The following is a 255,995-nucleotide window of genomic DNA, read 5'->3' on the forward strand; positions in this document are numbered from 1 at the left end:
GCGGTGTGAGATTGGACAGAGTTGTTCCCAGAGAGAGCTGGGTATCCTTGTTCATGGGTCACTAAAAGCTAGTGTCTAGGCACTGCAAGAACATGGAAGACGAATGCTACATATGTATCGAACAAAATAGGAATATGCGTGTACACGTGTAATGTGCGTGTGTGTGTGTGTGTCATGATCTGTTTGAATGTTCAAACATTATTTGTGGACCAAATGGCCTACACCTGCCCACTTGTTCCTTTGAGAATAAAGTACAACTGCATGGCTGTATTCACTCACACAGACAAGCATAGACATACAGGCACACAGGCGTACACACACACACACACACACACACACACACACACACACACACACACACACACACACACACACACACACACACACACACACACACACACACACACACACAGACACACACACACACACACACACGTCTAGAGACACACGGAGACACACAGACTGAGGTATTGAGAAACAGACATGCCCAGAAACAAACACAGAGACTGAAGCACACTCAGAAATTTGAGGTGGAAACCAAATTGAACAATTCAAAGCTTGCTGATGGCACAGACATATTGGAGAGGAGGGTGCAGTGGGGTTTCAAGGGGATTTGGACAGGCTGAGTGAATGCACAAAGACATGGCAGATGGGATAAAAAGTGACTAAGTATTAAGTTATCAACTATGGTCGGAAACAAAAAAACCAGAAATATAAAATATGTCCTACATGGTGCGAGGTTGAAAAGAGTGGACTTCCAGATAGACCTGGTCACGAAAAATTAGCATGCAGGTACAGCAAGCAATGAGGAAGGCAAATGCTACGTTTGTCTGTCACAAAATATTATTGTGACTGTGTGCATTAGTTTGTATGCATCTGTGTGAGTGTCTGTGTGTGTCTTTTTGTATGGGTGAGTGCGTGTATGCAAGTGTGTGAGTATTCCATGATCAGTTTGAATGTTCCATCAGTATCATAGAACATAGAACAATACAGCACAGCACAGGCCCTTCGGCCCTTAATGTTGTGCCGAGCTCAGTCTAAACCCAAGATCAAGTTATCCCACTCCCTATAATTCTGGTGTGTTCCACGTGCCTATCCAATAACCGCCTGAAAGTTCCTAAAGTGTCCGACTCCACTATCACAGCAGACAGTGTATTCCATAGGCCAAATGACCTATATCTGTTCCCATGTTGCTTCGAGATTTGAATACATGTACACGCTGCTGATACTCACACAGACAGGTATGGACATAGAGACATGCAGGCGTACAAACACACTCACGCATGAACAAACACACAATCAATCATAAACACACAAACACACACACACACACACACAGACAGATCTGTAGAGAATGATATGCAGATTAGTTACATTTATTAAGACAATGTGATAGAATGCTGAATATGCTAGTTTGTAACTGACACAAAAAACAGCAATATAAGCAGCATAACTGGAAGCAACAATTTGCAAAGAAAGATTAATATTTTGTGAATGTATAAAACTAGTGGATATTTTCAGTGCAGGGAAATACAACTTAACGCACCTTAAATCTGAAAATCAAAGAACCATGTTGTTTATAAATGTCCATATGCTAAGAGTAAGGAACGATCAATGAATGTCTTTATTCAAATTCTTTGGATAGGGGAAGAAGACAGAATGCACAAACACGGAGCGACCGCAAAATATATTCGCAGCTTAGTATTCATATTTAATGTGAAGATCTGAGATCATGATTGAAATAAAGGAGAGTCCGCAGTCAGAACCGGCAACATTTCTGTTCTGTTTCTCATAAAATTAAAACTCAGCCTTTAAAAATTCCTCAAATAGGGCGAAGGAGAAAGAATGTTACTCTGTATGCTGTATGCAGGTTGAGAGTACTCGATTAATAGTGTAGATAGTGGTTACTCTAAAATACAGGAATTTAGTTAAGGAGTGACTTAATCATTCCCAAACGGAGAGGGTTGATAAACAGGAACATTGGCTGTTGGTTGGGGAGTCCATGATTTCAGCAAATTGGATTTTAGACGTTGTTTAATGTTTAAGACTTTAAGGAGAGAGATCAGGAAATATTTTGAGATTTAATGTCTCACTTTCTTCCATTAAGACATTTCCTAAATCCAGCCTTTTTTGACAAAGTCTAATATTGTGTGCAGTTTTCGTCTCCTTATCGAATAAAGAATGTACTTGCAATATAAGGAGTGCGGATACAGTACACCAGACTGATTCTTGGAATAGCGTGACTGTCCTTTTAGGAGAGACTGGGATGACTGCATCTATATTCACTGGAGTTTGGAACATGAGAGGCGATGTCATTGAAATATATAGAATTCTAGCAGAGATGAGCAGACTGGATGCAGGGATGTTGTTTCCTTTGGCGGGGTGGGGTCTAGAAAAAGGGATCAAAGTTTCAGTGTACAGGGTTTGGCATTTAAAAATGTCCTCACTCAGAGGCTGATGAAATTGTAGCTCTCTGCCATAGAAGTTTGTGGTTGCAAAACCAGTGAATATATTGTAAATGGAAATATATTACTGTTCTCTAAAGGTGTCAAGAATTATGGGGAGAGGGCTGGTATGGTGCCAAGCGTTAGGGTCAGCCACTGTCGTGTCGAATGGCAGAAGTCTAAGGATCAACTGGCCTCGTCCTGCTCCTATTTTCTATCTTTCTCTGTAAGATATCTGCCCATGAAGGAAAGTGATGGGTGAGGGCACTGAATATTAATTCTTTCATAAAACCCACAAGACAAAATTAATCACAGTGATATCTGATTCTGTAACAAACTTTTGATTGAAACCATCACTAAACATTCTTCATGGAGCATTATGGGATGGTTGCAGCGAAATGGCAATGTCAGTGAATTAGCAGCACAGAGACTCAGGCTAATTCCCCTGAAGAAATGGGTTTAAATCTCACCCCAACACTTGGAGTAATTTCAAATAAATTGATCAAAGTGAACGTTCTAATAAGAGCAACGACAAGTATTGACGATTGCTGTAAAAATAACAATGCCGTTCAGTGGTTGGCATCTTGTCTTTGCAGCAAAAAAAAACCTGGAATAAGATCTCCGACAAACGGCTAATTCAGAGCTCATGATTTCCCAAGTAATATATTAGCATGGATAGAGGATTGGCTAATCGATAGGATACAGAGAGTTGGGATACCAGGAGCATTTTCAGGATGACAATCTATTACAAGTGGAGTGCCTCAGCGATCAATACTCGGGCCACAAATATTTACAATATACATAATGCCTTGGACAGGGGAAGTGAATTTCCTGTTGCCAAGTTTGCGAATGAAAATAGGCCTTCTGCCGTGGGTTGTAAATGTCCATTTAGATCAACAATGTCCTTAGGAGAAGGAAATATGCTGTCCAGTTATTTGAATCCAAAAAGCAATGTCGTGGAGCCTGAAACTGTCCAGCGGGAAATTAGGATTTGATTTGATTTAATGCCCACATCCAAGAAATATATAGAAAATTATGATTTTTTTTAGTTCAATACGACATCACTAAGGACCGGAGCTACAAAGACTGGACACTGCAATTTTAGAACGAGCTGAGCTGGATATTCAGCTGCATAAATTCATTATATCGGTGCAATGTCCTGAATTGTCTTCCCACATGATGCTGCCTACCTATCCATCACACAGCAGATAATGACGTTAAGTTAGTTTATCCTTACTGGTCACATATTTCACTGCTGAATGTGGGTGTTTCACTGCATTGATTGGTAAACGTGCAGGAATGATTTCTAAGACAGAAACTTCACGTTGCAGCAGCTGAATCATATTTACCTCACAGAGGACAGAAGAGAGACATTCAATTTGCATTATTTCGAGAAAGCTGTTTGCAAATTTCTCACAAAGCCAAGCTAAGGATGCACACACTTTGCTCGTGTGAGGTTCTGTCACTGGTTTGCAAATAGGACGATATGGGCGAGCTGGCTATATCAACAGAACAGTGCCAAACGGAATTCAAACGTGGAAAATGTGAGGTGATGCATTTTGCGAGGGGTAACAAGGCAAGGGAATGCACAATAAACCGTAGGAGGTGAGAAAGTGCAGAGGACCAGAGGGGCCTTGGAATGCAAGTCCAAAGGTCATGTATGCAGTTACATACAAGGCTACAACCGAGTGCTGAAAAATGCGATTGGAACAGATAGGGGTTTAATGGCTTGAGCAGGCGCAGTGGGCCGCAGGGGCTCTTCCTGTTCTGTAAAACTCAATGACAATGATTCTAAGCTCCCCGAAGCAAGAGCGATGGGATTAATGGCCTCCTCCATCGTTGTAGGAGTCTATTAATTTGCTGTTTGTAAATTCTAATACAGAGTTGTCAGAAGACAATTTAATTTTTCACTCCCCCCGCCCCAACCTCGCCTCCTGTCCCTCCCAATCAACTCAACAGCAGCTGTTACAGGAGACAGATTCTTTACAGGGGTATTAGAATCGGATATTACTTTCTTAAACGATAACCAGACGCAAAATGCAGAGAACAGTTTCACTTACTGGGTTCTACAGTGAGTTTGGTTCCACTGCCAAAAGTAAGCTTTCTGGTTGCATAGATTGCAAAGTAATACCAGATGGTACAAAATCGACATACCCACATGAACAGCAATGTCAGGATTGTTTTTCATGCTAAGGTTTTTGGGATTTGATTTGCTTCTACGGTTGGTTCATTATTACATCCTGAAACAAATGTAAAACAATATCCCAGGAATGATGTTCTTGCTGAAGAGGGAGTGGAGGGAAGGTCACCGGACAGATTCTGGAGTGGCAGGACTGACATATGAGGGGAGATTGAGTCGGTTAGGATTTTATTGTCTGGGGTTCAGAAGTAGGGAGGCAGGAGGAGAAGATCTCACTAAAACCCATAATGCAGGATTAGACAGGGTAAATGCAGGGTGGCAGCAGGGTCCAGAACCAGGGTTCATAGTCAAAGAATATGGGACTGATATGAGGAGAGTTTAATTTTCACCAAGAGAATGAAAAGCTTGTGTAATTCACAATTACAACGGTTTAAACAGAACAATGATGCTTATTCGTCTCCCCTCTCTCATTTAAATCTACTCTCTGACTGGAATCTTCCTGTCCCCTTCACAGGACACAAATCTGGTTCTCAGTTCAATACCATATTACTGAGGCTTGCAGTCCCAACTCCTTTCCAATGTACCTCTAATGCCTGGGTAAGCTGAGCGAGATCAAAAGTGACTCAAAACTTAACAATCTCCTCGCCTGCATGCCACACATTATACTGGCACTCTGCCCAACTTGATTAGACTACTTACAACAGAAAACTAGATCACAGAGGAGACGTGGAGTGAAAGAATAAAAAAAAACATTGACTTCACACTCACTTGGTATAACTGTCACCTGAGTGCCGCTGCCAAACGTCAGTTTTTCATAGCACAGTAACAATTGCTCAGACAGGAACCTTCTATTGAGAAAGCTGTTTTAGATTTCAGACAATTCACGGCAAAGACAAAGTTGGAACAGTCACTGATTCGCTGCAGATAACAGATATTGCATATCTTATCCCTCCCAACCATCACAGGCTAAGTGGGCCGAATGGCCTCCTTGGGTGCTCTAGGATTTTACCAACGTGAAGAATTTCTGAGCCAAGGTCGCCACTGGTAAAATATAGCAATTCACGTCCTCCCCCTACAACAAATATATTTTGCCTCTGAACTTTTGTTAGATAACAAGGGAAGGCCATTCAGCCCTTTGCTCCTGCTCTGCCAATCTCTGAAATAGCTTAACTGAAAATTGCGACATGGCCTTGCCAGTGGCGCCTCAACATCTGGTAGAAAATAAATACAATTCAACGGATAATATTTAATTTGTTAGCTGAGCTTTCTCTCCTTACTGATGTTTCCTGACCTGCTGCTTTTTTTTAACCAACATTATCTGTCCTTATTTTCTTAATCCTGTTAGATTTTGAAGAGGTAAACAGACATGTTGAGTCTGAAAGATGCGTTTAACAGTTACTTGGGCTCATTTTCAAACAGAGATATTTTCATTTATTCATGGGACATGGGCACCGTTATCTGGCCAGAATTTATTATCTATTCCCAATTGCGCTTGAGAGTCAACCAAATTGCACCTGTAGGCCAGATCAGATCAGAATTGCAAATTTATTTCTGTAAAGGACATTCCTCAACCAGATGGGTTTTTCCAACAGGTGCTTTCATCGTCAACAGTGTTTTCTTAATTCCAGATTATTAAATTTGAATTCCACCCTCTACCGTGGTAGGATTCGAACGCAAGGTCCCAAGAACACTAGTTGATTTCCTGGATTAATAATCTAGTGAGAAGGTAATAATTGCCAACCTAGCTGTGTGAGACCCCTTGGGGATGAGTAAACATAACATGACAGGTTTTTTTTATATATCAAGATGGAGAGTGACATAGTTGACTCGGCGACTACTGTGCTGAATCTTAATGAAGGAGACTATGAAGGTATGAGGCATGATTTCGCCTTTATAGATTGGGGAGACTTACTTAAAGGGATGACAATGGATCTCATAGAGACTTATACAATTCGAACAAGACAAGACATAGTAGATGAAGAGAGGATATTCCCGATGGTGGGGGGAGTCCAGAACCAGGGTTCTGAGGATTCAGGGTAGACCATTTAGGACGGAGGTGAGGAGACATTTCTTCACCCAAAGAGTGGTGAGCCTGTGAAATTCATTACCACAGGAAGTAGTTGTTGCCAAAAGACTGAATTTATTCAAGAAGCGGCTGGATGCAGCACTTGGACGAATGGGATCAAAGGTTATGGGGAGAAAGCAGGATTAGTCTATTGAGTGGATGATGAATAATGATCATAATAAATGGCAGATTATTTTTGAAAAACCAGAGAGTGCTTAAACCCTCTGTATATACATAAATGCCTCTCTGGACATACAATTTTCAATTTTCCACTGCTCTGTCCATTTGACCAGTCCTTCTATATCGATCTGTAATGTAAGGCTTTCCTCCCCGCTATTTACCACATCAGCAATTTGTGTGTCATTTACGAATTTACTGATTATATCCTTTGGATCTCTACCGTTCTAATTAAATATCTAATGATGCATTAATCTATCTAACAGCTTCTTTTTAATCTTAAGCATTACTTTCGCTTTTGTCACTATTCGCCAGAGACGGGTTCAGCAGAAATGTCCATCGAAGGGTAAAGATAAATCAGCTGGCACCTATTTGTCACAACATTCAGTTGGTTCCCGCAGGCAAAGGTGAGTTTCTAAGTACTGTCATAGCAATGAGCACTGTGACTAGTTATCAGCAGAAAGCTACCACTGCATCAGCTCATTCAGATTCCAACCAATATACACAACAAGGATCGGCATATTCACTAATGTGTGTGGGAGCCTCCACAACTGCCATGGTGAGCGAATATAAACATTAAAAAATATCTATTGCCAAGAGAGGAACAATGCATCTTATACAATTCTACAGGTCTATGCACATCCAAGTCCAAATTAGAAGCTAAATTGTCTCCCTTCACATCATGGTGCAGTTAAGCAGGATTCCTCTGCTTTCAGTGATAGCTATTTCTGGAACATGTCGCTAGACTGTTGTGAAGCGCTGAGAGCGTGAGAGACCCGTACTATATATCAAGCCTGGCTGAGCAGGAGCCACTCTCTCTCATTCCCAATCTTTAGCAGCGTTGTTTTCTCACCTTCCTTGGTCATCGGGGCCTAGGGTAGGGACTTGTACCCGGCGTTTCTGGCTCAGAGGCAGGGATTTTAGCCCACTGTACCGCAACACCTCCCCAAATTATGAATGACCACTATATTATATCTCCTCCTTTAAGCCTGTACTTATTAAAAAAACACACGACTTGGTCACATGTTTGGAACTGTAAATATTGATTGTCATCCTACTGTAAATACATCATGATGGAAGATAGTTGAGGACTTACTGGGCTCCACAGTGAGTTTGGTCCCTTTGCCAAAGATAAGCTTCTCAGTTCGGTAATTAGCACAATGTTAACAGCTACTACAAAATATAGACCCAGCCATCTGAACACAGGGATAGCTCACATTCACTTTGAGTTCGTGCCACTTGTTTTAATTAGCTTCTCTCCTGAACCAAATACAACCGTTCCTTCCCTCTCCCTCACACTGAGCTCCCACTGTTTATTTTTTTGACTATTTCAGGGAACAATATTTGGATAGTAAGTTGAGTGTGTTTTACATGCTCCATCTTCACCAGTACTTCTCACTGAATACCCAGGAGAAACAAATCCGAGGAAAATAATTTGACATCAACATATGAACGAGCAAAGTGGGAGCCGGAGTGAGGCACTGGGCCGCTCCAGCCCAACCGCTGTTCAGTAAGATCATCACTGATCTGATTGTAACCTCACCCCCACATTCCTGCCTATCCCCGATCACCGGTTACCCTTTTTAATCAAGTATCTAGCTAACAGTCATTAAAATAATCGAAGGTCCTGTTTCCCCTGATGATTGAGAAAGAAAGTTCAAGAAAATCACGACTCTTTAAGAGAGAAAACATCTCCTCATGTCTGCCTTCAAAGGAGGGACCCTTTTATTTGAACCATAATACACCCAATGTATTGCTCCGAAAAAAAAACACTGCTCATTGTTCTGTCTATTGTGGGGATAGGTGTCCTCCTGTCTACTCTATCTCTGAAGGTGTCCTCCTGTCTACTCTATCTCTGACCCTTATTAGGCTGAAGCAACTTTTACAGTGCTGTTTATCTCTATGACGCCATGACCCTTTTGGGATGTTCTTCTTTTAATTATCTATCAATGTATCATTTAATTGCATTACACACAATCATTTCAGCAATGCGTCTCCTTGCCAGCTACCAGGTGGGTTTTTATGATAAAGGCCAGTTAAATGTTTTGAGGAAACAATCCTGAATTGTGGAAACAATAAAGCTCACATCTGCTCTATGTCAATACCCAGTGAAGCTGCTGTTTGGATTCCCAATGAGAACTGCTCACCCGTTCCATACAAAAATAGTGTCAATTGAAATTAACCAGTGACTGTGTGGCTCCATGAAGACATGGAGGGGAAATAACATGTTGAGTAAACATTGTCCAGGATTAGTTACTTACTGGGTTCCACAATCAGCCTGGTTCCAATGCCAAAGATGAGTTTTCTAGTCATTTCATGTTACACAGTGTTTGATTCCATAACCAGATCCATTGCGATCTCGTCCACCTCTCTCTGCCCTTCTGCTGTGTTCCAGCACCGTGGGGAAGCGGCGGGGGGCGGGGGGGGGAGGAATGGTGGGGGATGGGTTGGGGGTCAGTAATTGTGTACACTCGGTGGGGATGGAAGGCGGTGGTGAGGAGTGGTGTTGGGACGGTGCTATTCAGAGAGCTTGGTTTTCTCCCGTGGTGCTGGGAGGTTATTGTACGGGTGTGAAGGGGGATTCAACTACCGTGGTTCTGGCTGTGCTGACTCAGTCCACAGTAATAGGTAGCCGAGTCGCTGAGTTGCAGTTTGGAGATCTTTAACTGGCTGCTTTTCTTGACAGAATCGATAGAAGCAGAAATTCTCCCTCCGGCAGCGGTTTCTTTATTGTCCCCTCCTGAAGTGTCTTTCTGAACCAAGTATTTCAGAGCCTGTCCCGGGGATTGACTGTACCAGTGTATTGTGTACTGACAGAACCCAGAATATACACAGCTTAATGTAACCGTGTCATCGGCAGCAGACATTTGGAGAAGCTGATTGTTGGATACCAGGGAAGGGGAATCTGCAGGATAACAAAAAAAAAACTTTGTTTAGGTCTTGCTACTTTTTCTACCCAGGGATTGTGTCAGTTGCAGGAGGAGCTCAGTTTTATGCGGTGTTGTTATTATTTTAATTCTAATGGAACGAGATTCACTTATTCTATAAACCAGTGTACAATGAGATAACATTTTATTTTACACAAGCTCGAATGATCTGTAACGATGTTATTAAACTGGGGAGAGTGCAGAAGAGATTAACAAGGATGTTCCCAGGACTCAAGGGACTGAGGTTTAGGGGGAGATTGGACTTTTTCCTTTGGTGCATAGGAGGTAGAGAGGGGATCCTGTAGAAGTGTATAAGATCATGAGAGGCACGGATAGGGCGAATGAGCTCAGTTTTATTCCCAGGGTTGGCAATCGAGGACAAGAAGGAACAGGGAAAGAATTAACGGGAACCTGCAGAAAAACTTTTTCTTTTACACAGAGGGTGATAGGTGTGTGGAATGAGCTGCCGGAGGAAGTGGTTGAGGCAGGGACATTGACAACATTTAAAAGGCATTTGGACAGATACATGGAGAGGAAAGTTTTAGAGGGATATGGGCCAAATGCAGGCGAATGGATGAGCTTAGATGGATATTTTTATCGGCACATGGATCAGTTTGGAACGAAGGGCCTGTCTTTCTGCCGTAAATTCTGTCAATCTATGAACACACTGTCAGCTTAGAAGGAGCTGGTTTAAGGGTGAAATTTGAATGAGTAATGATCACATACATGAACTGGAAAACAACAGGTTTAACCGGAACATTCATGGCTTGTGGAAGAATTAGGTTTCATTTATAAAGGGGCAGCATCTACCCGAGGGGCCGAATGTCGCCATTCCATGCTAAATGATTCTCCCATATATGCTCGGTTTCAGCTTCCATTTTCCATGTTGAGAGACAGAGGGAACATTTTATTATCAGTGATGCAATCCATTTCTAGAAATGATTGTCAGAAAGCAACCCAACTGCATCACATCACAGTGCACAGCAAGATCCAACAAAGAATGGCTGTGATTTATCAGCTCCAACGGGGCAGAAACATGCCGAACAACGGTAGTCAAATGTCATACATTTAATTCAGTTTAACACTTTCTGGGAGCATTGTTTTGAAATCTGTGTGTTTATTTTTCTGTCAGTATCATGCTTTCCCCCCTTCACTTTATATTGAAATGTCTAATCCGATTCATTTCATTCACTTTTTGTTGTTTGGGTTTTTTGTGCCGTGGGAACATGCCCCAAAGTACTTGTTGTCAGTTGCCATCATTCTGTTCAGTTTCCGCAGTGGTTTTACTGTCAACTCCCACATCACACCTAACACTGGCACCCCCACCCCGCGCCTCACCGCCCTTTCCCCCCGAACCCACTCTGCCCCTGTCCCTTCCTCCCCTCCCCCCCACCCCAAAGCCTCATCCCACTATCCCCTGTCCCACTGACCGCTGACTCCATCAGGTCTCAAAGAGACTTTCCCCGGGACTGACTGGAGCCGACCCCAGAATCAGACCCTGCTCCCAACTCGGAATCTGTACCGAATGATTCTCCACAGGAAGATTGGATGGGATTGAAACCAGAAAGATCACAATGATAGAGTGAAGGGGGACATTAAACCAGATAGACTGTAACAAGGCGGGGTTTGGAGTCACTTACCGGCTGTGACAGTCACCACCGTCCCGGATCCATCCACATAATCATATTTACACAGTGACTCCACCCTCAGTCTCCCCGGTACAAAAACCACCGATATCTCAATCTGCCGGAAAACCATCACCAGTCACTCGGAAATGTCCAATTATTCGGGGGATTTAAAATCAATAAATATATTCAAGGTTTCAACGTTTCTGTCGGTTCAAATTATAATTTTGTGAGGCCCGAGCTCTCAGTAACTGGCCGCAGGAAGGAAATATTAACTTCATATATCGCAAAAAAACATAGAAAGATGTGAATGGTGGAGATTACAGTAGAAATAATCCAGATCACAGCGATAATATCAATAAACCAATGATTCAAAGTCTGGGCACTGAGAATTTATATTGTAATTGTGCACAGGTATTTGTTCAGCTTCTTTCCACTGTGGTCCACCCATTGTTACACAGTGTTACAGTTCAGCATCAAAACATCTGGTACAGGGTGGGATGTTGGAACATGAATTAAACAGCGCGGAATGTGGTTCCCAGTCCCGGCTGTGAGCCTAGGGTCCCATCTGGTGTCAGGGTCTGTAACTGGGATCAGTCATTCCCATTCTCAATTCACCGAAAACACTCCCAGGAATGATACCCCCATCCACTCACACTCTGTATTTATAAAACTCAAACTGTCAACGGTAATAATCAGGCCTTATTGAAAATAAACTGCGGCAGCCAGAGTGTGAGGCACAACTGTGGGGGTTGGCGGGTGGGGGTGGGGGGAGGTTGTTCAGGGTAGATTAACTCTGGTTTTTCATTTGGTTCTGTGGGAATCTGCAGGGAGAGTTTTTGTATCGCGGGAAGCCGAGGCCCATCACTGTGTGTCGTAGTAATGAGCTTTACAGTAATAGGTGGCGGCGTCTTCAACTCTCACATCCCGAATTTCCAGCGAAAATGTCTTTCCTGCTTTGTTCACAGACACAATAAATCTCCCTCCGCTGGAGATCCGCTCCCATTCCTTCCCGGGCTGGGTTTGTTTGAAGACCTCGCCGTTATCCAAGGAATAGATAAAACCATAGAAATCACAGGTGATGGTGAGAGACTGACACTCCTTCTTGGTCACCGCTTCTGGGTTTTGTGTCACTGACTGACTGAAAGATCCTGGAAATTAAACACAGAGAGTTTAATGGACCATCAGAGCTGAACCACACAATGGAGCTAAAACCCCAAACAGTGTCTGTAATGGGGATGGACTGGGGCAGCTTTATACCCAATCCACACAATGTGGGTTAGTTTGATCGGTACTCACGGGGTAAACAGACACACAGGGTGAAAACAAGAAGGATTCCCATCTCTCTGCTGCCCGGAGCTGATGGTTTATATGACGGGGAGCTGGAGACTGCAGAGTTTGACTGCTCTGGGACACTGGATCTCAGAACTGAACTGAAATACGTCAGGCCTGAACATTGTTAAATTAGGCCACGCCCATTGTTTAAAATAAAACTCGAGAATGGAAAGGTGGCAGGAAGCTGTGAACATTCAGTCGAGGCCCCACAGGTATCTGGGCTTCGGAGCTCCCGACCCCAAAATCTGATCACGTGATTCTCCTGGGTGTTGCCACTCAGAGTTTGTGAATGTCCCTCTTTGTCACAAGTAAGGAAGATACTTCTTTTTTTATCAGTGTCCAAGTGTAGAGATGGCAGTTAGGACAGTGATATGCTCCTCTTGCTAGATGTGGGAGATTAGGGAAGTTTCTAGTGTCCCTGGCGACTATGTTTGCGGGAAGTCTGACCAGCTGCAGTTCCTCGCAAATCCCATGGTTCAGTTGGAGCAGCAGCTGGAAACACTCTTACTGGATCCAGGGTGAGGTAGACAAATGGGTACAAAATTGGCTTGATGACAGAAGACAGAGGGTGGTTGTCGAGGGTTGTTTTTCAAACTGGAGGCCTGCGGCCAGCAGTGTGCCCCAGGGATCAGTGCTGGGTTCACTGTTTCTTGTCACTTATGTTAATGATTTGGATGAGAGTGTAGGGGGCATGGTTAGTAAGTTTGTAGATGATACCAAGATTGGTGACATCGTGGACAGAGAAGAAGGTTATCACGGATTACAACGGGATCTTTATCAATTGGGCCAGTGGGCTGATGAACGGAAGATGGAGTTTTGTTTAGATGAATGTGAGGTGATCCATTTTGGTCAATCGAATCAATACAGAACTGACTCATTTAATGGGAGGGTTTTGTGGAGAGTTATAGAACAAAAAAGATCTAGCGGTCCAGGTTCATCGCTCCTTGAAAGTAGAGTCACGCATGGACAGAGTGGTGAAGAAGGCATTCAGCATGCTTGGTTTGATCGGTCAGAACATTGAATACAGGAGTTGGGATGTCTTGTTGAAGTTGCATAAGACACTGATAAGGCCACACTTGGAATACTGTGTGCAATTCTGGTCACCCTATTATAGAAAGGATATTATTAAACTAGGAAGAGTGCAGAAAAGATTTACTGGAATGCTGCCAGGATACATATACGGATATACACAATCTCAGACAAACAGCGACAGACAAAGTAACAGACACACACAAACACATACACGGACACACACAGACATGCCCACAAAAACATAGACTTACATAAACACAAGAACTGACACACGCAGACATACAACTATCACACACACCCTCACAAACACAGAGATAAACTGAGACAATGACCAGTTGATGTTAATCTCTAATCCACCTGCTGGGAACTAAAATAATGTAAGAAGTCTCACAACACCAGGTTAATTTCCAACAGGTTTATTTGGTAGAAAAAAGCCACTAGCTTTCAGAGCGGTGCTCCTTCATCAGATCAGTGGGAGTTCTGTTCACAAGCGGGGCATAGAAGGACACAAGCCCAATTTACAAAATAACGGTTGGAATGTGAGTCTTTACAGGTAATCAAGTCTTAAAGACACAGACAATATGAGTTGGGAGAGGGTTAAACAGTTTAAAGAGATGTGCATTGTCCCCAGCCGGGAGAGTAAGTGAGATTTTGCAAGAGCAAGGAAAGCCATGGAGATTACAGATAGTGTAACATGAACCCAAGATCCCGGTTCAGGCGTCCTCATGTGTCTAGAATTTGGCTTTCAATCTCTGCTCAGCGACTCTGCGCTGCCGTGTGTCGTGAAGGCCGCCTTGGAGAAAGTGTATCCGAAGATCAGAGGCCGAATGCCCCTGACCGCTGAAGTGTTCCCGGACAGGATGAGAATACTCTTGAGTGGTGATTGTCGAGTGGTTTTCATTCAACCGTTGTGGTAGCGTCTGCATCATCTCCCCAATGTACCATGCTCTGGACATCCTTTCCTGCAGCGTACCAGGTAGACAACGTTACAAGAATATGCACCATGTACCGGGTGGATGGTGTTCTATGAGAGACTGTACACTTAACACTTGATTACTTGTAAAGACTCGCGGTGGGTTGTGCGAGGACTGCTCTTGGATGTTGCTTCGAGAGTAGCCTAGTGCTTCATGTCGTTAGTGTACGCTTAAACTGGACCAATTAACAAGCAACACGACAGCTCAGTGACTATCACTGTTTGCTGTCCAGTTACAGGGACTGGGGTCAGATCTCCATCTTGGGTCAGTGTCTGTGGGAGTTTGCACATCCTCCCCGTGCTTGCGTGGATTTTCTCCGGGTGCTCCGTTTCCTCCCATACCCCCAAAACGTGTTTTTAGGCTAAATGGGATCTCCCTTAATCTGGCGCATATATAATTCCCTAAATTTGCACCCCTTTACTGTGGAGCACACTAGATGTAGACAAAAGCCGCAGGTAGGAGAAGGATTGGAATGAGGCACTGTTAAAATGGGCGGTGCGGGCTTGTAGGGCCGAAGGGCCTGTTTCCTGTGCTGTGTTGTTCTTTTGTTCTTTGACTCGCATTCCAACCATTAGTTTGCAAATTGAGTTTGTATTTTTATATGCCCTGTTTGTGAACAGAACGACCACTTATCTGACGAAGGAGCAGTACTCCGAAAGCTTTTGCTACCAAATAAACCTGTCGGAGTTTACCCTGGTGTTGTGAGACTTTTCACTGTGTTTAGCCCAGTCCAACGCCGGCATCGCCACGTCATCACTAAAATCATAACAGAAGTTAATCTAAAGCTCGTGAAATGAGAAAATGTATAAATATACCCCATAGCTCAGAATGGGAGTGCAATTAATGATTTCTCGGTCGTCCATGATCTTTGAACAAAAACAGAATTGGAGAGATTATAATATTTAAATTGTAATATCTAATGTATAAAGTGTCTGGGAACAGAGTGGATTTGACACAGGCTGGAAGACAGACTGAGGTAATGAGATTGAAGCAGCTGTTTCAGAGTGAATGGTTTTGTTGCAGAGAGGGATGCATGGATGGGAGAGAGAGAGCTGGATGGAGAGAAGGAGACAGGGTGAGATGGATGGAGGGGTAGGTAGATGGATAGGGGTGAATGTGAGAAGTTTCCAGTTGAAAAGGTTCCCAGTGTCTCTGAGCAGCTGAACTGGGGAAGCCTTTGGGCAGAGACTGCGCTGCTGCTATTTCCCTTCCTGGCCACCAGAGGTCGCTGTAACACGCCCGGACGCTACTCCGCCCAGTGTCACCTCTTGCCCACTCCGGCCCGGCCGCTGATCGTTGGCGTAAGATACGGGTCCTGTTGAGAGGCGGGGCCAGCCGCCATATTGCCGTGACGTCACCATCAGCCCCTCCCCCCGTCGAGGAAAAAGCGGCGGTTCAGAAATGTAGAAAGTGAGAGAAATTCCCACCCGGAAATCCCGCCCGGAGCGGAATTAAAATTAAATAAAATACATATTTTTATAAAGAGGCAGGTGGCGGAACCGCGCATGTGCTGTGGTGTTTTCTCAGAGCGCACCGCGCGGGTGTGATTGAAAAACAGACGGAATAAAAAACAGAAACGATTTTCCCGAATGGAGAAGGAACCGAAAGTCTGACGGTTGAGGATGTGAATAATAATCATCAAGATTCAAAATATTAAAAGATTAAAATGTAACTGTCTGGGCGCATGTGCAGGAGGGGAATTCCCCCAGAGTGCAGCGCGCGGGGCGCCGTCTCCCCTGGCAACGCAAGATGGCCGCTGGCCGTCTCCCTTGGCAACGCAAGGTGGACGCCGGCCGTCTCCCCTGGCAACGCAAGATGGCCGCCGCCGGCGGGTGTGATTGTGGCGCAGGCGCAGTGAGGTCTGCCTGAAGCCCATTGTCCAGATTGCCCCCCAGTGGATGTGGTGGGGATGGTGCAGCAGATGGAGCAACAATCCCAGTTTCAATGGGGGGAGAGAAGCTGCAATGCTGCTCCCTGTTGTTCACTCCTCTCCCAGTCTCAGCATTGCAGAGTGTTTAAACAAGAGGGTGCATTGTCACAGCGGCACCTTGACCTGCAGTTTAAGTTTATTTATCAGTGTCACTAATAAGAAGGCTTACATTAACACTGCAATGTCGCCATATTCCTGTTCGGAAACACTGACGGAGAATTTAGCATGGCCAATGCATCGGACTTTTGGACTGCTGGAGGAAACCAGAGCATCTGGAGGAAACCCATGCAGACATGGGGAGAACGTGCAAACTCCACACAGACAGTGACCCAAGCCGGGAATCGAATTTGGGGCCCTAGCGCTGCGAGGCAGCAATGCTAACCACCGTGCCACTGTGTTGCAACACACTCTCTCCCCGATATCAAACTACCCCCCCACCATTAAAATCATAAAATCTCGACAAGTGCATCAAGTCTATGTCAACAGAGCATTTTACCCTATTCCCGTAACCCCACAATACTCTCTAATCCCCATAACCTTCACATCTTTGGACATTAAGGGAGAATTTAGCATGGTCAATCCACCTAACCTGTCCATCTTTCAGACCCCACAGATATTCTGGTCACCCTATTATAGAAAGGATATTATTAAACTAGAAAGAGTGCAGAAAAGATTTACTAGGATCCTACTGGGACTTGATGGATTGAGTTATAAGGAGAGGCTGGATAGACTGTGACTTTTTTCACTGGAGCGTAGGAGGCTGAGGGGTGATCTTATAGAGTTCTATAAAATAATGAGGGGCACAGATCAGCAAGATAGTCAATATATTTTCCCAAAGTTAGGGGAATCTAAAACTAGAGGGCTTAGGTTTAACTTGGGAGGGGAAAGATACAAAAGTGTCCAGAGGAGCTTTTTGTTCACACAGAGGGTGGTGAGTGTCTGGAACAAGCTGCCAGATGTAGTCGCAGAGATGGGTACAATTTTGTCTTTTAAAATGCATTTAGACAGTTACATGGGTGTGATGGGTATAGAGGGATATGGACCAAATACAAGCATTTGGGATTAGCTTAGGGGTTTTTAAAAAGGGCAGCATGGAGCAGTTGGGCTGAAGGGCTTGTTTCCATGCTGTAAACCTCTATGATGCTATATAGGAGGAACATGAAAACCCCACACAATGACCCGAGGCTGGAATTGAACACGGGTCCTTGGCACTAGGAGGCTGCAGTGCTAACCACTGTGCTAATGTGCTGCCACTCAGGCAAATGTATTTGGAGGGAACACAGGACAGGTGGGGGAGGGGGGGAGGTGGTGGGATGAATTCTGACTCACTTTGATGAGGTGAAAATCAGAAAAAAAAATCAGCTTTGCTTCACCATCTTCCCTCATTCCTGCTGTTGTTACTAATTAAAAACCAGCTCACTCCTCCATTCGGCCCATCAATAGGGCAAACAGAAAGCAGAGAAAAGGTTGTGGCACAGAAAGTGGCCATTCAGCCCATCACATCTTCACCAGCTTGGGAAATAAAGACTTGCCATTCATTCTAATCCCACTTTCCAGCGATCCAGCCCCGAGCCCCCCTTACTACAGGTTCCAGCATTTCAGCTATCGATCTGAGTGTGAGGTGAATGAGCCGAGAGATTTCTGTCTGAACCATCAGTTTAGGCAGTGAATTCCAGACACCCACCATCCCTTGAATGAGAACCCTTTTCCTAATGCCCCCTCTAATCCTTCCACCAATCACTTTATATCTGTGCAGCCCCCACTAACCCCCTCCCACCTCCCCCATCTCCACCCACCCACAATAAGTGACCTCTCTCTGCTCAGGGGAAACAGGCTTTTCTATCCACCCTGTCTTGGCTCCCTCATAATTTTGGACACCTCAGTTCGGTCTCCCTCAGCCTCCTCTGCTCTGAGGAAAACAAACCTTGCCAATCCAGTCTTTCCTCATCACCACAATTCCCCAGCCCTGGCAACACTGTTGTAAATCCAAATGGTTATCCAATGCGACTAAACTGTCCATTTAACATTGTCCCATCGCCAACTGTGAACAACCACCAGATACTGGCACCACTGTGGCACACTGGTTCACACTGCTGCCTCAAAGGGACTTGTTTCAATTCTGGTCTCGTGTGACTGTGTGGAGTTTGCATGTTCTTCCCATGTCTGCGTGGGTTTTCTCTGGGTCCTCCGGTTTCCTCCCACTGTTCAAAGATGTGCGGGAGAGGTTAATTGGTCATGCTTTAGTGACAGGGGGAGTTGCAGGATAAAGGAGTGGGATACGGGGACAGGGCATGGATGGGATTGTGGTTAGTGCAGACTTGATGGACTGAATGGCCTCCCCCTGTACTGCAGGGATTTTACACACAAATGAGAAACAGAGACTTTGCAAATGTTGGGGTAATTATTCAGGAATCGATGCGATACTTGTTGACATGTTCAGGTAAATCTCAATGATGGTCATTGTCCAGGTCTACAATAATGCAATCCAAGGTTAAAAGTCATTTATCCTGAAATTGGACATTGCCACTGACTCCCAATATAACCGAGAGATGCAAACTCACACCACACCCCGATGTGGTGAAGGCGACCCCTCTCAATTATTACAATCTGGGCCCTTTGTCAGTAATCTCTGCCCAAAACCCATCTCAGTTATTACAATCTGGGCCTTGTGTCAGTAGTCTCTGTCCTAAACCTCTCTCAGTTATTACAAACTGGGCCTTGTATCAGTAATCTCCACCCTAAACCTCTCTCAGTTATTAAAATCTGGGCCTTGTATCAGTAATCTCTGCCCTAAACCTCTCTCAGTTATTAAAATCTGGGCCTTGTATCTGTAATCTCTGTCCTTAACCTCTCTCAGTTATTGCAGTCTGAGCCTAGTATCAGTATTCCTTATTGTAAACCTCTCTCAGTTATTACAATCTGGGCCTTGTGTCAGTCATCTCTGCCCTAAACCTCTCTCAGTTATTACAATCTGGATCTAGCATCAGTAAACTCTGCCCAAACCTCTCTCGGTTATTACAATCTAGACCTTAAGAAGAGGGCACAGAGATTTAATATAATTGACAACAGAATTGAAGGGGGTGATAAGGAGATTTTTTTGCACAGTAATATGATCTAGAATGCACAACCTGACAGGTGCTAGAAGCAGGTTTAATAGTAAGTTTAAAAGAAAATTGGATATGGTGAACGGGATTAATTAGATAGTTCACTCATCTTTTTGACATTTTGAATGTTTCCCCCGTAAGATTTTAAGATTTGATCTTTTCAGTCACAATGTGTCTGAAACAGAAGATTGAGCCATTGGGTTTGATGAGCTGTCAGATCTGTTTCCTATGTGTCTGTGTAACTTGAGAACTGCAGCTAACCATGAGAAGGAACTGATTATTTTCAGTTCCTCTAACAGATATACCTCAGATATCGGAAATCTCGAGTGATCCTCATGCTCTCATTATTCTCGCCACAAATATAACAGCTCTCAGTCAGGCTGAGTCAGTCACATGTGTCTCTGTTATGATGTTTCCACTTCTATTTTATCACTCACTTCCCAGTGACACTCACCATTTCACAGACACTTTAAAATATCATTGCTCCCTTACATCTTGTCCTCCTATTATAATCGGATGTTTGTTGGGCCTCTTGTCTCCCTTAAGGTCAGATTACCTGCAGTTCAAATGACCTCAGAGACACTGAAACCGACCTTTGTGATTATTATTATACCAGACTCCAGTCAGCCCCAGGAGCTGCAGTTGTAAAATACAGTAAGAAGTCTCACAACACCAGATTTAAGTCCAAACAGTTTATGTGATAGTAAAGTTTGTGGGATTACTATCAAATAAACTGGTTGAACTTAAACCTGGTGTTGTGAGACTTCTTACTGTGTTTACCCCAGTCCAACGCCGGCATCTCTACATTAAGACTACCATCGACGTTGTAAAATACAGCAGAATTAGAATAACAGACAGGTTATTGGTTGACACTGACAGTGGCAGAGTAACACACACTGGAATTTAAAAACATTAAATCAGTAGACCATGACTCACTCACACTATCAAATGAAACCTAAACTGTGGTTATGGTGCACTTGATACTGACTGTATTATCATTACATTGGATCTAATGCTGTGTTCACTAACATACTGCAATGTGACTCTTATTATGTGAACAAACACTGTTTATGTTACACTCAGAGTCAGTCAGTGTTTTGCTGGGTTTTCTCTGTGCTCCATCTCCACTCTGATTGGACTGGAGCCTGTGTGTGTGTGTCAGTGTTACACTGAGACTGTGATATTACTGGACAAGCAGCAAGTCTCCGTCACAATGACTGCCTGATTGACGGCGGCGCAGACCAATGGGAAGAGGGGTACTGCTGGAGGACTGAACGGTAGTGATCGGTCCTCCAACTAATAGGAGCGAACGAGGGGCGGGGCCTGCTTTGACTGGAGCATGCGCAGTGTGAGTAATGGCGATGGAAAACGGTTTTTGTTTTGTGCTCGGAAATCTGTTAGAGGTGATTGACGGTACGGAGAGAGCAATGGATCGCCCAGGTGAGTGAAAACGCTGCGTAAGCATGTTGTGTAAGCAGCAAACCGCGGAAGAGGTCTTCCCGGACCTAGTCTGTACTGAGCAGGGCCGCAGATCCTCAGGTTCGTCCCGGGTTAACGTTCGCCATCTTTATTTGGGGCGATATTATGCAGTGCGCACGCGCGGCCGCCATGTTTGTAGAGGGCAATGATGTCATTGAGTGGGAGGAGCTTGTTCCCCATTGTTCAGAATGGAGACAACTTGTCCATCAAACTGCATCAACCCTCTGAGTCCCAATGTCTCATTGATGAGGCAGAGCGGTGACAGAGAAGGAAATATAAAGGGAAATAAAAACAGAAAATGCTGGAAAATCTCAGCAGATCTGACAGCATCTGTGGAGAGAGAATAGAACGCTGTCTCCACTCACATTGTCTGTACCTTTAAGACTTGATTACCTGTAAAAATTTGCATTCCAATCATTATTTTGTGAATTGAGTTTGAGTCTTTCTATGCCTTGTTTGTGAACAGAACTCCCACTCACCTGACGAAGGAGCAGCACACAGAAAGCTAGTGGATTTTGCTACCAAGTAAACCCATTGGACTTTAATCTGGTGCAGTGAGACTTCTTACTGTGTTTACCCCAGTCCAGCACCACCATCTCCACTTCAGAGAAAATAGAACCAACATTTCGAGACTGGATGACCCATAAAGCTTGTACATGTGTAAACAGAGTATGTAAACTTCGACACCTCAACATACCTTCGTACACCTCTATCAATCTACTTTGCTCCAAGAAGAACAACCCCAATTTATCTAAAAAAAAGACACTGCAAGAAGGTAAAAGTGAAGGTAAGAGTTTTATAAATTTTCTTAAATAATTTAATTGGTGCTGGAAATGTCAGTCAGTGGGGTTAAGTGCTGCACTTGTGAAATGTGGGAGATCTGTGACGCTTCTTTACAGACTGCATGGATAGGTTGGAGCAGCAGTTGGATGCACTGAGGAGCATGAAGGTAGCAGAAACTGTCATAGACAGGAGCATTAGAAACTTCGTCACACCCAAGGTGCAGGCAGATAGATGGGTGATTGCTACAAGGGGCAGGCAGTCAGTGCAGGAATCCCCTATTTCCTCAAGTGAAGATACTAAATTGGGAGAAGGCTAATTACAGCAATCTTAGGCAGGAACTGCAGAATGTAGATTGGGAGCTGATGCTTGAGGGCAAATCAACATTTGGCATCTTATAGAGACACATAAGATAATGAAGGGGATAGATAGGGTAGAGGTAGAGAGATTCTTCCCCCTTAGAGTCTCTGGAATTCTCTGCCCGTTGAAGTTGTGGAGGCTACCTCGCTAAATATATTTAAGTTATGGGTACATAGGTTCCTGATAGACAGGGGAATTAAGGGTTATGGGGAGAAAGCGAGAAAGTGGAACTGATCCACTTCAGATCAGCCATGATCTTATTGAATGGCGGGGCAGGCTCGAAGGCTAGATGGCCTACTGCTGCTCCGATTTCTTATGTTCTGGAATGTGGGAGGCTTTTAAGCACAAGTTGATTGAAATTCAAGATTGGCATATTCCTGTAAGGATGAAACATAGAAGATAGGAGAAAGAGGAGGCCATTTGGCCCTTTGAGCCTGCCCTGCCATTCATTACAATTATCGCTGATCATCCATCTCAGTAGCCTCATCCTGCTTTCTCCCTATAACCTTTGATCCCATTGGCCCCAAGAGCTATATCCAGCCACCTCTTGAATACATGCAATGTTTTGGCATCAACTGCTTCCTGTGGTAATGAATTCCACAGGCTCACCACTTTCTGGGTGAAGAAATGTCTCCTCATCTCCGTCCTAAATAGTCTATCCTGAATCCTCAGACTGTGACCCCCTGGTTCTGGACACCCCCACTATTGGGAGTATCCTCCCTGCATCTATCCCTGTCTAGTCCTGTTAAAATTTTATAAGTCTCTATGAGATCCCTCCTCATTTGTCTGAACTGCAGCAAAAACAATCCTAACCTAGTCAATCTCTCCTCGTATGTCAGTCCCGCCATTCCTGGAATCAGCCTGGTAAAACTTCGTAGCACTCCCTCGAGAGCAAGAACATCCTTCCTCAGAAAAGGAGACCAAAATGGCACACAACACTCTAGCTGTGGCCTCATCAAGGCTCTGTATAATTGCAACAACACATCCCTGCCCCTGTACGTTAGCTTTTACAGTGAAGGCCAACATGCCATTTGCCGTCTTTACTGCCTGCTGCACCTGCAGGCTCACCTTCAGTGACTGGTGCACAAGGATAACCAGGTCCCGCTGCACACTCCCCTCTCCCAATTTACAGACATTCAGGTAGTAATCTGCCTTCTTGCTTTTGCTTCCAAAGTGAATAAGCTCACACTTATCCAAATTATCCTGCATCTGCCATTGATTAGCCCACTCACCCAACCTTTCCAGATCATTCTGAAGGATCTTTGCATCATAATTCACCCTCCCACCCAACTTGGTATCTATCATCCGGAAAATCCATGGTGAGCCCCTGGACAATGTGGATCATTACCCACACCTTGGGAGTCTCCTATCGGCACAGGCAGACATCGGCGATGAAATTCAGCAGCGACTCCAATGCGTCAGTGCAGGCTTCAGACGCATGAGGAACAGAGTGTTCGAAGCCTGAGATCTCAAATCCAGCACCAAGCTCATGGTGTACAGAGCAGCTGTAGTCTCTGTCCTCCTGTATCCATCGGAAACATTGACAGTGAACAGCAGATACCTCAAATCCCTGGAGAGATGTCACCAACATTGCCTCCACAAAATCCTGCAAATCCTCTGGCAGGATAGGCATACCAATGTGAGTGTCCACTCCCGGGCCAATATCCCCAGTAGGGAGGCACTGATCACACTAGACCGGCTGCGATGGGCAGGCCACATTGTCCTCAAGCCCCACACAAGACTCCCACAACAAGTGCTGTACTTCAAGCTCCGCAATGGAAAGCTGTTGGAGAAAATTCCTAAAGTTTGAGAAATTTTAAACCATTAGGCATTTCAGACACTACCAGCATTGAGTTAAATGATCCAGAAGCTAACAAGGGAACAGTCTACATATGCAAATGCAGTAAGAGATTCTGATTTACTTGTAATTCAGAGATTTAAACAAGTAATTCTGATTTAAACATGGATTTTCTGATTTTAAAATGGATATTAGCTGTATTTTAAAAGCAAATGTAACCTTAAGCCAAAGGCAGGCTGCTGCAAGGCATGATGGTCCAGGGATACTTACAGACAGGCTACATTCTTCAGAACAATGAAACCACAGAATTTGCCAGCATTGGTCAGGAAAGTTTCTAATAGAAAAGTTTTCAAAGCAGCTTCATGAATAGGATTCATTCACACTGCCCAGATAAGACAGTGCCTTCTCAGACATGAAAATTTACATTTGGCTGGTTGGCCAATGGGAACAGTAACTTTGATCTTTATAGCTAAGCGTCTGGGGTTACTAAGCAATAGGGGAAGTACATCAGCAAGAGGGGGAGGAAGCATCCGGATTCTACGGACAAATTAAATCCCATTGTGTCAGAGGATAAAATGGAATTGGCTAAAGTATATGACATATATAATTAATGTTTTTTTGTATGGAAATTGATTGGTTCACACCTAATGAAGGGCAGGAGAATTTGACATGAAGAATCTATCCTAAGCATTCTACGTCAGAGTTATTGTAGAGATCAGGATGCTTCTCTTCTAGAGCAGTATTACACTGTCCAATAATGTCTCCCTTCGATCGTTGGTCAAATAAAAGATAAATCTTTAAACTGGGACACTGGCTTTCGCGAGGCTTTGTATTGTCTGAAAGTTTTGGCAATACTTGGTTTCCAGTGGTAATGTACCCAGTGTGTTGGGGGCAATGAACTCAGAAGAATCATTCAACATTCAAGGATTTAATCAACAAACAGTTTATTGAGTTACCATTACCACCTGTTAGATTGTTGTTCTTTATCTGGGGTTGAGGTGACAACGAGAGAATTCTCAGTTATTCCAAATTCCTCCAGGCTACATTTAAAATTTTCAGATTTAACTGGTTTGAATAAATCCACAATTATAAACTAAAATAGACACGAGTTTCCGAGTGATTCAAAAACAAATCAACTGACTGCTGAAAGGATTAACTTTTCTACAGAGCCTAAAGGGGTGGGGAGAGAGCAGAAAAAAACTTGGCACGCAATTATGGCACTTTACATGATTTTAAAAAAACTTTTCTAACAACAAAACAAACTTGATTTTAAACTTCATTATTCATTTTTTTGTTACATTCCTCAACCTAATTATTGTAATTTGATCAGTTATTGTTAGGGATGGATAACTTCTGTGCTTTATAAACTGATTCACTCATTTTGTTAATCAGAAGCCAGACTTCTTCATTCTTATCCGTTTTTTTCCTCTCCCACCACTCCCTCTGTTTTGCGGGAGGGTCGTGGGGATTTCAAATCTCATTTTATCATAAAAGTGAAATACTGCGGATGCTGGAATCTGAAACAAAAACACAAAATGCTGGAAAATCTCAGCAGGTCTGCAGCATCTTTGGAGAAAGAATAGAGCCAATGTCTCGAATCTGAACCATCGAAATGGCTCTATTCTCGAACCATTTTATCAATAGGTTTTGTGTTCCTAGTTTCCAAATGGCAGGTAAGTGACCTGTCTGGTACCCACTCAAGCTCTGATTTTTCACTGGCCTTGATGGGGGAAGATCATAACCATTCGGATCTATTCTCAGAGGGTCCACTTTTCAGTCTGTGCTACTTGGAATATACCGTCACTTCACTGACTATCGGGACACAAATCAGTCACAGTTTTTATCACAAATTTAGGATAAATTAATTTAAACAATGCCTAAGAACGCCTCTTAATTTATTAACCAACTACCTGCCACTGTTTGTTGATTGGTCAGACTCCTCTTTTTACAGATTCGAGTATCTCAGCCACTGAACACCAGCTGGTCCTGGGATAAGTTTAATTCCAACTCATTCCCAGTAAATATTCTCACCAGGCGCCCCCCCCCCCCCCCCCCCCCCGGGGGCCCTGCTAAGCAGCTTTAATGGTCTGTAATTACAGAAACTGAGCTGTCACAGGAATGTGGTCAAGACAGTCCAGTCCCATAATGCCTCACATTCAATCTGCACTCCTTCCATTATAACAGAATATATGTCTGTCTGTAGCTGCCTCGGCCATGGTCAACCCCAACACTGCCTTCCTGAACTGCTACAATGCCTGTAAATACACCCACAGTGCTGTTAGGGAGTGATTTCCAGCTACACATTCCAGACTTTCACTAACTGTAGGTGGATAACAGATTGATATATTCCATTCAACCACACCCAAGCTGAGTTATCCCAATTATTGTCCAGGACAATATATTCACAATATCTTTACAACAGAAATTCAACATTGCCATTTGATTTCAGGTACTAACATATTCTGTTAGTTTGTTCTTTATTGTTGATGTCAGGCTGGGGTTGTTCCCCTTGGAGCAAAGGAGGTTGAGGGGAGATTTGAACGAGGTGGACAAGATTCTGACAGGTTTAAATAAAGTGGACAAAGTAAAGCTGTTCCCATTCGCTGATGGGACAGGGACGAGGGGGACAGAGATTTAAGGTTTTGAGTCAGAGATGCAGGGGGAGGAATGTGAGGAAGAATATTTTGCTGCAGTGAGTTGTATTGACTTGGAACCCACTCCCTATGAGGGTGGAGGGAGTGGAAACAATCAATTACAAAGGAAATTGGATGGAGATTTGGGGATTGGCGGGGGATGGTTTCAGACAGAAATGCTGATTACATATCTCTGACCTCCCTAACACCCTGTCACTCTGTGATCCTTGTGAAATTTAAAACCAAGTATTCACAACAAGGCTCAAAGAGCATCAGCCCACTGGAGGCAAAAAAAGAACAAAGAACAACACAGCACGGGAAACAGGCCCTTTGGCCCAATGTGCCCGCGCCACCATTTCAACATTGTGAGTCCCCCCTTCCACCCATCCAAAGTCATGAGTCCTGCCAGTCCAGCAGAAAGAAACCCTCTGACTCTCTCCATTCACCAACCATGAGAATGAACAAAATGCAGTCCTGGATGTAACTGAGAGCTGAAACAGTAACAGCAGAATCCAACCCCTGGAATCACTCATGAACCTGTTGGTGTCTCAGCAGCTGGGATGAAACTCTGAATCCCTTCCCACACTGAGAGCAGGTGAATGGCCTCTCCCCAGTGTGAACTCGCTGGTGTATCTGCAGGTGGGATGACTGAGTGAATCCTTCCCCACAATGAGAACAAGTGAACAGTCTCTCCCCAGTGTGAACTCGCTGGTGTCTCTGCAAGTTGGATAACTGGTTGAATCCCTTCCCACACTGAGAGCAGGTAAATGGTCTCTCCCCAGTGTGAACTCGCTGGTGTCTCTGCAGGCTGGATGACCAAGTGAATCCCTCCCCACACTGAAAGCAGGTGAACGGCCTCTCCCCAGTGTGAACTCGCTGGTGTGCCTGCAGGTTGGATGACCGAGTGAATCCCTCCCCACACTGAGAGCAGGTGAACGGGCTCTCACCAGTGTGAACTCGCTGGTGTGCCTGCAGGCTGGATGACCAACTGAATCCCTCCCCACACTGAGAGCAGGTGAACGGCTTCTCCCCAGTGTGAACTCGCTGGTGTGACTGCAGGTGGGGGAACCGAATGAATCCCTTCCCACACTGAGAGCAGGTGAACGGCCTCTCCCCAGTGTGGCTGCGCCGATGAGTATCCAACAGAGAGGGGACACTGTATCTCTTTCCACAGTCCGCACATTTCCATGGTTTATCCATGGTGCAGGTGACCCTGCCTCTCACTTGGGTGGACAATCAGGTGAAGACTCACCCACACACAGAACAGTCTCTCCCCGCTGTGAATGGTGTGATATTTATTCAGGCTGTGTAACTGGTTAAAGCTCTTCACTCAGTGCACGGGAACACTCTCACTTGAATTTGGCAGTGTGTTGGAGTTTTTCCAGTCACACTGATGTTTAAAATCTTTTCAAATCTCCTTCCAGATTCAATGGTTGATGATATTCAGGTTCCAAGGAATATGACTCTGCCAGATCAGGACCTGACATTTGAGATTTCAGCCTGTGATTCCTCTTTCAATATCCTGTAAAACAAGTTGACATAAGTTATCAGTGGCAGTACAGGATCGAAATTCAGAACAGACAATTCTACTTTCTATGGAAATGTTTTCCTCTCGTTCCTCAAAAGCTGTGAATCTCCATCCCACACATTCTCCCTCCATTCTCACTCTGCTGTATCTAATACTCACCCTCCCAATTCTCCTGAAGATGCTGATTGAGCCTGATTGACAGATCCATGCTCACTGCTTCCTGTCCTGGACACACAGAGAGCTGAAAATCTCCATGCAGGCTGCCAGACAGATCTATGCACATATGACTGGACTAAAAATGTGTGGAATGTAAGACTGGATTCACTTTCTTTCCCTTCAGTTGGTGCAAGTCCCCAATTTCCCCGAGAATGAGAAAAGAAATGGAAAGGGGGAAACATTGATTTCCTCCCAGATGTTGCACAGAGGAGGAAGTTTTAGTCTAAACTTTATTGGCCGACTTCTGCATTACGACTCTTTCTCAAAGACATTGACATCCTTTGCTCCCTCAGCTTGACACATTTATTAGTCTGGCCAAAAGGATGGTCTCTTTCCTAATGTTCACAATTAAAGGGCTGGTTTCCCTCGGAGATGGCTGACATTTAAGAGAATAATAAATTATTAGAGGACAGAGATATGCCGAGTGTTGTTATATTGTGGATCTGATATATTATTTATGGTTCTGTAACAAAATACATTTATTATTTCTCGTCTTGTAATGAGGCACTGTCGCTCTGTTATACATTTGCACTCAGAGTCATTACAGCACAGAAAGAATCCATTTTATATTTACAGGGTGAGGGGGTGGAGAAACTCAACTCAAAATCCTGCAGTCTCTCCGTGCTGCTTTTTAAATTTCAGTTCAAACCCTGGGCCACACGGGAAGCTGCAGAGATTGGGGAAACTTAACAAAGCAGTTTGTGTCTGTGAGTGTCTTTGAGCTTGCTGGGGTGCCAGGGAGAGAATGTCACTGTCTTCACCTCTCTGTATAAAACAGACACCAAATTACAGGACACTCAGTATACATTTAATTATCAAATATCTGTCTGTCTCTCGTTCTCTCTCCCGATTTCTCCCCCTGTCTGTCTCTCGTTCTCTCTCCCGATTTCTCCCCTTGTCTGTGTCTCATTCTCTCTCCCAATTTGTCCCCCTGTCTGTCTCTCGTTCTCTCTCCCGATTTGTCTCCCTGTCTGTGTCTCGTTCTCTCTCCCGATTTCTCTCCCTGTCTGTCTCTCGTTCTCTCTCCCGATTTGTCCCCCTGTCTGTCTCTCGTTCTCTCTCCCGATTTGTCCCCCTGTCTGTCTCTCATTCTCTCTCCCAATTTCTCCCCCTGTCTGTCTCTCATTCTCTCTCCCGATTTCTCACCCTGTCTGTCTCTCATTCTCTCTCCCGATTTCTCCCCCTGTCTGTCTCTCATTCTCTCTCCCGATTTCTCTCCCTGTCTGTTTTTCTCTCTCTCTCTCCCTGTATCTTCTTCAGCAGAAACAGACAGAGACAGGGAGAGAGGAAAAGAGGCAGGGATGGAAACAGCTGTAGGTGTGGGTTAGATGCAGGGGAGAGACACAGGCTGTTAGAGGGAGGGGGGCTTCAGTGAGGGACAGGGTCTCCAGTTTAATTCTGAGGGACCCGGTGGCGGGATTTCACTGTCTCAGCCTCTCTCTGTATAAACATTTCACAAATTAAAAAAAACACTCAACACAGCTGATTGCACCTCGTGGGATCCTGCTGTGCACCACCAGGATTTTTGTTCCAAAAGAATTTGGCTTCAGTTTAAGAGAGTTCCAGCCTTTCTGGAAATTTGGGATGATGCAGACACACACAAACACACAGTAGTGAATGAGGAAAGGGTCTCATAGCAGGCGAAAGGGGTGGGAGCACTGTGGGGGAGGGGGAAGGACTGTGTCCCATCTGATTCAGGTTCACATTGCTGCTGCTGTGGGATCTTGCTGTGCACACACTGGGCCTGTGGCCTTTGCCCCGCACTGCAACAGCGACCACACTTTTTATTTTGGAACAAGATCAGGCTCAGGGACCGCAGAGTGGGGTTCAAGGAAAAACCTGGAAAGGGGGTTGGGTAAATTCAAGCCCTTTAATCTCTGAGGCATCGTAGACTATGGAGCAAGTGCTGGGGAATGGGAGGAGTATAGATTGGGATTGGATGGGCCAGCATTGAGCTGGTGGGCCAAAGGGCCTGTTTCTGTGCTGTGTGACTCCAAATTCTTCTCTCTCTCTCTCTGTTTTCCCAGGAATTTCTATTTGAATCATAGAATCCTAGAGTGCAGAAAGAGGCCATTCGGCCCATCGAGTCTGCACTGAACACAATCCCACCCAGGCCCTACCCCCATATCCCTACATATTATACCCACTAATCCCTCTAACCTACACATCCCTGGACGCTAAGGGGCAATTTTCAGCATAGCCAATCAACCTAACCTGCACATCTTTGGACCGTGGGAGGAAACCGGAGAACCCAGAGGAAACCCACACAGACACGAGGAGAATGTGCAAACTCCACACAGACGGTCCACCTTGTTGTCCAGCGAGGGGAATACATGCGGTGGGTCGTACGAGGGCTGCTCTTGGATGTTTCGAGAGTGGCCTAGTGCTTCACGTCGTTAGTGTGTGCTTAAACTGGACCAGATACTGGGCAAGACGACAGCTCAGTGACTATCACTGTTTGCTGTGCAGACACATGGATTTGGGCCAGTATGTGTGGGAGTTTGCGCATTCTCCCTGTGGTTGCGTGGGTTTTCTCTGGTTTCCTCCCACACCCCAAAGATGTGCTCTTAGGTTGGTTGGTGTAACAAATTGTCCCTAAATTAGTCTCCCCTCAATCTGGAGTGCCATAAGCATAGACGTGGGTCTGGGTGGAAGAGGGAACTCACAATGTTAAAATGGCAGCACGGGCTCGTTGGGTCTGTTTCCCGTGCTGTATTGTTCTTTGACCCAAGCACGGGAATCGAACCCAGGACCCTGGAGCTATGAAGCAGCAGTGCTAACCACTGTGCTGCTGTGCAACCCTATTTGGATGGGAGATGGTATAGATGAGAGATGGGATGGTATAGAATTTCTCTGTCCCTCCAGTGTTTTTGCCGATCCTTGCACCCCTCCCAGACACTCCTATCGATATTTCATCTTTCAACAAAATGTGGGAGAAAACCCCAGTGTGAATTGTTGTCAATTTAATTTGGAAAGAGAGAGAGAGAGGTGTGGATCCCATTCCCCACACACGCTCCTGCAGTCCTCACCCACAACATTTATTTAACCTGGCCCTCACCAGGTTGTGTGTGTGTGTGTGGGATGTTGCTGTGTACACAGGTGGGTCCAGCTCCCTATTCCTCGCACTGTGACCATGAGCGGAACTTTAAACAGAAAGCACTGAGGGGAAGGAGAAGGGTTGGGGAGGGGAAGGAGAGAAGGGTTGGGGAGGGGGACGGAGAGAAGGGTTGGGGAGGGGGACGGAGAGAAGGGTTGGGGAGGGGGACGGAGAGAAGGGTTGGGGAGGGGGACGGAGAGAAGGGTTGGGGAGGGGGACGGAGAGAAGGGTTGGGGAGGGGGACGGAGAGAAGGGTTGGGGAGGGGGACGGAGAGAAGGGTTGGGGAGGGGGACGGAGAGAAGGGTTGGGGAGGGGGACGGAGAGAAGGGTTGGGGAGGGGGACGGAGAGAAGGGTTGGGGAGGGGGACGGAGAGAAGGGTTGGGGAGGGGGACGGAGAGAAGGGTTGGGGAGGGGGACGGAGAGAAGGGTTGGGGAGGGGGACGGAGAGAAGGGTTGGGGAGGGGGACGGAGAGAAGGGTTGGGGAGGGGGAGGAGAAGGGTCGGGGAGGGGGACGGAGAGAAGGGTTGGGGAGGGGGACGGAGAGAAGGGTTGGGGAGGGGGACGGAGAGAAGGGTTGGGGAGGGGGACGGAGAGAAGGGTTGGGGAGGGGGACGGAGAGAAGGGTTGGGGAGGGGGACGGAGAGAAGGGTTGGGGAGGGGGACGGAGAGAAGGGTTGGGGAGGGGGACGGAGAGAAGGGTTGGGGAGGGGGACGGAGAGAAGGGTTGGGGAGGGGGACGGAGAGAAGGGTTGGGGAGGGGGACGGAGAGAAGGGTTGGGGAGGGGGACGGAGAGAAGGGTTGGGGAGGGGGACGGAGAGAAGGGTTGGGGAGGGGGACGGAGAGAAGGGTTGGGGAGGGGGACGGAGAGAAGGGTTGGGGAGGGGGACGGAGAGAAGGGTTGGGGAGGGGGACGGAGAGAAGGGTTGGGGAGGGGGACGGAGAGAAGGGTTGGGGAGGGGGACGGAGAGAAGGGTTGGGGAGGGGGAAGGAGAGAAGGGTTGGGGAGGGGGAAGGAGAGAAGGGTTGGGGAGGGGGAAGGAGAGAAGGGTTGGGGAGGGGGAAGGAGAGAAGGGTTGGGGAGGGGGAGGAGGCGGAGAGAGATAGAGAAATGGACGTAGAGCTAAACAGAGAGGGAGTGGAGGGTATGAGGGTCTCAGGAGTATTGGGGGAAAGAGACACAGAGTTTGGGGGGGGTGCCCTTCTCCATCGTGGGACTGCCAGTGGGATCTTGCTGTGCAATTATCTTCATTGAATTTGAATCATTCATTCATTGATTAAGGGAGGGGGGATGTGATTGGGGAATTATAGATATTGATACAACGCTGCACAATTTTGGAACCCCCCCCCCCCCCACACCTGCCAAAAGGATACAACTCATCTCGTAATCTTAAGTGTGCGTGAGATAGTAGGAAACTACTGGTTTTAGACATAGAATCCCGACATCTAGTCCGTACTGACCACAATCCCACCCAGGCTTTATTCCCGTAACCCTGCACTTTTAACCTGCTGATCCCCCCTGACACTGGGGTCAAATTAACACGGCCAGTCCACCGAACCTGCACATCTTTGGAGTGTGGGAGGAATTGGTAAATTAAAGCAGGATCTAACACTCTCTCTATCAGGAACAACTAACAGCTCTTTCATTTAGACTGGGGGGTGACAACCTTATTAAAACAAGGAACAAACTGAATAAACTCCCCAATAGAATGCTGTTCCAATGACCAAACTCACTCGGGAATAATGAAATAAATCATTCCAGAATAGAGTCACCCTCAAATAATATAATACCAGGTGTCTGTTGGAAGTGTGAACTTTCTTCTGCTGTTTCAGTCTGGAATACTTTCTGAGTTGGTTTGTGTTTGGAGGGTGATGTGATGAAGGTGTATATATTACTGGAGCATTCAGTATCAGACTCTCCCTCCTTCAATCTAAAGAGGCAGCAAGGTCCCTCTTTCCCCATTATTTCCCCCCCGTCCGGGTTTAAACACCTAGAATTCCCTCCCAGTATTCCTGCAATTTGAGTGGCTCGAGGCTGTCACCAACACTGCAATCTGAATGTAATCGGTTGTGTGTGTGTGTGTGTGTGTTTGAGAGCTTGTTTTAAAATCATTGGTCCAATTCAGAACCTATTTTGCTGCTGGGATTCTGGCTGCTGCTTTGGACACAGATGTTATAAAGTTGTCTTCTGCAGCCTGCTTTCTGTAGTTTAAAATCCCAAAGACACAGGCTTTCGAAAGACTCAATACTGGATGGGTTATTTTGATTTTCTCAGCATTTCTTTTCAATACTTACATTGGGCAAACACCAGATTTTTATATGCAACTTCATTACAATATTCGATGGAGGGGGGTGGAACAGAGAGACGGTGGCGAGAGACACGGTGGGGGGGGGGGGTGGGGGGAACAGAGAGAGAGAGACAGGGAGGGGGGAGAGAGAGAGAGAGAGAGAGACGGGAAGAAGTCTGGCGAGAGAGAGGGGAAAATAGGAAGACAGCAAGAGGTGAGGTTTGTGGGGGGTTGCGGTGAGGGGGTGGGAAGAGGCACAGGATCTGGGTGGGGGGGCTGTCTCGTATGGAGAGGGAGAGAGAGGGAGGTGTCTGGTTCCCTTATTTCCCACTCACTTGACCCCAATCCTGACAATATTACTCTGTATCTGGCCTTGTTCAGACTGTGTGTATGTGGGATCTTGCTGTGCACTCATGCTCTGTGTTTCTTCCCAGGGCTCGGTGGAGGAGGGTTGGGGAAAGAGACAGAGGCTCTGGGGGTGGGGGTGTCCTCCTGCGGGGGGGGCAGGATGCAGGTGACTGATAGAAGTGGGAATAAGCTCCTGTGTTTATTCACTGGCCTGTCTCTGGAGTAAAGGCCTCTCCCCCCCAGAATGTTTTGATGTGTTTTAATAAATTAGATATCGGGACAGTCACGAGGCATTTGGAAGTTCATTTCATTCGAAAATTTTTCCCATCTTGTCGGGGTTTAATAATGAGGATGTGAAAATGAATGTTCCCCCTACCCCTCCCTCAGTGAGATTGTGAATTTCAGCAAGTCCTGGGATCTTGCTGTGCCTTTTATTTACAACCAGCTTTTTTGTTTTGTGTTTAACCAAATTTCACTTCATTTTCTCTTTCCCTCTTCCAAGGAGAATACTTTAGGAAACTTTGACGATGCAGAGAGCGAATAGTTTTGCCGTGAGGAATCCTCGGACAAGAGCTATAACCAGAGAGAAAAATATTAATAAAAATCCCTGTGTCTTTGTCATTCATTTTTATACAGATAGACTGGTGGGGCTTTTACACTGAGGGTTAGTGGTCTGTGTGTCAGGGGGAGGGGGGGGTTATTCCGAGTGATCCCTGCTCCAATGTAATCCCACAGATTCCAATCCCTCTCCCTGAAGCTCTGTCTGTGTAACTCCCCCATCCTCAGAACTGTTTCTCCACATCTTTCCAATCCCTGTCTCTCCCCATCCTTTCCACCTCAGCCTCTCACAATGGCAGCATCTTTCCCTTTTTCTCTCATTCTATCTTTCTCTTCCTGAAACTTCATCAGTCTGTCTTCCCAAAGCTCCCCTTTCTATTCATCTCCACATCTCGCTTTGTATCTCAGCCTCTCTGCTCATCTCTCCCTCTCCGTGGGTCATTTTATCTCAATCACAGCAGCCCCTTCTCCATCTCTCTGTCCCTTTCTATCTATCTCTGCTGCCCTTTGTGACTCATTCTGTCTGAATTACAGTAACATCCTGTCTCCATCCCTATATCTTTTCACAGTAGCTTCACTGAAATGTTAATGTGAGCCTACTTGTGACTAACAAGTAAAATTTTAACTGCTTCTTTCTGTCTCTAGCTATCTGCTTCCCTCTCTCAACCTCTCCCTGATTCCCACCCTCTGAATCATTGCTGCTGTAGACATTCTCCCCATCTCCATACCTGTCTCTTATCTCTCTCTGTCTGTGAATCATTCTGTCTGAATTACAGCAGCATCTTCCCGATCTCCATCTCTCTGCTTCTCTGTCTCCTCTCTCTCTCGTGAGGGACAGGCCAGATCAGAGGTTCACTGTTTTCAAGCAGCAAGGACCCAGGAACACAGTGGAGGGGAAGGGGCAAAAAAAAACTACTGAAAGGGGGAGTTTGTAATACACAGGTAATTAGATAGAGGGGAGGGGTGGTTGGGGAGGGGTGTGGGGTCTGTTGTACAAGAGGGGGGAATATTATAACACAGGCTGCCCAGAGTCAGAGGTTATTAGAGAAAGGGGGCAATGGAGGAGAGGGGACGGGGATATTATAACAGTGTCAGGGCAATTCATCATTCCAGCATTTTAAATGGGCAGAGTTTCCACATTCAACTCAACCAGGGGCTGTTTACAGGGGGAGTGGAAGGGCAGTGGTGTCAGTCTGTCTAGGGGCTGTTCACAGGGAGGGAGTGGGGGTTTGCTGGAGGGAGGGGAGAAACTTAGAGGGATATTCAGCAGGACACTTTGAGGGTTGGGCACTGAGAGGGATTTGGAGGGGGATTGAAGAGGGTTTGGGCGGTGGAGGGGGGGTGGTACAGGACAGAGGGATTTGGAGGGGGATTGAAGAGGGTTTGGGCAGTGGGGGGGGGGGTACGGGGCTGAGGGGGATTTGGAGGGGGATTGAAGAGGGTTTGGGCAGTGGGGGGGGGGTACGGGGCTGAGGGGGATTTGGAGGGGGATTGAAGAGGATTTGCACAGTTGGGGGGAGGGGGGATACGGCACTGGGAGGAATGGATTCGGTGGGTGGGAGATTTAGAGGGATTGCAGAGATGACGATAGATTCAGCTGGAGTGGGAGGGGAAAATTGAGAGGGATTAAAGAGGAGAGCGGAGAGGGATGTAGGGAGAGACTCAGAGGGATTGTGGTGGGGAATTTGAGGGATTCAGGGAGAGTTAAGGGAGGGTCTCATGGATTTAGAGATTCAGCAGTGGGCACTGAGAGGGTGGGAATCAGGGAGAATTGAGAGGATTCAGGAAAGGGAGACAGAGGGGGGGTTTTCTCAGGGTCTGACGGATACAGGAGGGACGTGGGGGGGGGTACTTAAGAGGATTCAGCAGTCGGGGGGAGGGAATTAAAAGGGGCTCAGCGATTAGAGGGGGTGGGATTTGAGAAGGAGCAGGATATGGGGGCAGAGGGATGTGGTGAGGGGAGCCAATCCAGGGAGATATTCAAGGGGATTCCAGAGGAATCTCAGGGGCTTAGAACTGAGAGCATGTCTGGGTGGGAGAGAGAGAGTTAGCGCAGGAGGGTCAATGTCAGGGTGGAGGGAAAGGGATTGAGGCCGGATGGGATTTTTAGCAGTTTGAGAAGGGGGATTCAGAGAGGGACTTGGGGGGTGGGGATTGCTTCAGGGTTAGAATTGGGGGCACATCAAAGGATTCGAGGGGAGAGGTGACTCAGATTTGGAGCTGGGGAGGACTTGAGGGATTTGAGTTTGGGGGCTTAGGAGGGACTGGAGGTGGGGGAGTCATAGGGCGTCTTTAAGGGGTGGTTAAGGAATTGGGACGGGACCTTGGGGGATTCAGAGGGGCTTAGAGGGCTTTGGCAGTGGGTTCTGAGAGATTTTTGGGGGGTGGGCTTAGAGTCAGATTGAAGGTGGGCAGATGAGACAGGGCACCGGTGAGGGAATAGAGAGGGATTCAGGATAGGAGAAGGATAGGCTTTGAGGGATTTGGTGGGGGAAGGGGCTGAGGGAACCACTGGGATTCACAAGGGAAGTGGGAATAGAGGGACTGGGAGGAGGGGAGTGTGCTTAGGGATCTAGTGGGGGGAGGGGGTGGAAAAGAGAGCAGGGCAGGGAAAAAAAGTCCGGGGGGAGAAAAAAAGTGTCCAGGGAAAAAAAAGATAGCGAGAGAAAGCAAAAAGATAGCTAGAGAGCGACAGAAAAATAGAGAGCAGATAGAGAAAGAAAGATTGAGAGGAGGCTGCAAACAGAGAAAAGCAGGGCTGGGGCGGGAAAGGGGTGCAGACACAAAGTGAAGAGGTTCATACTCACCATCGCTCATGTTTTCCCCTCGGTGATCTCTCCAACTCCTTCCATCCCCTCTCCCATGGTGGGGGAGACAGATCCTGGGCCAGGGGCTTTGTGCTGGGTAAAGGGGAGGGCGGTTAAAATATCAGAGCTGGAACTCCATGACTCACTCACAGAGTTTACCTGATACTTACCAACCCACGTGTAGAGAGAGAGAAAACAATGCATACCCTGCCTTTTTATATCCTCACTGAGTCACACACAAACTGTCCACACCTCCCCAATCAACCCCCATCCAACCACATCTCCTACACCTCACCTGGACACACCTCCTCCAGGTATGGCCCAGTCCAAAACCAACCTGTCTCTGAGTGTGTGGGGGTGTTGTGTGGGTTAGTGAGCACCAGGCAAATGGTTTATCCCAAGGCTCGCTCGCTCTCTCTCTCCCCCACCCCCGTCCCGCCCCCATCCCAGCTTCACATTACCAGTACCTGGAGCTGAGAGAAAATTGGGTCAAATTAACTCGCAGCCCTGTATTGCCAGACTGAGAGAGACAGAGGCCAGTCTAAATGTAGATCATACAACTTGATCATCCATGACTCCATCAGCTACAGGTTTGCACCCTTTGCTCGTTCTTGCAAAGTTCCCTTCTCCTTAAGTTGCCTGAAGAAATATCTTGCAAAGTCCTTTGTTGTTGCATTTACAATTCCACTTCTGATTTACAATGCAATCTGTCTGTTGTTGTCTGTCTGGGTGATTAAATGTGTCTGCCCTCTGCTTAATGTTCAATGACTCACCAGAAATCAGAACTGTAAAAAAAAACGCTTAGACTTCTTTTAAGAACAGAAGCACTGGCTGGGGGAGGGGAGGGAGAGAATGAGAGTGAAGTTTCTGTCTCATAAATGCTGCAAACCAGCAGCTTTGAAGAGAGACAGAAGCCGGATTTTAAACTCTCTGGGAACTGTGCCCAGGGACACACACACATCTGTAACATATCACTGTGTAATCCAACAATTAATCCAGTTCTCCTGGATTTCTGCTCTGTAATATATCACTATGTAATCCAACAATTAATCCAGTTCTCCTGGATTCCTGCTCTGTAATATATCACTGTGTAATCCAACAATTATTCCAGTTCTCCTGGATTCCTGCTCTGTAATATATCACTGTGTAATCCAACAATTAATCCAGTTCTCCTGGATTTCTGCTCTGTAACATATCACTGGATAATCCAACAATTAATCCAGTTCTCCTGGATTCCTGCTCTGTAACATATCACTGTATAATCCAACAATTAATCCAGTTCTCCTGGATTTCTGCTCTGTAATATATCACTGTGTAATCCAACAATTAATCCAGTTCTCCTGGATTCCTGCTCTGTAATATATCACTGTGTAATCCAACAATTAATCCAGTTCTCCTGGATTTCTGCTCTGTAACATATCACTGTATAATCCAACAATTAATCCAGTTCTCCTGGATTTCTGCTCTGTAATATATCACTGTATAATCCAACAATTAATCCAGTTCTCCTGGATTCCTGCTCTGTAATATATCACTGTGTAATCCAACAATTAATCCAGTTCTCCTGGATTTCTGCTCTGTAATATATCACTGTATAATCCAACAATTAATCCAGTTCTCCTGGATTACTGTTCTGTAATATATCACTGTATAATCCAACAATTAATCCAGTTCTCCTGGATTCCTGCTCTGTAATATATCACTGTGTAATCCAACAATTAATCCAGTTCTCCTGGATTTCTGCTCTGTAATATATCACTGTATAATCCAACAATTAATCCAGTTCTCCTGGATTACTGTTCTGTAATATATCACTGCATAATCCAACAATTAATCCAGTTCTCCTGGATTCCTGCTCGGTAATATATCACTGTGTAATCCAACAATGAATCCAGTTCTCCTGGATTCCTGCTCTGTAATATATCACTGTGTAATCCAACAATTAATCCAGTTCTCCTGGATTACTGTTCTGTAATATATCACTGCATAATCCAACAATTAATCCAGTTCTCCTGGATTACTGTTCTGTAATATATCACTGTGTAATCCAACAATGAATCCAGTTCTCCTGGATTCCTGCTCTGTAACATATCACTCTGTAATCCAACAATTAATCCAGTTCTCCTGGATTACTGCTCTGTAATATATCACTGTGTAATCCAACAATTAATCCAGTTCTCTTGGATTTCTGCTCTATAACATGGAATGGAACCCGCTTCTGCTGCGGAGAACACACAAGTCTGACAACACCAGGTTTAAGTCCGATTTATTTGACAGTAAACTTGGCTTTCACAACACATGACAGCGCAGAGTTGCTGAGCAGAGCCAGATAGCCAAGTTCCGCACACATGAGGATGGCCTCAAAAAGGATCTTAGTGCGACATGAACCTATCTGTAACCCCATGACTTGCCTGAACTTGTAAAATCTCACTAACTGTCCTGTCTGGACACAATACACATCTCTTTTGCCTGTGCCTGATGCTCTCTCCACTCACATTGTCTGCAACTTTACAACTTAAATAGCAGGTTAGCTGTAAAGACTCGCATTCTAATCAGTATTCTGTAAACTGTGTGTGCCTTTTATATGCATGTTTGAGACCAGAACTTTCCACTCAACTGACGAAGGGGCAAACCCTGAAAGCTTATGAATAAACTAGGCTTGTACTCGTTAGAGTTTAGAAGAATGAGGGGAGAGCTCATTGAGACGTATAAGATGATGAATGGGATGGATAGGATAGAGGTGGAGAGACTCTTCCCGCTCAAAAAAGATAGTAGGACTAGGGGGCACAGCCTCAAGATAAAGGGGAGGCGGTTTAGAACGGAGTTGAGGAGGAACTTCTTCACTCAAAGGGTGGTGAATCTCTGGAATTCTCTGCCCGTTGAAGTGGTGGAGGCTGCCTCGCTAAATATTTTTAAGAAGCGGGTTGATGGGTTTTTGATAAGAGAGGGGATTAAGGGTTATGGGGAGAGGGCGGGAAAGTGGAACTGAGCCACAACAGATCAGCCATGATCTTATTGAATGGCGGGGCAGGCTCGAAGGGCTAGATGGCCTACTCCTGCTCCTATTTCTTATGTTCTTATGTTTACTATCAAATAAACTTGTTGGACTTTAACCTGGTGTTGTGAAACTTCTTACTGTGTTTAACCCAGTCCAACGCTGGTATCTCCACACCATGACACAAGCACATTCACAGACATACAAACACACTCAGAAAAATGCAGACACACACATATGATTTCAAGAAGAAATTAGATATAGCTCTTGGTACTAAAGGGATGAAGAGATATGGGAGAAGGGGGGATCGGGATATTGAATTTGATGATCAGCCATGATCAAAATGAATGGCGGGGCAGGCTCAAAGGGCTGAATGGCCTCCTCTAGTTTCTATAATCTCACACTAACTCGCACACATACACTATCTCAGACACTCTCACAAACACAGAGACAAACTGAGCCCACATAGGATTGATATCAATTTCAATCCAAATAATCTGCTGGGCACTAAAATAATAACAGAAGCAGATCTGAAGCTGGGTGTGTGGATTTTATTGTGAAAAGGGATAACATATCAATATATCCCCATAGCTCCTGGTGGGAGCGGAATTGATGATTTGTCTGCTGTCTATGATTGAATAAATATTAAATTGGAGAGATTATAAAGTTTGAATTGTAATATCTAATGGTGTAAAGTATCTGGAAGCTGAGTGGATGTAATAAAGGCTGGAATGAGGGTGAAACTGCTGCACAGAGTGAATGATTCTTGTTGTAGGGAGGGATGGGAGGAGGGAGAGAGGGATGGATGGTGAGAGGAAGGGAGAGTGAGATGGATGGATGGAGAGAGGGACGAAGTGGGGGATTAATGCGAGAAGCTGAAGTTTACATTTAAAGAGGTTCCCAGTGTCCCTGAGCAGCCGAACTGGGGAAGCTTTAGTACAGGCTGTGCTGCTGCTGTTTCCCCTCCAGGCCACCAGGGGTCGCTGTAAGCCTTCCGACTGCTGCTTCTCCCACTTGGCCACTCCGGCCTGTCCAGTGCCACTCACTGGAGCCCTGGGCCATTCTTGCCATCCTGCCAGGTCACAGATACTGAGGACAACAGGAAAGTTTACTTATGAGTCACAAGTCGGCTGACATTCACACTGTAATGAAGTTACTGTGAAAATCCCCTAATCGCCATACTTGTTTGAGTACACCGAGGGAAAATTTAGCATGACTACTGTACCTGACCAGCACATCTTTTGGACTGCAGGAGGAAACCAAAGTACCCAGAGGAAACACACGCAGACAATGATCCAAGCCAGTGATTGAACCCATGTCCCTGGCGCTGTGAGGCAGCAATGCTAACCACTGTACCACCACAGCGTCCAGTGCCCTAAGGTTAAGTTTCTTCTTCAAACCTAAGAAGCTTCAGTGCCACATCAGGGTGGGGAAAGTGAAGACCATTGGTTCAAGATGTCAATAGTTAGTTAATATTCCAATTTATTTGCTTTAATCTTTCAAGCTGAGGTTTACAAAGAAAATTCCAGTTTATAAAAGTGATTAAATAAGCAATGACCCATCACATAGCCAGTAGTTCAGAACTTATCCCTTAGGCAAGTTCTTGGCTCCTTGTCTGCAGATGTGTCATCCAGCGTTGTCTACTGATGTGTTTTCCTGCCATTAGTATTCACAATTGGGCAGGGTGAGGAGGCAGCTCCAACACCGACCTCAGCTGAAATGGGAATTGAACTCACACTTTTGGTGTTATTCTGAACCATACATTAGCTCACACGCCAACAATGCTGCAGCAATTGCAAAGGGCTTGCACAAGGTTCCAGAATTCGAAGAGAGGGTTGTGGAGATGAAGGAACGGTCTGCAAGACATGGGATATTTTGGATTATCTCAAATTGGTAGAACGTGGGAGCCCAATCAGGAACGTGTTGGACTCATCAAGTCTGGCGGTAACGTGTGGACGTGGGATTCAGCAGCAGATGAAGGGCTGCATGATGGAACAGTGGTTAGCACTGCTGCCTGACGGCGCCAGGGACCTGGGTATGATTCCAACCTTGGGTTTGTGTGTGGAGTTTGCTTGTTCTCCCTATGTCTGTGTGAGTTTGCTCCAGTTTCCTCCTACAGTCTAAACATGTGCAAGTTAAGTAGGTTGGCTGTGTTAAATTGTCCCTTAGCATCCAAAGAAATGTAGGTTAGGGGGATTAGCAGGGTAAATGTGTGAGGGTACAGGGCCCATCAACTCTACACCAACTCTCCAACAGAGCATCTTACCCAGGCCCTCATATTTACCCCACTATTCCACTGTGTTACTTATTAAATACAACAGGGAACAGAGTCTGAGGTTATAAATAGGTGAGTTTACTCCAATAGTAATTCTTTCAACACCTGACAAGTTTACAGCTATGAACATCTCGCCTATCAAATAGCTCCAGCCTACAGATAAGATTACCAACATTCAGAGCTTCCAAATCTTTATCCTGAAGTTACGAAACAGACTTTAGTCATCAGCCTGCTGATACATCAGCACATTCACACAGGGGTGGATTGGACTGTGATCTGTTTATTGTTCAACTTTAGTTCAATACAGTTTCTGAGTGATTTAAATTTCAAACAAGATATGCAGGTGTGAAAATTTATTGACACATGAATGAGAGATGCCGTGGGGCATTCTCCAAGTCCAACAGGGTTGATTTACATCAGAAAAACTCCAACTATCTATAAACATAATTCAGTTGGGATGCAGCAGCAATAACAGCAGAATCACACCCCTGTGATCACTGGTGAATTCGCTGGTGTCTCACCAAGTTGTGTGACTGGGTGAATCTCTTTACACACATTGAACAAGTGACTGGTTTCTCCTCACTGTGAACTTGTTAATGTCTCAGCAGAATGGATGACCGGGTGAATCCTTTCTCACACTCAGTGCAGGTGAACGGTCTCTCCTCACAGTGATTTCTCTGGTGTGTGAGTAGAAGTTTTCTTATTTTAAAGCTCTTCTCACAGTCAGAACATGTGAATGGTCTCTCACTTGTGTGAACAAGTTGGTTTGAAGTGAGAGAGGATAAACAAGTGAATTCCTTCCCGCACACAGAGCAGGTGAACAGTCTCTCCCCAGTGTAAATTCGCTGGTGTACAGTGAGGTCGCCTGATCGCCTGAAGCCAGTCCCGCAGTGAGAACACGTGAATGGTCTCTCGTTAGAGTGAACATGTTGTGACTGCGCTTGTGTCTTGACAGGCCAGACGATCGTTTGAAGTCTTGTCCACACACAGAACACATGTACGGTTTGTCCCCACTGTGAATGGTACTTTTTTCTTCCATGTTCAAAGGCCGATGATTATTTAGATCCTGATGAATCGAGGCACTCTGTAAGATTTTGATATGATCCTTGATTTACAATTGTCTGTAATTCCTCACCTTCTAATCCCTTGAAAAATGATGTAAAAACACAAAGGAGGAAACATGAGAGACAAGCCATAAATACACAAAGGCAAGATGTGAAATTGAGCTGAATGAATCTGATAAATTGTGGGATTGGGAATCAGAAAAGGGATATGAAAACTGCTGGATTGTCATAAAGCTTCAAACTGTTCACCAGTGCATTGAGGGAAAGGAACCCTTCACCCCTTCAGAGCCCACAACAAGAATCCAGCCTTTATGCATGAAGAGGGAGAGGTCAGAGAGGAAGGTGACGGAAAGAGATTTTATACATCAGCAATTCAACCAGGATTTTGGCAGAATCTCCGAAACGCACAGTCTTTCCCACCTGGAAGTACCACAGCAGCTGAGACATGGGAAAATCACGCAACTCCGTGACTTAGACAAATATCACTATTCCTTCAATGAGACTGGGTTAAAATCCTAATACTGTTGCATTGTGGGAGCACCTTTACTACATGGACTACAGAGGTTTAAGAAAAAGGCCAACTATACAATCACAAAGGACAACTAGTGATTGGTAACATATCACTGTCAGTGCAGGATACTAATTCAGGACAGTAATCTGGGCCTTGTGAGTAACGTCCACATCTTAAGAGGTTTTATTTTTTGCAAATCTATGTGAAACCTGCAAAAAAGAGAAACCCCACGACCACTACAATCTAAAAGGACAAGGACAGTGGACAGGTGGGAAAACCACCATTTGGAAGTTCCCCTCCAAGCCATTCACTATCCTGATTTGGAAATATTCTTTCACCGTCATTGGATCAAAATCCTGGAAATCCCTTCCTAACAGCATTGTGGGTGTTCCAACCACATGGACTGCAGCGATTCAAGAAGGCAGCTCACCAACACCTTTTCAAGGGCAATTAGGGATGGGAAGTAAGTGCTGGTCTAATCCAATGACACCTACCTCCATTGAATGATTTTGAGAAATGACCTGGAATATCGATGAGAATACAATTCTAATAATTACTAAGTGAAATACTTCACTCAGTCACATCACTTTCTGAGTTTACATTTGACTGGAGCTCTTGGATTCCGCTTTTCATTGCTGCTGCTTTTGGAACACTTTGGGGCATTTGCAATTCTCCACCTATTCCCACTCCCCTTCTTTCTGATGGATAATGAAGGATCTGTGCACATAGATTTCTGTATAACTTGGTTCCTCCTTTAATTAATTTATAGAACCCGCCCCCGTTCTCCAATCTACACACAATAGTAAAAACGTAACGAGCTCCTAATAATGACTTGCAATGGCAGAGTCCTGACCCAGCATTCCCCGCGGTGCAGAATGTCCCCTATTCACAGCATAGGCTGGCACCGCACAGGCGCACTAATCACCTATTGGAGCATGCGCACTGTCAGTAATGGCGATGGGGTGAGTCTCTGTTTTTGCCTCTGTGCAGCGGGGAAGGGAGAGGAAACTCCGAGGGAGCGGGCCCTGGATAAGGAGAGTTTCTAAATACCTGGCGAGTTCCTCAAAGTCCGATTGAGACTCTGCCGCTCCCGTGTTTGCAGCTCCGGATCTTTTCCCCTCCGAGGCCCAAATCCAGGCTGACGACCACCATCTTTGTTCAACGATGAGCGCATGCGCGGAGTATCCTTGACGCAACAGTATGGGGCGGGGCGAAGGTTATTCTCTTCCCACCGGGTCCTAGTGTCCGGGATTGCAACAAGAGATTCAGACTTTTCAACATTTCCACCCAGTCTCAGGCTGCAGCTGATGTTTTGCAAGGTTGATAATCTACCTCAACCCCACCTCTCCATATTGCTCAGCTTCTCTTTGTACCCAAATATTTATCAATCTTTATCTTAATTACATTCAATGGCCCAGCATCCTCTGCTCCCTGGAATATAAAATTCCAGACATTCACAACTGAATGAAGAATTTTCTCCTCATTTCAATCTAAATGATTGACTCCTTATTCAGAGGCTGTGACCCAGTAGTCAAGACTCTCCAGTCAAGAGAAATAATTTCACACCATCTAACCTCTCAGACCCATGAAGAATCATATACTCTAATTAGATCACCTCTCATTTTTCTCACCACCATTAATTTGATCCTAGTCAAATTTAATAGATAAAAGTGAAATACTGCAGATGCTGGAATCAGAAATAAAAATAGAAAATGCTGGAAAATCTCAGCCGATCTGACAGCATCTGTGGGAAAAGAATGGAACCAACATGTCGAGTCTGGATGACAGTCCATCAGAGCTGATAGAGGGTATCCAAATTTGAGATGTTGGCTCTATTCTCTCTCCACCGATGCTATCAGACCTGCTGAGATTTTCCAGCATTTTCTGTTTTTTTTTATTTTACAGGTACCATGTTACCAAGTCCCGAACAATAAGATTTCTAATATTTCACCTACAACTGATGTTAACTGGTCTAGATTCCCCATTTTCTCTCCTTCTACTTTCTGGACTAGTGCGGTTAACGTTTGCTAACCTCCGATCCTTGGGAACTGTTCTAGAGTTTAAGGAATTCTGGAAGATCACACTAACACAGCAACTATTTCTGAAGCTCCCACTTCGAAATCCCCAAGATACAGGTTGTCTGATCCAGGGAATTTGTCACCATTTAGTCCCATTAATTTCTCCAGTCTCTATTTCTAGAAGACCCTCATTCTTATGGGACAAGGGAGTGTGTAACCTGTGTTTCCAAAGCCAGAACAGCTTTGGACTTGTGCAACTCCCACCATTGATCAATCAAACCCATTTTGATGGGAATTAAATGGCTTGTTTCATTTTTAAAAAACTTTTATTCACATTGTACTTGTCAGAAAGGATGATTCAATTCACAACTTTACAGTAAAGTTCCATAAGATGATGTTGGAACATGTCTGTCAGGTTTTTCATTATTATTGACATTTGATGAACAGCATTACAACTCGAACGACATTGGGGTGGTGACTCATGTTTGAAAATGGTTCTTCCTTGTATTAAAGTTCCTGCCCCCTGGCTTCCCCATTACTAGAATGTTTCTTTTGTCTTCTACCATGAGGACAGATAGATACAAAGTATTTGTTGCATTTCTCTGCCATTTCCTTGTTCCCCATTATCTTTTCCCTTTTATCTGCCTCTCGTAGAGAATGTTTACTTTCACTCGCTTCTTCCTATTCACAAACCTACAGAAACATTTAAAAATCAACTTTGTAAACTCTTACTGGTCTCCACCCAAAAAGAGAATTGAGCTCAGTAGTGATTTTAAAACAGTTTATTGAGAAGCGACATTTAAAACAAGATGCATGAGTTAAATAGATAGGAAAAGCACCTGACCTGTGAGAGAGGTTTACAGATCCCAGAGGGCAAGTAGACGGCTGAAACCAAGTGAATGTTGATGTCAATAGCTAGTACCTATGGAAGATTCACTTCAACGAGCCTGACTGGGGAGAAGCCAGTCAATTTGAAACCTCCTTGCTCGAGGGCCTATTTTAACCTGTACATGTAGTTAGTTACCATAACAGCTAATGGTATCGGGGTTAAAAATGTCTTGCTTCAGGGCTTGTGTTACACACAGGTCCTTGACAGGGAGAAAGGCTTGTCCCATGTTTGTCAGCCAGCAAGCTTTCTTCCAAAGACGTTGGGGGGTGGGGGCTCTTTCTATAATATTCCATCAGTATCCAAAGATTTTGTAAGGCTATTAGATGGTGATTTCTTCCAATCTATTACTTGGATTCGACTTATCGCCATTCCTGAGCTGGCGCTGCAGGGGCTGGGGTGCATTATTGACCCTAATAATCACATTTTAATTTGATGTTTTGAAGTTTCCTTTGTACTTTGATTTTGTTCAGGCTGTTCCCTTTCCTTTTGGGGAGCTGCCCCTTTTACCTTGTCCTGATTTAACTTGAGTTTATTTGGTTTAATCTTAAAAGATGCTATCCCTGTGCTGAGGGCATTTCTGTTCCAGATGGGATGGGTGACATTTGGAGAGACTCTTGATTCTCCAGCAATTCCCATTCCCCTTCTTTCTGATGGATTATGGTGGTGTCACTGTGTGTAATGTGACAGTGAGTAAGAATTCTCAGCAAGGATTAATCAACACTTTCTAATTGGAGATATTCATCAGTGCAACCTCTCATATACTGAATAGTGAAATTTGGGCCAAGATCAGTAGGGTGACACGGTAACACAGTGGTTCGCACTGCTGCCTCACAGTGCCAGGACCCGGGTTCGATTCCTGACTTGGGTCACTGTCTGTGTGGAATCTGCACGTTCTCTCCGTGTCCCCATGGGTTTCCTCTGGGTGCTCCGGTTTCCTCACACAGTCCGAATGACGTGCTGGTTAGGTATACTGGCTATGCTAAATTCTCCCTCAGTGTACCCAAACAGATGTGTAGAGTGGCGACTGGGAGAATTTTTACAGTAAATTCATTGCAGTGTTAATGTAAGCCTACTTGTAACACTAATAAAGAAACTCAACTTAAACAATTTGAGACGGAAGTAAAAGTTCCACATCTTGTTGTAAACTAATTTCTGATGGACAGCAGTAACTGCAACCCCAGGAGCACAATCACCTCTTGATCCAGGATATGAAACTCCAGCCCAGTTACTGGCTGTATTAACATCAGCAGAAACAAACTCCTGCTGTCAGAATGAATTAACAGCAGAATCCAATCCGTGCCGTCACTTGTGAACTCGCTGGTGTTTCAGTAATTGAGATGAATCAATGAATCCCTTCCCACACTCGGAGCAGGAGAACGGCCTCTCCCCAGTGTGAACCCGTTCATGTCTCAGCAGTTGGCATGAATCAGTGAATCCCTTCCCACACATGGAGCAGGTGAATGGCTTCTCCCCGGTGTGAGCTCGCTGGTGTACAGTGAGACCGCCTGAGTGTCTGAAGCTCCTTCCACAGTCAGTGCAGCTGAATGGTTTCTCCCCACTGTGAACTCGCTGGTGTTTCAGCAGAGTGGACGAAAGCTTAAAGCTCATTCCACAGTCAGTGCAGCTGAATGGTTTCTCCCCAGTGTGAACTCGCTGGTGTGCCACGAGGTTCGAGGAATTAATGAATCCCTTCCCACACACGGAGCAGGTGAATGGCCTCTCCCCAGTGTGAACCCGCCGGTGTAATGCTAGATTGTATGACTGAATGAATCTTTTCCCACACACAGAGCAGCTAAACGGCCTCTCCCCAGTGTGAACACGCTGGTGTAATGCCAGGTTGGATGACTGAGTGAAATCCTTCCCACATATGGAGCAGGTGAAGGGTCTCTCCCCAGTGTGGGTGCGTCGATGAGTTTCCAGTTTGGATGGGCAAGTGAATGCTTTCCCACAGTCCCCACATATCCACGGTTTCTCTGCAGTGTCAGTGTCATCATGTCTCTCCATGTTGATGATCAGATGAAGCCTTTTCTACACACACAACACGAGAACATTTCTCCTCACTGAATGGTGATGTTTTTTTCAGGCTGTCTAACTGGTTTAAGCTCTTTTCACAGTCAGTTCACTGGAACACGCTCACTCAGGTGTGTCTCAGTGCTTTTCCAGTCACACTGATGTTTGATTGTTTTGTCTGTAGGAAAAGATTTCAAACATTTCTCCTTCCACATTCCAAGTACGATTCCTAGGAATCGAGTGATTCTGTCAGATCTTGATGTGATGTTTGGTCTAATACCTGTAAAAACCGTCAATAAAAGTCATCACTGACAGTCCAGAATAGAAATTCTGACATGACAGTTCTAGTTTCTCTGCAATTTTTTTTGTCCACTTGAACCCCCAAAGTTGCAGATCCCCATCCCACACACTCTCCCTCCTCCCTGAACTGAAATCCAAATAAACTGTCAGATAATCATTTCAGTATGCTTTTAAAAAATGTGTGCAACTAGAGATAGTATTTTTGATGATTCAATTCATTCAAAACACAAGAGAAAACATTAATCAGAATCACCCTGAACCCATCAGTCAGAATAGCAGATGTTAACTTTGTGTCCAGAACTGACTGTTTAGAGATTTGATGAGAAATTGTGAAGGGGGTTTCTCCAAACCTCTCTCTCTCTAACTAATTTAAACCTGGTATCAGTGTCAGAGCCCATTCTGCTTTCTGGTTCTCTTCCTGCTGACTAATTAACCTCAATTCAATATCAAGAATATGGAAGCCACTGTTTTTGGCCCCCCTTCCAAGTCTTGTTCCTTTGCAATCCACTCAATCCCTCTTCCTGGCGAATGTCTGAAATTAAGCCAGTTTGTTCATAACCTCAGTGTCCCATTTGATCCCAAGTTTCTGGGACCGCCTATTTCCACCTCAGTAACATCACATGACCTCAACTCTACCTCAATGCTGCTCAAACCCTCATTCAGGCCATTGTTACCTCCAAACTCAACTGTTCCATCGCACTCTTACGGGTCTCCATTTTACCTATGGAAATGTGAAGTCATCCAAAAGTCCACCAACCCTTTCCTAATTAACAGCAAGTCCTGTCCCCCAATCACCTCTGTCCTCCCTGATCTGCCTTGGCTCCCACGCATGTAACACCTTGATTGTAAGATTCTCATCCTTGTTTTCAAATCATTCCATAGCTTCAGCCCTCCCGATCTCTGTAATCTTCCCACAAACATCCGAGATATCAGTGCTGTTCTGGTACATTCACTACTGCAATTACTCCACCACTGGTGGTCATGTCTTCAGCCCTAGGTTCTGAATTCCCTCCCTGTACTTCTCTGTCTCTGCCTCACTTTCCTCCTTTAATACTCTCTTTAAAACTCACCTTGTTGTCCAAGTTTTTGGTCACCTGTCCTATTATCTCCTGATGTATCTGGGAATCTCACTTCGTTTTATAATGTTCCTTAAAGTTTATTTATTAGTCACAAGTAAGGCTTACATTAACACTGCAATTAAATTCCCCTCATCACCAGCACCTGTTTGGGTCAATGCACCTAACTAGCTCATCTTTCCAACTGTGGGAGGAAACTGGAGCATCCGGAGAAAACCCATGCAGACACAGGGAGCACATGCAAACTCCACAGTGACCCGAGCTGGGAATCGAACCCAGGACCCTAGCACTGTGAGGCAGCAGTGCTAACCACCGTGCCACCCTGACCCGAGATCCAGCATCTAGCCCACACTGGGTGTTTATGAAGACTTATCGCCCAGATCCATTTAAATCCCACTGGTTCCAGCTCCTCACCGCCTGCGGATCCACAAAGTGTTTCCAGAACCTCCAGTGTCTGAGCCAGGATGGGGCTGTTAACCTGGGCTTGTTCCCGGGAGAAGCCCCACAGCTGCAAACCAGGGAGCTGACAATGATTCTGAAGCGGATCCACAAAGTGTTTCCAGACCCGCCCAGCCACCGCCTAACGCTGACTCCGCTTCTCCGGGACAAACCAGCACCAAGGACAGCAATGACACTGCGTATGCTCCACATCACAATGCCGGGGACTGATTGACGGTGGCTATGGACCAATAGGAAGAGGGGGCGGGGCTGGAGGACCAAGCGGGAGAAGCTGGTCCTCCAACCAATCGAAGTGAATGAGGGGCGGGGCTGGAGGACCGCGCAGGAGCGGCTGGTCCTCCAATCAGTTATCGGGGCGGGAGTGTAAATGAAGCATGCGCAGTGATTAACGGCGACGGAGAAACGATTCTTGCTCAGATACACAATTAGTAAAAGGTGGGAATGGCGAGGCAGAGGGAGCGATGGATCAGGCGGGCGGTTTACGAGACTTCGTAAACACCTTACATAAACCGCGTATCCTTGAAAAAGAACCTACCGGTAATTGGGGATGGTCCCCGGCCTGTTTGTACAGAGCAGAACCGTAACTTTCAGTTACAAACCCCGGTTAACCGCCGCCATCTTTTTCAGGTGATCCCAGTAAGGAGCATGCGCAGCTGTCATCTTTATCGGGGGGATTCGCACTAAGGCGCATGCGCAGCTGTCATCCTCGTCGGCGCATTCGCACTAGGGCGCATGCGCAGCTGCCTTCTTTATCGGGGTAATCACACGGGTGCGCGCGTAGCTGACAACTTTATCGGTGCATTGGCAGTAGGGCGCATGCGCAGCTGACATCTTTATCGGAGCGCTCGCATTAGGGCGCATGTGTAGATGCCATTTTTGTTGGGGGCAATAAGTTCCTTATTGGAAATTCCTCCCAGTGACAGAATGTGGACAACTTGCCCATCAAACTGCTTCACTCTTTCACTTCCAATTTCTCACTGATGCAGCACAACTGTGCCATCCCCTCAACCATGGTTATATAACATCATGGTTCTGAACAACCTGGTTATTTACTAGTGCTACAAGTAGGCTTACATTAACACTGCAATGAAATTAATGTAAAAATCCCCCAAGTCACCACACCGACACCTGTTCAGGTTACGCTGAGGGAGAATTTAGCACGGCCCAATGCTCCCTAACCAGCACGTCTTTCAGACTGTGGGAGGAAACTGGAGCACCAGAGGAAACCCACACAAATACGAGGAGAATGTGCAAACTCCACGTAGACAGTCACCCAAGCCAGGAATCGAACCCAGTTCCCTGACACTGTGAGGCAGCAGTGTTAATCACTGAACCACTGTGCCGCCCACACAGCTAACCTCAGACAGTTGGCAGTGAGAGTGACGGTGTCAGTAGTCAGGGAATGAAGTTTGGAGTGGGAACTGGAAAGAATGGCTTCAACTTTCCCAATATCTAAATGAGAGAAAGTTCCTGATGTTCCGGTATTGGATGTCAGACAAATCGGGATGATGTGTGAGTTGGAGGGGAACTCAGAGGTGATAGTCTTCACATATATCTAATACCCTGGACATTGTAAATGTTGGAGGTTTAGCATTACATGATTCTGCCAGAGTTCTGATCAAGCTAATACAGAAAAATCCCTTTTCTTCATCCTCTACTTCTTCTACCCCCCTCTCTCTCCCTCTTATTCCTGTCCATAGATACTGGATCGTGTATCAGCCCAGACTGGGTGGCAGGTTCCCTTTCCTGAAGGATATAATGAACTAGTTGTTACATTTATGACAATCCAGCAGTTCTCATGGTCACTCATTCCTTGTGCCGGCCCCACAGATTACAAGATCCATTCAGCTCAGTTTCACCACCTGCTTTTGTGGCTTGACTCTCACTTTTTCTGTTTCAGAAAGGGTGAATTTGCAATCAGGAAGCTCAACCCCAAACATCACGTCAGGATCACCCAGTTTACTGTAGCCGGAATATCATTGGATTTTGAACATGGAAGGAAAAAGCACTGTTCACAGTGGGGAGAAACTGTACACATGTTCTGTGTGTGCGCGAGACTTCAGTCAGTCATCCGGCCTGTCAAGACACAAATGCAGTCACAGCAGGGAGAAGCCGTGGAAATGCGGGGAATGTGGGAAGGGATTCAATTATCCGTCACAGCTGGAAATTCATCAGCGTGGTCACACAGGACAGAGGCCGTTCACCTGCTGTGTGTGTGGGAAGGGATTCATTAATTCATCCAACCTGATGACACACCAAAGTATCCACAGCGAACACAGACCTTTTAAATGTCCGGACTGCAGGAAGTGCTACAAAAATTGTCAAGAACTAATGTACCATCAACGTGTTCACACTGATGAGAGACCATTCAGGTGCCCTCAGTGTGGGACTGGGTTCAGGCAATCATCTCATCTCACTGTCCACCAGCGCACTCACACCGGGGAGAGGCCGTTCGTCTGCTCCGAGTGTGGGAAGAGATTCACTCAGTCCTCCCACCTGCTGAAACACCAGCGCGCGTACCAACATAAAAATTAGGAGCAGGAAGAGGCCCCTCGAGCCTGCTCCATCATTCAGTAAGCTGATCTGATTGTAACCTCAACTCTACATTCCTGCCTAAACCCCCATCACCTTTCACTGCATTGTTAAACAGGAATTTATCCAGCTTTGTCTTAAAAATATTCAAAGACTATACTTCCACTGCCTTTTGAGAAAGAGAATGGCTTTTAACATTTCCTCTGTGACAAATGTTCAGCTAACTGGGCCGAACTTTCCCACTTTCTCCCTTTTTCCCTGAATCGATGGAATTTTGTAAAATTAAAACCACTACAACAACAATCTCAATAGTCTCTTCTTTCAACACCTGAGGGGGAAATCCATTCGGATCAGAGAATCTCTCAGCGCGCACACCCAAACAATGTGCTCAATAACACTGTTCGTAATCTTCCTGATTTGCGCCATCTCTTCCATCTCCTGATTTAGAACTATCTCTGGGAGGTTACTTCTGCCCTCTTTAGCAAAGATGGGTGCAAAAGACAGGGCAGCACGGAACCATAGAACCCTACAGTGCAGAAGGAGGCCCTTCGAGTCTGCACCGAACACAATCCCACCCAGAACCTACCGCCGTATCCCTATGTATTATACCCACTAATCCCTCTAACCTACACACCCCAGGACACTAAGGGGCAATTTCTTAGCACGGCCAATCAACCTAACCCGCATATCTTTGGACTGTGGGAGGAAACCCACACAGACACGAGGAGAATGTGCAAACTCCACACAGACAGTGACCCAAGGCCGGGAATTGAACCCAGGACCCTGGAACTGTGAAGCAGCAGTGCTAACCCACTGTGCCACCATGCTGCCCTGCTGCTAACCAGTGATTAGCACTGCTGCTTCACAGCTTCAGGGACCTGGGTTCAATTCCCGGCTCGAGTCACTGTGTGTGAAGTTTGCACATTCTCCTCATGTCTGCATGGGTTTCATCCGGGTGCTCCGGTTTCCTCCCACAGTCCAAAGATGTGCAGGTTAGGTTGATCGGCTATGCTAAAAATTGCTCCTTAGTGTCCCAAGATGCTTAGGTTAGAGGGATTAGCAGGTACGATATGGGGGTAGGGCCTGAGTGAGATTGTGGTCGGTGCAGACTCGATGGGGTGAAGGGCCTCTTTCTGCACTGTAGGGTTCTATGAAAATCTCTCTTTAGTTCACCCACAGTAGCCCGACTTTTCACAATCAGTTCTCCAGATGCACTTTCTATGGGAGCAATGCTCACTTTTTTCTTGTTAAGTATTTATACAAATTCCCTTACAGCCAAGGGCTAGGATGGAAAACAGTTTGTTAGACGTGCCCTGGAGGGCTTTTTGATACAGTGTGTTGACAATCCATCCAGGGAGGGAGCCGTACCAGACCTGATACTGGGGATTGAGCTGGGCCAGGTGATCAGCGTTTCAGTGAGTGGGGGGGGGGGGGGGGGGGGGTGCATTTTGGCCTTAGCCGCCATAATCCCATAGGATTTGAGATAGTCATTGATAAGAGTGGCCCTCAGGGTGAGGGTGGTTAATTAGGCGAGGGCCAGTTAGATCCAGATTAGATGGGAACTGGGGAACGTGGATGGAGAACAACTATTTGAGGGCAAATCCATGTCTGGCACGTGGAAGACTTTTAAAAGGCCTGTTGATTGAAGTGCAGGACAGGCAATGTTCTCGCAAACAAATGAAGGATAGAAATGGCAGGATTCGGGAAACAGGAATGACAAGGGAAATTGTAAGCTCAGTAAAAAGGAAGCATGTGATAGACCGAGTCTAAGAATGGACGAAACCCTTGAGGAGCACGTTGAAAGTAGGAAGGAACTTAAACGTGGAATTAATAGTAGGAGGGATTATTATTTAAAGGGTGAAAAGCTGCAGCATGCTACGGTGCAGAGGGACCTGGGCGTCCTTGTGCATGAGTCGCAAAAACCCAGTCTGCAGGTGCAGCAGGTGATCAAGAAGGCGAATGGGATGTTGGTCTTTATAGCGAGGGGGATAGAATATAAAAGTAGGGAGGTCTTGCTGCAACTGTACAGGGCACTGGTGAGGCCGCAGCTGGAGTACTGTGTGCAGTTTTGGTCGCCACACTTGCGGAAGGATATATTGGCCTTGGAGGGAGTACAGAGAAGGTTCACTAGGCTGATACCAGAGATGAGGGGGTTCGCCTATGAAGAGAGACTGAATAGACCGGGTCTGTACTTGTTGGAGTTTAGAAGGCTGAGGGGGGATCTTATAGAGATGTATAAGATAATGAAGGGGATAGATAGGGTAGAGGTAGAGAGATTCTTCCCACTTAGAAAGGATAGCAGGACTAGAGGGCACAGCCTCAAAATAAGGGGGGGGGAGCAATTTAGATCAGAGTTGAGGAGGAACTTCTTCACTCAAAGGGTGGTGAATCTCTGGAATTCTCTGCCTGTTGAAGTGGTGGAGGCTACCTCGCTAAATATATTTATGTCACGGGTAGATAGGTTTCTGATAGACAAGGGAATTAAGGGTTATGGGGAGAAAGCGGGAAAGTGGAACTGATCCACTTCAGATCAGCCATGATCTTATTGAATGGCGGGGCAGGCTCAAAGGGCTAGGTGGCCTACTCCTGCTCCAATTTCTTACGTTCTTATGAACCCATATCTTCCTCCATTTTTTCTGCTATCTCCTTCATCCTCACTCCAACAAGTACGAGGAGTGCGTGGAACTTATTTGTCGTTGAAACAATCTGACCAGCTGGCTCTGCTGCTTCCCTCTCTTCCACTGGTGCACTAAGTTAAATTGTCTCTAAAGTTCCTGTTTCTGGAGTCCTAAATGCACACTGCTCTCTCCCATCATCCCCCTTGTCAATTTCTGGGACTCGGGTGGAAGGACACGATGACACAGCTGTTGCATTCCATCTTGACTTGGCCCTTTATTAATAATTCATTAGTATCTGCAGTGTTTTGAATTAAACTCTACTCTGTGTGATTAACTCACCAATGGCTCCTAATATCTTAATAAATTGGGCAATCAAACCTTCTAAAGAGGGTGAATATGTCTGAGAATTATCCAGCTGCAAAACTATTTCTATTAAGGTCATGGATTATTACAGTCGATGTACACTGTTTTGATTCTGCCAGCAGGGCTGTGGAATTAATTGGATAGATTTCTAAAGAGACAGCATGATGGGTGAAGTGGGTTACATCTGTGGAATAACCAATAAATATTCAGTATCCATCAAGGGGGCAATATTCATCTGGAATTTTTTTATCTGGGTTCAGGTCAGTATTCAGTCTCTGGAGATAGAGACAGGAACGAATGATTATGAATTGAACGCAGCCAGAATCTGCACCTTCAGGAGAACCAGTGTGAAAGTCATAACAGTCACAGCACTTAGAATAGAGGGATAGAAGCAGATAGTCCAGTTGGGAACACATGATGGGTGCAGGCTTGGAGGGCCAAAGGGCCTGTTCCTGTGCTGTATTGTTCTTTGTTCACTTACCCACTGGAGATTTACGTGCAAAACTTGACAAATAGAATCCTTATTGGATAGGCACATGGAGCACACCAGAATTATAGGGAGTGGGATGGCTTGATCTTGGGATTGGACATAGCTCGGCACAACATTGAGGGCCGAAGGGCCTGTACTATGCTGTAATCTTCTACGTTCTAGAATAGCAGAACTAGAGGGCACAGCCTCAAAATAAGGGAGGGGGATGCAGTTTAGATCAGAGTTGAGGGGGAACTTCTTCACTCAAAGGGTGGTGAGTCTCTGGAATTCCCTGCCCATTGAAGTGGTGGAGGCTACCTTGCTAAATATATTTAAGACACAGGTAGATAGGTTTCTGACAGACAGGGGAATTAAGGATTATGGGGAGAAAGCGGGAAAGTGGAACTGATCCACTTCAGTTCAGCCAAGATCTTATTGAATGATGGGGCAGGCTCGAAGGGCGAGATGGCCTACTCCTGCTCCTACGTCTTATGTGGAATATATCACAGCAATCGTCCACAGATGTTGCGTATGTTTAAAAATACATCGGAATTGAGAATCAATATTGTCGTTTGACTGGGAATTGAATGGCACTGCTGTTACCCGGCATTCGCTGCGGTTATGAAAGCGCCCCATTTACGGCACCGGAACCCAGTGCGCAGGCGCAGTGCTATACTTGGCGCATGCGCGATGTCACTTTGCCCGGGGTCCCTGCGATTGAGGGCGACACTTTTTTCCAGCGGGTAAGAGTTGGTGCGGTGGGGAATGGAGACGGGGCGGGGAGGGAACGGAGCCAGGAGACGGGGCGGGGAGGGAACGGAAGCTTCACAAACACCCGCTATAGGCCGCAGGGCCCGAGTATACCCCATGGGTCCCGTATTTACAGCCGCGAGTCTTTTTCCCCGGGATCCGGAGCCCAGTGCCTCCGCCGCCATGTTGGTTTAACGGGGAGCGCATGCGTGGCCGTCTGTGTGACGCAATCGCTGGGTGGGCGGGGCCTCAGGGTCTGGCTGACCAGGGGAGAAACTTGTCTCATTGTGAAGTTCACATCACAAGTAGGCCTTACATTAACACCTCAATGAAGTTACTGTGAAATTCTCCTGATGGCCATAGTCCAGCACCTGTTCGGGGTCAATGCACCCTAACCAGCACATCTTTCAGACTGTGGGATGAAACAGGAGCACCCAGAGGAAACCCACGCAGACACGGGGAGAATGCGCAAACTCCACGCAGACAGTGACCCAAGCCAGGAATCGAACCCGGGTCCCTGGCGCTGTGGGACAGCAGTGCTAACCACTCATGTGCATAGTATTGATGTTTTTCTCTTTTAATCCACAGGTGCTTCGGTCCGCCTTGTTGTCCAACGAGGGGCATACACGCGATGGGTCGTACAAGGGCTGCTCTTGGTTGTTTCGAGAGTAGCCTAGTACTTCACATCGTTAGTGTACGCTTAAACTGGACCAGATGCTGGGCAACACAACAGCTCAGTGACTATCACTGTTTGCTGTGCAGATACGTGGATTTGGGCCAGTGTCTGCGGGAGTTTGCGCATTCTCCCCGTGCTTGTGTGGGTTTCCTCCGGGTGCTCCGGTTTCCTCCCACACCCCAAAGATGTGCTATTAGGCTGACTGGTGTAACAAATTGTCCCTAAATTAGTCTTTCCTCAATGTGGATGGCCATAAGCATAGACAAGGGTCATGGGTGGAGAGGAGACTCATAATGTTAAAATGGCGGCGTGGGCTCGTTGGGCCAAAGGGCCTGTTTCCTGGGCTGTGTTGTTCTTTGTTCACTCAGACTGCAGACAGGCCCGGGTTAATGATTGACAACTTTATAGAATCCTCACAGTACAGAAGGAGGAGGTCATTTGGCCCATTGAGCCCATAATCCAAATCTAGAAAGAGAGACAGACCCGTTCAGAACTGGTTTGTATTGGGCTAGATGTTTGGTGATTGGCCACCAGTATTCACTCCTTTTTCATTGACTCGCAGAACCACTGAATGATTACAATACACAGGGGGGCAATCAACCCATTATACCCATGCTTGGCTTTGTAACAGCGAATCAGCTCCTCCCACTCTTGGCCCTTCTCGTAGTCCAGCATTTTTTATCTCCTCCAGGTAATGATTCTGTTTCCTTTTGGATCAGTTTGAGCTGTAGTGGAGATGGAAGTGAAACTGCCACTTTTAACACAGAGGATGTTGGAATCCAGTTGGGCCCAGCAATTTTCAAAGTGACATCATCAAAGGAGGTAAATTTTAGGGGAAATCGGATTGTCAAATGGGTATTGTTTTTGGAATAATTATTTTTGTCAGTGATTTAATCTAATTTAATGAAATCAAATGTTGTAAAATGTTAAGAGGCAGCTAGATGGGTACGTGAATAGGGAGGGAAACAGGCCGAGTAAGGGCAGAAGGTTTCTTTTCAGTTTGGTTGGGGCATTATGATCAGCATAGACTTGAAGGCCAACGGGCTTGTTCCTGTGCTCTACTTTGCTTTGTTCTTTGCTGTGTTTTTGGGATTTGGACAGGAGTAAATATTGCCCACCACCAGTTACCTGTGGAGAAGACGATGTTTGTTGCTCAGCAGCTGGTAAGAGGCGCTGGAGGGGAACTAGTGGGTGGAGAGGTTTCAGTAACAGTCAGTGTGGACTACAAACCCGAAATGAGAAACTGCAGCTGCAAGAAATTTGCCCAAAAACAGGCCCAGGTTAAATGTCATCAACTTGGTTTCATGGTGAATGTGCCATCTTGATCTGATGGAATCTCGACAGTGCTGAGGGAGGCCATTTGGCCCATCAGGTCTGTACCAACTACAATCCCACCCAGGCCCTGTTCCCACAACCCCACACATTTACCCCACCAATCTCCCTGACACTAGGCTCGATTGATCATGGCCAATTAACCTAATTTGTCAACACGGGGAGAACGTGCAAACTCCACACGGACAGTGACCCGAGGCCGGAATTGAACCTGGGTCCCTGGTGTGTGAGGCAACAGTGCCAGGTGCTGTGAGGCAGCAATGCCAACCACTGTGCCACTGTGCTGCCCCCCCTTATAATGATGTAACAAAAAGTGGGTGATGGTTCTTCGTATCAGGAGAGAAAATTATTGGTTCCTTGGTTTGATTTTTCACTCAACCCAAACAGAGGAGAGAGGGAAGGAGAAAACTGGGAGTGGAGGAAAGAAATGGTGAGTTGGGTTTGGATTTCAGCCCAGGGAGGAGTGGCAGTGTGTGTGGGAAGGGAATTTACAGATGTGGCAGAACAAGAGAGGAAAAAATGTTCCAGAGAAACTCCAATTGTCTATTCTGGATTTATATCCTGCTCACTCGCAGTGAAGAGTTTTTAAATCTCCTTTTCCAGGCTTTCAGAAGGGGAAGATGATCATAAGGGGCCAGGAAGCTCACATGGAACATCGCAGCAAGCTCTGGCAGAATCATTCAATTCATCAGGGCCTGAATATTATCCACATTTGAACGTGAAAGCGGAAATGTTTGTCCTGCCTGCAGGGAAAGATTTCAAACATCAGTGTGACTGGAAAAGCAGCGAGACACACACACACATCCGAGTAAGTGTGTTCCAGTGAACTGAGTGTGGAAAGAGTTTTAACCAGTTACTCAGCCTGAAAAAACATCACGCCATTGACAGCGAGGAGTTATTATACACATGTTCTGCACGTGGACAAGGCTTCAACTGATCATCCAACCTGGAGAGATACAAGGACACTGGCACCATGGAGAAACCTTGGAAATGTGAGGATTGCGGGAAAGGTTACAATTATCCATCCCGGCTGGAATATCATCGACGCACACACACCGGGGAGAGGCCGTGGAAATGTGGGGAATGTGGGAAAGGATTCGATTCTCAATACCAGCTGGAAAACCACCGACGCAGTCACACTGGGGAGAGGCCCTTCACCTGCTCGGTGTGTGGGAAGGGATTCACTCAGTCAGCCTGTCTCATGTCACACCAGCGATTTCACACTGAGGAGAGGCCCTTCAGCTGTACCGACTGCGGAAAGAGATTCAGACATTCATCCCACCTCAGTAAGCACCAGCGAGTTCACACTGGGGAGAGACTGTTCACCTGTCCTGAGTGTGGCAAGCGATTCACGGTATCCTCGGATCTGCTGAAACACCAGCGAGTTCACACCGGGGAGAGGCCATTCACCTGCTCAGTGTGCGGGAGGGGATTCACTCAGTCAGCCAACCTGGTGGTCCACCAGCGAGTTCACACCGGGGAGAGGCCATTCAGCTGCACTCACTGTGGAAAGAGGTTACGGTCATCGTCGGAACTCACTGCACACCAGCGGGTTCACACTGGGGAGAAACCATTCACCTGCTCCGTGTGTGGGAAGGGATTCGCTCAGTCATCCCACTGCCTGACCCACCAGCGAGTTCACACGAAGGAGAAGCCATTCAGCTGCTCTTCCTGCGGAAAGAGGTTCAGGCATTCAGGCAACCTCAGAGCGCACCAGCGAGTTCACACCGGGGAGAGGCCATTCACCTGCTCCGTGTGTGGGAAGGGATTCCATTGGCTATCCAGCCTGCTGACACATCAGCGAGTTCATAAACAACCACAGGGATTAGATTCTGCTGTTAATCACATGGTCTGATAATAATTGTTCTGTTTCTGCTGATGTTCGCTGTCACCCAGAATCATCAAACAAAAACACCACCCCTCAAACTCGTATCAAATTCCCACCCCGTCTGACTGAAATAAAGAACCAAAAGCTCTCCAGGTCCTCATTAAATCCGAGAGAAATGTGACACAGCACCCCACAAAGAGAAGATAAACCACAACTGCAACAACGTGACTGAACACAGCAAACTCAACACATCTACTTGGAATAGGTTCCCTACAAGAGACCTCAAAACAGACACTGACGGAGAACAGAATCAACAGCCCAAACCAAGGGGAAGGAATACAGCGAGCTCACAAACACATTGCTCCAGGATGGGGAAGACAAGCGTCAGGCAGAGCGCAGCGAAAACAGGCAGAGCACAAAAGATGCCACCACACGTAGATAATAAAGGAAGACGAGAACGCACTAACTAGGAGGACAGTGACAAGGAGCTACAACTGGAACCTTAATGAACTGGACAGTGAGGAGAACACGCTATCCCTGAGCATCCCACCAAAGCAAGAAGTTGTGGTTTATCTCCCTCTCTTTGTGGGTGCTGTATCACATTTCTCTCAGACTTACTGGGGACCTGGAGAACTGTAAAAGGACCTGTAAAGGAAAGCACGAGACTGGATAAGTTCAGAATTCATCCCGGGTACACCCCTAAGGCAGGGACCCCTAGGGCCAGAAAAAAGACTAAGAACAGAACCAAAGCAAACCACGAGCCAAAGGACACTCCCAGTAAACAGCAAAAGACAAAATGGTACCCAGTCCCAGACCACTGGGGGAACCGGAGGAAAATGTCAAACTGCTCACCATAGAGGAACTATTCAGAATAATGATTAAGGAACACGATAAAAGAATGAAAGTTAGAGTCATCCACTGGATGGAAACCACAGTGCAGATGGAAAAGTTTAACCAAGGATCACAGAAACCGTGCAGAGGGACAGCCAGCCCAGAGCAGAACCCCTCTCAGAATAGGCAGCATTACCAGTAACATCAGCACAACTTTACAACTAACACAAACACAAAAGGTTCCAGGGAAAAGACTTTGCTTCATATCCGCCGCCAAACCCAAAACCAACCAACAGAATCAGACCTTGAGGAATTCTTCAAAAGGATAAAAATTGACAGTTTGCTTTGAGGAAACGAACTCGGAGAAAACCCCCCTCGACACCAAAATCCAAATGGATACCACCCAAAATCAGCAGGGATACCTTAGAATTTACCAAGAAGAAGATAGAAAACATCCCATCATTGAAAAGAAACTAAATAGAATCACAGAATATTCTAGTGCAGAAGAGGCCTTTTGGCCCATCGAGTCTGCACTGATGTACGAAATGCCCCGACTGGTCCATCTAATCCCACTTGCCAGCACTTGGCACACCAAGGCTGTGGGCAAACTACTCATCCAGGTTTTTTTTGAAGGATGTGAGGCATCACACCTCCACCACCCTCCCAGGCAACACAAACCTCAGAAGAACAGGAGACAAAGGAACTAAGAGACAACACGGACATCATCATAAAACTGGCAGACAAAGGACACATTATTATCATGGACAGACAACAAAACCTACCAAAGGACACAGTTCAACTACACAACCCAGAACATTACAAACAACTGGAGAGACCAATTTATCCAGAAACAAGACAAACGATAGCACAGACACTGGAGAAACCATTGACAGATAGCTGCGTTACCTAGAAACGTAGATAATACTTAGGGGTAAGTTTAGGGTAAGTTAGGGGTAAGTTTTTCACTCAGAGGGTGGTGAGTGAGTGGAATCGGCTGCCGTCAGTGGTGGTGGAGGCGAACTCGCTGGGGTCTTTTAAAAGACTTCTGGATAAGTATATGGGGTTTTATGGGATTGGGGGCTATAGATAGGTGTTGATGTGATCGGCGCAACTCGTGGGCCGAAGGGCCTGTTTGTGCTGTAGTGTTCTATGTTCTATACTTAGACCAACACTCCTGCCAAAGAGTCTTTTACATGTTCCTTAAAATACACAAACGTCCTGACACAATTCTGGGAGAAATTCCTCCAAGCCTTCCATTTTGGCTACCATAGCAATATGGCAGCTGGTCTCTCTACAGGCCCTGGATGTCCCACCAGCAACCGGGGTGGACTGGGCAATAGGTGACACCAGGAGGAGGAGCAGCAGCTCAGAAGGATACAGCCATCCCTGATGTACATTTCACACCATCTCTGACCCCCCACGACTTGCCTCAGCTTGCAAAATCTCACTAACTTTCCTGGCTGGAGACAATACACATTAACCTGTGCTTAACCCTCTCTCCACTCACGTCGATTCACTCGCATTTCAACCATTATCTTGTAAATTGAGTTTGTGTCCATATCTGCCCTGTCTGTGAACACAACTCCTCACTCACCTGAGGAAGAGGCCTGAGACTCCGAAACCTTGTGCTACCAAATAAACCTGTTGGACTTTAACCTGGTCATTGTGAGACTTCTTACTGTACAGGAGGGGAAACAGCAGCAGCACTGTCTCGGCCCAAAGGCTTCCCCAATTCAGCTGCTCAGAGACACTGGGAACCTCTTCAAACATAAATTTATTTGATGAGATTTGATTTATTATTGTCACATGTCTTAGTATACAGTGAAAAGTATTGTTTCTTGCACACTATACAGACAAAGCATACCATTCATAGAGAAGGAAAGGAGAGAATGCGGAATGTAGTGTTACAGTCATAGCTAGGGTGTAGAAAAAGTTCAACTTAATGCGAGGTAGGTCCATTCAAAAGTCTGACAGCAGCAGGGAAGAAGCTGTTCGAGTTGGTCGGTACGTGACCTCAGCCTTTTGTATCTTTTTCCTGATGGATGAAGGTGGAAGAGAGAATGTCCAGGGTGCATGGGGTCCTTAATTATACTGGCTGCTTTTCCCGAGGCAGCAGGAAGTGCATACAGAGTCAATGGATGGGAGGCTGGTTTGTGATGGATTGGGTTACATTCACAAGTTTTGTAGTTTCTTGCAGCCTTCAGCTTCTCACATTCACCCCAATTCATCCCCCTCTCCATCCATCCATCCCTCCCTACAACTCAGCACAGCAGTTTCACTCTCGTTCTCCCAATCGGTATTCCAGCCTTTATCACATCCACGCTGTTCCCACTTACTTCACACCATTAGATCATACAGTTCAAACGTTATAACCTGTCCAATTTAATATCTCTTACAGACAAATCACCAGTTCCGCTCCACACGGAGCGATATTTATACATGATCCCATTTCACAATAAAACCCAGATTAAATTCAGATTTGTTTGTTATTATTTTAGTGCCCAGCAGCTGATTTGAACTGAAATTGATATTTGGTCTCAGCCTGGCTCTGTGTTTGTGTGAGAGTGTGTGTGTGTGTGTGAGATAGTGTGTTTGTGTAAAGGCAGAGTGTTGCCCATAGCTGTGTCTGAGATTGGTATCAATTCTCTAAATAGGTTGGGCTGCAGCAGCACAATCCTGCAACAAGACCCTCTATCAGTCTGAGGATACAATGACCCACCCCAGGTAGAGACCGTGTACCTCACATCACCACAAGAGGGAGCATCCTCTGGTGTGTTGACTGCAGCAGGAGTTGGCTGGAAAGAAGGAGTTTGATGTTACTGTTATTTATGTTTAAAAGATGTTTTCGTTAAAAGCTAATTGGCCGTCCAGTGCCTCTGTTCATCCACATAAAAGTTACGGTCAATTGAGCCAAGGTTTTGTGACAGTCAAAGAACAACACAGAATGGGAAACAGGCCCAACGAGCCAACGCCACCATTTTAACATTGAGTGCCCTCCTCTACCCATGACCATTGTCTACGCCTATTGGGGAAAATTGAGGGAAAACTAATTTAGGGACAATTTGTTACACCAATCAGCCTAAGAGCACGTTTTTTGGGTTGTGGGAGGAAACCGGAGCACCCGGAGAAATCCCACCCAAGCACGGGGAGAATGTGCAAATTCCCACAAACACTGGCCCAAATCCATGTGTCTGCACAGCAAACAGTGATGGTCACTGAGCTGTCGTGTTGCCCAGCATCTGGTCCAGTGTAAGCATACACTAACGACATGAAGCACTAGGCTACTCTCGAAGCAACATCCAAGAGCAGCCCTTGCACGACCCACTGCGTGTACGCCCCTCGTTGGACAACAAGGTGGACCGAATCCCCTGTGAAGTCGGGTCCAGTAATAACATTAGCTGGGATTGTAGCACTCTCCATTTCCTCTTAGCAATTCATCTCGTTCAGGAGACCCACCTTCTGTTTGTTCCCCTCAATTCCTACTAAACTGCTTTTAGATTTGGGTGAGTTTGTGTAAAATAGGTAAAGGTGGACATTCAACATACTTAACAAGTGAATAAAGGCACAAGATTCCACAGATCCTGAATAAAAATAAACTTTACAAGGTCAGAAAGGTTTAAGGACCTTCGAGAGGAACAGAAGATGGGATGGTAGTTTAAAAGTGTCCGGGATTAATTTGAGAAGTGGTTGATGTCATTGGGTTTGAGAGAGAGAGGGAGGTATTGACAATATCAGCTAACATGGAGAAGTTGCAATGTCACCCCCACAACCCCCTATTGACCCTATTCACACTAAGCTGCTGACCATTTTCTGTATTAATCAATACCTTTTACAGTTCTTGTTCTCTTCTGGTCCTATCCTTCTCACCTTTAAATCCACTCTCACCACACTTTCTGAAAAAACAATCTCTGCCCTCCTCTCCAGCTTCCTTTTCCTTTCCAAGGCCCCTGAACTTGATGTTTCCTCAAGGATCTATCCGTGGCCTCTCCTATTTCTCATCCACATGCTGCCATTAAGTGACAAAAGCACCATGTGAAATTTCCCGTGTACACTGACAACACCCAGCTCTACCTCACCCCCATCCCTCTCCACTGTTACTAAATGATCAAACTGCTTCTCCCACATCCAGTACTGAAATTTCCTCCAGTTAAAAATTGAAAAGATCAAAGCCATTGTCTTCAGTCACCGTTACAAATCCCATTAGGTTTTATTGGTAGAGGGATTGAATTTCGGAGCCATGAGGTCATGTTACAACTGTACAAAACTCTGGTGCGGCCGCACTTGGAGTATTGCGTACAGTTCTGGTCGCCACATTATAAGAAGGATTTGGAGGCATTGGAAAGGGTGCAGAGGAGGTTTACCAGGATGTTGCCTGGTATGGTGGGAAGGTCTTCTGAGGAAAGGCTGAGGGACTTGAGGTTATTTTCATTGGAGAGAAGAAGGTTAAGAGGTGACCTAATTGAGGCATACAAGATGATGAAGGTAAGGTAGGATAGCCTTTTTCCTCGGTTGGTGATGGCTAACACAAGGGGACATAGCTTTAAATTAAGGGGTGGTAGTTATAGGATGGATTTCAGAGGTAGGTTCTTTACTCGGAGGGTAGTAAGGACGTGGAATGCCCTGCCTGCAGCAGTTGTGGACTCGCCAACTTTAAGGGCGTTCACATGGTCAGTGGATAGGCATATGGATAACATTGGAATAGTTTAGGTTAGAGGATCATTACATTGGTTCCACTGGTCAGCGCAACATCGAGGGCCGAAGGGCCTGTACTGCGCCGGAATATTCTGTGAAATGCCGGCATTGGGCTGATGTGGGCACAGCAAAAAGTCACAAAACCAGGTTAATTTCCACAGGTTTATGTGGAATCATGAACTTCTGGAGCAATGCTCCTTCATCAGCTGAGTGGAGATGTAGGTTCATAAACACAACATTTTGAGACAGAGACACAATTGCAAAAATAATGGTTGGAATTCAAGTGACCTGATGAAGGAGCAGCATTCTGAAAGTTTGCGATGCCAAATCAATCTGTTGGGGAACGTCTTGCAGTAGATCAGTGGGAATAGGATTGAGGAATCAGCTGGTGGGTCTCGTGGACAAGATGAGTTCTCAGAGGACAGGAGGGGAGCAGAAGGAAAACTGGAGAAAGATGTGAGTTCAGAGGTCAGACAAAGGGGAGTGTTAGAGGTGGTTTGGTCCAGTGGGTTAGGGGAAGGGAGGGAAGCAGCAGAGGCAGCTGTTTGGATTGTCTTCACAAAGAAGATCATGAGTTTCTCCTCCATGAGCACTCGTGGGGAGGTGAAGATGAAGGAGGGAGAAAGAGAGAACACCTCAAAAAGGAATTAACTCATGTTGAGGATATCAAAAAGATTCAACACGAAGCTAATCTATTTGACTTCTTCAGAATATTAAACCTTAAAACTCGCCAGAGTTCAATAACATTAGCAAATACAAACACAATGAATGTATTACAGTCACGGATAGGATTATCATCAGATTCCAATCACTGTGGTTACTGGTGAATTATTTGGTGTCTAAGGAGGTTGGATGACCAATTGAATCCCTCTCACACTCGGAGCAGGTGAATGGTCTTTCCCCAGGATGGGTGTGTTGGTGTCTAAGCAGTACTGCTTAGGACTGAGTGAATCCCTTCCCACACTCGGAGCAGGTGAATGGCCTTTCCCCAGTGTGGGTGCGTTGGTGTCTAAGCAGTATGGAGGACTGAGTGAATCCCTTCCCACACTCGGAGCAGGTGAATGGCCTTTCCCCAGTGTGGGTGCGTTGGTGTCTAAGCAGTATGGAGGACTGAGTGAATCCCTTCCCACCCTCGGAGCAGGTGAATGGTCTCTCCCCAGTGTGGGTGTGTTGGTGTCTAAGCAGTATGGAGAACTGAGTGAATCCCTTCCCACACTCGGAGCAGGTGAATGGCCTCTCCCCAGTGTGGGTGCATTGGTGTCTAAGCAGTATGGAGGACTGAGTGAATCCCTTCCCACTCTCAGAGCAGGTGAATGGCCTTTCCCCAGTGTGGGTGCGTTGGTGTCTAAGCAGTATGGAGGACTGAGTGAATCCCTTCCCACACTCGGAGCAGGTGAATGGCCTTTCCCCAGTGTGGGTGCGTTGGTGTCTAAGCAGTATGGAGGACTGAGTGAATCCCTTCCCACACTCGGAGCAGGTGAATGGCCTCATCCCAGTGTGGGTGCATTGGTGTCTAAGCAGTATGGAGGACTGAGTGAATCCCTTCCCACACTCGGAGCAGGTGAATGGCCTCATCCCAGTGTGGGTGCGTTGGTGTCTAAGCAGTATGGAGGACTGAGTGAATCCCTTCCCACACTCGGAGCAGGTGAATGGCCTTTCCCCAGTGTGGGTGCGTTGGTGTCTAAGCAGTATGGAGGACTGAGTGAATCCCTTCCCACACTCGGAGCAGGTGAATGGCCTCATCCCAGTGTGGGTGCATTGGTGTCTAAGCAGTATGGAGAACTGAGTGAATCCCTTCCCACACTCGGAGCAGGTGAATGGCCTCTCCCCAGTGTGGGTGCGCTGATGTGCAGTGAGATTCTGTGAATGCCTGAATCCAGTACGACAGAGAGAGGACCCGAATGGTCTCTCGTCAGTGTGAACACATTGATGTGTCAGGAGGTTGGATGACTGAATGACACTGAGAGCAGGTGAATGGTCTCTCTGCAGTGTGACTGCGCCGATGAGTTTCCAGCCTGGATGTGGGTGATTGAATTTCTTCCCACAGTCCCCACATTACTGTAGTTTCCCATGGAGTGACCGCACTGCTGTTTTGGGAGGTCAGATGATGGGCTGAAACCTCGTTCACACACGGTTTCTCCCCACTGTGAACGGTGCTTTTACTTTCCGTGTTCAAAATCCACTGATTCTCAGTTACAATAATTAGAATGACTGTCAGATTCTGATATATTTATTTTCAGTTTCCAGACTGCTGATCGTCTCCGAGTTCCTGTGAAATTTATTTGAAACGGAAAGTAAGGGGATTGAGAGAGAACCCACAGAGACGGGTTATAAATGGAGTTCACACTGAGGCAACAATAAAAAAGACCCACACAGGAGGCCAGGGACCGAGTTCTGCATCCAACACATAGCCAGCTCCTAACTAGTCAGCCTGTGATTCAATGAAAAAGGGACCAACTCTACAATCAATGCCCACTGCCCCCTATGAATATGGCAGCTGCATATGCGTCCTGCTGCCCATTGCCCCTTATAAAGATGGCAGCTGCATGTGCCCTGCTGCCCATTGCCCCTTATAAAGATGGCAGCTGCATATGCACCCTGCTGCCCATTGCCCCTTATAAAGATGGCAGCTGCATATGCGCCCTGCTGCCCAACACCCCTTATAAAGATGGCAGCTGCATATGAAGTCTGAGATCATGTACCAATCACCTCAAAAACAGCTTCTTCCCTGTTGCCATCAGACTTTTGAATGGCATTAAGTTGCACTGCATTAACATTATCTTTCTCTACAACCAAAAGAGAAAATGCTGGAAAATCTTTACTAAGATCTTTTACTAATCTTTACTAAGCAGCTGTGAGGAGAGAAAAGAGCTTTGACAAAGAGTCATCTGGACTCAAAAGATCAGCTCTTTTCTCTCCTTCCAGATGCTGTCAGACCTGCTGAGATTTTCCAGCATTTTCTCTTTTGGTTTCAGATTCCAGCATCTACAGTAATTTGTTTTTATTTTCCTCTACCCTATAGCAATGACTGTAAATTCTGCACTTTCTCGTTTCCTTCTCTATGAATGGTATGCTCTGTCTGTATAGTGCAGGAAACAATATTTTTCACTGTGTGTTAATACATGTGACAATAAATCAGATCAAAAATCCAATTCCCATCTACACCACAGGATGGTGGTGCGCAGGCGCAGTGCCCATTCCAATGGGAGCATGCGCACTGAGTGGCAGGTCCTGCGCGACAGACGCTTGTTTGGTTCTTGCGCGGCCGATAAAGCTGCGGAAACCCAGAGGGAATAATGGAGCGGCCTTTGATCGGGGAGGGTGTGTAAACACTGGGTGAAGATCCGAAACCCGGATACAAACCTGAAGCTCCCGCGTTGGCAGCTCCGGGTCTCTTTCCCCGATTCGAGGCCCCCCGGTTAACGGCCGCCATCTTGGTTTACAGCAGAGGAGTGCGCATGCGTTTTTATTCTGGTGACGTAACAGAGTGGGCGGAGGCTCCGGGTCCCTGTTCCCCACCGGGTCCTAGTGCCCAGGAATGCAGTGTTTTGGACCAAAGGGTTTTAAACAGCTTCCTTCACTCCCAAGCTGCAGCTGATGTTTGCAGCCTTCAGGGCCATGCACACATCAGTGTGAGAGGTTGTAGTCCCTGTAATAGTTAATTATAATTGCCTTTTAGTGTCTAAAGATGTGCAGGTTAGGTTAATATCAGGCACTCACCTGATGAAGGAGCAATGCTCCGAATACTCATGCTACCCAATAAACCTGTTGGACTTTAACCTGGTGCTGTGAGACTTCTCACTGTGCCAACTCCAGTCCAACGCCGGCACCTCCACATCAAGGTTAATATTAGGATGGGGTGATGGGCATAGGGCCTGGATAGGATTGTTGTTGGTGCAGGGCTTGATGGATCGAATGTCCTCCTGCTGCACTGTCAGGATTCTATGATTTAAACTCGAATTATCTGTTCTGAATTTCCGTCACTATACAAACTTTTGTCTACAGTGTCTTAGAAGAGGAAGTTTTTTCAAATGGGAAACTCAAACAATACATTTCAGAACGATCTAACAAAATTATTCCGCTCATCAGCACCTGATATAGATTTTTAAACGTGGAAGGAGAAATATTTTTCTCTTCTGTCTCCGGGAAAAGATTTTAAACATCAGTGTGAATGGAAAAGCATCAAGACACACACACACACTCGAGTGAGAGTGTTCCAGTGAACTGACTGTGGAAAGAGCTTTAACCAGTTACACAGCCTGAAAAAAACATCACAGCATTCACAACGAGGAGAAACTGGACCTGTGTTCTGTGTTTGAATAAGGCTTCAACTGATCATCCAACCTGGAGAGACACAAGGACACCATGGAGAAACTGTGGAAATGTGAAGACTGTGGGAAGGAATTCAGTTTTCCATCCCAGCTTAAAAACCATCGGCGCAGTCACACTGGGGAGAGACCGTTCACCTGCACCGTGTGTGGGAAGGGATTCATTCAGTCATCCCACCTGCTGTCACACCAGCAAGTTCATCTTGATACGAGGCTGTTTGACCACTCAGACTGTGATAATAACTCTAAAAGCTCCAAGGACCAGATCACACAACAGGGTGTTCACACCCAGAGACAGTTCAGCTGCTCGCACTGTGGGAAGGCGTTCATACGATCACAGAACCTCATCGAACATGAACGCAGTCACACTGGGGAGAGGCCATTCACCTGCTCTCTGTGCGGGAAGGGATTCACACGATTATCCTACCTCACTACACACCGATTGGTTCACACTGATAACAGACCTTTCAAATGTACTGAGTGTGAGAAGAGTTATAAAACCACGAGTGAATTGTTGATACACCGGCGAGTTCACACTGGAGAGAGGCCATTCACCTGCGCGGTGTGTGGAAAGGGATTCTCACGATCGTCCCACCTCAGTAAACACCAACTGGTTCACACGGATAAACGACTTTTCAAATGCTCCGGGTGTGAGAAGACTTACAGAACCACGACTGACCTGCTGACACACCAGCGAGTTCACAACGGGGAGAGGCCTTTCAGATGCACAGTGTGCGGGAAGGGATTCACTCTGTCGTCCAGCCTCCAGAAACACCAGCGAGTTCACACTGGGGAGAGGTCGTTCACCTGCTCCACGTGTGGAAAAGGATTCATTCATTCAGCCAATCTTCTGACACACCAGCGAGTTCACACTGGGCAGAGGCCATTCCTTTGCTCAGACTGCGGGAAGACATTCATCCACTCATCCCACCTTTTGAGACACCAAAAAGTTCACAAATGATGGAAGGATTTGGATTCTGCTGTTACTTTTAAAAATTCATGTTACTGGGCGTGAGGGTAACTAACTGGACCGAGCATTTATCACCCATCCCTAGTTGCCATCCATTTCAGAGGCCGTCTAAGAGTCAGCCACATTGCTGTGTCTCTGGAGTCACATGTAGGCCAGACCAACTAAGGACTACAGATTTCCTTCCCTAAAGGACATTAGTGAATCAGATGGGTTTTAACAACAATTGACAATGGTTTCATGGTCATCATTAGGCTTCTAATTCCAGTTTAATCACATCCAAATCTGAAACAATGTTCACCTCGAGAACTGGAGTTTTTTCAGGCTGATGTTAATAATCTCCAGAACATGTTGCAGTTTATTATCTGATAAGTGTTAAATGAACTAATATTGTTTCAGACACACAGTCGTGTCCTTCATTTCTTCAGGATAAGAGATTAATTCTTCTCCTGTTACCGACTGCTCCATGTGTGAGGGTTTTTTTTCTTCTCTCCTTTCTAACTGTCTAGATCATTTCAGTTTTCGGACCTTCCGCCATTCTCTTGGGCCCTTACCTTCCAGAGCGTCTCTGCTAGCCTGAGGTGTGTAAGGAATGTACCGCAGCCACTCCCTTCCATGGTTCACAGCTCCTAGACAAGGAATAGAAGCTCCTATACAACTGCGTTTAGTCAGGAAAAGCGATGGTGAATGCTGGAAATGTGCTGTCAGATCAGAGATTGGTGTAAAACTGGGATCTGTTCCTGACTGAGAGTGAAATTCCTGGTTTAACTTTACAGCCTGAAAATAGAACGAAGAATTAAAATGTTTGTGCGACATTCCTGAATCTATCAATGTATGGTAGTGGTAACATCAAGTTACATTTCTGTCTGGAACCTTTAACAATCTCCCATTGACTTCGATGTGATAGAAACTGACTTAAAATCTGTCAGCGTTTGAAACATATTTATTAAAGATTGGAGTATTTCTTACACTTGGATCTCTCTCTGTTCGGTCCACTTGAAGCGTCCGATAACAACTTTTTTCCTGTGAATATCCAGCTGCAGTATTGATGTGCTTCTGTGGGTTTCCTCCGGGTGCTCCAGTTTCCTCCCACATTCTGAAAGACGTGCTGGTTAAATGCATTGACCCGAACTGGCACTGGACTAGGGGAATTTCACAGGGCCTTCATTGCAGTGTTTAATGTAAGTCTTACTTGTGACTAATAAATAACCTTCTAACTTTGTTCATCTTGTTGATTCTAAATATTGAATCTTCTGGTTTTAGACACCAGATCATCAAATTGCCAACAACAGATTATCTTTTACTGACTTTCCTAACTGTGCTGCAATAAGAAGAGAGGATGTCCGGGGTGCGTAGAGTCTTTAATTGTGCTTGTTGCTCTTCTGAGGCAGCGGTGAGTGTCGACAGAGTCAATGGAGGGGAGGCTGGGTTGCGTGATGGATTGAGCAACATTCCCCAAGGTTTCTTTGGTCTTGGGCAGAGCAGAAACCTTCAATAGATTTGGAAAGATTGCTTTCTATTGTGCACCAGTACAAATTGATGAGAATCCTAGCATGTTCGATCAGAGCTGGGGAGAAGAGAGTTCTGAATCCACTCTACAATCTCTGTTCGGATAACTAGCTAGTTTGGGGGGGATTAGCAGGGTAAATATGTGGGGTTGCAGGAATAAGGTGGGATTGTTGTCGGTGCGGGCTCAATGGGCCGAATGACCTCCTTCTGTACTGTCGGGAGTCTATAATTCAATGAGGCACACGAGATTGTCCTCTTGGAGTATGAGCTCCCTGACTGAGGGAATGTTCACCTACCTAATCAGGGTGCACCACATATATTGTATATATCATATATCAAGGTTACTGCCACTCCTGATTCTGATCTTGTAACTGAAGCAATCTTCGGAGTGGAACTGAGTTTGTAAATAAAGGAAATCTGTTGAAGAGACACTGGTCTCTGAGGAGTTATTTCATGTACCATGTTCTGTTCAAACTCATCCACGAGCTTTTGAGACACATTGTTACAGACAGGGATGCTTTGTGACAACAAAGCTAAAGATAGTACATTTATTCATTAAGAGAACTGTCTCACCAGGAGATTTTAGGCAAATCCTGATCCAACAACCTGCTGTGAAAACTCAGCTCACGTTTGACAGCTGTGACAAATTCCACCCCAGGAGCCGAGATAGAATTCTAAAACAATCAAAATAACACAAACCATAACAGTCTAAAAGAGAAAGTGAATTTGCCCCGTTGTGAATGGATCCCGTATAAAATTCCCAGATCCCGATCTTAACCAAAAATGGATCATTTCTTCCAACGGCCATACTCGGTCAGTTTAGCAAGGTTTGGTGAAATCTATCCGTTAGTCTGTGAGATAAATTATTTACAGCAGAATTATAGGGGGAAATATTATCTCTGCCTGTCCTCAGTGGCAGAGGTACAGTCCTGATGCTACTTCTAGGTCATCATTATTCCATGAGGTTCCATAAATGTCTAAGTTGTACATGTTTATTGATGTCTTTTCTTTTAATCCACAGGCGATTTGGTCCGCCTTGTTGTCCAACAAGGGGCATACACGCGGTGGGTCGTGTGAGGGCTGCTCTTGGATGTTGCTTCAAGAGTTGCCTAGTGCTTCACATCGTTAGTGTACACTTAAACTGACGGGCAACACGACAGCTCAGTGACTATCACTGTTTGCTGTGCAGACACATGGATTTGGGCCGGTGTCTGTGGGAGTTTGCACATTCTCCCCATGCTTGCTTGGGTTTTCTCCGGGTGCTCCGGTTTCCTCCCACACCCCAAAGATGTGCTCTTAGGCTGATTGGTGTAACAAATTGTCCCTAAATTAGTCTCCCCTCAATCTGGTTATAATTCCGTTATTGTGGAGTCCAATAGGCGTTGTGAGGGATGGTAGCGGTAGTGTAATTTTTGAGTCAAGCCATCTGGGGCGGAAACCATGACAGAACTGTTAGTGTAACCTGAGGGGTTAAACGCTAAGACCAGCAGATGATGAAACACGCAGAAAAAGAAGAAAAAAAAAACATGAGACTGGCAGGCGCTCGGGGTCTTCAGCATAGCCTAAAAGAGATTTACACCATATAAAATAAATGGGTAAGCAATTTACGGGACAATGAAAAAGAGTTAGCTGAATTGATGAGAGGTAAAACGATTTAAGCCTTAAAAGGGGTGATTGGATTAGAGTTAATGGGATGTCAACAAGGGAGGAGATCACTCAGTAAAGAGATTAAGGAGTGGTACCCAATAAAGAAAGGAGGGCTGTCCTATTGTTATCTAGGAAAAATGTATATAAACTAAGATTGTGTAAAGCAAGGTGTGTGTACCCACGGGACGGCACCCTTTCTTGCAAGATCGAATAAACCGACAGTTAGCTGAACTCATCCGTGTATTTGATTCAAGGGGGGGAATCATAAAGTGAGTATCTGACCGTTTCTCACAATTGGGGGCTCGTCCGGGATCTGGAATTATAACGGGGGTTTCCCTCGACTAGACCAAATCGATGGAATAAGACGCGTCTAGTGTATATTTACACGTAAAAACGTCGTTTTGGTCTGGGAGGAGGGGAATCTGAAACCACTCAGTTGAGATAATTCTGGACCCTGGAAATCACACAGATGACTTCTATACACTAGGACTGCTAGGACTGTGACTGAAATCTGTGAGGGGGTATACACATCATTGGAAGAAGTCGGACAACTCCGTGCACGGATCAAGGTAAGAAATTTCTCTCCCGGGAATTCGGCTGATTAAGGGTGAGAGTCATTTTCTTCCTTGACGACTTTATGGTTATGACAGTTTGATCTGAAGGCACAAATAAATTAACTTGTGTCCAAGACGACAACTGAAGACTAACCATGGGAGGTAAACCGTCCAAGAGTAAGGATGGGAAACCGGGAAATAATAATGATGAAAAGGGAATACCCCCCGACAGTCCTCTGGGGATACAGTTAGAAAATTGGGATGGGGACCGAAAGACTAAGGACTTAAAAAAGAAGGTTATGATAAAATATTGTTGTTTTGTGTGGACGAAGGAACCAATCCGGAAACCATCTGTATTGTGGCCAAAATATGGATCGGATGAGGATTGGGTCTGTCAGATATTAAATTTATATGTTAATAGTAAACAACCCTTTAACCCCGAGGAAAGTAAGTACGCTGCCTGTTGGGTGGGCGTGATGAGTAGATCGCCACAGCCAGTCTCCCTGTATCCAATGATCCCACAGAGCAGACCGGGGCAATGGGACCCTCTTGACAACCTCCCGCCGCCACCCCCTCCTGTACCAAATGTACCCCCTGCATATCAACCAAATAATAATGGGGCCCAAGGGCCCCGAGGGGATGATCTCATAAATCTTGAGAACGGCACAGGAGGCGGACCCCCAGTTGAGGGTCTGCGGAGGTCCGAGAGGTTGGTAATAAAACAGTCCCTGGAACAACAGCAGAATAATGGGGCTTCAGCGCCCGAGGTGGAAATGCACCCTCTCAGGGAGGTTCCCTTCGGACAAAGAGAGACAGGGTTCGTGGTGGTGCCTCTTAACTCGGCAGACATCCGACAACTTAGGAAGGAGTTGCCCCCTCTCCTAGAGGACCCTGTCGCGGTAGCGACACAACTTGACCAATTCCTGGGTCCAAGCATGTATACTTGGGGGGAACTCCGGGCCATGATGAGCATATTATTCAACTATGATGAAGGAGTTATGATCTGAAATAGGGCCATAGAAATTTGGGATAGGGATCACCAACAGCAAGAACAACTCAGGGGAGATCAAAGATACCCTCTTGAGGATCCAAATTGGAATCATAATACCCAGGAAGGGCGGACAAACATGTCGGATCTCCGGAATCTTATAATTCGGGGGATCCAGACATGTGTCCCCAAGCAGCAGAATGTGGCAAAAGCATTTGATATTAGGCAAGGAAAAGATGAATCACCCAGCATGTTCTTAGACAGACTGAGGGAGTCTGTCCGCAAATATTCAGGAATCGATCCTGATGATGAAATTGGAAAGGGAATGCTAAAAATTAATTTTGTAACGAAATCCTGGCCAGATATCCAGAGAAAACTACAAAAGATTGAGGATTGGAGTGGGAAGGACATGGCGGAATTATTGCGGGAAGCGCAGAAGGTCTTTGTTCAGAGAGAGGTTGTAAAGGAAAAGCAGAAGGCAAAGATGATGGTGGCAGCCGTTAGGGAAGTATGTAAGTCCACCGGGATAACGGATGAAGGATATACAGTAGGTAGAGGAAGGTCAAGGGGAGGTTGGAAGGAAGGGGGGGCCAGGAGGGGCCGAGGTAGAGGACGAGGAGAATTTTACGGTGGTGACCGGCCCCGGGTGGCCGGGTGTTACCACTGTGGGAAACCGGGACACTTCAAAAGAGAGTGTCCTGAATTTAAGAAGGAACGAGAAGGGATTTATGAAATGGAATGTGAGGTTGATTAGAGGGGTCAGGGGAGAATCGGAAAAAGGACCTACCAAGAACCCCTGGTAAATTTAAAGGTGGGTCCACAAAAGGAGGATGTTACATTTTTAGTCGACACGGGGGCAGGCAGATCCTCAATCCCAATCTATCCTACAGGAGCCAATTACCAAACTAAAATGTTGAACATATCAGGAGTAAAGGGAGGGGTATTTAGGGCGAAACTATTTGAACCACAGGTACTACAATGGGAGGAAGAGGAGCTTTTAGCAGAGCTCCTCCACCTCCCTCATCTCCCCTATGGTCTGTTGGGGCGGGACCTGATAATCCGCTTCGGGCTCCGAATAAATGTAGGGGACGACGAAGACCTGGTGGTAACTATGTCACACCTTAGCGAGGACCGACTCACGGGTATAGACTCTAGAGTATGGACGGCCAAGGGAAACAGAGGGCGACTCTCGATTCAGCCTGTAAAAATTGATCTTAAGCCCCAGAGCCCCTCTGTCAAGATACGTCAGTATCCTATCTCCCGGGAAGGGAGACAGGGCCTGAAAGAAGTGATGAAAGACCTGATAAGTGATGGGCTGGTGGAACCATGTATGTCGAGATATAACTCTCCCATTTTGCCAGTCCGAAAGTCTGACGGCAGTTACAGAATGGTCCAAGACTTGAGGGAAATCAATAAGATTGTACAGGTACGACACCCGGTGGTGCCGAACCCATACACTATACTGGGGCGGATACTCCCAGAACATGAATGGTTCAGTGTAGTGGATTTAAAGGACGCCTTCTGGGCCTGCCCGTTGGACGAGGCCAGTAGAGACTTATTCGCCTTCGAGTGGGAGGACCCTGACACGGGCAGGAAGCAGCAATACCGCTGGACAGTGCTTCCCCAGGGGTTCACCGAATCGCCAAATTTGTTTGGTCAGATTTTAGAGCAGGTATTAGAGGGACTGATCCTTTCCCCAGCCCTAAAACTCATACAGTATGTGGATGACCTCCTGTTGTCCGGACCCACAGAAGCGGAGGTCGTAGCGGGAACAAATACCCTTCTGAATTATTTGGCAGGACAGGGACTAAGGGTGAGCCAGAAGAAGCTCCAATATGCAGAAAGAGAGGTTAAGTATCTGGGACACTTGATAAGCCAGGGACAGAAGAGAATAAGTCCGGAAAGGGTGAGGGGAATAGTTGAACTGGGACTCCCGGGAACTAAGAGAGAGCTACGAATGTTTTTGGGACTCTTAGGTTATTGCCGATTATGGATAGACGACTATGCCCCCCTAACCAAGGGTCTGTACCTAAAGCTTGTAGAGGGGGCTCCTAACAAAATCCAGTGGGACGAGAAAGAGGAGGAACTAATTGAGACCCTGAAACAGAAATTGATGACCGCGCCAGTCTTGAGCTTGCCAGATTTCAGTAAGGCATTCAGACTCTTTGTAAATGCCAAACAGGGAACCGCCCTCGGAGTTTTAACCCAAGATTGGGGGGGAAAAAGGAAGCCAGTGGCATTCTTATCAAAGATACTGGACCCAGTTTCCCGAGGCTGGCCAGAATGTGTCCAGGCGGTGGCTGCCACGGCCAAATTGGTGGAAGAAAGTCGGAAGCTGACATTTGGGGCACCCTTGACGGTCATTACCCCCCACCAGGTTAGGACTATTTTAAATCAGAGGGCTGGGAGATGGCTGACGGACTCAAGAATCTTGAAGTATGAGGCCATTTTGCTAGATCGGGACGATCTTAAGATAGAGGTCAATTCCTGTCAGAACCCAGCTGAATTCCTCTGGAAGGGGGAAGAAGGCGAGGGACTCGAACATTGCTGTTCGGACATAATAGATCTCCAGAGTAAGGTAAGGGAGGATCTAAGGGACTCCCCTCTTCACACTGGAAAGCGATGGTATATAGATGGATCCTCCCGGGTGGTAAACGGAAAAAGGCATAATGGATACGCGATCATTAGTGAAGCTGGCTGGAATTTGGTAGAAAGGGGGCGACTGCCTAATGTCTGGTCTGCCCAGACATGTGAATTATATGCTCTACACCGGGCTCTCAAGTGCTGAGAGGGATCGATAGGGACCATCTACACCGACTCCAAGTATGCGTTCGGGGTGGTACACGCTTTTGGGAAAATTTGGAAGGAAAGGGGAATGATAAATAGTCGGGGAAAAGAATTGATACATGAGGAATTGGTTACTAAAATATTAAAAGACCTGCTGGGGCCACGGGAAATTGCTGTGGTCCATGTAAAAGGACACCAGAGAGACAATGGGATAGAGACAAAGGGGAACCAGTTGGCGGACGGACAAGCAAAATTGGCAGGGACGGGGGAGGAGATAGTGGACTGCTTGGTCTGGGTGCCCCAAGTGTCTGAAGTAATAGAAACACCAGCATTTAGCGAAAAGGAAGAAGCCGAGCTAAAATCACTTGGGGGTCAGAAAGATGAAAGAGGGAAATGGACATTACCCGATGGTCGACAACTATTAAACCGACCGATGACCAGAGACATAATTAGTCATCTCCATCGGGGAGGACACTGGGGGACACAGGCGATGTGCGATGCATTTCTGCGTCAGTACGCACATCCCGGTTTATACACTGTGGCTAAGCAAGTCACGAAAGATTGTGTAATTTGTCGGAAGATAAATAAAAAAGGACTGAGACAGAATACGAAGCAAGGAGGGAGAAGCCCAGCCTATAGGCCCTTCGAGTATATCCAAGTGGATTATACCGAACTCCCCCCCATAGGGCGCCTGAAATATCTTTTGGTAATAGTGGACCACTTGACAGGGTGGGTTGAGGCGTACCCAACCGCCATAGCCTCGGCGACACAGGTTAGCAAGGTCCTTCTCAAACAAATTATCCCACGATACGGACTCCCCCGGGCCATCGATTCAGACCAGGGGAGCCAGTTTACGTCCACTGTCCTACAGAACATAGTGCGGGCAGTGGGGGTAAGCTGGGATTTCCACACCCCTTGGCATCCCCCGTCCTCGGGCAAGGTGGAAAGAATGAATCAGACTATTAAAAAACAGCTGACAAAACTCAGGACAGAGACCGGGTTGCCCTGGACCAAGTGCCTTCCCCTTGCCTTGCTGCAAATACGAACGCAGCCACGACGGGACTTGGGGGTGTCCCCATACGAAATAATGTTCGGTCTCCCCTTTAATGGGCCAAAAGGGGAACTCCCCACATTCGAGTCCCGCGATGTATTTGTGCATAAATATGTTGAGGTCCTGGGGTCTGCTCTATCTCATTTACGCCAACAGGGACTCCTGGCACAGACACCACCTCTCGAGTTTGCGATACACACCATCAAGCCAGGGCATTGGGTCCTAATCAAGAACCGGAAACTCCGGACTTTAGAACCGATCTGGGATGGTCCCTACTTAGTACTTCTGACCACGGAAACGGCTATCCACACGGCTGAGAAAGGCTGGACGCATTACACTCGAGTGAAAGGACCGGTGCCAGAACCAGCAGAAGAAGTGCCTACTCCTGGCCACCACACCGCGAAGAACTGATTGGACTTGATTTTTGATATGTCAATTTGGGCAATATACGGCAATAGCGGGATGTTACTAATAATATGTTTACTCTATGGGGGCATAGGTGCTGGGCAGGCGGCCCAAGTGTACTCCCTTACTATAATCCAATCACCCCAGGCACAGGTAATTGAGATCGACCTCTGTCGAATGGTACCCTGCAAAGACGACCCCACGGGGCAGAAGAGATACCAGGGGAGGGAAATAGAATTACTTGTCTTCGATAAGAACCCAAAGTGTACTAAAAATGAACAGGGGAAAGTAGAATCTTGTCAAGTAGGGGGGTTAAATGAAGACGTTAAGTTAAGGATTCGCGAGAAAGTATCACTGGTTCCATGGAAGATCTTTCCCAGAGACTGTAAGCTAAACCAATGTAACCCCCTCTACCTCACCATAAAAAAGTCAGACGACGGTGGGACAGAGGGCCTCGACGGACAAGTTTTTGGGGTCAAGATCAAGGAACACACAGGGAGGGTGGGGGTGGCCCTGTGTTGTGTGCGGGTTACAGTCAAAAATGCCGAAACCAGGAACTCCTCCGCCCCTAGCCGGGGAGTCTCGGGAGAAGTCAGGGTAGTGGAGGTAAAGGATTTAAGAGAGACCATTGAAATAGAAACGGGATTCAGGGAAGCGAACGCCTGGATAGAATGGGTCAAATATACAGTACAAAGTGTCGGAAAAGGTAACTGTTATGCGTGCACCAGTAGCCGGCCAACTCCCCAGGTGGTCCCATTCCCGCTGGGATGGGATAAAGAACCAGCTGAAATGGAGTGTATGGTGAAACTGTATCAAAACAGAGAGGCTTGGGGAGACCCCACTTGTCGCTCCTTGAGCCTGACATTTCCCCCAATCAAACTGAACAGGGCGTCTCAACCCCCCCCTTTTTCCGGAGTAACGGGGATACATCACACCTGTATCACCCGGACTGGGGATGGATTGGACAGGGAAGTGGGAAGCTTCGATAGGTGTGGAACAGTTAAGGAAGTCAGCGACACCACCGAGGGAGGAAACTACTCCCAAATCCAGGTACCTAGAGCTGATCTATGGTGGTACTGTGGAGGGAGGACTTTGAGACCCATTTTACCTCAGAAATGGAAGGGCACTTGTGCACTTATCCAATTGGCCGTACCCTTTACCCTGGCATTCGAACATCAGGGACCCCGTGGAAAAGAACGAGGGAAAAGGAGCCTCCCGGGTTCTTTTGATGAACGAATATATCTGGACGCCATAGGGGTCCCTAGGGGGGTCCCTGGTGAGTACAAAGCCAGGAGCCAGATAGCAGCAGGATTTGAATCCCTGTTCTGGTGGGTGACTGTCAACAAGAATGTAGATTGGATCAACTATATCTATTATAATCAACAGAGGTTTGTTAATTATACCCGAAATGCGATAAGCGGGATAGCGGAACAATTGGACGCAACCAGCAGAATGGCCTGGGAAAACAGGCTAGCCCTGGACATGATTCTAGCAGAGAAAGGGGGGGTATGCGTCATGATAGGAACTGAATGCTGCACCTTTATCCCAAATAACACAGCTCCCGATGGGTCAATTACCCGAGCCCTCGAAGGGCTAACGACCCTAGCTAATGAACGAGCTGAGAACTCGGGTACAGACCTAGATCTCACTGGGTGGTTGGAAGCTTGGTTCGGCAAATGGAAAGGAGTAGTAATGTCCGTCCTTGTCTCTTTCATGGTAACGGCAGGGGTATTGGCCGCCCTAGGGTGTTGTATCATCCCTTGTGTTCGGGGGTTGGCTCAGCGGCTAATCGAAACAGCCCTGACTAGGGGGGATGTCCTGAATGGAAAAGTGATAAATATGAATTTAGAGACGGAAGAGAGGATAAGCCTCTTAGGCGATAAAACTCTGGATGAACAGGCCCTCGACCTGCTGGAACGCCTGGAACACCAGAAGAATGTCAAAAATTACAAAGCGTAAGAAAAACAGGGGGGATTGTGAGGGATGGTAGCGGTAGTGTAATTTTTGAGTCAAGCCATCTGGGGCGGAAACCATGACAGAACCGTTAGTGTAACCTGAGGGGTTAAACGCTAAGACCAGCAGATGATGAAACACGCAGAAAAAGAAGAAAAAAAAAACATGAGACTGGCAGGCGCTCGGGGTCTTCAGCATAGCCTAAAAGAGATTTACACCATATAAAATAAATGGGTAAGCAATTTACGGGACAATGAAAAAGAGTTAGCTGAATTGATGAGAGGTAAAACGATTTAAGCCTTAAAAGGGGTGATTGGATTAGAGTTAATGGGATGTCAACAAGGGAGGAGATCACTCAGTAAAGAGATTAAGGAGTGGTACCCAATAAAGAAAGGAGGGCTGTCCTATTGTTATCTAGGAAAAATGTATATAAACTAAGATTGTGTAAAGCAAGGTGTGTGTACCCACGGGACGGCACCCTTTCTTGCAAGATCGAATAAACCGACAGTTAGCTGAACTCATCCGTGTATTTGATTCAAGGGGGGGAATCATAAAGTGAGTATCTGACCGTTTCTCACAGCGTGGACAAAGGTCGTAGGGAGAAGAGGGCACTCACAATGTTAAAATGGCAGCGTGGGCTCGGTCGAAGGGCCTGTTTCCCGTGCTGTGTTATTCTTCATTCTACTACAGATGGACAAGGGGGCTGGATTCACAGCCCAGCAAGTCAAGGTATCCTCTTTAAATGGTCAGGTCCCACAATGAAGGGAAGCAGCCTCGGTTCACACTGGAAGTTCCTGTCCTCCCGCACTCAGCCGGCTCGAGCTGACCCCTGGTCCTCTGGGCGATCTGTCCATAAGGATAGGAGCCTGTTGATTCATAAGGAAGCTTGCATTTATATAGTGCCTTCCACCTTTTGGGATACCGCAGTCAACGCTTGAAGATTGCAGCCAATTTGCACACAGCAAGCTCCCACAGAAGGTAACGTGATGATGACCAGATCACCCGGTCTCACTCATTAATTGTGGGATAAATATCAGGCCCCGGGACACCCCGGGGTCACACCTGTCCTCTTCCGGCTGTTGCTGTTGGATCTTTTATGTCTACCTGAGGTGGAAACAGGGCTCTCGAGTTAGTCTCTCACTCGAGACATGGTCGCTCTGCCTGTCCGGCTCTCCCTTAGTACCGGGAATGGTTTGGAAATTCAACCCCCGCCCGACCTCCTGACTCAGGGGCACGAGAGATACCAACTGTCATGTTGTGCTGTTCAGAATCAGCGAGCTGGTAATCCAGAATGGCAAGACAGAAGGAGGCCATTCTGCCCGTTTTGTCTGTGCTAGCCCTCTGCAATGAAAATTCACACAGTGCCCATTTCCCCCGCGTCTGGTCAATTTTTCCTCTTCAAAAAAAAATCCAATTCTCTATTAAGAACAGTGACTGAATCTGCCTCCAGCACATCTCCTTTGCCCAGACTCGAAACATTCACAGCTTTCCCCACAGTGTCGGGCCCTATAAAGAGCTCCTATTGGAGTAGGTTAGGACTGGAAAGCAGGGGAGGTCAGATTCAACTCGTTTTGAACCAGGGTTAGACTGCACTGGGAGCACTGCCAACATCAGTGATCTCCAAGGAAGAACAGCAGCCCACTGGAAGCCAAATTGGGAGACTGGCCAGTCCAGCAGAAAGAAACACTCCAACTGTCAAGATGAACATAGATCATCGAACCCTACAGTGCAGAAAGAGGCCCTTCAGCCCATCGAGTCTGCACCGAACACAATCCCACCCAGGCCCTACCCCCATATCCCTACATATTACACCCACTAATCCCTCTAACCTACACATCCCTGGAAACTAAGGGGCAATTTCTTTGCATAGCCAATCAACCAAACCCACACATCTTTGGACTGTGGGAGGAAACCGGACAAACCCGAAAGCTTGTGAGTTTACTATCAAATAAATCGGTCGGACTTAAACCTGGTGTTGTCAGACTTTTAACTGTGTTTACCCCAGTCCAACGCCGGCATCTCCACATCATGCTCTGAAGTGGATCAGTTCCATACTTTATTAAGTACGAGAGTCAGCGTGCCATGTTGCAGATTTATAAAACTTTGTTTGGGCCGCACTTAGAACATTGCGTTCAATTCTGGTCGCCACATTCCAGAAAGGATGCAGAGGCTTTGATGAGGGTGCAGAAGAGGTTTCCCAGGATGCTGCCTGGATTGGAGAGTGGGAGCGACTGACAAACGAGGGTTGTTTTCTCGATAGTGGTGGAGGGTGAGGGGAGACCTGATAGCGGTCTATAAAATGAGAGACATAGAATCTTTTCCCCCAGAGTTGATATGTTTAATACTAGGGAGCACGAACTTAAGGTGAGATGGGGAAAGTTCATGTGAGAGGTAAATGTTTTTTTACACAGAGAGAGGTAGGTGTGTGGAACACTCTGCCAGGGATGGTGGTGGAGGCAGATACGATAGGGGCATTTAAGGGAGTTTTAAATAAGCTCATGAATGTGCGAGGAATAGAGGAATACGGACCAAGGGCAGGCAGAAAGGAATAGTTTAATTTGGCGTCATGTTCGACACAACATCGTGGGCTAAAGGGTCTGTTCCAGTGCTGTTCTACATCCTATTAGTGATCTCCATCTAGAAAAAGGAAATAGAGGCACTGGAGAAGGGGCAAGAAAGATTGACAAGAATAATCCCAGAACCGTAATCATTTGTGAACTCACTTTCACCGAGTTTGCTGACTGAGTGAATCCCTTCCCAGTCAGAGCAGGTGACCAGCCTCTGCCCGGTGTGAACTCACTGGTGGGACATTAGTTCCCGAGAGGTTTGGAAGCCAGGCCCAGATTTAAAGAATCTCTCCTGGGTGTGATGGTGGTGTGTCTGGGCAGGCTGGATAACCGGGTAAATCCTTTCACACACACCGAGCAGGTGAATGGTTTCTCCCCGGTGTGAACTCACTGGTGTTTCAGCAGTGTTGATGATATTCTAAACCTCCTTGAAGAGTGAGAGCAGCTGAATGGCCTCTACTGCAGCAGGCGACGGTGCAGAGGGACCTCGGGGTCCTTGTGCATGAGTCGCAAAAACCCAGCCTGCAGGTGCAGCAGGTGGTCAGGAAGGCGAATGGGATGCTGGCCTTCATAGCGAGGGGGATTGAATATAAAAGTAGGGAGGTCTTGCTGCAGCTGTATAGGGCATTGGTGAGGCCGCAGCTGGAGTACTGTGTGCAGTTTTGGTCGCCGCACTTACGCAAGGATATTTTGGCCTTGGAGGGAGTGCAGAGGAGGTTTACTAGGCTGATGCCGGAGTTGAGGGGCTTGAGCTATGAGGAGAGGCTGAATAAACTAGGCTTGTACTCGTTAGAGTTTAGAAGAATGAGGGGAGATCTCATTGAGACGTATAAGATGATGAATGGGATGGATAGGATAGAGGTGGAGAGACTCTTCCCGCTCAGAAAGGACAGTAGGACTAGGGGGCACAGCTTCAAGATAAAGGGGGGGGGGGCGGTTTAGAACGGAGTTGAGGAGGAACTTCTTCACTCAAAGGGTGGTGAATCTCTGGAATTCTCTGCCCATTGAAGTGGTGGAGGCTGCCTCACTAAATATTTTTAAGACGCGGGTTGGTAGGTTTTTGATAAGAGAGGGGATTAAGGGTTATGGGGAGAGGGTGGGAATGTGGAACTGAGACACGACAGATCAGCCATGATCTTATTGAATGGCGGGGCAGGCTCGAAGGGCTAGATGGCCTACTCCTGCTCCTATTTCTTATGTTCTTATGAATGTGCTCGGGGATCATCAGCTCCTCAGAGCTTCTGAAACCGGCCTCTCAGGCAGAGCATTTAAAGGGGCTCTCCTCGGAGTGAGTGGCTCTGTGTCTCAGCAAGCTGGATGAGTGAGTGAATCCCTTCCCACACACACAGCAGGTGAATGGTCTGTCCTCAGTGTGAGTGCGCTGGTGAACCCGCAGGTTGGATGATGTTTTAAATCTCTTTGAGCAGTGAGAGCAGCGGAACGGTCTCTCCTCAGTGTGAACACGCTGGTGGATCATCAGTTCCTGAGAGCTTTTGAATCCACTCCCACAGTCAGAGCATTTAAAGGGTCTCTCGTTGGTGTGAGTGAGACTGTGTGTGCGCAGGTTTGATGAATGAGTGAATCCCTTCCCACACACCGAGCAGGTGAACGGCCTTTCCCTGGTGTGAACTCGCTGGTGTGTCTGCAGGTTGGATGACGTTTTAAACCTCTTTGTGCAGTGAGGGCAGCCGAATGGCCTCTCCTCAGTCTGAATACACTGGTGGGACACCAGCTCTCCAGAACTTTCAAAGCTTCCCCCACAGCCAGAGCATTTACAGGGTCTCTCCTGGGTGTGAGAGAGATTGTGTTTCAGCAAGCTGGACAACTGAGTGAATCCCCTCTCACACACAGAGCAGGTGAAGGGTCTCTCCCCGGTGTGAACTCGCTGGTGTGTCTGCAGGTTGGACGATGTTCTGAATCTCTTGGCACAGTGAGAGCAGCCGAACGGTCTCTCCTCAGTGTGAGTGCGCTGGTGGGACACCAGCTCTCCAGAGCTTTTGAAACCACTCCCACAGTCAGAACATTGAAAGGGTCTCTCGTTGGTGTGAGTGAAATTGTGTCTGAGCAGGTGGGATGGATGAGTGAATCCCTTCCCACACACCGAGCAGGTGAATGGCCTCTCCCCGGTGTGAACTCGCTGGTGTCTCTGCAGGTTGTACAATGTTCTAAACCTCTTTGAGCAGTGAGAGCAGCTGAAGGGTCTCTCCTCAGTGTGAATGCGCCGGTGAGACATCAGATACCGAGAGCTTTTGAAACCCTTCCCACAGTCAGAGCATTTAAAGGGTCTCTCCTGGGTGTGAGTGAGATTGTGTTTCTGCAGTCCGGGTAACTGAGTGAATCCCTTCCCACACACAGAGCAGGTGAATGGCCTCTCCCCGCTGTGACTGCGTTGATGAATTTCCAGCTCAGATGGGATTTTGTATCTCTTCCCACACTCCCCACATTCCCATGGTTTCTCCATGGTGTGGGTGTGACTCTCCAGGTTAAACAATCAGTTAAATCTCACACAGAATACGGGTACACTCTCTCCCCGCTGTGAACACTGAGATGTATTTTCAGGCTGTGTAACTGGTTAAAGCTCTTTCCACACTCAGTGCACTGGAACACTCTCTCTCGGGTTTGTGTGTGTCTCAGTGCATTTCTAGTCAGTGATGTTTACAATCTTTTGTGGCCAAACAAGCATTTCTCCTGCTAGACTCAAAGGCCGATGAAATTCAGGTCCCAGGAAATCGAGTCACTCTGTTAGATTTAGCTGTGACGTTGGCGATTTCTGTCTGATTTCTCCTTGTCTGATATCCTGTAAGTCAATTTAGCAAAAAACAATCGCAATTCAGAATACGATCAAAATTCAAATCTACATTTCTCATTTCTATGGAGCATTCATTGAAGACACAATCATGGAACATTAAACTCGCCTCACAGGGCCTCCCGTATCAGCTCACAGGGAGCTGCTTTGTGAGACTGACAGCAGTACAGACAAGTCAGGGATAAGGGGGTCTTCAGAAGTGGGATTCACTGTGAAAGCTCAGGGACAGTTGATAAGATGTAGCAATTCTATGATCCTGATGAACATTCTTTCCACTTTCATTCCCCAAAAGCTGTGAATCTCCATCCCACACATTCTCCCTCCATTCTCACTCTGCTGTATCTAATATTCACCCTCCCAATTCTCCTGAAGGTGCTGATGGACAGATCCATGCTCACTGCTTCCTGTCCTGGACACACACATCATAACAAACAGGAGCTGCAGTCAGCATTCAGCCCATCGAGTCTGCTCAAACATTCATTGGGATTATTGGTTGATCTACCTCTGCATTACTTTCCCCACACTGTCCCCCATATCCATCGATATCTTCAATATCTAGAAACCTATCGATCCCTCTCTTCAAAATTTTTGATGACAGAAGCTCGATCGTCCTCTGGGATAGAGAATCCAGAAAAAATCACCACTTCCTTGAGTGAAGAAATCCTTCCTCATCTGAGCTTTCTCTCCATTTTCCAGTCTGTTCCCAAAATGTATTGACTGCCTTGTTATTCTAACTCATCCTTGAATATATTCAATCCCTCCACTGGTCCCCATGGAAGAGAAATCTTGATACTAACAATTCTCTGAGGGAAGAGATTGTTGGAAATATACAATATAGCTGTAGTCCAAAATTACACAACCAGATATAATAAATGTATTTTATTACAGAACTATAAATAATACATCTAATCTGTACCATATAACAACAGGGGAGCTGATAGCCTCGTGATATTATCGCTAGACTATTAATTCAGAAACTTAGCTAATGTTCTGGGGACCCAGGTTTGAATCCTGCCATGGCAGATCGTGGAATTTGAATTTTAAAACAAAATCTAGAATTAAGAATCTACTTTTGACCATGAAACCATTGTTGATTGACCAGAAAAACCCATTTGGTTCATTAATGTTGTTTAGGGAAGGAAATCTGCCATCCTTACCCAATCTGGGCTACATGTGACTCCAAAGGCACAGCAATGTGGTTGACTGTCAACCGGCTTCTGAAATGGCCTCGCAAGCCATTCAGTTCAAGGGCAAATGGGGATGGGTGATAAATACTGGCCAAAGTCTGCAGCACCCATATCCATGGATGAAGGAACATCAGACACATCTCTGTCCAAATTAGTTTACTGCCCCCTTTAATATATTTCAGAAATGAGATGGGCACATGAAGGAAATTATCTTGCAGAGGAAAGGGAATATTGAAAGGGAATGGGGCTGACTGGATTGTTCCACAGAGAGTTGGCATGGATTTGAGTTACTGAATGGACTCCTTCTGTGCTGTAATGATTCGATGAGTGAAAATATGTAACACAGCTTCAGTGCTACATTACAAGACGAGGAATAATAAATGTACTTTGTGACAGAACCATAAATAATATACCAAATCTACAATATTACAACACTAAGGATATCTCTGTCCTATATTAATTTTTTATTCTTATTAAATGTCAGCCATCTCCTGGGGAAAACCAGTCCTTTAATTGTGGTCATTAGGAAAGGGATCTTTTATCCAGATGGATCAATGTGTCAGGCTGAGGGAGTAAAGGATATCAATGCCTTTAAGAGAGAGAGAGACCTGGGCCAACATTTCCAGAATCTGCTCCCTCCCTGGATTCACTTCCTTTCCCTTCAGTTGCTGCAGGTCCCCAATTTCCCCCAGAATGAGAAGAGAATTGGAAAGGGGGGAGGAAAGAAAGTGTTTTACTCACAGATGTTGTAGACAGGATGAAGTTTGAGTCAGTCTGAAGCTCAGTCTCCATTCAGAGAGAGAACAGCAGCACCTTTCCTGGGCAGGAATGAGCTCCTTATCCAACTTCCGCATTCAGACAATGGGGAGGCTCTGATTGGCTGGAGGACCAGACAACTTCCGATCCTCTAACTCGTCCCATTGGTCAAAACCTCAGCATGAAGGTCAGAGGGTGGGCTTTCCCCTGCACATGCGCATCTTCCCCCTCTCCCTTGGACATGCGCTGTCCCGGGCCGTGGGGGAGATCACCGAGCGGCTTCTCGCTCTGGCCGGAGCCGCCAGCCGCTTGTCTGGAAACCTTGGCTCGAGGAGGGGGAGGGGAACAATGGGTGGGGGCGGGGCTCCCGGGATGGGGTAGGGAACAATGGGTGGGGGCGGGGCTCGGGGAGGGGAACAATGGGTGGGGGCGGGGCTCCCGGGAGGGGAACAATGGGTGGGGGCGGGGCTCCCGGGACGGGGTGGGGAACAATGGGTGGGGGCGGGGCTCCCGGGAGGGGGAGGGGAACAATGGGTGGGGGCGGGGCTCCCGGGAGAGGTAGGGTGAACAGTGGGTGGGGGCGAAGCTCCCGGGAGGGGGTGGAGAACAATGCGTGGGGGCGGGGCTCCGCGCGCTCGGGCCTGCGCACTGGAACCCCAAAACGTCACCGCAGAGAAGAGTGATTCCTATTGGCTGATTCAGGCAGGGTTCCATTGTGACCTCACAATGCGGAAGTTGGTCAATGAGCTTCAGAGTGAAACTTCCTCCTCTGGGCAACATCTGGGAGGAAATCAATGTTTCCCCCTTTCCATTTCTCATTCTGGGGGAAACTGGGGACCTGCAGGAACTGAAGGGTAAGGGAGTGAATCCAGTCTGTATATTCCACACATTTTTAATCCACTCAGACAAACATAGATCTGTCTGGCAGCCTGCATGGAGATTTTCAGCTCTGTGTGTGTCCAGGACAGGAAGCAGTGAGCATGAATCTGTCAATCAGCCTCAATCAGCATCTTCAGGAGAATTGGGAGGGTGAATATTAGATACAGCAGAGTGAGAATGGAGGGAGAGCGTATGGGATAGAGATTCACAGATTTTAGGGAATGAGAGAGGAAAGAATGTTCCATAGAAACTGGAATTGTCTGTTCTGAATTTCTATCCTGTACTAACACCGATGACTTGTGTCAATTTGTTTTACAGGATATTGAAAGAGGAATCACAGGCTGAAATCACAAACATCACATCTAGTTCTGGCAGAAGCATATTCTGTGGGACCTGAATACCATCGGCCATTGAATCTGGAAGGAGAAATTGTTGCCCGGTTTGTCGATTTGAAAAGATTTCAAACATCAGTGTGACTGGAAAAGCAACAACACACTGCCAAATTCAAGTGAGAGTGTTCCAGTGCACTGACTGAAGAGCTTTAACCAGTTACGCAGCCTGAATAAATATCACACCATTCACAGCAGGGAGAGACTGTACACGTGTTCTGTGTGTGGACAAGGCTTCAACTGATTGTCCACCCAAGCGAGAGGCAAGGACACCTGCACCATGGAGAAACCATGGAAATGTGCGGACTGTGGGAAGAGATACAGATTCCCATCTCTGCTGGATGCTCATCGGCGCAGCCACACTGGGGAGAGGCCGTTCATCTGCTCTCAGTGTGGGGAGGGATTCATTCGTTTTTCCCACCTGCGGACACACCAGCGAGTTCACACTGGGGAGAAACCATTCACCTGCTCTCAGTGTGGAAAGGGATTCACTTGGTCATCCAGCCTGCAGAGACACCAGCGCGTTCACACTGGGGAGAGGCCCTTCACCTGCTCTCAGTGTGGGAAGGGATTCAACCAGTTATCCAATCTGCGGACACATCAGCGCGTTCACACTGGGGAGAGACCATTCACCTGCTCTCAGTGTGAGAAGAGATTCACTCGGTTATCCGACCTGCAGATACACCAGCGAGTTCACACTGGGGAGAGGCCATTCATCTGCTCTGAGTGTGGAAAGGGATTTGCTGTGTCCTCTGCCTTCCAGAAACACCAGCGAATTCACACTGGGGAGAGGCCATTCACCTGCTCTCAGTGTGAGAAGAGATTCAACCAGTTATCTGACCTGCAAACACATCAGCACATTCACACTGGGGAGAGGCCATTCACCTGCTCTCAGTGTGGGAAGGGATTCACTCAGCGATCCTACCTGCGGACACACCAGCGAGTTCACACTGGGGAGAGGCCGTTTACCTGCTCTCAGTGTGGGAAGGGTTTCAGTCAGTTATCCAACCTGCAGAGACACCAGCGAGTTCACATGGGGAGAGGCTGTTTACCTGCTCTCAGTGTGGGAAGGAATTCACTCAGTTATCCCACCTGCTGAGACATCAGTGAGGTTACACTGGGGAGAAACCTGCTCAGTGTATAAAAACGGGTTCAGAATTTTATCACAGCTGCTGAGGCACCAACAAGATCACAGAGATTGGATTCTGCTGTTATTGTTTCTGCTCTCAGTTACGTCCAGGACTGCATTTTGTTCATTCTCACAGTTAGTCAATGGGGAGGGTCAGAGGGTTTCTTTCTGCTCCCTGTCCAAATGTAATGCTATCCTTTATTACGAGAGAAATTGAACATAGATGTTCAGCTTTGGTTCTACAGGGCATTGCTGAGGCTGCATCTCGAATACTGGCTGCAGTTTTGTTAAGAAATGATACAAATGCGTTGAAAGTGGTTCAGAGAAGGTTTAATAGATTGTTTCCAAATTCTTAACCCTCTCAGGATAAATTTTGTCCAATTTTTCTGTGTATTCACCTCTGACAAAGAATCACCCTGACTCAAAATGCTGCCTCTATTCCCGCTCTATAGATGCTGTCAGACTTGCTGAGATTATCCAGCATTTTCTGTTTCAGTTTCAGGTTCCAGCAAAGAACAAAGAACAACACAGCCTGGGAAACAGGCCCTTCGGTCCATCGAGCCCACGCCGCCCATTTCTACATTGTGAGTCCCCTCTTCCACCCATGACCCTTGTCTGCGCTTATGGCACTCCAGATTGGAAACCAGATTGAGGGAAGACTAATTTAGGGATTTGTTACACCAATCAGCCTAAGAGCACATCTTTGGGGTGTGGGAGGAAACCGAAGCACCCGGAGAAAACCCACGCAAGCACGGGGAGAATGTGCAAACTCCCACAGACACCGACCCAAATCCGTGTATCTGCACAGCAAACAGTGATAGTCACTGAGCTGTCGTGTTGCCCGTCAGTTGGTCCAGTTTAAGCGTACACTAACGACGTGAAGCACTAGGCGACTCTCAAAGCAACATCCAAGAGCAGCCCACGCACGACCCACCGTGTGTATGCCCCTTGGTGGACAACAAGGCAGACTGAATCACGTAAACCCACGCAAGTACAGGGAGAATGTGCAAACTCCCACAGACACTGGCCCAAATCCATGTATCTGCACAGCAAACAGTGATAGTCACTGAGCTGTCGTATTGCCCAGTATCTGGTCCAGTTTAAGTACACACTAACGACATGAAGTACTAGGCTACTCTCGAAACAACCAAGAGCAGCCCTCGTACGACCCACCGCGTGTATGCCCCTTGTTGGACAACACCTGTGGATTAAAAGAGAAAAACATCAATACCATGCACATCCTTATACAAACATTCAAGGGAATCCCCAGAAGCTCAAAAGTAAAACAAGTGAGCCGGAAAATATATTGGAAGGTCCATAGGAATTAGTTGATTCCCAGGGATGTCCCAAGGCTCCTGAACCTTATTTAAAACAGTGTCCTATATCCCTCCATCTCCATCCTGCTCATGTGCCTGTCTAAGTAACTCTTAAACAAATCCAGTGTGCTTGAGTCCACCACCTTGCTTGGCAGAGTATTCCATACTCCCACAATCCTCTGTGTGAAAAACCTCCCTCTAATATCCGAATTATACCTCGCCCCTCTCACCCTAAGCAGCAGCAGAATTTTGTCTTTATACCAATTTTTGTTGGATAAGGGGATGTAAATTATCAGCTGGAGAATGACAGTGTGGAATGCAACACAAACAGATCAGCCATGATCTCAGTAAATGGTGGGAGCGGACTCAAAGGGCCAACTTCTGCTCCAATGTCAAATGTTGGTTACAATTGTGAAACAAGACTGGAAGATTCACCTTGCTTGTGTTAAAACCATCACTGTGAAATTCAGTTCTAGGACTAAAGTTTGCCAGACTGGAGAAGGAAAACAGTGGAAATACACTCTTGGGGAGTCACCTTGCCAGAATCATTCCTGGAGAATTAACATCAACATTCCAGAGTAAAACAGAACCATTGAGTGGGATATTTGAGTGCGTCAAGAGTAAAAGGGCAAAGTTTAATTTTACAGCTTGTGTTTCTACAAGAAGTGTTTATTCATTGTTGCTTCCAGTTTTGTCAGAGTAAAATTCATGAAACTTGAAGTTTTGTCTTGTGATTCTTTACTCAATGGGTTTAAATTCATTTCTTTAAATTATTGATCATTTCAGAGATCCTAATAATTCATCTAAAGCCCCGAGTTTTGACTTCCCGTCTGAGCCTGGGGCACCTTTCTGTCTCTCTGTTGCTTGTCTCAATGACAGCCAGGCGATGGAGCTGAGGGCTGAATTTGGCCGAGAATAATGAGGCCTGTGCCCCAGTTGGAAAACTGCCCTGGGCGTCGCAGTAATAGAGAGACAGGAGGTGCTGGAGAACTCAGTGGGAAATGGGCCTCCAGCCAATTATTATATTGGTCTCTCTCTTCATTTTGAATAATAGCAAAATACTAATTCTATTTCTCCCTCCACAGTCAAACCTGCTGCAATTTTCCAATTCTGCCTGCATTTATTTTAGATCTAGCTGCAGAGGTAGGAGAAACACTGTTTACTATCCAGGATAAATGTCCTTCATCAGCTTTTGTGGATCATTTCAGTGGGAAATGTGCTCTCCCAGGCTCAAAGAGCATCAACCCACTGGAAGCAAAGGCACATAACAGGCCAGTCCAACAGAAAGAAACCCTCCAACCCTCCGTTAGTGGGGTTTACGAGGTGGCCAGGCATCGCCGAAACTTCAGCAAATACAAAGACTCACGAAAGCCATTTTCCCAATTTAAAGACATATCTTTTATTTCACCAGCTCAGTGCAGGAAGAGATTATCGAAAAGTCCGAGGTCTCTCCAGAGGGAAAGCAGACTGACATCTCCAATAAACTTCGACCAATACAGTTTAGGATAAATCAATTATGCATTTTTCTTATCAAATTCTCCCACCTATCATTAGCTTTGAATCAATCTTCAATATACTTAAATCATAATAACATGTCACGTACTTTAGACAATTGCATTATACCCTCTGACACGATGGTTATTCATTGAACCTGGATGTTTCCTTCCCCCTGTATCAGTGACTCAACTTCCTCCACTGCTTAGCAACCTCAGATGTTCAGGTCAAAGTTCATTTCTCCACCGTTTTCTTCCACGTCACTGGTCCCATCAGACTAATGTACGTTCTCGTGTCTTATCTAGATAGAGAATAACTCTGTTCGTAAACAGCCCTGAGAACCTTACTGCTCGCAATTCCTGAAGAACATTCCGAGGTTTCAGCCCTGGGAAATTTCCCAGGGCTGAAATGGTCGCTATGAGAGGACACAGGTTTAAGGTGATGGGGAGCAGGTACAGAGGAGATGTTAGGGGAAAGTTTTTCACTCAGAGGGTGGTGAGTGAGTGGAATCGGCTGCTGTCGGTGGTGGTAGAGGCGAACTCGCTGGGGTCTTTTAAAAGACTTCTGGATGAGTATATGGGATCTAATGGGATTGGGAGTTACAGATAGTTCTATGGCTTGGTAGGTATAGATGTGATTGGCGCAACTTGTGGGCTGAAGGGCCTGTTTGTGGTGTAGTGTTCTATGTTCTGGGGATCTTCCGTAAATGTCTGTATAAGTTGTGTATGTTGATTGATGTCTTTTTTTAACATCCACAAGTGATTCTGTCCGCCTTGTTGTCCAACAAGGGGCATACACGCGGTGGGTCGTACGAGGGCTGCTCTTGGATGTTGCTTCGAGAGTTGCCTCGTGCTTCACGTTGTTAGTGTACGCTTAAACTGACGGGCAACACGACAGCTCAGTGACTATCACTGTTTGCTGTGCAGACACATGGATTTGGGCCGGTATCTGTGGGAGTTTGTGCATTCTCCCCGTGCTTGCGTGGGTTTTCTCCGGGTGCTCCGGTTTCCTCCCACACCCCAAAGATGTGCTATTAGGCTGATTGGTGTAACAAATTGTCCCTAAATTAGCCTTCCCTCAATCTTCCCCAACAGGCGTAGACAAGGGTCATGAGTAGAGGAGGGAACTCAGAATGTTAAAATGGCAGCGCGGGCTTGTTGGGCCGAAGGGCCTGTTTCCCGTGCTGTGTTCTTTGAAATTCTGAGTAAAATTAAACTTTTATTGGATCCACAGTCATTGTATATTTCGTATTGTTCGCTTGAGATGATTCTCCAGTGGTTTGGGGCAACGTTATGGAGCATGAATATTTGGGTGACATGGTGTCACTGTGGTGAGCACTGCTGCCTCACAGTGCCAGGGACCCAGGTTCAATTCCTGGCTTGGGTCACTGTGTAGAGTCTGCACATTCTCCCTGTGTCTGCGTGGGTTTCCTCCCACTGTCCGAAAGATGTGCTGGTGAGGGCGCATTGGTCATGCTAAATTCTCCCTCGGTGTAACCCAAACAGATGCCGGAGTGTGGTGACTGGGGGGATTTTCATTAACTTCATTGCAGTGTTAATACAAGTCTACTTTGTGACACTAATAAATAAACTCTATTAATCCGATCTATAAGTTACAGGAAAAAAAGCCAAATGATTAGCAATAAATTATTTATAAAATGTCCAGGTTTTGAAGTTTAGGGAGTCAGTTGAACAGAATACTGCAAAGATTTCGGAAGAAGCAAAAAAAGCTTGAAAATTTGCGAAGAAACTATTGACTTTAAAGGATAATGATTATGAATTAAATAGAAAAGAAACAAGTTTAAAAAATAGACTGGGTCTGCACTCGTTGGAGTTTAGAAGGATGAGGGGGGATCTTATAGAGATGCATGAGATAATGAAGGGGATGGATAGGGTAGAGGTAGAGACATTCTTCCCGCTTAGAGGGGATAGCAGGACTAGAGGGCACAGCCTCAAGATAAAGGGGAGTGCAGTTTAGAACAGAGTTGAGGAGGAACTTCTTCACTCAAAGGGTGGTGAATCTCTGGAATTCTCTGCCCGTTGAAGTGGTGGAGGCTGCCTCGCTAAATATATTTAAGTCACGGGTAGATAGGTTTCTGATAGACAAGGGAATTAAGGGTTATGGGGAGAAAGCAGGAAAGTGGAACTGATCCACTTCAGATCAGCCATGATCTTATTGAATGGCGGGGCAGGCTCGAAGGGCTAGATGGCCTACTCCTGCTCCTATTTCTTATGTTCTTAGAAGTGTTATGTTTGTACAACTTTGGAGTCTGCGTATATTTCAGTTTGTGGACGAGTCTTTGGAAAGCTTCGGGTGAAGATTTGTGTAAATACAGTTCTAAAACAATGTATAAGCTTCAAATGTTAGTTTATATGAAGTCATGGAATAAAATAATATTATCTCTGAGTTTAATAGAGATACTTGAATAATCAGAACAAAATAATGAGAAAATGATGTGTCTGGGAACCGGAAATGATGAAGTATTTGATCTGTATTTGTGAAAAGGGGTTGAGAGTTATAAGTTTGTACTTTTTCTGAGTCCTTTTTGATCAGGTATTTATTTTGTTTATGTGCAGTGTAATATAGTATCTTAGTACGGCACGGTGGCACAGTAGTTAGCACTGCTGCCTCATGGCACCAGGGACCCGTGGTCCATTCCCGGCTTGGGTCACTGTCTGTGTCTGCACGTTCTCCCTGCGTCTGCACGGATTTCCTCTGGGTGCTGCGGTTTCCTCCCATAGTCCGAAAGACGTGCTGGTGGGGCACCCTGGCCACACTAAATTCTCCCTCGGTGTCCCCAAACAGGCGCTGGGTTGTGGTGACTAGGGGATTTTCACAGTAACTTCATTGCAGAGTTAATGTAAGCTAGTTTGTGACACTAATAAATAAATATACTACATATAAATAAATCAGTTGTGTAATTTAGGTAAGGGGCCATTAATTACTCCCACAAGAGACCTCATATCTTTTCTATTTCTTATCTCGACCCAAACCTGATCCTGATCTTTCAGGCTAAGATGGTCTCTCTGTACTGAACTAATGCCATTGTTAATTAATGGGAGAGATCCCGTCACTTTCCTGCTATTCCGTTATGTCAAATACCCTTCAATATTTAGATCCCAGCCTCGGTCACCTTTCAACCAAATCTCTCCAATATCTATCAGGACAGACATTTATCTCTACCCACGTGGACAATTCATCCTTTTTGTTATAAATGCAGAGTACATTTTCAGAGATTTAATTATCTAATAGGGAGTTCAGTAAGAAACCTCTTGCCCCAGCGAGTGGTGAGAATGTGGAACTCGCTACCACAGCGAGTGGTTGAGGTGAATAGTAATGACTACATTGAAACAGGCAGGTAGATACACATGAGGGAGAAAGGAATAGAAGGATATGCTGATGGGGGGAGATGAAGAGGGGTGGGTGGAGGCTCATATATACTGACACAGACCAACTGAGCTGACTGGACTGGCCCTGTGCTTGTAGACTCAACAGAACAGAGAGAAATGTATTTATTTTAGATCTACCTGTAGTGGTAGGGAAAACACTGTTTACAATCGAGGCTAAAATAAACATCCTTCACCAGTTTTTGTGGATCATTTCAGTGGAGATGTGCTCTCCCAGGCTCAAAGAGCATCAGCCCACTGGGAGCAAAGTCCTGAGACCTGCCAGTCCAGCAGGAAGAAACCCTCCGACCCTCCCACTTCACCCACTGTCAGAATGAACGTGGTTCAGTCCTGGGTGTGATTAACAGCAGAATCCAATGCTTGTAATCGCTTGTGAACTCGCTGGTGTCTCAGCAGGTGGGATGACCGTGTGAATCCCTTTCCACATTCAGTGCAGGTGAACGGCCTCTCCCCAGTGTGAAGTCGCTGGTGTGTCAGCAGGTTGGAGAATCGACTGAATCCCTTCTGACACACAAAGCAGTTAAATGGCCTCTCCCCAGTGTGAACTCGCTGGTGTGAAATCAGGTTGGATGAGTCACTGAATCCCTTGCCGCACACAGAGCAGGTGAATGGTCTCTCCCCGGTGTGAACTCGCTGGTGTGTCTGCAGGCTGGATGCCTGACTAAATCCCTTCCCGCACAGAAAGCAGGTGAATGGCCTCTCCCCAGTGTGAGTTCGCTGGTGTGAAAACAGATTGGATGAATCACTGAATCCTTTACCACACTCAAAACAGGTAAAGGAAGCCTCCCCAGTGTGAAGTTGCTGGTGTCTCAGCAGGTTGGCGGAGTTACTGAATCCCTTCCCACACGCAGAGCAGGGGAATGGTCTTTCTCCGGTGTGAACTCGCTGGTGTGAATATAGGTTGGATGACTGAGCAAATCCCTTACCACATATGGAGCAGATGAATGGCCTCTCCCCAGTGTGAACTCTCTGGTGTGTCTGCAGGGTGGATGAATCGCTGAATCCCTTCTCACACATGGGGCAAGTGAATGGCTTCTCTCCACTGTGAGCCCGCTGGTGTATCAGCAAGTGTGATGACTGAGTGAATCCCTTCCCACAATCAGAGCAGGTGAAGGGCCTCTTCCCTGTGTGAACTCGCTGGTGTGTCAGCAAGATCGATAACCGAGTGAACCCTTTCCCACAATCGGAGCAGGTGAATGGCCTCTCCCCAGTGTGAATGCGTCGATGAATTTCCAGCACCGATGGGGAACGGAATGACTTTTCACAGTCGCCACATTGCCATGGTTTTTCCATGATCTGAGTGTCTTTCTGTCTCTCCTGCAGTTTTCACGAAATGTGCACTGGAACACTGTCACTTTGGTTCCACGTGCCTCTATGCTTTACTGTTCACACCAAATTGTTCACCCAATTCAAAAAGATCAACGTTTCTGGTTCCAGATTCAAAACTGATGACATTCAGTTCCCATGAATTGAGTGACTGTTCGATCTTGAGATTTCTATCGGCAAATCGTCTCCTTCTAATATCCTGTAAAAAGAATTTACAAAAGTCATCACTGTCAGAACAAGATAGAAATTCAGAACAGACATTTCTAGTCCCTGTGGAACACTACAAAGGATGCCAATGTCTTTAAGAGAGAGAGAGAGACCTGGGCCAACCTTTCCAGAGTCTGCACCCTCCCTGGATTCACTCCCTTACCCTTCAGTTGCTGCAGGTCCCCAGTTTCCCCCAGAATGAGAATAGAAATGGAAAGGGGGAGACACTGACTTCCTCCCAGATGTTGCCCAGAGGAGGGAGTCTGAACCTGAAATCTGAATCAATCCAACTTCCGCATTGTGACGTCGACAATGGAGCCTGTCTGAATCACCCAATAAGAATCAGCCTCTTCTGTGATGACGTCACAGAGTTTCAGTGCGCAAGCGCGCAGACCCGGGAGCCCCGCCCCCACCCCTGGGAGCTAAGGTTTCCAGACAAGCGGCTGGCGGCTCCGGCCAGAGCGAGAAGCCGCTCGGTGATCTCCCCCTCCCCCCCCCCCCGGCCCGGGACGGCGCATGTCCAAGGGAGAGGGGAGGCTGCTCATGCGCGGGTTAGCCCGCCTCCTGACCCTCGTGCTGGGGTGTTGACCAATGGGAGAAGTTGGAGGACCGGAAGGACTCTGGTCCTCCAGCCAATCAGGTCTTTGTGACCCTCAGATTGAGGTCCACAACAGACTGAAACCTCCTCCTGTCGCCTTCATTTGTGAGTAAAACACTTTCTTTTCTCCCTCTTTCCATTTCTATTCTCATTCTGAGGGAAACTGGGGACTTGCAGCAACTGAAGGGAAAGGAAGTGAATCCAGGGAGGCTGCAGAGTCTGGAAAGGTTGGCCCAGGACTCTGTCTATCAGAGACATTGACATTCTTTCACTCCCTCAGTTTGACACATTTATTTGTCTGGGTAAAAGGATGATCTCTTTCCTAATGTTCACAATTAAAGAGATAGTTTCTCCAGGAGTTGGCTGACTTTTAAGGGGACAGTAAATTAAGATAGGCCAGAGATGTCTAGTCTTGTAATATGGTACTGATTAGATCTGTATTTGTAACAAAATACAGTAGTTACTTCTAACCTTGTATTATTCCGCTGCAGCTACAATATGCATTTCCAGCAGAGTCATTATGACACAAAGTGTCCATTCAGTAACTTGGGCTCATGCTAACACTCTGGAGGACAATCTAGTCACTCCCATATCTTCTCTACATCCCCATTCCCCCTACACGTTTATTTCCTTGAAGAGCCCCTTCAATTTAATTCTGAAATTATTCTCCTCTTCTACTTCAAACAAGCTAGTCGGCAGAGAGTTTCAGGTCAGCAACACTTTTGAAATAAAATACTCCCTAACAGTTCTGTGTATCTCTAATCATGTGATAGAGTACTGTATAATTATAGATCATGGTGTTATTGGGTGTGTATTGAATACAGCAGAATGTGATTAGAGAGTATGTGGTCCAGATATTTACAGCCTTCAATAAATGAGAGAAGAATGAATGTTCCTTAGCAATTAAAATTCTGTTCTGAATTTCTACCCTGTACTGTATCTGATAACGTTTGTAAATTCTTTTACAATATATTAGGAGAGGCAATATCGCAGACAGAACACTCAAAGTAGACAGCACATCAGGATCTGACAGAGTCATTCCATTCATCAGGAGCTGAATATCATCAACCTTCAGTTTTTGTCTGCTGTGAGAGATTTTAATATCAGTGTGACTGGAATAGTACGGAGAAAGACACCTGACTGAGAGTGTACAGTGCGGTGACTGTGAAAGACATTTTAATCAGTTACGTTGGCTGAAGAAACATCACATCATTCACAGCAGGGAGAGACTGCACATGGGTGTATGTGTGAACGAGGCTTCAACTGATTGTCAGACTTGGAGAGACACAAGGACATCGACACCATGGAAAAACCATGGAAATGTGGAGATTGTGGGAAATGTTTTCGTTGCCCGTCTCACCTGGAAATTCATCAACGTTGTCACACAGGGGAAAAGCCATTCATCTGCCCTGTTTGTGGGAAGGGATTCCGTAACCCATCCATCTTACAGACACACCAGCGAATTCACACTGGAGAGAGACCATTTGTCTGTCCTAATTGTGAGAAGGGATTCACCCAGTTATCCCACCTACAGTCACACCAGCGAATTCACACTGGGGAGCGACCATTCACTTGCTCAGTGTGTGGGAAGGGATTCAGTAATTCATCCATCCTGCGGATGCACATACGAGTCCACACTGGGGAGAAGCCATTCTCCTGTTCTGAATGTGAGAAGCGATTCAGTGATTCATCTGACCTGAGGAGACACCAGCGAGTTCACACTGGGGAGAGGCCATTCACCTGCTCTGATTGTGGGAAGGGATTCACTCAGTTATCGAACATGCGGACACACCAGCAAGTTCACAAGTGATTACAAGTGTTGGATTCTGCTGTTAATCACACCCAGGACAGAACCATGTTCATTCTGACAGTTGGTGAAGTGGGAGGGTCAGAGGGTTTTTCTCCTGTTGGATTGGCATCAGCAAGTTCACAAGTGATTACAAGTGTTGGATTCTGACTGATGCTGTTCTGTCGGTAGTAATGTTCATCAGTTCGCATGTGCGGCCGATATCTTTGTAAGGGGCAATGTGCAGCAGCGCGCAGGTGCAGACACCATGTTTGTTGGGATCTGAACCACTGCAGTCCATATGGTGTAGGTACATCCATGCTGCTGGTAGGGAGGGAATTCCAAGATTTTGACCTTGTGACTGCGAAGGAATGCGATATATTTCCAAGTCAGGATGGTGAGTGGTTTGGAGTGGAGCTTGCAGTTGGTGGCGTTCCCATGTCTCTGCTGCCCTTGTCATTTTAGATGGAAGTGGTTGTGGATTTGGATGGTGCTAAGATGAATTTCTGGAGTGCATCTTGTAGATAGTACACAATGCTGCTCCTGAGTTCCCCATTGTTCAGAATGGAGACAACCTATCCATCAAACTACATCATCCCTCTGAGTCCCAATGTCTTATTGATCAGACAGAGCAGTGACAGCGCAGGAATGAAAAGGAAGCAAATACTGTTCTCCAAAACCTATTCCCTCATGACAGCGTCCGAGTCTCACAGAATTCCTACAGAGCAGAAGGAGGCAACTTTCATAGTTGCTCTTTCCTAGTGCCAGCCCCACAAATTACCTGATTCATTCAGCTCAATTTTAAAACCTGCCTTTGTGTTTTTTTGGTTCTGTCTCACTCATTTTCTTTCTGTTTTAAATCAATTTGATAGGGCCTTAAAAGGGGAAGTTTTGTATTTGGGGAACAGGAAACGAAACATCACACCAGGGTCTGATAAGTTCACCCAAGTTATTGGAACTGAATATCATTGAGTCTTGAACATGGAAGGAAAAAGCACCATTCAGAGTGGGGAGAAACCATACACCTGTTCTGTGTGTAGATGAGGCTTCAATCGATCATCAGGCTTGTGGCAACATAAACGTGTTTACACGAAGAAACCATGGAAACACAGGGATTGTGAGGAGTCATTTTGTTGCCCGTCTCAGCTAGAAACTCATCAACACAGTCACACTGGGGAGAAACCTTTCACTTGTTCTAAGTGTGGGAAGGGATTCAGTGATTTATCCAGCCTGCTGAGACACTGGGGAGAGGCCATTCAGTTATAATGTGTGTGGGAAAGGATTCAATGATTTATCCAACCTGTTGAAGCACCAGCGAGTCCACACTTTGGAAAACCGTTCACCTGCCCCAAGCGTGGGAAAGGATTCACTGATTCATCCAAGATGTTGAGACACCAGCGAGTTTACGACAAGAGACCATTTAAATGCTTAAGTGCTTTAAAGGTTTTGAGAATCTGATGTCCCATCAATGTGTTCGCACTGAGCAGAGACTTTTCCAATATCTGGACTGTGGTAAATGCTATAAAAGACGTTGAGATCTGATGTTCCATCAGCGAATTCACATTGATGAGAGACCGTTCAGGTGCTCCAGCTCTGGGACTGGGTTCAGGCGATCATCCGAACTCACTGTACACCAGCAAATTCAAACCAAGAAAAGACTGTGGAATGTAGAAAGGGATTCACTCCGTCATTCCACCTGCTGAGACACCAGCAACTTTGTGAGTAACTTCAGTCAATGAATTCATTGGAGTCTTTTTCTGTTCTTTTTCAAACCCCAGCCCAGTTACAGGGGCTAATATTTTTTGCTTAAGGAAATAGTTTGTGTAAAATACACTGTGCTGAATCTTTTTTAATAGCTGTTACAGTTTGTTCCTTTTGAAATTCTCTCCCCTGTCTCATCCATGCTCACCAACAACGAGTGTGAGAGGCTCATGGAACTTTTTGGCACTAACATGGAGACAATCTGGTCAGCTGCCTCTGCTGCTTCCCTTCCTTCCACAAGCCCACCGGGCCAAACTATCCTTAACTAAGTCTGGAACTCACATTTTTCTCCAGTTTCGCTCCCATCTGTCTCTTATGCCCTGTCAGAACTCAGCTTGTGCATGACCCCACCCCACAACCCCCATGACCCTTATGTTCTATTGACCCTATTCACACTAAGCTGCTGACCATTTGCCTTCTCTATATTAATTGATACTGTTTACTTGTGGTCCTAATCCTCCTCACCTTTAAATCCACTGTCACCACACATTCTGAAAAATCAATCTTTGACCTCCTCTCCAGCTTCCTTTTCCTCTCCAAGGCCCCTGAACTTGATGTTCCCCAAGGATCTATCTGTGGTCCCTCCTATTTCTCATCCACATGCTGCCATTAAGTGACATCATTCGAAAGCACCGTGTGAAATTTCCCATGTACACTGATAACACCCAGCTGTAACTCACCCTCATCCCCCTCCATTCCTCCACTGTTACTAAATTATCAAACTGCTTCTCCCACATTCAGTACTGAATGAGTAGAAATTTCCTCCAGTTAAAAATTGAGAAGATCAAAGCGATTGTCTTCGGTCACCATTCCAAATCCCATTCCCTAACAACTGAGCACATCCATCTTCCTCGGAACTGTCTGAGGCTGACCCACACCCTTCACAATCTCAATGTCAGATTTGACCCCAAGATGAGTTTCTGACCACATTTCCACACCATCACTAATATCAGATATTTCAGTCTCCATCATGTAGCCCGTGCACCCCACCTGCTGCTGAAACCCTCATCCATGCCTGTGTTACCTTTAAACGGAATGATTCAATCCATTCCTGACCAGCCTCCCACACTCACCCCACCCCCACAGTAAACATGTTTAGTTTTAATTTGTGTAGCTTGGGTGTCTCTGGCTGGCCAGCAATAATTCTCCATCCCTAATTGGCGGGCAGTTGAGGGTCAACCACATTGCTGTGGGCCTGGAGTCACGTGTAGGCCAGACCAGGTAAGGACGGCACATTTCCTTCCCTAAAGGACATTAGTGAACAAGATGGGTTTTTCCAATAATCGACAATTGTTTCATGGCCATCAGTAGATTCTTAATTCCAGGTTTTTTTTATTGAATTCAAATTCCACCACCTGTCATGGTGGGATTCATAAGAACATAAGAACATAAGAAATAGGAGCAGGAGTAGGCCATCTAGCCCTTCGAGCCTGCCCCGCCATTCAATAAGATCATGGCTGATCTGTTGTGGCTCAGTTCCACATTCCCGCCCTCTCCCCATAACCCTTAATCCCCTCTCTTATCAAAAACCCATCAACCCGCGTCTTAAAAATATTTAGCGAGGCAGCCTCCACCACTTCAACGGGCAGAGAATTCCAGAGATTCACCACCCTTTGAGTGAAGAAGTTCCTCCTCAACTCCGTTCTAAACCGCCTCCCCTTTATCTTGAGGCTGTGCCCCCTAGTCCTACTGTCTTTTTTGAGCGGGAAGAGTCTTTCCACCTCTATCCTATCCATCCCATTCATCATCTTATACGTCTCAATGAGATCTCCCCTCATTCTTCTAAACTCTAACGAGTACAAGCCTAGTTTATTCAGCCTCTCCTCATAGCTCAATCCCCTCAACTCCGGTATCAGCCTAGTAAACCTCCTCTGCACTCCCTCCAAACCTGGGTTCCCAGAACATTAACAATAGTCTAGCGGCAGCACCACCAGGCCATCACCAATGCAAGTTATTAATATAATATAATAATATAAATATAAGTTATTACTGATCCCAGCAGTCAGTTTGTGCACAGTAAGATTCCACAAACAGCAGTCTGATTAATCCACAGTGACGTTAGTTAAAACACGAATGTTGGTCCCATTGCACGGTTGCATTGTGGTTAGCACTTCTACCTCGCAGCGCCGGCTTCAATTCCAGGCTCGGGTCACTATCTGCATGGAGTTTGCACATTCTCCTTGTGTCTGCATGGGTTTCCTCCAAGTGCTGTGGTTCCCTCCCACAGCACAAAGATGTGTGGCCATGCTGAATTGCCTGTTAGTGTCAGAGGATTAGAAAGGTGGGGTTATGGGGATAGGGCCTGGGTAGCGGTCATGCCAAATTTTCTTAGCCTCCTGAGAAAGCAGAGGTGTTGGTTGGGTTTCTTAACTATAGTGTTAGTGTGGAGGGACCAGGACAGGTTGTTGGTTATCTGGACACCTCAAAACATGAAGCTGTTAACCATGTCCACTTCTGGAATAGTCATCTTGAGTCCAGCCTAATGCTCTGGGGACATGGGTTCAAATTCCCAATTCAGTTAATGAATCTGGAATTCTAAAGCTAGTCTCAGTAATGATGTCCACGTTAGTTATCATCAATTGTTGTAAAACTTTACTAAGTTCCTTTAGAGAAGGAAATCTGCCATCCTTATCTGGTCTGGCCTACGTGTGACTCTGGACTCACAGCAATGTGGTTGAGTCTAGGGCAGAGCAAGCCACTCAGTTGAAGGACAATAAGGGATGGGTAATAAGTTCTGGCCTTTCCAGTGATGCCCACATCCCAGGAGACAACAAAATAACACGTCCTGACCTTCTTCAGCTCCCCCAACTGGCTTCACTTCACTTATACTTTCACCAGCTGAGGTCCTAAAGGATGGAAATCCCTCCTAAATTTGCCTCCTTACCTTTTCAATCCAGCTTCTTACTGTCTGTGAAGGGTCTTGGTACATTTTAACCTGCTACTGGATAAATACTAACTGTTACGGTTAGTAACTGAGTTCGGTTACGAGTGGTGTGCCTCAGGGATCTGTTTTGGGGCCGCTGCTGTTTGTAATTTTTATTAATGATCTGGATGAGGGTATAGTTGGGTGGATTAGTAAATTTGCTGATGACACCAAAGTCAGAGGTGTGGTAGATTGTGAGGAAGGATGTCATAGTTTGCAGGAAGACTTGGACAGGTTGCAGAGCTGGGCTGAGAGGTGGCGGATGGAGTTTAATGCGGAGAAGTGTGAGGTAATTCACTTTGATAGGAATAACAGATGTGTTGAGTATAGGGCTAACGGGAGGACTTTGAATAGTGTGGATGAACAGAGGGATCTAGGTGTATGTGTACATAGATCCCTGAAAGTTGGGAATCAAGTAGATAGGGTTGTTAAGAAGGCGTACGGTGTCTTGGCGTTTATTGGTAGGGGGATTGAATTTAGGAGTCGCAGCGTCATGTTGCAACTGTACACAACTCTGGTGCGGCCGCACTTGGAGTACTGTGTGCAGTTCTGGTCCCCACATTACAGGAAGGATGTGGAGGCTTTGGAGAGGGTGCAGAGGAGTACCAGGATGTTGCCTGGTATGGAGGGGAAGTCCTATGAGGAGAGACTGAGGGATTTGGGGTTGTTTTCGCTGGAAAGAAGGCGGCTAAGAGGGGACCTTATTGAAACATATAAGATGATTAGAGGTTTAGATAGGGTGGACAGTGATAGCCTTTTTCCTCTGATGGAGAAATCTAGCACGAGGGGGCATGGCTTTAAATTAAGGGGGGGTAGTTATAGGACGGATGTCAGGGGTTGGTTCTTTACCCAGAGGGTGGTGAGGGATTGGAATGCCCTGCCTGCTGCGGTTGTAAATGCGCCTAGTTTGGGGGCGTTTAAGAGATCCGTGGATAGGTTTATGGATGAAAAGGGATTGGTTTAGGTTAGTGGGTCATTGTTTTTTAACTGGTCGGCGCAACATCGTGGGCCAAAGGGCCTGTTCTGCGCTGTAATGTTCTGTGTTTTGTTATTGTCAGCGCTTTTCATCTGAAAACTCAAATGCCACAAAAACATTTGGAAACTTCAGATCAGAGACATTTTCAGACTGGGAATAGTCACTTGTGATCAGGAATAGCTCACAGTTCTATATCAATCTGATTTCAGAGCATGCCCTGTAAACAATCACTATCTAATAATCTTCATAAGATGTAAAAAAAATTCCTTGAAAATTAACAGAACAGGGCTCTCTGTCCTTCCCTCTCTCCTTATGAAGAAAGCTTCCACAGCAACTTGCCGGGTGACAACCCAGAGTGGACCTGTTTTCTCTACCCAGATAAAGAGCTCTGATCCATGGAAGAGAGTGACTGGGACACATTTCTTACGCACCTCAGGATTAACCCACACATTCAGTCCTCAATGTGATTAACAGCAGTAAAAGCAGTTGAATCCAACCCCTGCACACACTCATGAAGTTGCTGGTGTCTGAGCATTTGCTGTAAGTCAGTGAATACATTCGCACACTCGGAACAGGTGAACAGTCTCTCTCCAGTGTGAACTTGCTGGTGTATCATTAGGTCATTGCTACTTTTAATGTTCTGCTCATAATCAAAATATTTATAATGTTTTATATCAGGGTGAATCCGCTGATGTTTCGACAGATTGTATGACTGAGTGAATCCCTTCCCCCACACACAGCAGGTGAATGGTCTCTCCCCAGTGTGAACTCGTTGGTGCATCACGAGATTTTTGCTGCTTTTAAAGCTCTGCTCACAGTCAAAACATTTAAAAGGTTTTATATCGGAATGAATTTGCTGGTGTTTCAGCAGGTGGTATGACTGAATGAAGTTCTTCCCACACACACAGCAGGTGTATGGCCTCTCTCCAGTGTGAATTCGCTGGTGTACAGTGAGTTCAGATGATCGCCTGAAGCCAGTCCCACAGTGAGAGCATCTGAATGGTCTCTCATCAGTGTGAACACGTTGATGACACGTCACTTCACCAGAGGTTTTAAAGCACTTCCTGCAGTCTAAAAGGTCTCTTGTCAGTGTGAACTCGTTGGTGTTTCTGCAGGTTGGATGTAGCAGTGAATCCCTTCCCACACAAGGGGCAGGTGAATGACTTCTCCTCACTGTGAATGTGTTGGTGCCTCAGCAGATACTTTTTGCTTTTAAATGCCTTCTCACAGTCAGAACATTTGAAAGGTGTCTGATCAGTGTGAACATACTGGTGTGTCAGCAGGCTGGATGACTGAGTGAATCCCTTCCCACAGGTGGAGCAGGTGAACGGCCTCTCCCCAGTGTGAGCACGTTGATGCATTTCCAATTCAGAAGGGTAACTGAATCCCTTCCCACAATCCCCACATTTCCATGGTTTCTCCATGGTGCCGGTGTCCTTGTGTCTCTCCAGTTTGGACACACAGCTGAATCCTCATCCACACACATAACATGTGAATGGTTTCTCCTTGCGGTGAATGGTGTGATGTTCTTTCAGGCTGTGTATCTGGTTAAAGCTCTTTCCGTAGTCAGTTCACAGAAATACTCTCACTCAGGTATTTGTGTGTCTCAGTGCTTTTCCAGTCACATTGATGTCTGAAATCTTTTCTCACAGACAGAACAAACATTTCTCCTTCCACATTCAAAGGCCAATGATATTCAGACCCTGATGAATCGAGTGACTCTGTCAGATCTCAATGTGATATCTGTTTCTGTCTGTAATTCCTCCTTTCCAATATTCTGTAAAACAGTTTACAAAAGTCATCAGTCAGTCCAGGATAAAAATTCTGAACAATTTTAGTTTCTCTGGAACATTTTTTCCTCTCTTGCTTGCCTTCATTGGCCAGAACATCAAGTATAAAAGTTGGCAAGAAGTGTTACAGCTGCATAAAACTTTAGTTAGGCCACATTTAGAGTATTTCATGCAGTTATGGTCACCTCACGACCAAAAGGACGTGGGTGCTTTGGAGAGAGTATAAAGAAGGTTTACCAGACGTTGCCCGGTCTAGAGAGTTTAAGGTATGAGAAGAGGTTGGATAAACCCGGATTGTTTTTACTGGAAAGACAGAGCTTGAGAGGGTGACCTGATAGAGGTCTACAAGATCATGAGATGCATAGATAGGATGGATAGTCAGAGGTTCTTTCCCAGGGCGGGAGGGTCGACTATAAGAGGGCACAGGTTCAAGATGAGATGGGGAAAGTTTTTCACACAGAGGGTTATGGGTGCCTGGAACGTACTGCCAATGGAGGTGATGGAAGCAGGCACTTTAGCAACATTCAAGGCGTGTCTTGATAGACATGTGAACAGGAGGTGAACAGAGGGATAGGAACCACGTAGGACAATAAGTAGTGGATCTAAATTAGGAATCAGCACAGGCTTGGTGGGCCAAAGGGCCTGTTCCTGCATTGCATTGTCCTTTGTTCTAAATCTGTAAATCCCTGTCCCACACACTCTCCCTCCTCCTTGGTCTGAAATCCAAACCCATCTCACCATTTCTTTCCTTCCCTCCCTGTCCTCTGTCTGGGTTCAGTTCTCCAGCTCCTGTCTGCAGACTGACAGTAAACCCAATGGGTCTCACTGGGGGGTTTGGAACCTCCTCCACTCACCCGCCTGAGTCCAGCTTCACAGTCACACTGCGCATGCTCCAGCTCACAATGGGCCGGGGAGTGATTGACGGGCAGATCCGGGCCAATAGGAAGAGGATCATCCGGGACTTGGATTGAACCCAGGTCACCGCCGCCATCTTGGGAGAGGAAGGCGTGTCTTTTGTTCAGGGAGCGGAGCGCGGGGACGGCCATCTTGGTAAGGGAGGGGGTGAGTGGGCGGGCTTCCTCCCCGTTGCCTGGGCCCGGTTACCCGGGCAACCGGCGGGCGCCGCCATGTTGTGGTGGTGATTGTCCATCCGGGTGTTTAGTGAAGGAGTGGACAATGAGCTGGAGGTGAGTTTGGAAAGTGTTCAGAGGAAGGTGTGAAATCAGATTGAACATCAGAACATAAGAAATAGGAGCAGGAGTAGGCCATCTAGCCCTTCGAGCCTGCCCCGCCATTCAATAAGATCATGGCTGATCTGTCGTGGCTCAGTTCCACATTCCCGCCCTCTCCCCATAACCCTTAATCCCCTCTCTTATCAAAAACCCATCAACCCGCGTCTTAAAAATATTTAGCGAGGCAGCCTCCACCACTTCAACGGGCAGAGAATTCCAGAGATTCACCACCCTTTGAGTGAAGAAGTTCCTCCTCAACTCTGTTCTAAACCGCCTCCCCTTTATCTTGAGGCTGTGCCCCCTAGTCCTACTGTCCTTTCTGAGCGGGAAGAGTCTCTCCACCTCTATCCTATCCATCCCATTCATCATCTTATACATCTCAATGAGATCTCCCCTCATTCTTCTAACATCCAGATCTGTGTAAGAACTAGAAATTCACATTCAGAATGTTTCTCAAAGCTCAGCACAATGCTGCAAATACTCAGCTCATCAACAACAATCCCCTGGCATTGCAAATGTTAACTCTGTTTCTCTCTCTTCACAGAAGCTGCCAAAACCTGCTGAGGATTTCCACAACTTACTGTTTTTACTTCCCATTTCCACAACTTACTGTTTTTACTTCCCATTTCCACAACTTTCTGTTTTTACTTCCCATTTCCACAACTTTCTGTTTTTACTTCCCATTTCCACAACTTTCTGTTTTTACTTCCCATTTCCACAACTTTCTGTTTTTACTTCCCATTTCCACAACTTTCTGTTTTTACTTCCCATTTCCACAACTTTCTGTTTTTACTTCCCATTTCCACAACTTTCTGTTTTTACTTCCCATTTCCACAACTTTCTGTTTTTACTTCCCATTTCCACAACTTACTGTTTTTACTTCCCATTTCCAGCTTCTCCAGTTTTTAACTGCAATTATTATCGAATTCCTACAGTGCAGAAGCAGGCCATTTGGCCCATTGAGCCTGCACTGAACAACAATCCCATTCAGGCCCTATCCCTGTAATCTCACCTATTTACCCTGTTAATCCCCCTGAGGGTACTAAGGTCAATTTAGCATGGCCAGCCCACCTAGCCTGCAGATCTTTGGACTGGGGAGGAAACCGGAGCACCCGGAGGAAACTCACACAGATATGGGGAGAATGTGCAAACTCCACACAGATAGTGACCCAAGCCGGGAATCGAACCCAGGTCCCTGGCGCTGTCAGGCAGCAGGGCTAACCACTGTGCTTTTTTTTTGTTTTTGAAGTTAAAATTTATTTATTAATCACAAATAAGGCTTACATTAACACGGCAATGAAGTTACTGTGAAATTCCCTGAGTCGCCACACTCCAGCATCTGTTTGGGTCAATGCACGAACAGCACATCTTTCAGATGGTGAGCAGAAGCCGGAGCACCCAGAGGAAACCCACACAGACACGGGGAGAATGTACAAGCTCCACACAGAGCCAAGGCCGGAATTGAACTGGGTCCCTGTCGCTATGAGACAGCAGTGCTAACCACTGTGCTTTTTTTAAAAATGTCACCATTTAAATATACAAATCAGCAATGTTTATTTGTTTAACTGAGACTGGGGTGTTCAGCAGCAATATCAGGAATCACTTCACGGAAAATAGAAATCTGGAATTCTGATCAGATTCAGTCAACAGAAAATTTAAAAACTGAGATTGTGAGAAGGTTGTGAGATGAGAGTATTAAGGATAATGGAATCAAGGGAGATGGGTGGATTTAACAATCAGATCAGGCAATTCATCCTCAAAGCCAAGAGACTACCAATGAAATAGAAAGTCAGGGCAGATCGGGAACATAAGAACATAAGAAATTGGAGCAGGAGTAGGCCATCTAGCCCTTCGAGCCTGCCCCGCCATTCAATAAGATCATGGCTGATCTGTCATGGCTCAGTTCCACATTCCCACCCTCTCCCCATAACCCTTAATCCCCTCGCTTATCAAAAACCCATCAACCCGCGTCTTAAAAATATTTAGCGAGGCAGCCTCCACCACTTCAATGGGCAGAGAATTCCAGAGATTCACCACCCTTTGAGTGAAGAAGTTCCTCCTCAACTCCGTTCTAAACCGCACCCCCCTTTATCTTGAGGCTGTGCCCCCTAGTCCTACTGTCCTTTCTGAGCAGGAAGAGTCTCTCCACCTCTATCCTATCCATCCCATTCATCATCTTATATGTCTCAATGAGATCTCCCCTCATTCTTCTAAACTCTAACGAGTACAAGCCTAGTTTATTCAGCCTCTCCTCATAGTTCAACCCCCTCAACTCCGGCATCAGCCTAGTAAACCTCCTCTGCACTCCCTCCAAGGCCAAAATATCCTTGCGTAAGTGCGGCGACCAAAACTGCACACAGTACTCCAGCTGCGGCCTCACCAATGCCCTATACAGCCGCAGCAAGACCTCCCTACTTTTATATTCAATCCCCCTCGCAATGAAGGCCAGCATCCCATTCGCCTTCCTGACCACCTGCAGGCTGGGTTTTTGCGACTCATGCACAAGGACCCCGAGAAGACTGAAGGGTGACCTGGTGGAAGTCTCTAAGATTAGGAAGGGGTTCAATAATCCAACAGGGATTTAATGAGAAACCTCTTTACCCAGCGAGTGGTGAGAATGTGGAACTCACTACCATAGTGAACAGTTGAGGTGAACAGCGTGAATATATTGAAGGGGAAGCGAGATACGTACATGAGGGAGAAAGGAATAGAAGGATATGCTGATGGGGGGAGATGAAGAGGGGTGTGTGGAGGCTCATGTGGAGCATAAATACTGACATAGACCAATTGAGCCGACTGACCTGGCCCTGTGCTGTAGACTCAATGGAACAGAGACAAATGTACTTATTGTACATCTACCTGTCGTGGTGGAAAAACCTCTATTTACTATCCAGGATAGAGTAAATGTCCTTCATCAGCTTTTATGGATCATTTCAGTGGAAATGTGCTCTCCTAGATTTAAAGAACATCAGCCCACTGGAAGCAAAGTCGTGAGACCGGCCAGTCCAGCAGAAAGAAACACTCCAACCCTCTCACTTCACCCACTGTCAGAATGAACATGGTTCAGTCCTGGATGTGATTAACAGCAGCAATAACAGCAGAATCCAACCCCTGTCATCACTTGTGAATTCGCTGATGTCTCAGCAGTTGTGATGATTTAGTGAATCCTTTCCCACAGTCAGAGCAGGTAAATGGTCTCTCCCCAGTGTGAACTCGCTGGTGTGTCTGCAGGTTGGATGAATTACTGAATCCTTTCCCACACTGAGAGCAGGTAAATGGTCTCTCCCCAGTGTGAACCCGCTAGTGTGTCTGCAGGTGGGATGACTGAGTGAATGTTTTCCCACAGTCGGAGCAGGTGAATGGTCTCTCCCCAGTGTGCAATCGGCGGTGTTTTTGCAGATTTGATGCATAAGGGAAACGCTTCCCACACTCAGAGCAGATGAACGGCCTCTCCCCAGTGTGAACGCGCTGATGTATCAGCAGATAGGATGAATCAGTGAATCCCTTCCCACACTCGGAGCAGCTGAACGGTCTCTCCCTGGTGTGAATTCGCTGGTGCCTCTGCAGGTTGGATGAATTACTGAATCCCTTCCCACACTCAGAGCAGAGGAATGGCCTCTCCCCGGTGTGAACTCGCTCGTGTGTCTGCAGGTGGGATAACTGAGTGAATCCCTTCCCACACTCCGAGCACGTGAACCATTTCTCCCCAGTGTGAACTCGCTGGTGCATCAGCAAGTTGGATGATTCATTGAATCCCTTCCCACAATCGGAGCAGGTGAATGGCTTCTCCCCGCTGTGAACCCGATTGTGTTTCTGCAGGTGGGATGAACTTTTGAATCCTTTCCCACACTCGGGGCAGGTGAATGGCCAGTCCCCTGTGTGAACTCGTTTGTGTGTCTGCAGGGAGGATGAATGAGCAAATCCCTTCCCACACTCCAAGCAAATGAATGGCCTCTCCCCAGTGTGATTACATCGATGAGTTTCCAGTTGGTGTGGAAAATGGAATCCTTTACCACAGTCTCCACATTTCCATGGCTTCTCCATGGTGCCGGTGTCCATGTGTCTCTCACAGTTTGACAGTCAGCTGAAGCCTCATCCACAACAAAACACCTGAACGGTCTCACCCCAAATGTGACTGGTGATGTCTTTTCAAGCTGTGTTGGAGTTTTTTTCCACAGTCAGTTCACTGGAACACTCTCACTCGGATCTGTGTGACTCCATGCTTTTCCTATCACACTTATGGTTGAAATCTCTTGAAGCAGGCAGAACAGATAAATATTTCCCTTTGTAGATTCCAAAGGCTGATGTTGTCCAGGTTCCGATGAATGGAGTTAATCTGTCAGATCACCACGAGTATTTATTTTGAGGTTTCTGTCTGGAAATCCTCTTCTGATATCCTGTAACATGAATTTCCAAAATTCATCACTGTCAGTGCAACTTAGAAATTCAGAAAAGACCAGTCTAGTTTTTATAGAAAATGCTTCACTTTTCCCCACTATTCTTACCCTGCTGTATCCCAATAAATAGCCTCCCAATTCTCCTAAAGGTGCCAATTCATGTTGGTTAATGAATCCATGCACATCACTTCCTGTTCAAATGTGTGTAATATGCAGCACTCATTACCTGGTTGGAGATATGGTGGGTGCAGCAAGTGGTCATGATCTGGAACTAGGTGCCCATGGATCTGGTGGCAGTGAAGGCAGTTAAAGATTTCAAAATGAAATTGGATATGCATTTGAAGCAAATACTCTTGCAGGAGAATGAGTATATGGAGGGGCAATGGGTCTAACTGGATTGCTGTACAGGGAGTTGACATGCACTCCTTCTCTATCAGAATAACGATGCCTTGAAATATATTAACATAGTTACAATATTCTATTACAAGACTAGAATTATAGAATCCCTACAATGCAGAAGGAGGCTATTCATCTCATCCAGTCTGCACCGACCACAATCCCACCCAGACCCTATTCCTGTAACCTTACTTAATAACCTTCCTATTCCCACAGACACTAGGGTCAATTTTACCATGGTCAATCAACGTAACTCACATGTCTTTGGACTATTCCGTGTAAGAGATATTGAAAAGGCATAGCACCATGTGTTTAACACAAAGCCAATTTATTTGACTATTATTAACAATATTAACAGACATATAAATGGACTGCTGTTTATTAATAGAAACAGACCCATTCAAACATAATAATTAGGAACAGAAAGAGGCCACTCAACCCCTCGAGCCTGTTCCGACATTGGGGATGACCTCAACCCCACATTCCTGCCCACTACCCTCACCAATAATCTTCCATCTCCTAGTTAATTAGGAGATCATTTTGTTCTGTCTTCAAAATATTCCAAGATTCTGGTTCCTCTGCCTTTTGAGGAAGAGAGTTCCAAAGATCCATGATTCTCTGAAAGAAAACATTTCTCCCCATCTCTGTCTTAAATTAGCAACACATTTTAAATAGTGTCTCCTTCTTCAAGATTCTCCCACAAGAAAAAAAACATCCTTTCCACATCAACCCAGTCAATAACCCTCAAACCTAAAGGGCTTTAATCAAAGTACCTCTTACTCTTTTGAACTCCGGTGGACACAAGCCCAGACACTCCAATCTTTCCTCGTAAGACAACCTGCCAATTTTATTGTATTAATCTGGTAGGCATTCTCTGAACTGCTTCCAATGCATTTACATTTTACTTAAATAAGGAGTTCAGTACTTTAATAACACTCCAGATGTGGTGTCACCAGTGTCCTGTATGACTGAAACATAAGCTCACTCCCTTTGTAACCAATTTCCTCAGAATAAACAATAACATTCTATTAACTTTCCTGATTACTTGTTGTACTTGCGTTTCAGCCTTTTGTGATTCATGCTTTAGGAGACCCAGATCCCTCTGAATCTCAGAGTTCTGCAATCTCTCACCATTTAATGTTTTTTTAAAATTTGGCAGGAATTCCAGCCAAAATTGATAATTCCACATTTGCCCATCTTATACTCAATTTGCCAAATCTTTGCCCATTAGCTGAACCTATCTACATTCCTTACATCCTCTTCACAACTTATTTTCTCCTCAGCAAATTTAACGACCATGCTTGCATCCAAGTCATTTATATAAATTGTTAAAAGTCGGGGTCCCAGGTCTGATCACTTTGGCACATCACTTGTCACATCCTGCCAACCAGATAAAGATCCATGTGTGCCAACTCTGTTTCCTGTTAGCTAGCCAATCATCTTTCCATGTCATGTTACCCCTCTACACTGTGAGATTCTATTTTCCGTATTAAGCTTTGATGTGGCAGCTTATCAGATGCATTTTGGAAATCTAAGTACAGTACATTCACCTTTGCTGCCCCATTTACCAATATATAAAGTCACCATCTCCCAGATGTCTCACTGAGAAGGAGAGCTGACTGATGGTCACTTAACCTGAGGATCATAAATTCATAAGATATAGGAGCAGAATTAGACCATTCGGCCAACTGAGTCTATTCCATCATTCGGTCACGGCTGAAATGCTCCTCATTCCTATTTTCCTGCCTTCTCCCCAAAACACTTCAACTCATTACCAATTAAAAATCTGTTTAACTCCTCCTTAAATTTTCTCACTGTCCCAACATCCACTGCAATGTGAATTCCACAGATTCACAACCCTTTGGGAGAAGCAGTTTCTCTTCAACTCTGTTTTAGATTTGCTACCCCTTATCCTAAGACTAGACCGCTCATCCTAGAATGCCCCAGAAGAGGAAGCATCTGCTCCACGTCTACTTTATCCATACCTTTCATCATCTTAGATCACCACACCTCAGGTGAGGGGCAAAATTGAGGAGACAGCACCTTCATGAATAACCTTGGTTGGCACGACAATTGAACTGTGCTGTTGGTAAAACTGTGCATCACAAACCAGCCACCCAGCCAACTAACCCCCTTTATCCAAAGCGTATGTGACTCCTTCAAAGAACTCCAGTAAATAGGTTGAATATGATATCCCTTTCTCAAACCGTGTTGACTCTCTCTTATTGTCTGACTTTTTCTCATTCTCATGATATCTTTAATAAAGCTTTAATATTTTCCCTACATCAGATTTTCGATTAAGTGGCCTTTAGTTACTTTTTTGCCTTCTTCCTTTTTTTGAGTAAAGGAGTTACATTTGCTATTTTGCAATCTACTGGAATCTTCCCCAGATCTTGCAACTTTTAGATAATGAAAACGGTGCTATTTTCTTCCACGTTCAAAATTTTTTGCTGTTCAGGTTATAATACGTTGTGCAATTTCATCCAATCCTGATCTGATGTTCCGTGCAAGTTTCCTGACCCCATATCCTCCCCTTTAAGACCAATTATAACAACACCTATAACAGAGCTGGAATCGCTTTTCAATTCAGCAGAAACAGACCCAAAGGTTCAACAGTCTGAACATGAAAACAGCAAAATCCAATCACAACAGTTACTTGTGAACTCGCTGGTGTCTCAGCAGATTGGAAGACTGATTGAATCCCTTTCCACACTTGGAACAAATGAACGGCTTCTCCCCAGTGTGAATTCGCTGGTGTGTCAGCAGAGTGGATGAGTGAGCAAATCCATCCCCACACTGGGAACAGGTGAACGGTCTCTCCCCAGTGTGAGTGCGCTGGTGTACAGTCAGTTGAGATGATTGCTTGAACCCAGTCCCACAGTGAGAGCACCTGAATGGTTTCTCATTAGTGTGAACACGTTGATGATAGTGCAGATTTACAGAATTTTTAAAGCATTTTCCACAGTCTGGACATTTAAAAGGTCTCTCATCAGTGTGAATCCGCTGGTGTGTGAAGAGGGTGGCTGACTGAGCAAATCTCTTCCCACACAGAAAGCAAGTGAATGGCCTCTCCCCAGTGTGAATTCGCTGGTGTAACGTGAGGTTGGAAGACTGAGTGAATCCCTTCCCACACACAGAGCAGGTGAATGGCCTCTCCCCGGTGTGAATTCGCTGATGTTTCTGCAGATGGGATGAGGTAGTGAATCCCTTCCCACACTGGGGGCAGGTGAATGGTCTCTCCTCAGTGTGAGTCCTCTGGTGAACATGTAAGCTGTTTGACTGAGTGAATCCCTTCCCACACTGGGAGCAGGTGAATGGTCTCTCCCCACTGTGACTGCGCTGATGAATCTCCAGCTGGGATGGGTAATCGAATTCCTTCCCACAGTCCCCACATTTCCACAGCTTCTCCCTGTTGTGACTGCAATTATGTTCTGAAAGGCTGGATGATTGGTTGAAGTCTTGACCACACACAGAACACGTGTACAGTTTTGCTTCATTATGAATGGTGCTATTTCCTTCCATGTTCGAAACACACTGATATTCAGGTTACAATAAATTGGCTAGCTCCACCAGGCTTTGATATAATATTTGGTTTCAGTTTCCCAACTGCAAATCCTCCTCTTCTAAAACCCTGTGAAACTGATTTAAAACAGAAAAAAAAGTGAGAGAGAACCTACAAAAACACAAAGGCAGGTTGTGAAATTGAGCTGAATGAAGCTGGTCATTTGTGGGGCTGGCACGAGGAAAAAAGTGATCATAAAAGCTGCTGGATTGTCATAAAAACCCAGTGGGTTCACTGATATCCTTCAGGTTAGGAAATCTACCACACGGTCTGGACACAAGACTCTGGACACTGTGAGAGAAGATAGAGAGAAGTAGGAGAGGGATTTGGACATTGACAACTCAATTAGGACTTTGGCAGAAAGTTTCCCAAACCCTCAACCTCCACCCATCTAGAAGGACCAGTGTAGCAAACAGATGGGAACACCATCACCTTCAAGTTCCCCTCCAACTCACACACCATCCTGACTTGTCTGACATCCAGTAGCAAAAGAACAGAAATTTCTTTCATATAAACACTGGGAAGACTGAACCCATTGTCTTCAGTCCCCACTACAAACTCCACTCCCTCACCAGCAAATCTCTCCCTCTTTCTGGCAGCTGTCTGAGGCTGAACCAATCTCTTTACAACCATGGTAAAATATTTCAGCCCAAGTTGAGCTTCCAGCCACATTGCCACATCATTAAGACCACCTATTTCCACCTCAGTGCCATGACCCAACTCCACTCCTTTGGAAGATCCTTTGGAACTTCCACTGTGACATGAAACACGGGGGAATGGGGATACAGAGAGGGAATGGGATTGACCTAATTGCTCTACAGAGATTGGCATGGATTTGAGTTGCCAAATGGGTGCCTTCCATGTTGTAATGTTTCCATCACTGGAAATAGATAATGTTGATACACTGCTACATATTTTAAGACAAGAAATAGGGAATAGTAAATAACATAGTACATACCATGTACATTGTATACATTAAACATATTTCTCTCCCATACAAATTTACTGTTCATTAAAATGTTAGCCCTCTCCTGGGAAAACTTCCCCTTGAATTATGAACATTGGGTAAGAGGCCATCCGATTAGCCAGATATATAAACGTGTCACAGTGAGAGAGCTAAAGGATGTCAATGTCTTTGAGAGAGAATGAGAGATACCTGGGCCTGGGCTGCTCCTGCTCCTCATTCCAATGTTCGTCTGTAATGTTTCCAGAGTCTGCAGCCTCATTGGATTCACTCCCTTACCCTTCAGTTGCTGCAGGTCCCCAATTTCCCCCAGAATGAGAATAGAAATGGAAAGGGGGAGACATTGATTCCCTCCCGGATGTTGCCCAGAGGAGGAAGTTTCACTCGGAAACTCAGTGGACAACTCGTGACGCCACGACAGAGCCCAAATCAGCCAATAGGAATCACTCTGCTCCGCGGTGACGTCTCGGGGTTCCAGTGCGCAGGCCCAGGCTCGTGGACCCGGGAGCCCCGCCCCCACCCATTGTTCCCCTTCCCCTCCTCGAGCCAAGGTTTCCAGACAAGCGGCTGGCGGCTCCGCCCAGAGCGAGAAGCCGCTCGGTGATCTCCCCCTGCCCCCCTGGTCCGGACTGCGCATGTCCAATGGAGAGGGGAAACTGCGCATGTGCGGGGCGTGTCCCCCTTCCTCGGCCGTCGCGCTGAGGTATTGACCAATGAGAAGAGCTGGAGGACCGGAAGGACGCTGGTCCTCCAGCCAATCAGAGCTCCCCATTGTCTGAATGCGGACGTGGACATTGAGCTTGTTGAGCTGCTCATTCCTGCCCAGCAAAGCTGCTGCTGCTGCTCTCTCTCTGAATGAAGACTGAGCTTCAGGCAGAATCAAACTTCCTTCTGTCTCCAACATTTGTGAGTAAAACACTTTCTTTCCCCCCCCTCCTTTCCATTTCTTTTCTCATTCTGGGCTTCAGTTTTTTTTAACTTCCAGGTCACTCTCGCTGCCTAAATAAAGAACCTCCTCACATTCTTCATGAGTCTGTAACCAGGTAATACAGTGTATTACACACATCATCAGTCTGCTCATTAATGGCCAAATGTAAAACTGTAACGTGGCTGTCAGCTTGAAGATTTTCAGCTCTCTGTGTCCAGGGCAGGAAGCAGTGAGCATGGATCTATCAATCAGCCTCAATCAGCACCTTCAGGGAAATCTTTTAATTTATTCATTCATGAGACATGGATGTCGCTGACTGGTCAGCATTTATTGCCCATCCCTAGTTGCCGTTGAGAAAGTGGTGGTGAGCTAAAATCTTGAATCGCTACAGTCTGTATTTGTGGGTTAACCCACAATGATGTGGAGATGCCGGCATTGGATTGGGGTAAACACACTAAGAAGTCTCACAATGCCAAGTTAAAGTCCAACAGCTTTATTTGATAGTAAACCCAAAAGCTTTAGGGGTTTGCCCCTTCGTCAGGTGTGTGGAGAACTGGTGTTGTCAGACTTCTCACTGTGTTAACCCACACTGCTGGTAGGGAGGGAATTTGTGGATTTTGACCCAGTGACTGAAAAGGAATGGTGATATATTTCCAAGTCAGGATAGTGAGTGGCTTGGAGGGGAACTCCCAAGTAACTGCTGCCCTTATCCTTCAGATGGAAATGGTCCTGGTTCTGGAAGGTGCTGTCTGAGGATCTTTGGTGAATTGGGAGGGTGAATATTAGATACAACAGAATGAGAAGGGAAGGAGAGGGTGGGGGATGGAGATTTACAGCTTTTGGGGAATGAATGAGGAAAGAATGTTCCATAGAAACTAGAATTGTCTGTTCTGAATTTCTACCCAGTACTGACAGTAATGCCTTTTGTAAACTCTTTTACAGGATATTAGAAGGGAAGAATTTTCAGCAAGAAACCTCAAACCAAACGTCATGTCAGGATCTGGCATTTGCATTTGATTCATTGCAAAGTGAATATCAATGGCCTCTGATTCTAGAAGGTGAATGTCTTTGTCTGTTCTGTTTGCTTCAGAAGGCTTTAAACGTCAGTGTGGCTGGAAAAGGACCAAGACACGTACACTTCCGAGTACGAGTGCTCCAGTGAACTGACTGTGGAAAGAGCTTTAACCAGTTCTACAGCCTGAACGAAAACCACATGGTTATTAGCAGTGGGGGGAACTGTAACCCTCTGTGGCTTTGACTGATTGTCTGACCTGGAGAGACACAAGGACACCTGCATCATGGAGAAACGTTGGAAATGTGGGGACTGTGGGAAGGGGTTTAAGTATCCATCCAAACTGGAAACACATCAGCAGTCACACTGGGTTATGGCCATTCACCTGCCCTCAGTGTGGGAAGGGATTCAGTGATTCATCCAGCCTGCGGATTCACCAGTGAGTTCACACCAAGGAGAGACCGTTCACTTGCACGATGTGTGGGAAGGGATTCACTCAGTTTTCCAATATGCAGACACACCAGCGTGTTCATTCTGGGGAGAGGCCATTCACCTGCTCTCAGTGTGGGAAGGGATTCACTCAGTTATCTCACTTGCAGACACATCAGCGAGTTCACACTGGGGAGAAACCGTTTACCTGCTCCAAATGTGGGAAATGCTTCACGCGGTCATCCAGCCTCCTGACACACCAGCAGGTTCACACTGGAGTCGGGTCATTCAATGGCACCAAGTGTGGGAATGAGTTCACTCAGTCATCCCAACTGCTGATGCACAAAGTCACTCAAACCAATGAGAAACCCTTTAAATGCTCCCACTGTGGGCGTGGTTTCAAAAGCTCTCAGGAACTGATGTCCCACCAGCGTATTCACACTGAGGAGAGACCGTTCAGCTGCTCTCACTGCACAAAGAGATTCAAAACATCATCAAACCTCCGGGTGCACCAGCGAGTTCACACTGGGGAGAAACCATTCACCTGTTCTCACTGTGGGAAGGGATTCAGTGATTCATCCACCTTACAGACACACCAACGAGTTCACACTGGGCAGAGGCCATTCACCTGCTTTGTGTGTGGACAGCGTTTTGCTCAGTCATCCGCCCTGCTGAGACACAAAGTCACTCACACCAACGAGAGACCCTTTAGATGCACCGACTGTGGGCGGGGATTCAAAAGCTCCCAGGTACTGATGATTCACCAGTGCTTTCACACTGGGGAGAGACCATACAGCTGCTGTCACTGCACAAAGAGGTTTAGAACATCATCCGCCCTGCGGACACACCAGCGAGTTCACACTGGGGAGAGGCCTTTCACCTGCACTGACTGTGGGAAGGGATTCACTCAATCATCTGCCCTGCTGAGACACCAACAAGTTCACAAGTGATGACAGGAATTGGATTCTGCTGTTATTGCTGCAGTTAATCATATCCAGGACTGAACCATGTTCATTCTGATAGTGGGTGAAGTGGGAGGGTCGGAAGGTTTCTTTCTGCTGGAATGGCCGGTCTCACTGCTTTCAGTAGATTGCTGTTTGAGTTAGGGATTGGTGAGAGGGTGGGTGAAATCAAATGACAAAAATGTCCTGGAATGAAAGGGAGAGGTAATGGTTGTTGCAAAGAAACAAAGCATTGGTCCAGAATAAGGTGTTAGTGGCAGAATAAAGGACAGCTCCATCTGGCAGCAAAAAAACATGAAAACAAGATGCAGGCTGCCACTTGGCCAAAAAAAGAGAGTAGATTGATGCAATGTTTGTAAACTGAGTGAGACGAATTGGCAAGTTCTTCAACAGAAAATGAATCCCTCACAAATTTCTCATGTGAGTGTCCCTGTGTCCTTAGTTGACTCTGTTGCAAGGGTCAATATTTGGCATGCCTGGGTGGACACAGTTAAGTAATAGCCTTAAAGTCACATTGTGAATGAATCATAGATGTACCAGACAAATAGCAGAGTTATAGAAAGTTGCACTGGGAGACCAGACACCCAAAAGAAACAGCATGTAAGCGAGTTGATAAGAACCATTCAGGTCCAAAATCAAACTCCACAGAGATGGGCAGTGATAGAATGTCATCAGGAAAAGAAGAATAGAGTGCCATGAAGAGTGCTCACTTTTAACATTTAAGAAAAGCTTGGACAGGTACAAGGATGAGAGGGGTTTGGAGGGATATGGTCCAGGTGCATGTCAGTGGGATTAGGCAGAAAAATGATTTGACGCAACCAAGAAGGGCCAAAAGGCCTGTTTCTGTGCTGTAATGTTCTATGGATCTATGTTCTAACAACACCCCAGATTGTAGATAGTAAATCATCGAATCCCTATAATCTAGAAGACCATTCAGCCCATCAGGTCTGCACCGACTCTCTCGAACAGTGACCTTACCCAGGCCCTTTGTCCCACCCTATGCCCATAACCTCACACACTTAACATGGCTAATCCATCCAACCTACACATCTTGGAACACGAAGATGGAATTTCGCATTGCAAATCCACCCAACCTGCACACCTTTGGTCTGTGGTCGGAAACTGGAGCACTTGGAGGAAGCCCATGCAGACATGGAGAACGTGCAAACTCGCACAGTCACTCAAGTCTGGAATTGAAGGTGGGTCCCTGGCGCTGTGAGGCAGCAGTGCTTGGCACTGTGCCACCCTATAGTTGAGGCCAAAACACTGATTGATTTCAAGAAGAAATTAGATACAGCTCTTGGGGTAAGAGGATCAAGGAATATGGGAGAAAGGGGGGGATCAGGATATTGAATTTGGTGATCAGCCATGATCAAGATGAATGGTGGAGCAGACTCTCCTACTCCTGCTTATAGTTCCTATGTTTCTATACTATAAAAGCAAATACAACATTGGCTTTGCTATGTGCTAGAATGTGACTGACAATATGACAACTGAGTCAAGGACATCAGGTCCAAATGTGAATTAGTAAATTTAAAAAAGTTTATTGAATGAAAAAGTTTTACTGAACCACTTCAAGACATTGACTTTTACCACTTCATGTGGGTGATCAGTCTGTAGAAGCGTACCCCTGTCTGGCTCCTTCTTTCACAGGAGTTCAGCCTCGGGAGTCTGACTCCTTTTCTGACAAGAATTTCCTTGGAACTCAGCCTCGGGAGTCTTCAATATTTGGTTCGCAAGGAAGACCTTCAGAATCTCTACTTTTATCCCCAAAGTGATGATTACCTCATGTCAGAGTTGGGGCTGTTGTTACGTGACTATTGGTCCATTTGATCAGTCGATTAATTTAACTGGATCCTAAATTACTGACACACCACCTTCTCTCATTATCTTAGACAGGAATACAAGAGAACTGGTTCAATATATCCCTTTAGCTGATTCTGTACAATCCCTTATTTACATAGTTTTAAATGTTGAGGCGAATCAGAGTTTGAAGGTCTCTCTCGTCAGTACGTTTATCTTCATTGCACATTCTTTACATACACAGCAATTAAACTCTTACATTTTTACAGCAAATAAAACTCAGTCTTTTACAATAATAATTCTAGTTTCTGTGGAACATTCTTTCCTCTCTCATTCCCTAAAAGCTGTAAATCTCCATCCCACACACTCTCCCTCCATTCTCACTCTGCTGTATCTAATATTCACCCTCCCAATTCTCCTGAAGATGCTGATTGAGTCTGATTGACAGATCCATGCTCACTGCTTCCTGTCCTGGATACAGAGAGCTGAAAATCTCCATGCAGGCTGCCAGACAGATATCTGTCTATCTCACTGGACTGACAATGTGTGGAATATACAGACTGGACTCACTTCCTTACCCTTCAGTTGCTGCAGGTCCCCAATTTCCCCCAGAATGGGAAAAGAAATGGAAAGGGGGAGAAAAGAAAGTGTTTTACTCACAGGAGGAAGTTTTAATGTTTCTGAAACTCCATCTTCAGTCACACAAAGCTCATACACTGATTGGCTGGAGGAGCAGAGTCCTTCCGGTCCTCCAACTTTTTCCATTGGCCAACACCTCAGCACGAGGGTCAGGGGGTGGGCGCTCATCGGCACACGTGCAGCTTCTCCTCTCCCTTGGACATGCGCAGTCCCAGACCGCCCGCCTGCGCGGCGGATAGAGTGGTTTCTGCGGCGCGATGGAGTGTGGGAGATGCAGCCGCCATTACGCATCCAGACCGCAGTATCCAAAACCCTGGGACTGGAATGGAAAGTTGGGCGCAGTGACCCCGCCCTTTCACAAAGTACAATGGGATATCACTGGATTGGATTGGAATGTCACCTTATAGTAAAATAGGTTGTTAAATTTAGATGGAATGACTTCGAGAACTGGGTGACATATTGGGGAGGACAATAGGTGAGTATGAGACTGAAGTCGAGAGGCAACACCTTCAGGGGAGGAAAATTGGAGAAAAAGCAAGAGGAGGATAGTAGGATGACTTAATTTTACGATCAATAGGTCTGCACGGATTTTTCCCGGGGCTCTGGTTACTTCTCACAGTCTGAAAGATGTACTGGTTAGGTGCATTGACCCGAACAGGCGCTGTAATATGGCGATTAGGGAAATTTCACTGTAAATTCATTGCAGTCTTAAAGTAAACTTTGCTTTTGACTGATAAATAAACTTTAGGAAAGAGGGAGTGTGTGGGGACATATATTTATAATTTGAGATGAAGAACGATTTTCTGTGAGAACTAGAATTGTCAGTTCCAGATTTCTATCCTGTAATCACAGTGATGACTTGATGATATCAATCCTATCACACCCATTAAAATCTCTGTCAGGTCAGTCTTCAGCCTTCTCTTTCCTGGCAAAATTATCCCCAGCCTGTTCAATCTATCCTGTGACTTAAACACACTCAGCTCTGTTAACATCCTTGTGAATCTTACTTGAACCTTCGTAAAGCTTTTCTGTCAGCTTTAAAGGGATATACTATTAATATTTAGACACAATTTGATTTGGTTACAACAGCATGGTAACTCAGTTCCATATTGACCCTCTAAATGCTTTAGTTTGAAAGGGACTTAACCATCAAGAAAAGCCTCTGAAACAGCAAATGAATTGAAATTTATTTTAAGGTACAATGGTGAACTAGACAAGCGACTTTAATCACTTCAGTTGGGTGGCCACCCCTGTAGAAATATGAATTTTCCTCAGGTTCCTGAACCAAAGGCGATTTCCCAAAATCCTGCCCCCGGGGCATTCAGTACCTCCACAACCAGAGTCCAACCTGCAAAGCCCAAATTCACTCACCAATCCCACTGAGCTTTCCAACACCGCTCTCAGCTGCAATACAGATATCAATGCTATACTGTTAGTCAAAACACAAAACATTGTTCTAAAATTCCTACCTTGCCAATGTAGGTTTATTATTAAAACTTCACCCAAGGCTTGTCTGTAATCTAGAAATTGTTTGTTCCTCAAACAAGTAAACAACCTTGCTGATATTAGAACCTTGACGTAGAGCATTTGACAAACATGTGATTTTACTCGAATGCAGGGGTATTACATCTATCACCTCTTTTATGAAATCTATTAATTCACTCTGATATTTCCCCCCTTTTGTTCATTGGCCTTGTCCAAGATAGCCAACTTCCTTTCCCTTTACAATCTTCTTCTCATAACTAATTTTTAGATATAATTGAACCGGTATAATTGGATATAAAAGCAGTGATAACATATAATTCCTATACAAATTGCATAGACTTAAAAAAAATTCTCAAAGCTGTTCCTTCACCTGTATCCATCTTGTAATTCATTCTGATTAACTATTATTTCTCCCTCGGCTTCATTTGATCTAATCAAAAATTCCATTTAGTTTGGTCTTACAATCAGTTTCTCTATGGAGTATGTGTCAGTGCCTTTATCATTTCAAAGTGATTTCTTACTCTTCAGACCATATTAACCATTTCATGTCATGCTGTTGGTCCAGTAGCTGAGAAAGTCCCATTTAAATCATAGAATCATTACAGTGCAGAAGGAGGCCCATCGAGTCTGCACAGACCACAATCCCATCCAGGCCATATCCCCATAACCCCACTTATTTACCCTGCTAGTCCAGCTGGCAATAAGGCACAATTTACTATGGCCAATCAACTCGCACATCTTTGGATGAAGGCAAAAAACTGGAACACCTAAAGGAAATCCACGCAGACCCAAGGAGAATGTGTAAACTCTATACAGGCAGTCATCCAAGGCTAGAATTGAATCCAGGTCCTTGGCGCTGTAAGGGAGTAGTGTTAACCACTCTGCCACTGGACTGCCCTTCACTTTTCAGTACAGCTGCACCGTGTACTCTCGGATGTAAGTTAATTCCCAATTTACAAACCATTTCTGCAGTCTCACATCGGTGTTCCAATTCCTTCTTTAATTCTCTGTTGGAATCTCACCTTCACTTATTTCCCTCCCTGTTAAATGTTGTCACTCATTTTCTTTCAAACCAGACAGTGTTCTTTTGCCCTACTTGTTGGCATCTCTCTGCCCTCTTCCACAAATCATTGTTTTGCATTTGTGGAAGGATTATCAGGTCTTTTGGGATTGTGCTGTCTATTTTACCAATTAGTTTCATCATCCTGGATTCCACTGTCTTACAAAGGATGCACCATTCAATAATTCTGTCAGAGTCTTCAAAAGAAAATCCAAAGTCAGGTTTACAGGTGTCCTTCATCTCAATGTCTTTGCTTGTTTCCTCCTGTACAGTCCCAGTGTTTTAGATGGTGGCCAGATTATCAAATTCATTTTTCTCAAATAGTTCATAGACAAAGAAACAAGTGTCTCCAAGATAAAACTGTCACCTCATTCATCTCATCGAGACGTCCCTTTCACTCAAATCTTCATAAACACCCAAATGTATGGATTTAAACTACACTTTCAGGAGTTCTGGAGAATCTTTAGAGTCAAATAAATTATTAAGTATTCTTATAATATGTTTTTACAGAAATTAAACATTTCCATTTGATTCCAGGCATTATCAATTTTATTCTTTCCTTTAAACACCAGGTAATTTCCATTTCAAATGCTTGAAATAGCAACTCATGTCAGATATTTATCAATTCCAATCCCAAAAGCAGTCTTGTTGGCTTTCTGAAAGGTAAAGTCTTTTATTCTCTGCTTTCATTCTCAAAACTGCTGCCTTCACTCAGAGCTGGAAACCATCATCACCTGTTTAAACAAAAAACACAAACAATCCATCTGGCTCTGGTCAAGATCTCAGTGAGTTAATGTGTCCAATCATAGGTTACATTAAAAAAACAAAGGCTGTGTGTCGATTTATAAAAATCAACTGTCTGCTGAAAGGGTTAACTTTTCTGTAGAACCTAGAGAGGCGGGGAGTGGGCAGAGGAAATTTGGCATGCAAATAAATTACATAATTTAAAAAACTTCTCGTGTTATTTTCTTCAATTTTGTTCAAATTTCATCTCTTTTATCCTTTTTTGAACACCAATTTCAATTTTCAATATTTACTATTTAATCAAAGTTGAAAGAGCTATTTACCATTTATATAGATGATCTGGAGGAGGGAACCGAGTGCAGGGTGTCGAAATTTGCTGATGACACCAAGATTGGGGGAAAGGCAAATTGTGCGGAGGGTGTGGAGAGTCTGCAGAAGGATCTAGATAGGCTGGGCGAATGGGCCAGGAAATGGCAAATGGAATTTAATGTTGGCAAGTGTGAGGTGGTCCACTTTGGTAGGAATAATGGTAGGAAGGACTATTACTTACGGGGCGAAAAACTGCAGCAGGCGACGGTGCAGAGGGACCTCGGGGTCCTTGTGCATGAGTCGCAAAAACCCAGCCTGCAGGTGCAGCAGGTGGTCAGGAAGGCGAATGGGATGCTGGCCTTCATAGCGAGGGGGATTGAATATAAAAGTAGGGAGGTCTTGCTGCAGCTGTATAGGGCATTGGTGAGGCCGCAGCTGGAGTACTGTGTGCAGTTTTGGGCGCCGCACCTGCGCAAGGATATTTTGGCCCTGGAGGGAGTGCAGAGGAGGTTTACTAGGCTGATACCGGAGTTGAGGGGATTGAGCTATGAGGAGAGGCTGAATAAACTAGGCTTGTCCTCATTAGCGTTTAGAAGAATGAGGGGAGATCTCATTGAGACGTATAAGATGATGAATGGGATGGATAGGATAGAGGTGGAGAGACTCTTCCCGCTCAAAAAAGACAGTAGGACTAGGGGGCACAGCCTCAAGATAAAGGGGAGGCGGTTTAGAACGGAGTTGAGGAGGAACTTCTTCACTCAAAGGGTGGTGAATCTCTGGAATTCTCTGCCCGTTGAAGTGGTGGAGGCTGCCTCGCTAAATATTTTTAAGAAGCGGGTTGATGGGTTCTTGATAAGAGAGGGGATTAAGGGTTATGGGGAGAGGGCGGGAAAGTGGAACTGAGCCACGACAGATCAGCCATGATCTTATTGAATGGCGGGGCAGGCTCGAAGGGCTAGATGGCCTACTCCTGCTCCTATTTCTTATGTTCTTATGTTCTTAAGTACTTTGTGAAATGTATTGTTAATTGAATCTCAACAATTTTAATTCAAATGTTTTGGAAAGTTGAAACTGGTTTGCAGCCTTATCTTTATGTTTTGGGAGCATAATTGGCCTTCACAATCCTAACCTTGAACAACTTAATTTCAAACCCAAATCATTCCTTTTATATTTAGGTACAGTCTGTATTTATTTCAAATAGAAACACACAGCAGTTCAAATTAAATTAATTTTCATCCCCTTTCCAAACTAATTCTTCAAATCTGCGATGCTTGCAAAGAACACCCTGCTTCAACAATTATGACTCAAATGTACGGTATTCCTTCAACTGAGCAAACAAACTTGGAGTAAGTGTTGTGGATCATGACAGTGCAAAAGTCATGGCTAATCACACACACACTGGCATTTCCTTATCACACAGGAGAGGTGGGAGTACTTTTAGTGATTCTTTTTTTGAAGAAAACAACTACATCTGCTGGCTGGTGACTCATTTGTGTCTCAAGTTGTTTGGTTTTAGCTAAACACAGGGAGTGGACTGCTTCAGGGAGGTGTCACTTTGTGGCTGAATTAGCTCCCTCAAAGTCCCCATGCCATCTTCGAACTCTTCACTGGATCTGATATTTTCTGACTGTAAATCAATATCTTGTTCCAAGGTTTGGCCGAACAGCAGTAGGTTTTTCTGAGCACCACTCACCCTATCATCTGTCCCCTGTTCCCAATGTAACTGATTGCCCAGGACAGACATGCTCTCCTGCCAGCAATCAGATCCATTATGCAGTTTATCCACCAGTTCCCTGAACCCTTTGTATTTTGTATTCAGTTGTAAGGCACAGTTTCCAGTGCAACTGTAGATTAATTTATTCTGGACTTTTTCCAACTTGCTACTTCCTTTGGGAATCTCTTTAGAAAACCTACCAAGGACCCACTCGTAATCTCTGTCACTTTCTTCTACACCTCCCAAGGTATCTTTTGCTCCTGATGCCCTTGACTCCATTGTGAAACTGTCAGTCACATTCTAGTTTATGCCAAAGCCATTGTTGTATTTGCTTTTTTAAGGCAGCAATGCTAACCACTGTGCCACTGGATGGATTGCTGGCACAGTGGAGAGAAACATAGAAACTAGAAGCAGGAGTAGGCCATTTGGCCCTTTGCGCCTGCTACACCATTCATCTTGATCATGACCATCGAATTCAATATCCTGTTTCTCCCCCACCCCCACCACCTCCCATATCCCTTGATCCCTTTAGCCCCAAGAGTATATATCACATCTTCTTGAAATCAGACAATGTTTTGGCCTCAACTATAGGGTGACATGGTTGCAAAGAGGTTAGCACTGCTACCTCGCAATGCCCCGCATTTAATTCCAGCCTTGGCTGAGTGTCTGTGTGGAGTTTGCATGTTCTCTCTGTGTCTGCATGGGCTTCTTCCAGCTGCTCCAGTTTCCACCCACAGACCAAAGATGCCCAGGTTTGGTGGATTTGCAGTGTTGAATTCCCTCTTAGTATCCCAAGCTGTGTGGGTTAGAAAGGTTAACCATGGTAAATGTGTGAGATTACAGGGACAGGGCAGGGTCAGGGCCTGTGTAAGATGCTCTGTTACAGAGATGGAGCAGACTGGGTAATCTGAATGGTCCCTTCTGCGCTGGAGAGATTCTATGATTCAATGAATACAGGATTGGTCAGAATTATAGGGAGTGGGATAGCTTGATCTTGGGTTTGGACGTAGCTCAGCACAACATTGAGGGCCGATGGGCCTGTACTGTGCTGTGCTGTTCCATGTAATCTTTTCACGTGTCCCAAATTTTAAATAACCATTACAATTAAAATTCTCTCATACTCACATGTGTGAGTTTGGATCTGGATTAAAGTCCCCACAAATTTAGAAAAGTCTCCTGGAATCATGTCTCTGGCCAGTGAATATGGCTCTAGGTTCACAACTTCTGTGAAAAAAAAGCTTTATTTATTACACTTCCTTTATTTAAATCTGTTTGACTTAAATCACAGACAGAAAACCTCAAAGCTTGAAGCATTCAACCCACAAATATTATCCTTACCCAGAGAAACATAGTATTAGCTGTATAACAACAATAACCAGAATGAATTCCTTAAACGTTCTTGTGGTTCTGTTTCTAAACTTCCAGGAATGCCTTTAAATAAAGACTCAAGATAAGGTTAATTCCCCTGAAAGATAAGCCTTAACAAATGTAGCCCAAAACAATGATAAAACACATCTACAAACATCCACCAAAACAAACAAAACACACCAATTCTCACAGCTCGTAAATTTCAAACAATGAATCCTCAGCATTTTCTCTCACAGCTTTAGCTTCTTAAAGTGACAGAGCGCCACAAACATTTCACAATATACTTTAATGATTGGAAGATGGAAAAGAAGGTACTGTTGCCTTCTAGTATATGCCAAAACCATTGTTGTATTTGCTTTTTTAAGGCAGCAGTGCCACTGGATGGTCTGCAGATGATACAAAGATATGTGGAGGGACAGGTAGTATTGGGGAAGCAGGAGGGCTGCAGAAGGACTTTGATGGGCTCGGAAAGTGGGCAAAGAAGTGGCAGGTGGAATACAATCTGGACAACTGTGAGATTATGCACTTGGGTAGGAGGATTGGAGGCATAGACTATTTTCTAAATGGGGAAATGCTTTGAAAATCAAAAGCACAAAGGGACTTGGGAGTTATTGTTCAAGATTCTTTTAAAGCTAACATGCAGGTTTAGTCAGCAGTTAGGAAGGCAAATGCAATGTTAGCATTCATGTCAAGAAGGCTAGAATACAAGAGCAGCGATATACTTCTGAGACTGTATAAGGCTCTGGTCAGGCCCCATCTGGAGTATTGTGAGCAGTTTTGGGCCACACATCTAAGGAAGGATATGCTGGTCTTGGAAAGAATCTGGAGGAGGTTCACAAGAATGATCTCTGGAATGAAGAGCTATGTGAAGAATGGTTGAGGTCTCTGGGTTTGTATTCATTGGAGTTTAGAAGGATGAGGGAGGATCTTAATGAAACTTAGTAAAAAACTAGAACTAGAGGGCACAACCTCAGGCTAAAGGGATAATCCTTTAAAACAAAGATGAGGAGCAATTTCTTCAGCCAGAGAGTGGTGAATCTATGGAACACTTTACCACATAAAGCTGTGAAGGCCAGCTCATTGAGAGTCTGTAAGACAGAGATAGATAGGTTCTTGGTTAATAAGGGATCAGGGATTATGGGGAATGGGGATGAGAAAAATATCAGTCAAGATTGAATAGTGGAGAAGACTTGATGGGCTGCCTGGCCTAATTCTGCTCCTATGTCTTATGGTCTAAGCTCACAACGCCTTGATTAAATAAGATGTAAGATCCTTCATTCCCCTTCATTATAACAACCTTATTTTTAAGCCGACCTCCAAGGCTGATTTTAGAGGCAACATCTAGTCTTTGTTAGTTTAAAATCCCAAACATGTTGCAGGTGTAAAATATTTGTTCTTTATCTGGGACTGGGTTGACAACACAATAAAAGTCTCAGTTATTCCAAGTTCCTCCAGGCTACGCTTAAAATTTCTACATTTAACTGGTTCCCATAAATCCTCAATCAAAAACTACCAGGTGATTTACAAACAAACCAACTGTTCACTGAAAGTGTTAGCTTTTCTACAGAACTTAAAGGGGTGGGGAGTGAGCAAAAAAAACTTGGCACACAATTACATCACTTTATATATGATGGGAGTTTTTCTCAGAAGCCAAGTGTTGGGATGAACCCAGTTCATACAAAGATTTGCGGAAGACACTGTATTGGTTTAAGACATTCTTTATTGACCAACGCGCACTGGGAGAAAGGCAGCTGGGCAGTCCAACTCCTTTATAAAGTTATTCATTGGCCATATAGTTATACTATTTTGAAGGTTCATTTCACCCACCCACTCTGTCATCCCAACTGGATGCTCCAATCATGTTCGTGCACAATATTTACCTTGGCCAATAACGTTCCATCTTTTGGAAGAATGGGAATTCATTGGTCTGTAGAATCTGAAAGTTCCTGCCCACTGTTACTTTGCAACTTTCACTTATGGAGGTCCATAGGGTTCAAAGGTTGCTTTCTAACTGATTCTCAGCAACTTCTATTACACAGCTTATAGAGTTCAAAAGTTTCTTTCCACTACCTGCTTAGCCATCCCTTATCAGTAAAAAATGAATAATTCTATTCATTCTAATGTCTGGGAAGCGTGTACTTTTATAACTCATACTGATAAAAACTGTGTTCTGTGGCTTCACTATTCTGAAAGAACGTGGCCTGTCTCACTCAGTTTTTATCCCATTATACTTTATGCGGTCTGCAGTTTGGCCAAGGTACACATTTTAGTAAAAAAAGTACATATTTAAATCTGAAATACATGTTTAAATTCTCTATGTGTCTCTATGCAGACAGTACCTTTGTATTATATAAATAAGGCACACTGTGGTCCTTATTCTACGTTAGTCTAAGTCAGTCCACCCTGTTTCAATAGCCTTTATTAGTTTTTAATCTCAAGGTATTCTGAACCCATATAACAAAATAATTTTAACAAACTTAAAGCTTATAATTAGTCTCAAGTAGGCTTCACTGCAATGAAGTTATTGTGAGAAACCCCCTCTCTAACAACAAAAGAAACTTGATTTTAAACTTCATCTATTAATTTTTTTTGTTATATTCCTCAAACTATTTTAATTTGATCAGTTTTTGTTAGGGATGGGTAATTTCTGTTCTTCTCAACTGGTTCACTCATTTTCTTAATTCTACACGGGCTCAGAGAATCAGAACCCACACTTTATCATCCATATCCTTCTTCTCCTTTTGTCACCAATTTCTCTCTGTATTGCAGGAGGGTCGTGGGGATTCCAATCAGACTTAATCATTTATTATAAAAGTCAAACAAAAACAGAAAATGTTGGAAAATCCCAGCAGGTCTGACAGCATCCGTGTCGAGGTGCAAGATCCGTGTTCTTATGAGAGCATAGAGCCAACTTTTCAAGTCTGGATGACCCTTCACGAGAGGTCCTATGAAGTGTCATCCAGACTCAAAATGTTGGCTCTATTCTCAAATCATTTTATCGATAAGTTTCTGGCTCTTAGTTTCCAAAACGCAGATAAGAAATCTGTCTGGTGCCCACTCGAGCTGTGAATTTTTCACTGTCCACGCTTGGGTCGGATTATAACCATTAGAATCCACTCTTAGAGGTCAACTTTTCAGTCCAGTGCTGCTTGGAGTGTATTGTCACTTCACTGACTACCGGATAACAAAACCTTCACAGTTCTTATCACAAATCTATGATAAAATAATTGAAGCAATGCCTGAGAACGCTTCTTAATCTACTACCTACCATCGTTTGTTGATTGGTCAGACCCCCTTTTTTACAGTTTCGGACATCTCAGCCGCTGAACACCAGCTGGTTATTCATAGATTCATAGAATCTTATAGTGCAGAAGGAGGCCATTTGGCCCATTGAGTCTGCACCGACCACAATCACACCCAGGCCCTATCTCCCATGCATTTACCCTAGCTAGTCCCCCTGATACTAAGGGGCAATTTAACACGGCCAATCCACCTAATCTGCACATCTTTAGACTTTGGGAGGAAACTGGAGCACCCGGAGGAAAGGAGGACATGGGGAGAATGTGCAGACTCCACACAGATAGTGACATAAGCCAGGAATCAAATCCTATGAGATAGCAGTGCTAACCACTGTGCTACCATGCTGCTCAAACTTATGGAGTAAGTTTAATGCTAATGCATTCTGTGTAAATATTCTCACCAGGTCCTCTTTTGGAGCCTTGCTAAGCAGCTTTAATGATCTGTGATTGCAGAAACTGAGTAGTCACAAGAATGTGGTCAAGAGAGTCCAGTCCCATAATCTGCAGTCCTTTTATAACAGAATATGTGGCTGTATGTAGCTGCCTCGGCCATGGTCAACCCCAACACTGCCTTCTTGAACTGCTACAATGCCTAAGGTGTAAGTATGCCCACAGTGCTATTAGGGAGGGATTTCCAGCTACACATTCCTGACAAGATTCTGACAGGTTTAAATCAGGTGGACAAAGAAAAGCTGTTCCCATTCGTTGGTGGGACAAGAACAAGGCGGGGTCATAGATTTAAAGTTTTGAGTCAGAGATGGGGGGGATGTGAGGAAGAATAATTTGATGTAGCGAATGGTGATGACCTGGAACTCGCTGCCTAAGAAGGTGGAGAAAGTGGAGACAATAAATAATTTCAAAGAAAATTGGATGGGCATTTGGGGGTTCCAAACAGAAATCCTTACTAATTATCTCTGAACTTCCTAACATCCTGTCACTGATGATACTTTTGTGAAATTTGAAAGCAGGTATTTGCAACAAGTCTCAAAGATCATTAACCCACTGGATGCAATGTCATGAGGCCAGCCAGTCCAGCTGAAAGAAACCCTCCAACATTCCCCATTGTCCAACTGTGAGAATGAACAAAATGCAGTCCTGGATGTAATTGAGAGCAGAAACAATAAACAGAATCCAACCCCTGGAATCACTCGTGAACTTGTTGGTGTCTCAACAGCTGGGATGAAAGTCTAAAACCCTTCCCACACTGAGAGCAGATGAACGGCCTCTCCCCACTGTGAACTCGCTGGTGTGTGCACAGGTTGGATAGGTCAGTGAATCCCTTCCCACACTGAGGGCAGATGAATGGTTTCTCCCCAGTGTGAATTCGCTCGTGTGTCCGCAGACTGGATATCTGAGTGAATCCCTTCTCACACTGAGAGCAGATGAATGGCTTCTCCCCAGTGTGAACTCGCTGGTGTCTCCGCATGTTGGATGAATCACTGAATCCCTTGCCACACTGAGAGCATGTGAATGGTCTCTCTCCAGTGTGAACTCGCTGGTGTATCTGCAGGCTCGATAAATGAGTGAATTCCTTCTCACACTGAGAGCAGGTGAACGGTCTCTCCCCAATGTGAACTCGCTGGTGTGTCTGCAGGCTTGATAAATGAGTGAATTCCTTCTCACACTGAGAGCAGGTGAATGGCCTCTCCCCACTGTGAACTCGCTGGTGTCTCTGCAGGCTGGATAACTGACTGAATCCCTTCCCACACTGAGAGCAGGTGAATGGCCTCTCCCCAGTGTGAACACACTGGTGTGACTGTAGATGGGACGATTGTGTGAATCCCTTCTCACACTGAGAGCAGGTGAACGGTCTCTCCCCACTGTGAACTCGCTGGTGTCTCTGCAGGTTGGATAACTGACTGAATCCCTTCCCACACTGAGAGCAGGTGAATGGCCTCTCCCCAGTGTGAACACACTGGTGTGACTGTAGATGGGACGATTGTGTGAATCCCTTCCCACACTGAGAGCAGGTGAATGGCCTCTCCCCAGTGTGAACACACTGGTGTGACTGTAGATGGGACGATTGTGTGAATCCCTTCCCACACTGAGAGCAGGTGAATGGCCTCTCCCCAGTGTGAACACACTGGTGTGACTGTAGATGGGACGATTGTGTGAATCCCTTCCCACACTGAGAGCAGGTGAACGGTCTCTCCCCAGTGTGAACTCGCTGGTGTCTCTGCAGGTTGGATAACTGACTGAATCCCTTCCCACACTGAGAGCAGGTGAATGGCCTCTCCCCAGTGTGAACACACTGGTGTGACTGTAGATGGGACGATTGTGTGAATCCCTTCCCACACTGAGAGCAGGTGAATGGCCTCTCCCCAGCGTGAACACACTGGTGTGACTGTAGATGGGACGATTGTGTGAATCTCTTCCCACACTGAGAGCAGGTGAATGGCCTCTCCCCAGTGTGAATTCGCTGGTGTGTCTGCAGGTGGGATAACTGAGTGAATCCCTTCCCACACTGAGAGCAGGTGAATGGCCTCTCCCCAGTGTGGATGCGCCGGTGAACCTCCAGCTCTGATGGGAATCTGTATCTCTTCCCACAGTCCCCACATTTCCATGGTTTCTCCATGGTGCAGGTGTCCTTGCCTCTCCCTTGGGTGGACAATCTGATTGGCTGGAGGACAAGAGTCCTTCCGGTGTTCTAACACTTCCCATTGGCCAGCTACGGTGAGAGGCAGTGAGTCGGAAGTGCACATTGGCGGAATTTGGGGAATGCGCATGTGCGGGTGTGTGGGGCGGGGCCCGGGACAAAGCCGGCGCACTGACCATTGTCTGTCCGGGTCTTCCAGCCTTTCCCATTGGACAGCCGCTCAGCGCGGTTGGAAGGCAAAGTCCCGCCTACCCCCACGTGGGGCTCCGCCTCCCATTGTCTGTATGCGGGGGATTGACCAATGGGAACTCTGGAGGACCGGAAGGACTCTGTTCCCCCAGCCAATCACCGCTCCTCATTGTCTGAATGCGGAAATGGACAATGGGCTTGTTCAGCGGCTCACTCCTGGCCAGCAAAGCTGCTGCTCTCTCTCTCTGAATGAAGATTGAGCTTTAGACAGATTCAAACTTCCTTATGTCTCCAACATTTGCGAATAAAACACTTTTTTTCTCTTTCTCTAGTCTTTAATTTTTAACTTCCTGATCATCACTTGTTGCCTAAATCAGGATCCTCCTTACATTTTTCATGTATCTCTTGCTTTGTATTATACACATCGTTGCAGCGGCACCGTGGCAGAGGCTGGCACAGCTGCTTCACTGATCCAGGGACACTGGTTCGATTCTCCGGCTTGGGTCACTGTCTGAGCGGATCTGCAGATTTTCCCTGTGTCTTCATGGACTTCTTCTGGGTGCTCCAATTCTCTTCCACACTCTAAAGATGTGCAGCTTAGGCTGATTGAACATGCTAAATTGTCCCTTACCTCCAAAGATGTGTAGGTGAGAGGGAATGGCGGGGTAAATAGGAATGGTGTCTAGGTGGGATTCTCTGTCAGAGTCATTGCAGACTCAATGGACCAAATGATCTCCTGCACTGTAAGCATTCTAAGATTCCGTGATTAGTCTGTTCATTTATGTCCAAATGTAAAACTTTAACATGGTTGTCAGCTTGAAGATTTTCAACTCTCTGTGTCCAGGACAGGAAGAAGTGAGAATGGATCTGTTAATCAGCCTCAATCAGCACCTTCAGGAGAATTGGGAGGATGAATATTAGATACAGCAGGGTGAGAATGGAGGGAGAGTGTGTGAGATGGGGATTTACAGCTTTTGGGGAATGAGAGAGGATAGAATGTTTCATAGCAACTAGAATTGTCTGTTCTGAATTTCTATCCTGTACTGACACGATGACTTTTGTAAACTCATTCTACAGGACATCAGAAGGTGACAATTTACAGACCGAAATCTAAAATAAACATCATATCTAGATCTGACAGAGTCGCTTGATTCATCGGGGCCTGACCATCATTGACTGTTGAATCAAGCAGGAAAAATGTTGCTCTGTATTGTCTGCTTCAGAATACTTTAAAATAAGTGAGATTGTGAAAACTCCGAGATATGCAGACACCCAAGTGAGAGTTTTCCAGTACACTGAATGTGGAAAAAGAACTTTAATCAGTTACATAGCCTGAAAATACATTGCAGCAATCATAGCAAGGACAGACTGTACCTGTGCTCTGTGTGAGATTTAACTGATCGTTTAATCTGAAGAGTCACAAGGACACCCACAGCATGGAGAAACCATGGAAATGTGTGGACTGTGGGAAAGGATTCAGACACCCATGTTGACTGGAAATTCACCAACGCATTCACACTGGGGTGAGGCCATTCACCTGCTCTGTGAGTGGGAAGGGATTCACTCAGTTACTCTCACTTGTTGAAACACACTGTCACTCACAGCAATGAAGACCCTTTAAATGTTCTGACAGTGGGAGCGGCTTCAAAAGATATTGGCAACTGGTGTCCCATTGTGACATTCACACTAAGGAGAGATCGTTCAGCTGCTCTCACTGCACAAAGAAGTTTAGAAGATTATCCAGCTTGCGGGCACACCAGTGGGTTCACACTGGAAAGAGACCATTTGTGTGTGGGAAGGGATTCTTTCAGTCATCCCACCTGGTAACACACCAGCAAGTTCACAAGTGATGACCAGGAGTGTATTCTGCTGTTATTGCTGCTGTTAATCACATCCAAGACTGCACCATGTTCATTCTGACAGTTGGTGAAGTGGGAGGGTCGGAGGGTTTCTTTCTGCTGGACTTGGCAGTTTCAAAACTTTGCTTCCAGTGGGCTGATGCTCTTTGAGCCTGGGAGAGCACATTTCCACTGAAATGATCCACAGAAGCTGAAGAAGGACATTTATGTTATCCTGGATGGTAAATAGTGTTTTTCCCACCCATAAATACAGAGAGAGCTGGAAAAAAGCAGCAGGTTTGGCAACATCTGTGGAGAGAGAAACAGTGTTAATGTTTCATGATGTAACTCTACTTCAGAACTAAAGAGCAGGAGAAATGTGGTGAGTTTGTTGATGGGGGAGGATCAGATAGAACAAAAGTTTGTTATGGACAAAGTACTCAATGACTTGCAAAAAAAATTTGGGACGGGTGGGGAGAGTGGATTTTAGTAAAATAAGGCAGGATCTGGCCTTGACCGCTGAAGTGTTCGCCAACAGGAAGGGAACAGTCTTGCCTGGTGATTGTCGAGCGATGTTCATTCATCCGTTGTCGTAGTGTCTGCATGGTCTCCTTAATGTACTATGCCTCGGGATTTCAGTGGTCATGGGCATTTGGCCTCTGATCTTTGGGTAAATGTTCTCCAAGGTGGCCTTCATGACATATGACAGCGCAGAGTCGCTGCGCAGAAACTGATAGCCAAGTTTCGCACACATGAGGACGGCCTCAAGTGGGATCTTGGGTTCATGTCACACTATCTGTAACCTCCATGACTTGCCTGGGCTTGCAACATCTCACTTTCTGTCCTGTCTAGAGACAATACACATCTCTTTAACCTGTGCTTAATGCTATCTCCACTCACATTGTCTGTACCTTTAAGACTTGATTAACTGTAAAGACTCACATTCTAATCAGTATTCTGTAAACTGTGTGTGCCTTTATATGCTCTGTTTCAGACCAGAACTCTCCACTCACCTGACAAAGGGGCAAACCCCGAAAGCTTGTGGGTTTACTATCAAATAAACCTGTTGGACTTTAACCTGGTGTTGTGAGACTTCTTACTGTGTTTACCTCAGTCAATGCCAGCATCTCCACATCATAATTACAGCAATGGTAGAGTGGCTTCTTTCTGAGCTGTGGTGAATCTGTTCTGCACCATGTGTCATGGCCTTCCTGGTGTCAGATCCCCAAAACCTGACTCAATTCTCAAACAGCAGCTGAACCATTGTTGAGAAGTTTATTTTATAAAATGTCGGATGATTTTTTTAAACACACCCTCCAGCTTGAATGATTTCTGTGTCTAAACCCTTTATAACTTGGTGGAAATTTATTGAGGTACAGGGTGTAATATTTTGTGCGCTGTGGGAGAAAATAGTTTAGTCTGAGTTAGAGAGTCAAACAGGCTCTTTACTGCAGACAGCTCACCATGGCAACACTGATAAGATATTCCATTGCACAGAATTGACTCTGAAACCCTTGCCTCAGGCCTGGTTGTACTCAGTAGCCATTGATGATTTAACATGTTTTTGTGACTGTCTTGAATCAGTGACTTTAAGGCTGATGTTACTAATTTAAAATAAACCCATTCAAACTAATTTATAAAAGTCTGCATTAAAATATCAGATGGAGGAATTCACCGGAGCCTGTTAACCGCTGGGACAATGATACAACAGACATTGAGTGAGGTACAGATCCGACCTGGAAACTGGAGGAGTGAATATTGGAAATACTGTCCCTCCAGCACTCAGTGCCTTGTGACTTCACCCAAAGCTTTGGGCTCCTAGACACAGAACAGGAGCTCCTTTACATCTGGGCTTAGAGTCAGGAAGGACAAAGGTGAAGGCTGGAAACGTGCTGACAAATCAGAGATCGGTGTAAAACTGGGATCTATTCCTGACCGAGAGTGAAACAGTGGGTTTAAATTTCAGGGCTGAAAAATGATTGTTAATTATTACGGTTCCATCTAGTCAGCAGAATTTCTAATACCAGGGAGAGACACAGAAGTTCTGCTTCCCAGTCTGGAGTCCAATAGCTTCTAACTAAAACTGAAAGTGAATCCTTGGATTCTTCTGTGAAGGAACCACCTGACCTTGACCTGTCAATCAATCTTCCCACAACAATTCAAAAGGGATGTAAACTCAGAAAACTACAGGACATTCCATTAGGCCCAAATTACAAATAAAAAGGCCAATTGTGCTTTCATCAGACATCAGGCAATGAAAGAAAAAACACAGAAATAGAATTAAAATACATTCCTTAAATGCACAGTAGCATCACAAGTGAAATGTGAGCTCACTGGTGTCTCAGAAGATGAGATGCCTGATTCAATCCTTTCTGTAAGTAATTGTCAGGATTGCATTCTCATGGATGTTCCACATCTTGTATTTTATTTATGGTGGCACATCATTAAAACAGGAAATTATTGGATACAACCTGCAGCTCCTTCCTTTTCAGAAATAGGAGCAGGATTCGGCCATTTCACCCACCGAGATTGCTCTGCCAATCAATGAGATTGTGGCTGGTCAGATAATGGCTGATTGCAGCCTGAACTCCACATTCCTGCCTTGCTCCCGTTACCTTCGACTCCCTTTTGATCAAAGCTCTGGGGAACTCAGCCTTGAATATATTCAATGACCCAGCCTCCGCTGCTCTCTAAGGAGACAGAATTCCAAAAGTGAATGAGAAGAAATTCCTCCTCTCCTCTCATTTAATTCCTCCTCACCTCCCCAATTATTATTAAACTGCGCTTCCAGTTTGAGATTTCCAGAAGGGAAAACATCCTCTCAGCATCCACCCTGTCAAACCCCCTCAGAATCTTAGGTTTCAATAAGATCATCTCTCATTCTGATAAACTCTGTGGTCAGACCCAACCTTTCCACATAAAATAATCCCTTCATCCCAGGAATCAGCCCAGTGAACCTTCTCTGAACTGTTTCCAACACAATTGTACTTTGTGCCTTTTACTGAAAACAGGAACAAATATTTGTTCAGAGTCTGGGCCATTCCATCATTTATTGCTCAGTCTTAAAGTTTAAAGTTTATTAGTCACAAGTAAGGCTTACATTAACAACAGAGATGAAGTTACTGTGAAATTCCCCTAGTTGGCACTCTATGGTGCCAGTTCAGGTCAATGCACCTAACCAACAGGTCTTTTGACTGTGGGAGGAAACCGGAGCACCCGGAGGAAACCCACGCAGACACAGGGAGGACGTGCAAACTCCATACAGACAGTGACCCAAACCGGGAATTGAACCCAATTTCCTGGCAGCGTGAGGCACAGTGTTAACCACTGCGCCGCTTCGTCTCACCTGCCAAGGAACCAATGCTCACTTCAGCTTCTCTTTCCCAATTTATAAACTTGGAGAAACTTTAATTTGAATTTTTTCCTGTGAGTTTCCCCGCATTCTCCATTTTCCAAAACATTCAGTGATTTTAGAGAGGAATGGGAAGTTGAAAATCGGTAGTAGTTTGCACGGACGGTGGGAGCAAGAGCTGGTTCTTTGAGGAGGGGGTGATGTTGGCAGTTTTGCAGATAGTGACAGGAGCCGAGGCAAGGGAACAATTAAAACAATCAGCTCAGACGGGGAAGGTGATGGTCAGCAACCTAGTGAGAATAGAGTGAAGGGAGCAGAGGGTGAGTCTCACGGAGAAGGCGAGCTCTAGAGGGGATGAGAGGAGATAGGAGAAAAACTAAAGAAACAGGCAAGTTTAAGGCTCAGGGAAGAAGGAGATTTTAGAGACAGTTTGGCCCAATGGAAGGGAATGAATCAGCAGAGGCAGCTGATCAGATTGTCTCAATCTTAGTGACAAAGAAGCTCCATGAGCTCCTCACTCTTGTTGGAGGAAACGGGGGAGGGAGAGAATTTAAAAAGGAACTAACTTATGTTGGTGACAATAAAAGGACTTGTCACACTATGTTTAACACAAAGCTGATTTATTTGTCCTTTATCCAGAATATTAATTTCTATCTGAAATGGGATTCATTAACATCAGAAACAGACCCAAAGAACATAGTTCAGTCCTGGATGTTATTAAGAGAAGAATCCAATCTCAGTAATTACATGTGAACTCTCAGGTCTGTCAACAGGTTGGGTAAACAGATAAATCCCTTCCTACACACTGAGCAGTAAACAGCCTCTCCCCAGCATCAGTGTGCTGGTTTACAGTGAGTTGAGATGATTGTCTGAACTCAGTCCTACAGTGAGAGCATCTGAATAGTCTCTTATCAGTGTGAACACATTGACGGGACATCGGTCCCTCCAATCTTCCACGGCACTTCCTGGAGTTGAGCATTCAAACACATTTCTTATCAGTGTGACTGCGCTGGTGTTTCCGCAGGTTGGCTAACCGAGTGAATCCTTTCCCACACTCGGGGCAGGTGAATGGTTTCTCCCCAGTGTGACCTCGCTCATGTGCCAGCAGGTTCGATGAGTGAGTGAATCCCATCCCACAGTCAGAGCAGAGGAATGGCCTCTCCCCGGTGTGAACTCTCCGGTGGTTCAGCAGGTTGTATGAATGAGTGAATCGCTTTCCACAGTCAGAGCAGATGAACGGCCTCTCCCCGGTGTGAATTCGCTGATGTGTCACCAGACTGGATGACTGAGTGAATCCCTTCCCACACACCGGGCAGGTGAACTGTCGTTCCCCAGTGTGACTTCGCCCATGAGCTTTCAGTTCAAATGGGTAACTGAATCCCTTCCCACAGTCCCCACATTTATAGGGTCTCTCTCCAGCGTGAACGTGCTTGTGTCTCAACAGGCCAGATGATCGGCTGTAGCCTTGCCCACACTCAGAACACGTGTACGGTTTCTCCCCACTCTTAACGGTGCTTTTACCTTCCATGTTCAAATTCTGATGATACTGAAGTTCTGATGAATTGGGTGACTCTCAGATCCTGAGGTGATGTTCAAATTTCCCAACTGTAAATCCTCAACTTCCAATACCCTGTGAAATTGATTTAAAACAGAAAAAAAGGGAATGAGAGAGAACCCACAAAACACAAAGGCAGGTTGTGAAATCGAGCTGAACGAATTTGGTAATTTGTGAAGCTGGCAGCAGGAAAAAATGACCATGAAAACTGCTTGATTGTCACAAAAACCCAACTGGCCTCTATGGGAGGTGAGAGAAAGAGGTGAAGGAGAGAGATTTTTTATATCTACAAGACATATTAAGAGAGTAGTCAGCAAAGCAAATTTGACCCCGAGCTTCATAAAGTGTGATATTGATATATAAACAGGGAAGTTATTCTGAATATTTATAAAGCTCTGGGCACCACTTAAGACCCCGCCCCTCATTCACTCTGATTGGTTGGAGGATGAGCCGCTCTCCCTCGGTTCTCTTCCTATTGGTTCAAATCAGCCATCAATCAGCCCCGGGCATTGTGACACGGGGCATGCTCAGTGCGGCTCATGTCCAGGGACAGACACTTGTTAGTTTCACCTTCAGGTGGGAAGGAGGTGGTTAAGCAGAGGCAGCGTTAGGGGCAGTAAGTGGGAGGGGAGACCTCAACATTCAGGGCAAACCCCATTCATCAGGGTCTGGATATTATCAGCCTTTGAGTTTAAGAGTTGAGTTCCAGCTTATTACCATTTACTTTTTAAAAGAAGTCCTCATTTTCCCTGTCTCTCTTTCCAAAATCTTAAAACTGTGTTCATAAGTTTGTAAGATATAGGAGCAGAATTAGGCCATTCGGCCCATCGAGTTTTCTCTGCCATTCGATCATGGCTGATATGCTCCTCATCCTCATTTTCCTGCTTTCTCCCCATAACCCTTCAACCCATTACCAATTAAAAATGTCTAACTCCTCCTTAAAATTTACTCACTATCCCAGCATCCACCGCACTTTGGGGTAGTGAATTCCACAGATTCACAGCCCTTTAGGAGAAGTGGTTTCACCTCAACTCTATCTTAAATTTGCTATCCCTTATCCTTAGAGTACGACCTCTCATCCTAGAATGCCCCACAAGAGAAAGTATCTGCTCCACATCTACTTTATCCACACCTTTTATAATCTTGTATACCTTAATTTGATCTTCCCTCATTCTTCTAAATTCCAGAGAATATAAATTGGAAAAAATTGTTCAGAGTGTGGCCAACTCCGCACTCCGAATGAGGATGGATAAAAGACAGCACACCTGTTTGTGTGGAGTTTGCACATTCTCCTCTTGTCTGCATGGGTTTCCTCCGGGTGCTCCGGTTTCCTCCCACAATCCAAAGATTTGCGGGTTAGGTTGATTGGACATGCTACAGAATTGCCCCTTAGTGTCCTGAGGTGCGTAGGTTAGAGGAATTAGTGGGTAACTATGAAGGGATATGGGGGTAGGACCTGGGTGGGATTGTGGTTGGTGCAGACTCAATGGGCCCAGTGCCCCTTTCTGCACTGTAGAGATTCTACGATTCTTCTATGACCTGTAGTGGTCGGAAAAAGACTATTTATGATCCAGTATAAAGTTAATGTACTATATAGAAACTAAGGGCAGGCCATTTGAGTCTGCTCCACCATTCAATATGATCATGGCTGATCCACTACCTCAATGCTATATCCTCCCCATACCACCTGAAGCCATTAAAATCTAAAACAAAAACTATCTCTTCCTTGAATATATTCAGTAATTTGAATTCCACAGCTTTCTGTGATAGAGAATTCCCCACGGTCACTGTCCTTTGAATTATGAATTTTTTCCTCATCTCAGTCTCATCTGACATCCGCTTTCGTGGATCATTTCAGTGGGAATGTGCCATCGCTCAAAGGGAATCAGCCACTGGAATGAAAATTGAGAGACCGGCCAGTCCAACAGCAAGAAACCCTCTGACCTCCCACTTCACCAACTGTCAGAATGAACATGCTTCAGTCCGGGATATGATTAACAGCAGCAATAACAGCAGAATCCAACTCCTGTCATCACTTGTGAATGGGTTGATGTTTCAACAAGGTGGATAACTGAGTGAATCCCTTCCCACACACAGAGCAGGTAAATGGCTTCTCTCCAGTGTGGATTCGCTGATGTGACAGCAGGGTGGATGACTGACTGAATCCCTTCCCACAGTTAGAGCAGGTGAATGGTCTCTCCCCAGTGTGAACTCGCTGGTGTATCAGCAGCGTGGATGTCCGAGTGAATCCCTTCCCACAATCAGAACAGGTAAATGGTCTCTCTCCAGTGTGAACTCGCTGGTGTGTCTGCAGCGCAGATAAATCACTGAATCCCTTCTCACACTCTGAGCAGGTAAATGGCCTCTCCCCAGTGTGAACTCGCTGGTGTCTCAACAGGTGGAATGACCGAATGAACCCCTTTCCACACACAGAGCAGGTGAATGGCTTCTCCCCAGTGTGAACTCGCTGATGTGTCAGCAGGGTGGCTAACTGGGTGAATCCTTTCCCACAACTGGAACAGGTAAATGGTCTCTCCCCAGTGTGAACTCGCTGGTGTGTCAGCAGGGTGGATGACCGAGAGAATCCCTTCCCACAATTGGAGCAGATGAACGGTCTCTCTCCAGTATGAACTCTCTTGTGTCTCAGCAGGCTGGAGGAATCTCCGAATCCTTTCCCGCACACGGAGCAGGTGAACGGTCTCTCCCCAGTGTGAACGAGCTGGTGTGTCAGCAGATGGGAGGACTGAGTGAATCCCTTCCCACAACTGGAACAGGTGAACAGTCTCTCCCCAGTGTGAACTCGCTGGTGTTTCAGCAAGTTGGAAGACTGATTGAATCCTTTCCCACAATTGGAGCAGGTGAACGGTTTCTCCCCAGTGTGAACTCGCTGGTGTGCCAGTAGGGTGGAGGAATCTGCGAATCCTTTCCCACAATTGGAGCAGGTGAACGGTTTCTCCCCAGTGTGACGGCGTTGATGTGTTTCCAGCCCAGACGGGAATTTGAATCGCTTTCCACAATCCCCACATTTCCACGGTTTTCCCATGGTATGGGTGTCTGCATCTCAGTGCTTTTCCTGTCACTCTGATGGTTTCCCCAACGTAATGAATGACTCTATCAGAGCTTGACGTGAAATTTTGTTTGAGATTTCGGATGGCAAATCCTCCCCTTTTAACATCCTGTAAAAGGAGTTTACAAACGTCATCACAGTCAGTACAGCTCAGAAATTGAGAATAGGCAACCCTAGTTGCTGTGGAATATCCCTCACTGGTTTAAAGTGAATAATGAATTTAAAACATCACTGCGAGTCAGCAAATCAATCAAAATGCTCACATAGGAGTAGAATTTATCTCCAGATGTACAGAAATCAGAAATAATGAAATTATGTTCAATTTGTACAGAATTTTAGAATCCATAGAACCCTTGCAGTGCAGGAACTGCATCAAGTCTGCACCGATGACTTGGATGAATGAACATGGTTCAATCCTAGACATAATTAACAGCAGCAATAACAGCAGAATCCAACCCCTGTCATCACTTGTGAACTTGCTCGTATCTCAGCAGGTGGAACGACTGAGTGAATTCCTTCCCATAGTCAGAACAGGTAAATGGCCCCTCACCAACGTGAACTCACCAATGTGTCAGCAGGTGGAATGACCGACTGAACCCTCCCCACACAAAGTGCAGGTGATCAGCCTTTCCTCAGTGTGAACTTGCTGGTGAATCACACCAGCCCTAGAGCCATGGAATCTCACACAGATAACAGAGCGCAGCACTAAAAACTCTGAACTGTAGATGAGTGTTCAATAATACTCACTTCTGGAACAATTTCACTATTTTCAAATTTAAACTTGCTGCTGGAGCCTGCAGCTGGAAAGATGTCAGAAGCACTGGAGTCAGAGAAAAACTGCAGTCTCTAAATCTTCTCACTCCCTTTAAAAGCAAATTACAAGAGTCATTTGTCAACTGTGGTTTGAAATTACGAGATAAACATTTTTCTTTGTTTGAGATTGCTGTGTAAATCCTCCCCTTCTAAACCCCTGGAAAAGGAGTTTCCAAATCCATCATTCAGTCCAGGATAGAAACAGGGAATATTCTCTCCTCCTGTTTCCTAATGTAGGATGATTTAAGATCAATATGTTTAAATTGGGAGTAGTTCAGACAAGGTACGTTAAGCTGATTTGGGACACAAATGGGTTTGTTTTATGAAGAAAGTTTGGGCAGGGTGCATCTATAATCATTGAAGTTTAGAGAAATGAGATTCTAACTTATTGAAGCATATAAAATTATCTGGGTGCTTGACAAAATAAGTCCTGAAAGGATGTTTCTCCTCAACGGTGAATCTAGAACACCAGGTCATTTAAAAATAAAGCTCTAAGACAAAGATGCTTACCACTTGAACACACCACCCTGACTTCCTGTCCACACATCCATCCTTGGCCTTTTGCAATGTTCAATTGAACCCCAAAGCAAACCAAAAGGACAGTACCTCATCTTCCGAATGGGCACTTCACAGCCTTCGGAACTGAACACTGAGTGAACAACTTTACAGTGTGATCTCTCTCCTCCACCACCTGCGAATTTCCATTAGTTTTACTTAATTTTGTTTCATTTTTTCATCTCTTTCATCCATTTGTATCATTCTTCTTTCTCTCTTCCATTTTTCCACTTCCCTATTCCCACTCTCCTTCTTGTGCCTCCCCACTCCAGGCCAACTGCCTTAACCATCTATACCTCTGCTCTGCCAAACAAAACATTCTGATCTCTTAATGGTCACTGCTAACCACTGTGCCACAGCGGGCAGCATGGTGGCACAGTGGTTGCACTGCTGCCTCACAGCACCAGGGTTCAATTCCCAGCTTGGGTCACTGTCTGTGTGGAGTTGGCACGTTCTCCCCATGTCTGTGTGGGTTTTGTCCAGGTGCTCAGGTTTCCTCCCACAGACCCAAGATGTGCAGGTTAGGTGGAATGGCCATGCTAAATTGCCCCTTCGTATTAGGGGTACTAGCTTGGTAAGTGCATGAGCTTATGGGGATAGGGCCTGGGTGGGATGTGATCAGTGCAGACTCGAGGGGACCAAATGGCCGCCTTCTGCACTGTAAGATTCTGATTCTCTGATTTTTAGCAACTTCTCAGTCATCTTTATCCTCACTTACATTCCCTTCAACCCATTCCACCCCATAGTATAATTTTTTTTGATTCTCTTTACCCTTAGCTCTGACATAGGATCATCCAGACTGGAAACATTGCCTCTATTTTCTCCCCACAGAAGCTGTCAGACCTGCTGAGATTTTCCAGCATTGTCTGCTTTAGCTCCGCCCACTGACCGCGCATGCGCTCTGCTCCCCGCTGAACAAAGATGGCGGCCGCGGCGCGGGGCCGAATCCCCGATAAAATCCCCGCAGCTGCAAACCCGGGACCCGCAGGCTCTGATTCGGACCTTGCGGTCTACAGCGGGTGTTTGTGAAGCCTCCGCTCCCTCCCCACCTCGACTCCCAGTTCCATTTCTCCCTCCACCCCACCGACTCTCACCCGCTAAAAATAACCGTCTCCCACACTCGCAAGCTCCGAGGAAAGTGACACTGCGCATGCTCCAGAGGCAGCACCGCGCCTGCGTACTGGCCACCTGTGGAGTGAATAGGGGACTTTCACACCCGCAGCGAATGCTGGGTGATAACTGCACCACTGACATTTCAAAGAGTTAATACAAAATAAAATTGTTAACATTTGAGATAAATTAACAAAATATTGTGAATTGGTGATCTTCTGTGCTCCATTTCTGGAAGTTCTGCTGTGGATCACACAGAGGTATCAAAGCTTTTTTACCGTTTCCCCTCTCACTCCTTCCTTGATTGTGTTGATTCTGGCTGGGTTCAATTATGATGTGGAGATGTCGGCGTTGAACTGGGGTGAGCACAAAGGTCTCACAATACCAGGTTAAAGTCCAACAGGTTTATTTGGTAGCACAAGCTTTTGGAGTGTTCTTCCTTCAGTTGAGTGAAGAATTGTGTTCACAAACAGGGCAAACATAGACACAGACTCAATTTACAAGTTAATGGTTGGAATGCGAGTCTTTACAGGTAATCAAGTCTTTACAGGTACAGACAATGTGAGTGGAGAGAGGGTTAAGCACAGGTTAAAGAGGTGTGAATTGTCTCCAGCCAGGACAGTTACTGAGATTTTGCAAGTCCAGGCAAGTTGTGGGAGTTCTCATTTCACAGCAGAAATATGTAATAACTCTCCAAAAGAAAAAATCCAGAAGAATAATTTTGAAAAAGAGTTGACTAATTTCATATTCTCCAGTCAAGTTAGGATGGTTATTACTGTCAGAAACAAAACCTGACTCTCAGAATGAACATTGTTCAGTCCAACTGGGTGGCATGGTGGCACTGTGGCTAGCACTGCTGTCTCATAGCGTTAGGGACCCAGGTGCGATTCCCAGCTTGAGCCACTGTCTTATGGAGTCAGCACGTTCTCTCTGTATCTGCATAAGTTTCCTCTGGGTGCTTTGGTTTCCTCCCACATTCCGAAAAATGTGCTGGTTAGGTTCATTGGCCATGCTAAATTCTCCAAAATTCAGTGTATCCGGACACTGGAGTGGGGCAACTAGGGAATTTTCAGAGTAACTTCATTGCAGAGTTAATGTAAACCTACTTGTGACACTACTAAATAAACTTAAAAAAAAGTAGTAATGTCAATAGAAGCCAATCTCTGTAGTCACATGTGATCTCACTGGTGTTTAATCAGGTTGGGTGACTGAATGAAGCTCTTCCCTGTGTGAGCTCACTGGGGTCTCAACAGGTTGAAAGGGCAAATCCTTTCCCACATATGGAGCAGATGAATGACATCACCCTTGAATGAATGAGCATAAGATCATAAGACATAGGAGCAGAATTCGGCCACTCGACCCATCAAGTCTGCTCTGCCATTCAGTCATGGCTGATATTTTTCTCACCCCCATTCTTCTGCCTTTTCCCCATAACCCTTGATTCCCTTATTAATCATGAATGAGTTGGTGTTTCAACACTTCTTGTCTGCTTTTAAAATTTTTACACATTTAAAACATTTAAGAGGACTATTTTCAGTGTGAAGAATTTCAGTGAGGCAGGATGACTGAGCGAATCCCTTCACACACAAGTTAGGGTCTGTAATGCACTTCTGATTGTGTGGTGCAGACAGATTCAATTGAAGTATTCAAAGGGCAATGTGACATCATTTGAATAGGAAGAATGTGCAGAAATACAGGGCGAAGGTGGCTAGTTGAGTTATGCGTTCGGAGAACCGGGGCAGACATAATGGGTCATGTGGCCTCCTTCTGCACCAAAGCTATTTGGTGATTCTGTGAAATCTTGAAAAGCACAAAAATGCTGGAATAAAACTCAGCAGGTGAGGCAGCATCTGTGCAGAGAAAGAAACAGTGTTAATATTTCAGGTCTGTGACCTCTCATCAGAACTGGGAAAAGTTAGAAATGTAACAGGTTTGGAGAAAGCGGAGGAGTGTGACATGGACTAAAGGAAAGTCTGTGACAGGGTGGAAGACAGGAGAGATTGAATGAAAGAAAAGTAAATCCCCCAGAGCCAGAGGGAATGGAGATGGAGTGGGAAAAAAAACAAAAGCTGTGTCAGGACCAGGGGAGTGGGGGGGTGGGGGGGGGTGGGGAGGGGTTGGTTGTTGACTGAAAGGAGGAAAAATGAAACAATCAAAGACAAAAAAACAGAATGGGCTGAGAGTTTACTCTCTGAAATTGATGGACTGAATGTTGAGTCCAGAAGGCTGTATAGTGTGGAGGGAGTGGGTGAGTGGGAGCATGTTCTCCTGGACCTGCTCTGGACCCTGGTTAGAACAGTAATCTGTAGATCCAGGATAGGAGGGGCTGAAGGGGGAGACAGGGGTCACTCTGGTTGATCTTCTGTGGTCTTTGTCTGTGCCCAGGTGGCCCTGAAGAGGGAGATTCTGTTGGGACTTTGTTGTTGATTTTGGTCTTTTAGTTTGATTGAACTATAAGTTTGGGGAAACGAGGGGGAAGAATGTTCCAGAGAAACTGGAATTATCTGTTTTGAATTTCTATTCTGCATTGACAGTGACACTGACACCGTCAACTCCTTTTTTTAAATTAAAAGGGAAGGATTTAATGATAGGAAATTAAAACCAAACATTAGATCAAAATTCGACAGGGTCACTCGATCCACCAGGACCTGAATTTCACAGAATCGTGGTGCAGGAGACCACTTGGCCCATCATGTTTACACTGGCCCTCCAAACAAACATTATGGCTTATTGCCATTCTCCTGCCTTTTCTCCATACCCTTTGTTAGGGAACTTTACTAACTGTCCCATTCTTCACTCCCCCGAGAATCCAGACAAATATCTTCAAAGTTTAAAATTGGCCTTTATTCAATCTAATAGCAGGGGAAACCTGATTCCACACGTGACATACAGGCTCCCAGAGCAAAGGAATACAACAGCAATTATATCTTTAACATCAACTATGAGTCATTAACACACAAATCAAAGTTGTAAACTTATTCAAATGTACTCAATATCCAATCCCAACTAATAGTTCTGATTACTTCATTTGTTTTCCACATTAGTGTTTTACCAATGACAGCAGCCCTACGCTTGCCTAATTACAATATTCAGTCAACAGGGCACATCTACACAGTTACATTATCAATAAACACATGAATGTGGTCCTTGACTGTTTGGCAACCTGAGTGGTGACTTATGATTTCTGTCAAAATACACTGCAGTCTGTTATCTGAAAGCAGTGATGTTGTAGTTACAGCCCTCCTGTGGTCCATCAAAGGCCCCATGTCGATTGTTTTTGCGGCTGTATCTTGCAGCTCGAGCAGTTTCTCAGGAACTTTGCTGCATTGAATGATTTTTAACCCTTTCGCCATCTATCCCAGGTATTAGTGCAGTGGACCTTCTCTGAACTGCTTCTTACACATTTATATCCTTAAGGAGATGAATAATACTCCAACTGTGGTCACATCAGTGTTCTGTATAACTGACGAATAACGTCTCTTCTTTTGTAACTAATTCTTTTCACAATAAACAATAACATTCCATTAACTTTCCTGATTACTTGCTGGACCTGCCTTTTGTGATTCATGCACAAAGACACACAGATCCCTCTGAATCCTTCACTGTTTTGATGATATACTTTGTTTTTATTCTTCCTACCAAAATGGACAATTTCACATTTGTCCACATTTATATTATATTTACTGGTTCTTTGCCCACTCGCTTAACCTATGTCCCTTTATAGCCTCCTTCCATCCTTTTCATTACTTACTTTTCCAGCTAGCTTTATATCATCAGCAAATTTAACAACCATATCTTCAATTCCCTTATCGGAGTCATTGAGACAAATGGTAAAAAGGTTGAGGTCCCAGCATTGATCCCTGTGGCACACCACTCTTCACATACAGCCAACTAGAAAAAAGACCCATTTATGCCAACCATTTCCTATTAACGAGCCAATCTTCTTTCTGTGTCAATATGTTACCATTCCCCCCCCGCCCCATGAGGAGTTTTCATTTTCCACAATAACCTTTGATGTGGTAGCTTACAAATGCATTCTGGAAATCTCAGTACATTCACCTTTACGCACCTCTGGTTCCCCTTTATCCACGGCACATGTGAATCCTTCAAAGAACTGAAAAAATAGATTGAATATGATTTCCCTGTCTCAAAACCGTGTTGATTCTCCTTCATAGCCAGATTTTTTTCTCACTACCATGCTGTAACATATTTAATAATAACTTCTAACATTTTTCCTATGACATGTTAACTGTTCTGTAGTTTCCTGCTTTTTGCCTCTCTCTTTTGAATAAAGGAGTTACATTTGCTACTTTCCAATCTAATGGAACTTCCACCAAAACCAGAGAATTTTGGAAAATTAAAAACAATGCATCAATGATCTCACCAGTCATTTCTACCCGTCTTCAGCTGAAGAACAGCCTCATGGCCTCAAAACGTCAACTCTGTTTCTCCCTTCACAGATGCTGCCCGACCTGCTGAGTCTTTCCAGCATTTTCTGTTTTCAATTAAGATTATCAGAATCCACAGTACTTTGCTTCTAGTTTACGAGCTACTTCTTTTAAGAGCCTAGAATGGAGTACATCAAGGCCCAGGATTTGTCAGCCCACAGCTCCAACCATTTGCTCTGTACCACTTCATAAGTGACAGCAGTTTTCCTGAGTTTCTCCCTCCTTTCCACACCCTGATAGGATATAACTTCTATCCTCGATACTATCGGATACAGTATTAAACTACAGTGAAGACTGATGCAGAATGCCTGTTGAATTCATCTTCCATCTCCTTACTTTTTATTATTAATTCCCCAGAATCACTTTCTCCTGGACCAACATTCACTTTGTTAACTCTTTTTTATTTAAATATCCAGAGAAACATTTACTATCTATCTTTATATTTCTAACTGGCCTTCTCTTGTACTCAAATTCTTCTCTCCTTATTAATCTTTTTATCATTCTTTGCTGTTTATATTCTGTCTAGTTTTCTGACCTGCCACCCATCTTTGTGCAATTCTTGGCTTTTTTCTTTAAGTTTTATACTATCTTTAACTTCTCTAATGAACCACGACGGTGGATCCTCCTCTTGGAATTTTTCTTTCTCATTGGAATCAGTATCTGTTCTGGGTTTTCTGAAATATCCCTTTCAATATCTGCCACTGCACCTCTATTGACCTGTCCCTTAACCTCATTTGCTGGTTCACTTACACTGAACACAGCTCAGTCCTTGATGTGATTAACAGATAAATCCAATCACTGTGGTTAGTTGTAAACTCGCTGGTGACTCAGCAGTGTGGATGGCCGACTGTATCTCTTCTGAAACTCAGGGCAGTTGAATGGTTTCTCCCCAGTCTGAACTCACTGGTGTGTAGTCAGCTCAGAAGACTGAGTGAATCCATTCCCACACTCAGAGCGGGTGAATGGCCTCCCCCCAGTGTGAGTGCACTGCTGAGTTTCTAGCTCTGACAAGTAACTGAGTCTCTCCTCAGAGTCTCCACATTTCCACTGTCTCCCTAATGTGACTGTGGTTGTGAATGGTGTTGTTTCCTTCCAGGTTCAAAATTCTCCACTGTTTAGGTTACGATAAATTGTGTGGCTCCATCCAATCCTGATCTGACATTTTCCGTGAGTTTCCTGACCCCCAAATCCTCCCATTCTCAGACGAACTATATTAACACCTGTAGCAGGGCTGGAGTCACTTTTCAATTCAGCAGAACTGACCCAAATGGACATGGTTCAGTCTGAATATGATTCACAGCAAAATTCAATCACAATAGTTCCTTGTGAATTCGCTGGTGTTTCAATAGATTTGATGACTGACTGAATCCCTTCCCACACACAGAGCAAGTGAATGGCTTCTCTCCAGTGTGAACTCACTGGTGAGCCTGCAGTGTGTGTGAGTGACCAAAGCCCTTCCCACATTGGGAACAAGTGAACATCCTCTCCCCAGTGTGAATCCGTTGGTGTATTGCTAGGTTGGATGATTGACTAAATCCCTTCCCACACTGGGAACAGATGAACGGTTTCTCCCCGGTGTGAACTCGCTGGTGTGTCCACAGATTGCCTGAGTGTGCAAATCCCTTCCCACACTGGGAGCAGATGAAAGGCCTCTCCCCGGTGTGAGTTCGCTGGTGTGCCAGCAGGTGAGATGAGTCAGTGAATCGCTTCCCACATTGGGAGCAAGTTAACGGCCTCTCCCCAGTGTGAACTCGCAGGTGTATCAGGAGATTGGATGAGCGAGCAAAACCCTTCCCACACTGGGAGCAAGTGAATGGCTTTTCCCCAGTGTGAACTTGCTGGTGTAATGTTAGGTTAGATGACTGACTGAATGCCTTCCCACACACAGAACAGGTGAATGGTCTCTCCCCAGTGTGGGTCCTCTGGTGTATATGTAAACTGGATGACTGAGTGAATCCTTTCCCACACTGGGAGCAGATGAACGGCCTCTCCCCAGTGTGAATTCGCTGGTGTGTCAGCAGGTTGGCTGAGAGCGCGAATCTCCTCCCACATTGAGAACAGCTGAATGGCCTCTCCCCATTGTGAACGCGGTGGTGTTTTGTTAACATGGATGATGCTTTGAAGCCCTTCCCACACACACAGCAGGTGAATGGTCTGTCCTCACTGTGAACTCGCTGGTGTTTTGCTAGGTTTGATGACTGATTGAATCCCTTCCCACACACAGAGCAGGTGAACGGTTTCTCCCCCGTGTGAGTTCGCTTGTGCAAGGCTAGGCTGAATGACCGATTGAATGCCTTCCCGCACACAGAGCAGGTGAATGGCCTCTCCTCAGTGTGAGTCCTCTGGTGAATATGTAAACTGGATGATTGAGTGAATCTTTTCCCACACTGGGAGCAGGTGAATGGCCTCTCCCCAGTGTGACTACGTAGATGAATTTCCAGCAAGGATGGGGATTTGAATCCCTTCTCACAGTCCCCACATTTCCACAACAGTTTCTCTCTGTTGTGACTGCAATTATGTTCCAAAAGGTCAGATGATTGGCTGAAGTCTTGTCCACACACAGAACACGTGTATAGTTTCTCTCCACTGTGAATGATGCTATTTTCTTCCATGTTCAAAACACATTGATATTCAGATTGCAATAAATTGGCTGGCTCCATAAGGTGCTGATACCAAGCTTGGTTTCAGTTTCCAAACTGCAAAACCTCCTCTTCTAATACCCTGTGAAATTGATTTAAAATAGAAAAAGGAAGTGAGAGTGAACCCACAAAAACACAATGGCAAGTTGTGAAACTGAGCTGAAAGAATCTGGTAATTTGTGGGGACGGCACTGGGAAAAGGTGACTATGAAAACTGCTGGATTGTCAAAAAACCCAATTGATTTCCTTATGTCCTTCAGGGAAGGGAACCTGCCATCCAGTCTGGGCACTATGGAAAAAGACAGAGAAATAGGAGAGATCGGGGATGAAGGAGAGGGATTTTATACATCTACAACTCAATGAGAACACTGACAGAATCTCCCAAACCCTCAACCTCCACCATCTCAAAGGATCAAGATAGCAGGTAGATGTGAACATCAACTCCAAGTTCCCCTCCAACTCATGTCTTGACTTGTCTGATAGCCAGTATTAACGAACAGAAATTTCTTTCAATACTGGGAAGACTGAACCCATTGTGTTCAGTCCCTATCACAAACTCCACTTCGTCACCAGCAACTCTATCCTGCTTCCTGGCAACTGTCTGAGGCTGAACTAGGCTGTTCACAATCCTGGTGAAATATTTCACTCTAGGAGGAGCTCCCAGCCACATATCCACATCATCATCAAGACTGCCTATTTCCATCTTCATTCATTGAAACCCTAGTGTGAGGAGGCCATTTGGCCCATCGAGCCTGCACTGACAACAATCCCATCCAAGCCCTATCATCCCCATTTATCCTATGTTTTTACCTTGTTAATCCTGTTGATGCCAAGGGTTAATTTAGCCTGGCCAATCCATCTAACCTGCACATCTTTGGGCTATGAGAGGAAACTGGAGCAGCTGGAGAAAACCCACACAGCCACAAGGAGAATGTGCAAACTCCTCATAGTGCCCCGAGGCCGGAATTCCACCTGGGTCCCTGGCACTGTTAGGCAGCTGTGCTAACCACTGTGACACCGGGCCACATGTCAGTGCCATCGCCCGAGTCCACCCAAGTCTCAACTCATCTGGAGACCTCACCCATTGTGACGTCACACATTCAATCATTCATAAGAACATAAGAACATAAGAAATAGGAGCAGGAGTAGGCCATCTAGCCCTTCGAGCCTGCCCCGCCATTCAATAAGATCATGGCTGATCTGTCGCGGCTCAGTTCCACTTTCCCCCCCTCTCCCCATAACCCTTAATCCTCTCTCTTATCAAAAACCCATCAACCCGCGTCTTAAAAATATTTAGCGAGGCAGCCTCCACCACTTCAACGGGCAGAGAATTCCAGAGATTCACCACCCTTTGAGTGAAGAAGTTCCTCCTCAACTCCGTTCTAAACTGCCCCCCTTTATCTTGAGACTGTGCCCCCTAGTCCTACTGTCTTTTTTGAGCGGCAAGAGTCTCTCCACCTCTATCCTATCCATCCCATTCATCATCTTATACGTCTCAATGAGATCTCCCCTCATTCTTCTAAACTCTAACGAGTACAAGCCTAGTTTATTCAGCCTCTCCTCATAGCTCAACCCCCTCAACTCCGGTATCAGCCTAGTAAACCTCCTCTGCACTCCTTACAAGGCCAAAATATCTTTGCGCAGGTGCGGCGCCCAAAACTGCACACAGTACTCCAGCTGCGGCCTCACCAATGCCCTATACAGCTGCAGCAAGACCTCCCTACTTTTATATTCAATCCCCCTCGCTATGAAGGCCAGCATCCCATTCGCCTTCCTGACCACCTGCTGCACCTGCAAGCTGGGTTTTTGCGACTCATGCACAAGGACCCCGAGGTCCCTCTGCACCGTTGCCTGCTGCAGTTTTTCGCCCCGTAAGTAATAGTCCTTCCTACCATTATTCCTACCAAAGTGGACCACCTCACACTTGCCAACATTAAATTCCATTTGCCATTTCCTGGCCCATTCCCCCAGCCTATCTAGATCCTTCTGCAGACTCTCCACACCCTCTGCACAATTTGCCGTTCCCCCAATCTTGGTGTCATCAGCAAATTTCGACACCCTACACTCGGTTCCCTCCTCCAGATCATCTATATAAATGGTAAAAAGCTGAGGCCCCAGCACCGACCCCTGGGGCACTCCACTAGTCACCATCCGCCAATCCGAATAGCACCCGTTGACCCCCACTCTCTGCCTCCTATTTGACAACCAATCCTCTATCCACGCTAACACCCTACCCCCAACTCCATGTCCCTCGACCTTCTGCAATAACCTCTTGTCAGGTACTTTGTCAAACGCCTTCTGAAAATCCAGAAAGACCACATCCACCGGCTCTCCTCTATCCACCGCCCGAGACATATCCTCATAGAATTCCAGTAAATTTGTCAGACACGACTTCCCTTTAATGAAACCGTGCTGCGTCTGCTCTATCAAGCAATTCCCTTCAAGATGCCTTGCAATTTCCTCCTTAATGACAGATTCTAACATTTTACCTACCACAGACGTTAAACTAACCGGCCTATAATTCCCCGCCTTTTGCCTGGCACCCTTCTTAAACAACGGCGTAACATTAGCCGTTTTCCAATCATCCAGCACTTCCCCGGAATCCAGCGACGTCTGGAAAATAACCACCAAGGCATCCACTATCACCTCCGCCATTTCTTTCAGAACCCTCGGATGCATTCCATCCGGTCCTGGGGACTTGACAACAATCAGCCCCTCCAGTCTGTCGAGCACCGCCTCTCTAGTAACAGTAATGTCATTAAGACCCTCCAGTCCTACCACCTTTCCATCGCTAACACCCGGCAAATTATTCACGTCCTCCTCCGTGAAGACAGAAACAAAAAAGTTATTCAATACCTTAGCCATATCCCCATCCCCTACCACTAGGTCCCCTTTCTCATCCTCTAAAGGACCAACGTTCACCCTAGCCAGCCTCTTCCTTTTTATATATTTATAAAAACTCTTGCTATCCTTTTTTATATTAAGCGCTAGCCCAGCTTCATAGTTTCTCCTACCCTCCTTTATTCCACTGTGACAGCACATTCTCACCCACTTCCATTGTGACGTCACACTCTCATCCATTCCATTGTGACGTCAGGGCTTCACTCTTCATTCACAATCTGCCGGCCTCCCACATTCAGCCTCAATGGCGGCAGTCAGCCCGGGCCCAACACTACCACCTGCGGCTCCATTTGATACAAACGGGGGGGAGGGGACCGGAAAGTTCTTTTCGGGAGTTGAGTTTAAGAAGCCTCTCCACCCACCCGCCATATTTATCGTTCCCCGCACGTCACCCTCTACCTCGTATCGATCTCGCTTCCAAACTAAAACTGTCCATCCATCGCCATTACCCGCAATGCGCATGCTTCAGGTCACGCCCCCCTCTTTCACTCTGATTGGTTGGAGGATCAGCCGCTCCAGCTCGATCCTGAAGGCCCGCCCCTCATTCACTCCGATTGGTTGGAGGACCAGCCCCTTCTTCCGCTCAGTCCTCCAGGCCCACCCTCCTCTTCCTATTGGTCCGGAGCCGCCGTCAATCAGTCCCTGGGCATTGTGATGTGGAGCATGCGCAGTGTCATTGCTGTCCTTGGCGCTGGTTTGTCCCGGAGAAGCGGAGTCAGCGTTAGGCGGTGGCTGGGCGGGTCTGGAAACACTTTGTGGATCCGCTTCAGAATCATTGTCAGCTCCCTGGTTTGTAGCTGCGGGGCCTCTCCCTCCCTCCCGGGAACAGACCCAGGTTAACGGCCCCATCCTGGCTCAGCCACTGGAGGATGGTTCACATCAGAGGATGGGGGAGGGGGACAATAAACAAGAGGTTTCACTTTGGCCTCAAATCAATGAGGACTCTGATCTCTGGGAAGGAAACCCTGGGAGGATTCACAAACACCTGCTGGAGGACCCAACACCCCCAATAAGACCCATTGGTTTTATTGTCAGTCTGCAGACAGGAGCTGGAGAACTGAACCCATGATGTGGGTGTGCCGGCGTTGGACTGGCGTAAACACAGTAAAAAGTCTGACAACACCAGGTTTTAGTCCAACCGATTTATTTGATAATATACTCACAAGCTTTCGGGGTTAGTCCCTTCGTCAGGTGAATGGAGAGTTCTGGCCTCAGACAGAGCATATAAAGTATATAAAGTATATGCTCTGTCTGAGGCCAGAACTCTCCATTCACCTGACGAAGGGACTAACCCCGAAAGCTTGTGCGTCTATTACCAAATAAATCGGTTGGACTAAAACCTGGTGTTGTCAGACTTTTTACTGAACTGAACCCAGACAGAGAAGAGGGAGGGAGAAAACTGGGAGTGGAGGAAAGAAATGGTGGAGATGGTGAGATAGATTTGGATTTCAGCCCAGGGAGGGGGGAGAGTTTGTGGGGTGGGGAATTACAGATTTGGGAGAACAGGTGAGGAAAAAATGTTGCAGAGAAACTAGAATTGTTTGTTCGGAATTTCTATCCTGGACTGACGGTGATGAGTTTTCTCAACTTTTTACAGGATATTGGAAGTGGAGGATTGGCAGATGGAAAACGGAAACTGAACATCACGTCTGACAAAGCCATTTGGTTCATCAGGAGCTGAATATCATCGGTCTTTGAATGTGAAAGGAGAAATGTTTGTCTGTGCTGTCTGTGGGCAAAGATTTTAAACATAGTGTGACCGGAAAAGCATCGGGACAAACATGCACCCAAGTGAGAATGGTCCAGTGAACTGACTGTGGAAAGAGCTTTAACCAGTTACACAGCCTGAAAAATCATCACACCATTCACAGCAGCGTGAAACTATATACATGTGAGTGTGGGTGAGGCTTCTACTGTTCATCCAACCTGGAGAAACACAAGAGCACCAGCACCATGGAGAAACCGTGGAAATGTGTGGAGTGCGGGAAGGGATTTGGTTTCCCGTCACAACTGGAAGTTCATCGGCGCAGTCACACTGGGGAGAGACCATTCACCTGCTCCGTCTGTGGGAAGGGATTCACCCATTCGTACAACCTTTTAACACACCATCGAGTTCACACTGGGGAGAGGCCGTTCACCTGCCCTGTGTGTGGGAAGAGATTCACTCGTTCATCTCACATTGTGACACACCAACTTGTTCACACTGATGAGAGACTGTTTAGATGTTCTGACTGTGGGAAGAGTTTTAAATGCGAAAAAGATCTGCTGACACACCAACGCATTCACACTGGGGAGAGACCGTTCACCTGCTCTGTGTGTGGGAAAGGATTCATTCAGTCATCCCACCTGCAGACACATCAACTTGTTCACTCTGACAACAAACTTTTTAATTGTTCTGACTGTGAGAAGAGCTTTAAAAACAAAAAGGATCTGCTAACACACCAATATACACACACTGGGGAGAGGCCGTTCACCTGCTGTGTGTGTGGGAAGGGATTCAGCCGTCCATCTGCCCTACTGAACCACCAGAGAATTCACACTGGGGAGAGGCCCTTCACCTGCTCAGTCTGTGGGAAGGGATTCATTAATTCATCCAATCTTCTGATACACCAGCAGCTCCATACAGGGGATCGACCGTTCACCTGCTCTGAATGTGGGAAGGGATTCACCCGTTCATACAACCTTCTGACTCACCAGCAGGTTCACAGTGTGGAGAGGCCATTCACTTGCTCCGTGTGTGGGAAGGGATTCACTCGTTCATCCAACCTATTGAATCACCAGCGAGTTCACACTGGGGAGAGGCCATTCACCTGCTCTGTGTGTGGGAAAGGATTCAGTCAGTCATCCAACCTGCTGACACATCAGAGAGTTCACAGTGGGGAGAAGCCATTTACCTGCTCTGTATGTGGGAAGGGATTTTCTCATTTATCTTATCTTCTGCAACACCAGCGAGTTCACACTGGGGAGAGGCCGTTCTCCTGTACTGTCTGTGGAAAGGGATTTATTCAGTCATCCCACCTGCTAACACACCAGCGAGTTCACAAGAGATTGCAAGGTTTGGATTCTACACGTATTGATGCTGTTAATCATACCCAGGACTGAATTATGTTCACTCTGACTTTTTTCTTCTATTGAGGTTTGATATTCTGAATAAATGTGAAATAGACATTTGATGGAATTATTGTTGTAGATTTTTGTCTTTTCCATTTGAGTGTTCAACATCACCAAGCTGCAGCTCAGAAAGGGCAGTCTGAGGGAGGATCATACAGTAAACAGAACTTCATTCTTGACACAGTCCTTCATGGTCACGCTAAGAGGAACACACAACACTTTGGTTTTTCTTGTCACTTTTCCCTGACAGCGGAGTCCCCATGTGGGTGAATCCTGAGGTATGTAAGAAATGTGTCCCAGTCGCTTTTTTCCAATGTTCACGTGGAACAGAAGCTCCTTTACAACTGTGTTTAGAGTCGGGAAGAACAATGGTGAATGCTGGAAACATGCTGTCAAAGATTGGTGTAAAACTGGGATCTGTTCCTGACTGAGAATGAAACGGCAGGTTTAGGTTTCCAGACTAAAAATGCAAAAAAGTCTGAAACGTTTTAATGTGTGTGCGTGTGTGTCAGTCATGGTTTATTGAACAGAAACTGGCTTAAAATAAATTGGTTGAAGTCTGCATTAACGTAGCAGCTGGAGAAGTTCAAAGGATGTCATGATGTGGGTATGCCGGCGTTGGACTGGCGTAAACACAGTAAAAAGTCTGACAACACCAGGTTTTAGTCCAACCTATTTATTTGATAATATACTCACAAGCTTTCGGGGTTAGCCCCTTTGTCAGGTGAATGGAGAGTTCTGGCCTCAGTCAGAGCATATAAAGCACAGACAGTTTAGAGATTACTGATTAGAATGCGAATCCTTCTGCTTTCTTGCATCTCTGTAAAAACTTGATGTCTGTGTCGATGTGTGCAATCTTCTTGGAGATCCTCTCAGAACTCTCCATTCACCTGACGAAGGGGCTAACCCCGAAAGCTTGTGAGTATATTATCAAATAAATAGGTTGGACTAAAACCTGGTGTTGTCAGACTTTTTACTGAGTTCAAAGGAGCCAGGTAACTGCTGGGACAATTAGACAACAATTTTGATTCTCAGATGAATAGAGAAAGAGCTGCAGTATGTGTCCAAGAATTCTCAGTTTTGATGATGTGTGCTTCCCACACACTATCGTTTTAAATAAGCATCACTCCTAATAGCCTTTAACCATTATAAACAGAACAGAGAGAAGCTGAGCAGCATCAGAGTCCTGACTGACCATTTAAGAATGAGTGACTTGTTTAGCTGAAGTTTCCTGTTGGTAGTTTTCTGGGTCTTCTCCTTATTTTGATCATTGTCAGTGATCCCTAGGTATGTGACCCTGTTCTCCTCTCTTTCAGACATTCACTCACTTAACATCTCTCTCTCAGAAACTCAATATTTAACACCCCTCATCTCTTTCACATTCACTGAACGTTGCTCTTTCTCTCCAGGCATTCACTCACACTTACCTTCCACCTCTCTCACACTCTAACCTCGGTCCTGTCTCACATTCACTCAACCTCTCTCCTCTCAGGTTCTGTCTTTGTCACTTAATGTCTCTCTATCTTTCTTTCAAACACTCTCTCATTTAACCTTCCTATTTCAGATAATGCTTAAACTTAATCATTGTTTTCTCTCTCTCGTTACCTCTCTGAAAAAGCACAAACACTTCATCACTTTGATGTCTGAGAAAACATCCCATTGATGGAGATTCAATCTTCTCTGTTTCTCTCTCCCACTTCCTCCGACAGGCCCTGACTCACTTTAAATCTCTTTTCTAATAACTCTCTTTGGGAAAACTCATTTGTTCTCTAATTCCTCCACATTTCTCCCAGTGATGACCCTCAATCCATCTCCCAATTCAATGACTGTGTTAAAAATCCAAATTATCCCCTTTCTTGATTGTTTAACATAGGAATGGAGGTGAATGTAATGCTGAGACCAGCAGCAATCTGTGTGGTCGTTCTTGATGCTGTCAGAGTGAGTTCACCCTCACAGGCAGGAAGACTGTTCACGATGATAACAGCAAACTGACCTCAGCTGTTTCATTCTCAGGTAACACAACTTCCTGTTTCTCTGCCAGTTCCAAACCGCACATCTCACTTCTAAGCAGAAAATAAATCCAGGGACCACAATCTGGTGAGAACATCTGTCAATGCAGCCTATATCTGTTCACAGGGTCAGGGCAGAATCACACAGGTCACATTGTGGTGACATTTACAAATGAGCCAGTTATTTCTGTTCAGAGTTTCCATTCACAGATATAACCAGCTGTGTCTGTGGATCAGTTGCTGAGTTCCCTGTACTCCCCATAGCCAAGAACTGATAGCCTGCTCCCTTATATTCTATATTATTCTCTCTGTATTGCTTGTTTCCGCTGTTTCTCAGCTTTTATCTTTGACCGCCCCATCTTTCTGCTTTTTAAAATCTTTCTCAATTTTTCTCTCAGTCTTTCTGTCTCCCCTTTCCTCTGTATCTTTCTCAGGCTGAGTGTGTTCCTATTTAATCGAGACGTTCAAGATCATGGAGAGTTTCTGATTGATTATAGAAGGAAAGACAGGGAGAAAAGCAAAAAAGCCCAACAGGTCTCGTGGCATCTGTTGCGAGAGGAACAGTTCGTATTATAAAATAATAATTTTGAGTTCATATAATTCTTCAGGGCAAGAGAAACATGTGTTATCCATCTTAGATTGGGGAATATGATGGGGAGACTTAATAAAGGTGTTTAAAGTGACAAATGTCAATGGAAAGAAACTATGTCCAAGGAGCAGGAGGGTCTATCAATGGAGAGAATCAATTTCCCAGGTGCAGGAGGCTCTGTAAGCAGAGGACACAGAGATTTGATATAATTGTCAACAGAATTGAAGGGGGTGAAAAGGAGAATTTTTTTTACACAATAAATTGAAATGATCTGCAGTGCACAAACTGACTGGTTGCTAGAAGCAGGTTTAATAGTAATTTTCAAAGGGAATTGGATAAATACTGACAGAGTTATGGTGAATGGGATTAATTAGATACTTCATTCATCTTTATGACAGTCTGAATGTTTCTCCCCTAAGGTTTTAATATTTGATCTTTTCAGTCACCATGTGTCTCAAGCAGAAGATTTAAACATTGGGTTTGATGAGCTGTCAGATCTGTTTCCTATGTATCTTTGTAACTTGAGAACTGCAGATAACCATGAAAAGGAACTGATTATTTTCAATTCCTCTAACAGATACACTTCAGATATCAGAAATCTCAGGAGATCCTCATTTCCTCATTATTCTCTTCTCAAATATAACAGCTGTCAGTCAGGCCAAGTCAGTCACATGTGTCTCTGTTACGATGTTTCCACTTCTATTTTATCACTCACCTCCCAGTGACACTCACCATAACACAGACACCTTAAAATATCATTGCTCCCTTACATCTTGTCCTCCTATTATAATCGAATGTTTGTTGGGCCTCTTGTCTCCCTTAAGGTCAGATTACCTGCAGTTCAAGTGACCTCAGGGACACAAACCGACCTTTGTGATTATTATTACACCAGACTCCAGTCAGCCCCAGGAGCTGCAGTTGTAAAATACAGTAAGAAGTCTCACCACACCAGGTTTAAGTTCAACCAGCTTATTTGATAGTAAAGCTTGTGGGATTACTATCAAATAAACTGGTTGAACTTAAACCTAGTGTTGTGAGACTTCTTACTATGTTTACCCCAGTCCAACGCCAGCATCTCTAAGTCATGACTACCATCGACGTTGTAAAATACAGCAGAATTGGAATAACAGACAGGTTATTGTTTGATACTGACAGTGGCAGAGTCACACACTGGAATTTAAATACATTATATCTATAGACCATGACTCACTCAAATCAAAATGAAACCTAAACTTTGGTTTTGGTGCACTGGATACTGACTGTATTATCATTACATTGGATCTAATGCTGTGTTCACTAACATACTGCAATGTGACTCTTATTATGTGAACAAACACTGTTTATGTTACACTCAGAGTCAGTCAGTGTTTTGCTGGGTTTTCTCTGTGCTCCATCTCCACTCTGATTGGACTGGAGCCTGTGTGTGTGTCATTGTTACACTGAGACTCTTATTATTGGACAAGCAGCAAGTCACCGTCACAATGCCCGGCTGATTGACGGTGGCCTGGACCAATGGGAAGAGGGGATAGTGCTGGAGGACCGACCGGGAGCAATCGGTCTTCCAACCAATAGGAGGGAATGAGGGGCGGGGCCAGCTTTGACTGGAGCATGCGCAGTGTGAGTAATGGCGGTGGAAAGCAGGTTTTGTTTTGGGCTGGGAAATCTGTTAGAGGTGATTGGCGGTACGGAGAGAGCAATGGATCGCCCAGGTGGGTGAAAACGCTCCGTAAGCATGTTGTGTAAGCAGCAAACCGCGGAAGAGAACTTCCGGGACCTAGTTTGTTCCGAGCAGGGCCGCAGCTCCTCAGGTTCGCTCCGGGGTAACGTTCGCCATCTTTATTGGGGGCAATATGCAACGGTGCGCACGCGAGGTCGCCATGTTTGTAGGGGGCAATGATGTCATTGAGTGGGAGGAGCTTGTTCCCCATTGTTCAGAATGGAGACAACTTGTCCATCAAACTGCATCAACCCTCTGAGTCCCAATGTCTCATTGATGAGGCAGAGCGGTGACAGAGAAGGAAAAATAAAGGGAAATAAAAACAGAAAATGCTGGAAAATCTCAGCAGATCTGACAGTATCTGTGGAGAGAGAATAGAACGCTCTCTCCACTCACATTGTCTGTACCTTTAAGACTTAATTACCTGTAAAAATTGGCATTCCAATCATTATTTTGTGAATTGAGTTTGTGTCTTTCTATGCCTTGTTTGTGAACAGAACTCCCACTCACCTGACGAAGAAGCATCGCTCCGAAAGCTAGTGGATTTTGCTATCAAATAAACCCATTGGACTTTAATCTGGTGCAGTGAGACTTCTTACTGGGTTTACCCCAGTCCAACACCGCCATCTCCACGTCAGAGAGAATAGAACCAACGTTTCGAGACTGGATGACCCTTAAAGCTTGTACATGTGTACAAAGAGCATGTAAACTTCAACACCTCCATGTACCTTTGTACACCTCTATCAATATACTTTGCTCCAAGGAAAACAACCCCGATTTATCTTAAAAGAAAGACACTGCAACAAGGTAAGAGTGAAGGTAAGAGTTTTATAAATTTTCTTAAATAATTGGTACTCGAAATGTCAGTCAGTGGGGTTAAGTGCTGCACTTGTGAGATGTGGGAGATCTGTGATGCTTCCAGCATTATAGATGACTACGTCTACAGGAAGTGCACCCAATTGCAGCTCCTTACAGACCGCATGGATAGGTTGGAGCAGCAGTTGGATGCATTTCGGAGCATGAAGGTGGTGGAAAGTGTCACAGTTAGGAGCTTTAGAGACATGGTCACACTCAAGGCGCAGGCAGATAAATGCGTGACTGCTAGAAGGGGCAGGCAGTCAGTACAGGAATCCCCTGTGGTCATCTCCTTCTCTAACAAATATACCGTTTGGATACTATTGGGAGGGGGTATAGCTTATCAGGGGATAAATAGAGCAGCCAGAGACCTGGCACCACGGCTGGCTTTGTTGTTAAGCAGGGAGGTACAAAGACCACTACAACAATAATTACAAGGAGCTCTATACTTAGGGGTGCAGATAGGTGCTTCTGTGGATATGAAAGAGACTCCAGGACATTGTGTTGTCTCCCTGATGTCAGGGTCCAGGAAGTCTCTAAAAGGGCAGAAAGCATTCTGAAACGAGAGGGTGAACAGCCAGTGGTCATGGTACATATTGGTACAAAGGTAGGACGAGGCCCTACAACAGCAGTTAAGGGAGTTAGGTAGAAAGTTAAAAAGCAAGACCTCTTCGGTTGTAATCACAGGATTGCTCCCTGTGCCACCTATCCACTGTCATCCCTTTAAGTAACTCTCCCCAGTCAATCAAGGCCAACTCACGCCATTCGTCAGCCCATTGGCCCAATTGATCAAGATCTCATTGCAATCCTAGATAACCTTCTTCACTGTCCACTATGTCAGCAATCTTGGTGTCATCTGCAAACTTACTAACCATGCCTCCTATATTCTCATCCAAATAATTAATATAAATGACAAATAACAGTGGACCCAACACTGATCCCTGAGGCACACTGCTGGTCACAGAGTTCCAATCTGAGAAACAACATCCACTCTCTGGCTTCTGTCATCAAGCCAATTTTGTATCCATTTAGCTACCTTATCGTGGATCCAGTAATATTTAACCTTGTGCAACAACCTCCCATGCGGTACCTTGTCAAATGCCTTGCTAAAGTCCTTTTAATCTGTACAGATGCTGCCAGATCTGCTGAGATTTTCCAGAATTTTCTCTTTTGGCTTGCTAAAGTCCAGGTTGACAACATCAACTGCATTCCCCTCATCAACTTTCTTGGTTACCCCTTCAAAAAACTCAATCAAATCTGTGAGACACTCACAAAGCCATGCTGACTGTCCCTAATCAGTCCCTGCGTTTTTAAATACCTGTGGATCCTGTCTCAAAATATCTTCTAACAGCTTACCCACTACAGATGAAAGTCTCACTGGCCTGTAATTCCCAGGCTTTTCCCTGCAGCCCTTTTTAAACAAAGGCACAACATTTGCCACCCTCCAATCTTCAGGCACCTCGTCTATGATTATCGATGATCCAAATATCATTGTGAGGGGACCCACAATTTCCTCCCTAGCCTCCCACAATGTCCTGGGATACTCTTCATCACGTCCAGGGGATTTATGTATCTTGATGTGCTTTAAGCCATCCAGCACCTCCTTCTTTGTTATATGTACACTCCTCAAGACATCACTATTTATTTCCTCAAGTTTCCTAACATCCATGCACAGTGTCAGCTATTTCTGTGGTGTAGTGGTTATCATGTTCGCTTCCCACACAGTAAGTCCTCGGTTCAAAACCGAGTAAAAAAAAAAATTCTTCTTGTAATTATAGGCCAGTTAGTCTTACTTCAGTGGTCGGTAAGTTAATGGAAAAGTTCCTGAGGGATAGCATTTATGACCATTTGGAAAGATGCAGCTTAATCTGGGATGGTCAGCTCGGATTTGTGAGGGGCAAGTCTTGCCTCACAAGTTTGATTGAATTCTTTGAGGAGGTAACTAAGTGTGAGGACAAAGATAGAGCATTTGATGTCGTATACATGGATTTTAGTAAGGCATTTGATAAGGTTCCCCATGGTAGGCTCATGAAGAAAATAGGGAGGTGTGGGATAGAAGGAAATTTGCCGGTTTGATAAGTAACTGGCTGTCTCATGGAAGACAGAGGGTGGTGGTGGAGGGAAAATTTTCAGACTGGAGGCCAGTTACCAGCGGTGTACCACAGGGATCACTGCTGGGTCCTCTGCTATTTGTGACTTTTATCAATGAGTTGGAAGAGGGGGCTGAAGGGGGGGGTTAGTAAATTTGCTGATGACACCAAGATTGGTGGAGTAGTGGATGAGGTGGAGGGCTCTTATAGGCTGCAAAGAGACATTGATAGGATGCAGAGCTGGACTGAGGTGCAAAGTGATTCATTTTGGTCGGACAAACTTGAATGTGGATTACAGAGTCAACAGCAAGGTTCTGAGGAATATGGAGGAACAAAGAGATCTTGGGGTTCATATCCACAGATCTCTGAAGGTTGCCACTCAAGTGGATAGAGCTGTGAAGAAGGCTTATAGTTTGTTAGCGTTTATTAACGGGGGTTTGAGTTTAAGAGCAGTGGCGTTATGCTGCAACTATACAGGACCTTGGTAAGACCACATTTGGAATATTGTGTTCAATTCTGGTCACCTCACTATAAGAAGGATGTGGAAACATTGGAGAGAGTGCAGAGGAGATTTACCAGGAAGCTGCCTGCTTTGGGGGATAGGTCTTATGAGGAAAGGTTGAGGGAGCTGGGGCTTTTCTCTTTAAAGCGGAGGAGGATGAGAGACGACTCAATAGAAGTTTATAAGATCCTGTAAGAGGGATTTACAGAAATAATCAGTGTCAGTACAGGATAGAAATTCAGAACAGGTAATTGTAATTTCTATGGAACATTCTTTCCCCTCTCATTCCCCAAAAGTTGTAAATCTCTATCCAACACACTCTCCCTCCATTCTCACTCTGCTGTATCTAATATTCACCCTCCCAGTTCTCCTGAAGGTGCTGATTGACAGATCCACGCTTCCTGTCCTGGAGGCACATAGCTGAAAATCTCCATACAGGCTGTCATACAGATATACATCTGTATGACTGGACTAAAAATGTGTGGAATATATAGACTGGATTCACTTCCTTTCCCTTCAGTTGCTGCAAGTCCCCAATTTTCCCCAGTAGGAGAAAAGAAATGGAAAGCGGAATACATTGATTTCCTCCCAGATGTTCCCCCCCCAGATGGGTTGCATGGTAGCACAGTGGTTAGCACTGCTGCTTCACAGCTCCAGGGATCTGGGTTTGATTCCTGGCTTGGGTCACTGTCCGTGTGGAGTTTGCACAGTCTCCTTGTGTCTGCGTGGGTTTCCTTTGGGTGCTCCTGTTTCCTCCCACAGTCCAAAGATGTGCAGGTTAGGTTGATTGGCCATGCTAACAATTGCCCCTTCGAGTCCTGAGATGCATAGGTTAGAGGGATTAATGGGTAAATATGTAGGGATAAAGGGGTAGGGCCTGGGTGGGATTGTGGTGAGTGCAGACTCGATGGGCCGAAGGGCCTCTTTCTGCACTGAAGGGATTCTATGATCGTTTGTTGCACAGAGGAAGCTTTATCCTGAAGCTCATTGGCTAACATCCGCATTGTGACATCACATTGGAGCCCGAATTAAATCAGCCAACAGGAATCACTGCCCCGCGGTGATGTCTCCGGATTCCAGTGCGCAGGCGCGCGGACCCGGGAGCCCCGCCCCCACCCACTGCTCCCCTCCCCCTCCCGGGAGCCCCGCCCCCACCCACTGCTCCCCTCCCCCTCCCGGGAGCCCCGCCCCCACCCACTGCACCCCTCCCCCTCCCAGGAGCCCCACCCCCACCCACTGCACCCCTCCCCCTCCCAGGAGCCCCGCCCCCACCCACTGCACCCCTCCCCCTCCCGGGAGCCCCGCCCCCACTCACTGTTCCCCTCCCCCTCCTTGAGCCAAGGTTTCCAGACAAGCGGCTGGCGGCTCCGGCCAGAGCGAGAAGCCGCTCGGTGATCTACCCCTCCCCCCGGCCCAGGAGTGCGCATGTCCAAGGGAGAGGGGAACCTGTGCATGTGCGGGGCTGTGTCCACCTCTTCCGTGACCAGCAAGCTTAGATGGGAGAGTTGGAGGACTGGAAGAACTCTGGTCCTCCAGCCAATCACGGTCTTTGTGTGAGTGAAGATTGAGCTTCAGAAAATCTAAAACTTGCTCCTGTCTCCAACATTTGTGAGTAAAACACTTTCCTCCCCCCACCCCCTTTCCATTTCTTATTATTTCTAGTTCTGTAATATATTACTGTAGCCATTTTATATATTTCCAGTCATAAACTCATTGCAGCACAGGAGTCTATTGGGCAACTCGAGTCATGGAATCCCTACAGTGCAGAAGGAGGCCTTTCGGCCCATCAAGTCTGCACTGACTCTCCAACAGAGCATTCTTCAGAGACTCTCTCCCTGCAGTATGACAGATTTATCCTGCTAATCCCCCAACCCACACATCCTGGGACACTAAGTGGCAATTGAGTAGGGCTAATCAACCTAACCTGTACATCTTATGGACAGTAAGAAGTCTCACAATACCAGGTTAAAGTCCAACAGGTTTATTTGATAGCATGAGCTTTCGGAGCACTGCTCCTTCAGGGGAGTGGCCACTCACCTGATGAACCTGGTGTTGTGTGCCCACCACTGTCCACCTTCGACATCTCCACATCACCTTATAGACTGCAGATTGATTCTCTGCAGAACGAACCAATCAGTCCTTTTCTTTCTCCCTATCAACATTCCTCTGCAAGTTTTATTTCCTTCAAGTGCCCACCCAATTTCATTTTGAAATGATTGAACATCTTCTGTTCCACCATCCTCATAGGCAGCGAGTTCTAGATATGTGCTCTCCCTACCTAGATATAAATCTTCCTCAAATCCCTATTCTACCACATCTCAGTTAATAATTACACTTTTATCCATTATTATAGACATCTATCTGGCAGCCTGCATGGAGATTTTCAGCTCTCTGTATCCAGGACAGGAAGCAGTGAGCATGGATCTGTCAATCAGACTCAATCAGCACCTTCAGGAGAATTGGGAGGTGAATATTAGATACAGCAGAGTGAGAATGGAGGGAGAGTGTGTGGGATGGAGATTCACAGCTTTTAGGAAATGAGAGGGGAAAGAATGCTCCATAGAAACTAGAATTGTCTGTTCTGAATTTCTATGACACAGATGACTTTTGTAAATTTGTTTTATAGGGGAACAGAAGGTGAGGATTTATATACAGAAATCTCAAACCAAACATCACATCAAGATCTGACAGAGTCACTCAATTCATCGGGACCTCAATGTCATCGACCTTTGGATCTAGAAGGAGAAATGTTTCTCTGTTCTGTCTGCTTAAGGAGATTTTAAGCAACAGTGTGACTGGAAAAGCAGCGAGATGCACAAACACAGCTGAGTGAGAGTGTTCCAGTGCACTGAGTGTGGAAAGAGCTTTAACCAGTTACACAGCCTGAAAATACATCTCAGCGTTCACAGCGGGGAGAGACGGTACCCGTGTTCTGTGTGAGATTTAACTGTTTAACCTGGAGAGTCGGAAGGACACCAGCACCATGGAGAAACAGTGGAAATGTGGGGACTGTGGGAGAGGATTCAGTTTTCCATCTCAGCTGGAAATTCATCGGCGCAGTCACTCTGGGGAGAGGCCGTTCACCTGCTCTGTGTGTGGGAAGGGATACACTCAGACAATTGATTTGCAGAGACACCAGCGAGTTCACACTGGGGAGAGGCCATTCACCTGCTCTGAGTGTGGGAAAGGATTCACTCGGTTATCCAGTCTGCAGAGACACCATCGATTTCACACTGGAGAGAGACCTTTCATCTGCTCTGTGTGTGGGAAGGGATTCACTCAGTTAATTGATTTGCAGAGCCATCAGCGAGTTCACACTGGGGAGAGGCCGTTCACCTGCACTGAGTGTGGGAAAGGATTCAGTGTGGCATCAGGTCTGCGGAGACACCAGTTAGTTCACACTGGGGAGAGGCCATTCACTTGCTCTGTGTGTGGGAAGGGTTTCAGTCAGTTGCCCTACTTGCAGAGGCACAATGTCACTCACACCCAGGAGAGACCCTTTAAATGCTCTGACTGTGGGAGGGATTTCAAAAGCTCTCAGTTAATGATGTCCCACCAGCGCATTCACACTGAGGAGAGACCGTTCAGCTGCTCTCACTGCACAAAGAGATTCAGATCATCATCTGCCCTGCGGACACACCAGCGAGTTCACACTGAGGAGAGACCGTTCAGCTGCTCTCACTGCACAAAGAGATTCAGATCATCATCTGCCCTGCGGACACACCAGCGAGTTCACACTGGGGAGAGACCGTTCACCTGCACTGTGTGTGGGACGGGATTCACTCAGTCATCCCGACTGCAGAAACACCAGCGAGTTCACACTGGGGAGAGACCGTTCACCTGCACTGTGTGTGGGATGGGATTCACTCAGTCATCCCGACTGCAGAAACACCAGCGAGTTCACAAGTCATAGTCATAGTTTCAGCCCATCGAGTCTGCACTGACAACACCATACTAAATTTACACTAATCCATTTTCTAGCACTTGGCTGATAGAGTTTGAACTGACAAAACATTCAAGTGCTTGTCAATGTGCTTTTTAAAGATTGTGAGGTTTCCTGCCTCTACTACCCTCCCAGACAGTGAATTCCAGATTCCCACCACCTTCTGGGTGAAAACATTTTTCCTCAAATCCCCCAAAACCTAAGCAATAGGGGAAGGAAGTGTCCGGATTCTATGGACAAATTAAATCCCATTGTGTCAGAGGATAAAATGGAATTTGCTGAAGTAAATGACAAACGTAATTAATGATTTTTTTATATGGAAAATGATTGGTTCACACCTAATGAAAGGCAGGAGAATTTGACATGAAGAATGTATAATTGATCTATCCTAAGCATTTACGTCAGTGTTATTGCAGAGATCAGAACACTTCTCTTAGAGTTATTACACTGTCCGATAATGTTTCCCTTCGATCGTTGGTCAAATAAAAGATAAGTCTTTAAACTGGGACACTGGCTTTCGTGAGTCTTTGTATTGTCTGAAGGTTTTGGTAATACCTGGTCTCCAGTGGTAAAGTACCCAGTGTGTTGGGGGCAATGAACTCAGAAGAATCATTCAACACTCAAGGATTCAATCAACAAACAGTTTATTGAGTTACCATTACCACCTGTTAGATTGTTGTTCTTTATCTGGGGTTGAGGTGACAACGAGAGAATTCTCAGTTATTCCAAATTCCTCCAGGCTACATTTAAAATTTCCAGATTTAACTGGTTCGAATAAATCCACAATTATAAACTAAAATAGACATGAGTTTCTGAGCGATTTAAAAATAAATCAACTGACTGCTGAAAGGGTTAACTTTCAGGCTCTGTAGAGCCTTTTGTACAGAGCCTAAAGCAAGTGAGAAAAAAAAACTTGGCACTCAATTAAGGTATTTTACATAATTTAAAAAAACTTTTCTAACAACAAAACAAACTCAATTTTAAACTTCATTATTCATTTTTTTGTTACATTCTTCAACCTAATTATTGTAATTTGATCAGTTATTGTTAGGGATGGATAACTTTTGTGCTTTATAAACTGATTCACTCATTGTGTAAATTCTACATGGGCTCGGAGAATCAGCAGCCAGACTTCTTCATTCTTATCCTTATTTTCCTCTCCCACCGCTCCCTCTGTTTTGGGGGAGGGTCGTGGGGATTCCAAATCTCATTTTATCATAAAAGTGAAATACTGCGAATGCTGGAATCTGAAACAAAAACACGAAATGCTGGAAAATCTCAGCAGGTCTGCAGCATCTGTGGAGAGAGATTAGAATCAATGTCTCAAATCTGAGCCATCGAAATGGCTCTATTTTATTGATAGATTTTGTGTTCTTACTTTCCAAATGGCAGGTAAGAGACCTGTCTGGTACCCAATTGAGCTCTGATTTTTCACTGGCCATGATGGAGTAAGATAATAACCATTAGAATCTCTCAGAGGGTCCGCTTTTCAGTCCTGTGCTACTTGGAATATACCGTCACTTCACTGACTATCGGGTCACAAATCAGTCAGTTTTTAATCACAAATTTAGGATAAATTAATTTAAACAATGCCTGAGAATGCTTCTTAATTTCTTATCCAACTACCTACCACTGTTTGTTAATTGGTCAGACCCCCCTTTTTACAGATTTGGGTATCTCAACCGCTGAACACCAGCCGGTCCTGGGATAAGTTTAATTCCAACTCATTCCCAGTAAGTATTCTCACCAGGTCCTCCCTGGGGGTCCTGCTCAGCAGCTTTAATGGTCTGTAATTGCAGAAACTGAGCTGTCACAGGAATGTGGTCAAGACAGTCCAGTCCCATAATGCCTCACACTCAATCTGCAGTCCTTCCATTATAACAGAATATGTGTCTGTCTGTAGCTGCCTCGGCCATGGTCAACCCCAACACTGCCTTCCTGAACTGCTACAATGCCTGTAAATACACCCACAGTGCTGTTAGGGAGTGATTTCCAGCTACACGTTCCAGACTTTCACTAACTGTAGGTGGTTAACAGATTGATATATTCCATTCAACCACACCCAAGCTGAGTTATCCCAGTTTCATTATTGTCCAGGACAATATATTCACAATATCTTTAAAACAGAAATTAAACATTCCCATTTGATTTCAGGTACTAACATATTCTGTTAGTTTGTTCTTTATTGTCGATGTCAGGCTGGGGTTGTTCCCCTTGGAGCAAAGGAGGTTGAGGGGAGATTTGAACGAGGTGGACAAGATTCTGACAGGTTTAGATAAGGTGGACAAAGTAAAGCTGTTCCCATTCGCTGATGGGACAGGGACGAGGGGGACAGAGATTTAAAGTTTTGGGTCAGAGATGTAGGGGGAGGAATGTGAGGAAGAATATTTTGATGCAGTGAATGGTAATGACCTGGAACTCACTGCCTACGAGGGTGGAGGAAATGGAGACACTAAACAATTACAAAGGAAACTGGATGCGCATTTTGGGGGGGGGGGGGGGGGGGGAGGTTTCAAACAGAAATATTGACTAAATATCTCTAAACTTCCGAACACCCTGTCACTCTGTGATCCTTGTGAAATTTAAAACCAGGTATTCGCAACAAGACTCAAAGAGCATCAGCTCACTGGAGGCAAAGTCGTGAGACCGGCCAGTCCAGCAGAAAGAAACCCTCTGACCCTCCCCATTGACTAACTGTGAGAATGAACAAAATGCCGTCCTGGATGTAATTGAGGGCAGAAACAATAACAGCAGAATCCAATCTCTGTGAACTTGTTGGTGCCTCAGCAGCTGTGATAAAATTCTGAACCCTTTTTATACACTGAGCAGGTGAACAGTTTCTCCCCAGTGTAACCTCACTGATGTCTCAGCAGGTGGGATAACTGAGTGAATTCCTTCCCACACTGAGAGCAGGTAAACAGCCTCTCCCCATGTGAACTCGCTGGTGTCTCTGCAGGTTGGATAACTGACTGAAACCCTTCCCACACTGAGAGCAGGTAAACGGCTTCTCCCCAGTGTGAACTCGCTGGTGTGTCCGCAGGTGGAATTGTCGCGTGAATCCCTTCCCACACTGAGAGCAGATGAACAGCCTCTCCCCAGTATGAACACGCTGGTGTGTCAGCAGGCTGGAGAATTGAATGAATCCCTTCCCACACTGAGAGCAGATGAATGGCCTCTCCCCATTGTGAATTTGTTTGTGCCTCTGCAAGGTGGATGACACAGTGAATCTCTTCCCACACTGAGAGCAGGTGAACGGCCTCTCCCCAGTATGAACACGCTGATGTGCCTGCAGGTCGGATAACCGAGTGAACCTCTTCTCACACTGAGAGCAGGTGAATGGCCTCTCCCCAGTGTGAACTCGCTGGTGTGTCCGCAGATTGGACAACTGGTTGAATCCCTTCCCACACTGAGAGCAGGTGAACGGCCTCTCCCCAGTGTGAATTCGCTGGTGTCTCTGCAAAGTGGATAACACAGTGAATCCTTTTCCACACTGAGAGCAGGTGAATGGCCTTTCTCCAGTGTGAACTCGCTTGTGTGACTGCAGGTGGGGGAGTCGAATGAATCCCTCCCCACACTGAGAGCAGATGAATGGCCTCTCCCCAGTGTGGCTGCGCCGATGAGCATCCAGCAGAGATGGGAATCTGTATCTCTTTCCACAGTCTGCACATTTCCATGGTTTCTCCATGGTCAGGCGTCCTTGCCTCTGCCTTGGATGGACAATCAGTTGAAGACTCGTTCACACACACAATACATGTACAGTCTCTCCCTGCTGTGAATGGTGTGATATTTATTCAGGCCGTGTAACTGGTTAAAGCTCTTCAGTCAGTGCACTGGAACACTCTCACTTGAATGTGGAAGTGTGTTGATGCTCTTCCAATCGCACTGATGTTTGAAATCTTTTCAAATCTGCTTCCAGATTCAATGGTTGATGATGTTCAGCTTCCAAGGAACATGACTCTGCCAGATCTAGACCTGACATTTGAGATTTCAGCCTGTGATTCCTCTTTCAATATCCTGTAAAACAAGTTGACGCAAGTCATCAGTGTCAGTACAGGATCGAAATTCAGAACAGACAATTCTAGTTCTATGGAACATTCTTTCTTCTCTCATTCCCCAAAAGCTGCAAATCTCCATCCCACACACTCCCTCCACTCTCACACTGCTGTATCTAACATTCACCCTCCCAATTCTCCTGAAGTTGATGATTGAGGCTGATTGCTGTCCTGGATGTGGAGATGTCGGTGTAGGACTGGGGTTAACACAGTAAGAAGTCTTACAACACCAGGTTAAAGTCCAAAGGTTTATTTGGTAGCAAACGTCACTAGCTGAAAATCTCCACGCAGGCTGCCAGACAGATAGGACTGGACTAAAAACGTGCGGAATATACAGACTGGATTCGCTTCCTTACCCTTCAGTTGCTGCATGTCCCCAATTTCCCCCAGAATGAGAATAGAAATGGAAAGGGGGAGACATTGATTTCCTCCCAGATGTTGCCCAGAGGAGGAAGTGTCTTCTGAAGCTCATTGGCTAACTTCCGCATTGTGACGTCACAATCGAGCACTAGCTGAATCAGCCAATAGGAATCACTCCGCGGTGACGTCATCGGATTTCAGTGCGCACGCCCGGGCACACAAACCCAGGAGCCCCGCCCTCCCCGCTCTCCCCCGCCCCCCGGTCGAGCAAAGGTCATTGAAGCAAAACCCTGCGGATTGGACACCAGCTCAGTGCGGCTGGCGGCCAAAGCCCCGCCCACCCCCACGTGGGTTCGGGTTCCGTCTCCTCATTGTCCTCATGCGGGAGATTGACCAATGGCGACGCGTGGAGGACCGCATGGCGCTGGTCCTCCAGCCAATCAGAGTCTTGTATCAATGGCCGCGCGGAGCTTCCTGTGGACATGAATGTGGGGGTTCGATCAGTAAGTTTGCTGATGATAGAAAAATTGGTGTTGTGGTCAATAGTGAAGAGGAAAGCCTTGGGTTACAGGACGGTATGACTGGCTGGTTAGATGGACAGAACAGTGGCAAATGTCATTTAACCCCAAAATGTCTGAGGTGATGCATTTTGAAAAAACTACAAGGCAGGGAATACACAATCAACAATAGGACACCAGGAAGTACAGAGGGCCAGAGGGATCTTGGGGTGCATGTCCATCAGACCCTGAAGACAGCAGGACCAGACTGATAAAGTGGTTAAGAACGGATATGGGATACATATCTTTTTTAGCCAAGGCATCAAATATTCCAATAATAAGAAGTCTTACAACACCAGGTTAAAGTCCAACAGGTTTATTTAGTAGCAAACACCATTAGCTTTCGCTTGCTGCTCCTTTGTCAGGTGATTGGGAGATCTTTTCACAAACAGAGCATACAAAGACACAAAGTCAATCACAGAATAGTGATTGAAACACCAGACTTTACAGCTAAACAAGTCTTAAAGGTACATTGTAAGTGGAGAGAGCATGAGCACAAGTTAAAAGATGTGTATTGTCTCCAGACAGACGGTTAGTGAGATTTTGCAAGTCCAGGAAAGTCATGGGGGTTACAGATAGTGTGACATGAACCCAAGATCCCAGTTGAGGCCATCCTCATGTGTGCGGAACTTGGTTATCAGTCTCTGCTCAGCGACTCTGCGCTATCGTGCGTCGTGAAGGATGCCTTGGAGAATGCTTACCCGAAGACCAGAAGCCAAATGCCCATGACTGCTGAAGTGTACCCCAACAGGAAGAGAACAGTCTTGCCTGGTGATTGTCAAGCGGTGTTCATTCATCCGTTGACGTAGCGTCTGCATGGTCTCCCCAGTGTACCATACCATGGTTGTGAGACCGGCCAGCCCAGCAGAAATACTCTGATCCTCCCCATTGACCAACTTTGAGAACGAACAAAATGCAGTCCTGGATGTAATTGAGAGCTGAAACAGTAACAGCAGAATCCAACCCTGAATATCACTCATGAACTTGTTGGTGTCTCAGCAGCTGGGATGAAACTCTGAATCCCTTCCCACACTGAGAGCAGGTGAACGGCTGCTCCCCAGTGTGAACTCGCTGGTGTGTCCGCAGGATGGATAACTGGTTGAATCTCTTCCCACTCGCAGAGCAGCTGAATAGCCTCTCCCCAGTGTGAATTTGCTGGTGTGTCTGCAAGTGGGATAACCGAGTGAATCCCTTTCCACACACAGATCAGGTGAATGGCCTCTTCCCACTGTGAATTCGCTGGTGTGCCTGCAGGTTGGATGAGTCAATGAATCCCTTCCCACACTGAGAGCAGGTGAATGGCCCCTCCCCAGTGTGAACTCGCTAGTGTCTCTGCAGTTGGGTGAACTGCATGAATTCCTTCCCACACTGAGAGCAGGCCTCTCCCCAGTGTGGCTGCGCCGATGAGCTTCCAGCAGAGATGGGGCACTTTATCTCTTTCCACATTGCGCACATTTCCATGGTTTATCCATGGTGCAGGCTTCCTTGCCTCTGCCTTGGGTGGACAATCAGTTGAAGCCTTGTCCGCACACACAACACGTGTACAGTCTCTCCAAGCTGTGAATGGTGTGATATTTATTCAGGCTGTGTAACTGGTTAAATCTCTTCAATCAGTGCTCTGGAAAACTCTCACTTGAATTTGGCAGTATGTTGATGTTTTTCCAGTCACACTGATGTTTGAAATCTTTTCAAATCTCCTTCCAGATTCAATGGCCGATGATATTCAGGTCCCAAGGAATATGACTCTGCCAGATCTAGACTTGACGTTTGAGATTTCAGCCTGATTCCTCTTTCAATATCCTGTAAAACAAGTTGACACAAGTCATCAGCGTCAGTACAGGTTAGAAATCCAGAACAGACAATTCTAGTTTCTAAGGACATTTTTTCCTCTCTTATTCCCTGCTGAGAATGAGCAAAAGGCAACCAAGAAGTGAAGTTTGTGGGGTGTGACAGTGAGGGGGTGGGAAGAGACACAGGATCTGGGGGAGGGTGAGGGGAGGGGGTGGGAGTGGTCTCTCGTGTGGAGTCAGTGCCAAGCTCCCAGTCTCTGGAGAAAAGTCTCAGGAAGCCCACAATGGTGTGACTGATCGATAAAAATAAATCAATGCTGGGAGGGTGATTTTAGAAAGTCTCGCCCTAAGGGGATGGACACAGCTTGTTACCAGGTTAAAGAGGGGAGTTTAGCTCTTTCCAGGGACTGGAGGAGGGGGAGGTGGGGTGGGATGGGGTGGGGGGGTGTGCTTCCAGACTCTGTCCTTCCCCCCGGCTCTTGGATGAACCAGTTCTGGTTAGATTGTGGGCTGGAGGGGCCTGGAGCCGGAAACCCTGGGGTTAAAATAGCCCGACTTTGTAATTACTCACAAACACGTTAACCCTTTGGTGGGTGGCAAAGCGTAAATTAAATATCTGTAAAATGAAACTGTCTATTGGTTGTGTGTGTTTGAGAGCTTGTTTTAAAATCATTGGTCCAATTCAGAGCCTGTTTTGCTGCTGAGATTCTGGCTGCTGATTTGGACACAAATGTTGTAAAGTTGTCTTCTGCAGCCTGCTTTCTGCAGTTTAAAATCCCAAAGACACAGGCTTTCGAAAGACTCAATACTGGATGATTTATTTTAGTTTTCTCAGCATTTCTTTTCAATATTTATATTGGGCAAACACCACATTTTTTACCTAATGTATGCAACTTCATTACAATATTCGAGGGGGAGGTGGGAAGAGAGTGGGGGGAGAGAGACACAGACAGGCAGGGAGAGAGATGGAGAGCGAAAGAGACATGGGAAAAAGGCGGGGCAGAGTGAGGGGAAAATAGGAAAAGACAGCAAAAGGTGAGGCTTGTGGGGGTTGCGGTGAGGGGGTGAGAAGAGATACAGAATCTGGGGGTGGGGTCTCGTGTGGAGAGGGAGAGAGAGGAAGATGTCTGATTCCCTTATTTCCCACTCACTTGACCCCAATCCTGACAATATTACTTTGTATCTGGCCCAGTTCAGGCTGTGTATATGTGGGATCTTGCTGCGCACTCATGCTCTGTGTTTCTCCCCCACCCCCCCACCCCCCACACTTCTCGCACTGTGACTATGCCCCACAATTTAAATGTAAAAAAGATGGAGGGGAAGAAGGAGGGTGGGGTAGCAGAGAGAAACAGGGTGAATGGAGAAGGGGTGGGGAGTGTCGGGGGTTCAGTGAACGGGGGTTGGGGACAGAGACAGAGGCTCTGAGGGTGGGGATGTCCTCCTGCAGTGTGAGATTCCTTGTGGGATCCGGATTGTAACATTCTCAGTCTCTCTCTCTCTCTCCCTCTCATTGTAAAGCACTCAGGAGGGAGAGGGAGCTGAAATTCAAATTCCTGAGCCTGGGGGAAAGGCTTGGTCTCAATCCCAGAGTCCTGCTTGTGTTTTTAGACAGGGCGCTGGGATTTGTGGGTGTGGATGGAGAGGATTGTTCTGGTTAACTGGGGAGAGGGAGATTTGTTCTTTCTAGCTGAGGTATAATGCAGCCTCTGTGACTAGGCCTCACTTCAAGCACTAATTCTCAGGAGCCCTTTTGCATTCCCAACAGGGTTTAAGTGGCTGGATTCAGTGGTTCAATAAACTGTGCAGCAGCCACTTCAGGATGGGTATGTGGATTTTCGTGCTCTCCCTCTCTCATTTCTGTTTTGATTGTGAGGTTTTATTTTGAACGGTTGAGAGGGATTTGGAGGGGGATTGAAGAGGGTTTGGGCAGTGGGGGATATGGGGCTGAGAGAGATTTGGAGGGGGATTGAAGAGGGTTTGGGCAGTGGGGGATATGGGGCTGAGAGAGATTTGGAGGGGGATTGAAGAGGGTTTGGGCAGTGGGGGATATGGGGCTGAGAGAGATTTGGAGGGGAATTGGAGAGGGTTTGGGCAGTGGGGGGTATGGGGCTGAGAGAGATTTGGAGGGGAATTGGAGAGGGTTTGGGCAGTGGGGGGTACGCGACTGAGAGAGATTTGGAGGGGGATTGAAGAGGGTTTGGGCAGTGGGGGGTATGGGGCTGAGAGGACTTTGGAGGGGAACTGACGAGGGCTTGGACAAGTGAGGAGGGTTTGGGCAGTGAGCGGGGTCCAGGGCTGAAAGGGATTTGGAGGGGGATTGAAGAGGGTTTGGGCAGTGGCGGGTATGGAGCTGACAGAGATTTGGAGGGGAATTGATGAGGGTTTGGACAGTGAGGAGGGTTTGGGCAGTGAGGGGGGGTCCGGGGCTGAGAGGGATTTGGAGGGGGATTGAAGAGGGTTTGGGCAGTGGGGGGGGGGGGTACGGGGCTGAGGGGGATTGAAGAGGGTTTGGGCAGTGAGGGGGGGTCCGGGGCTGAGAGGGATTTGGAGGGGGATTGAAGAGGGTTTGGGCAGTGGGGGGTACGGGGCTGAGAGGGACTTTGGAGGGGAATTGACGAGGGTTTGGACAGTGAGGAGGGTTTGGGCAGTGGTGGGGTGTATGGAGCTGAGAGGGATTTTGGAGGGGAATTGGAGAGGGTTTGGGCAGTGAGGAGTGTTTGGGCACTGAGGGGGAGTTGGAGAGGGATTGAAGAGGGTTTGACAAAAATGTATCTATCTCAAGATTTAAAGGGAGCAACTAATTTAGCATCAACTGCCTTCTGTAGGACAGAGTTCCAAACCTCTACCATCCTGAGTAGAGGTGCTTCTTAACCATGATTTGTGAATCTCTGGGCTTTTCCAGTCACAGAAAGACCTGAAATTTTCTCTCTGACAGAATCAACAAACCTGTAACATTCCACATTCAGATTCTGCTGACATTCAGGTCCTGTTGTGTTGAATGACCCAGTCAGATCACAATGTGATGTTTGATTTGTGTTTCCCGTCTGTCAATTCTCCACTTCCAGCACCCTGTAAATTTACAGAAACCATCACTGTCAGTCCAGGATAGAAGTTCATCTTCAGGTGTAGACGCTTGTTTCACAACTAACTAAACTCAGGACAGAGCTGTGCTGCCTGTTGACACTAGCTGCTGCGTTAGTTATTTAAATTGTACACCTTGGTGCTTCAGCTTCAATTGTAATTGAATCACAAAACATGATTATTTTGATGCAATAGCACCCTTCAATGGCGGCTATCTTACCCAGCATTCACAGGGAACCAGAATAAGCCCTCGCCCCGGAACAGATTTCGCGCATGCGCACTGTAGATCTGAAACGCATGCGCAGTGGGTGTTGCTGCTGCACTCGCGGGGAGGCGGTTTTATCGGCTCCGGGTTTCCAGGGAAACGGCTGATTCTGGAGGGTAATGGAGGCGGTGGGTGGGGAGGCTTCATCAGCACCCAGTGGAGACAGGAAACCCCGAGTAATAACTGCTGGGTGCCGCCTTCGTCCCATTGGGGACCGCGAGCACAGATGCCGGAGTTGGAGGCCCCGAGTTAACGGCTGTCATCCTGAGGGAAGCGCTGCGCATGCGCGGTGCTCCCTGCCAGCAGGAGGAGAGAATGTTGTGAATTTCTATCCGGGACTGACAGGGAGGGACTTTGTTTGGAACCTCCTTTTACAGGGAGTTAGAGGGGGAGGATTTACACACAGAAAACTCAACCCCAAGAGAAACGTTCCTCGCTTAATTTCCATTCTTGACTGACGGTGGTGATCTTTTTTACAGGAAATTTGATGACAAAATTTGAAGGCAAACTCAAACCAGACATCAGATCAAAACCTGACAGAGTCCACTCCATTCATCAGAACCTGAATGTAAGTATGTCTGTAGATAAAGATCCAAACACTTGTGTGACTGGAAATAGGAAACAATAATGTCGTGGAAGGATTTGCAAAAATGGGATCCAAAACTTCACCACATCCTTGAGTGAAGAAATCCTTCCTCATCTGAGCTTTCTCTCCATTTTTCAGCCCATTCCAATAAGTCTTGACTCCCTTGTCATTCAAAAACTGTCTAACTCAACCTTGAAGATATTCAATGCCTCCACTGGTCCCCATGGAGAGGAAGCCAGATACTAACAATTCTCTGAGGGAAGAGATTTGTCCAAATATATAATGTCACTCCAGTCCAATGTTACACAACCAGATAAGTGCATTTTATTACAGAGCCATAAATAATATATCTAATCTCTGCCATATAAAAATATCAGACACGTCTCTGTCCTGTATTAGTATACTGTCCCCTTTAATATATTTCAGAAATGAGATGGGCACATGAAGGACATAAACTTGCAGGGGAAAGGAAATATAGAAGGGGAATGGGACTCACTGGATTGTTCGACAGAAGTCAGCATGGACTTGAGTTACTGAATGGATTCCTTCTGTGCTGTAATGACTCGATGAGTGGAAACATACAGAGCTACACTGCCTCATTACAAGATGAGAAATACTAAATGTACTTTGTTACAGAACCATAAATAGTATATCAGATCCACAATATTAACAACACTCGGCATATCTCTGTCCTCTAATAATTTATTATTCTCTTAAATGTCAACCATCTCCGAGGGAAACCAGCCCTTTAATTGTGAACATTAGGAAAGAGACCATCCTTTTAGCCAGACAAATAAATGTGTCAAGCTGAGGGAGCAAAGGATGTCAATGTCTTTGAGAAAGTGTTATAATGCAGAAGTCAGCCAATGAGCTTCAGAGTGAAACTTCCTCCTCTGTGCAACATCTGGGAGGAAATCAATGTTTCCCCCTTTCCATTTCTTTTCTCATTCTGGGAAAAATTGGGGACTTGCAGCAACTGAAGGGAAAGGAAGTGAATCCAGTCTGTATATTCCACACATTTTCAGTCCAGTCATATCGGCATAGATCTGTCTGGCAGCCTGCATGGAGATTTTCAGCTGTGAGTCTCCAGGACAGGAAGCAGTGAGCCCGATTGAGCATGGATCTGTCAATCAGCACCTTCAGGAGAATTGGGAGGGCGAATATTAGATACAGCAGAGTGAGAATGGAGGGAGAGTGTGTGGGATGGAGATTTACAGCTTTTGGGGAATGAGAGAGGGAAAAAAAATTGCATAGAAACTAGAATTGTTCTGAATTTCTATCCTGTACTGACACTGATGACTTGTATCAATTTGTTTTACAGGATATTGAAAGAGGAATCACAGGCTGAAATCTCAAACGTCACATCTAGATCTGGCAGAGTCATATTCCTCAGGATCTGAATATCATCGGCCATTGAATCCGGAAGGAGATTTGAAAAGATTTCAAACATCAGTGTGACTGGAAAAGCATCAACACACTGCCAAATTCAAGTGAGAGTGTTCCAGAGCACTGACTGAAGAGCTTTAACCAGTTACACAGCCTGAATAAATATCACACCATTCACAGTGGGGAGAGACTGTACACGTATTGTGTGTGGGCGAGGCTTCACCTGATTGTCCACCCAAGGGAGAGGCAAGGACACCTGCACCATGGAGAAACCATGGAAATGTGCAGACTGTGGGAAGAGATACAGAGCACCATCTCTGCTGGATGCTCATCGGCGCATCCACACTGAAGAGAGACCATTCACCTGCTCTCAGTGTGGGAAGGGATTCAACCAGTTATTCCACTTGCAGAGACACCAGCAAGTTCACACTGGGGAGAGGCCATTCACCTGCTTTCAGTGTGGAAAGGGATTCCCTCGATTATCCACTTTGCAGAGACACCAGCGAGTTCACACTGGGGAGAGACCGTTCACCTGCTCTCAGTGTGGAAAGGGATTCACTGTGTTATTCCAACTGCGGAGACACCAGCGAATTCACACTGGGGAGAGGCCATTCATCTACTGTCACTGTGGAAAGAGATTCATTGACTCAACCAGCCTGCAGATACATGAGCGAGTTCACACTGGGGAGAGGCCGTTCACCTGCTCTCAGTGTGGAGAGAGATTCATTCAGTTGTCCCACTTGCAGAGACACCAGCAAGTTCACACTGGGGACAGGCCATTCACCTGCTCTCAGTGTGGAGAGAGATTCATTCAGTTGTCCCACTTGCAGAGACACCAGCGAGTTCACACTGGGGAAAAGCCATTCACCTGCTCTCAGTGTGGAAAGGGATTCACTCTGTTATCCACTTTGCAGAAACACCAGCGAACTCACACTGGGGAGAGACCGTTCACCTGCTCTCAGTGTGGAACTGGATTCACTGTGTTATCCCATCTGCGGAGACACCAGCGAATTCACACTGGGGAGAAGCCATTCCCCTGCTGTCAGTGTGGGAAGAGATTCATTGACTCATCCAGCCTGCAGATACATGAGCGAGTTCACACTGGGGAGAGGCCGTTCACCTGCTGTCAGTGCAGGAAGAGTTTCAACCAGTTATCCCACTTGCAGAGACACCGGCGAGTTCACACTGGGGACAGGCCATTCACCTGCTCTCAGTGTGGATTCGGATTCAGTCAGTTAACCCACTTGCAGAGACACGAGCGAGTTCACACTGGGGAGAGGCCATTCACCTGCTCTCAGTGTGGAAAGGGATTCACTCGGTCATCCAGCCTGCAGTCACACAAGCGAGTTCACACTGGGGAGAGGCTGTACATAAGAACATAAGAAATAGGAGCAGGAGTAGGCCATCCAGCCCTTCGAGCCTGCCCCGCCATTCAATAAGATCATGGCTGATCTGTCGCTGCTCAGTTCCACTTTCCCGCCCTCTCCCCATAACCCTTAATCCCCTCTCCTATCAAAAACCCATCAACCCGCGTCTTAAAAATATCTGCTGTTAGTGTGGGAAGGGGTTCACTGACTCATCCAGCCTGCTGCAACACCAGCAAGTTCACACTGGGGAGAGGCCATTCACCTGCTGTCAGTGTGGGAAAGGATTAAGAACTTTGTCCGCCCTGCTGAGACACCATGAGTGATTCCAGGGGTGGGATTCTGCAGTTATTGTTTCTGCTGTCTTATGTCAAGGGCTGCTTTTTTTTCATTCTTACAGTTGGTCACTGGGGAGGGGCAGAGGGTGACTTTAAGAACATAAGAACTAGGAGCAGGAGTGGGCCATCTGGCCCCTCGAGCCTGCTGCGCCATTCAATAAGATCATGGCTGTTCTTTCTGTGGACTCAACTCCACTTACCTGCCTGCTCAGCATAGCCCTTAATCCCTTTACTGTTAAAATCTCATCTATCCTTGCCTTAAAAGCATTCAATGAGGTAGCCTCAACTGCTCCCTGTGCAGGGAATTCCACAGATTCACAACCTTCTGCTGGACTGGCCGGTCTCACAACTTTGCCTCCAGTGAGCTGATGCTCTTTGAGTCTTGTTGCGAATACCTGGTTTCAAATTTCACAAGGATCACAGAGTGACAGGGTATTAGGAAGTTCAGAGATACTTAGTCAGCATTTCTGTTTCAAACCCCCCAAATGCCCATCCAATTTCCTTTGTAATTGTTTATTGTCTCCACTTCCTCCTCCCTCATAGGCAGTGAGTTCCAGGTCATTACAATTCACTGTATCAAAATATTCTTCCTCACATCCTCCCCAGTATCTCTGATCCAAAACCTTAAATCTGTGTTCCCAGCCTCCCAACCCCCACCCTGTCCTTTTCCCATCAGCTAATAGGAACAGCTTTTCTTTGTCCACCTTATCTAAACCTGTCAGAATTTTGTCCACCTCTGTCAAATCTCCCCTCAACCTCCTTTGTTCCAAGGAGAACAACAGAGGCCTGACATCGACAATAAAAAAACTAACAGAATATCTTAATACTTGAAATCAAAACTGGAATGTTTAAATTCTGTGTTAAAGATATTGTGAATATATTGTTCTGTACAATAAAGAGATTTGAATAACTCAGCTTGGGTGTGGTTGAATGAAATGTATCAATCTGGTATCCACCTACAGTCCAGAGGAAATCTGGAATGTGTGGCTGGAAATACTTCCCTAACAACACGGTGGGCGTATTTACATCTCACGCATTGTAGTCGTTCAAACTGGCAGTGTCGGGATTGACAATAGCCAAGACAGCTACATACAGGCACATATACTGTCATAACTGAAGGACTTCAGATTGAATGTGAGGCATGATGAGACTGGACTATCTTGACCACATTCCTATGACTGCTCAGTTTGTGCTACAATGAACCATTAAAGCTGCTTAGCAGGGTCTCAACAGAGGGCCGGGTGAGAATATTTACTTAGAATGAGTTAGAATTAAACTTATTCCAGGACTGGCTGGTGCTCAGCGATTGAGATACCCAAAGCTGTAATCAATCAAGAAACAGTGGTAGGTAATTGATGAAGAAGAAGTGTTTTCAGGCATTGTTTAAATTATTTCATCATAAATTTGTGATAAGAACTGTAAGGACTTGCAACCCAAGAGTCGATGCACTGATGGTATACTCCAAATAGCACTGCGCTGAAAAAGGGGTCAGAGCAAGAAGTGTTTTCAGGCATTATTTAAATTATTTCATCATGAATTTGTGGTAAGAGCTGTGAGGGACCTGTAACCCAGCAGCCGGTGAATTAACAGTGTGCTCCAAGTTGCACTGGGCTGAAAAGGGGATCTGAGCAACAAGTGGTGACCTCAGACATTGTTTAAATTACATCATCACTGGCCAACTTCCGCTTTGTGACGTCACAACGGAGCCATCACTGAAACAACCAATAGGAATCACTGCTCCGCGGTGACGGCTGCGGGTCCCAGTGCGCAGGCCGGGGCCTGCGCGGACCCGGGAGCCCCGCCCCCACCCGTTGCTCCCCTCCCCCGGCCCCTCCTCGAGCCAAGGTTTCCTGACAGGCGGCTCCGGCCAGAGCGAGAGGCCGCTCGGTGATCTCCCCCTCCCCCACGGCCCTGGACTGCGCATGTCCAAGGGAGGGGGGGAGCTGCGCATGTTCCGGGGGAGAGCCCACCCTCTGACCTTCACATTGAATTGTTGACCAATGGGAAGAGTTGGAGGACCGGAAGGACTGTGGCCCTCCAGCCAATCAGAGCGCGATCTTTGTGACAATGCAGATTGAACTTCAGACAGACTGAAATGTCCTCTTTTGTTGGTCAGTTGGATAACAAGCCATACCTAAAAGAGGCCAACATCTGTGAGTAAAATACTTTCTATTTCTTCTCATTCTGGGGGAATTGTTGACTTGCTGCAACGAAAGGGAAAGGGAGTGAATCTAGGGAGGTTGCAGACTCTGGAAAGTTTGGCCCAGCTCTGTCAATCAGCCTGTGGAGGCTCAGTATTATATCCAGCAGAATGAGAATGGAAGGAGAGTTATTTTTTTCTTCATTCATGAGACATGGGCATCGCTGGCTTTTGCTACCAAATGAACCTGTTGGACTTTTAACCTGGTGTTGTGAATTGTCTGACTGTATTTACCCCAGTCCAACGCCGGCATCTCCACATCATTGCTGGCTGGCCAGCATTTATTGCCCATCCCTCAGTGCCCTTGAACCGATTGGTTTACTGGGGCGTTTCAGAGGGCAATGTGAATCAGCACATTACTGTGCCTTTGGTGGCACATGTAGGCCATGCCAGGTGAGGATGGCAGATTTCCTTCCCTAAAAAGCATTAGTGATGGGGTTTTCCGACAATCTACAATAGTTTCACAATCATCAATAGATTCTTAATTCCACATGTTTGTACTGAATTCAAATTCTACCATTTGCCGTGGCAGGATTCAAACCTGGGTCCCCAAACATTAGCTGAATTTTGGATTAATAGTCTAGCGATAATACCACTAGGGAATTGCCTCTCAATGTGTGAGATGGAAACTTACAGCTTTTGGGGAATGAAAGGGGGAAAAAATGCTCCAGAGAAACTAGAATTGTCTGTTCTGAATGTCTATCCTGTACTAACGCTGATTACTTTTGTCAACTTCTTTTACAGATGTTAGAAATGAGGATTTAAGCCAGAAATCTCAAACCAAACGTTGCATCAGGATCTGAAAGATTCAGTTGATTCATTGCAAAGTGAAGATCAGTGGCCTTTGAATCTAGATGGAGAAATAATTGTCTGCTCTATCAGCTTCATCAGTTATTAATTCTCAGTGTGACTCGAAAAGCATCAGCACACACACTTTGAACTGATTGTTCCAGCCTTAACCAGTTACACAGCTTGAAAAAACATTCCCGTTTGGAGCTTGGAAAGACCCTATGTGTGTCCAGTGTGCGGAAACTTAATTTGATTGTTGAACATGGAGAGACACGAGGACACCTACACCACGGAGAAACCGTGGAAATGTGAGGACTGTGGAAAGAGATTCATAACCCCCTCAAAACTAGAAACTCATCGACGTATTCACACTGGGGAGCGGCCGTTTACCTGCTCTGATTGTGGGAAGGGATTCACAAATTCATCCCACCTGCTGACACACCAGCGAATTCACGTGAAGGAAAGGCCATTCACCTGCACAGCATGTGGGAAAGGTTTCAAACATTCATCCACCCTGAAGATACATCAGCGAGTTCACTCTGGGGAGAGGCCATTTACTTGCTCTGAGTGTGGGAAAGGATTCACTCAGTTATCCAACTTGCAGACACATCAGCGAATTCACACTGGGGAGAGGCCATTCAGCTGTTCTGAGTGTGGGAAGAGATTCAATCAGTTATCCGATTTGCTGACACACCAGCGAGCTCACACCGGGGAGAGGCCATTTACCTGCTCTCAGTGTGGAAAGGGATTCACTCAGTCATCCAACCTGCAGACACACCAGCGAGTTCACACTGAGCAGAAACAATTCAGCTGCTCTCTCTGCGCGAGAAGGTTTAAATGGTTATCCAACCTGATGCGACACCGACAGGTTCACACCGAGGAGAGGTCATTCATCTGTTCTGACTGTGGGAAGGGATTCAAAAATTCAACCCATCTGCTGACACACCAACGAATTCACACTGAGGAGAAGCCGTTCATCTGCACAGTGTGCGCAAAGAAATTCAAAGATTCATCCACTCTGCAAAAACACCAGCGAGTCCACACTGGGGAGAGACCATTCACCTGCTCTGATTGTGGGAAGCAGTTTCGAGATTTGTCCAACCTGAAAAGACACAAACGAGTCCACACTGGGGAGAGAGCATTCACCTGCTCTGACTGTGGGAAAGGATTCACTCAATCATCTACCCTGTTGAGACACCAGCGAGTTCATAATTGATTACAGTTGTTGGATTCTGCTGTTAATCACATCCAGCACTGAAATATGTTCACTCTGACAGTTGAAGTGGGAGGGTCAGTGAGTTTCTTTCTGCTGAACTGGCCGGTCTCACAACTTTGCTTCCCTGTTTTTAAACAAAGGCACAACATTTGCCACCCTCCAATCTTCAGGCACCTCACCTGTGGATGTCAGTTCAAATATCTCTGCTAGGGGACTTGCAATTTCCTCCCTAGCCTCCCACAGTGTCCTGGGATACACTTCATTAGGCCCTGGGGATTTATCTACCTTGATGCACTTTAAAGAGCCTCACATCTGTAGTGGTTACGCTGGTAGAAGGTATTCTGAGAGACAGAATCTACAGGCATTTAAAGAGGCAAGGACTGATTAGGGACAGCCAGCATGGCTTTGTGAGTGGAAAATCATGTCTCAGAAGTTTGAGTTTTTTGAAAGGGTAACCAAGAAGGTAGATGAGGGCAGTGCACTTGATGTTGTCTACATGAACTTTAGCAAGGCCTTTGATAAGATACCACATAGTAGGTTGTTGCATAAGATTAAATCTCACGGGATCCAATGTGAGGTTGCTGAATGGATGCAAAATTAGCTTGATGACAGAAACCAGAGGGTAGATGTAGAGAGTTGTTTTTCAAACTGGAAGCCTGTGACCAGCGGTGTGCCTCAGGGATCGGTGCTGGGTCTCCTGTTATTTGTCATTTGTATTAATGATTTGGATGAGAATTTAGGAGGCATGATCACTAAGTTTGCAGATAACACCAAGGTGGGTGGCATAGTGGACAGTGAAGAAGGTTAGTTCGGATTGCAGTGGGTTCTTGATCAATTGGGCCAGTGGGCTGACGATTGACAGATGGAATTTAATATAATGCGAGGTGATGCATTTTGATAGATCGAACCAGGGTAGGGCTTAGTTAATGGTAGTGCATTGGGGAGAGTTGTAGAACAAAGAGATCTAGGGGTACATGTTCATAGCTCATTGAAAGTGGAATCACAGATGGACAGGGTGGTGAAGAAGGCATTCGGCATGCTTGGTTTCATTGGTCTGAACATTGAATACAGGAGTTGGGACGTCTTGTTGAAGTTGCACAAGACATTGGTAAGACCACTTGTAATACTGCACACAGTTCCGGTCACCTTATTATAGACAGGATATTATTAAACTAGAAAGAATGCAGAAAAGATTTATTAGGATGCTTCTGGGAGTTGATGGTTTGAGTTATAAGGAGACGCTGGATAGACTGGGATGTTTTTCCTCTGGCGCATAGGAGGCTTAGGGGTGATCTTATCGAAATTTATAAAATAATGAGGGGCATAGATCAGCTAGATAGTCAATATCTTTTTCCAAAGGTGGGGAAGTCTAAAACTAGAGGCCATAGGTTTAACATGAGAGGGGAGAGATACAAAAGGGTCCAGAGGGGTGACTTTTCAGACACAGCATGGTGAGTGTCTGGAACAAGTTGCCAGAGGTAGTAGTCGAGGCGGGTGCAATTTTGTCTTTTGAAAAACATTTAGACTGTTACGAGTAAGATTGCTATCAAGGGATATGGGCCAAATGCAGGCAATTAGGACTAGCTTAGTCATTTAAAAAAAGGGGCGGCATAGACATAGAAAAACGGACAAGCACATTCACGTACAAACACAAAGGCACACACGTGCACAACACACATAAATACATTCACAAAACACAGAAACATGCATGCATACAAATATGTATTCATACACCATAAGTTCATGCAAGATATACACAAACAAGCACGCTCACGCAAATACACTCATGGGCAACACATACGCGAACAAAAATACACACACACACAAATACGCTCTGACACAAATACTTCCATGCACAAATGTACAGAGGCACACATACATTCATTCTCTCCCTCACCACACACACACTTACACACGCATACTCACACACACACACACATACACATGCACTCATTGACATGAACTTGTACAAACAGGCAGAAAAACAACATGCACATAAATAATCAAATATGTACAAACACACATACACACACAGAAATGCAAACACACAAGTACAACACACGCATAAACATATGCAAATAGGTACACAGATCCAAGCTCAAACAGATACATGCATATTCACATTCCAGACAGAAGCACATGCATGCAGATCCACATACATACACAAACACATACATACATTCAGATGAATACATGTTATTAGATATTCACACTGACAGGAATATAGGTACAGAGACATGTAATGTTCTACACATTAACACGCAAACATGGAAAATACATATGTACACATTAACAGACTGCACACAGATGGCCAGAGAGTCAAACTTCTACATGCAAAACATTACCATGCTCAAATAGAACAGAACACCATAGCACACATTGCTTCACACGGAAACACAAACATCGTTATGAAGATATCAACATGGATATACAGACACTAATATGTTAACAGACGTGCACAAAAAGACTGAGAAACAGGCTCACACAGAATGGGAAGGAAACCATCCCCATGTGACAGAAATTAACATATTAAAGTAGGCATGAACACATGCACACATTGTGTGTGACATTAGTAAATATGTATCGACTTCACACAATAAGAGCCATGCATCCACAATGTCAGCCGAATAAAATATACAGACACACACACACAACAACACAAATCAACAAGCACAAGAAAATGAACATGTTCATTAAACCTCATGCACACATATTAATGCAGGACCAAATGTTAGTGCAGACCACGAGATTCTCATGCACATGCACACAAATGCAAATTGCATCGATAAACACGTTGAGAAACTGAATTTAAGCTCATGATCTACTAAGCATTTCCACCATCAATGAGAAAAGATTGGAAATTACATCCCGGCTCTTAAACAGCAACATTCACTGTTTACAGATCAGTAAACATCTGTGAAAACAATCATTGATCAGTGAACATTCCTCCACATCAGTCATAACATTCTTCAATGCTATGAAATGTTCAAAAATGAACTGACACTCAAGAAAACATCTTCAGTCCTTCTGACATGGACTGTCCAAGGAATGTAAAGATCAGCTGTGAAAATAATTATGGAGATCGGCTACTGAGTGCCCTGAACTTAATCGTAGATATATATCGAAAATCATACAGAGAATACATTAACAGTTTATGAAGGAGAACGGGGAAAGAAAAATAACAATAAGATTCCCTGGATCAATAAAGTAATCTAATTTCATTTCCTGGTGTCCATCCCCTAGACTTCACTGATCACATCTGGATTGAAAGCAATGAGGATGATAACAGCAACATCTGGACAACCGCTTCCACATTCATTGTCCTGTTCTTCCTGAGCATGTCCTACAGCACTGCCATCACTCTGGTGAAGGTGAGATGATTCAACTCACTCACATTTCACACTGGTAGAATGTATTTGAAACATCTCTCAATGTTTCACTGATTAAAAAAACTCCAACGTTAATGTCCCGCATCATAAACATTTGCTTCAATATTGTATTTTTCTTTTACAGATCAAGTAATGAGCTGAATTTTGAACGCAGTAGATTTACCACAGATTATCAAAATCTCTGGATGACACAGATACAATATCTGCTCTCAGTGACTATCAGTAAAAAAAATTCTCAGCTTGTCATTCTGAATCTGTAATTGAGGTAATGATAGACATTATTTCAGTTTCCAGTGTGAAATGTACAAGGCATTTTTGTTAGAATGTAATTGTGGTTAATAGTTTAAATGCCATGTATAATTAAGAAACTTTTCTCATTCCTCATTCGCATCTGATAATTCCTCTTTCTATTAAGATCCTGCTTTCTCTTTCTGGTGTATGTACCAGATGTACAAATATTGATGGATTCCCTGTGCATGTGTCCTGTTCTCAATGTGAAGCTCGATCGTTATGTTCACTTTTCTAGCTTAAAACAAATGTCGCTGTAAAATATTCTCTGAATTTTTAAAATAAATATTGAATGAAATTTTAACCAACTCTGGCTTGGATTAATTCCTTTCTCTTCAAAACCCATCAACACCGCCCCATTTTCCCTATTATACGGTTTTCCCCTCTTTCCCAGGCAGGGATTTTTCCCAGTCAAGTGTGGGATGTGGTTGAACTCAAGACCCTTCAGTGAAAGAGCCACTCTGCCACCCAGTGACCCATCCGTTTAAATACACATTCATCTCTGCCTTTTCATGATAAAATCCAGAGACCTGAGTGAATAATGCGGAGAACCCTTCATTCGAGGCCAATGCAGGACAGTGTGTGACAGAAGATAGTTTTCTATGCACTGCCTCTTGAAAAAAAAAAGCGTTATCAGTGTCACCATAGGGTGGGTTACCAGACTGTATCTCTCTTTATATCATCCGATGAAATACTTCCCAGACAGGCAAACCACAAGCTGGATAGAGGAAACATACAGAACAGATATACAAATCATGACATGAAATGAAGAAATTGAGGTGTATTTCACTTAAACACATCATCGATTACAAATTTCCAAATTATGACTAGTCTTGTGGGTAATTTGACAATTTGAGATAGTCTTCGACTATAGACAATATAAAACTCACGAGACAGATATCTCTGTGTGAGGGGGTAACATTAATTGAAAACAAAAGCAAAATATACAGCTGCTGGGAGATCACCAAAAGGGTTAAGTGGCTCTGGAATAGGGCCACTGGAATATTTTGTTATTCATTGTTACGGGATGTAGGCGTCACTTGCTGGGCCAGCATTTCTTGCCCATCCCTAACTGCCCTCCATTTCAGAGGGTATTTGAGAATCAACCACATTGCTGTCAGTCTGGAGTTCACATGTAGATCAGGCCAGGTAAGGACGGCAGCTTTCCTTTTCTAAAGGACGTTACTGAATCAAATGGGTTTTTACCACAATTGACAATGGTTAAGGTTTGTCAGTAGACTTTTAATTCCAGATTTTAATTGAACACAAATTTCACCATCGACTGTGGTGGGATTCGAACCTGGGTCCCCAGAGCCTTACCCTGAGCCCAGTGATAATTCCACTGGGTCACTGCCTCCCCTATTGATCCAATTGTTATTGTTTATCTCAGGGTGCAGGAACAACAGAATCCTGCTTTGTGGGTCACACATGAAGTCGTCTATGTTTCAGCAGGCTGTAATACTGATTAAATCCCTTCCCACACATGGAGCAGTTGAATGGTTTCGACCCAGTGTGAACTCGCTGGTGTCTCTGCAGGCGGGATGGATCAGTGAATCCCTTCCCACACAGGGAACAGGTGAACGGTTCAGTCGCAGTGTGAGCTCGCTGGTGTTTCAGCATATAGGATGAATCAGTGAATCCCTTCCCACACACAGAGCAGGTGAACGGTTTCTCCCCGGTGTGAATGCGTTGGTGCCTCAGCAGGCCAGACGACTGAGCGAATCTCTTTCCACACACACAGCACAGGAATGGTCTCTCCCCGGTGTGAATGCGTTTGTGTTTCAGCAGATCATCACTTCTTTTAAAGCTCTTATTGCATTCTGAGCATTGAAAAGGTCTCTTATCAGAGTGAATGTGTTGGTGTTGATTGCAGTAGGAAAACTGAGCAAATCTTTTGCCACAAATGGAACAGGAGAATGGCTTCTCCCCTGTGTGAGTGCGGCGGTGTCTCCGGAGGCTGGATGACTCTGTGAAAGCCTTCCCACACACAGAGCAGATGAATGCCCTCTCCGCGGTGTGAATACGCCGGTGACGTAGCAGATGCTGTAAAGAAGGAAATGTTTTCCCACACACAGGGCAAACGTACGGCTCCTCCCCAGTGTGAGTGCCCTGGTGTATCAGCAGACTAATCCTCCTTTTGAAGGTCTTCTCACATTTAAAGCATTTAAAATGTCTCTTCTGAAAATGAACCTGTTGGTGAACGGTGCAGTGGGAGGACTGAGTGAATCTCTTCCCACACTGGGAGCAGCTGAATGGCCTGTCCTTGGTGTGAACTTGTTGGTGCTCAGTGAGATGCACTGAGTCACTGAACGACTCCCCACAGTGGGAGCAGCTGAATGGTCTCTCGTGTGTGTGAAGGAGCTGGTGCTCTGCGAGGCGGGAGGATTGAGTGAACCTCTTTCCGCAGTGGGAGCAGTTGAACGGTCTCTCGGCAGTGTGAAGGAGCTGCTGTTGGGCCTGTTCCTCAGAGGTTTCAATGCTTTCCCCAGAGTCAGAGCTTTGAAGAGGCTTTTGAATAATGTGGTTGAGTTGGTGAGCCAGCAGGTTGGACGAACACATGAATTTCTTCCCACACACGGAGCAGGTGAATGAACTCTCACTATTGCGAGCTCGCTGTCGTGTCAGCATGTTTTCCAGCTGTATCAATCCCTTCCCACAGGAGGAGAAAGGAAACAGATTCTCACCAGTTTCCAACTGAGATGGTCAATTAAATCCCCTCAGATGTACAAATCCCAATGAACTGCTTCACTCTGTCTGACGTGAGATTTCTTTGTCCAGACTGCAAATCCCCCTCTTCTATTTCCTGTAAAATTAGTTTACAAAGAATTACATGACTGGCACAGTGGCAAAGTGGTTAGTACTCCTGCCTCACAGCGCCAGGGACTTGGGTTCGATTCCAGCCTTGGTTACCTGTCTGTGTGGAGTTTACACATTCTCCACTTGTCTGGGTGGGTTTCCTCCGGGTGCTCCAGTTTTCTCCCACAGTCCAAAGATATTCAGGTTAGGTGAACTGACCATGTTAAATTATCCATTTTTTCCCCCCAGGATGTGTAGGTTAGGGAGATTAGTGGGGTAAATAATTTGGGTTATGTTGTTAATGCTATCTTTGGAGCTCCGTTCCTCAAAAGTGGAAGTAGAACTTGATTTCAAATAGATATATCTCTTGGGGATAAGGGGATTTAATGGTGGGGGGTGGATTAGGAATTGAATCTGAGGATCAGCCATGACCATAATGAATGGCAGGGAATGTTCAAAGGGCTGAATGGCCTACTTCCGTTTCTATTTTCTATGTATGTTTCTATGTAAACATAAAGAGCCTGGGGCAGAAGTGTGACCAAAACAACCATAAGACATAGGAGCAGAATTAGGCCACTCGGCCCATCGAGTCTACTCCACCATTCAGGCATGGCTGATATTTTTCTCATCCCCATTCTCCTATCTTTTCCCCATAACCCCCTGATCCCCTTATTAATCAAGAACCTATCTATCTCAGTCTTAAAGACACTCAATGACCCGGCCTTCTCTGCAGCAAAATTCCACACATTCCCCCATTCTCTGGCTGAAGAGATCCCTCCTCGTCTGTTTTAAAGGATTGTCCCTTTAGTCTAAGGTTGTGCCCTCTCTGGTTCTAGTTTTTCCTATTAATGGAAACATCCTCTCCATGTCCACTCTATCCAGGGCCTCACAGCATCCTGTAAGTTTCAATAAGATTCCCCCCTCATCCTTCTAAACTCCAACGAGTACAAAAGCCTGATTCAGGTAACTATACAGGGATGCAACCACTCATACTGAATATGTACATGACCCATAAACTTCTCCCGGCTGCAAATGTCAGGCGCAGCCTGGGAGTGGGTGAAGCTGTTTGAAAACCTGTTGTTCATTGTCCAGTGCACCCCGAGCACTAGGACCCGGTGGGAGCAGAAACACAAAGACTCACCCACTCATGGTTGCGTCAACAAGACACCAGCGCATGCGCTCTGCTCCTTGCTCAATCAAGATGGCGGCCGTTAACCTGAGATTCGTCTCCGAAAAAAGACCGGAAGCTGCAAACACGGGACCTACGGGCTCATATTCGAGGTTTGAGGCCTTCACCAGATATTTAGAAACCCTCTACGTCCATCCGCCTGTTCCATTGCTCCCTCTATGTTTCCCCATCCTTACCGGCTGCTGATGAGACAGAGGAACTTCGCTCCGAATGCGCTCACCCACACTGCGCGTGCCGCAAACGCCGTTGCTGACTGCGCATGCGCATCTCTACCCGACAGTGAATTCCAGCCCCGCCCCCTCATTCGCTCCGATTGGTTGGAGGACCAGCCTCTACCGCTCGGTCCTCCAGCTCCGCCCCCTCTTCCTATTGGTCCGTAGCTGCCGTCAATCAGTTCCCCGGGCATTGTGATGTGGAGCATGCGCAGTGTCAGTGGTGCTGGTTTGTCCCGGAGAAGCGGAGTCAGCGTTAGGCGGTGGCTGGGCGGGTCTGGAAACACTTTGTGGATCCGCTTCAGAATCATTGTCAGCTCCCTGGCTTGTAGCTGCGGGGCCTCTCCCTCCTGGGAACAGACCCAGGTTAACGGCCCCATTTTGGCTCAGCCACTGGAGGATGGTTCACATCAGAGGATGGGGGAGGGGCACAGTAAACAAGAGGTTTCACTTTGGCCTCAAATCAATGAGGACTCTGATCTCTGGGAAGGAAACCCTGGGAGGATTCACAAACACCCACTGGAGGACCCAACACCCCCATAAGACCCATTGGTTTTATTGTCAGTCTGCAGACTGGAGAACTGAACCCATGATGTGGATGTGCCGGTGTTGGACTGGGGTAAACACAGTAAAAAGTCTGACAACACCAGGTTTTGGTCCAACTGATTTATTTGATAGTAAACTCACAAGCTTTCGAGGGGACTCCCTCTTCGTCAGGTGAATGGAGAGTTCTGGCCTCAGACAGAGCATATAAAGCACAGACAGTTCAGAGATTACTGATTAGAATGCAAATCTTTACACCTAACCTGCTGTTCAAGTCCTAAAGTGGCTGACAATGTGTGTGGAAGGAGCACTGATCACAGGTTAAAGGGATGTGTATTGTCTCCAGACAGCACAGTGAGTGAGATTTTGCAAACCCAGGCAAGTCACGGGGGTTACAGATAGTGCGACATGAACCCAAGATCCCTGTTGAGACCGTCCTCATGTGTGTGGAACTTGGCTATCAGTCTCTGCTCAGCAACTCTGCGCTATTGTGTGTCGTGAAGGCCGCCTTGGAGAACGCTTACCCGAAGGTCAGAGGCTGAATGCCCGTGACCACTGAAGTGTTCGCCAACAGGAAGGGAACAGTCTTGTCTGGTGATTGTCGAGCGATGTTCATTCATCCGTTGTTGTAGCATACATTGGGGAGACCATGTAAAATAAAACCCTGGGAAATTGCCTCCGAGAATCCACCCTATCTATTCCTCTCAACATTTTATAAACCTCCATCAGATCACCTCTCAACCTTCGTCTCTCCAGAGAGAAGAGACCTAGCTCCCTCAACCTATCTTCATAAGGCATGCCTCCCAATCCAGGGAACATCCTTGTAAATCTCCTCTGCATCCTCTCAATAGCTTCCACATCCCTCCTGTACTGAGGCAACCAGAACTGAGCACAGTACTCCAAGTGGGGTCTGACAAGGGTCTTATAAAGTTGCAGCATTACCTCCCGACTCCTAAACTCAATCCCTCGATTAATGAAGGCCAGTACACCATACGCCTTCTTGACCACATCCTCCACCTGCGAGGCCGATTTAAGAGTCCTATGGACCCGGACCCCAAGGTCCTTCTGCTCAACACAGCTAAGACTCCTACCCTTGATATTGTACTCCTTCATCCCATTGGTCCTGCCAAAATGGACCACTACACATTTTTCCTGTTGTTTTGCTTCCAGACAGAGCTGTCCTTTATTCTGCCATTAACACTTACTCTGGACCAATGCTTTGTGTCTTTATTACAACCATTACCTCTCCCTTCGCCTTTTGTTCTAGGACATTTTTGTCATTTAATCTCACCCGCTCTCTAACCAATCCCTGACTTTCCCTTTCGTTCTCCCTGACCCTCCCTTCTTTCTTACCAGCATCAAACCCATCCCATTTCCCCCTCTCGTTCTGAGGTCGAGTTACGTTGGGCGTGAAACATTAACTCGGTTTCTCTCTCCACTGTTGCTGCCAGACTTGCTGCATTTTTCCGGTTCTTTCTGTATTTATTTTTGATCTAGCTGTAGTTGAGGGGAAGAGACTATTTACTAACCCGGAAAAAAAACAAATGTCCTTCATCAGCTTTTGTGGATCATTTCAGTGGGAAATGTGCTCTCCCAGGTTCAAAGAGCATCAGTCCACTGGGAGCAAAGTCATGAGAGCGGCCAGTCCAGCAGAAAGAAACCCTCGCCAGTGACCTACTGTCAGAATGAATAAATTGCAGACCTTGCTATAATTCAGAGCAGAAACAATAACAGCAGAATCTAACTCCTGTTATCGCTCGTGAACTCGCTGGTGTCTCTGCAGAGAGGATGAAACAGTGAATCTCTTCCCACACACCGAGCAGGTGAACGGTCTCTCCCCGGTGTGAACGCGCTGGTGTCTCTGCAGGTTGGACGCTGTTCTAAACCTCTTTGAGCAGTGAGAGCAGCCAAAGGGTCTCTCCTCAGTGTGAACGCGCTGGTGGACCATCAGTTCCTGAGAGCTTTTGAAATCCCTCCCGCAGTCAGAGCATTTAAAGGGTCTGTCCTGGGTGTGAGTGACTGTGTGCGTCGACAGGGCAGATGACTGAGTGAAGCCCTTCCCACACACACAGCAGATAAATGGTTTCTCCCCGGTGTGAGTGCGCTGGTGTACCTGCAAGTGCGAGGACGTTCTAAACCTCTTTGTGCAGTGACAGCAGCTGAACGGTCTGTCCCCGGTGTGAATGCGCTTGTGGACCCTCAGATCTGAGGCGTGTTTGAAGGAACTCCCACACTCAGAGCATTTAAAGTTTCTCTCATTGGTGTGAATGACTTTGTGACTCAGCAGGTGGGATAACTGAGTAAATCCCATCCCACAGTCAGAGCAGGTGAACGGTCTCTCCCCGGTGTGAACTCGCTGGTGTATCTGCAGGTTGGACGATGTTCTGAATCTCTTGGCGCAGTGAGAGCAGCCGAACGGTCTCTCCTCAGTGTGAGTGCGCTGGTGGGACACCAGCTCTCCAGAGCTTTTGAAACCACTCCCACAGTCAGAACATTTAAAGGGTCTCTCGTTGGTGTGAGTGACATTGTGACTCAGCAGGTGGGATAACTGAGTGAATCCCTTCCCACAGTCAGAGCAGGTGAACGGCCTCTCCCCGGTGTGAACTCGCTGGTGTCTCTGCAGGTGAGGCAAGTCAGTGTATCCCTTCCCACACACAGGGCAGGTGAACGGTCTCTCCCCAGAGTGACTGCGCTGATGAACTTCCAGCCGAGATGGGACCATGAATCCCTTCCCACAGTCCCCACATTTCCACGGTTTCTCCATGGTGCGGGTGTGACTCTCCAATCAGTTAAATCTCACACACAACACGGCTACACTCTTTCCCCGCTGTGAACGCTGCCATGTATTTTCAGACTCTGGAACACACTCACTCAGGTGTGTGTCTTGGTACATTTCCAGTTGCACTGATGCTTAAAATCTCCACAAACAGGCAGCTCAGAGAAACATTTCTCCTTCTAGATTTAAAGGCCGATGATATTGAGGTCCCAATGGATTGAGTGACTCTGTCAGATGTTGATGGGACATTTGGTTTGAGATTTCTGTCTGTAAATCCGTACCTTCAAATATCCTGTAAAAGGAGTTTACAAAAGTGATTGGTATCAGTACAGAATAGAAATACAGAACAGACAATTCGAGTTTCTGTGGAACATTCTTTTCTCTCTCATTCCCCAAAAGGTATAAATCTCCATCCCACACACTCTCCCTCCACTCTCACTCTGCTGTATCTAATATTCACCCTCCCAATTCTCCTGAAGGTGCTGATTGAGTCTGATTGACAGATCCATGCTCACTGCTTCCTGTCCTGGACACACACAGCTGAAAATCTCCAGGCAGGCTGCCAGACAGATCTATGCCCACACGACTGGACTAACAATGTGTGGAATATACACACTGGACTCACTTCCTTTCCCTTCAGCGGCTAAGGACAAACAAGTTACCAGGGCCCAGTGAACTGCACACTAGGCTTTCTTTGGAGGTTGCTGAAGAGATGGTGGATACTTTGGTTAAAATTTTTTGTAACGTGTTAAATTCTGGGGGGGTATCAGAAGATTGGAAAACTGCCAATGTGATGCCTTTGTTCAAAGAGGGAGAAAGGCAGAAGGAAGTGGACTATAAACCGGTTTATAAAATCATAGAATCTACAGTACATTTGGCCCATCAAGCCTGCACTGACAACAATCCCATCCAGGTTCGATTCCCGCAACCCCAAGTATTTACCCTCTTAATGTGTCAACACTAAGGGACAATTCATCACGGCCAATCAATCTAACCTGCATTTCTTTGGAATGAGGTAGGAAATCGGAGCACCCAGAGAAAACCCACGCAGACATGGGGAGAACATGCAAACTCCACAGGTCCCTGGCGCTGTGGGGCAGCAGTGCCAACCACTGTGCCAACAAGCCATCCCGTGCTGCCCCATTTAATTTAGCAGCGGTTTTATGAAAGTTTGACAAATTTGCTCAACTTCTTTGAGGATGCAAGAGGTCAAGTAAACGGAGAGTAATCTATAGATGTTGTGTATTTAGATAGGTTGGCACAGTGCTTAACACTGCTGCCTCACAGTGCCTGGGACAAGGGTTCAATTCCAGCCTTGGGTCACTGTCTGTGTGGAGTCTGCACATTCTCCCCATGTCTGTGTGCGTTTCCACCAAGTGCTCCAGTTTCTTCCCACAGTCCAAAAATGTGCAGGTCAGGTTGATTGGCCACACTAAATTAGCCCTTAGATTTAGAATTGGGGGATTAGTGGAGAAAAAGTGGAGGGTAATGAGATTAGGGCCTGGGAAAGATGCTCTGTTCATGAGTCAGTGCAGACGAGATGGGCCAAACGGCCTCCTACTGCACTCTAGGGATTCTATGATTTCCAAAAGGCATTTGTCAAAATGCCACATAAGAGGCTGGTGCATTAAGTAAAGGCCAATGGAATTGGTGCAAGTGTGTTAACATGGATTGAAAACTGGCTGTCACATAGAAAACAGGGAGTTGGAACCAACGGGTCACTTTCAGAGTGGAAACCTGGAGAAGGAATAGAATGATACAAAGATAGGTGAATGGACATGTTATGACGAGGATATTTTGATTCTGCAGTGGGATATGGATAGATTGGGTGATGAAAACCTGGCAAACGGACTTCAACGTGGGGAAGTGTGAGGTCATGTATTTCAGTAGGAAGAATCAAAATGGAGATTATCTACGTGGGGAGACACTGCAGGGTGAGTGAAGTACAGAGGGATCGAAGTGTTCTTGTGCACGAACCACAAAAAGCTACCAGCCAAGTCCCACAATCGCTAAAAAGGAAAATGGAATTTTGACCTTTATTACAAAGGATTGGAGTTTAAAAACAGGGAGGTTTTGTGGCAACTGCACAGGGTGTTGGTGAGGCCTTGCCTGGAATACTGCGTACAGTTTTGATCCCCCTTACTTAAACAAGGATTATAGTAATATTAGAAGTCGTCCAACAGAGGTTCACCAGGCTAATTCCTGGGATGAGCGGGTTGTCCTATTAAGAGCAAATAAATTGTCTATTTATTCCTTGAAGCTTTGAAGATAAAGAGGTGACTTTATTGAAACATATAAGATCCTGAGGGAGCTTGACAGGGTAGACGATGAGATATTTTCAGATAGCCCCGAATAAGATAAAGAGTCAGTCATTTAAAATTGAGGTGTGCAGAAACTTCTTCTTGCATCCCTGGTATTCTCTGCCCCAGAGGGGTTGTGGAGGCTGGATCATTAGGCGTGGAGGTGGATAAATAGTTGATAAGCCTTTTCCTCGATCATTGGGAAAAGGCAAGGAGTTGAAGGCCGTATGGTTCAGCCAATGATCGGATTGAGTGGCTGGACAGGCTTGAAGGGCCTGGTGGCCATTCCTGCTTCTATTACTCCTAATGAATGGAAAGGGGGGAAGAAAAGAAAGTGTTTTACTCACAGATGTTGGAGACAGGAGGAAGTCTGACTCAGTCTGAAGCTCAATCTTTATTCAGAAAGAGCAGCACCTTTCCTGTGCAGGAATAAGCAGCTCAACAAACTCACTGACCAACTTCCGCATTCAGACAATGGCGGAGCTTTGATTGGCTGGAGGACCAGATTCCTTCCGGTCCTCCAGCTTTTTCCATTGGCCAGAACGATTGAGAGGCAGCGATCGCAGCACAGTCCTTCCGGTCCTCCAGAGTTCCCATTGGCCAATCCACCCGCAGGCAGACAATGGGGGGGCGGAGGCCTACTTTGGGGGGGGCGGGGCGGGACATGCCGTCCCAGTCGCGCTGAGCTGCTGTCCAATGGGAAAGGCTGGAAGACAATGGTCAGGGCGCCGGCCCCGCCCCACGACCGCACATGCGCATTCACTCCAAAAACCCGCACATGCGCATTCACGCCAAAAACCCGCACTTGCGCATTCACTCCAAAAATCCACACATGCGAAGTCACTCCAAACACCCGCACATGCGCACCTTTGATTCACTGCCCCCTCACCAGCTCTGGCCAATGGGAAGAATTGGAGGACCGGAAGGCCGCTGTTCTTCCAGCCAATCAGAGCGTGGGTTTTTGGGTGAATGAAGATGGGGCAACAGACAGATTGAAAATTCTTCCTGTTTCCAACATCTGAGAATAAAACACTGAGATCCATCACCTGCCCTGGTTCATTCACCAGCACCAGGTCAAGTACAGCCTCTCCTCTCGTAGGCTTATCCACGTACTGTGTCAGGAAACCCTCCTGAACACACCTAACAAACTCCTCCCCATCCAAACCCCTTACCCTAGGGATATTCCAGTCGATGTTTGGGAAATTGAAGTCTCCCATCACGACAACTCTGTTATTACTACATCTCTCTAGGATCTGTTTCCCTATCTGCACCTCAACTTCCCTGTCACTATTGGGCAGCCTATAGAAAACACCCAGCAAAGTTATCGACCTTTTGCTGTTCCTAACTTCCACCCACAGAGACTCTGTAGACAGTCCCTCCACGGCATCCTCTTTCTCTGCAGCCATGACACTGTCCCTGATCAACAGTGCCACTCCACCACCTCTTCTGCCATCCTCCCTGTCCTTCCTGAAGCATCTGAATCCTGGCACCTTAATACCCACTCCTGTCCCTGAGACATCCAAGTCTCTGTAATGTCCACCACATCACATTCCCAAGCAGCAATCCACGCCCTAAGCTCATCTACCTTATTTACTACACTCCTGGCATTAAAATAGACACACCTCAGCCCCTCAGTCTGGACATTTCTCTTCTCCATCACCCGTCTAACCTCCCTCTCATACTGTCTACAGTCCTTCCCTACTCAGGAGCTAACCTCCTCGCTCGCAGTCTCCTCATCTCTATTCCCTCCCTGCAACCATTCTAGTTTAAAGTCCCCCCAGTAGCCCCTAGCCAGTCTTCCCACCAAGGTATTAGTCCCCCTGGGATTCAAGTGCCACCCGTCTTTACTGTACAGGTCACACCTGCCCCTAAAGAGGTCCCAATGATCCAGGAACCAGAATCCCTGCCCCCTGCTCCAGTCCCTCAGCCACGCACTCACCCTCCACCTCATTCCATTCCTGCTCTCACTCTGTGGCGCAGGCAGCAATCCTGAGATTACTACCTTCGCGTTCCTCTCTCTCAGCTGTCTACCCAGTTCCCTATAATCCCTTTTCATGACCCCTTCCCTCTTCCTGCCTATGTCAATGGTATCTATATGAACCACAACCTGCGGTTCCTCACCCTCCCCTTTCAGGATGTCTGGGAAGCGTCCAGAGACATCCCAGATCCCAGCTCCAGGGAGGCAAACCACCATCCGCGACTCCCGTCTGCATCTGCAGAAACGCCTGTCTGATCCCCTCACTATGGAGTCTCCTATTAACACTGCCTTACTGCTCTTTTCCTTACTTTTTTGAAATACTGGGTCAGGCTCAGCTCCAGAGACCCGGCCACTGCTTCCTCCCCCAGGTGAGCTGTCCCCCCGCCAGCAGTACTCAGACAGGAGTACTTATTTTAGAGGGGGACATCCACCGGCGTGCTCTCCATCACGTGAGCTTTCCCCTTCCTAACAGTTACCCACTTGCCTTCTTCTCGTTGCCCCGCTGTGACCAGTTGCCGGTAGCTCCTGTCAATTATCTCCTCATTCTGTCTAATGAGACGAAAGTCCTCGAGCTGTATTTCCAGTTCCTTTACCAGGTCCCGTAGGGACTGCAGCTCCACACACCGAGCATACGTATGGATGTCTGGGAGACCAGGAGCCTCCAGGACCTCCCACATGTTGCATTGGGAGCAACATACTGGCCTCACACTCATACTTGTCCTTTTTAGAAATACAGAGAAAAAAGTAATTTAAAAAACTTATAAAATTACCTTGCCACACCCTTTTCGCTTAGGCCCTGTGAGTCAAAGCCCTTCCAGCTCACACAAAAACAAGCTTTCCTGCTGTCACTCCGAGCCTCTCTCTCTCTTTTTTTAGGTTAGAGGAGGTGGGAGGGTGGGATACTCTACCTGTGTGGAGTATCGGGATTCCTCGCCGTTCCAATTTACGGTAAGGAAAAAGAAACTACCCAAGACTCTTTGCAAACTGCTTCCAGTTTCCAGAATAAATTTTTTTAAAAAATAAGCAAAGTAAGTTTTAAAAATCGCTCTAACTTACGCTCAAGCTCTCCTCTTACAAATCTCTTCCTCTCTTCAGTGCTCCCAAGGATCAGTGAGGATTGTGAATATATTGTCCTGGACAATAATTGGGATAACTCAGCTTGGGTGTGGTTGAATGGAATATATCAATCTGGTATCCACCTACAGTTAGTGAAAGTCTGGAATGTGTAGCTGGAAATCACTCCCTAACAGCACTGTGGGTGTATTTACTGGCATTGTAGCAGTTCAGGGAGGCAGTAAGAAATCTGACAACACCAGGTTTTAGCCCAACCGATTTATTTAATAGTAAACTCACAAGCTTTCGAGGTTCCCCTCTTCGTCAAGTGAATGGAAAGTTCTGGCCTCAGACAGAGCATAGAACAGCACAGACAGTTTACAGATTACTGATTAGAATGTGAATCTCTACACCTAACCTGCTGTTCAAGTCTTAAAGAGGTTGACAATGTGAGTGGAAAGAGCACTAAGCCCAGGTTAAAGAGATGTGTATTGTCTCCAGACAGTACAGTAAGTGAGGTTTTGCAAACCCAGGCAAGTCACGGGGGTTACAGATAGTGCGACATGAACCCAAGATCCCTGTTGAGACCGTCCTCATGTGTGCGGAACTTGGCTATCAGTCTCTGCTCAGCGACTCTGCGCTGTCGTGTGTCGTGAAGGCCGGGCATTTGGCATCTGATCTTCAGGTAAACATTCTCCAAGGCAGCCTTCACGACACACGACAGCGCAGAGTCGCTGAGCAGAGACTGATAGCCAAGTTCCGCACACATGAGGACGGTCTCAACAGGGATCTTGGGTTCATGTCGCACTATCTGTAACCCCCGTGACTTGCCTGGGTTTGCAAAACCTCACTCACTGTGCTGTCTGGAGACAATACACATCTCTTTAAACTGTGATCAGTGCTCCTTCCACTCACATTGTCAACCTCTTTAAGACTTGAACAGCAGGTTAGGTGTAAAGATTCACATTCTAATCAGTAATCTGTAAACTCTATGCGCTGTTCTATGCTCTGTCTGAGGCCAGAACTCTCCATTCACCTGACGAAGAGGGAGTCCCCTCGAAAGCTTGTGAGTTTACTATCAAATAAAACCTGGTGTTGTCAGACTTCTTACTGTGTTTACCCCAGTCCAACACCGGCATCTCCACATCAGGTCACGTCGCCAGGGATTCCCTGGCTGACAAGGAATATCGAGGCACCGCTCAGATAAAAGAGGAAACATACGTTGGGTTTAGATGAACAGGGACAAGTGAATCACTCCATGTGATTACAAAGTGTAAGGGAACACTTCAGAGGGCAGTCAGGAGGGCGAAAAGAGGGTATGATATGGATCTGGCAGATAAGATTAAAGAAAATCCCAAGAGGCTCTGTAGCTATATTAAGAATAAAAGTGTGGCTACAGAGAGAATAGATCTCCTTAAAAATCAGCGTGGCCATCTGTGTGTGGAACCACAGGAGATCGCTGCGTTTTTAAATGAATATTTCTCCCCCTTGTTGACTGAGGAGAGTATCATAGGTGCTAAAGGAATAAGAGGTTATGTACTGGGCCACACACCTATTACTTATATGTATTACAGGGGATGGATAGGGTAGAGGTAGAGAGATTCTTCCCACTCAGAAAGGATAGCAGGACTGGAGGGCACAGCCTCAAAATGAGTTGGGGGGGGGACCAGTTTAGATCAGAGTCAAGAAGGAACTTCTTCACTCAAAGTGTGGTGAATCTCTGGAATTCTCTGCCCGTTGAAGTAAGAACATAAGAACATAAGAAATAGGAGCAGGAGTAGGCCATCTAGCCCTTCGAGCCTGCCCCGCCATTCAATAAGATCATGGCTGATCTGAAGTGGATCAGTTCCACTTTCTCGCTTTCTCCCCATAACCCTTAATTCCCCTGTCTATCAGAAATCTATCCACCCGTGATTTAAATATATTTAGCGAGGCAGCCTCCACCACTTCAACGGGCAGAGAATTCTAGAGATTCACCACCCTTTGAGTGAAGAAGTTCCTCCTCAACTCTGATCTAAATTTATCTTGAGGCTGTGCCCTCTAGTCCTGCTGTCCTTTCTGAGCGGGAAGGGTCTCTCCACCTCTATCCTATCCATCCCTTTCATCATCTTATACGTCTCAATGAGATCTCCCCTCATCCTCCTAAACTCTAACGAGTACAAGCCCAGTGTATTCAGCCTCTCCTCATAGCTCAACCCCCTCAACTCCGGTATCAGCCTAGTGAACCTCCTCTGCACTGCCTCCAAGGCCAAAATATCCTTGCGCAAGTGCGGCGACCAAAACTGCACATAGTACTCCAGCTGCGGCCTCACCAGTGCCCTGTACAGTTGCAGCAAGACGTCCCTGCTTTTATATTCTATCCCCCTCGCTATGAAGGCCAGCATCCCATTCGCCTTCCTGACCACCTGCAGCACCTGCAAGCTGGGTTTTTGCGACTCATGCACAAGGACCCCCAGGTCCCTCTGCACCGTCGCCTGCTGCAGCTTTTTGCCCTGTAAGTAGTAGTCCTTCCTACTATTATTCCTACCAAAGTGGACCACCTCACACTTGCCAACATTGTATTCCATCTGCCAAGTGGTGGAGGTTACCTCACTGAATATATTTAAGTTCTGGGTAGATAGGTTTCTGATAGACAAGGGAATTAACGGGAGAAAGCGGGAAAGTGGAACTGATCCACTTCAGATCAGCCATGATCTTATTGAATGGCGGGGCAGGCTCGAAGGGCTAGATGGCCTACTCCTGCTCCTATTTCTTATGTACTTTTGTACTTAGAACAAAGAACAACACAGCCCAGGAAACAGGCCCTTCAGCCCAACGAGCCCACGCCGCCCATTTTAACATTGCGAGTCCCCTCTTCCACCCATGACCCTTGTCTATGCTTATGGCACTCCACATTGGAAACCAGATTGAGGGGAGACTAATTTAGGGACAATTTGTTACACCAATCAGCCTAAGGGCACATCTTTGGGGTGTGGGAGGAAACCAGAGCACCCGGAGAAAACCCATGCAGTGGAGATATACTCGTGGAGAAATCTTCAACCTTAAAGTGCATTAAGGTAAATAAATCCCCTGGGCCTAATTAAAGTGTATTCTCAGATCTTTTGAGAGGTTAGGGAAGAAATTGCAGTGGCCCTTCAAGAGAGATTTGCTTCTTTCTTTCCACTGGCAAAGTTGTGGAAGATTGAAGTGTGGCAGATCTTGTTCCGTTGTTTAAGGAGTAAAGAGAAGCCTGGTGATTGTAGGCCGCTGAGCCTCACATCAGTGCTGGATAAGTTACTGGAGGGAATTCTGAGGCACAGGTTCAGAGCTTGGCCTGGACCAGTTGGCCCAAGGGCCTGTTTCTGTGCTTTATTGCTCTATGGCCAGTGCTCCATTTGTTATCGGTCTTTATACTTCGAGCTAGCTTTCCCTCATACTCACATTTTTCCTCCCTTGTCATTCTTTTCCTCATTCTTGGCCATTTTAAATATTCTGACTAATTGGCTGACCTGCCAGTCACCATCGTATGTGTCAGAATGGGCCAAAACTGAGGCAGCTGTGTTATATATATTTAAGAACATAAGAAATGGGAGCAGGAGTAGGCCATCTAGCCCTTCGAGCCTGCCCCGCCATTCAATAAGATCATGACTTTAAAAAAGCTTTATTTAGAAAAGAGAATAGGCCAACGTTTGGAGCGTCAGAGTTCTCCACAGATGCTGTTAGACCTGCTGAGATTTTCCAGCATTTTCTGTTTTTGTTTCGCAGTATTTTGCCTTTAAATGTATTTATATATCCTTGTGGACTGTGTTAACAAATGAATTGTTACTAACTGATATATAAAGCATTATGGGATGTCGCTGGCTTGAGCACATTCCTATTTAGTCATTAAAGACACAATCATGGGGCATTAAACTTGCCGAGCAGAGCCTCTCATATCAGCACACATACTTGTGAGACTGCTACAAGTACAGACAAGTCAGAGATAAGAGTGTCCTGAGATTTATTGTGAAGGTTCACGGATGGTTGGTCAGATGTAGTAATTCTCATTCCCCAAAAGCTGTGAATCCCTGTCTTACACACTCTCCCTCCATGCTGCATCTAATATTCTCTCTCCCAATTCCCCTGAAGGTGCTTATTGACAGATCTCTGTCCTGGACACACACATGATGTGGGTATGCCGGCGTTGGACTGGCGTAAACACAGTAAAAAGTCTGACAACACCAGGTTTTAGTCCAACCTATTTATTTGATAATATTCTCACTAGCTTTCGAGGGGACAGCCTCTTCGTCAGGTGAATGGAGAGTTCTGGCCTCAGACAGAGCATATCATATGCTCTGTCTGAGGCCAGAACTCTCCATTCACCTGACGAAGAGGCTGTCCCCTCGAAAGCTAGTGAGAATATTATCAAATAAATAGGTTGGACTAAAACCTGGTGTTGTCAGACTTTTTACTGTGGACACACACACGCAGAGCTGACAGTCTCCATCCAGGCTGCTCGGCAGATCTCTGTATGAATGAATGGAGTAACAATGTGCGGAATGGACTGACTGGAGGGGAATGAATGAATGGGCGGGGGCGGGGCTCCGGAGACGTCACCGCTGGAGCAGACTGATTGGCTGATTCAGGCCGGGCTCCATTGTGCCGTCACAATGACTCGGAGGGGCGTGCCCAGCACACCGCCTCCCATTGGCGGCCACGGGCACTGGTTACGGAAGCAGAACACTTTGCGCATTGGACACCAGCTGGCGGGTCAAAACCACACGTGGGCTCGGGTTCCACCCCCCATTGTCTGCGTGCGGGGACATTGACCAATGGGAACGCCTGGAGGACCGGATGAGGCGCTGGTCCTCCAGCCAATCAGAGCCTGAGATTTGGCTGAATGGAGCTTCCTGTATTGTGGCCCAGCATTGCTGCTGTTCCTCCCTCTGTCTGAATGAAGACAGATTAATATTGGCCTGGAACTACCTTAGATATTTCCAGGCATTAATCTCCTGCCTATCGGAGTCATTAGTCGTTTGGATTTCTCTTCCACAGGGATCATTGGAGGCTGAGGCTCACTGAATATATCCCAGGGTGAGTTAGACTGATTTTTGATGTGAGTCAAGAGTTATGGGGAACAGCTAGGAAAGTGGAGAGAAAATTAAGGTAAAGAGGGATTTCCTCACTCAAGGATGTGGTGAAGTTTTGGACCACAAAAGCCCTCAGTCATCAAGCAATTTCAAGCCGGGGATTGATAAGATTTTGAGATATCGAAGACACTGGCGCATCGAGGCATCTGGGGGATAGCATGGGAAATGTGGCTATCGGCCAATTCTCAATCAATGGTTGTGGCAATCTGATGGGCTGAATGGCCCAACTTGTTGCTTCTATTGCTTACGATTTCTGTGTGCTGGAGTGGAGGCAGTGAGCATGGACCTGTCAATTGGCCTCAATCAGTATCTTCAGGAGAATTGGGAGGGTGAATATCAGAGTGAGAATGGAGGGAGAGTGCGTGTGGGACGGAGATTTACAGCTTTTGGGGAATGAGAGAGGAAAGAATGTTCCGTGGAAACTAGAATTTTCTGTTCTGAATTTCTGTTCTGACGCTGATGACTTTTTTTCAACTCGTTTTACAGGATATTGAGAGAGGAATTGTGGGCAGAATTCTCAAAAGTCACATCGAGACGTGACAGAGTCACACTCCTTGGGACCTGAATTGGCCTTTGAATCCAGAAGGAGAAATGGCTGTCCGGTCTGTTGATTTGAAAAGATTTCAAACATCAGTGTGACTGGAAAAGCACCAACCGTGTTCCAGTGCACTGACTAAAGCGCTTTAACCAGTTACAAAGCCTGAATAGATATCACAGCTGGGAGAAACTGTACTTGTGCTCTGTGTGTGAACGAGGCTGCAACTGAGGCAAGATCACATGCACCATGGAGAAACCATGGAAATGTGCGGACTGTGGGAAGAGATACAGAGTCCCATCTAAGCTGGAAATACATAAGCGCAGCCACACTGGGGAGAGGCCATTCATCTGCTCTCAGTGTAAGAAGGGATTCAACCAGTCATCCAGCCTCCAGAGACACCAGCGAGTTCACACTGGGGAGAGACCATTTACTTGCTCTCAGTGTGGGGAGGGATTCATTCAGTTATCCAGCCTGCAGACACACCAGCGAGTTCACACTGGGGAGAGGCCGTTCGCCTGCTCTCAGTGTGGGAAGGGATTCACTCGGTTATCCCACCTGCAGAGACACCAGCGAGTTCACACTGGGGAGAGGCCTTTCACCTGCTCGCAGTGTGGGGAGGGATTCACTTGGTCAGCCCATCTGCAGAGACACCAGCGGATTCACACTGGGGAGAGGCCATTCACCTGCTCGCAGTGTGGGAAAGAATTCACTCAGTCATCCCACCTGCAGAGACACCAGCGAGTTCACACCGGGGAGAGGCCTTTCACCTGCTCGCAGTGTGGGGAGAAATTCACGCAGTCATCCCACCTACAGACACACCAGCGACGTCACACCGGGGAGAGACCATTCACCTGCTCTCAGTGTGGGAAGGGATTCAGAGTCTCATCCCAGCTGCTGAGACACCAGCGAATTCACGAGTGATTCCAGGGGTTGGATTCTGCTGTTACTGTTTCAGCTCTCAGTTATATCCAGGACTGTATTTTGTTCATTCTCACGGTTGGTCAATGGGGAGGGTTTCTTTCTGCTGGACTGGCCGGTCTCAGCCTCCAGTGGGCTGATTCTCTGAGTCTTGTTGCGAATACTTTGCTTTAAATTTCACAAGGATCACAGAGTGACAGGGTGTTAGGACGTTCAGGGATATTTAATGAACATTTCTGTTTGAAACCTCCCCCCACAAATATCCATCCAATTTCCTTTAATTGTTTAGTGTCTCCATTTGCTCCACCCTCGGAGGCAGCAAGTTCCAAGTCATTACCATTCGCTGCATCGAAATATTCTTCCTCACATTCCTCCCCCTACATCTCTGACCCAAAACTTTAAATCTGTGTCCCCCTCGTCCTTGTCCCATCAGCGAATGGGAACAGCTTTTCTTTGTCCACCTTATCTAAACCTGTCAGAATCTTGTCCACCTCGTTCAAATCTCCCCTCAACCTCCTTTGCTCCAAGGGGAACAACCCCAGCCTGACATCGACAATAAAGAACAAACTAACAGAATATGTTAGTACCGGAAATCAAATGGGAATGTTTAATTTCTGTTTTAAAGATATTGTGAATATATTGTCCTGGACAATAACTGGGATAACTCAGCTTGGGTGTGGTTGAATGGAATATATCAATCTGTTATCCACCTACAGTTAGTGAAAGTCTGGAATGTGTAGCTGGAAATCACTCCCTAACAGCACTGTGGGTGTATTTACAGGCATTGTAGCAGTTCAGGAAGGCAGTGTTGGGGTTGACCATGGCCGAGGCAGCTACATACAGACACATATTCTGTTATAATGGAAGGAGTGCAGATTGAATGTGAGGCATTATGGGACTGGACTGTCTTGACCACATTCCTGTGACAGCTCAGTTTCTGTAATTACAGACCATTAAAGCTGCTGAGCAGGGCCCCCAGGGAGGACCTGGTGAGAATATTTACTGGGAATGAGTTGGAATTAAACTTATCCCAGGACCGGCTGGTGTTCAGCGGTTGAGATACCCAAATCTGTAAAAAGGGGGGTCTGACCAATCAACAAACAGTGGTAGGTAGTTGATTAAGAAATTAAGAAGCATTCTCAGGCATTGTTTAAATTAATTTATCCTAAATTTGTGCTCAGAAACTGTGACTGATTTGTGACCTGATAGTCAGTGAAGTGACGGTATATTCCAAGTAGCACTGGACTGAAAAGCAGACCCTCTGAGAGTAGATCCGAATGGTTATTATCTTACCCCATCATGGCCAGTGAAAAATCAGACCTCGAGTGGGTACCGGACAGGTCTCTTACCTGCCATTTGGAAACTAAGAACACAAAACCTATTGATAAAATGTTTCGAGAATAGAGCCATTTCGAGTCTGGATGACACTTCATAAGAGCTCTGATAAAGGGTCATCCAGACTTGAGACATTGATTCTATTTTTTCTCCACAGATGCTGTCAGACCTGCTGAGATTTTCCAGCATCCGCAGTATTTCACTTTTATGATAAAATGAGATTTGGAATCCCCACAACCCTCCCCCAAAACAGAGGGAGTGGTGAGAGAGGAAAATAAGGATAAAAATGAAGAAGTCTGGCTTCTGATTCTCCGAGCCCATGTAGAATTAACAAAATGAGTGAATCAGTTTATAAAGCACAAAAGTTATCCATCCCTTACTATAACTGATCAAATTACAATAATTAGGTTGAAGAACGTAACAAAAAATGAATGGATGAAGTTTAAAATTGAGTTTGTTTTGTTGTTAGAAAAGTTTTTGTAAATCATGTAAAGTGCCATAATTGCGAGCCAAGTTTTTTTCTGCTCACTCCCCACCCCTTTCGGCTCTGTAGAAAAGTTAATCCTTTCAGCACTCGGTTGATTTGTGTTTAAATCACTCGGAAACTCGTGTCTATTTTAATTTATAATTGTGGATTTATTCAAACCAGTTAAATCTGAAAATTTTAAATGTAGCCTGGAGGAATTTGGAATAACTGAGAATTCTCTCGTTGTCACCTCAACTCCAGATAAAGAACAACAATCTAACAGGTGGTAATGGTAATTCAATAAACTGTTTGTTGATTGAATCAGGCTTGAGTGTTGAATGATTCTTCTGAGTTCATTGCCCCCAACACACTGGGTACATTACCGCTGGAGACCAGGTATTGCCAAAACCTTCAGACAATACAAAGACTCACGAAAGCCAGTGTCCCAGTTTAAAGACATCTTTTATTTGACCAATGATCGAAGGGAAACATTATTGGACAGTGTAATACCTCTCCAGAAGAGAAGCATCCTGATCTCTGCAATAACTGACATAAAATGCTTTTGATAGATCAATTATGCGTTCTTCATGTCAAATTCTCCCACCTTTCATTAGGTACGAACCAATCATTTTTAACACAAAATATCGTTAATTACATATGGCATATACTTTAGCCAATTGTATTTTATCCTCTGACACAATGGGATTTGATTTGGCCATAGAATCCGGACACTTCCTCTCCCTATTGCTGACATCCTCCCCCTATTGCTCAGCAACCCCAGATGCTTAGCTATAAAGATCAAAATTACGGTTCCCACCAGCTCTTACTCTGCCACTGGCCAACCAGACAAATGCAAATCTTCATGTCTGAGAAGGCAGTGTCTTATCTGGACAGTGTGAATGGATCCTACTCATGAAGCTGCCTTGAAAACCTTTCTATTAGAAACTTCACTGGCAAATGTTGGCAAATTCTGTGGCTTCATTCTTCTGAAGAATGTAGCCTGTCTGTAAGTGTCCCTGTACCATCATGCCTTGCAGCAGCCTGCCTTTGGCTAAAGGTTACAATTGCTTTTAAAATACAGCTAATATCCATTTTAAAATCAGAAAATCCTTTTTTAAATCAGAATTACTTGTTTAAATCTCTGAATTACAAGTAAATCAGAATTAATTGATTAAATCTCTTACTGCATTTACATATGTAGACTGTTCTTCTTACATATGTAGACTGTAGCTTCTAAATCATTTAACTCAATGCTGGTAGTGTCTGAAATGCCTAATGGTTTAAAATTTCTCAAACTTTAGGAATTTTCTCCAACAGCTTGCCATTGCGGTGCTCGGAGTACAGCACTTGTTGTGGGAGTCTTGTGTGGGGCGTGAGGACAATTTGGCCTGCCCATCGCAGCTGGTCTAGTGTGACCAGTGCCTCACTACTGGGGATATTGGCCCAGGAGAGGACACTCACATTGCTATGCCTATCCTGCCAGTGGATTTGCAGGATTTTGTGGAGGCGACTTTGGCAACATCTCTCCAGGGATTTGAGGTGTCTGCTGTTCACTGTCCATGTTTCTGATGGATACAGAGGGACAGAGACTACAGCTGCTCTGTACACCATGAGCTCGGTGCTGGATTTGAGATCTCGGGCTTTGAACACTCTGTTCCTCAGGCATCCGAAGCCTGCACTAGCGCATTGGAGTCACTGCTGAATTTCATCGCCGATGTCTGCCTGTGCTGAGAAGAGGCTCCCAAAGTGTGGGTAATGATCCACATTGTCCAGGGGCTCACCATGGTCGGGAGGGGGAGTAGGAGCGGACTGGGAGAGAACCTTTGTCTCCTGGATGTTTAGTCTGAGGCCCATTCTCTCACATGCCTCAGTGGATGCATCAACAGTAGTTTGTAGATATGTTTAAGCTTGTTTACTGGTGTCACAAGTAGGCTTACACTGACCCTACCATCCAGTAACAGTGAAAATCCCCTAGATCAACCTCTGACTGTGCACACAGACACACTCAGATCGTGAACAAAGTCCAGTCCCTCACTCAAACCAGCCTCCCACTCACTGACACTGTCTACACTTCCCACTGCCTTGAAAATCAGCCATCATAATTAAGGACCCCGTGCACACTGGACATTCTCTCTTCCACCTTCTTCCATTGAGAAAAAGATACAAAAGTCTGAGAACATGTACCAATCCACTCAAAAACAGCTTCTTGCATGCTGCCATCAGACTTTTGAGTGGACCTAATGCATACACCTATGACTAACATTCTGCACTCTCTCCTTCCCTTTGTACGATATGCTCTGTATAGCGTAAGAAACAATACTTTTCACTGTAAACTAATACATGTGACAATAAATCAAATCAAATAGGCATTTTTAAAATTCATTTGTGGGACATGGGCATCGCTGGCTGGCCAGCATTTATTGCCCATCCCTAGTTGCCAGAGGACATTTGAGAGTTAACCACATCACGGTGGCTCTGGAGTCACACATAGGCCAGACCAGGTAAGGACGGCAGATTTCCTTCCCTAAAGTACATTGGTGAATCAGATGGGTTTTTTTCCTGACAGTCAATGGTTTCATGGTCATCAGTAGGTTCTTTTTTTTACTGAATTCAAATTCCACCACCTGCCGTGGCGGGATTCGAACCCGGGTCTCCTGTACATTAGCTGAGTTTCTGGATTAATGGTCTAGTGATAATACCCAAGTCCATTACTTAGCATTCCCCCCATCCCTCCCCCAGAGTCTGCGTACTGCAGCCCGATGACTGAGATTGGGCTGGTCTTGGTTCTGGCCTGGAGGGGTGGGACATTGAAAGCTTCCCACTGGTCCAGTAGATGAGCTGGACTCCAGCGGGAAGCTTCATGGTGCTGGGGTGGAGTGTTGCTGCGGGGAAGGTGGGGATGAAGGTTGGCGCGATGATGCAGCCCTGTTTGATCCCAGTTTGCACTCGTACTGATTGTCTCGCTGTAGTAAGGATGTGATTGCACTGGAGGGGGTTCACAGGAGGTTCACCAGGATGTTGCCTGGGATGGAGCAGCTGAGCTATAAGGAGAGGCTCGATCGGCTTGAATTGCTCTCTTTAGAGCAGAGAAGGCTGAGGGGGGACATGATTGAGGTGTATAAGATTATGAGGGGTACGGACAGGGTGGATAGGAAGCAGCTGTATCCCTTATTTGAAGGATCAATAATGAGGGGGTATCGTTTTAAGGTGAGGGGCAGGAGGTTTTGGGGGATTTGAGGAAAAATGTTTTCACCCAGAGGGTGGTGGGAGTCTGGAATTCACTGTCTGGGAGGGTAGTAGAGGCAGGAAGTGTCACAACCTTTAAAAAGCTCATGGATGAGCACTGGAATATTTTGACAGTTCAAACACCATCAGCGAAGTGCTGGAAAATGAATTAGTGTAAATTTAGTGCAGACTCGATGGGCTGAAAGGCCTCTTCTGTACTGTATGACTCTCTGCCTTGTGAACTCGCTGGTGTTTCTGCAGTCGGGATGACTGAGTGAATCCCGTCCCACACACAGTGCAGGTGAACGGTCTCTCCCCAGTGTGAACTCGCTGGTGTGTCCGCAGGGCAGATGATGATCTGAATCTCTTTGTGCAGTGAGAGCAGCTGAACGGTCTCTCCTCAGTGTGAATGCGCTGGTGGGACATCATTAGCTGAGAGCTTTTGAAATCCCTCCCACAGTCAGAGCATTTAAAGGGTCTCTCCTGGGTGTGAGTGACATTGTGCCTCTGCAAGTAGGGCAACTGACTGAAACCCTTCCCACACACAGAGCAAGTGAACGGTCTCTCCCCAGTGTGAACTAACTGGTGTCTCCGCAGACCTGATGCCACACTGAATCCTTTCCCACACTCAGTGCAGGTGAACGGCCTCTCCCCAGTGTGAACTCGCTGATGGCTCTGCAAATCAATTAACTGAGTGAATCCCTTCCCACACTCAGAGCAGATGAAAGGTCTCTCTCCAGTGTGAAATCGATGGTGTCTCTGCAGACTGGATAACCGAGTGAATCCTTTCCCACACACAGAGCAGGTGAATGGCCTCTCCCCAGTGTGAACTCGCTGGTGTCTCTGTAAATCAATTATCTGAGTGTATCCCTTCCCACACACAGAGCAGGTGAACGGCCTCTCCCCAGAGTGACTGCGCCGATGAATTTCCAGCTGAGATGGAAAACTGAATCCTCTCCCACAGTCCCCACATTTCCACTGTTTCTCCATGGTGCTGGTGTCCTTCCGACTCTCCAGGTTAAACAGTTAAATCTCACACAGAACACGGGTACCGTCTCTCCCCGCTGTGAACGCTGAGATGTATTTTCAGGCTGTGTAACTGGTTAAAGCTCTTTCCACACTCAGTGCACTGGAACACTCTGACTCAACTGTGTTTGTGCATCTCGCTGCTTTTCTAGTCACACTGTTGCTTAAAATCTCCTTAAGCAGACAGAACAGAGAAACATTTCTCCTTCTAGATCCAAAGGCCGATGACATTGAGGTCCCGATGAATTGAGTGACTCTGTCAGATCTTGATGTGATGTTTGGTTTGAGATTTCTGTATATAAATCCTCACCTTCTGTTCCCCTATAAAACAAATTTACAAAAGTCATCTCTGTCATAGAAATTCAGAACAGACAATTCTAGTTTCTATGGAACATTCTTTCCTCTCTCATTCCCCAGAAGCTGTAAATCTCCATCCCACACACTCTCCCTCCATTCTCACTCTGCTGTATCTAATATTCACCCTCCCAATTCTCCTGAAGGTGCTGATTGAGGCTGATTGACAGATCCATGCTCACTGCTTCCTGTCCTGGACACACAGAGAGCTGAAAATCTCCATGCAGGCTGCCAGATAGATGTCTATAATAATGGATAAAAGTGTAATTATTAACTGAGATGTGGTAGAATGGGGATTTGAGGAAGATTTATATTTAGGTAGGGAGAGCACATATCTAGAACTCGCTGCCTATGAGGATGGTGGAACAGAAGATGTTCAATCATTTCAAAATGAAATTGGGTGGGCACTTGAAGGAAATAAAACTTGCAGAGGAATATTGATAGAGAGATAGAAAAGGACTAATTGGTTCGTTCTGCAGAGAATCAATCTGCAGTCTATAAGATGATGTGGAGATGTCGAAGGTGGACAGTGGTGGGCACACAACACCAGGTTCATCAGGTGAGTGGCCACTCACCTGATGAAGGAGCAGTGCTCCGAAAGCTCCTGGTAACAAATAAACCTGTTGGACTTTAACCTGGTATTGTGAGACTTCTTACTGTCCATAAGATGTACAGGTTAGGTTGATTAGCCCTACTCAATTGCCACTTAGTGTCCCAGGATGTGTGGGTTGGGGGATTAGCAGGATAAATCTGTCATACTACAGGGAGAGAGTCTCTGAAGAATGCTCTGTTGGAGAGTCAGTGCAGACTTGATGGGCCGAAAGGCCTCCTTCTGCACTGTAGGGATTCCATGACTCAAGTTGCCCAATAGACTCCTGTGCTGCAATGAGTTTATGACTGGAAATATATAAAATGGCTACAGTAATATATTACAGAACTAGAAATAATAAGAAATGGAAAGGGGGTGGGGGAAGGAAAGTGTTTTACTCACAAATGTTGGAGACAGCAGCAAGTTTTAGATTTTCTGAAGCTCAATCTTCACTCACACAAAGCCCGTGATTGGCTGGAGGACCAGAGTTCTTCCAGTCCTCCAACTCTCCCATCTAAGCTTGCTGGTCACGGAAGAGGTGGACACAGCCCCGCACATGCACAGGTTCCCCTCTCCCTTGGACATGCGCACTCCTGGCCCGTGGGGGGAGGGGCAGACCACCGAGCGGCTTCTCGCTCTGGCCGGAGCCGCCAGCCGCTTGTCTGGAAACCTTGGCTCGAGGAGGAGAAGGGGAACAGTGGGTGGGGGCGGGGCTCCCGTGAGGGGGAGGGGTGCAGTGGGTGGGGGCGGGGCTCCCGGGAGGGGGCGGGGAGCAGTGGGTGGGGGCGGGGCTCCGGGGAGGGGGAGGGGAGCAGTGGGTGGGGGCGGGGCTCCCGGGTCTGCGCACCTGCGCACTGGAATCCGGAGACATCACCGCGGGGCAGTGATTCCTATTGGCTGATTTAATTCGGGCTCCAATGTGACATCACAATGCGGATGTTAGCCAATGAGCTTCAGGGTAAAGCTTCCTCTGTGCAACAAACGATCATAGAATCCCTTCAGTGCAGAAAGAGGCCCTTCGGCCCATCGAGTCTGCACTCACCACAATCCCACCCAGGCCCTACCCCTTTATCCCTACATATTTACCCATTAATCCCTCTAACCTATGCATCTCAGGACTCGAAGGGGCAATTGTTAGCATGGCCAATCAACCTAACCTGCACATCTTTGGACTGTGGGAGGAAACAGGAGCACCCGAAGGAAACCCACGCAGACACAAGGAGACTGTGCAAACTCCACACGGACAGTGACCCAAGCCGGGAATCAAACCCAGATCCCTGGAGCTGTGAAGCAGCAGTGCTAACCACTGTGCTACCATGCAACCCATCTGGGGGGGGAACATCTGGGAGGAAATCAATGTTTTCCGGTTTCCATTTCTTTTCTCATTCTGGGGGAAATTGGGGACTTGCAGCAACTGAAGGGAAAGGAAGTGAATCCAGTCTATATATTCCACACATTTTTAGTCCAGTCATATAGATGTATATCTGTATGACAGCCTGTATGGAGAGTTTCAGCTATGTGCCTCCAGGACAGGAAGCATGGATCTGTCAATCAGCACCTTCAGGAGAATTGGGAGGGTGAATATTAGATACAGCAGAGTGAGAATGGAGGGAGAGAACATAAGAAATAGGAGCAGGAGTAGGCCATCTAGCCCTTCGAGCCTGCCCCGCCATTCAATAAGATCATGGCTGATCTGACGTGGCTCAGTTCCACTTTCCCGCCTTCTCCCCATAACCCCTAATCCCCTTGCCTATCAAAAACCTATCTACCCGCGCCTTAAATATATTTAGTGAGGCAGCCTCCACCACTTCAATGGGCAGAGAATTCCAGAGTGTGTGTGGGATGGAGATTTACAACTTTTGGGGAATGAGAGAGGAAAGAATGTTCCATAGAAATTACAATTACCTGTTCTGAATTTCTATCCTATACTGACACTGATTATTTTTGTAAAGCCCTCTTACAGGATCTTATAAACTTCTATTAAGTCGCCTCTCATCCTCCTCCGCTCGAAAGAGAAAAGCCCCAGCTCCCTCAACCTTTCCTCATAAGACCTGCCCTCCAAAGCAGGCAGCTTCTTGGTAAATCTCCTCTGCACTCTCTCCAATGTTTCCACATCCTTCTTATAGTGAGTTGACCAGAATTGAACGCAATATTCCAAATGTGGTCTTACCAAGGTCCTGTATAATTGCAGCATAACCACACTGCTCTTAAACTCAAACCCCCTATTAATAAACACTAACACACTATAGGCCTTCTTCACAGCTCTATCCACTTGAGTGGCAACCTTCAGAGATCTGTGGATATGAACCCCAAGATCTCTTTGTTCCTCCATATTCCTCAGAACCCTGCTGTTGACTCTGTAATCCGCATTCAAGTTTGTCCTACCAAAATGAATCACTTCGCACCTCAGCCCAGCTCTGCATCCTATCAATGTCTCTTTGCAGACTATAAGAGCCCTCCACCTCTTCCACTACTCCACCAATCTTGGTGTCATCAGCAAATTTACTAACCCCCCTTCAGCCCCCTGTTCCAACTCATCGATAAAAGTCACAAATAGCAGAGGACCCAGCAGTGATCCCTGTGGTACAGAGCTGGTAACTGGCCTCCAGTCTGAAAATTTTCCCTCCACCACCACCCTCTGTCTTCTATGAGATAGCCAGTTACTTATCCAACGGGCAAATTTCCTTCTATCCCACACCTCCCTATTTTCTTCATGAGCCTACCATGGGGAACCTTATCAAATGCCTTACTAAAATCCATGTATACGACATCAAATGCTCTATCTTTGTCCTCACACTTAGTTACCTACTCAAAGAATTCAATCAAACTTGTGAGGCAAGACTTGCCCCTCACAAATCCGAGCTGACCATCCCAGATTAAGCTGCATCTTTCCAAATGGTCATAAATGCTATCCCTCAGGAACTTTTCCATTAACTTACCAACCACTGAAGTAAGACTAACTGGCCTATAATTACAAGAAGAATTTTTTTTTACTCGGTTTTGAACTGAGGACTTACTGTGTGGGAAGCATCCACGATAACCACTACACTACAGAAATAGCTGACACTGTGCATGGATGTTAGGGAACTTGAGGAAATAAATAGTGATGTCTTGAGGAGTGTACATATAACAAAGAAGGAGGTGCTGGATGGCTTAAAGCACATCAAGATGGATAAATCCCCTGGACGTGATGAAGAGTATCCCAGGACATTGTGGGAGGCTAGGGAGGAAATTGTGGGTCCCCTCGATCATCGATAATCATAGACGAGGTGCCTGAAGATTGGAGGGTGGCAAATGTTGTGCCTTTGTTTAAAAAGGGCTGCAGGGAAAAGCCTGGGAACTACAGGCCGGTGAGCCTTTCATCTGTAGTGGGTAAGCTGTTAGAAGATATTTTGAGACAGGATCCACAGGCATTTAAAAACACAGGGACTGATTAGGGACAGTCAGCATGGCTTTGTGAGTGTCTCACAGATTTGATTGAGTTTTTTGAAGGGGTAACCAAGAAAGTTGATGAGGGGAATGCAGTTGATGTTGTCAATCTGGACTTTAGCAAGCCAAAAGAGAAAATTCTGGAAAATCTCAGCAGATCTGGCAGCATCTGTACAGATTAAAAGGACTTTAGCAAGGCATTTGACAAGGTACCGCATGGGAGGTTGTTGCACAAGGTTAAATCTTACTGGATCCACGATAAGGTAGCTAAATGGATACAAAATTGGCTTGATGACAGAAGCCAGAGAGTGGATGTTGTTTCTCAGATTGGAACTCTGTGACCAGCAGTGTGCCTCAGGGATCAGTGTTGGGTCCACTGTTATTTGTCATTTATATTAATTATTTGGATGAGAACATAGGAGGCATGGTTAGTAAGTTTGCAGATGACACCAAGATTGCTGGCATAGTGGACAGTGAAGAAGGTTATCTAGGATTGCAATGAGATCTTGATCAATTGGGCCAGTGGGCTGACAAATGGCGTGAGTTAGCCTTGATAAACTGGGGAGAGTTACTTAAAGAGATGACAGTGGATAGGTGGCACAGGGAGCAATCCTGTGATTACAACCGAAGAGGTCCTGCTTTTTAACTTTCTACCTAACTCCCTTAACTGCTGTTGTAGGACCTCGTCCTACCTTTGTGCCAATATGTACCATGACCACTGGCTGGTTCACCCTCTCGTTTCAGAATGCTTTCTGCCCTTTTAGAGACTTCCTGGACCCTGACATCAGGGAGGCAACACAACATCCTGGAGTCTCTTTCATATCCACAGAAGCACCTAGCTGCACCCCTAAGTATAGAGCTCCTTGTAATTATTGTTCGAGTGGTCTTTGTACCTCCCTGCTTAACAACAAAGCCAGCCGTGGTGCCAGGTCTCTGGCTGCTCTATTTATCCCCTGATAAGCTATACCCCCTCCCAATGGTATCCAAACGGTATATTTGTCAGAGAAGGAGATGACCACAGGGGATTCCTGTACTGACTGCCTGCCCCTTCTAGCAGTCATGCATTTATCTGCCTGCACCTTGAGTGTGACCATGCCTCTAAAGCTCCTAACTGTGACACTTTCCACCACCTTCATGCTCCGAAATGCATCCAACTGCTGCTCCAACCTATCCATGCGGTCCGTAAGGAGCTGCAATTGGGTGCACTTCCTGTAGACGTAGTCATCTGTGACGCTGGAAGCATCACAGATCTCCCACATCTCACAAGTGCAGCACTTAACCCCACAGGCTGACATTTCGAGTACCAATTATTTAAGAAAATTTATAAAACTCTTACCTTCACTTTTACCTTGTTGCAGTGTCTTTCTTTTAAGATAAATCGGGGTTGTTTTCCTTGGAGCAAAGTAGATTGATAGAGGTGTACAAAGGTACATGGAGGTGTTGAAGTTTACATGCTCTTTGTACACATGTACAAGCTTTAAGGGTCATCCAGTCTCGAAACGTTGGTTCTATTCTCTCTGGCGTGGAGATGGCGGTGTTGGACTGGGGTAAACCCAGTAAGAAGTCTCAATGCACCAGATTAAAGTCCAATGGGTTTATTTGATAGCAAAATCCACTAGCTTTCGGAGCGATGCTTCTTTGTCAGGTGAGTGGGAGTTCTGTCCACAAACAAGGCATAGAAAGACACAAACTCAATTCACAAAATAATGATTAAAATGCAAATTTTTACAGGTAATCAAGTCTTAAAGGTACAGACAATGTGAGTGGAGAGAGCGTTCTATTCTCTCTCCACAGATGCTGTCAGATCTGCTGAGATTTTCCAGCATTTTCTGTTTTTATTTCCCTTTATTTTTCCTTCTCTGTCACCGCTCTGCCTCATCAATGAGACATTGGGACTCAGAGGGTTGATGCAGTTTGATGGACAAGTTGTCTCCATTCTGAACAATGGGGAACAAGCTCCTCCCACTCAATGACATAATTGCCCTCTACAAACATGGCGACCGCGCGTTCGCACTGCTGTGTGGCCCCCAATAAAGATGGCGAACGGTAACCCGGAGCGAACCTGAGGAGCTGCGGCCCTGCTCGGAACAAACCAGGTCCGGGAAGCTCTCTTCCGCGATTTGCTGCTTACACCACATGCTTACGCAGCGTTTTCACCCACCTGGGCGATCCATTGCTCTCTCCGTACCGCCAATCAGCTCTAACAGATTTCCGAGCCCAAAACAAAACCGGCTTTCCACCGCCATTACTCACAGTGCGCATGCTCCAATCAGAGCTGGGCCCGCCCCTCTTTCGCTCCTATTGGTTGGAGGACCGAGCGCTCCCGTTCAGTCCTCCAGCACCGCCTCCTCTTCCCATTGGTTCACGTCGCCGTCGATCAGCCGGGCATTGTGACAGTGACTTGCTGCTTGTCCAATAATAACAGAGTGTCAGTGTAACACTGACACACACACACACACACAGGCTCCAGTCCAATCAGAGTGGAGATGGAGCACAGAGAAAACCCAGGAAAACACTGACTGACTCTGAGTGTAACATAAACAGTGTTTGTTCACATAATAAGAGTCACATTGCAGTATGTTAGTGAACACAGCATTAGATCCAATGTAATGATAATACAGTCAGTATCCAGTGCACCATAACCAAAGTTTAGGTTTCATTTGATATTGTGAGATAGTCATGGTCTACTGATATAATGTATTTAAATTCCAGTGTGTGTGACTCTGCTACTGTGAGTATCAGACAATAACCTGTCTGTTATTCCAATTCTGCTGTATTTTACAACGTCGATGGTAGTCATGACATAGAGATGCCGGCGTTGGACTGGGGTAAACACAGTAAGAAGTCTCACAACACCATGTTTAAGTTCAACCAGTTTACTTGATAGTAATCCCACAAGTTTACTATCAAATAAACTGTCTGGACTTAAACCTGGTGTTGTGAGACTTCTTAATGTATTTTACAACTGCAGCTCCTGGGGCTGACTGGATAATAATAATCACAAAGGTCAGTTTCAGTGTCTCCGAGGTCATTTGAACTGCAGGTAATCTGACCTTAAGGGAGACAAGAGGCCCAACAAGCATCCAATTACAATAGGACGACAAGATGTAAGGGAGCAATGATATTTTAAAGTGTCTGTGTTATGGTCAGTGTCACTGGGAAGTGAGTGATAAAATAGAAGTGGAAACGTCATAACAGAGATACATGTGACTGACTCAGCCTGACTGAGAGCTGTTATATTTGTGGCGAGAATAATGAGGGCATGAGGATCTCCTGAGATTTCTGATATCTGAGGTACATCTGTTAGAGGAACTGAAAATAATCAGTTCCTTCTCATGGTCATCTGCAGTTCTCAAGTTACACAGACACATAGGAAACAGATCTGACAGCTCATCAAACCCAATGGTTTAATCTTCTGTTTCAGACACATTGTGACTGAAAAGATCAAATATTAAAACCTTACGGGGGAAACATTCAAAATGCCACCAAGATGAGTGAACTATTTCATTAATCCAATTCACAATAACTCAGTCAATATTTATCCAATTTCCTTTTAAACTCATTATTAAACCTGCTTCTAGCACCTGTCAGGTTGTGCATTCCAGATCATATGATTGTGTAAAAAAATCTCCTTTTCACCCCCTTCAATTCTGTTTTCAGTTATATTAAATCTCTGTGTCCTCTGCTTAAGGTTGAGATTGCAATAACTGAGAGAGGTTTAGGGCAGAGTTTACTGATACAAGACCCAGATTATAAGACCTGAGAGAGTTTTAGGGTAGAGGTTACTGACTCACGGCCAACATTGTAATAACTGAGAGAGGTTTAGAGCAGTGGTTACTGATACAAGGCCCAGATTGTAATAACTGAGAGAGGTTTACAACAAAGAATATTGATACTAGGCTCAGACTGCAATAACTGAGAGAGGTTGAGTGCAGAGATTACTGATACAAGGCCCAGATTGTAATAACTGAGAGAGTTTTAGGGCAGAGATCACTGATACAAGGCCCAGATTGTAATAATTGAGAGAGGTTTAGGGCAGAGATTACTGATACAGTGCCCAGATTGTAATAACTGAGAGGGGTTTAGGGCAGAGATTACTGATATAAGACCCTGATTGCAATAACTGAGAGAGGCATAGGACAGAGATTACTGATACAAGGCTCCAGATTGTAATAACTGAGAGATGTTTAGGGCAGAGATTACTGATACAAGGCCCAAATTGTAATAACTGAGAGAGGTTTAGGGCAGAGATTACTGATACAAGGTCCAGATTGTAATAACTGAGAGAGGCTTAGGACAGAGATTACTGATACAAGGCTCCAGATTGTAATAACTGAGAGGTGTCTCCTTCACCACACCAGGGTGTGGTGTGAGTTTGCATCTCTTGGTTATATTGGGAGTCAGTGACAACGTCCAATTTCAGGATAAATGACTTTTAACCTTGGACTGCACCATTGTTTTAATGTAGACCTGGACAATGACCATCATTGAGATTGACCTGAACATGTCAACAAATATCCCATTGATTTCTGAATCAGTATCCCAACATTTGCAAAGTCTCTGTTTCTCATTTGTGTGTAAAATCCCTACAGTACAGGGGGAGGCCATTCAGTCCATCAAGTCTGCACTAACCACAATCCCATCCACGCCCTGTCCCCGTATCCCACACATTTACCCTGCAACTCCCCCTGTCACTAAAGCATGACCAATCAACCTATCCCACACATCTTTAAACAGTGGGAGGAAACCGGAGGACCCAGAGAAAACCCACACAGACATGGGGAGAACATGCAAACTCCACACAGTCACACGAGGCCAGAATTGAAACAAGTCCCTTTGAGGCAGCAGTGCGAACCAGTGTGCCACAGTGGTGCCACTATCTGGTGGTTGTTCACAGTTGGAGATGAGACAATGTTAAATGGACAGTTTAGTCAGATTGGATAACCATTTGGATTTACAAAAGTGTTTCCAGGGCTGGGGAATTGTGGTGATGAGGAAAGACTGGATTGGCAAGGTTTGTTTTCCTCAGAGCAGAGGAGGCTGAGGGAGACTGAACTGAGGTGTCCAAAATTATGAGGGAGCCAAGACAGGGCGGATAGAAAAGGCCTGTTTCCCCTGAGCAGAGAGAGGTCACTTATTGTGGGTGGGTGGGGACAGGGGGGGGGGGGGGGGGGGTGGGAGGGGGGTTAGTGGGGGCTGCACAGATATAAAGTGATTGGTGGAAGGATTAGAGGGGGCATTAGGAAAAGGGTTCTCATTCAAGGGATGGTGGGTGTCTGGAATTTGCTGCCTAAACTGATGGTTCAGACAGAAATCTCTCGGCTCACTCACCTCGCACACAGATCTATAGCTGAAATGCTGGAACCTGTAGTAAGGGGGGCTAGGGGCTGGATCGCTGGAAACTGGGGTTATAATGAAGGGCTAGTCTTTATTTCCCAAGCTGGTGAAGGTGTGATGGGCTGAATGGCCTCTTTCTGTGCCACAACCTTTCCCCTGCTTTCTGTTAGCCCCATTGGTGGGCAGAATGGAGGAGTGAGCTGGTTTTTAATTAGTAACAAGAGCAGGAATGAGGGAAAATGTTGAGGCAGAGCTGATTTTTTTTTCTGATTTCCACACCTCCCCTCATCAAAGTGAGTTAGAAATCATCCCATTCCGCCCACACACCCACCCCCTCCTGTCCTGTGCTCCCTCCAAATACACTTGCCTGAGTGGCAGCCCATTAGCACAGTGGTTAGCACTGCAGCCTCCTAGTGCCAAGGACCCGTGTTCAATTCCAGCCTCGGGTCATTGTCTGTGTGGGGTTTTCATGTTCCTCCCATATAGAGTCATAGAGGTTTACAGCATGGAAACAGGCCCTTCAGCCCAACTGCTCCATGCTGTCCTTTTTAAAAACCCCTAAACTAATCCCAATTGCTTGTATTTGGCCCATATCCCTCTGTACCCATCACACCCATGTAACTGTCTAAATGCATTTTAAAAGACAAAATTGTACCCATCTCTATGACTGCATCTGGCAGCTTGTTCCAGACACTCAGCACCCTCTATGTGAAAAAAAAATCTCCTCTGGACACTTTTGTATCTTTCCCCTCCCATCTTAAACGTAGGCCCTCTAGTTTTAGACTCCCCTAACTTTGGGAAAAGATATTGACTATCAAGCTGATCTGTGCCCCTCATTATTTTATAGAACTCCATAAGATCACCCCTCAGCCTCCAACGCTCCAGTGAAAAAAGTCACAGTCTATTCAGCCTCTCCTTATAACTCAATCCGTCAAGTCCCAGTAGCATCCTAGTAAATCTTTTCTGCACTCTTTCTAGTTTAATAATATCCTGTCTATAATAGGGTAACCAGAATATCTGTGGGGTCTGAAAGATGGGCAGGTTAGGTGGATTGACCGTGCTAAATTCTCCCTTAATGTCCAAAGATGTGAAGGTTGGGGGGAATAGAGAGTAATGTGGGGTTACAGAAATAGGGTAAAATGCTCTATTGACATAGACTTGATGCACTGTTGGGATTTTGTGATTTTAATGGTGGGGGGGGTAGTTTGATATCTGGGGGAGAGTGTTGCAACACAGTGGCACAGCGGTTAGCATTGCTGCCTCACAGCGCTAGGATCCCAAATTCGATTCCCGGATTGGGTCACTGTCTGTGTGGAGTTTGCACATTCTCCCCATGTCTGCATGGGTTTCCTTCAGATGCTGTGGTTTCCTCCAGCAGTCTGAAAGACGTGCTGGTAAGATGCATTGGCCATGCTAAATTCTCCGTAAGTGCATCCGAACAGGAATGTGGCGACTCGGGAATTTTCACAGGAATCGCATTGCAGTAAGCCGACTTATTAGTGACACTAATAATAAACTTCGACTGCAGGTCAAGGTGCTGCTGTGACAATGCACCCTCTTGTTTAAGAACAAAGAACAAAGAACAAAGAACAAAAACAGCCCAGGAAACAGGCCCTTTGGCCCAACGAGCCCGCGCCGCCATCTTAACATCACCAGTCCCCCCCTCCACCCATGACCCTTATCTATTGTTTTTATGGCCATCCACATTGAGAGAAACTAATTTGGGGACAATTTATTACTGCCAATCAGTCTAACAGCACATCTTTGGGGTGTGGGAGGAAACCGGAGCACCCGGAGAAAACCCACGCAAGCATGGGGAAAATGCGCAAACTCCCACAGGCACCAGCCCAAATCCATGTGTCTGCACAGTAAACAGTGATAGTCACTGAGCTGTCGTCTTGCCCAGCATCTGGTCCAGTTTAGGCACACACTAACGACATGAAGCACTAGGCCAATCTCGAACAACCAAGAGCAGCCCCAGTACGACCCATCGCGTGTATGCCCCTTGTTGGACACAAGGCAGACCGACTTTAAACCAGTGAATGAAAAAGAAAAGAAAGCATTATTATTGTACCAGATCCATTTACCCTACCAGGGACGCCCCAATGCGAATGACCCTTATTTAAAACAATCTCCTATATCCACCCATCTCCAACCCACTCATGTGCCTGTCTAAGTTACTCTTAAACAACTCTAGCGTGTTTGCCTCCACTACCTTACTTGGCAGAGCACTCCATACCCCCACTACCCTCTGTGTGAAAAACCTCCCTCTAATATCTGTGTTCTACCTCTCCCCCCTCACCCTAAGCCCGTGGCCCCTAGTACTGTGTGTCTCTAAACACTCTGCAATGCTGAGACTGGGAGAGGAGTGAACAACAGGGAGCAGCATTGCAGCTTCTCTCCCCCCATTGAAACTGGGATTGTTGCTCCATCTGCTGCACCATCCCCACCACATCCACTGGGGGGCAATCTGGACAATGGGCTGCAGGCAGACCTCACTGCGCCTGCGCCACAATCACACCCATCGCCGGCGGCGGCCATCTTGCGTTGCCAGGGGAGACGGCCGGCGGCCATCTTGCGTTGCCAAGGGAGACGGCCAACGGCCATCTTGCGTTGCCAGGGGAGAGGGCCGGTGGCCATCTTGCGTTGCCAGGGGAGACGGCGTCCCGCGCGCTGCACTCTGGGGGAATTCCCCTCCTGCGCATGCGCCCACAGAGTTACATTTTAATTTTTAATATTTTGAATCTTGATGATTATTATTCACATCCTCACCCGTCAGACTTTCGGTTCCTTCTCCATTCGGGAACATGTTTTTTTTTATTCCGTCTTTTTTTCAATCACACCCGCGCGGTGCGCTCTGGGAAAATACTACAGCACATGCGCGGTTCCGCCACCTGCCTCTTTATAAAATTATGTATTTTATTTAATTTTAATTCCGCTCCGGGCCGGATTTCCGGGTGGGAATTTCTCTCACTTTCTACATTTCTGAACCGTCGCTTTTTCCTCGACGGGGGGAGGGGCTGATGGTGACGTCACGGAAATATGGCGGCTGGCCCCGCCTCTCTACAGGACCCGGATGTTCTGCCAACGAGCAGCGGCTGGGCCGGAGTGGGCAAGAGGTGACACTGGGCGGAGCAGCGCCCGGGCCTGTTACAGCGACCCCCGGTGGTCAGGAAGGGAAATAGCAGCAGCGCAGTCTCTGCCCAAAGGCTTCCCCAGTTCAGCTGCTCAGAGACACTGGGAACCTCTTCAACTGGAAACTTCTCACATTCACCCCTATCCATCTATCCACCCCTCCATCCATCTCACCCTCCCACCTTCTCTCCATCCAGCTCTCTCTGTCCCATCCTTGCACCCCTCTCTGCAACAAACCCATTCACTCAGAACAGCTGCTTCAATCTCATTACCTCAGTCTGTCTTCCAGCCTGTCTCAAATCCATTCTGTTCCCAGACACTTCATACATTAGACATTACAATTCAAATATTATAATCTCTCCAATTCTGTTTTTGTTCAATGATCATGGACAACCGATAAATCATTAATTGCACTCCCATTCTGAGTTACGGGGTATGTTTATCCATTTTCTCATTTCACGAGCTTTAGATTGACTTCTGTTATTATTTTAGTGATGACGTGGTGATGCCGGCATTGGACTGGGTTAAACACAGTAAGAAGTCTCACAACACCAGGTTAAAGTCCAACAGGTTTATTTGGTAGCAAAAGCTTTCAGAGTACTGCCCCTTTGTCAGATAAGTGGGAGTTCTGTTCACAAACAGAGCACATAAAAATACAAACTCAATTTGCAAAATAATGGTTGGAATGCGAGTCTTTACAGGTAAACAAGTGTTAAAGGTACTGTCTCATGTAGAACACCATCCACCCGGTACACGGTGCATATTCTTGCAACTCAGCCAACGTTGTCTACCTGATACGCTGCAGGAAAGGATGTCCTGAGGCATGGTACATTGGGGAGACCGTGCAGATACTACCACAATGGTTGAATGAAAACCACCCGACAATCACCAGGCAAGAGTATTCTCTTCCTGTCTGGGAGCATTTCAGCGGTCAGGGACATTCTGCATCTAATCTTCGGATACACTTTCTCCAAGGCGGCCTTCACGACACACGACAGCACAAAATCGCTGAGCAGACACTGATACCCAAATTCTAGATACAAGAGGATTCCTGAACCAGGATCATGGGTTCATGTCACACTATCTGTAATCCCCATGGCTTTCCTTGTTCTTGCAAAATCGCACTTACTGTCCCCGCTGGAGACAATGCACATCTCTTTAAACTTGCTTAACCCTCTCCCAACTTATATTGTCTGTATCTTTAAGACATGATTACCTGTAAAGGCTCGCATTCCAACCATTATTTTGTAAATTGAGTTTGTGTCTTTCTATGCCCTGCTTGTGAACAGAACTCCCACTGACCTGATGAAGGAGCACTGCTCTGAAAGCTAGTGGCTTTTTCTACCAAATAAACCTGTTGGAAATTAACCTGGTGTTGTGAGACTTCTTACATTATTTTAATTCCCAGCTGGTAGATTAGAGATTAACATCAACTGGTCATTGTCTCAGTTTATCTCTGTGTTTGTGAGGGTGTGTGTGATAGTTGTATGTCTGCGTGTGTCAATTCTTGTGTTTATGTAAGTCTATGTTTTTGTGGGCATGTCTGTGTGTGTTCGTGTATGTGTTTGTGTGTGTCTGTTAGATTGTCTGTAGCTGTTTGACATTGTGTATATCTGTATATGTGTCCTGGCAGCATTCCAGTAAATCTTTTCTGCACTCTTTCTAGTTTAATGATATCCTTTCTATAATAGGGTGACCAGAATTGCACACAGTATTCCAAGTGTGGCCTTACCAATGTCTTGTACAACTTCAACAAGACGTCCCAACTCCTGTATTCAGTGTTCTGACAGATGAAACCAAGCATGCTGAATGCCTTCTTCGCCACTCTGTCCACCCGTGACTCTGCTACGAACCTGTACAGCTAGATCTTTTTGTTCTATAACTGTCCACAACACCATCCCATTAAATGAATAAGTTATGTCCTGATTTGATTGACCAAAATGGATCACCTCGCATCCCTCTAAGTAAAACTCCATCTTCCGTTCACCAGTCCACTGGCCCAATTGATAAAGATCCCGTTGCAATCCGTGATGACCTTCTTCACTGTCCACCATGCCACCAATCTTGGTGTCAACTACAAACTTACTAACCATACCCCCTATGTTATCATCCAAATCATTAATATGAGTTACAAGAAACAGTGTACCCAGCACTGATCCCTGAGGCACACCGCCGGTCACAGGCCTCTAGTTTGAAAAACAACCCTCTAGAACCATCCTCTGGCTTCTGTCATCAAGCCAATTTTGGACCCATTTGTCTACCTCACCCTGGATCCAGTAAGAGTGTTTCCAGCTGCTGCTTCAACTGAACCATGGGGTGTGTGAGGAACTGCAGCTGGTCACACTTCCCGCAGACATAGTCGCCAGGGACACTAGAAAGTTCCCTAATCTCCCACATCTAGCAAGAGGAGCATATCGCTGTCCTAACTGCCATCTCTACACTTGGACACTGGAAAAAAAGAAGAGTCTTCCTTACTTGTGACAAAGACGGACATTCACAAACTCTGGGTGACAACACCCAGAAGAGTCACAGGATCAGATCCTGGGCTCGGGAGCTCCGAGGCCCAGATAACTGTGGGGCCTCGACTGAATGTTCACAGCTTTCTGCCACCTTTCCATTCTCGAGTATTATTTTAAACAATGGGCGTGGCCTAAATTAACAATGTTCAGGCCTGAGGTATTTCAGTTCAGTTCTGAGATCCAGTGTCCCAGAGCAGTCAAACTCTGCAGTCTCCAGCTCCCCGTCATATAAACCATCAGCTCCGGGCAGCAGAGAGATGGGAATCCTTCTTGTTTTCACCCTGTGTGTCTGTTTACCCCGTGAGTACCGATCAAACTAACCCACATTGTGTGGATTGGGTATAAAGCTGTCCCAGTCCATCCCAATTACAGACACTGTTTGGGGTTTTAGCTCCGTTGTGTGGTTCAGCTCTGATGGTCCATTAAACTCTCTGTGTTTAATTTCCAGGATCTTTCAGTCAGTCAGTGACACAAAACCCAGGAGAGGTGACCAAGCAGGAGTGTCAGTCTCTCACCATCACCTGTGTTTTACATGGTTATGGTTATAACTTGGTAAACGGCGAGTTCTTCAAACAAACCCAGCCCGGGAAGGAGCGGGAGCGGATTTCCATCGGAGGGAGATTTATTGTGTCTGTGAACAAAGCAGGAAAGACATTTTCGCTGGAAATTCGGAATGTGAGAGTTGTGGACGCCGCCACCTATTACTGTAAAGCTCATTATAAGTACTACACACAGTGATGGGCCTCGGCTTCCCGCGATACAAAAACTCTCCCTGCAGATTCTCACAGAACCAAATGAAAAACCAGAGTTAATCTACCCTGAATAACCACCCCACCTCCCACCACCCTCCGCAATCCCACAGTTGCGCCTATTTTTTGATCCCAGTTACAAACCCTGACACCAGATGGGACCCTAGGCTCACAGCCGGAACTGGGAGCCACATTCCGCGCTGTTTAATTCATGTTCCAACATCCCACCCAGTACCTGAGGTTTTGATGCTGAACTGTATCACTGTGTAACTGTTGGGACAGCCACGGTGGAAAGAAGCTGAGCAAATACCTGCGCACAATAACACTATAAATTCTCAGTGCCCAGACTTTGAATCATTGGAGTGACGATATTATCGCTGTGATCTGGATTATTTCCACTGTAATCTCCACCACTCCCATTTTTCTATGATTTTTTTGCGATATATGAAGTTAATATTTCCTTCCTGCGGCCATTTACTGAGAGCTCGGGCCTCACAAAATTACAATTTGAACCGACAGAGACGTTGAACCCTTGAATATTATTTATTGAATTTAAATCCCCCGAATAATTGGACATTTCCGAGTGACTGGTGATGGTTTTCCGGCAGATTGAGATTTCGGTGGTTTTTGTACCGAGGAGACTGAGGGTGGAGTCACTGTGTATTTGTTGGAAATTTGCTGATGTGGATGGATCCGGGACGGTGGTGAGGGTCACAGCCGGTAAGTGACTCCAAACCCCGCCTTGTTACAGTCTGTCTCGTTTAATGTCCCCCTTCACTTTATCATTGTGATCTTTCTCGTTTCAATCCCATCGAATCTTCCTGTGGAGAATCATCCGGTACAGATTCCGAGTTGGGAGCAGGGGCTCATTCTGGGGTCGGCTCCAATCCGGTCTCTTTGAAAGTCTCTTTGAGACCTGATGGAGTCAGCGGTCAGTGGAACAGGGGTAGTGGGGGGAGGCTTTGGGGGGAGAGGGGGCGGGGGCCGAGTGGGTTCGGGGGAGAGGGTGGTGAGGGGTGGGGTGGGGGTGCCATTGTTAGGTGTGATGTTGGAGTTGACAACAACTGGATGATTGTTGGTTTAAGGGGCATCTCAGCATCAAGAACCCTGACACCTCTGATAGCTTTTAACAAACTCAAATTAACAACACTCCGGAATCCACTCTGGATGTTAACTGTGACTGAGGGAGATCTGGCAGCCGTTTCCAGCCCGACAACGGGGTCACAAGACTCTCTCCTGGGCAGTAGATTGCAGTCCTAGCCCTGGAATGTCAATAAAGTACCGGCTGAATGAGATCAGTATCACTGCGGCCAGTTTATTTAACCAGAGCGACTCATTCAATACCTGAACCAGGTGACAAAAAGGAAAATGACACAACGGATCGCAGGTATAAATGAACTGATTGTTGGTCCGAAGGAATGTTTTAATAGAGAAATCAGTGACTGAACTTACTGAGGTTCTACCTGATATTTCTTTAAATAGCCTCCATTTAACAAATCACTTCACTTTTCTTATTTCCCACCGTTACTGGTTAGTTCTGGAGCAGAGATCTTCAGTAATTTTGCCAGGATATTTTCAGGCCCATAGCTTTTTGCAGAATCCAGTGCCTTCAGCCGCTGCTGAAGTCCCGTGGAGTTAATTAAACTGGATGAAGACTGACATCACTGATGTTGGGGACCTGTGGAGGAAGTCCAGATGGATCATCCAAACGGTACCTGTGGACGGAGAATGTTGCCACTGCTTTAGCCTTATCTTCAGCAGACTGACAACTCATTTATAGGGATACTGCTGGGATTGCCTCCTGAAGTCTTCATTGAACCAGTGTTACTGCCTTGTTAGCTAATGTCAATGCAGGGGACATGCTCGGTCATGAGGTTACAGACAGTCTTTGAGTACAATTCTGCCGCTGATGGTCCATAATGCCTCATGATGCCAAGCAATCAGTTGCTAAATCTGCTGGAAATCTATTCCATTCGGTCCGATGACGGTGCCACACTACAACATAGACTGTAGCTCAATGTGAAGTTAGGGCTGAGAGAGGAGGAGGTGGAAGTCAATGAGGGAGAACAGGAAAAATAACAAAGTGTTGTGAAGAGTTTTTTTTTTGAACAAGCAATACATAATTAATCGACAGGGAGGGATAGATCGGATTATCTCTGGAGAATGCTGAAAATATAATAAACACGAATTGATAATGAGACTTGTGGAGGTTCGGAGTGAAATGGACTCCTGTCGGGAATCCTGTGTAAAATTTGGTCTTTGTTATGGAAGGATCTACATACTTTGAAGGGAATTTACATTGTCCTTTGAGAAGAGATTGAAGACCCAGAGTCGAGTTTGAGGTTAGAGGAATTAGGAGTGATCTCTTTAGAATTTATCATATTCTCAAAGGACTAGACAAAGCATATATTGGGTGGTTGTTTTTTTTTTCTAGGCGGGGAAGTCTATAACTTGGGGTCACATTTTCAGAATAACTGTTCAGCCATTTGGACTGAGAAGAGGAGAAATTTCTTCAGTCAAAGCCATTGTGGTGAATCTAAGGATTCTGTACATCAAAGAGCAATGGTTAGTCAGTGTTAAACAAATTCAGGGCAGCGTTTGTTATATTTCTGTACAGTAAAATAGTCAGGGGGAATGGGTCAATGCAGGAATTTCTTGTTGAGGCAGAAGATAATCTGCAACATTACTGAGCGATGGCGTAGCTTTGAAATGTGGAACAGCCGCTCTTGCTCCTATTAGTTGGAAATTTTGCTTTGATGTCTGCATTTCTCAGGAAATCAATCCACACCAATTTCTGGAAATGGAGAACATGCTGGGTCTCTTTTCAACTAGAGGTTGGAGAGCAGTGAAGAGGATTCATAGAAATCGTTCATATAATGAACAGGTTAATGGGATGGATGTGACCAAATTATTTATTTCTGGGTGTGTCTGGAGCAAAGGGCTATTAACATCTGATAGTATTACAGTCCCAGTTGATGGTTACTATTGGATGGGAAGCTCCCAGATGAAAAATTATTGGATAGGCACATGGAGCACACCAGAATGATAGGGAGTGGGATAGCTTGATCTTGGGTTCGGACACAGCTCAGCACAACATTGAGGGCCAAAGGGCCTGTACTGTGCTGTAATGTTCTATGTTTCTATGTAAATGCATCACTGTGTCTATCTCCAGTGAAAGTTTATCAGTCAATATTTAGTATTCAGTGCATTAATGTTCTCCCCTGAACTAAACGACTCTGGGCTGATTGATATTTTTCTGGGGAGTTTGATGTGTTGATGAGTGAAAAGTGAACTGAAGGCGATGTTATTGGGTTTAGATTGAAGAAGAAGGGAGGAGCCTGATGTGGAGCATCAAAAATAAAAACTGAAAAGAAAAGTAGATCAGTTGGGCCGAATGGCCTGATTCTGTGCTGTAAACTTTCTGAATCTTTCCACTCCGCCCCCCGAGTTATTTGAGAAAACAATTGTGTTCACCTCTCCTCCAAGCTGCAAAACAAAAATGGGAACAGTTAAAATCAGAAGCGAAGCACATTTTCCTGATATCTCACCAGCGGTTTCATTGTCTCCAGAATTCTCCAGTTTATTGACATTTATTGTACATTTTCTGCAGATCCAAATCCGCGGGAACTGGTCGTCTCTGTCATAATTTCCCTCGATTGTTAAGGTTACTGGGGCATTCTATAGGAGATGTAAGAACCAACCACAATATTTTGGGTCCGGAGTGACAAGTAGGCCAGACTAGCTCAGGGTAGAGTATTTCCTTCACTAAAGCGAAATGCTCAGTGCACCACGTAGGATTTTGCAGCAATAGATGATAGTTTGTTGGCCAGGCATACCTGAATGCAGCTTTTACCTCAAAATATCATTAATTGAATTAAAATTTCACCACTTTCTATGGCGGAAGTAAAATACATCTATCTCGGGGGATAGCCTCAGAATTAGTTTTTCATCAGTATAACCCCTTCAGCACCGCATTGCCTCAGATACTAAGGTTTCAGGCACGAGGATCCGGCAGGGATCATTCACATTTTCCTGACTATATCGTCCACTTTAATTTTCATTCTCTGTTTGGAGAAGTCAATGCGATTCTACAATGGACTTTGAAAATTTCAATTAGAACCAGGTCCACCACTTCCATGAAACCGATCTTCCCTCCCATCTGAGCATAAAATACAAGTCTGACGGTAGCTGCACTAAATCCCTGGTTAAATTTAGTCCAATAAATTAAAAAAACAAATCCAAACCAATTAATGATGTCCCTGGAGGCTGACATCACATATAAATCTGACATGTAGTGACTGTAATAAACAGCGCGTTGCGAGACTTTGTTAGAAATGCATGGAGTACCACAAGGATTGCTATTTTCCATTTACTATCCCGTCCTTGCCGCTATCGGCGTTCCAGGTTAAGTATTTCAGCCCGGCGTTATTTTGGGGAATGTACTGATTAGCCTGGGTCACTGTTCTTCTATATGATGTATCCCTTTCATTATATTTTCCTATCTTCCTCTACCTTTTTTTTTCAAGATGAATGTCTGGTTGTGTTCTGTCATTGAACTGTTATTTTGCGTGAGTTTTCAGACTGTTTGCATGGTGTAGTTGTAGTTATATTGTGTTAGGTACACTGCAAACATGTTTGAACTGTAACCGTGTTATCACATTGTGAGTGTTTTTTTTCTGTGTCTTAGCAGTATTGTGAGTGAATTACCATTAGGATGACAGACAGTGTATGCAGCTAGCCTACTTATTTCTTCACTCTACTAGCACAATTACCTTGGCTAGAATAGTACGTTGTCATCGAGGTACATGCTGTTCTGTGAGTGTCAATGTTACTGTCAAGTAATAACCACATTATCGCTCCCGTTTACATGAAATGTCGATATGTTACTCACATCCAAGCTCTAGGGCAATAACCAAACTATGGTTTTAGTGTGAAAGTAGATCCGTTGTGATTTGAAAATCTTCTGTTGACAAATAGTCGCATGGTGAAAACGGGATAACTTTCACTTATTGTATTGTGAATGCTGCCCTGTGTGAATTATCGAAAGCTTACCCTTATCATGTCACACTGTTTTCACAACATGAAAATGCGTTCGATAGTTACGGTGACAGCATTTTCCACAAATAATTGATTGTGTACTGATTATTGAACCATTAAATCATGCCAAAAGAATATCGTGAATTTATTTATAGAAATGATGTTGCTGCATTTGTAGTCTACTGTAGAATATTGCAATGCTTTATTGGTTCTTAATGAAAACATTTATTGTCACTGCAGAGGTAAATGATCGTTCTGTTAATCGTAATCTGTGTCCCCATACTGTAGATTCTCCAGCCATGGTAAACGCCTGTCAGTTTACTTCCTGTCAACGTCCTTTCAGAACACTAGACTTTTCATTGAGATCAAACCTAATTCATCTAAACTTCGGAAAATATTGACAAAATGTAGTCAGCCGCTCATCACAGACGATACTCCGATAAAAGGAACAGGCAGAGTGACCTTTACTGCGCTCTCACAAATTTAAGTATTTCTCTCTTTAAATTGGGGACATAATGGAAAGATGCAGTTATCGTCACGCCAGATTCTGCGCAACTTTCCAAAGATATCTTTAGTCCATCTGCTACACAATCCTTACAAGAATGATCAATTTTAAATGGTTGCATTGCCGATTTATTAAACGCCCTCAATCCTCAGACTTCTACATTTTTTACACATTTGAAGCGTCTTCTTGTTACGTAATGTATTCCTTTGTTTAAATAACAAGATTCAGGCGAATATTTCTCGCTGAGCTTTTGTATTTTCGATGACATTCACTCTTGTTGAATTTTTTGATTGTTTCTTGATAGTTTCTATCTGTTATTCCACTATGCTTTAATCTAATTAGCAAACACAAGTTAGCCAGTTTTATCCTGATAACAACGTTATTGGGTTCATTTAGTTTGATTTATTTTCTGAGTAGTTTAATAGCATGGCTACCGCTGGAGAAGCATTTACTATGATGCTACGAATCAGTGCTGCAACATTATACAATATCAGATGCCTGCATCTTTAAGTTATTTCTACAACATAAAAATATAGAAACGTAACATAGAAAGTAAAAGCAGGTGTAGAGCAATTTGTCGGGTGAGCCTTCTCCGTCATTCATTTTGATTGTCGCTGATCATCAGAATCGACATTGTGATCCCACCTTCTTGCCCTATCCCTAGATCCCTTTAGCCCCAAGAGGTATAGATTTTTGTTTTTGCAGAGCTCACACGATGTTTTGGCCTTCACTGCTTATTGTTGCAGTGAATTCAAGACATTCACCATTCTCCTGGTGAAGAAATTTCCCCTCACCTCAGTCCTTAACCTTACACTAAGACCCCTAGTTCTGGACTCTCTCACCATGGAGAACATTCGATCTGAATGAAATTCTGATTGAAATTTGTAAGTGTCCATGAGAACCCATTCCTCTCGTCTCAACTTCAATGAAGTCAATCTCTCGTCCTGTGACAAACCTGCCATCCCAGAAATCAGCCTGGTGAAACTTCTCTTAAGGATATACTTCGGCTGATAAGGACGCCAAAACTGCACATAATATTCTAGCTGTTGCCTCACCATCGCCATGTAAAATTTCAAGAAAACCTTATAGTGAAATCCTCTCACAATGAAGGCCATCATATCATTTGCTCTCTTTATTGACTGCTATACGCTTTGTTCATGGCTCTGACGAAGGATCATTTGGACTGGAAACGTTAACTCTATTCTTTCCCCACAGTCCTGTTTTCATTTCAGATTCCAACAACTGTACTATTTTCCTTCTTTTGCTTTCAGCGTTTTTTTTAGTCTTTCTAAATCACTATGTCTTTTTTTTTGTTACAGCTAACTTGGTGGTGATTGTGATCTTGTCAAGAGGAAGATGTGGTCTCTCCAGATGCATCACTTGCTATCTTGTTTCTATGGCGGCGACTGATCTACTGCTCCTTGTCAGCTTTGTGATATTGAACCGGATTGCTGGTATCTATTTCCCGTTCAGTTCTCTGTCCATCACACCAGTGTGCAGTTTTCGTTGTGTGCTAAATTATGCTGCAATAGACAGTTCTGCCTGGTTAACGGTGGTTTTCACCTTTGATCGATTCGTAGCCATTTGTTGCCAGAAGCTGAAGATCAAATACTGCACTGTGAAGACAGCTGCACGGGTCATAACAATCGTGTCCACACTGAGTTGTTTCAAAAATTCTTTCTTATATTTTATATATGAACCTTTGGGCGTATTTAACAATGTGCCCTGGTTCTGCGGCATAAAACCAACATTTTATACCGCAGTTGGATGGGTTGCATTTGATTGGATTCATTGTATTTTAACCCCTTGTCTCCCATTCATTCTAATCTTACTGCTCAATGCTCTGACTGTCAGACACATTATAGCGGCCAGTAGAGCTCGTAGGAGGCTGCGGACCGGAAACAATGGAGAGAATCAGAGTGACCCAGAGCTGGAAAACAGGCAAAAATCTATTGTTTTACTCTTTGCCATTTCAGGTAGTTTCATCTTCTTATATTTAATATTCTTTATAACCATATTTTAAGTCCGAATAGCGAAAGTGACTTATTTCTCGGGTTCAAATGTCAGCCAGTCTACATTTGCTCTGGAGGAATACGGATATATGCTCCAGCTTTTGACTTGCTGCATCAACCCTTTCATTAACGCAGGGCCCCAGAGCAAATTCAGGGAGGAGTTAAAGAACGGAGTGAAATATCCACTGTTTTTAATAATTAAATTATATAAGAGATGAAAAGAATAAAATCAAACATGATTTTAACATTCTAATCCACTTGATCTGATTTGTGTCTCGCCTCAACTTCAATGAATTCAATGAAGTCAATCCTAACTGATTTAATCTCTCGTCATGTGACGAGCCTGCCATCCCAGGAATCAGCCTGGTGAAACTCCTCTTCTATAACAAGGATATCCTGTCTGACAAGGACACCAGAACTGCACATAATATTCCAGCTGCTGCCTCACCATCGCCATTTAAAATTTCAGGAAAACACCTGAAAACACCAGAATCCCTATAGTGAAATCCTCTTGCAATGAAGGCCATCATACCATGAGTTCTCTTTACTGCCTACTGATTCTCTTTGTTCTTAGCTCTGATGAAGGGTCATCTGAACTCGAAACGTTGGCTCTATTCACTCGCCGCAATTCCCATGTACATGTCCATTCACTCTGTAATCATGACCAACTCTGTGAGTTTATGAATTTTAACAATGCCGTGCCCATTCTATGTCTTTTCCATTCTCAGTTATTTTCAAGCTCGGTTGTTCGCGATGACTTTGGTCTGGTGCATTCCTATCAGTCTCGGTTTGCCTGAACATTTTTCATTCATGTGAGGAGCTTAGAACCTGGTCTCTGATCAGACAGCGGATGACACATTTAAATATTTATTAATTCCACTTGGATCCTTCCTAGTAACAGTTTGAACATTAGGTGCATTCAAAGAACAAAGAACAAAAACAGACCGGGAAACAGGCCCTTCGGCCCAACGAGCCCGCACTGCCATTTTAACACTACCAGTCCTCCCCTCCACCCATGACCCTTATCTATGCTTATGGCATTCCACATTGAGGGGAAAATAATTTAGGGACAACTAATTACCTCCAATCAGCACATGTGCGTAATCATGTTGATTCTCGGAAGAATTCGCTTTGTGGAGATGCAGAGAAATTAACAGAACTTCACCAAAAATAAAAATTATACCAGGATAATACTATATACCCCATCAACTGTACATGGCGGCACTTTGTCTTATCACATCCTCAGAGTATCATTAGACTCCTGTCCGATAACCAATCATTCAGAAACAGGTTGATAAATTTGGCGAGAGACACTCCAGTGGTGGAGAATGTTGGAACCGTTGGGCCAAAGTCAATTGCGCCCCCCACCCCCCGCCACATCGCCACCTCTGCCCCGCCCCCAAGCTAAGCTGTACCTATCACATTTCATACGTTCAATTAAACACAAACTGTTCCCCAAAATTCTGCGGTTTAAAGATAATTGTTGTAGGTAAAATAATACCTCAAACTGTTAGTGAGTCAAAATACAGTTTTTTTCTTGTTTCAAAACTCTGGCGTACATTACAGAATTTTGAGAGAAGCAAAGACTACCAGACTTCTCATCGAACACAAACACAAGTGGGCATTTATACATCATGAGTCTTCGTGTCAATCACCATTCAAAGTTCCAATTCTGGCCAGACCTTTGGGTCCTCCTTCCTGGGTCGTGATGTAGCCCCAGAGTTAATCAGGACTTACAGTCCAGCTGGCAGCCGCAGTCATGACACACGGTCACGGTTCAAAACCTTTCTGCAGCAGGACTGGCATCCCTGTCTTTGAAGTTATTTGTGCGATCGTGGCTGTCCCAGCAGGACTCTTCCTGTTAAAAGCCGGTATCGCGATCTGCCATCAGCAGCTGTCAAAAGTCAGTATCATAAACTACCATCTTTGTAACGATGTCCAATTAACACAAATAGGTAGGAGTTGCAAAGACTACAAAATAACAGCCACATTAAACTATCTATCTTTATACAAATGAAAGGTAAAGCATGTCATTCATGACCAAATAACTTATATTATTGCCAGGAGAAGTATAAGCTTGAGAAGATCAGCCATAATGAAGGGCTATGTTTGTGACATATTCGAGGTACAAAATTCATTAGTCCTTTCCCTTCAGGTACAAAATGCATTCACCTTTTCCCTACTTCAATAATGATTAATGAGTTACTTAGATAGGCACATGAGTGTGTTGGAGATAGAAGGATATAGGACATTGTTTTAAATAAGGTTCATTAGCATTGGGGCGTCCCTGGTAATGTATAAGGATTTGGTGTGATAATCATGTTTTTCTCTTTTAATTCACAGGTTTTACGTCGGTCCGCCTTGTTGTCCGACGAGGGGCATACACGCGATGGGTCGTACTTGGGCTGCTCTTGAATGTTCGATATTACCTTAGTGCTTCATGTCGTTACGACAGCTCAGTGACTATCACTGTTTGCTGTACAGACACATGGATTTGGGCCGGCGCCTGTGGGAGTTTGCACATTCTCCCCGTGTTTGCGTGGGTTTTCTCCGGGTGCTCCGGTTTCCTCCCACACCCCAAAGATGTGCTATTAGGCTGATTGGAAGTAACAAATTGTCCCTAAATTAGTTTCCCTCGATGTGGATGGCCATAAACAATAGATAAGGGTCATGGGTGGAGGGGGGGGACTGGTCATGTTAAAATGGCGGCTCGGGCTCGTTGGGCCAAAGGGCCTGTTTCCTGGGCTGTTTTTGTTCTTTGCTCTTTGAATGATCAGCATCAATTTTGAAGAGTTCCTCTTTGTTGCCATATCGTGTTCCTAATGGATAGAGAGCTCAATTAAATATTGATTTCACGAGATTACTTTTGGATTTCCCACTTTGAGATCATCCAACCCCCTTATTCGGGAAAACTTGCAGATTTTTACCTCAGCTAGTCCAATTAGCTTTTGTGAAATGGACACTGTACCATCGTTGCACCTTCCCTTCTGCCAGGAGAACATATGCGATTCGTATTATAATCCTCCAAATGTCAGTCAGATCTATCCCCTTAACCATGTGCTGTCTTTTCTTCTGTCTTCCATTAGCAGCTGCAATCTTCTGCAATATACAGACTGGAAACGTCAAATTCAGTTCCATTGCTGAAGTAACTCAGAATGTGGCGTGATTATTTCAGTGTTGACCGTCGATTGCAAACCAACGTCAGATGTCCCTATTTTTTGTAACGATATATTGTCAATCAGAAACGATTGTTGTCTCATTTTCCGGGAAAATACCTTTTCTGTTCTTCCTATGACTTCTTTCAAATTTATTGACTTCATGTAACATGATGCACCCTTCTGGTCATTTAGTAGAATAGGTCAGTGGTTTGTCTGATATCCAAGTTTTTTTTTCCAACTCTTCCGTTTTTATGCTTTCAATTTTGCGATCTATCACCTTGAGTGTTTTTTTTGTTTTACCTACAATTGCTGAATCTTCTCCAAGAACTAGTTGATGATCATTAATAGAGCATTTATTTTTTTCTCTATAAAGATGGGAATTTTCGAGACACGTGACAGGCAAATAATAACTCCTCCTGAATCGGCACGTATTTTTGATGTCAATTAAATCAGTTTTACTCGTCGAAGAGTGGTGTTAGCATACTTAGATATGCAGCTCTCCATTTCTGCACCATAAGGCATGACTTTTGTTACTGAATGCATTTAATTCGTTCCATTGCCTCCAGAGTTACATGATTTTTTATTTCATAGTCATTGTGGCCCTGGCAGTCGACTATTCAAATTAACTATAGATCTCCATGCTATCTAATTGCATTTCCTGCTTTCGTTCTTTAACACTATAGTTGCTGTTAGAAGCACAAGGTCATGAACTGCACTGGACAGTTACATGACTGACTGTAAATGTTCGTCTACTACACATTCACATATGACTTAATGCACATAGTGCTACTATTGAACGCAACATAACACACCTATGCACAGCCGAAGTGACATGAGAAGCAGGAACAAGTATTCAAGTCAGGTTAAAGAGGATTCCGAAGTAAAAGAGTAGCTAAATGAACAGGAAGTATTTTGAAACACCAAAGTTATTGATGGAGATTGTTCTCTAAGACGTTGATCAGATAAAAACACAAAAAGCAACAGCAGAACTGCACGAATACGAAACATGTATGTGGCGTGATTATTTGTTATTGGAACAAACCATGTTCACATGATATGAAAATATAGAAGAAAAAATATCAAGTGAAACAACTTAAAGCACAAATGCAATACAGTTAAAAATGCAAATTGAAGTGATCAGAGATCTGAGCCAGGCGGGTTTCATCTGTGTATTTTATACTCATCGAGCCAAGCCACAGAAGAGGCAGTGCTGAATATATTTAATCAATCGGCATGAAAAAGTGCAGTGTGGAGAATATATTGTTTACACACGTTATGCCTCTATGCAAAAATGCAACATATGCAAGATAGCCAGTGGCTATTGATCAGTTTATCATTCTCGAGGGATAAGATAGAAAACACAGATATGTTGTTTTAATAAGAAACGCTAATTGAAATGGAAAACATTTTTGAGCGAATTCATTGATATTTTGTGACCGTTGCATGCATTAAAGTAAATGGTAATATAGATGCATTTTATCAACATTTGTAAAAGGCCTTCAAATATCACATAATACATCGACTTACACTTTCAGAAAATAGGATCACAGGGTGCATTCAGGAGCACAGATATCTGGTCTGCTGCAAAGTAGAAAGTCAATACCATGAGCAGACCTAATAATTTGGGAAGGGGGTCCAACATGGATTTCTAATGGGGAAACGGCGCCTTGCAATTTTACGTTTCGAAAGTGATAATAGTCTACAGACTCAACTTGCCCTATTGAAAGAGACATCGCAGACATCACTTAATGCAAGATAATCATTGTTGAAGAAGATATGTGCCGAAATTTATATTATTTCATGTGATGTGGGTTTCGCTGAGCGGGGCAGAATTTATTGTCTTTCCCTAACACTGCCATTTTTGAATGTGGCAGTGAGCTGTTTTCTTGAACGTTTGCAGACCATGACTTATAGATATACACACACACAAACACACACACACACACACACACACACACACTCACAGACACAAATGTGAAGAAATAAATTACAGGATGTTCACCCAGCAACAATAGATTAAGAGATACATTGTTCTGATGTAGGATGCTGTGTAATGTGGACAGTAACCTGCAGGCGATAAAGGTCCCATGCATCTGCTACTCCTGTCCTTCGAAAATACAGAAGACACAAAATTGAATGGTGCTGTCCATGGGGACTTTTTTAGATGGCTGCAGTGGAAATTGCAGATGCTGCACACTGCAGCCACTGTGAGTCTAATGTGGAGGCAATGAATGCTGATGTATATGGATGGATTACTTTTCGTGTTTATGTCAAACTTTGTTGTTGGAAATACACTCGTCATCGGATTGTGGTTGTTCAGTTAACAGAGGAGAGTCACCAATCATTCAATACCGTTGTGCCATGATTGATTCAAACCCAGCGTACTCCCGTCCTTTCAAACACAAGGTGCCCCTTACGAATTGAGCGATTTCAAAAGTAATAGTTCATCTATCACTGTCTTTTCATGTTATGAAGCCCCCTCAGCTTTTTTCTTGTCTGCACAGTGTATTACGTTATTGGCTGTGTCGAGAGCAATCTTAGCTATTGTGCATTCACTTCAAGTTGAGACAGACCAGACTCACCACTTATCGCCGCAGGAGAGTGGTCAGCATACTATCCCTCGCTGGTTTTCCAAAGCACCAAGTATGCTTTACATCCTCTTGTTGATGTGTTCATAATGGAAACAGGAAGATTGCAGGATTAACATGTTCCAAAAGAATAGAGTGAACCCTGCAGATGGAAGAATATACCACACTGCAATCCGAGTAAAAGGGAGGCATGTGGTAGACATCAGGAGCACAAAACAATGGAAGGCATGAAGGCATCTAGAATGTGCAAGCCCAAACTAAATGAAGCGAGCAAAGGAGACATGAAATGCTCCTGATAGGTTAAAAAAAAAAGTCCTGAGGATTTTTAAACTTTTTTTTAATTTGTACATTAATAGTTGATGGAGATGTACAAAATCATGAGGGGCCTGGGAAGAGTACAAAATAGATGCTGGTCCCACATAAAACTATCAAGAACGAAAGAGCAGACTAAAGTGATTTCCAATGGAAGGAAATATTTTTTACACACATTAATGTTTTTGGTCTGGACTACATGGCGTAAAATATGGGGAAGACAGGTTCAATCGAAGCCTTCAAGATGCCATTGCATGATTATTTGAAACAGTGTACAGTGGTGCGGGGAAAAGGCATGAGAAGGCCAATACGTTTTGAATTGGTTTGGAGAGCCGGTGCGAACACAATGAGCCTAACACTCGCCTTATCTCGTAACAATACGCTGATACTGTGAGCTCCTTGAATTAGGGAGACTGAACTTCAAACACAACAATCATCTGACTTTGAGCTAAGTGTGGCCCAAACGAGCAGAGAGTTTTCCCCTGATATCCATTGGCTCCAATTTTGAGAGAGCTTCTTGATTCCACACTAGATCAAATGCTGCCTAGTTATGATGACACTAACACTTCAAATTTGAATTTCAGATTTATTGTCCATTTTTGAACCAAGGCTATAACGAGCTGAGTGAACCTGGCTGAATCCAAATTGGCAGTCACTGATCTGGTTATTTCTGAGCAATTACACTTTGAAAGTGCTGTTGAAGCGACCTTCCATCACTGCAACAATGTTTGCGAGTAGTCAAATGGGCCCATAATTGACCGGATTGCATTTGTCCTCTTTGTTGTGTGCAAGCCATTCTTGGGCACATGGTGCCCATGAAGGAGTAAACACCAATGCCAACAGAGTGTTTTTCACTCAAAGGGTGGTGAATCTCTGGAATTCTCTGCCCGTTGAAGTGGTGGAGGCTGCCTCGCTAAATATTTTTAAGACGCGGGTTGATGGGTTTTTGATAAGAGAGGGGATTAAGGGTTATGGGGAGAGGGCGGGAAAGTGGAACTGAGCCACGACAGATCAGCCATGATCTTATTGAATGGCGGGGCAGGCTCGAAGGGCTAGATGGCCTACTCCTGCTCCTATTTCTTATGTTCTTATGTTCTTATGTTCTTATGTTCTTATGTTCTTATGAATGACAGCGATCCTTTCGTCTGTATGAACACCATGGTTCCAGAAAAAGATGACAACTTGCTGAATCCCTTCCAGCATGTAGGGCACTTGAATATTGTGCTCCCAACCTGAACCCTCCAGTGGATCATCAGAGCACAAATCTACCAGAACCTACTCCTAAATTGAATTAAGGTGTGTAAAACATCCATCGCTGCAGTACACTCTGGCCAAAGTGATACTTCCCTCGCAGGCACAGAACAGGAAGTCTTAATTCACCCCAAATGCTCCACGGTCAGAAGCACGCCACACCACTACCCGAAACACTGCACTGTTTTTAAAGGCTACCTCTCCTGGTAAAATGTTGTACACCCTCACTCGATAATGGTGAAATTTGGCAAGACAAATTGATAGATAGAGAGGTCGAAACAGAGGTCAGAGAGAGAGAAATGAATAGATAGTTGGTTGGATGGATGGATGGACGGATGGGGAATGGTTGGATGGGTGGATGGACGGATGAAAGGACAAATGGATGGATGAACTGGTGGACGACCAACAGATGGAGGGATGGTTGGGTGGAGAGAGAGAGAAGGACGGGCGGAGGAATGAACGGAGGGAAAGGAACACTTCACTGATTGAGAATAAATGGCATTAACATTTGTTCATCCTACGTGTAAAATTTTGCAAAAAGATGCCGAATTGTTTTAGTGGGTATGTCACCAAATTCTTCAACTCGGCTCTGATTTTACTCTGAGTCCCAGCATAAATCAATGGGTTAATGCAGGAACACAAAAACAGAAGCATATATCCATTTTCCTCAAGATTAAATGTATCACTGAAACTAGAACCTGAGAAATAAGTAACTTTTGCAATTCGGACATTGATGATAGTTATAAAAAATAACAAATATAACAAGATGAAATATCCCGAAATTGTGAAGAGTAAAACAATAGACTTTTTCCGCTTGTCCACCTCTGGGTCGCTCTGAATCTTTCCATTGCCCTGGGCCCGGAGTCTCCTGCGGGCTCTATTGGCCACTAGAAT

General features: G+C 45.7%; 7 protein-coding genes and 1 pseudogene across 7 annotated transcripts; 3 read left to right on the forward strand and 5 right to left on the reverse strand.

The window, feature by feature from the left end:
* Window positions 1-48,423: 48,423 nt before the first annotated feature.
* On the reverse strand, window positions 48,424-70,767 carry LOC145362382 (uncharacterized). The gene is given in 10 exon segments (XM_080218436.1): window positions 48,424-49,426; window positions 51,182-51,292; window positions 53,130-53,205; window positions 57,829-57,936; window positions 59,780-59,835; window positions 63,321-63,375; window positions 68,156-68,207; window positions 68,210-69,388; window positions 70,498-70,608; window positions 70,698-70,767. Coding segments are annotated over 10 exon segments (2,544 nt in total). The 3' UTR covers window positions 48,424-48,700.
* A 10,980-nt stretch (window positions 70,768-81,747) lies between these two features.
* LOC145362384 (uncharacterized) lies at window positions 81,748-84,023 on the forward strand. The gene has a single exon (XM_080218437.1). It carries the CDS (start codon window positions 81,748-81,750, stop codon window positions 83,527-83,529), a length of 1,782 nt encoding a protein of 593 aa, XP_080074563.1. The 3' UTR covers window positions 83,530-84,023.
* Window positions 84,024-87,242: 3,219 nt separating this feature from the next.
* Window positions 87,243-109,826, reverse strand: LOC145362580 (uncharacterized). Its single transcript, XM_080218582.1, has 3 exons — window positions 109,767-109,826; window positions 99,824-100,749; window positions 87,243-88,468 (listed from the first exon to the last, which is right to left on the reverse strand). The coding sequence occupies exons 1-3, from the start codon at window positions 109,809-109,811 to the stop codon at window positions 87,346-87,348; spliced, it is 2,094 nt and encodes a 697-aa protein (XP_080074708.1). The 5' UTR covers window positions 109,812-109,826; the 3' UTR covers window positions 87,243-87,345.
* Window positions 109,827-114,917: 5,091 nt separating this feature from the next.
* On the reverse strand, window positions 114,918-116,096 carry LOC145362385 (uncharacterized; annotated as a pseudogene).
* A 3,187-nt stretch (window positions 116,097-119,283) lies between these two features.
* LOC145362386 (uncharacterized) lies at window positions 119,284-202,884 on the reverse strand. Its single transcript, XM_080218438.1, is given in 13 exon segments — window positions 119,284-120,379; window positions 122,063-122,222; window positions 123,436-123,570; window positions 138,272-139,692; window positions 146,084-146,672; window positions 148,690-149,707; window positions 152,183-152,276; window positions 155,950-156,058; window positions 157,961-159,063; window positions 179,935-180,610; window positions 200,246-200,461; window positions 200,546-201,466; window positions 202,726-202,884. Coding segments are annotated over 12 exon segments (7,149 nt in total). The 5' UTR covers window positions 201,292-201,466; window positions 202,726-202,884; the 3' UTR covers window positions 119,284-119,497.
* On the forward strand, window positions 163,541-177,421 carry LOC145362586 (uncharacterized). Its single transcript, XM_080218589.1, has 4 exons — window positions 163,541-163,692; window positions 163,784-165,222; window positions 167,977-167,978; window positions 176,120-177,421. The coding sequence occupies exons 2-4, from the start codon at window positions 164,140-164,142 to the stop codon at window positions 176,970-176,972; spliced, it is 1,938 nt and encodes a 645-aa protein (XP_080074715.1). The 5' UTR covers window positions 163,541-163,692; window positions 163,784-164,139; the 3' UTR covers window positions 176,973-177,421.
* Window positions 187,175-195,333, forward strand: LOC145362296 (uncharacterized). The gene is given in 6 exon segments (XM_080218379.1): window positions 187,175-187,223; window positions 187,587-187,675; window positions 189,015-190,447; window positions 190,621-190,766; window positions 194,039-194,593; window positions 194,651-195,333. Coding segments are annotated over 4 exon segments (2,142 nt in total). The 5' UTR covers window positions 187,175-187,223; window positions 187,587-187,675; window positions 189,015-189,342; the 3' UTR covers window positions 194,987-195,333.
* A 1,615-nt stretch (window positions 202,885-204,499) lies between the features above and the next one.
* LOC145362582 (uncharacterized) lies at window positions 204,500-230,691 on the reverse strand. The gene is made up of 5 exons (XM_080218583.1): window positions 230,660-230,691; window positions 229,835-230,156; window positions 223,344-224,447; window positions 205,472-206,011; window positions 204,500-205,408 (listed from the first exon to the last, which is right to left on the reverse strand). The coding sequence occupies exons 3-5, from the start codon at window positions 224,088-224,090 to the stop codon at window positions 205,154-205,156; spliced, it is 1,542 nt and encodes a 513-aa protein (XP_080074709.1). The 5' UTR covers window positions 224,091-224,447; window positions 229,835-230,156; window positions 230,660-230,691; the 3' UTR covers window positions 204,500-205,153.
* Between the last annotated feature and the right edge of the window lie 25,304 nt (window positions 230,692-255,995).

This window comes from Carcharhinus amblyrhynchos, unplaced genomic scaffold, assembly GCF_965287045.1.
Source record: "Carcharhinus amblyrhynchos unplaced genomic scaffold, sCarAmb.v2.hapA scaffold_38, whole genome shotgun sequence".
In the NCBI taxonomy this organism is placed as follows: domain Eukaryota; kingdom Metazoa; phylum Chordata; class Chondrichthyes; order Carcharhiniformes; family Carcharhinidae; genus Carcharhinus; species Carcharhinus amblyrhynchos.

Excerpts from the sequence above, each read along its gene's own strand:
- LOC145362384 (XM_080218437.1), top strand. The coding sequence starts at position 81,748 with ATGGTACCCTGCAAAGACGACCCCACGGGGCAGAAGAGATACCAGGGG.
- LOC145362582 (XM_080218583.1), bottom strand. The coding sequence starts at position 224,090 with ATGGAGAAACAGTGGAAATGTGGGGACTGTGGGAGAGGATTCAGTTTT. Across the intron at positions 206,012-223,343 it reads GACTGCAGAAACACCAGCGA|CGAGTTCACACCGGGGAGAG; the intron begins GTTCACAAGGCA and ends CAGAGACACCAG. Across the intron at positions 205,409-205,471 it reads AGAAACCATTTATCTGCTGT|GACAGACCCTTTAAATGCTC; the intron begins GTGTGTGGGAAG and ends ACTCACACCCAG.
- LOC145362586 (XM_080218589.1), top strand. The coding sequence starts at position 164,140 with ATGGAGAAACCGTGGAAATGTGTGGAGTGCGGGAAGGGATTTGGTTTC.
- LOC145362580 (XM_080218582.1), bottom strand. The coding sequence starts at position 109,811 with ATGCACCAACGAGTTCACACTGGGGAGAGACCATTCACCTGCTGT. Across the intron at positions 100,750-109,766 it reads AGAGACCATTCACCTGCTGT|ATCATGGAAAAACCATGGCA; the intron begins GTGTGGGGGAAG and ends AAAGACACTCAG. Across the intron at positions 88,469-99,823 it reads AGACACCAGCGAGTTCACAA|CGGGGAGAGGCCATTCACCT; the intron begins GCGATTACAAGC and ends ACGCAGTCACAG.